Source organism: Pithys albifrons, chromosome 1 (assembly GCF_047495875.1).
Source record: "Pithys albifrons albifrons isolate INPA30051 chromosome 1, PitAlb_v1, whole genome shotgun sequence".
NCBI lineage: Eukaryota > Metazoa > Chordata > Aves > Passeriformes > Thamnophilidae > Pithys > Pithys albifrons.
In genome coordinates this window covers 68,171,415-68,459,772 of record NC_092458.1, presented here as the reverse complement: position 1 = coordinate 68,459,772, position 288,358 = coordinate 68,171,415, and the positions used below count along the sequence as shown (strand labels likewise).

Genomic DNA, 288,358 nt, shown 5'->3' with positions numbered 1-288,358 from the left:
GGTATGTATGAAGACTTAAGGAGACAAATGAAAAAGTTGTGGCATCTGTAATTATTCTGCCATAATAAAACCCCCAAAATATATTTGGGTTAGAATTTTAGTCCTTTTAAGTCATGTTGTTTTTCAAGCCTTCTCAGACAGTGATTTGTTACCTAAGGAGACATCCTTCAGATAACAATGTTTTCTTTTACTTTAGAAGTTGCATCTTCCCAGACCATTTCTTCCAACTTCGGCCTTCATTTCTCTAATTCAGGGATAGAGTGTCTCCTTGAAAATCATTATTCTTTATTCATTTATCATCATGCAAATACTTTACAGAATAAAACAAAATGGATAATTTAAATGCAGGCTGCTTAAATAGGACAATGTGTCTCTTTCCAAATGCATATTACACTGGAATAATATGAGCAATAAAACTGTAATTTCTAACTAATTCCTAAATGTCAACTATCCTTTGGAAAACTAATGAGAAATTTAATTGTTCAAGGCCAAGTTAGACAAAACTTAAGGAAGAAAACGTCTCTCTGAGGTCTAAGATCTGAATTTCATTAAAGTCAATTATTTAATATACTAAAATACATTAAAATTATTAGGCAGATGGCAAAACATCTGAGTTTTACTCAGAGTTTTGAATGAAACCATTTTTCTTACTTTTTAAACTACACAAGAGATCCAAACTCAAGAAAGGAACTTAACCTTTTACAATATTCATTTTAAGTATCTTGCTCATTTACCTTTTGACTCAGCTTTCTGCTTTCCTTCCACCCCTAGATTTTCTCCCCAGCACTCTAATACTCAAGAGCAGAGGTCTCCATGGTTTTACAATGCCAGCTTGAATGAGTTAATTCATGACATCATGTGGTAATATATGCCTGGAGTTGGAACACAATGGCATCACTGGGACTTTTGTGATATATATTTTTTCTTAAAGGCAAGTCAGTTCATTGACTAAAAGACTAACAAACACTATAAAGTGGGATATGTAAAGCTCAACTAAACCTCAAACATACTTGGCATGTGAGTTTTGTCCTTTATATCAGTTCAACTATAACAAATTTTTATTAGAATAAGAGTGTGCAAGTTTTGTTCTAATATCTCATATCTGTGCTAAAGTCCTCCAGCTTTTAATGAATATGCTCAGCTACTTGAAATTCTGTGGTAGTAATAGAGAGAGCACCTTTTCCACTCAAGTACCCTTTTCCATGTAACAAGATGTGAAAAAATCCTCTTGACCTATGCAAAGAAAATTGGGCCACTAAATGTTAAATGGAAGTATATGAAAGTTCATGAGGAAATAGGCATTCTTCAGTTGTTAGAAATTATTACTTTGAAACTTCTATGAAGTTTATAATGTATGAGATGGTTAAAACTAAGATAAATGACTGACATATGAATTTACTACTTTTTTCTGTATTCTTCCTAAGCCCATGCAAATTTAGTATGGCACTATTTTCTTGTACAAGGCATAAAAGAACACAGATGTTATATAAATAGTTTCAGTGGAGAAATGAAGTGGAGAAAGTTATTTTACTATAGAAAGCATAATTGGTATTACCATTCCATGGGTCTTAAAACTACTGAGCTTTAGAAATGTCTGATAACTTCCCTAAGATTTTAGGTACAATAAGAAGCAAAATTTTACCCAGTCCTTCCTGGACACAACATTCCACCTCTAAAAAGGAGAAAGCAGAAAGGGAAAGTTGGCTCCAACTTCTGATCTCTGTAACATATGTGAAGACAAAGGAAATAACACTTTTCAGTAGAACTTTTCTAGATTTTAACCTAGAATAGAATAGAATAGAATAGAATAGAATAGAATAGAATAGAATTAGAATTAGAATAGAATAGAACCAAACCTACAGTGATCATCTGATCCAATTTCCTGACCATTCCAGGGCTGATTAAAAGTTAAAGGATGTTGTTAAGTGCATCCTCCAAATGCCTCTTAAACACTGACAGGCTTGGGGCATCTGCCACCTCTGTAGGAAGCCTGTTCCACAGTTGACCACCCTCTTGGTAAAGAAATGCTTCCTAATATCCAGTTTGAACCTCCCTTGGTACAGGTTTGAATAATTCTCACACATCCTGTCTTTGGGTACCAGGAAGATGAGCTCAGGACCTCTCTCTCCACTTACCCTCTTCAGGAAGCTGTAATTGAGAATAAAGACCTGACTCCAGTATTATTTTAAGGTTTTTGAGCTAAATAGTGAATTTTCCATAGCCTTTTTAAACAAATTTGTACTTATTTGAAAAAAGAACTCTTTTTCAATTTAGGAATTTAAGACCTCTTTTCTTTTTTTTCCTTCAGAATGTCAACATAAATAGGAGTTATCAATAAATGATGAAGAATTTGAAAACATTTAGATTGATTCAAGGTCTGGTAGGGCCTTTGTAAGTAATAAGGGTTGATTTTCCTTGACAATAATGGATTTTGTACTAAGTTTAAGTGGAAATACTAGTGGAATTTATTAGTGACAGTGCAATTATTAAAAAACATGGGTGTGAATGAGCAGCTGGTACCACATAATAGAACTGTTCTACTGCCTTCAAAACTACAGGAAAGTAGAAGAACCTTAGCTATGATGCAAAGCTGACTTAAGGGGCTGGCAGAGGCACCAGTACTAGTTATAACGTTAGTGCCTCATGGCCACTTCTGACTTTAGTTCATAGGTCTCTGTTCCGTGATTCTGAAACCTTAAAAATCGACACCTGCTTCAATGACAATGCAAGTCATATGAAAGGAAACTTTGACTAAGTTTCCATTTTTAAAAGGAGACATAGCAAACTGGCCTTGATCCAATTATAACTAACTCCAGCCTCACCAGCTCAACCACAATAAAAATAATACCAACAATTGTTTAGGGGAGCTTAATCTCATGGGAAGTTATCTGAGAGCACTCCAAGGTCCAATTGAATGTGTTTATGCATAGGAAAAGTTGGCACAGCTTAAAAAAACCCAAAAACCAAAAAAACGAGAAAAGAAAAAAGTGGAAGGATCAGAAATAAGAAAAGATCCTGGCAAAAAGAATACTGAAGGCAGCACATCAGAGAGTGCAGAACAGCTTAATTTTAAGGAACCTCTTCTTTCTGAGTTTCACTACTCTTGCCATTGTTCAAGGCCAACTTAGAAAAAACTTAAGGAAAAAAAAGTCTCTCTGAGCTCTAAGATCTGAATTTCATTAAAGTCAATTATTTAATATACTAAAATATTATGAAATATTATGAAATATATGAAATAGTTTCAGTAAATATCATGAAATATTTTAACAAAAACTATAGAAATGGTTAAAAAATGCTGCAGTTATTCAGTGCCCTGTGGGATGAAGTTAGTGACAACAAACATGAGAACAATAACATGGCCAATTGTTCCTTTTATACAACTTTGTTGCAGTAACCCTTACAATTGGATTTCTAAGCAATATTGGAAGGGAAATATGTTATTAAAATCTAATCTGAAACATGTCTTCATGCAGAAGGCAGTTCCATCAATTTGAACATAATTTAGAATTGCAGTTACTATGATTCAATAATTTTGTCTCTACTAATTTTAACATTTTACTGATTTTTCTTAACATTTCTCAATTAGTATTGAAGACACTTCACAGGAAAGTTCATAGGTTACAATATTTTCATACAGCTGAGTGATTATTTTTCTTATGTTTCTACCTCTAAGGTTCAATTATTTTGCACATTATTTTCAAGCACAAATGTACATATACAATGCATTTATAATTATTCCATAAATCAGTGTTACAGTTACACCACTCAAAAAAATCAGACATAACCAAAGCTAAGGAAAACTCGAGGGAGGAAGTAAGGGAGCATGAGAAGTAAAAAAGGATGGAAGGATATAAAACTGAAGCACAAGCCATTTCTGCCATTTTCACTTGCAGTGAAGAATTGCTAACATAATTAAAAGCCCTGTCTGAAATCACTTCTGCCTTGAATTAGACAAAAAGTCCTCAATCCTTCAACTGAGAATCAGGGAAAATAAAGAAAAAATTATCATCTGAAGAGATTTTTGAAGAACACATTACAGTACAGATAATTTCATATGATACAGATTTTCACTGATAGCTTCTCAAAAAGCACTTAAATTTTCTAATTTATTTTCAATCTCTATTCATTCTCACATAATTTGTTGCCATGTTGACTTTTTCTAGTGACAGAACTAAGGACCAACATAGCCAGTTGGTTGCCACATAACAATTTGTTGCCACAGGGTTGATTTTTTTAGTGACAAAACTAAGGACCAACATAGCCAGTTGCTATTAGAAAGAAAAAAAAATCTACTTTGAATTTAAAATTAAAAAATTAAATGTACTTGCAAAAAACAGTTAGCATATAATAAAAATGAATGTCAGAAAGATCTGCTCCACTAACCTTGCAGAGTCTCTCTAATTACACAGAACATCTTAATATGCTGCATTCAGAGGACAGGAAGGAAATTTGGGTATTAGTTCTCCTGACCTATATTTGCACTTGGTTTACTTAGCAGAAAGGAGTCAAGGAGGTGGGACACATAATAAGGAAGCATTGCCAGGATATAAATCACTGAATAAAACACAAGATGCTCAGCTTCTCAAAAGGGATTGAAAACTTTTCTTAATTGTCAAAGAAATTAGTAAATAATCGTAGAAATCATACCAGCACTTATTACACACCCTAGAGATTCCAGGCAGTCTGGTGGATGAAGATAAGATTTAGCAACATAAAAAACATGAAGGGGGAAGTTGATGTTTTAACTGTATTACCTTGTTCATATGTCCCAATGACTTCAGCAGTGTTATTCCCTTATGTACCTACAATAAATGTCAGGAAGAGCAGAACGTAGAATACATTTTTTAAAAATATTATTTCTTTTTACTCTAATCTTTAAAACCACACCTAGTAGTCTTCAAGACTGCTCCTTAAGAACCTTTTCTTCCCACTATTAATGGACTGTGCCTGTGGGCAGTCTGGCTCACGTTAGCTTTGCATAACTAGTCCAGCCAGAGAAATGGCTTACCATTACCAGAAGGAACCACATAATCTAGCCCATAGTAAATCCTGATATTTCTGAAACTTACTGCTATATGCAAAATAAATATAGTTCACTTTTTCTTTAGATTGCTCTAGCATGGTGAAGGTCCAAAATCTCCTATTGCTCAAATAAGTAGGACAAAGCAAAAACTCATACTCCTTTATATATCACTCAAAGATTCTTTGTCTCTTAGGAGGAATAAAAACAGAGCTGATGAAACACAACATAACTGGGAAGGGTTTAATGATGGTTTAACTGTGCTGTACCTCCATGTCAAAGCCCCTAAGTAATGACAGTAATAAGTGAAATGTCTCCTATGCAAATGTTAGACCTTTAATTGGGAAGCTGCAATCTGCATCCCATTCTCTGAGGAGTTAAGCCCCTCCTTGAAGCAGCAGGAATTGAACATACATAACTTTTTACAGGACCAAACTTTGAGTGGAAACCAGAAGATTTATGTGAATTCTGCAGACAATCCAATAATGCATGAGTCAGTAATGCCCAGAGATAATCAGGTATGCAAAAATTAAAATACTCAGAGCTATCTTAAAATTCTATTCCCTGGGGATGGTTCCTAATATATGTTAAATCCAATCAGTGTCTTTTAGCTTTCTTCCCTGTCACAGAGTTTCAGTTTACTAATTATAAATGTTCAGCTGCAATTCCTTTACATCACTTTCTCACAGAGTAGAACTCAGCACCCTCTGAGAATTGAAAAAGGTTACACCACCATTTGTCAAGGTCACAGCAAGAAAGGTTTTCATTAATTTTAGATTGGCTAAGAATAAGAAATACAGTAATTGCTGCATTTAAGCCATTCACTGCACCAGTTCTCTTTCTACTTCACAGCCAGCCAATTAGGGACTTCACTTAAAATGTATGAATTTCACAACTGCCATTAAAGCTGTGATTCTGAAGAGTTTATTTGCCTTCTTTATTGGAGGTATTACAGAAGTTGCAATGATTATTCAGGACAATGACTCAATCATTCAACATTTGAATAGATTTGATCACAGGTGGAGTCACCATTAAAATGAGTGCTTTGAAAGTCCATTTCTGCAAGGCACTGACTGGCCACCGTGCCAATACTGACCATCTGTCTCCTCAGTTTGACCTGGAAAATGCCCCAGAATGTGATACTTTTGTGGCAGGAAAAGAACCAAAAGCACAATCAAATGCTCTCAACTTGTGAAAACTTCACAGGGGCATCTCCAAGGCATGTTCCTGGTTAGTGCAGCAAAACTATGACTCAGTTTCAACCAAGCCAGAACCAGAGCAGTGAGTAGACCACCAGGCTTTACCAAAGATGGTTTGAACAGTCTCTAGCATCATGTATGCTTTCTTGAATCAATGTCCTTCTCATAAAAAGCATGGGAGTCATTGTTTTAGATTGACTTGTTTGATTAATTTCCTTTTCATGAGACTTGTCTCAAAAGAATCAAGAGACTCATCAAGAGACTTATCTCCTCTATTTCAAAGCAACATATTTACTGCAAAGTGCTAGGATCTGAGTGGCCTGAGACTATTTTACAGCAACTTTTTCATGGTTTTGTTTCATCAGCAATTACATCTCTCAGATGGGACTGCTCCTGTAGACTGTAAGAGTACAAGAAGTTATCTTTCTGATAATTGTGTGACTTTGACTGAAGATATTATATCCAGTCCTGATTTTGCTGAGGGAGATTTGATTTTTCATGCATTAATATGCTGATCCAAACCCTTTCCTTGGGTCACACAAGACCATTCATCATTTTATTTCCTCATTGAAAATATTTTGGTTTATGGCTTTGTTTTCTTTTTGAGAATAATAAAAAAAATCCTTGTCCTACTTGCAGTGTTACCCATACATTAATCACACCACATGCACACCTTTTGCTCTCATTATACAGTAAATGTGTTTTTCCTGATTCCAAAAACAGGTGTGTAAATGAAAAGCTTTCTTACTACCTCATCTCTCTCCTCTTTTCTCATCATTAAAACCACAAGAAGATAAAAAAGACAAATTAGCTATTTCTTTCTCCCTCTAACTATTTTCAGATGTTTAAGATTTTTTTTTCCAATGGAAGTATGTAGACAATACAGTTACTCAAAAATATTGTGTGAGCAGAAGAAATTGTCACAAATCTGTCAGTTGAAATTTTTTAATTGCAATGTACTATAGTGTTTCTTAAATATTCATAACAGGAAAAGGCTCATTTCCAGGACATTTTGGCCTTTTTGGATTATCATCTGAAACAGCATGCATTCTCTTTCTTCAAAGGAGCCATATTTAATCATATTCCTGATTTTTCAGGTCTGTGTTCATCAGTCTATATCAATATTCCACACTGAGTTAAAGCTCAGATACCTCAGCATGTACCATTGGCTGCATCACTTCTGATGTCACTTCTCAGGGAATTAAACTGGATGGTCAGAGGGTAAATAGACCTGTGCAATCTTCAGATTGGTCCCTGATCAGAATAAGCAGATGACAGCGACTGCAGCATCTTGGTGGTATCTCTCGCCAGTCAGCTTCAGCCCAGCTGAGACAATCCGACAATCCAGTAGCAGCCAGCGGCAGACTGGCATGAACAGAGGGGAAGTCATGCCCAAACCACCTGATAACCTTCTGTCATGAAATGACTGGCTTGGTATATGCAGGGAGATATGTGGACATTGTCTGTTAGGACCTCAGACTACTGAAAACAAGCCAGTAAAGACTGAAGTCCAGATAATGGATGTTATCTACTCTAAGATCCTCATAGGGAAGCTGATAAAGTATAGTCTGGTTGAGAAGAGAGGTGGATTGAAAACTGGCTGAATGGACAGGCCCAGAGATTGGTCACCTGTGGCATTAAGTCTTGTTGGAGGTCAGTAGCTAGCGGTGCATCTTAGAAGTCAATACTGGGTCCAGTCCTGTTTAACAGCTTCAAGATGAAAGACAAGGTGACCTTAAAAGGTCCTTTCTAATTTTAACCATTCCATGAACAGCGTGGGATCCCAGTGGGATGTGGGGTCCAGCAGGAAAGAGATTCCTAGAGTGGTTTAAAGCACAGCAGATGTTTTCAGACAGAAGACAAAATTACCAGTATCTTAACCTATATAGAAACCCATGAAACTCTTCATTCACTGTCATGCGGTCTGTCAAGAAAAATATTTACTCCTCAGAAGAAACCTCAAAGAAAAATTTGAAATCTCTTAGTCTAAAATGGAAAATTCAGAATCATGTAATGAAAAAACCTAACTTTTTTTTTGCGTCTCATAATTTTTGGTGATGATGGATGGACGTACTGAAGGTTTTGAACATTTGAGTTAACAAGACTGATATAGGATATCTTTTTCTGAAAAGGTTCAACACACCCAAAAAAAATCTTCCTTCGTTGTCCTTGTCTGCACCATAATATAATTAAACTGATAATCATTATTATAATTGTCACATATTCTGAAATAAATGATACCTAAAGCATTTCATGGAATGCGTAGCATGAAATTTAAAGCAATTTTAATAATTTCTGCATATCAGACCACTGACGACAAAAATTTTGCTAAAAGAAGGTTAAAGTACAGGGTAGTTTCCCTAGGTGTGATCTTGGTGAAGATTGTCACATTCACCACCACTCTAGAACTTTTCCAGTGTTTGACCACTGTCACAATAAAGAAATGCTTCCTTATGTCCAGACTGAACCTACCCTGATACAGGTTTAAACCATTCCCACACAGTCTGTCACTGGGTCCCAGGAGAAAAGCCCAGTATTTCCCTCTGCTTCCCCAACTCAGGAATCTGTAGAGACTGAGGTCAGTCCTCACCTTTCTTTCCTCCAAACTAAGAAAAGCTCAAAGTTCTGAGCTGCTCCACTCAGGACATCCATTCCAACCATTTCACCAGCTTTGTTGCCCTCCTCTGCCTGCATTCAAGGGCTTTCTTAAACTACAGGGCCCAGAACTGCTCACAGTGCTCAAGGTGAGATCACACCAATGCTGAATACAGCAGGACAGTGCGCTCTGTTACCTGGCTGGTGATGCTGCTTGATGTAGCCTTGGGGTGGGGTTTGTCCTCCTGGCTGCCAGAGCTCACTCCTGACTCACAGTGAGCTCCTGCCCACCAGCACCCCCAGATCCCTCTCTGCAGGGCTGCTCTCCAGACACATCTCTCTCAGTTTATACTCGTGCCTGGTGTTACTCTGTCCTAGGTGCAGAATCCAGCATTTGGACTGCTGGAATTTCATCCCATTAATCATTGCCCAAGGCAGAGCTGTAAGAATTGCACAGTCATGCCTTATGCTCACAGACAAAGTTGTGTCAGTCCTGCAATGCCATAGACCGTCTTGGGACTGCCACTGCCAGCCATGTAGCAAGGTTCATTTCTCCTATGAGCCTTTTTTCCTGCTCTGCTAGCTCCTGGGTTGATGTTGCTGTGATTTCAGTGCTTGGCAAGCATGCTTGTATCACTGAGGACTTGCAAGGCTTGCATGAAGAAGATATTTAAACAGCTTCACCTGCTTTAAAGATGTCAGATGACCCTTTATTTTAGTTGCAGACAATTTTTGGACTGTGATCACCTATGGCCGATTCATTTAAGCAAAGGTAGCTGATGTGAATTCCCTTGTACTATTGCAATAAGAAACTTTTCTACACTTCTTTTATGTTTCCTTTAACAGAAATATCTTTCATGTAATGAAGCTGAATATGTTTTACGTCCAGCAGAACCATTCATTTTTCCTCATTCTCATCCGAATTTTTGCTGGACTGCCCAGCCATCCATGAACAGAGTGGAAATGTTTCACTCTTGCTTTAAGACTAGGGATCAACATTTAATATAAAATCTGAAAATCAGTAACAAAAATGAGCAACCCTATAAGGAATCAATACTTAAACCATTTCTAGTAAGAACATTTTTTCAAGACACAAATTTCACAGAATATTTCTGCAGCTATTCACTTTTCACAGAATATTCTGAGTTGGAAGAGACCCAGAAGGATCATTGAGTCCAGCTCTTAAGTGAATGGCCTATATGTGGACTGAACCCACAACCTTGATGTTATTAGCACAATTCTCCAACCAGTTGAGCTAACCTCTGTGTTAAGATACCAGTTCCCTCTGCTTTGCAGCTAACCGAGACACTATGAGTCAATACTGTGATCCAAATAATAGTGTGTTAGCACCTGCAATAGAAACAAACAGAAAGAAGCAACTGGTGTTCCCTTTGGTCAAACCAAAGTACCTGATGGAAGTTTTTACTTTCTATCTACTATATTTTAGAAATTAAGTTGACAAGGAAAGGTGACTAAAATGAGGAATCTCTGCAACGTGTATTTCTGCTCTAATCTACTTTGTTGTGAAGGATGAATAACACTACTTGAGTAAATGTCATCGTTTAGTTAAAAAAAAAAGAGTCCAGTGTAAATAAAGGCAAGTCCTAATGATACTGATTTACATCAGGATCAGGTCTCAGTTATTTTAACATATTATTAGTAATATGTCTTTGAATTTCAAACAGGTCCAGTGAACTGAATAATATTCTGTTCTCATCTATGAGAATGTAGATACTGTTTCTGCTTGCTATCAAACCTGAAGGAAACCAATATTTGACTTTAATTTTTGTTATGAAAAATTGTATAATTAATTTCTCTGTCTTCCAGGTGGAACCCCTTATCTCCTCTACCATTTATTTTAAAGTTTTTGCCTAATGCAGATTGCCTTGGGTATAGCTAATCATTTCTCATGCTATCAAAAAGTATTAAAGTTTATTCCCTTGCATGTTAAAACATTTCTATGGAAGTTTCTCGAATACCTTTATCTATGAGGCAGTATTAAGTAAGAACTAAAATGTCTAATTTAGCTGAGAGGAGTTTAGTTTTGAGAGGCGTTTCTGCTGATTTACTCTTTAACATTGGTTACATTTGTTAGACTTAAAAATATTTGTTTAAACATTGTATCCATTATCTGTTATATATGTGCAACAAAAAAGGCTTTAATTTTGCAAGTTATATTCACTTCTCATGCACAACGTACCAAAAACATAACTCTCAATTTACTTGCACACCCTTGCCTTAGACTGTTTGTTGCTCAGGTAGCTTAAGGAAGAGACAGTATGGGCAGTATTCCTTAAATCCATATACGTTACTTTTATCTGTTGCTAGTTTATTAGTAGTACTGTGAATTTTGAAATAGGCTTATGAACTTGTTCTGGCATTTCCTTCATTCTACTAAAGCACTGTTTCTCCACGGACACCCCCTTGTCACGGGGGAGAATCTTGCATTCCCTCATGGGGTTGGGTGCCATGGTAGTGGTGGCATGTGCCTCTGCTAGGGTCTTCCATGCCAGACAGGCCTCAGCTGAAGGGTCAGACAAAGTGTCCATGGGCAGGATGGGCTTGCTAGCCCCCTGGCAGCCATCCTAGGAGAAGGACAACTCTAACTCCCAAACCCGGGCAGATGGAGCTCGCTTAGCCCTGTAAGGCCATCCATCTAAGAGAAGGATACTCTAACCAAACCTACGTCCTAAGGTATTCGCTGCTTTTTGCTGATGATGCCGCCCTCGTTGCTCACACAGAAGCAGCTCTGCAGCACTTAACATCCTGCTTTGCAGAGGCTGCTGAGATTTTCGGGCTGGAAGTCAGCTTGAAGAAGACAGAAGTTCTCTACCAATCTGCACCTCAGGAAGTCTTCTGTCCAGCAGTTCACCTGTCTGGGAAGCATCATTTCCTCAGACAGTAAGACTGACAAAGAGATAGACAACAAGTTAGCAAAGGCATACAGATCCTTCAGAAAACTGCATAAAAGAGTCTGGTCCAATAAACACCTGAAGAAAAGTACAAAGATCAGTGTCTACAGAGCATTGCACTGTCCACTCTTTTATATGCGTCTGAATCCTGGGCCATCTACTGCCACCACCTGCAGCTTCTCAAATGCTTCCATCAACACTGCCTCTGTTCAATCCTAAGCATCCACTGGACTGATTACGTGACTAATGTGTCTGTTCTTGAACAGGCAGGGGTCACCAGTATCGAGGCCATGCAGATGAGAACACAGCTGCGCTGGGCAGGGCATGTCTCCAGGATCGAGGATCATCCTCTCCCGAAGATTGTCCTCTAGGGTGAACTTGCCACCTGCTGCCACAAGAGAGGAACCCCAAAGAAGGGATACAAGGACTCCCTGAAACAACACCTCAGCCTTGGTCATATTGACTGTCATCAGTGGTCCACTCTGGCCTCCAGTCTAGATTCATGGAGACACACCATTCACAACGCTGCTACTTCCTTTGAGAATATGCACAAGGTCAGTCTGAAGGAGAAAAGACAACACAGAAAGAACCATTCCTCAACAATATCGCCAAAGGAGATGTTCCGCTGTACCTTTTGTGGCCGGAATTGCCTATCCCGTATTGGCCTTTTTAGCCACCAGCACGCTTGCAGCAAGTGTGGGTAAAGCCCTTCCCAAATCTTCATTCGCGAAGCCTAGCCATGATGATGATTAAAGCACTGAGATACTCAGCTGAGTATTCTGAAATATTCCTAAGGCTGGCTCTTTTATATGACATTTCAAGTTTTTAGGACCTAAACATTTGACTACCACTTCCCATAGGCTCATTTTGAAAGAATTTTCATATGACAAGCTTAGAAGATGTTTTGTGTTTCCTGGGATTCTGTGGAATTTAAAAACAACATTTATAAATATATGTTATATGGAAAGATGTTTATGATGCCAATACACTGAAAATTACACTCATAAAAATTCCTTTTGCTTTTATTTTTTCTGTGAGGAAATAAAAGAAGAAAACTGTACTTGGAGTACCTTGTCTTTTCTTTATAAGAGAACAAGCAAAGAACTCAAATTCTTCAGTGTGACTAGAAAGAGCATATACTCATAGAAATGTAGATCATACTTTTCTCACCAATGACAGTGTCATTTTTTCTGACCTGTATGTGATTTACGATCATTGAGGCTTGTACCTGGAAGCAATATGCTATTTAAAAAAGCAGTGTGTGATTCCACGACAACTGGAAGGTGCCTTATAAAGCCTTTCTTTGTTGAAAATTTGAAGGTGAGTTATTATACTTTAAAATAGGAGAAATAGAGCTCTGGTGGATTCTCCTCAGTGCATGAGCAATCTGCAAATTAAAGTCAAATATTTTTATACCTGTCTATAGGATTCACAGTGACCAATTGCAACAGCTGCTATTGAAAGTCAAATAAAATACACTGCCCCACATGCTGCTATATAAATATAACAAGCTCAATTTTTTAGCCAAACTGCTTTCTTCTTTTAGATGTTGCTGACTACAGCAGAATCATGTTCTGTGTACTGTCCTTTTCCCTTTGCTAACAAGTCAGGGAAATTTTTTTGAAAAATAAAATAAAACTAACTTGCAGGCACTTTTTCCTCCTTTTCCACTTAGCTAGTTCATTTGTTTTAAACTGTGTCATGTGATAAACAGTGAATGATCACTTGGTATTGTTAGAAATTTGAATATATGTGTTATCTAATTTTCCAATTAGCTCAAAGAACTCAGGCAGTGTCTTGTATTTGTCTGACTCTTGGTGGCATCACTGGTACAAATTATTGTCCCTGTTGCCTTTATGCTCTCTGGAACAAAAAAAAAAAAAAAAACAAAAAAACAAAAGAAAAAAAACAAACAAAAAACCCCCCACCAAACAAACAAACAAACAAACAAAACAACAAAAATCCCCACAAACCAAGCAAAAAAATCCCCAAAACCAAAAACAACAAAACCAGAAAAGCAGTGGCAAAATCTTAAATCAATAACTATTTCAGCTTCTGAAGCACAGGATCTCTTTCCACTTGAACAGATAAAGAAGTAGCCTGCACCAAGACTGGATTCTATATATGCAGAAAGCCTAATTTCTAATGAGCTTAAATAGAATTTATGATCTTTTGCAACCAGGTGTATCAGATCTGAATATAGCATCCTATCCCTTGTCTGTGAGAATTTAAAGCTTGATCTAGTGCTCCCTGAAATCATTAGAAATATGCTAATTGTCTTCAAGTTACTTTGGATTACACCAGGAGCTCATGGTGCAATTCTACAAGCCAAAATGAAGTAAAGCACTATAGCAGCTCCTTTTGCTCCATGTGAAGGTTGGTCAAGCTTGAAAAGTAGAAGAGAAATGACAAATTGGCAAGATCATGAAAAGGAGATGAAAATAAAAAACCCTTCTTTTTAATCTCTCAGTTAAATTTTGCAGCACAAAAGAAGGTTTATTTTTATCACTGAAATGTTGATATATTTTTATAAAGAAATCACCTGTCTGAAGTTGAAAAAATCCGTAACTTTAAGTGAGCAGTTCAAAAGTTTCTCAGTAAAAAAGCAGAAGGACGGAAGAGCTTGAACTGTTCAGTATGTCGATAAGGGCTGTCATAAATGGAGACGTTTTCTTAGCTCCTGCTCATGCCTGATAAGGATTGTCTCATCACCTGCTAGCAATAACCTGAGTTTTCATAAGCTGTATTAGCACTGACTCTGTGTTTATTCACTTTGTGACTCTGCAAGGATGCTGCTGCCATTGGAAATAGGGGTTGACATTGGAAACGTTTCTGCAATTGTGTTTCCAAATCTTTCTACTAGTGACTTACCTCCATCCTGCTGAGAAAAATTCCATCGTCTGCTACAAAATAGCTAAAGTCATTATGGGATACCACCTCTCTCTGTGCAGTATACCACATAGGTTAATCATGGGCAGAGACCTCTCCTCTTTGAAAGAGAAATCTGTAACACCTCCTCTTACATGAGTAGAGAAAGCCATCAGAGGTCAGCACTTCACCTTGTGTATTGTGAGGCATGCAGGGACATTTTGCCTACTTGTAACAGCAAGAAGCCTTTGCTTTAATTCAGATTGAGAGGGGAAGACCTCAGCTTCAGTACCACTTTCTAAAAACTGTGGGTTTTACTTTGTTTTCCAAGGAAAATTATATTGGTCCTATTCTAGCTCTACTTATCTGCCTTGCCACACAAATAACTTACCTCTCCAAAAACACTGGCCAGTGGCATCTAAACTGGTCCAAGTTTTCTGGTCCCTAATGCAATCTCCTTCTTACAAGTGCCAAGTGAAATAAAAGCAGCTGAGGCAGCCTGTTAAAGGCCTCCCCTGATGAAAGTGGAGGTTTAACCTTGATTAGACATCAGAGGATCCATGTGGAGCGAGCCATTCTTAATATTGTCAAGAATTGAAAAGCTTCATTCATAGGTCTTGCCTGCTTAGACATCAAAGTCAACCAAGCTCAAAAGAAATCTGTGGGGAACCAGGCATCCTTAGTTCTCATATTGATCTTACTACTTGTTCTGAAAGTTTCATCCAAGCTCTGGGAGTGCCTGACCTTGCAGAGGGAACATGATGTACAAACAAGGCAAAAGCCTGTGCTTGCTTCCTTTTTCTTGGAGTTAACCCCAGGTGAATAATTGATAGCAAATCATATTTTTGGTAAAACATTTTCTGCAAATAACTTCCCCCCAAAAAATTACATTTGAGAAAACTGTAGTAAGTTTAGTAATAGAAGTCACAAAATCTCAGATTAATCATTTCTGTGTCTCATTTGCAAAACATTCAGTGTCTGTTGTTTGTAAATCAGAATAAATGCTTTTCCGTTGGGCACAACGTATAAATTTGTTCTTTACAGAAAACAAATACAATATGTTCATGGACCCAAACAAAACAAATTTTGGAATTTAAATGAATCTTCTAGGCAATTTCTAGGCAACATATGTCCAGATAATTGCAGCCTAAACAAAGAGAGCCCCTAGATGATACCACCTTTCTCTTCAAGACAAAGTCTGCCTCAGAAGACATCTGTCATATAAGGCATTTATTTTGTCTGTGGATTTCCTATGGCTATGACTGTGATTTCTTGCTAAGGGAGGGAGAATGGAGCATACAATGAAATTATCCATTGTGATTCTTAAACTACATCATATAATTAAAAATTATATTATACTTTTATAAAGTTTGAGATATGGTTTTCTAACAGTGGGTTGTAGGAAGAGAAAGTATTTTCAGAGAACAACCTGTAGCTGCACAAAGGGCAAAAGGCAGGCCAGAAAATTACCATGTGAAATGTCCACTTCTTTTTTATCAAATTATACCAAAAGTTTTGATCCTAAATGCCAAGTTGAGAACCATCAATAGCATAGGAAAAATTAATATAAAATATATTGGAAATATTTTTTATGTTCAGAAGACTTTTATACATGTTAAATTTTATGAATGATTCGGAGGTAATTTTACATTGTTTTAAACTACTGCCTTCAATAAAAGATTTAATGAAATTATCAGCAGTAAAAATAATTTTCTTTTAAACTAGTGAAAAGAAAGTAAGTAGGGGAAATGACAAAGAAGTCAGTAGATGAGGAGAAAGGCTATGTAAAGAAGTAATCCAATCTTTTCTGCATTCTTTTTCAAATATTTTCCATGATAAATTGAAGAAGTAAATTATTTTTCATCTTTTTACTGTGATCCACCATATTTTCACAGGCAATATTTAATTTTGCAACTTTGATGGTGAACTATATGCTTCATTTTTTAATTCAACTTTTCAACCAAGTAATTTAAGAAGCATTAATTCTACATTAGCATTGTTACTACAGAGATACAACATTTAATTTCATTTTTCTTATTATTTGTAGACTGATACCAGTTTCTCCACATCACTTTCTGAGGTGCAGTCAATTATTACTCCTTATTTAGCAATTCATATTCTTCTACCAACCCTTATCCTGAAAAGATGCAGTTTTGTTCATTATCTTTCTTACAATGTTAAAGATCCTTTTTTTCCCTTTTTGATTAAAACTTTCCCTATTACTTGAAGTCCAATTTGCTTTCATCTTCTGTCACTTTTTCAGAATCTTCTGATTTCCTCAGCATCCTCCTCCTTTCTTTACCTGTCTTCCTTACCAGGGTGGGAAGGGTCTTACTCAAAGCTTGATATTCTGTGTAAGAGAAAGACATCGGAGACATCAGGTAAACATACCTAGTTTCAATACCCGTCTAGGGACCCCTCTGCTCTCACACAGACTGAGATTTCCTGGGAACCAACTGCTGCCCTGCAGGCTATGTCATCATGTAGACCACACAGATCCTCGAAGTACTTTCATTCTCTCTTGCAAGTCCTGTGTTGGGGAGCACCCTGCTCCCTTTGCCCAGGGACAGCTTCCCATCACACTGCCTCCAGCCAGCTACAGGCTGGGATGATACTCTCAGCTCTGACTCCCTGGAAAGGTTCTCAGCTTCATGGAGATGATTGGGAAGCCAAAAGCCTTTTCAAATCACATTACATGGGCACAATATCTTTGTCACAAAGTTTGTTTGACACTGTGAAATCAGGGAATGAGTCTCTGCTAGCTGCAATTTGATCTGCTATAATAGAGTAACAAGGAGCAAAACAACTTCTGATTCATTATTGTGTGGGTTATTTTATCATTATTTGTGCTGATTTTGCCTTGGGTAAAATTAATTTTCTTCACAGTAATTAGTACAGGGTTGGAGTTTTGATATGTGCTGAAAAAAGAGTTGATAACATAGAGATGTTTTCATTACTGCTGAGCAGGGCCAAAACCACAACACCATTTATTTCAGTCTAAACTGGAATGCTTGAAGAAGAGATCTGGAGTTGCATGATAAAAGACACTCTAGTCATGGGGCTTTATTCAGAAAATGCACAGAATTTACATAAACTGTTACAAAAGCGGGAAGTGGAGGGCCAAAGTGAGCCCTCCCAGCTCCCTCAGGCAGTGTGTGAAGGGTCACTGCAGTGTTCTCCAACCCCCTGGGGCACCTGCACTCACAGGGAGCTATGCCAGCACCACGGGGCTGGAGTTGCAGTACAGTGTGGTGGGACACTGAACTACTGAAGGCTTCTCTGCTTGGTGAGAAAGCTACTCCAGCCAGGAATCTTTTGACCAGCAGATCTGTGTTTAGATGCTGGCCAGGCAGTGACACTCTGTTTTTAGTGGACACTGACCTTTCTCACATAGAGCACGGGGATCCTGCATTTGGTTTTAGGTCACTAAAAAAGGAGAAAAATTATAGAAGCCCAGGGCTATGACCTTTTTTCATCAATATTTTTATGAGGCATCTAACTTGGTATTTACAAGATACTAATTGTATTATTTTAGAGTCAATGCCAAATGCTTACAAGAATGTAGCTATTTGATTAAATCTAAACTGTGGGATTAAATAGCCTGTTTACTGTAACCTAGCTAAATGCCTAATTAAGTAGCAAGAGAATCTTTGTTGTATATTATGGTTTAAAAATATGTGAGCATTATACATTAATACTTCCAATTACACTATTGACATTGTACCTCATTGGTTGAACAGTCCCTCTGTTAAAAGCACATTAAAAATACTTACACTGTCAACAGTTCCTAATTTATATTACCTCAGTGGTGGTTTATTTTACCCTGTTTACAGATCCCTAGGCATACCCAAAACTCAACAAAATATAACATTCAACTCCCAGTTGTCTAACTTTGTGGAAATAAAATGCACAATCATTCACTTTATGGTGTTTTGAAGCTACAGTCCAAGGTACAAAAGCTCACCTTGAAGTTATATGAAAATTTCCTATGAGAATAACTATGAAATTCCAGAATAGAACTGAAGTCTAATAAAAACACTTTTTTACTATAAACACTTTTCTAAAACAAGATCTGCCTTACTAGTAGAGGTGGTGTACCAAATGACAATTCTTTGTTAAAAGCCTTTTTAAAGGATTTTTTTCTTAGTTCCATAATATTATAGAAAGAAAAGAGGAAAATTCTTGTTCCTTTGATTTTTAAGTAGCATCCCTTGACATCACTTAAGCAGTTACTACAACTACATATTCAATAGGTCATGCTAATATCTTTGGAATAAATGAGGGTCATGGATATGTCATGTCCCTTCCTCCATATATCATTACACTTTTAAATGTTATTTAAGGTCTCAAAATTTTTTTCTCTTTCTTAATACCATGTCTAATATATGTTAGTAAACCTTTAGAGGTTTTTTGTTAAAGATGCAGCGAAAAAAGAAGGTAGTAGTTACAAATGTAAAATATAAGGCATTTAGGAGTTTTGATATGATCTTTCTCCTGTCCTTTAAATATAAGCTGGTTTTAGGAATTATGATTTCCTCTTCTCCCCTGTGACAGCTCTCCAAGATGATGATTCTTGTACAGACTATTTTCATATGACAACACCATTTTGCAGAATTTCCTTTTCTATAGAGGTGGAAAAGCAGACAAGCTGTTTCTTGGACAGTGGTGGTTTCCTACAAAGCTGTTTGTATGAGGCTTCTCGACCTTCTGTGATTGATGGTTTTCTGAGGAATTGTGATATTAGACCTTTACATCTTCTCATGTCCACTGTATTTTTACTCCTGACATTCAGTTTACAGCCAGGACATTTACTCCTGAGAATCAGCTACTGACAATATAACCATGATAAGTATTTATATCTGGCAAAGTGTTCAGCCCATGTGCTGTATATGGTACCATAGTTAAAACCACAAAGGTGGCATTGAAAACATCATCAAAATTTCCTTCTGTTTTGTTTTGTCTACCTCAACAGTCAAGCTGTCCAAATATTGTTGACATTCCTGCTCATTTCAGTGCTGTTAAATTAGCAGTTCAGCACTGTCTACCAGGCAGAGGTTGCAGAGCTTTCCACCTGCCACTGAGGCTGTGCTTAACAAACACTCTATTTCAGATAACTCAGTTTTGTTACGTCAGCATCAGAAAATTGGCCTGATATTTCTCTTTTATCTCCATTCTGTGTGGGAATTTCAGTCTTGTCATGAATTTTCACTCTTCTTTCCCTGAAGGATCTACCTGTTGTACAGAGCAATGCTGCATTCTGTCTTATCTTCCACCAGACCAGAAAAAAACCCAAACAAACACATAAAACCAAACCAAACCAAAAAACAGACAAAAAACAAAACCCCCCAAAAATCTTGAAAATTTAATCTATTCTTGAGCAAATATATCCTGTTGTAGTTTTTGCATTGTTAAAAGCATCCCAGTGTCTTAGACCACAACTTGTGACATGAACAACTCATCAACCCCTTCTAGGAAAGTAATGAGAAAAGTGTAGGGTCAATTGAGCCTGAGATTTTTCTTCATGGTCATAAAGACTATGAGCCAGAAGTCCTTGGGTGGGGAGGGAGATTCCGACATTAATTTTGTAACCTGATTTTCTTGACAGATTACAGGACCTGGGCAACTATCAAGATCCCACACTTACCATGTAGTAGAAGAAAATACATGATGGCCCTGTGCCTACCCCACTTTAGAGGCAAGGTTTTCTCTTTCTGTAACCTACTGAACCCTCCTATATAGTCTTGAATTTCTACTTGAAATTTGGCCTAAATATTCGTGTTCACCCAATGCTATACCTAGAATAAAGCTTAAATGGGATAATTTATTTATTCAGTACCTACTATTTTTTTTTGTCTAAGAAAGAAACCAGCCACTTACTAAATCCAAGACTACACAGCTGCTTAAAATTACTTCTTATCAAAGGAGGGCCTACACATTAGCCATATGTTCAACAAGCATTAGTCCTTATTTTCCTGGTCAAATCAAACAGAGTAAGCTCCAGAGAAGACTGTTGCCCTAGGCAAACTGCCCAGCCCAACTAGTGTGTTGCTGAATGCCCAGTCAACCTTGCCAACTGCTGGAAACAGCACCTGTGCACTTCTGTTGCCCCTGGAAGTTGGCTGCCCCAAGCAGCCACCTGTTCTTGCTCTTAGGAGAGAGTTTGCTCAAAGTAATTTGGAAATATTTGGAAAATCTCTGTTTGGGGCAAAAAAAAGGCATCTTCTCAGGGCTCATTAGGGCTCATTAACTGTTTTGTAAATGGGAAATATAACAAAAAAAAAAAAAAGACCAGCAAGCAATCACTGTATAACTTGTTTGTCCCAATAAATATTTCCAGAAAAAATTATATACCACCAGTTTCTCAAAATGTCAATGCAGATGTGCATCAACACTAATTATGTGACAGACTGTGGAAGGGATTAATCCTACAAAACACATAATGCTGGGAAACCAAAGGACCACAAAGAACAGTAATTTTTATATAACCACAGAAATTTACATGGGTTAATGAGTCTTGTTTCAAAAAAAACTCCCAAACTTATCAACAGCCACAACTGTGACAATTAACTTTTATGTTAAGTTATAGAGAGACTTTGTTCACAGTCCACAGTATTTTTAATTAGTTCCTGTTTTCCTTCATTTATATAAACTGATTTTGTCATCCTGATGTTGCCATGTAAATTACATTTCTTTTTCATTTAGAGTTCTTTCAGTGCTACAATTGACAGTAGTTAGTGCTACTTGCCAGACTTCTGCATCCAACATAATTAGACACTGTTGTCCTACAAATTATTTTTAGATATGTTTCAATCCCTCTAATTATGCTCAATGCACTGCATTGCAAGGAAAACTATTGTTGCTTTAGTGTCTGGAGTACTGTCCATGGATAAAATCCTCTATACTGAGGGTGTTGAATTCCAAATACAAAAAAGTGACTGTACAATAAATTCTCTGAAGTTTAAATAGAGCAACTGAACCTTTATTTAAAAAAAAATGAAACAAATGTGTGACAACAATCTAAATGGCTGGCTAAGTCTGGTCATTTTGTCATGTGAACGTTGTTCTAAGTATTTTCAAGAGAAATGCCCCATCAGACCACAGCTCCATAAAAGCTTATAAGGTGATGTCACCTCTCTCTGCCTCTCCTCTATCTGCTTTGGAAAGGAACAATGTCATTTTAAAATAAAAACTTCTGAAAAAGAGGTTATGGAGGTCCCATCATTGGAAGGGTTCAAGGTCAGGTTGACATTTGAGCAATCTGTTCTAGTTGAAGATGTCCTTGCCCACAGCATGGGAGCTGGACTAGATGATCATACAATCACAGAATGGCTTGGGTTGAAAGGGACCTTAAAGATTATCTCGTTCCAAGTCCCCTGCTGTGGTCAGGGATACCTTCACTAGACCAGGTTGCTCAAAGCTCCATCCAACCTGTCTTTGAACACTTCTAGAGGTGGGGCATCTACAGCTTCTCTGGGCAACCTGTGCCAGTGCCTCACTACCCTCACAGTAAAGAATTTAATTCTAACATGTAATCTAAACCTACTCTCAGCTTGAAGCTGTTCCCCCTTGTACTGTCACTGCATGCCCTTCTAAGTGCCCTTCTCCACCTTTCTTGTAGGCTCCCTTCAGGTACTGGAAGGCTGCAATTAGGTCACCCTGAAGCCTTCTCTAAACCATTCTATGACTGTATCAAATTCAAGCCTTGTGGGGGTGAGTGTAAGTGCATCCCTTAAGGAAAGCTGTTTTGGAGTTCTACCTTAAAGAGAACAGAGCTACCTGGAGTATGTGTGGTGACTTGTAACCAGTGAGAGGCTGTGGTGTATGCAAGGTGAATTGATTAACCAATTATGTGTTGGCATGTTGGATATGACAGTGCTTAAAAGGTGTGGACATTACTGCATGAGAAAGAGATTTACTAGGATGTGAGAGTGAGTCAGATCTAGATCTACTGATGTAATAGGAACTGACTTCTTCTACTATGAGCTATGAGAACTGTCTGTTAACATATCTTGAATAAACTCTCTAAGATGTGTGCCTTCTGATCAAGCCTTCTGATGTCTGTTGTGCTGGAGCTCTTGTGACCGTGAGTCCACATCCAGCTCGGTGTAGGGGGCTCCCCCTATATCTGGTGACCCCGAACGTGCGGACTGAAGGTTTCCCTGGACGTGCGGACGTGCCGAAGGGTCGTTGAGCCGTGGGTGATTGATGATGGAGGTGACCTCCTGAAGGTAGCGGACGACGGTATCTCTTAGTGTAGCAGAGTTTTCGCCGTGTTCGAGGTCACGGAAAAGCCGTTCGGAGAACGGAATCTAAAAGATATTCGTTGGGATAGTTGTTGCAGAGGCTGGGATGACATCTCAGAAAAGACCGCTGGTGTGGGGATAATGGTAAAGCGTCAACGTAAGAACACCTGGAATTCTTCACGTGAGCTGCTAAGAGCAATGTCTAGAGATAACCTCGAGATAGTAGATCTCTGGAGAACAGCGTGATAGTGCTTAAAGTGAATGGGGTAATGATCACTTTAAGGTCATGAAGGCACAGCACACTGGAGTGTGCGATGCAGGATGATTGTGGATTGTAAATGAACTTAAGAAACAAGAAAAAGAAAAGGCAGAGATAAGGTAGATTAAATGAAAGGACTTTTAACGCATGCTGTAAGGGTAGAAAAACTAGGAAACTGTCGACTTAAGAAATCTCATGCTGTACAAAAGAGTTAAGTTGGAAGAAGGTTTTCTGTTCTGCATAGTAAATCAAAATGCTGGTAAGAGGACTGGTGCCAATTAACAAGGAATCTGACAAGCTGAACTGATAAGGTCTTAGCCATCTAGCTAAGAAAAACAGAGGCAGGAGAAGAAGAGGCAAATTTATTGCCACTATAAAAACGTGTTGCCTGCTAAGACTGTGGAGAAGCTTTCTTCTTAAGTGCTGCCTTAAGTTTGAGTTTGGTTTAACTGTTGCTCTGAGAGACTGTGTAATAGCTTATTTGCTGCATATCCGTAACTTTGCTCAAGATAAAGAATTTCCACTGCGTATTTCAAGATGGCGCCGAACTGCACAGAGAAGGGAGGGACAAACCCTTGGGGGGGGGGGGGGCAAGAGTAACACCCCCAGGGAGGTCTGTCCATGTCATGAGTGTCAACTCTTGCAAAGAGTGCTGGGAGGTGGACTCAAAACAGTATCTCGTGACTCCAAGGTCATCATCATGACAACGAAGGCAAGCAGCTGAAATGAGTTTGACGGTGATGCACAGCAGCTGTAGCTTGCTTGCAGCGCAGCTAAAAGGCAGACACCTCGAGTCTTGGGACAGAAGCCATGGAGTCAGTCATATAGAGCAGGACTGTAGTAAGGCACCTCTCAGAAAAGGCGAAGAAGACCAGCAAAAGCACCTCTCAGAGAAGAAGAAAACAGAAAAGAAGAGGAAAGCAGCAAAATACCTCTTAAGAGAAGACAAATCATCAAAGAAGGAGAAGAGAGCAGCAAAGAAACCTGGAGTAGTGAACTGGACTTTTGCTAAAAGGGTGAAAAGCAGTATGGACAGTTAATATTATGTGTGAACAGTTAATAACTTGAAAAAGGTTTCTGGGGTTTTTGTCTCCACAGGTCAAGATCAACAATGGACAAGTCCTGTTGCAGTGTTGGGAATATGAAAGCATATGAAGATAAGTCATAGTTCAGCTTATGTGGTTTGGGTTTGTTCTTGCAAGTGAACATCTGGTAATGCAAGTGAGTGGTGTTAACTTGAAACAGAGTCATAGGATGGTTTGGTGTGCTAAGAAAGTCAAGAATGCAGAAAATTAAGGTGTTAACTGAATATAGAGTAATACATCATGTATAGCATGGGGTAACATACTGCTAGATGATTATGTTAAGTTTGCTGTGGTTTAATGCAGCTAAGATACGGTTTAATGCAACTAAGACTTTTGTTACTAGTGCATGTGTTGAAAAAGTGAAAAAAAAACAGAAAGAAAAGAGGAGGAAAAGTGTTTAAAATGTTATAAAAATATGAGAAAAAAGAAAAAACAGAACAAGTGGAAAAAGTGAGTGGAAGAGTGATGAGTGATGAACGAATGATGAATGAAGGTAGCTGAACAAAGAACTTTAAGGATGAATTAGAGCTGGGTTAGAACTGAAGAAGTCTTTTTGGATAATTGTGGTGACATTAACATCAGGTGCAGGTAGTCTTCTACAAGGGCCCTGTACAAGACTACAGCAACCTCTTCTGCAATACAGTTACAGAGAGGGGGAATTGTGAGGGTGAGTGTAAGTGCATCCCTTAAGGAAAGCTGTTTTGGAGTTCTATCTTAAAGAGAACAGAGCTACCTGGAGTATGTGTGGTGACTTGTAACCAGTGAGAGGCTGTGGTGTATGCAAGGTGAATTGATTAACCAATTATGTGTTGGCATGTTGGATATGACAGTGCTTAAAAGGTGTGGACATTACTGCATGAGAAAGAGATTTACTAGGATGTGAGAGTGAGTCAGATCTAGATCTACTGATGTAATAGGAACTAACTTCTTCTACTATGAGCTATGAGAACTGTCTGTTAACCTATCTGAATAAACTCCCTAAGTTATGAGCCTTCTGATCAAGCCTTCTGATGTCTGCTGTGCCTGACCTCTTCTGACTGTGAGTCCACACCCAGCTCGGTGTAGGGGGCTCCCCCTATAAAGCCTCACCATTGTTTCTCCATTTATTAAAATTTTGACCATAAATCAGTCAATATCTGGTTTTATCTCTCCTTCTGTTTCTCAAACTTCTCTGACCATTCTACTAGTGAACAGTTGCATTTTTATCCCATCTCCCACACTGCTTGTCATGAATGGACAATAACAAAATTTCAGGCACTTCAGATATCCTCACTTGGTTCCAAAGCAGATTATATTGGCTATTTTAATTATTTTTAGTCTCTGTGAGTGGGATTCATCTCATCTCTGTGTAAAGAAGTAGCTGTCTGGAGTCAAATTAGTCACCTTTTTTATAGCCTGACAAAAGAAACAGGCACTTTCAGGGTAGCCTTTATCTGACCTATTTTGAGTGTCTATTTAAGGATGAAGTGTCCTGTGCCTTAGAAGTGTCTATTTCTTAGATAAATCCTACCTTCTGCATCTAATCAAGTTCTTACTGTCACCAGTGACCTTGTTTTTCTAAGGTTTCTAACATTTATTTCCAAAGTAATAAGACTAGGAGGCCCCGGGAACAGATTGTTCAAGTTTGTTCAAAGTATATCTATGCAAAAGCTCCTCAAAACTAGACCTGGGTCTAACAGGTTGATCTTTCCATTCTGTGAGAGCATCTGAGGTTTTGAAAATTTTATCTCTAACTAAAAAGAATAAAAAGGTGAAATATTGACATTTTACATGACTCAAATATATTGAAAGAACAATAAAGCTCAGCTACAGATAAGTCTGCCTTAATATATATGAAAAATTCTATTTCATTTTCCCTTTACTAAAAAAGCCCTTCAAATCTTCAGGAAAGTATTAGATAAAATTTGGAAAGGTACTGAAATTTTTATTTTGAAGTTGAAAAGGCATCTTTCAACTATATCAGTATGGCATCAGAAGGCTTCAAAGCCCACTCCTCTCTCCTACTGAGTTTTGCTTTTGACAGAAAATTATTTCCTGACCTCAGAGTCTCACCTAAAAATTCCTGAGGGTTTGCGGATAAAGCAAATTTAAATTACAAAAAAAATCTTAACATAGATTAAGGTAGGTCAGTCCCACATTTCATATTAATGATAGCATGTCTTTATTTACTTCATACTCATTTTCAATTATGGTAGTAAAACTGAGCAACTCAGCTTGGTTAGTAGTTATCACAGATGTTTCCAGATTGGGGTGTTATGAGCCTGGTTCAAAGCCAAAGATCACTTCCAAGGCATGCTGGAGGAAAACCATCTGTCTTTCCAAGGCCAACACCTGTTCCACGCAGCTTTCTAACCTTAACATGATTGCCTAAATAAACATGCTACTCAGAGGTGCCTAAGAATACAGGAACACTGCCTTGTGGTGTCATGGTGGCTGGACACCTACAGGCATCACACGTGGATGTGTCATGATGTGTCTAGGAAAAACCTCCTGTGGGATGATAACTCAGATAACCTCTTGAAGGTTTAAGGGAAACACCTCAGCTCCTGGAGGAGTGCTCCCAGGAACCAATGTCAGGGGACAAAGAGACTCCAGTGGCTTTCTTTAAAGTGTTCAAGTCATACTGATAGGATTATCAAAGAATGGAGTGTTATGGAAATGGCATGGCCTTTCTTTGCCACACCCTAGGCTTATGCTGTCTGTCTATCACCCCCAGAATAAAAAATATTATTGACTATAATCTCTCAACCTACCTAAGGAAAAGGGATAAAAAGAGATTGGACATGAGCAAAAATCGGGGAGAAAACTTCCAGCATCTCTGGGAGTGTCACCATCAAGTTATCCTGTTCCCCCCACCCCATCAGACACTGTAGGGGTGAGCAACTCATTCTTACTTTGTTTTCCAATACTTTACTAATTATACTTTGCTATAACTCACCAGGTACATATCTTGTTTCTACTTGCAGTTTTGTTTTGTTGCTCCTTGTAAGTAGTTTGTTTCCTTTCAAATACGTGTTAGTGGGAAGGAGCTGTAGTATTCCTGCTGCTTTGGCTTTGTGTTAGTGTGTTTAAATTTGGTGTTAAGCTGTTGTGTTTCTGCTAGTTAGATTGTGTTACTAGTTAAGTCTGTTGTAGGGGGGGAATGTTGCTTAAGTTCTGTAATGTGGTACTGCTGTTTGCATTTGGTATTGAGATTTAGGTTGTTGCACTGCTTTATGTAGAGTATTTCTGGTGGTGGGTTTTTTCTAGTAGCAAAGGGTAATCGTGCAGTAAAATGTTATAATCAACTAAGCAACCCATATAGGCATTGTCACATATTTGTATTAATAAAAGTTATTGTGGGAGCTGCTATAGAGAAAGTTCATTCTTCCTATTATGTGTGGTCTTATAGCAGAATGCTGGAGACCCATCCAGTCTGTGTTCTGTGCAGTGTCAGGCAGGCAGTGCTGGGTTCGTACAACTTCTATAGTTCTGGGGACGCTTATAGCTAATATCTTCATAGAGAAAGTTCTCCCTGGCTAAAGTGTGGTCCTCACAGAAAGGTCGAAGACCCTTCCAGTCTGTGTTTCTGTCCAGTGTCAGGCAGGCAGTTCTGGGTTCATAAGACTTCGATTGTTCTGGGCATGCTTATACCTAATAACTTTATATTAATGGAGGTGGGACAAGAAATCTTTGCATTTCTGCCCTTCTTTTCACGTGACACCTACATAACAGATAACATGATCATCTTGCTGCAGTATTCAGCACTACTGAGACTCAGCCTGATTTTATTCTGCACTATCTAATATGATGTTTTACATATATACAACTAATTACTTCCCTTTTCAGTTTGGCAAGATTTAACTTTTTAATAATTTTAACAGAACTGATGTAGCCATCTGTACCTTTTTCATCTTTTATTCTGGAGAAATAGCTGGCACTGGGCACAAACGCTGCTAAATCTGATTCATACTAGATTACAAAAGATTGAATCAAGGGGCTAGAGGGCCAACCTCTTCCATTATTCTAGAACTTACAGATCTTAATTACTATGTATGGATTCACTACTAGGAAATTAGGTCATCTGTTTCCCACCATATCAGTGTTCTGTTCACTGTGGTTAAATGCGAGAGTATATCTTCAGTGGTTCAAAAAAACCCCAAGTGACCAATTTTGCTAAATGCCTTTTTCATGGTTGAATTCATTTCCTGATCTCATCCACAACAGAGTGGCCTTGAGCTTCTGGAAATGTCTTTCTTGCAGTACCACAATTTCAAACAAAAAAGTCCTTCCTGAATCAAAGTATATTTAGGATGAAGTTTCTCATATTTTTTCTTGGCCCAGTAGGGGGTTTGGAAATATTAGTCAGTGCCATTTGACTAATTGAGAAAGAGAAGTAAAAAAAAAAATCAAAAGTCAAAAATCTCTTTCATGTTTTAAGAACTTTCTTTCAGATGCTATATTTATACTTCGGTAATTAAAAGCATCTGCATATGAACCTACACAATTCTCTTTAACCATGGACTCAATCTTGTCACATTTGCTTAGAATTCTCTGTTAAAAGAAAGAATAAAAGTATAAGTGCCAAAATTTTAAAAGCTTTGGTCTACCTTCACAAAAACAGCCTGAAAAACAGCATTTGCTAAAGAGAACCAGGTATTCTGTGTTCTTTACACTGCAGTAGAAGCAGCTATTGCCTTCTTGCATTAATATTGCCTACCACGATGTTTCACTCCAGGAGGTGCTGGTCCCTTTTGATACCATTAAGAAAGGCACTCAGGCTTTGTAAGGCATCATTCACAATGCTATTATCTATTAGAACTAGCACTATAAGAAGTGAACATTATAGATAATCTATATCACTTTATCTGGCGGGACCCCTGAGCATCCTAACCCATGTGAGACACACCACACAGACTCTGCCCACACCCATAGGGGAGATTTTCTCTCTCTGTAATTCAAACTATTGCAGGATTTTCTTAAAAGTAAACAACTCTATCATTTCTACGGTCAAAACACGTTCACCTGAGAACTTCTTGCTCACTTTTAGATCAAGGCAGGGCCAAGCAAGTGTCATGATGGATGGTAGGTGATGGGAGCTGTCTGCATAATGCTGTGTCATGCTAAGGTGGTTGAGCTTATCCTGCAGCCCAGGGTTTTGGCAGCCCCACACAGGACTGAAAGCTGCACTGTGTATGGGGGTGCTCAGGTTAACAGCTGGCTGCACAACCAACTGCTCCATATGCAGTGGTCTTCTGGTCAGGGTCATTACAATGGGGCAATATACAGCCTTGTTTTGTCACTTATTGTAGTTTTCTTGGGTGTTTCTCTATTTCAAAGGACAGAGAGATGACAGAAGAAATTCATGTTCTTTTAAGATAATACTTAACACAGTCGGGATGAATCATGCTAAGGAGATATCTCCTATGAACAGGACCAAGACAGCCTGCTTACATTAAACAGCCAGTGTCTAGACAGAGAGAGATAGGCATGATGAATATCATGTCACGTGTCAAGCACTTGAATCAAAATTAGAGTAAAGCTCTAGAGAAACCTGTAAGAATTTTGATTTAATAGTGGCATGATAGTGCTGCAGTAACTGTGTCTGCTATTCCCAAAATCTTACAGGTTTTGAGTGACTGTTAAACTCTACCAGTTGCTGCTAACTGTGACTTCATACATCCTTACAGCTTGTTTAAACAAGTCTGTGTGTGTTAAAACACAGAAAATATAGGCTAGAAAGAGTGGCCTGTGGTATGATCAGAGACAAGAGAGAGGACAAAGTGCCCAGCAGAGCTTGGAGTTGATTTTACTCTAGCACAAGTAACACTGTAGATGAAAAATCTACAGTGAACTCCTTTACATACTGCAAAAGAAGTAGTTCACACATCCAGACATATTCACTATTTCAGCCATTTAGAGATGATTTAGAATATTTTTTCCCCCCCAACTTGAAGTGGCTGCAGGAGAAGAAGGGATTGGGATAAAGTGAGGAATCAGTATTCTAAATTTACAGCCAAACTATATTCAGGAATGTTCTATATGTACATACACACACACTAAACAAACAAACAAACAAAAAAAAACCCAAAAAAAACCCCAAACCCAAAAGCTCCAAACCAAAATCAAACCAACGAAATAAACCAAAAATAACCCCAAAACCCCCACAACAAATCTTTTGCCAAGAAGGCCTAATCTTATAAAATAACCAAAGGTTTTCCAGTTTTCTTGATAAATTATTGAATGTATCTCTTTCTTTTAAAGAAACAGCTTCTAAGTAGCACTATTAATGGGAAGAAAATCCTGAAAACACTAAAATATCCTTAGTAAAATTATTTTACCATTTTTCAGGTGGTGTGAAAGACAGCCTTTTTCTGAAGACATTTATTGCTTTAGAAAAAATAATAAGAAACACTGTCAAATGTATATTTTTGAAACCAAATATATGTTTAAGAAAAATAAGTTATAATTGGTCTTATTAGAGGCACAGTTTTTAGTTATTAGTAACAATAAAGTACACTCCAAATTAAAATGAAACTCTCATATTTAGTGTTTCCTTGAGTTATTGCAATATCCTGGAAATGAAAATTATGTCCATAGAAGGACTTCAGTGTTGTATTATGTGATTATAAAAATATGGGAAAAAATAGATAATTAAGTATTTAGTATTTTTATTTTCATAGTTTATCAATTGTTTCTCCTAGAGGTATTAGACTGTGTAATTTATTCACACTATACATTTATACCAGTCTAACTGAATTTGTTTAGCATGTTTTAGCATGGTTGGATCACATTACAGTGGAAGTGAGATCACATGTTTATGATATTTAATCTTCTCCAGGATTGTGATTCACTTCCAAAAAACTAGAGGACATTGCTTTCAAATAAATCATAAGAAGAGAAAGAAGAGAAAGATCTTCTAAAGGATATAAAACAGCCTTTGACAGTCAGTTGATAAACAGAGCTGAAGAAAAGTTAAAACTAAGACAAAAGATAAAATGCCTAAGTGGTTCACAGGGATACTGATGCAAAACAGTAAATTGAGAAGTCACTGATACTAGAGGGAAACAGCGTATGATGAAAGAAACCATTAGAAAAACCCTTAGGCATACAAAAGATTTTCTGATAAAGGAAATTAAATTTGCAAGTTATTGACACTAAAGCTTAAAATTACTTGAGAAGTAACTCTTATTTTATATACGAAATCAACTCAGAAGGGTTATTTACCTTTTCTAACACAGTATACGCTACTTATGTAGCTTTTTATGAAGAAAATTCTGTACACCATTCCTTTAAGAAATGAGAAGTAATTTCTAGAAATAGCAACATTGCCAAATCAATGTGAAACTTGTAGAAGAGTAACACAAAAAGAAGCCCTACTGTAAGACTAAATATTCCTCTACCCCAGTTTCTTGTCCCTGGCAATGACTAATTGTGAATGCCTAGGAAAGAGCGAAAAAGAGGAAAATAAAATAGTGATCCCTCTTGTATATATTTTTCTCATATCCAAAACTAATGGATGGGAGATTTCCCGAGCCTAAGGTTTGAAGTATTTTATTGTTGATTTTATTTATTAGTCCTGTGTAACAACTTCTGCTGAGCATTTATCGTACCTTTTTTTTTTAACTCGGTGTAAAACTCTACAAGTTGTGGTCCACTCTGTCTTGCACAGAGGGTTTTCAGAGCTTAACCACTGCTATGTGAACAAAAGTTCTATCTATCTTGAAATACTCACCTTCTGATTCCATTTTGCTTTTCTTCAAAAACACAACAAACATTTTTTTCTCTATTTATCTCATTTTTGCCACTTATAATTTCACAGAACTGTATTGTATCTTTCCTTTACTGACCTTTTTCCAAGCTGCAGAGTCTTTGTCTGTATTGCTTCCTCTGTAGAAAATTTTTCATAACTTTAATCATCTTTATTTCTGTCTCTATGCTTTCACTATTAGTAATTATCAACTTAACCACTTGGTATTTTCACTGTTTCTGAGCAACAAGCTAACCAAGGTAACCTCAAGGGAGGATTCAATGCAAACCCTGGCAAAACTCCAGAAACTTGTTTGTTTTCTAAGAGCATTTTGAGGCATTCTAGGTAAAAATGAGTCTGTAAATAGTTGTAATGGTATTATACTGTGGAAAAAATAATAATAATTTATTGTGAGAACCTACTGGTTTGGACTCTTCAAGCTACTGGGAAAAGCCTGAAAGATTACTTGAAAAGGCCTTTTAATTAGTCTCTCTGTCCAAAGACAAGGCGACCTACTTTGGGTCAGGATCTTTTAGTGTGATCAACCTTCTATGCAGCCGTCTCATCTGGTCTTGCTATAGTTGGATTGCAAAAAAAGAGTTCATGCAAACAAATTGGTTAGTCTGGAATTTCTCTAACTTGATTTAAATCACTTTCCAAGAGTGCAGAAACCATGACTGAACCAGAATCACTGAGGATCAGCAAAGGTGAGATCACATTGAATGATTATTAGAAACTTGCAGACTGACAGACCAAACCGAAATAATTTTCTGTTCAATGAACAAAGAGGCAATAATAAAAAAATTGTGTTTTATCAAGGACATTTTTTGTCTTTACAGTTTCTCCATAATTATTCCAGATAAAGCAGAGAATGACACTGGGCTGTTAAAATAAGACTGACACTGACTGAATAGTGAAGAAGATTTAAATACTAACTGACATTATCAAATCAACCACTTCAGAGCAATAGTGAATTGAAGGTACTTTAGTGCATCTCTTGAATTGCCTAGAAAAGAAAGGTTAAGTAAAACTTGCAGTATGAATTTTAATTTTTAAAAATGAATTCTTCAAATCTATTAACACATTATTAGACAAATATTATCTTTTCAGTGTCAGTAAGAAGTAGAGATAGCAGGTATTATTCCAAGTGGTTTTCCACAAGCTATAATTCCAGTATTTAAAAATTAAAGCAGGGCATTGAATAGCATGGGTTTTTAACCAGTTTCGGGAGGAATATTGGGAGCAAAACAATTACTTGTACTACAGAGGAGTCATTTTGCTGTTATTAGACATCCATTGCTATTCCCTGTCCTTGTCTGGGTTTCTTAGGTCCTTCTGACTAGGTGAATTTCTCTTGGCATGACCAAAATTAAGGAATGAAAATCCTCTCCTTGTCTTGCTATGTTGAGAGATTGATGCAGGATAGCCAGGTGTCCCCTTTCTGTCTCATCCTGTATGACCAGGCATCTACTCACAAGTTCACAAGCCAATATTTGTGGTTTGTGGTTACAAGTTGTTTTACATGATGGATTCTCAAAATAGCAAACAAGCTGCACAGAAATGAACCTGAATTTCTTCTTAGTTTTACCATTCATGTAGTTGTACCTGGCACCACAGAGTCTGTACCTGTCTACAACTTACTTTTATGACGTAACAGAGGTCCCACAGCATTTGCCAGGGCTGTGAAGAAGCTCTGGTCTTTCAGTTGCATCTACTTTTCAGTGTGCCACTGTCACTCAGCTTGGCACTCAAGGTTTACCTGTGCCAAGTCTGTACCTGGCCACTGTCTGTGGCCTACCCCATACCAAGGTCATCATCTCACCCTACCTTTTTGCTCCTTGAGCAGCCTCTTTCGTGTAGCACCCCAGCAACCAGTTCATCAGGAACACAAACTGTGTGCCACAAATCATAAAATTAAAGTAGGTGCTTCTTAGTTCACTATTCCCATATTTGGGAGCAAAATAATACAGCCTATTCATATAATGGAATTATTATTGTTCTTGAGGTTGGAATAAATGATTTAATGGTGCAGATAAGCACAACATGAATAAAAGAGAAAGAGGATGTACCCATTTGTGTCAGCACAGAATTTTGCTCAAAATCTAGAGAGACAAAACTGGATCCAGCAAATAACTGATGAGAAATGAAAAAAAAACCTTTATGTTAGCAAAACAGCAAAGAAATTAGTATAGAAGAGTTACATTATACTGTACCCTCTATACATCCTGATTCTCTCTTATGCTGAGGGTTCTCAATTACCATTGACTTCAACAGGACTTTTGTAGAACATTCATAGCTCACAAAATCAAGATTGTGGTACTGTGATTGGTATGCAAATTGGAAATATATGAGTACATCAGACATAAATTAAACTGTAAAGGGCTTAAACTTTTGTTTGGAAATGCAATATGTGGGACCAATTATTAATAGAGGTATAACTCTTCAGATACATGCATGCAGTCTTCTCATCATCAGGTTTCCAAAGTGTTTTGGCAGGATTATATGCAGGACAATTGGTAATGTTTCTCTTGTAACAGAACAGTACTGCTGTTCTCCATGTGCATTGTGAGGCTTTAATGTCCAGCCTTTTCAGCTAGTGTTATTGCAACATTTCCAGACAAAAGGGAAACCTGATGAATAATATATTGGAATTAAAGTAGATTTCAGAAAGATTTTGTATGGTTCGCCTGCTACAGAACATAGTGTTCACGTAATTAAAATCTATAGCTCTTGTGAGTATTAGCTGGCTTGACATTTCAAGGTCTATGATGAAGAGAAACTTCTTGCTGGTTTTCAGTTTATTGAGCATAATATGCTTTATTTCCTGGTATAGCCACATTGGTAAAGACTCACAATGGGCTGATAAGAACGAATTCTGAAATGATGGAAATAACATTCATTCAGAATCCGGTGAGATCAGACTGAAAGTGTAACAGCTAATCCAGTCCTGATCCAGCAGAATATCTAAGCATATTCTTATCCTTAAGGTTTAGGAGCTTGGAGAGAGGTGCCTTTTCTGTGTAAGTGCCCTGGACTCAGAACTCTCTGAGAAAATCCTGAAAAACTACTTTGTCTCAAGGCCAGACCATCTTTTTATTCTTTCTTAGCCATGTGGTCTACTGATGTAAGTAGCAGTGCTATACCTAGACAACACCACATCGTCTAGCAGGTCTTCCATATTTAGCTACAGTCGCCCTCAGCTGTACGCCTTTCTGCTGCACAAAAGCTGGCAACTTTGGCTGATCATTTATCTCAGCGTAAATGTGTACTTTACAGTATTACAGCTGTGAATATAGAAATATATACATCACTCAGAGCTTGAAATTTTCTAGACCTTCAGCTGCCAGCTAGCAAGACTATTACTTAGATTTACTGTGAAATTACATAGTAATACCAGCCTATTGTGCCAAGAAAGGGAAATATTGGAAAAGCCATTTCTTTGAGTAATCTTGGCTGTGTTATCAGTTCACAATAAATATATCCAGTATTTGATTTTTACTGTATGTTTCATCAGTGTTTAGACTATAAAGCAATTCTTTAAGGAAGGGTGCTTTTATTACATGTGTATCCATACATACAAGGAGAATAATCTTGACTTAAGGCTCTTCCAGCATTCTGACAGGCAAAAAGCAGTTCCTTTCTTTCTGCAGGATCACAGGACCATCTAATTTAGGATAAAAGGGACAGGTCCGGAAAATGCCCCAAAGGCCTAGACTGCACAACTTCTCTAGGAAACCTGTCAAAGTGTAATTGCCCTTATGGGAAAGACATTTCTCCCTGTGTCCATTCTGAACCTCTTTCATGCCAAAGGAAAAAAATACATATAAGCAAAGAGGAATTACTGGACTGCCTATGAATGCATCCCAACCTGCCCTGTTGCCCCCATTCAAGGAGACCCCCTCACCCCCAAAAAGTAGAAACACTGCTGGTGATGGACTGTAGATAGTATAATTTCTCCTCCATGACTCTTCTGATGCTCAACCTGAGCCAGTACTTGCTCTGCAAACTTGTCCATGGAGAGAGAATACACTCTGACAATATTTCATGGATCTGTCACCACAATGACAATTTTGCAGTGTACATAAGCCTCACTGAAAAGGGATACCAGTGGAAACCCGTTACATTCTGTAACTTGGAATAGTAATGCCGGTTAATTGCTAAAAGCAAAAAATAGCAGAGTTACAAGGTTATTTACAAGTTAATAGCCATTTTCACTGTTTTGTTTTTGGGGGTTTCTTTAAAGTCACAAGCATCCAAATACTCTCTTCAGTACTGAGACAAAATTATTAAAACCTTAGACTGGGGGGAGGGTAGATGGAGTAGCACATGTACTGCTCTGGTCCTTACTCCTCATCTTTGGCTTTCATAGCCAATATATCTGAATTACCTCCACTATTTTTCCAGCATTATTGGCACGACTCCAATCCAAGTCTGCCTAGAGCCCCTGGTATCGGACCCTAGGATGGAATTTGACCTAGTTTTGTACTCAAGCCACTACACTGTGCAATCACGGACTTTCATACTATCTCCCATCAGATGGCACTTCTGAACTTGCACAACTGTGCAGAAATGTTCAGCTGAGGCAGTCAAAAAAAAAAAAAAAACCACCACCAACAAAACCCTCACCCGCTGAAACAAAAGGTAAATGAAAGCCAAAAACAGTTGCTGCCCCAAACATAGCCCCTGTGTCCTCTGAAGTGACACAAAAAACCCCAGAGATGTTCTTAGAGGAACCAGGACCACTCACCTGGGTATGATTTTTCAATGAAAAGAAGAGATGGAGACATAGAAATTAAGAGAGAAAACATGAAAATATGCAGGAGAGCTCTGCTGTAAATCAGTTTTTAAAAAACCAAAAAGCCTTTAGGAATTGGCTTAACTTTATCTCAAATAAATGTGGAGGCTATAAATACACTGACTGGAAAAATACCCTGAATAAATCTACTGTTCCTCCCATGCTGGCTTGCTGAGAGTGAAAAAATCACTTGACATAACCCCTATTCAGTTTAATATACCTTGAAAAATCTAACAGAGTCTTTTAAGCAAGGGAGATGCCTTGAATTTTCTTGTTTTGCTGCAATTAGAGAGGAGGATGCCTCTATTATGCTAAGAGATGAGCTGAACAAGCTTAATTTCAGTTCATGATTAAAAAAAAGACAGGAATGTGTTGCTGCATTCAGAGACCTAAAGTCTACTGTATATCACAATGGCGTATTTATGAGCAACACAATGTGATTCTCTCATTTACTCACAAAGAGAATGACATATACAAGCCAACAACAATCCCAGATCTCAGAGGAATCACACACTACTTCAACTTCCAGTTTAGTGAAAACAAATTATTTTAATCTATACCAAGTGCTGCAAAAATTTAAATAAGTGAACATTAAATACATAATTTTTAACATTAAATAACTTAGGACTAATATTATTTTTCTCTGCCACAATTCTCAGTTATAATAGAACTTAATGAAGCTTTTAAAATAAAACTACAGTAAATACATACTATCATAAATTTCCTCGAAAAACTAAAAAATAGAGTAAAGTTCATAGTTAAAATAAATGGGCCAGATACTGTCTTCTATTCCAAGCCTGTACACAATCCTATCAGTGTATTAGGCTTGCCAACAGGGTAGGTAGAAGTCCCTTCAACATCCGGGCAGCATTGTGTTGATGTACGCAGCATTGTGTTCCGGCATGATTCACTTAATCTGCTTTAGAGGGTTTCTGTACACATCCATTTCTTTAAACAACCTCACCCCCCAAGCTGTGCATCCTGTGCTCTCCCTCTCATGAGAAGCACCAGAGAATTTAATTTAATGTTTCTTTGCTCCCTGATTCTTGGTAACAGGATTGATGATACAATCAGGATTTTTCCCACTTTCCCCTAATACCAACAACTCAACAAGTTACACTCTGAATGAAGGCCAGAATCATCAAAGTTCCCATTCTACAGCTCATCCCAGCAAAGACTTGGTTGCCTGGCATGGTGGAGCTTACTGATGTTCAGCTCTTTAGCAGCTCTGTTACAAGTATGTTCCTGTCCTCTGACAAGTACAGTCTTGTGTTTGGGGCAGTTTTAATATGGTTCTAGCTCATGTATCACAATTTAAATTACCTTATGCAATGTACATCCTCATAGTAATAGAATTCGCAACGTAAATGGCCCTTGTAGACATCAAGAGCTTCCTAACAGAATGCTTTATTTTTGCTATGATTACTTTGAAAAACACCAGTAGATACAGGAAATGGAATGAAATATAACTTTCAAAACAGCTGTGAACTTCTGAAATATTTGACTTTCTCTCTGAAAGTAAATTTCTTTGGAAAACTTGTCAAGGCCACTGCTTTTTAAAACTCATTTTGCACTTCTGTATCCTTGAAACACTTTAAAAATATTTACTTGATTAAAAACTGACCACTCAACCTTGTCAAATGCTTTTCCTGCATGTAAAGACAAAGGAATGCATTGAACTAGTAAATTATAATAATCCCATAATCCTAACAGCATGTTTACAGGGTTTTCATATTGCTAAATGCCAAGGGAGTTGGCATTTAATTAGTTTCTACAATCTTCACAAAATATTTCTCTTTTGTCTTAGCTCTTTAGAACATTCATTTACTCTTTTTCTCAAATTACCTGAAAGACCATAACCAAAAAAAGAATTTTGTTTGTCCAGTGTGATGAAAGATTTCATATATCTGTCATATCTGAAATTTAAATTAAGTTTTAATTTATTTTTATGTTGAGATTCTGGATGGTTGCTCTTGACAATCTCCTTATTTATTTTGTAATTATTTTGTTTTCTTTTGAAGTTATTCAAAATTAATAAATACATCTCTCACAGTATTGGCAGCTTTCCAGATAATTTTATTAATTTTCATTCTTACCCTCCACAATAACAGAAAATCACCATCTCTTTCCTCCTACTTGGACTCTTGCCCACATTCATATTCAAGCCAAACTCATATTAAAGCTAAGAAGCAATTGTGGGAATAAGATTTTAAAGATTAGATTGAAACTCTTCAAGGCATAAATAAGCTGCTTGCACCAATATTGTTTCTCTGTTTACATATGCATTTCATAACTAAACCTATGAAATATCTTTTCACTTAAAATATGAAAAAGTCTTTAAATGGCTAAAGAGGAAAATTAAGCCACACCACTAAGTGGAAAGATGTTCCCTGCACCACTTTGGAATATTGTATTCCTAAAAGATGAATGTAAAAGCAAGAAAAGTAACTTTGCTAATGAAAAAGGATGGGATTTTATTTTCCAAATTGATGTCCTTGATATTTAATGAAAAAAAAACATTAAACAATCATTCAGAGTAGAATCATACAAAGGAAACAAATTTGCTGCTTTGGAACTAATTCTTTACAATCCTCTGCTCTGTGCAAAGACTTTTGTGATATTGTGAAGTGCTCAACAGATATCAGCAAAACATATGTTATGAAGTACACAATTAACAGGTTTGTACAATTGTACAAAGTGTATCCCAAACTGCTCATGCTATAAATAAGATTTTTCTAAATATTTTTCGGGCAAATAAAAAGGTAAAACACATATTTTAAAATTGTTAGCTATATTGTTTTGTATAATGTTTTCAGTTTCAATTCAACCTGACTTAGAAATTTTCTTTAAAACCAAGAATTTTAACTAATGGGTTTTATTTTGATTCCTAAAGTAAATTTTTTTGTTGGTTGGGGTTTTTTTGTTATGTTTTCATTTGTTTGTTTGCTTGAGGATTTTTGTCTGTTGTTGTTGTTTTGTTCGGTCACAGAGCTGCAAATTCTGTTGTCTACACAGCTCACCTGGCTGCCTGTTGCCTGAAGCAGTAGAGAATGCTTGAAGTAAAGCAAGCAGTGTCTCCAGTTCAGAATACCTTTGGTTTGGTCTGTAATGCATAGGGCACAGCAGCAGTTAGTCCCTTTTAGTCCTCAGGGAATAAATATTGTTCTCTCCACAGTGTATTCAAAAATTGTTTAAGTTAAATTGAGAAGAAATACTAAATTTTCATTCCTTAAGGTAACCCTCAATTAATTTCAGTAATCCTTAATACATTCAGGATTTTGGGGTGAATGTTAGCAATTATCTAGCAGTCTAATAATGGGGTGTACATTATATAAACAAAAGTTAACCCAAAATTCTTAAAAGACCTTCTTTTAAGTATTTTTTTTCTAAATGACATAGTACAAAATTGATAATTAAAGTTGCATCCCTTCTTGTTATGTTTTTTTGGAAAAAAAAACCTTTGTGCAATTGCCTCATCACTGAACAGTGCAGGGAACAATTCTCAGACAAAACTGTATTAAAGCTAACTTTTAACTTCTTTTCTTTAGGAACAACCTTCTTACCATGTTGAATTTCATCTGGCCAGTTCTTCACTACCATGAACTTTCTGTGATGTTTACCCTGAAACAAAGCAGAATCTTTGTGTATTGTAGCATAGATGTGAGTCTGTGTTTCCAGACAGCAGGAGTGTGGGCTGTGCTTATGAGCTAATAATTCTTGAATGAGACATACCATTTTCATAAAGAGGGGATGAGTGCTTGAGGTCTACTTCTCTTGTGCATCTCTGCAAGGATAAGATGCTGCTGGGACAGCTCCTGTGTTCACTGTATCTCTCTTCACTGCAAGGCTAGAAGAGAGACATGTGATACCATCATCTTCCAATAATTCCTCAGAAGTCTGATTTATTGATCTGTAATGATTTTCTGCTTCACAGGAACACAGACCTGACAGCAGCAACAGCTGTTTTTGTACCAGATCACCAGAGATTTAGAGAGTTTCTTATTTCCAAGGACTATTGCTGCAGTGTGGAGGTCACGGTCCTGACAGAGAACCACCATGCAATGTTATACGGCTTTCATTGCTGTAAAACTTCTAATCTAAACAAATAAATGTGTCCAATGCAATATACTTCACTTTTATGTCCTGGGCAAGTCTGCAGTTTCCATAGTTACCATGAAGCACCTAGCAGAGAAACCAGACACAATTTCTTTCAACAGATGTTTTTAGAACTATCCTTTTTAAAACTTAGTACAGAATTAATCTGTTATAACATGTATTCATGTCTCTTCAATTTGGTGTTTATTTAGAAACTTATGCAAAAAAATTTAAAAATTTTAAATATATAACACATGGCAGTCAGAATACTTATTCAAAACTGGCATCTTTTATAATATGCATGGTCTTTATTCACATGCTTTATTTTAGGGGGAAATTCCTTCTAGAACTGAAAAAAAATAGTGTTATATATTTTATATTATTTGGATATTATTTAAATAAATCCAAACTATACATTTAGAAATATTTCTGTCCACCAGAAATATTTCTGTCCTCTGGAAGACAATAAATGTCTGCCTCCTCTTCCTCTCCTTTTCTTAGCTTTTATTGCTGCACAAGCATCATATAGTATGTAATATCCCTTTTGTCAGTTTGGGTCAGCTGTCCTGACTAAGTCCCCTCCCAAGGTCTTGCCCACCCCTAGCCTGCTAGTCAGGAGGGAATGTTGGAGAGTCAGCACTGGTGCTGTGCCAGCACTCAATCAGTGGCCAAAACACTTGCGTTATCAACAGCTTTCTAGCTATCAATGCAAAGCACAGCACTGGGAGGGCTGCTACATGGAAAATTAACTCCATCTCAGTCAGACCCAATACACAAGGTCCAGAGTACTGGAGTATAAAACATGACATCAACCGTACTGGTAACTACTCAAGTACTTTAAGAACTATTACTGTACTTCAGGCTCACTATCCCCTGTCTGTTTAGCAATCATATTGAATCAAAATCTTACTATACAAATACCAAGGGCAGTCCAGTAGTGTAAAGGAGAGCACTCTGGACTCTGAAGCCCAAGGACCTGAGTTCGAGTCTCAGTAGGGACCGTCCCCTGGCAGTTCAATGCCTCCCTGCCATCCCAACCCGTCAGAACTCGGATGCTCAGCAGGGTCAGCCCTGGTTAGTACCGGGTGCTGTGACAGTCCCAAGGACTTCACTGTCACTCTCCAAGCTTGCTCAGCCAGGGCAGATGGACTTTAGAACTTAAATGGTGGGGCTAGTTCTGTGCACACTGTGCCTCACCTGAAAAATCCATTGCGCAGGCTGGAAGGGAACACCCACATGGGGAGAGCCCTGCCCAAATCTTCACTCACAAAGTCTGGCCATACATACAAATACCAACAATAATGGTAACAGTGATAATGCAAGATATTCATTTTACAGACAAGAGGTATTGATATTAAATGTTGACACCAATGATTATCAACAGCATTCCATTTGCACCATTTCATCTGATCTCTCCAGATTGTTTGGAAATTTCAAACTCTGGGGTTTAGTGCCATCTACAGTATATTAAATCACAGTTTTGACTCCCCAGCATTTATTTTCCCTTTCATAATAACTTTTCTTTTTTCTCACATGTCCATTTGAAAAAACCTTCTTCTTCCTTAGAGAGCTCAGAGTTCTTCTTAGAACTCAGAGAGAGTTGCTAAGGGTTTACCAGGATAGAAGACCTCAGATTCTTCCTTAGTCTTAGATTCTTCCTTAGTCTTAGTCTCAGATTCTTAGTCTTTGAAAATCAGAGCAGGAGCTGTGGCCTTAATCAGATAAGATCTGGTCTCACCAGGTTAAGCAGTTTGTAGCAAGCCATCCCATACCTCTGGGCAGACCTGTTAAGTCTCACACAGTCTTTAATGCCTTCCTTACACTCTCCTTGGTGAGCAAGGTGCTGGGTCCTGCCCCCTGCAACACCATGTGCCACATTCAACTTTTCAGCTTGTCTATCTGTGTCAGCTCCAGGGAACTGGAAAAGAAACTGTGCAACAACCAAAAGGTGTATTTTCCACACACAGATGTCTGTAGCCCTTATAAGAGCACATGCACAGATACACACACATCTTACAATGACCATGCATGGCTTTACAGCACTGCAGAGCCTGCTCCAGTAACCACCTGGCCAGAAGGAACACACTGAGTTCTTTCAGCAGCTCCTGCTGGAAGAGTCTTCCCTCATAGCTGTTTTCTGAATTACTTTTCATTTTGCTTACTTTATTAATTTAAAGAGAGGCTCTAAAATAAGGGCAATATTTCAGGAACTGATCTGATAGAGCTGTGCAGCATCAGACCATCACCAGCTTACTGCAGCCTTAATGCAGCTGCGCAGGCAGTCTTCATCTATGTTCTTGTTGTATCATGTTACAAATTAACGTGTCATTTGATGCCCACTGTTTCCTCTGGTTTTCATGTTTCTTTCATAGTGATTATCACAGATGATTTTCAAGCAGATCTGTTAGTTTGCCTTTCCCCAATAGGAATTCTGAATTCTCATTTTCTCAATGTATTAATACTTATGTATTCTCATGTCAGTTTTCCTTTCTTCTCTAATATTAAAAAAAGCTCTGAGATTGGTATCATCTTCACATTTAATTAATGTGATTTCCATTCCCTGGATAATCTTCCCTGGCATTTCTGTAGTTGATGCAAACTATATTTACACTGAGTAGACATCATAATTAATGTACTAAGTGACCGTGTACTATTTCTAATAATTATTAAACTGTTAGCTGCCTACACAAGTGTGTAGGTACACAGAAGAATGTATTCAGGGTTCATAAGTCTGTAATTTTTTTCCAAAATAGACAATCTACTTTATTTCTGAGAATTTTTTTCTTTGACTCTTTTATCTTCATTATAATTATCACTTTTAGCTAAAACAAGAACATCTTTACTCAAATGCTCTGATAGCTACTTTAAACTGTGAATCAGATAAGGTAGAGAATATGAAGTTTGATTTTAAAGAAATTAAACTATTATTTACTTTGTTGAAGGCATCTTATTGCCCTTGTTTACTTCAAGAGAACATAGACTTTAAAATTGCAATGAACATCTAATAATGAAGTTAAATATAAAAGCAATGAATATGCTCACAGATTTAAATGCCAAGATTTCTATTATCTCATTTTGAATACTCAGTTATGTGAAACTGCTCTGACTGTTTTTCAGTCACTTTGCAATATCATCATTGCATTCTTCCTGCCAGGAAAGCAGCTGAATAAACTATCAGGTAAATTCTCTAACAAAAGTGTATTTCCAGTATGTCTGGCAATGTAACACATACTGCTTCATATTTTCATCTAGATGTTCACTGCTTTTTTCCTTCCTTCTAATGTCAGGATTTCAGGGTAAAATGTTGCTCTGCTGACAGACATAACACTATAAAGAGACACTATTTGGGATCCTCTCTTCAGCAAAGGAAAGCAACCCATTTGAAGTTAACTATGCTCACAGCTTTTCATTATCAATTTATTACAATTAAAGAGCCAAGAACAGAAAGCCTCTCAAAGATTTCTCAAAATGCCCCACAAAACATGGGATGGAACAAACTCTGGATAAAAAACCTGGAATGGGGGGCACAATTTCCAAGTATTTTAACTAGAATATTTTGTGGGATTTACTCAATATCCTATTAAATTTAAAAAAAAAATTCTTCTCCTGAGCTTAAAAGGAAACACACAGAAGAGAAGGCTGGGATGATCCTATCAATGTGTATTAATACCTCTTGGGAGGGAATTAAGAGAGCTGGAATTTATTCAGTAGTGCCCAGTGACAGCATGAAAGGCAATGGGCACAAATTACAACACATAAAATTCCACCCAAATTCAAGGAAACTGTTTTTTTTTTCTCTAAGGAAGATTGAGCACTGGAACAGGTTGCCCAGAGAGGTTGTGCTGTGTCTGTAGAGATAATCAAAACTCAACTGGACACCACTCTGGGCAACCAAGTCTGGCTGACTCTGCTTGAGCCTAGGGAGTCTCAAGAGGTCACTTCCAACTGTACCACTTTGTGATTTTTTTATAAAATCAATACTTGTAATAAACGTCTTTTTCCAAGCAGCTTCTTATTTTGTTCTAAACACAGGGTTTGAAGCAGACCTCATAACTCTACAACAAGACTGTGCGAGATTTGAGTCTTTTGGGGAATTGCTTTATCAGTTTTTTAAATCTTTATTTTTGGCAGCTTATGATAACATTTTTATATCTAAAATATTCTGTATTATAGTGAACATTTTAATAAGCCCAACACCAATTACAATATCTGCACCAGATTCTCAAATGTATGTTTGCTTTAATGCCTCTTTGATCCATAGCTTTTAATGAAGAGTTTGTTTCATTTGCAAGCTCACATTTCATTACACTTATAATGAAACTGTGAATTACAATTTTTAGTATGATTCCTCTGCTTTACATGAACTTGGCTTCCACAACTCTTACTCACTTTATGACTAAGAGCTCCTTATTCAGTTAGAATTTTTTTGTAACTCTTAGTCCTTAACATACAATATTTACTTTTCCTCTGGAAAGAGGAAGTGGGTTTTTTTCAATCTCTACCTCTATAAAAATGAAAATTTCTTTAACTTTAAGCCTTGAAACAAAGTTGCTCATAAAACGGTCATTCCCAGTTGTCCTATTTACTTGTCTAGCTGAGGCTGCTGGATGTGCTGTCCCAGATCAAGCTGTCGTTTCTGTTGGAATGATCTCTCTTCTCTACTGGCAGTTGTAAAATGCTTCCCTACTATAATTTACTATACTGCTAATACAATTAGTAATGTGTTTTTAATGTTCCAAGATTTTGACTTACATCTCCAAAGTGCATTATCTTTGCCTCTTCTTATGACTGACATTTTTTGATCCTAATATAACAGATGGTGATAGAGAAATATATTTCTTTATTTGATTGTTTTATTAAGCATAATTTTTGCCAGCATATCTGACAGTAAATAGGATAAGCACGTACCAGAACTGGCCTTAACCTGGCTGAAGTGTTATTAATCAGGCCCACATAAATAACTATTTTTTGAAGATCATTGATCTGAAGCTGCTTATAGCCTTGAATCAGTCCTTCAAGGATAAGTTCTTGAGTTGTTGCTCCTTGGGGTCATATATTAGTGATGCTCATTTGATCTTTTTAACTTAGGTCCCAAGTGCCACCTATCTGTATGAGAAACTGTTATTTATGGGTTCAGGAATGCCTTTAAACGACTTTGATATTTTCTCCTTGTTATTGTTTTCAGAGCTTTCCATATTAGCTTAAAATGAATCTAGTAGCTATAATGTCACAAGAATACAGACACTCAGTTTATCTCCTGAAGAGCAATGTTTGGGTGCAGTAGCAGATAGCACTTGTTTTGAAGGGCTTTGCCTGAGGCTGCTCTGTATTCTGAGTGCTACAAAGATGTGTCTAAATGAAATCAATCTTTGACACTTGAACTTGGGTCCTGTGCTCCATTATGGCAGGAATACTCTGTAGCTCTCAGACTTCCTTCTGTTTCTCTTTGACTTTGCATCATATCGCTCTTTGCACAGTCCTGCAACCCAGTGGGAAAATTTTGTTTGCACAAAGGAAGAGACTGGGCAGCACATCCCACTGTAGAGCATGCAGGAGGATGATTTACCTCGTAGTGAGACTACTCCTGCAAAAGGCACTCTGTCCTTACTAGTGCAGAGGCTTTCAAGTCTTTCCAAATGCTTCTGTATTTTGAGAGATAGAGATGTCATGACAGTTGATGATATGTTCCAGATTTGAATGCTACTTGCTGATACATCATAAGAAAAAATTGCTCAGTGCTTCTTTTAATAAATCTAGTAGATCAAATTCTCAAGGTACTCATCTAATGGGACATGTCAAGAGTTTATTTAAAAGCTGATTACCGAGGTAAATAAAAACCCCTTGCTGGTGATCTTGGTACAATTTGGATTAAATTTTGAATGAATTATTCCCCAGGAATGCCTACAAGTAAACCAAAAGTTTGGGTGTAGCAGTTTTATTAATAACAATATCACTAATTATAATAGCCCAATACCAGCTGCATATTGCATTTTTATGTTATTTAGAAACATTTTGTATCTGTTCTTGTTTCATATTTTTAAAAGAGGATCAGGAGTGGAAGAAATTTAGTGTGCTAAAGGAAAGAGTTGAACTCTCAACACCGTAGCATCAAACACACACACAAGCATACACCCTCCGCTTTCAAATGGGCTTTGCCTGTGATGAGAAGTGAAATTTAGATACAGTTCCATGGCACTTGCTCCATGCACGCACAGAGGTGGAAATGACTCACTTTGAAATATGTCCAGCTAGATAGAGACTAAGGCTCAGATGAACTCAACTCAATATTTGAGGCAGTGTGAATACTTGGAGGCCAATGAGTTGTGTGGACTTCAATGGACAGGCACACCACTATAGCACTGTGCAGTACTCTGAAACAGCCAAGTTTCAAATTGCTTTATCTTTCACTGCACTATCATATTATTTTTCATTATATTTCTGTGCATTACTTTCATGAGAATTATTACACTATCGAGCAAAGCAGAAAAATGAGACATAGGAGTTACTGTTTCCTGCAGAAGTGTCAGATATAATAGTTTTCTCTTTATCACATTCTCTTTCTTAGGCAACCTGCCAGCTATTGTCTTTGAATGAACAAAGCTCTGGAAAGCTTTGAGAATGTGAATACATCTTTTTCAAACAACTTGGTTAATTTAAACTATTCTTGAACGTTATCTACTGCATTAAAAATACCACAGTTTCAGGTGTTCTGAGCATCCCATTAGGCTGTACCTGATAACTACATGTTTAGTAAATGATCCAATTTGCCCCAGATTTATGAGACTACTGATCTTTTAAGCATGATGCAAGTTTGTATCACAGCTCTCCAGTGGAAAAAAATAAATCATTAAAAGCAGACTTCTCACTTCTCATTGGCTGTTTTGATCTGATTGGTTTTGGCAGATTGTTGCATCCACACAAATGAGTATTGCTCTACTAAAATAGTTTTAGGGAGTGAGGTTCTCATCACTATCTCTCTGCATGAACTTATTTATTAGCTATAGTAATTAATAAATTATCTGTACTTCCTTAATAGAAGCAGTTTTCAGTTTAGATATGTGATGGGAGGAAACAAAGACTCCAGTAAACACTGTAAACCATCCTGCTGTAGATTTAGACACCTGGTTGCAGCAAAGAACACAATGCACTAGGCAGAATGTGCTTTGGATTTACTGCAGATGACTAGCAAAATATTCAGACAGCATCTAAAATTCTTGGCCTCCTCACTTTTGCTTTTCTCTGATGGATCTGAGTCCACTCTTCATCCACACAAAGCAGTTCTGAATACAGCAACACATTTGCTATGAGTTGAAAGCACTCCAGACCTTCAGTAGCTGAAGTACTGATGTGAATGACATGGTGAATACATGGGTCTTCACACCAGGTACAAAGATTTCCTGGTAAAGCAGCTTTATCTATCCTTGTCTTGACGGTGGAGCTAAAGAGATCTCTGCAGTTCCTGTACTGATAGGCAGCCCAAAAGGGAGAGGCTTTGGGGAAAAAAAAATCTGGTTTCATGTTTTCATCTTCCTAAGTGGAGAGTCTCTTAGATGATTAACTAGCTTTAGCTGAAACTGATAAAGCTGCATACATTCACAGCTGTTTAGGAACAGTTCACAGTGGCGTCTGAAAGATCCCTTAGATCAGGCTAGTCTGAAACTTGTGTAGATTTTCCTGCACAGCTTGCATTATCCTGTTCTCCTAAATTTTGGTTTGTTTGTAGTGGAATTTCTAAAGTGACAGTGTTATTTACAGAGTGTGTCTTGAATTGTGAAAATTGTTCTATGCATAAGAATACTTCTTAGGAGTATAGCATAACAAACTTCAGGAATGATGCAAAAAAGAAAAGTCCTTATTGAATAGTTAACATTAAACCATCTGTTTTAAAGACTTGTTAGAATTGACTCAAAGTAACAAGAAAATACTTAGTTCTTGTTTGGGAACAGGAGAGATATTAGTTGCTTGAAATACTTGTTCTGAGAAGATGTCTCTTGGTGATTTGGATTTAAAACAGAACACTGAGTAAAGAGATGCTCAGTATTAGTAAGGAATTGCTTTAGAGGCAAATGTTCAAAACCAGTCAGGCACAACCTGTTCCTTTGTGGATGCTTTTTTATGTTTGTGTTGAGTTTGCATGGCAAGGTTTGGGTAGTAGGAGGGCTACAGGGGTGGTTTCTGTGAGAAGCAGCCAGAAGCTTCCCCCATGTCCAACAGAGTCAACGCCAGCTGGCACCAAGATGGACACCCTGCTGGCCAAGCCCAAGCACATCTATGACAGTGATGGCACCTCTGGTTTAACAGACAGAAGGAGAGGAAAAGCAGCAGCAGAAGCTGGGGGAATATGTGAGAGCAAAGCTGTGCAGACACCAAGTTCAGTGAAGAAGGAGGGGGAGGAGATGCTCCAAGCACCAGCACTGACATTCCACTGCAGCTTGTGATGCAGACCATGGGAAGGCAGCTGTGCCCCTGCAGCCCACAGAGACCCACCTGCAGCCCCTGGAGGATCCCACACTGGGGAAGTAGATGCCTGAAGGAAGCTGTGACCCTGTGGGAAGCACTGGGGCAGGCTCGTGGTGTGCCTGTGGGCTCATGAACTGAGAAGCCCATGCTGGAGCAGATTTGCTGGAAGGACTTGTGATCTCATGGGGGACTCATGCTGGAAAAGTTTGTTCCTGAAGGACTGCACCCCATGGAAGGGATCCATGCTTGGAGCAGTTAGTGAAGAACTGCAGCCTGTGGAAAGGACTCATGTCAGAGAAGATCATGGAGAACTGTCTCCCATGGGAGGGACCTAGGCTGGAGCATAGAAGGAGTGTGAGGAGTCCTCCCCTGAAGAGAAAGGAGCAGCAGAGACAAGATGTGATGAACTGACTGTGGTCCCCACTCTGTACCCCTGTGCCAATGGTGGGGAGGAGATAGAGAATTTGGGAGTTAAGTCTGCTGAAAAAGGAAAGGTGGAGGAAAGGTATTTTAAGATTTGGTCTTATTTCTCATATCGTACTACTAGTTCATTAATAATAAACCAAATTCATTTTCCCCAGTTTGTCCAATATGGTAATTGGTGAGTAATCACTCCCTGTCCTTGTCTTAACCCATGAGCCTTTTGTTGTATTTTCTCTCCTCCCTTCATCTGAGGAGGACAGTGACAGATTGGCTTTGGTGTGCACCTGTTGCCAGTCAGGGTCAACACCCCTCAGTGTGACTACACAATGCAGTGATTTGAATATTAGGCAATCAGATGCTTTATAGTCAGCATTTCCAAATATCATTGACTGAATTTGGGGCCCCAACACCATATATTGTTAATTTCATTAAGAGATATATTGTTTACAGGCATATCTGCATTTGAAAGCATTATTTTTAATTAGTCAAGAAAAAAATGTATATCATGCAGAAAAAATGATATTACTATTTAAACACTTAAAGTGACCACTTTATGCTTCAACCAAGGTTTGGGGTTTTTTTGAAAAAAGGAAAGATGTTTTTCTGTCAAAATTTTTTTAGTCTAAATTATTTAACAATTACAAGCTGTGTCAAGTTCTTTTTATTTTTGTGTAACGGTTCTCTATTTTTTTCTACATTATCCCTATTTTGGAACCTTAGGTTGATACTTACCTTCCCAGTATGCTTACACTGCCACTGAGTGACATAATCAAGCATTTCATAATTATTTTCTCTTAACATGTTTACAGGCTTCACTACGCTTTTCTCACCCACTTACTGATGATTCTGAGTGCAAGGAAAACTAAAGTGGCATGAAATATTTCCAGTAATTCTGATTGAAAAGAAAAACACTTTGATTATTCTGGTCTGAATGGCAAAGAATATCATTTTCTTCACATACAGATTTCATATGGAGCAAAATGGAATACCTAGGCAATAGGAGATGAGACATCATTAAGAAACAATTTCATGACAAGAACCACTGATAAAAGACAGTTGCTCCTCTACACAATATAATGTACACAGAGCAACTTAAACATTCATCTTTACCCAAGTAGATCAGGACTAAGAAGAGCACAAGGTTATATTTGCAATCTTAAATACCTAATATTATTTTTAGAAGTAGTTCAGAATGCACTCTAAAAACTCATTGCTCAGAATAAATTGGCCAACAACATAATGTGTCTGTGATCAACACAGAAGAAAATACCGTTCAGTAATCCAGCTGACAGAATTAATTTTTGTTTTTGTGTAGCATTCACCTGAAAACTAGATCCATTAATGTGGGGATCATTCAATGTTGTTACATTTTGCTTCAGTGGTTGGTAGTTATACAGTCATTTCTAGTAATTTCTAAAAGTGGAGACTGCCTCTATTAAGTAGGACTGCTAGCCAGCAAGTTACTTAGCTGCAGTCCTAGGAAAAGCAATGACTCAATGTATGACCTTGGCAGGTTACTCGATTGCCACTCGCTCATCATCAATCAGTCCCTTTGGAAAACTGAGTAAATAACAGTCTCACTGAAAATCATACTCTGTAAGCACTGAATTTCCATGGAAAAACTTACAGTCTTTTTATGAACTAGCAAAAGATTTAATTTAAATTTTGCTGATAATCCCCGTGCTTACCCTCAGTATTTTACCTATATATACAAATATATATATATACATATATAGAATCATAGAATCGATTGGGTTGGAAAAGACCTCCGAGATCATCAAGTCCAACCCTTGGTCCAACTCCAGTCCATTTACTAGATCATGGCACTCAGTGCCATGTCCAATCTGCGTTCAAAAATCTCCAGGGATGGTGATTCCACCACCTCTCTGGGCAGGCCATTCCAATGCCTGATTACTCCCTCTGGAAAGAATTTTTTTCTGATATCCAACTTAAATTTCCCCTGGCAGAGCTTAAGCCTATGCCCCCTTGTCCTATTGCTGAGTGCCTGGGAGAAGAGACCAGCCCCCATCTGGTCAGAACTTCCCTTCAGGTAGTTCTAGACAGTGATGAGGTCACCTCTGAGCCTCCTCTTCTCCAGGCTAAACACCCCCAGCTCCCTCAGCCTCTCCCCACAGGGCTTGTACTCCAGTCCCTTCACCAGCCTTGTAGCTCTTCTCTGGACCTGCTCCAGCACCTCAATATCCTTTCTGAACTGAGGGGCCCAGAACTGAACACAGTACTCAAAGTGTGGCCTCACCAATGCAGAGTACAGGGGAAGGATCACTGCCCTGGTCTTGCTGGCCATGTTATTTTTTGATATAGGACAGAATCCCATTGGCCTTCTTGGCCACCTGGGCACACTGTTGGCTCATGTTGAGCTTCCTGTCAATTAGTACTCCAAGATCCCTTTCTGCCTGGCTGCTCTCCAGCCACTCTGTGCCCAGCCTGTAGCGCTGCAGGGGGTTGTTGTGGCCAAAGTGCAGGACCTGGCACTTGGCCTTATTGAACTTCATTCCATTGGAATCAGCCCATCTCTCAAGTCTATCCAGATCCCTCTGCAGAGCCCTCCTGCCTTCCAGCAGGTCGACACTCCCTCTCAACTTGGTGTCATCAGCAAATTTGCTGATGATGGACTCAATCCCCTCATCTAAATCATCAGTAAAGATGTTAAACAGGATTGGACCCAACACAGACCCCTGGGGCACACCACTGGTGACTGGCCACCAGCTGGATGCAGCTTCGTTCACCAGCACTCTCTGGGTCTGACCCTCCAGCCAGCTCTTAACTCAGCAGAGGGTACACTTGTCCAAGCCATGGGCTACCAGCTTTTCCAGGAGTATATTATGGGAGACAGTGTCAAAGGCCTTGCTGAAGTCCAGATAGAACACATCCACAGCCTTCCCCTCATCCACCAGGTGGGTCACTTGATTGTAAAAAGAGATCAAGTTGGTCAGACAGGACGTGCCCCTCCTAAACCCATGCTGGCTGGGTCTAATACCTTTTCCATCCTGAAGGTGCTGTGTGATTGCACTCAGGATGATCTGCTCCATAACCCTGCCAGGCACGGAAGTCAGGCTGACAGGCCTGTAGTTTTCAGGGTCCTGCTTGCAGCCCTTTTTATGGATTGGAGTGACATTCGCCAACCTCCAGTCACCTGGAACCTCCCCAGAAAGCCAGGACTGTTGGAAGATGATGGAGAGCAGTTTGGCAAGCTCTTCTGCCAGCTCCCTCATCACCCTGAGATGGATCCCGTTTGGTCCCATAAACTTGTTAGGATCCAGCTGGCTCAGTAAGTCGGTCACTATATCCTCCTGGAATACAGGAGGGCTATTCAACTCCCTCTCTCTGTCTACCAGCTCCAGAGGCCAGTTGTCTTGAGGGCCACCTGTCTTACTGGTGAAAACTGAGGCAAAGTAGGTGTTAAGTACCTCAGCCTTCTCCTCATCTTCCTTAACTATATTTCCCTCCAAGTCCTACAGAGAATGGAGGTTTTCCTTGCCCCTCCTTTTGTTATTAATGTATTTATAGAAGGACTTTTTGTTATCCCTAACTGAATTAGCCAAATTAACTTCAAATTCCACTTTTCTTTCCCTAATTTTTTTCCTGCATGACCTAGCTCTATCTGTAAATTCTTCATAAGTAGCCAGCCCTTTTTTCCACAGTCTGTGAACTTTTTTTTATCCCTGATTTCTTTCAGAATCTCCCTATTTAACCAAGCTGGCCATCTTCCCCTCCGGCTGGCCTTTCAGCACACTGGTATAGCCTGTTGCTGTGCACTCAAAATTTCCTTCTTGAAACATGTCCAATCCTCCTGGATCCCCTTGCCTTTAAGGCTTGTTTCCCAGGGTATGCTCTGAATTAGTTTCTTGAATAGGCCAAAATCTGCCCTGTGGAAGTCCAGTGTAGAGGTTATATATATATAAACTATGGCTCCTCTAAGAGGGGAATCTAGTTGTAAGACTAAGGGTATTTCTATGTAAGTGCCTAATTTTACACTAAAGATGTAGATTAGATCAAACGAGGCAGTGTTGAGCCCCCTAATCCCACATAACTTGTGGCTCTGGGATATTATCTCATTAGATACAGTCTGGTCTTCTGGGCTGAACATGGTCACAAAACATGCAGCTTGAAGAGGTTTGAAGGGCCAGTCTCTGCTTCCTATGTTTGCTTGCACTTGTGATTGCAGTGCATGGAATGCATTTGGGAGAGGAATTTCCCATTGAGTTTCCTTCAAAAGAAATGCAGTTCCAATCTCCCAAATTGCTTTACAGGTTTTGAGACATGGGAAATGAGGACACTTAGGACTTCCCTTCAAGCTCACACTGTTCTTCTAACCCAAAGCCATAATGGAGATGAAGCCACAGGCTCTGAATGGGACAAAGGCCACTGGAATTATTTGCCTTAGGTTTGAAAAGAACAGAGAGATGTTTCATTTGGTTATTAGTCAGTACCAATACTAGGTTTCACATAACTCTGCAAATCCTAAAAGTCTGAGAGATGCCACAGTCAAGACATATCCTAGCACTAATGATGAGTGAAAGGTGAAAGGGAGAAACTAATCTGCTCCCTGAGAAAATTTCACAGACTACAATATTTTTGATGAAATGTTTCTCAGTTTCTTGCATACAGCCAGCTGGAGATGAGGAATGCTGAGCTTCATGTGCAGGGAAAGGAGACTGGTGTAAAGATATATTTCATCTAACTCCTACAGCCACATTTCTTTCTTTCTATCCCAGGGGAAGCACATACATAGACCCTACTACCTCTCCTCTGGTCCTCCATCCTTCCTCCAAACACTTCAGAGCAAACACACAAAAGAGCCTAGAGCCCTCATTCTTCTGGGACAGCCATTGAGACCTTTAATTACCAACACATCATGACTTAAAACTTGGGAGACAATATAAGCCTGTTAATATGGAACTGAGACTGTAAAATTTGTTAAATGGAATCAATTCTTTTCTGCTCTTTGAGATCTACTTTAAGGGTGATTTATTCATTTTTACCACTGCTTAGATTCTCTACATAAAATGGACAGGATAGCCATTAAAAACCAACAATGCAATATAATCTTAATGAAAATAAATTGATAAAGAAAAACAAGGTTGAAATGCTGGCTTCAGGGGCAGTTTTCTTCATGTATTTGCAGGGCAGGATTGCATACCTTACATTTCACCCCCCCAAGTCCATTACATTTAAGGAAAATTACCGATATTTGCATTATAAATTACTATTCAGTAAGGTCAGACACTGTAACTTTTTCCAGTGGCTCATATTAGTTTTTAAGAGCAAAATACCAAAAGGAATGAAATGCTTATTTTTTTGCTGTTTCTCTTTGTTTTCATGGTTATTTCATACCAAAAAAAAAGAAAAAAAAAGTTGGCTACATTCTTAAATAGTAAAAAATTACTCAAATAGGAAGCGTTTTGCATTCCTAAAAATTTTTGAATTAATAAGATGAGAATACTGGAAGACACTTCCATGGTACTGGACAACCAAGACAATAACACTTACTTCAATATCTAGAATTTATATCATAAAATAAAGCACAAGACCAATAGTTATGCCAGTACCAAACTGTAGGTTTCTGTGCAGGCATAGGAAAGAGAAAGACACTACTTGATTTGAGTGGTGTTCATGGGGCTATTTGCATGTATTAGAACTCAAATTTTCAACCAGGATAAATCATCAGATCTCACTGATTTCACAGACTTTAGAGATAATCTCAAATTTGTCACTGAGTTTTTGAATATCATGTTCTTTATAGATACTTCCCTCACTTTTAAAAATAGAGGTAATAATTACAATTAACTACTGTTTGGTTTGCAAAGAGACCTCTGTTATGTCTGAGGAGATTTTGTCTCCAATCCAGAAGTTCCCCACAGGACTCAGACCATCCTTCTGTCCTGTCAGTAGCCAAATGTGATGCAGTGACCAGATAGCAATACTTGCTCAGGTTCACTGAGCAACCTGGCTACAAAGCCACTGACACAAGACATCACACCCTACATGCATAATACAAAGGATCAAGCCAACAAGAAAAAGTTTCTGTTTAAAGCTGCCTTGCTACCAAGTCTGTGCATCAAGGTATGTTGTGTCATTTGGAACTACAGAGTCAATAATTGTGCCTATGTGTACAGATTGCAAGTTCCCAAACTTACACTCTCAGCTGTTGGTTGCTTTGTATATGTGGGGATTGGGAGGTTGGATGAACCTCCCAGAGCTGACCTCTCTAATACAGAAGATACCTGGATCAGTGGTGTATTTTGCATGCCATCTCTACTTCCTTGTTGCTCCAGACTACTGAGCTCAGCAAAATACTGCAATTAGCTTTTGAAAGACAGAGTTTTGGCTTTGTATTTTGGTTACACTCAAACCAACAAGAATTTTTCTCACCTTAACCTAAGTAAGTGAATCAGTGAGAGTGACTGTGCAATGCAGGACCATGGTGACCTTCTCGACCAAGAAGCAGGGCCTCAGAAGGAGTTGTTCTGGTGCTGCTGGGTAATTAATGGATCTTTGCATAGATCTGGGAATGTGGCCTCTTTGCACTGAGGAGGGTAAGTTTTAATAAAAGCATTTGTCTGGTTGCCCTGTACCTATAGAACACTCCCTCACAGCCTTCTGCCAAAGCTGCATCGCTGTGTGGGTAAAATGGAGTAGGATCATGACCATGGCCTTCACTGACACGTGGGAGGGAGTTTGGGGAGGGTGAAGAGTAGCACACAGGTGGCAACCCCATATCCTATACAGGTGGAGATCCCACTTCCAGCAGTGGGATGAGGTCCCTGACTCCAGGCTTGGTGCAGCATCTCAGTGCCCACCTCTGCCACTTGCTGTGAGATGTGAAGGACAAAACAACCCCAGTTCAAACAAAATCCAGACACCAGCCTTTGGGTGCAGCAGGAGTCAGAAGGACCTCAGTGAGGCATGAGGGACTGGTCATGTCAGACTTGCTCCTCAATGCAGGCCAGTGGCACCACACAGGGCATGATGCAGACCTCTCAGGGTAAGGTTTATTAAAAGAAATAAATGTAGTCACAGTACAAGGACTACAGGACAGTAAAAGCAGGGACAGCCACTCCTGTTATGTGCCAGAGAAGCATGGTGTATCTTCACCAAGCAGACTGAGGTGTCAGGAGTATAGACACACAGAAAACACATCCCATGGCTTGGGAATGACAGGGTACCTCCCAAATGCAACACAGGGCAGCATTCTTGTATGTCATATTCACATAATGTCAAATAAAAACAGAACCGCACATGAAACTTATTATCTCTACTTGTGCAGAAATTACTAGTTTTTAATAAAATAACGATTCCAATTCTGAGTTTGACTTCCAGACAATATGAAAGCCATTGAACTAATGTCCTCTCTTCTGCGTCACTGTTGTTCTATGCCAATCGGTGGAAGATATGTGACCAAATTGTAGTGATTTGTTCCTGCCATAAGGGCAATACTTTAGCATCTGTATCTCCAGCAAATGTGTTGTTACTGGCTGAATAGTCATCTGCTTTTCATCCTAATATATGCAGGTTGTGTCTAGAGCCAGGAAGTCTTTATGTATATAATCTTGATAGTTAATTGCTTTGTCTTTTTATAACCTTGAGAATATGTCAGATTCTCACTTTATAATTTCTATAAAGTTATTGTGTTTTATGAAAAAGAATATTTAGTGTTTATCCAGCTGTCAGAATCTCAAGGTGTATATACTCTGTGATAAATACCAAGAGACTTATTTTTAAAAAGCATTTTAAATCTTCAGTTTACTGCCAGTGTTTATATATGAAACAGAAGTAAAAAATATTGCTTGTATTAAAAGCGACAGTACATTTTTGCAGCTGCTTTCCCAGTAATAATCCAGAATGTAGAATCATGAAACAGTATTTCAGTTTACAAAATGCTTTGAAATAACTTGATAGAACAGTCTTATAATTTTTTTCGCAAACACTGAAAATGAAATAATTATTAAAATATTAAATAATAATTTTTTTACTAATTTGTAATTTAAAAAGTTAATAAATTTTAGATAAACCAGGAATTGAAAATGTAACAAGCTCATATGTTGTAATTTTTGTATTAACACAAAAGTGTGAAATGATAAATAAGGAACATGTGTACTGAACAAATACTGATCATAAGTACAATATGGAAATCTGTTTCTGAAAAATTTTACACTTGAAAATACAGAAGGTATGAATTAGTAGTTCTTCATCATTTACAAAATGAGCCAATTACAAAAGATTTGGATTACATGACTGACATTTTTTACACTCTAGAAAAGAATTTCAGAAATATCTAAATGACTTACATGAAGTCACTGATAATTAACCTTCTTCATTTCTTGCATGCTTTTGAAAATACTTAAGGATTCAGGCCAGAATTTTTATGAGGTTGAAAATCATTCCTAGAGCTAGATTTTCAGAAGATTTTCAGATTTTCAACTCCCACTGAAATGCTAGAATAAACAGCCATATATCAAGATTCAAGGGGACAGCAAGTCAAGCTCTGCTAGAGATTTCAAAGGTTATTTGAAATAGTAGCAAACATTTCTCAAACATTTTAATTAAAATAAAGCAAGGAAAAAGAAATTTGTTGAGAAGGTCAGGATTAAAGATAATCTTGAAAGGTCCTCAAAACTAAATGAACACTTGCTTCACTTGTCAATGCAGTTAATGATGTTGAATTTGAGGGCAAAGCAGGACTGATAATAGTAATGGAAATCATTTCAACTTAAGTGGAAGCAAATCCCCAAGATATTAGTGAATTTTGACCAAAGCTTTGTAAGAGCTGCCATACCAACTTGCAGATTCTGCAGTAAGGTTTTCCTAACATTGTATTGCTTATCTTGTTAAATAAATGTTTACCATGTTTAACAAAAAGGAAAATCCAGGACATTGGTAGTTTGTTTCCTCTGATTTGTTGTTGCACTTAAAAAACATTGACTTTTTATCTTTTACTGCAGGTCTTAACATTATTATAAGAAATCGCTCTGTGGATGGTTGGCACACATGGCATGATTGCATGTGGAGTTGCTGTTCTGCAAGTCCTTCTAAAAAACATCTCACACACTGCTGCTCAAAATTACAAGTACTGGATAGTGTTATCCAGTGTTTCATATCCATTGTCTGAAGAGCAATATCCCACATGTCTAGAGGGTACAAAAAGTACTACCCATACTTAAGAAGACAGAAAAATATGATGTGAGTCACTGCAATATGAACAGTTGGAGGATATGAAGGGGCCAAATTAAGAGGAGGTGGCAGTAGTAACTGTGGAAAGGGAGTATGCAAATAGAGTCCTTGCAGACATTGCAGACATTCCTGTGGATTACATATCAGCCTTATCATTTTTGTTCCTATGACTCAAACCGTACATCTTATGCTAACAAATTTGCTAATGACATAAAAAGAAGGGATGTAGCTGATACCAAGGAGGATCTTCACCACTTACAGCAGGAGCCAGGAGTAAGAAGCTAGTGACTTTGTGAGCCACTGAAAAGATGAGAAGTCTATGGAGCCATATGGGATTCATCCTAAGGTGATGGGAAAGCTGGGAGAAGAGCTTGCTAAGCTATTCACCATCGCTTATCACCAGTCTTGGATAACTGGGGAGGTCCCAGATTCCTGGAAGTTGACCTATGTGATGCCCATCCACAAGAAGTACTGGAAGGAGGGTCCGGGAAACTACAGGCCTGTCAACCTGATCTCAGTGCCTGGCAAGGTTATGGAACAGATCATCTTGAGTGCAATAACACAGCACATATAGGACAACCAAGAGATCAGACCCAGTTGGCATGAGTTTAATAAGGGCAGGTCCTACCTGACAACCTCGATCTGCTTTTATGGAGAGGCGATCCACCTAGTGCATGAGGGGAAGGCTGCGGATGTCGTCTACCTGGACTTCAGCAAAGCTTTTCACACTCTCTCCACAGCATTCTCCTGGAAACGTTGCAGCCCATGGCTTTGACAGGTCAGCCTTCACTGGATTAAGAACTGGCTGAATGACTGGGTCCAGAGAGTGGTGGTAAATTGTGCTGCATCCTGTTGCTGTCCCCCAGGAATCAATTTTGAGTTCGGCCATGCTTCATATCTTTACTGATGACCTGTACATGGAGACTGAGTCTACCAGTAGCAGATTCACAGATGACACCACATTGGGCTGGTATGTTGTTCTGCTGGAAGACAGAACAGTTCTGCAGAGGGATCTGGACCGGCTGGATAGATGGGCTGAGACCAGTGATGTGAGATTCAAGAAGACCAGGTGCCAGGTTCTGTATTTTGGCCACAACAACCCTGTGCAGCTCTGCAGGCTGGGGAAATGTGGCTGGAAAGTAGCCCAGTGGAAAAGAACCTGGGGATGCTGGCCTACAGCAGCTGAACATGAGTCAGAAGTGTGCGCAGGTGGCCAAGAAAGCCAACGGCATCCTAGCCTGTATCAGCAATAGAGTGGCCAGCAGGATTGTCCCCCTTTACTTGGTACTGGTAAAGCCACACCTTGAGTTTTGTGTCCAGTTCTGGGCCACTTAAAACAAGCAGGACATTGAAGTGCTGGAGGATGTCCAGAGAAGGGCAACAAAGCTGGTGAAGGGTCTCAAGAACATATACTATGAGGAGTGCCTGAGGGATCTGGGGTTGTTTAGCCTGGAGAAAGAAGGCTGAGAGGGGATCTTATGACTCTCTACAACTACCTGAAAGAAGGTTGTATCCAGATGGGGGTCCGTCTCTTCTCCCAGGCAACTAGTGATGAGAGGACATAGTCTCAAGTTGTACCAGGGGAGGTTTAGATTGGACGGTAGGAAGAAATTCTTCACAGAAAGAGTGATTAGATACTGTGATACGCTGTCAGGGAGGTGGTGGAGTCACCATCCCTGGAGGTGTTTAAGGAAAGACTGGACATAACATAGTCTTGTTGACATGGTAGTGTTTGGTCATAGGTTGGATTCAACGATTTCAGAGGTCTTTTCCAATGTAATTGATTCTGTGATTCTGTGATGAGGATCATGGGAAATGAACTGAGAGGCGTGTACAGTGACTTGTATGTATCACCTTTAATTGAGGCATCTCACTTCAGCTACTTAAGAAATCTGTTGCCCAGTGTCATGGTTTCCTCCTGCTCCCTCCCCCTCACCTCCGCCCCCCCAGCCCAAGTTGTCCCCCCCCTTTTCCCCCCACTCCTCAAAGCAGGGAAAAGAAACTGAGCCAAGTCAGTATATATATATGTGTGTGTGTGTGTGTGTGTGTGTGTATATATATATATATATATGTATTCTATAAATGTCCACAATTATATGTATACAATTTGTATCCACAATAGGGAAAGGGAAAAGGAAGGGGAAAAAAGGGGAAGGGGAAAACAGGGGCAACAAAAAGATGAAACAAAAGCAATGGGTACCAAAAATACCCCCACCCACCCTCCAAGTAAACCAGTATAACACAATTCCACCAACCGCTCTGAGAAGAAAGCTAGCCCTCTCTCATGTCCCTTCCCTTATGTCTTTTCCCCGATCTCTTGCATGGCTCTCATAAGGGACTGAGAGCAGCAAAAAAACCTCATTGCCCTCAACCCTCACCGGAAACCAAAGAGAAACTAAACTGCCTATCTCCTGTCTCATATCCTCCCTGACCAGATTTTTTGTTTATAAAACAATAAAATACTAGACCAGCAACATTTCCTGTAAAGGCAGTGAAGCATCATTGCTGTTGTAGAAGGTGCTTATGACACTTCATCTTCAGTATGATACATAACACCTGCCACCAATGTTCAAGAAGAGTGACTTCTGACTTGGAAAATGTGCAAAACAGCACCACTGGGAGCAGCCAGAGTATGAAAGGCTTTGCTTGCTTAGTTTGGCAAAATGCAGGCTAAGAAAATGTATGGCTGCTAATAAATACATGTTGGGTTAAATGCTAAGAGCAAATAAAACTGTTTATGCTAAGGAACAGTGCTTGAACAAGAACAACTGGTGGTAATAAACTGAACAAGTACCTTTTAAAACTGAAGCTACTGAAATAAATCTATCCACAAACCTACCTGGAACAACTTTCCAGAAAGAATAACATGAAAAAAACAATTTCACATGTTTAGAATTAAATTAAAGAATTTTATGGAGGGAATTTTTGTATCCAGTTTGCCTGCAAGGGCAGAGAACTGGCTGCAATGACTAAAGAGATCTTATCTTCAGTGCTAAGCATTTCTGACTGTCAGTGAACATGGGTATGAGAACTGCTGGTTGCTGAAATATCTAGCAAATCTGTTCCAGCTGAGTTGCTGAGTGATTTTAAAAAGAAGTCTGCAATTTAAAAATAAAAGCTTGTATGTATTTTGATACTGAATAAAGATCAGACAAAATTGATAGTAAAAAGTATAAAACCTCCTGTATATGAACCTCATGATTTCTGTCTGGATTTGCCATTCTGAGGGCTGCCTCTCATTCAGACTTGGGAACAGAAGCAGTTTATCATGCCACTGCAGTCATGTCACTGTTAGATGTCCAGCCTGTGGTCTGCCTTTGCAGAAGTACATACCAGGAGGCAGCTTCAGATTCTTTGGTCTCTGGGAAATGAATCGAATAACATAAGTACAATGAACAACCTCCATCATTACAGCCCCTCTCGGCTACCCCAAAACAGCGCCATGTGTTCTTCATGGCATATGGCTGTCACGTGAAGAAAAGACATTCATTTAAATTATTAGGTAGAAAAATATCTTCCATGTTCAGAATCAAATTTGATGATGCGGTCTCTCTCTGATGGCATGTTTTGGTTTTGGTTTCCTTTTATTCAAAAACCAGGACAAGGTAGGGAGGTTAGAAAGTTAAGGGATTTGGAAAGCTGGGGATGCATGATGGAGATTAAGTCTGTCTCAGAAGTAGGAAATGAACAGGTAAATGAGAGATGCAGTCAAAAAGATGCAGGATGCATAAAAAGAAATAGGAAAAATTGATAGGTAGGAATGTAAAGAAGATGCCATCATTAAAGACATGAACCATAGTGTTACTCACACAGAAGCCTGCGTGCTTTAATCCTCTTTGTAGTGTTCTGCCTTTTAGACTACAAAGTCTTCAGGGCAGGACTTTGTCTTTCTAGTGCTGCAGTCAGATTTATTCAGTTGCAGACCAGTATAATTGAATGTTTACAAAATGTGGGAAAATAGTAGAAAACTTCATTCTTGGCAAATAAATAGCACAGAAAACAGTCCTTTTATTATGACTTCATGATCCATGAAATCTTTCATTACTGTTAAAGGACACACTCTAATTACATGTTGCTTCTAAAATAATGTTGTGTACTATGAGTCTGACAAGAAATTTTATTCAAACATTAATTTCATCTATTAACCAGATATTATCAGAAAATGGAAAGTCTTTGTTACATGAGTGAACATTTTAAAATGAGCAAACAAAATATTCTCTTGAAATTTATTTGAAATAAAAGAAAACAAATATCTGTAATTTGTGAATTTGATAACTTTATAGTTAAAGTTCCAGCACTGAAGACTTTGTATCTATATTGTGATGCTATTTCATATTAACAGTCAAAACAAAAATTCCCATACCTATCTGTCCTGATAAGAAAACTTTGAGCCCTGCATGTTAATGTTTTTCTGTAAGAAATCTTTCCTATGTCCTGCAGCTGAAGTGCTAAGCTAATCTCCCTTTTTCTGTAGAGATAATAACATGATAATAGAAACTTCTGACAAGGGACTTGCATTATTTAGTAATTAGCAACTGCCACTGTAATAGAATTGAAACATCAACAAGGACAAAATGTGGAAAAACTAGGGTTTTTTCTCCCTGGAACCACTGTTCTGTTGAAGTGTTGTGCTCCTGAGAAGCAAAACCTTTGCAGAGTTGATTTAATGGAGACATTTTGAAACATACAAATATATCCATTTTATCTTTCCTCATCAGTAGCTTCAGATAGTCCAGGAACATGAGTGAATTTCTCCAAATTCTGTGTTATTTAAGAAACACTATAGAGAAGACCATAAATATAACTTCATGGAATAGAAAGCACTGTTTAGTTGCAAAATGCAGCTGAAGAATTACACTCTGCTGAAGACTCTTTGTCTTGCTCAGCATGGAAATTCAGTGGCTTTTCCCCTTCTCCAGGTGTACTATCTTTAATTAACCAGTACAAAAGAAATGAGGCACGAGCACAGCGTAAGACCACAATTCAAATAATGTGTCTCCCTCACAAGTCCATCTGGTTTCCCAGTGCAATTTTTTTGTGCCAAAAGAAACATGACACATCAGCAGTGACATGACAAGAAGAACAGAGACATCACAAAGAAAGCTTCTACTTCAGCCAGTCACCCACTGCTGGAGGAGAAAGGAGCTGCTGCCTCCCAGCAGCTCTGTGTTGCCTTGGGACTGGGGTGCTAAGAACCAGATGCAAATGGCAGGCAGCAGTACCACTGCACCAGCATGGACCAAGCCCAGGTGAGCTCAACATCGTGTCATCAAAGTATTTCATCTCTTCTTTGTAAAAAGTCTTGTTAAATATACATGCCCTTTCTCAAATAACAATACAAAATTAGATGTCTGTTTATGTCAGCAGAGGGATCAGAACAAATGTGATCTTTCTCCTTAACAGCACTTAAATAATGACAGATCAGTTCAACACCTTGCTTCAAAAAGGTCTGGCCTTCTGATCAAGGAGAGAAAAATTACCGTGCAACTCTCAATATGTTTTTATCCTGAATCATCTGTTTCACACATACTTTTGCAAACTCTGCCATATTTCTGTATCTTAGAATATATTTAAAATATTTAATAGGACAGGCAGAATAGCCTTGTGCTGATCAACACGTTCTAAACTGGCTGCAGCCTTTTTGCACGACAAAGAATCTGCTTTCCCATCACTACATTCTCTGAGAGTGTTATCTTCAGAGGCACGTGTTTTCTGATGCTTTCTGCATTACCCTGATTGGCAGAAATCATAGACGTAATTGTTAAAATGAAGCAGGGCTTAAGTCACAGTCTCTCAAAGGATTGAGCTCAGATATATATTTATATATATACACACACACATATGCACACATATATTTATATATACATATATAGTCCTGAGAAGAGGCATTCTACCATATTCACTAACACCAGCTCAAACAAGCCTCTCTAAATAAAGCTTGTAAAAAGGAAGGCTGGTGACAAGACCTATGTGCACTGACATCACTGCTGCTTAGGGGAGTACTTACATAGAAAAATTCCAAACAAATGGACACCAGAGGAAATTAATTAAGACTCTGCTCCTTTTTTTATCTAAGCAGAAGTATTAAAAAAAGGAACCACTGTGTCCTAGGTCATAAGAAAGATTTTCCTAGTTACTAATTATTACTTAGTACTGCCAGAGCTGTTTTCAAAAATGGAGATAATGAGATATAAACTGAAATAATATCAAAAACAGTGGATGATAAGTAGGCAAAAAAAATATAGGACTAAAGAGATTTGATATCAACTGCATGTTATAGTTTGCAAACAAATATAAAAGAGAAGTAAATTTAACAGGTTTACTATATTGGCTTTTTTATCTTAAAAGTAGTAATAATGTTGCAATAATTATAACACATATTGCACCCACTCCCTAATAATTTTAATATCAGTAATTGCTCCCAGAGGTTGAAAATGTATGAGAGAAACTAGTAATGCAGGGACACTAAAAATTTTCTTTATTACTAAAGTATAAAAAGATAATTGGAAAGGTGACAAGAAAGCAAAATACATTATGTACAATGGTATATTAGGAATTTATATTGCTTACAATTAACTATGCCATAAACTACTCACTTAGAAATAGAAAATATATTTGCTAAGAAGTATGAAACTTTTTCTGGCTTGTGGATAATCAAGAGGGAACTCTCAATAGTTTCTTGAACGAAAGTTGTAATACCCATCCATATGCTTTTTATATTAGAAAACTATCTTTTCCACATCAGTGTTAAATATTATGTGTTTCTTTGACAGAAGGAGATGAGCAATCCAGGCTAAATATAATCAGCCCAGCTTTATCATCTGGTTCTTCTTTCTTGGTCAAGTTCCCTGGGTCATTTTAGCCTCTTTTTAGTTATCTTTGACAACTGCGTTGATATTTTCTCCTTTCATTTTCCATTATTAAAAAAAAAATCAGTTATATTTTTGGATCCCATTGTGAGAACCCAGATGTGGGACACTCTGTGACATGGTAATAAAATAAGATGTTGTTCATTCAATTCAACATCAGAGTCTTCGGGAATAGCACTGATATCAAAGCAGTACAGTGTGGAATTTTAACTGGAAACAGTTGATGACAATTCCAAATCTTCTTCCTAGAGAAACAAGATTTATATAGATGCATTGCTATCTTAAAAGGAGTTAATTATAAGAAATTTCATTCATAGAAGAATGATCATGACTGTCGGATAGATAACCTAGCTTTTTTTTTTCCATTTAAAAATATATAGAGTTTTAAATTTCATTTCTGATACTTGTAAGTTTTTCTTTAATTGCAAATTTGTCTACTTGTAATGCAAAATAATTTGCATATCTTTAGCTTTTCGTAATCTCTACATGAAAGGAGGATTTTGGTAACTGAGCTTTAATGGTGGTTCCTATCGCCAGTTGAACTGCATGATAAATTAATTTATAGACTCATCCTACAATTAATAATGTGTGGACAGACTGTTGCATCCTTACAGAGATCCACAGTCTGCAGGACTTCTAGATGCTTAATCATTCTACAAGCAAGACCCTAAAGGTTAAACTAGAGCCCAACCCCTGCTATTTTGATAATGTGGACTACTGCATTGAAACCCTGAAAAATGATGATGTTGGGACAGTTGCTGTATTTCATTTGCCATTTTGAAGGGATAGTGTACCGGTTTTGATTTTTTTTTCTTACTTTAAACTTAAGGGGGGGAAAAAGCAGCATAATATGAATAACACTTCAATGTGAAAAAGGTTAATCTAGGAATATGGAATGCTGAAGGTTTATATATTCACAGGAATCTTCCAATATGGAAAAACTACTACCAGAGCATTGTAAGAACTATGATTAACAGACCTTTAAAAGTTATCAAACTCCCTGGGTTTTGAAGTGGTGGGAGAAGTTGCAGTATATGAAAAAAAGGAACAGATTTTATTGTTTTACTGAAGTTATTATTCTTTACAGCATTTGAAATCAGCAACAAACTATTTTTTTGTTAATGAAATAGATTTATCTTTGATTTGTGTGCATGCTACAGATCTGAAGAACTTCCTTGATTTTTGTAAGGAATTGTCAAGACTTTGGTTTTTCTTGTTTAATTAAGGCAGTAATTTTGGATTCATGTCTCTTGCAAAAGTACTGGCAGAAAATTAGTCTTTCTCTAGCAAAGGAAAAAAAATTAAATTCTATGATTAAAGATACATAGAGAAAAGGGAGAAGAAACTAGCACTTTGTATTAGTATTTATTTTATAATTAATTAGTCCTATTTTGTTTACAAATACTTTGATATTTCTGGCAATAGTTTCCTTGTCAAGCTGGCAGTCTTCTGTTTAACGCTCAGCAATCCACTAGCTTTTTTTAAAAAAAAAGACTTTCTCAATACATGAAACTGTCATCTACTAACTGTAATTATAAACTCACATTATATATGGCTACATGTTATGGTATTATGAGCTGGCAATACCCTTTGGAGAACATTTTCCCATATCTTGAACTTCGGATCACATTTTCTATATCTGGAATCCTACAGAAAGTAGAAATACTTGAAGTGAAGGAAAAATATAATGTTGACTTGCTTTGGGTTTTTTTCTTTATACATGACCAAAGCCTTTAATACTGGCTACAGATTCGGTTCCATATTCATATGTTATCAAATCTGAAGATAGTTAACAAGTTTGGAAAGGTTTTTTACTGGGTGGTACCCTGTTACTTGGATTTTGGAGATCAAGGATCTGTTTCCAATCAGTCTGTAGCAGGACTTGAGGTACACCTGCAGAATTGCATGATCTGGGTCAGGCATACACTCAGATCAGCGAAAAAAATTGTCTTATTTGCAATTGAAGTCTTGGGGGGAAAAAACAAACATCACTCAAAATTACAATACTAGCTCACTAAATCAGACAATTTAAAATACTTGAAAATTCAATACAAATATATTATTTTTTATTATTTATTCATCTCTTAATATTGTAAAAGTTGCTCTGCTTTCAGTATGTGATATTATCAATACCAGAATGTTTCAACTGAATGACAAGCTCAGCCACACTCTGCTTTGGTTTGCAATTGTACTGAATTAGTGTTATTTTCACAGCTGGCTCTGTGGAACTGTGTACTGACTCAGGTTACATATTTCATATGACATCAAGCAATCTAACCCACATCTTCCTGTAAAAAGAGTTATCATTTTCTCCTTGAGAACAAGGACATGCAGTGTTTGATTTATCCTGTCTTTATCCACGCTCTGTTTCTTAAGGAATAGCAAAAGCTATTTATTCTTCTAACCCCTATGTAAGCAGCATGATGACTCAAGCATGGCTTTGACTCAAGAAAGCCAGGGAGAAAGAGAGGTGACAGGCCAGGTTCAGGGAAATATTCTTTTTATTCTACTGATCCTTTAGCAGACAGAAATACATCTCTTTGTGTAGACTTGAGGCAGTAGAGCTGGGAACAACAGAGATTATACTACTAACAGCAAGCAGAACAGGGGACAAATATAGGTGAGAAAATAAGTTTTATCTGCAGAAGCACAGCCAGAGAACCTTGGAGATGTTAAGGTGAATGTTATTTAAATTGTGAAGGATTCTTATACTTCATATAACTGTCTTATGCTAAACCTGCAGTAAGTATATGTTACACTCTAAGCAAGTTTCATGGGATCTCTCAGGAGGAAAGGACAGACACTATATGGCCCAGTCCTTGGGGATTTCCACTGCAGTCTTCCTACTCTACAGAAAGATGACCAACTATTTCAGGGTAGAATTAAACGTTTAAAGAATTGGCATCAGAACTCCATGCTCCCAAACATATCTACATCTCAGAACGTAACTCTCTGGCTATGAGTAATGTAAACCTCACAAATTAAATGACAATCAGCAAAAACTGCAGTAAGAATAATTTAGCTATTTGAAAGCTTTGAAACAGTTTCATTTCATCTTTGAAGTCTAAGGAAACAAGACTGTATGAGGTAACACTTTTTAATTTAATTTTCATCTTGTTAAATGAGTCATCTGTTCATAAGCCTTTATCATCATTCTGTGGCAAAAATAATGTGTCAGACAGCAAAATATAAGCTCAAAGATGGACTTCGATGACATTTGAAATCTGAAAGCAAACAGTTTTTAGTAATTACAGTTTTCATTTGGATTAGCATTTTATTATATAATGCTTCATATTAAAAAAAAGAAAAACAAAAACAAAAACAAAACCCACACTTAATAATAGTTACTTTATTATATTTAGTGACAGCGTATTTCACAGAACTCAGCAAATTTCTTAAGCACATTAGTAACTTTAACCTTTAAATCCCACAGAACATTAATAGCTCTTACACTACTAAATTACAAATACTTAGTTTGAATTCTTCATGTTTATCTCAATTGAAATTGTAAAACTCAACTGGTTGTAGTTGGCCACAGATTTATTCATGTATAGGATATTTTGGTAATCTATCAGTGTGTAAAATACCCTTTGTAAATGCAAAGGCCTTTCCAGCTGAAGGCCAGCTAAGACCTATGCACCATATTAAAATACTCAAGATAGGATTGCTTTGGTAAAAGTGTGACTTTCACCTAGAAATATTTTAACATGATTAGTTAGGATTTAGAAATAATGTGAGCAGTGCAGAAAAATGCTCTTTGTCCAATCAAAAAGGAACAAGAATATCCCAAATCTAATCCACTATTTGTCTACAGTCACATACATTAGATAATCTACAGATACACAACATGGAAGCAAAAAGCCAATTCTATAAGAAGTGTGTTAATAATTTGATGAATTAAATCATAAATGGCAGTAAAAGTAACTGCACTGGGATTATGCTAGAGGTAGCTTTGGTGTGGGCTGAACCTCTTAGCAGGTAAAAATAATCAACACTTAAGCTTCTAAATAGATCTGTTTAATTAAGTTCTGAGTAGACCTAGAAAGGATGATTGTCTCGAATAACAGTGGACTGACCTCAATTCAGTTGGTTCTCCTGGCTCCTAACTCAGCAATGTACTAACAACAGGGACTCTCCGACTAGTTTTATGAGGATACTGTGAAGCACTGCTCCATTGCTGCTTGAGACTACAGCTCAGGCACTCAACTCCCTTGTTTGACATGCTCAGAGGAAAAAACCACAAATTTTAAACAGTCTTGTTACACAATAATATCACAATTACCTTTTTTCCAGTTTTAATTACCTATTGTATCTAAAGCCTCCAAGCAACAGATCTATTACAATGAATGTGTTTCTTTTTGATGTGAAGTTAGCACACGTATCCAGACATACCTTGATGTAAAAGTTACTCTTGAACTCAAAATAGACCCAAACCTCAAAAATTAAGTTAATTTTCACTTCAAAGAGTATTTTCAGACAAAGGACTTTTTTTTTTCATTTTAAATCATACAGACTGCAGTGAAGTCATTATGTACAATTACAGTACATCACACTAAGGACAAAATACTTTTCAAGTAGAAAGAAGAGCCACAACAATGTTCTGATGATCTTGAATACTGTTGGCAAAGCCTTGGAATTAATCGGGCAGTGAGATAATCAGAGAATGACAGAGTAAAATATTAATAAAACATTAAAAATTGTTGGAATATTTTAAGACAATTACTGATCAATAGTTTTACAGAATTTTCTTGTTATTTGGCAATATTTGGGGCCCAAAGAAACTGACAAGCAGGTCTTCCTCAGAAGGACAGGAAGAAAAAAGCAGTACTTTTCCTCATTCAATTCCTTGTATAGATTTGGAAACCGTTGTATTGAGAGAAAGAGAATTGCTGAAGAGATGCAGGTGACAGGCCTATCTGACCTTCTGGCAGCAGAACCATGACTGTGATAGGTATCATCAAAAAAGTCAGAAATCTTCCTCAGATTCCCACTGCAGCTCTGCTCACACAACACTCAGAAACTATAAGAGCATCTCTTTTTCTGTTTTCCATGGTCAAATTAGCACTTTGTACTCAAATATTAGCATAAGATTACACAGAATCATTTCTGAAGGAAAAAAGCATTTGTTTTTAGTCACCAACTTTTCTGTTTTGAACTCTACTCACATAACATCTTCCAAATGGAAAAGCTGTCACTGTTTTCCTTGTGAAATATTGGCCATTCAATGGCAGTGAAACTAAGTTTTAAACAAGAACCTCTATCTTAATATTTTTATTTGTTAGACAAAAGAGTCATGTTTAGAATCATAGTTTCACATTTCATCATTTCTTACAACTGATGATAAATTAGGCTGTTTGTAATTCCCTGTTACATATCCCTAGGACACTTAATAAATTGCTTGTGTTAGGAGTTTTACCAAAGTTCAGAAATACCTTTCTCCAAAATGGACATTCTAGATGTCTTCAAAATGTTCATTTAAGTTTTCACTCTATTTGCCCCTTCCCAGAACTGTATCTGTTGTTCCTTCTACAAAATTGAGATAAACTATAACCAGGATTCCACAGAAAGTCTTGCAGATTTTCCAAGGATACCAAGAAAAAATTCTTAGTAATAATGTTAAATTTGAACTATCCAAGAAACTTCTACATTACAATAAATAGCAGATTTAATTCAACTTAGATGCACATTAATAAATAATTTTCCAAAAATATACAGTAAAGTATTTTATATATACGCATATATATATATATATATATATATATATATAAAATTCAAAAAGGCCATGAGTATTTGAAGTCTTTTTTATGAACTCTCTTGCGTTTTAAACGGAAAACTAGAAAGTTTATAAGTATGTGTTTTGAAGTGTGAGGAACCTTCTTTGCCTCCTGTTAAAAAAACCTGAAATTTGAAGCAGTGATTCTAAATAGTCAATATATGAATGCAAAGTTTAGGAAGATAGTATAATTTTCTAGACTGTTTAGACCTGAAATCTTGCAAGAATAATATTAAACTTCATTTTTTACCAAGAGATGATCTTCCACATCTGAACTAATCAGAAGGTTGAAAACCTGACCATCCCACTGATTGCTAACACTTTGTGTTGAGACTAAAGAGAACTGCCTTCTGGGCCATTAATATCACCCCATTTGGAAACAGAAACTTTCCATGACAGATAAATATGTTCCTAGGTCATGTACCAATAAAGTGTGATTCCAGCTGACAAAATCGTAGGCCAATGCCAAACAGCCACAGGTATCTCATAAACTACACAAAAAACATTGTTATAATAGCAACAGACATATTTTGCTAAGTTCATATATTCTTACTGGTTGTGGTCTTTAATTGCTTTTTTCCTTTAACTAGAGGACAATTTAAAAAAACCAAGGTTTCTTAGACTGGAGACTAAAGCAGAAGAGAATCTAGGCAAAGAAGTTTTCCTATTTGCACTGTTTAATTAGCCACCTTGTTTCAAAAAGCCAGAATAATTGTTTCTCTAAATGCTAACATTAATTAGCTGACAACACCAGATACAATGTAGCACCAATTTCATTGGAGACCTTTATTCTAAATTTCAGCTTTGACAAATTATCTTTCACTTTCTCTTATTATAAGGCAAAAGAAACTTGTTACAGTTTATAGTTTAAAAGGCCGGGAGAAGGAAAGCAAAATAGGAAAACAATTTCCTTTTTTAATTCCTTAGCCTGCATCACTGATCTCATCCAAAACTGTATTTCTTTGTCCTCCTATGAGATACCTGCAGAAAAGTTAAAGAGTATGCACTCCAGCACTAATATGGGCAAAACTGACCATGGAGGCGCTTGAGGAGCATTACATACATTCAGAAAACTGCTGCTTTTAGTATTTGCTTCAGAGTTATGACTCTTCATCAGTAGTCAAGCTCCACTACTGGGTTGTACATTACTTTATTACAATATTAACAAAGGCACTAGCATGTGGTAAATCCAAAGATTTGTTTCCATTGTATACTGTTGTCAAAGAGAACTCCTTCCGTACAATTGAACAAAGCAGCAAAGAAAATTCTAAGACTTTGAACAATTGTGTTTAGGTGAGTTTTATAATGTGGGTAGTCAAAAATTTAAAGCTCTTTGACTATGCTAAAGATTTAGGGATGGTTATTATTTCATTGTCTCCAATTGTGAAGATTTAACATCTTAATCTAGAACAAGATAATGGAAGAAAAATGTCATTGAAAGGTAAAAAACTATTTTTATCAATTACTTGTTCTCCTCTGAGTATGTAATCCTCATTTGAAAGAAACTTGTAAGTGAAAATAAATCCTTCAAAACAATTTTCATAGCTACTCTCACTAGAATAATTTAGTCTAAATACCTCATTATATTAATGAAAATTAGTTTTCATTATACAATGGATACCTTTAAATAAAACATTGTCATTGAAATAAATTCAGGAACTATCAGAACACTTCAGGAATGTATGGGTACCATACATATAGGAAAGGCAAAATGGGCATCATAAGTCATTGGAACTAAGCAAAAAGATATACGTAAGTGTAGCTGACATAGTGAATGTAGGTTGCGTGTAGGTATGTATGTGGAGCACAGGGAAAAGGCTTGGAGAAGATCACTATGGAGCTTTGAAGATTTTCCTCTTTTCATTCTTTAATACAGGTCTTTAATATCAATTACTGCTATATTCTTTTGTTTTTATTTTGCCATTAAAATATTCAAGGTCTTGTATCACCTTAAATATATCTACAGTCCCGTTCTGAAGAGCTTACTATAGAAGATGTCTTGCTTATTATACATGCATTTTACCCCTATATGAAAAGCATTTCAAATGCTGATTTTTATACCAAATGATTGTCATTTGTTGTCTGTTAATGACTGATATCTGTATGAAGTAAAAGAACCTTCTATGCCTCCTGTAAAAGCCTCAGGTATTGTCTGTCTGCACATGGGGAAAATATGAATTATTATAAGCTTAAAATTAATTGCCACCAATAAATTTTAATGCAGTATCTAGTCTCCTAGTTTTTTACTTTTTTTTTAGCATTCCTGCTGTATGATCTCATCACAAGTGTTCCATGAATCAGCTAAACTACAATCTAAGTACTAAGTTTACTGTATTTACTGTCTTCAGGAATAGACACCTTCTAGTACAGTTCTTCCAATACTTTACAAGCATAACTGAACTTCAAGACCCAAATAACACAGTTCTTTAAAAACAAACAAACAAACCATTCCTCCTGAGAAGAGTAAACAAGATAAGTAAAAGGACCACAATCCTGGACTTCAGAAGAACAGACTTTAGTATATTCAGGGATTTGCTTGGAAGTATCCCATGTAAGACTATCCTAGAGAGATAAGGAGTCCTGCAGAGCTGATTGAAGTTCAAGGATCACCTCTTCCATGCTCAAGGGTGGTCCATTCACATGCACAAGAAGTCACACAATGGTGACAGGATGCCTGTATGGGTGAAAAAAGAGATCCTGACTAAATTCAAACATCAGAAAAACATGTAGAAGAGGTGAGACCTGGAACAGGTGGCTGGGGTTCTCTAGAGACATTGTCCAAGAATGCAATGATAGGGTTAGGAAAGTCAAAGCCTATCTGGAGTCGAATCTGGGGAGGAATTTGAATGGCAAGCCTTCTGCAGGTATATTAGCAGCAAAAAGAAGACTAAGGCAAATGTAGTCCTGCTTCTGCCTGGGACAGGTGAACTGGGGACAAAGGCTTGGAAAAGATGGAGGTACTTAGTCCACTCTTCATTTTGGTGTTTACCGGTAAGATTTTTTCTTCAGAAATTCCATGGCACTGAGATCAGAGGGAAAATCTTGAGAGAAAGAAAGACCCTTGAGAGAGCAGGATCAGGTTAGGGAGCTTTTAAGCAAACTGGACATACATATGTTCCATGGAACCTGGCAAGTAGCAACAGGACAAGGGGTTATGGTTTTAAACTAAAAGAGGGTAAATTCAGGCTGGATATAAGACAGAAATTCTTAACTGTGAAGGTGGTGAAACACGGCAGTAAGTTGCCCAGAGAGTCTCACCCCTGGAAGCATTCAAGGTCAGGGTGAATGGGGTTCTGAGTAACATGATCTAGTTGAAGATCTCCCTGCTCATGGCAAAGGCATTGGGCTAAACGAGCCTGAAAGGTCTCTTCCAACCCAAACTATTCCATGACTATATGATTGCAAGGCTACTCGTTATCTTTGAAAGGTCATAGTGTTGGAGGAGGCTCCTAAGGTCTGAAAGAAAGGAAATGTCCTTCCTATCTTTGAGAAAAGCAAGAAGGGCAGGAACTACAGACTGGTCAGCCCTACCTTAAAACCCTAGAAAATGGATGGAATCAAATACTCCTGGTTGCCATCTCCTAACATATGAAGGACAAGACACTGATTGTGAGAAGGCAGCATGGGTTAATGAAGGAAAACCATTCATAACCAATTTGACAGCATTCTATCATAAAATTACAGTCTTGGTGGACAAGGGAAGAGCATTGGATGTTTTTTAACTTGGCTTTAACAAGTGTTTTGTTGCTGTATCCTATAACACTCTCATGGATAATGAAGTACAGGATAGGTAAGTAGACAATGAGGTGGACTGAAAACTGGCAGTCTGAAAGCCTTGTGATCAGTGACAGAAAATCCATCTGGATGCTAGCCACTAAAAGAGTATCCCAGGAGTCAGTACTGAGTCAATATTCTTTAACAACTTCATTAACAATGTAGACTACTGGACATGCTTAGATATTAAAATGGAAGGAAATGTCAATACATCAGATGGTTGTGCTGCTATTCAGAGGAACCGCAACAGGCAGGAGAAATGGGCCATTGATGCATCTTTTCATGAAAGAAAACAAAGAGTATCTTGGCTGATGTTAGGGAGAATGCTGACAACATGTAGAGCACCAGTGAGGCCACCTCTGAAGTGTTGTGTCCACCTCTGAGGTCTCTAGTACAAAAAAGGTATGGCCATATGGAGTGAGTCCAGTGAAGGACCATGAAGACAATTAAAGGAATTTAGGAGACTGAAGCATCAACAGTCAAGTGACCGAGAAAGGATGTTTAGCTTCTAGAAGATAGTATTCATTGAGAATCTTGTGCATGTTTATATGGCCTTGATGGGGGGTGTAGTAAAAAAGACAGAGCCAGATTCTTCTCAGTGGTGCCCAGTGACAGGACAAGGGGTAATGGTAACAAATTAAATTCAAGAAATTCCACTCAAACTTGTGAAGAAGCTGTTTTATTATGAATATGGTCAAGTATTGGCACAAGTTGCCCAAAAGGGTTTTGGAGTCTACATCCTTGGAGATACTCAAAACCTGACTGGAGGTGGCCCTGAACAACCTGCTCTAGCTGACCCCTGTTGGACTAGATGTTCTCTGAAGGTCCTTTGGAACCTCAGCTGTTCTGTGACTTGGTGATATTTACAAACACTGAGCCGCCTTTCAAAGGCAATTACAAGTTGAAAGAAAGAAAAATTAAATGTTCTATCTGAATATTTCATGGACTAAAATAAAAGGGTATGAGTGTTCTCCTTTGTGAAAAGAAGTGAAGTTCATATGAAGTATACTTAAAGACAAAAGTTCACAGACAATTTTCTCTATTCTTCTCAGTCTTATTCCACCATTAGAAGGTAACAAAGCTGCCTGTTCAGATTTAAAATGTGATGTTCTTTCTGAAGGTTATTCTACAGCAGCTGGCAAGGAGTGTTAGGGTTCAGCGAGCTTCCGACATTATATATCACAGCTGTGAACCCTGAAAGACTATTGATCCAGTAGCCTCTTCTAATTGTTAAGGGAGGTACAGACATCCTAACTGACATGACACTAAAACTAATAGCTCCAGGCACCTGTAGAAGTCTCACAGATTTCCACTTTAGCTGTAGACTCAAAAATTTCATCACAAGCTTGGGAGGAAATCAAATCTGTCATAAAAATACTTAAAAAGTGAAAGTGGCACTTGATTAACCTACAGATTATTATTTTTGAGGAGTTTCAGGTGCCTTGGAGAACCTAGGGAGTACTCTTCTTCAATAACACTTTATATTTTACAATAATACTTTACGATTACAGACAATGGGGAATATTTATGGATTAAAGAAAAATCAATTAGAAACTCAGTCCTTGGTTCTCCAGATACTCCCCAAAGTTCTTGATGCTACAATGGTTACTGTGAGGATTAAAGATCAAGATTTCAAATGAAATTGTTATTTATTTTTTTGATGGGTGATTGTTGAAAAACACTAAAATCTTGAGCATTAATATATTGAGTCAACATTGTAAAGTACCTCAGTTAATCAGGATATTAAGCCCCAATTTTCTAAAAAGTGATTAAAGGCCAGATTTGCATAGACATTTAGATAGAGACAGAGGCAGCCATAAGCAGTTTATACATAAAATAATAAAATAATATTAAATTATCATTTACCATTCATATATATTTTAGGTAATTATATAACCATCAAAATACTCTCCTTAGACATTTTGTAACAGAGGTTTGCATAGTATATCCAGATACATCCAAGTGATTCAAGAATCTTAACTCCAATGGCAGTCGCTGGGGCTATGATTCTAAATCACTAAGTCACCTTGTGAAAATGAGACAGGCTTCAAATATACTTTTAAAAAGGTCACCATTTTGAAAATGAGTTAACATTTACCCAGCCTGGTCACAGTAGCCTGAAGAACATCAGATTTCAAAATAACAAGGACAATGATTTTACCTTAAAAACATGTTTAGGTATAAAAATTAGTGTTTATATTACAGAATCACAGAATATGCCAAGTTGGAAGGGACCCACCAAGATTATCAAAGTCCACGTCCTGGCCCTGCACAGGACCATCCCCAAGAGTCGCATCATGTGCCTGAAAGCATTTTCCAAACTCTTCTTGAATTCTTGTAGGCTTTGTGCTGTGACCACTTCCCTCGGGAGTCTCTTCCAGTGCTCAACCACCCTCTGGGTGAAGAATCTTTTTCTAATATCCAATCTAAACTTCCCTTGGCACAACTTCTGGCCATTGAGATCAGGCCATTCAGATCAGTGCCTGCCCCTCCTCTTCCTCTCACGAGGAAGTTGCAGACTGCAATGAGGTCCCCCCGTCTCCTCTCTTCGTATGGCTCAATCTGAACACTAATTACACAACTTCAAAGCAATGTTAAAAAAAACTGAAAACACAAAGTCTACAAAATTAATCATGCAGAGATTAGAAAATGTTAGAATTAAGGTTTGCCTATGTGTACCTGAAATTTGTTTTCAGATGCACCTTATTTAATTCTATAGTCATATATTACTTTTCTCTGAGGATCTACTTCATTCAAAGAATGGCAGTGCACACAAAATTAATTAAAGTTCTGCACTTAATGAGCCTATAATGTGATTACATGCAAATTTATATGCAAAAGGCCAGTTGTGCATCTAAGTGGCTACTTGTGTCATCTGATTTTCATGCATAATCACTGTAATTATACACAGTTATAAATGTGAGACCATAGTGTTAGCTGCTGAAAAATATTACTTAGTTCATGTATTAGTCATGCCTATTAATCAATCATTTTCTTATAATATGTTTACATTATTCAGTTGCTCTTTGCATAACTTATAGTGCCTCCTTTCCTACAAGACTCATGCTGATCTTTCATCTAATCATCGCGTCTGTCATTTGGGAGTCAGAGACTACATACACTTCTGTCAAATAGCAAGCTCTCTGTCTTATGCCTGTGATCTATGATTTTGGTACTCAATTACCTGATATATATTCAGAAAAATCTTAAAAACTAGGGCAGATCTGTGCATCAGAATTAGTTACTATCCCCTTTTCCAAGTAATATGAGGTTCTATTACTCCCACTTATATTTAATGAAAATTGCCAAAAATGCCATGTCAGTTCTGAATTTTTTCCCTTATCTGTTCCTGTCACAGTGTAAACAAAGATTGAAACTATGAGTTTTATAGGCCAGAAGCTGAAGAGTGCAACAAAAGCATGAAGACCTGTTACTCAGCATCAAGAAAATATGTTGTATTCAATTTGTGTGACCCACTAATTTCAGCTTATATTTTCCATTCACTACATACTAAATTTTCAATATAGGCTAATCTATTTTCTCAATTACTTGATATAAAAATGGGAAGACCAAAGGACCTCTATATTTTCCAGGGAACAGGCTATTTCACTTATGTCATCATATGTGAACTGTTCTGCTATATTATGCATTATTACCTGTATAAATTCCAAATGATTAAGAACAAGATACCAGCAAAACACACCATGTACATGATTTTCATTAGGCCTAGGGAAGCAAATTAAGTCTGTTACATGGAGAACTTTGCCATAAGATAATTATTACACATATATTAATCAGAGAAAAACTGAAATGCAATTAAAATGTCAGCAGTGGTCTGCATCATTTTAACATCTCTGAAGGCACCACGATGCATAAAAGTGTTCAGTGTCCCATTAGTAAACTTATGAAAGAAGAGCTGTGCATGAAAAGGGTTCCCTGAGGCCATGAAGCTCAATAGTCAGGTACTACTTTTACTAATAAATTAAAGTTCATCTTAAAATTAATCTAGTCTCATAACAACAGCCAGGTGGCAGTGTGCTTCTGTGGTGATGTTTGGTGAGACACATCAGTGATACCACCCAACTGAAACTAACACCAAGAGAAAGACAATGTGGTCTGGGAAAGCAGGGGGTAACTGCACTACACATCAACACTCCATAATTTTCATAACCAACTCCAAAGAGAGACTATACAGATGAGAGAGTTACTATGTGACCATTTCACTGTGAGTCTGCTTTTACTGCATGATTTAATTAGATTGTTACAATTAATGGTGCATCATCTGTCAGCATAATCCTCATGATACACCTCCTTCAGGATAACTGTATCAAGCTGAAACCAACTACTCTCCCTGTTCTCTTCAACCATTACTCAGAATGCCCAAATTACCTGACAAAGCATAGGTGGAAAAAAATCTGCCCATGAGCTCTCCTGTTCAGTCATAGGAAGATAAAACTAGAGGGGTTGCAACTTGTCCCTAGAGCCAGCAGTGCTGCAGTACTGTTTGTGCCACTAACATAATCCTAGCAATCCAACTCCCCACAGACTTTGTCCTAGTGGGAATGGGCATGACAGAACACCAGAAAATACTGTAATTGGTTTTACATTTTCATGATACTTATGTAAACCTTATATCATCGTTTCACTGGCAGCAGCTTTGCAAGTAAACATAGCAAGGTTATGTCATGGACGTGTTATGGAGCCATATGCTAATATGCATGCAAACTTCATGTAGCGTAAAAAGGTCTTGCTTTTTCAAATACTGTCAGTAAAACCACATTCTAAAAAACCCCAATGCATTACCTGTTTTATCCCCACTTACTCATCTGGCCTTATTAAAGACCTCTGTATAGTCCAGACCCTCCTCTAATCAAGCAAAAGACAGATTAAGTCACAAAGGAGCAACTAATTCTGCCAGTTTTAGAAAAATGTGCTATTTTGTTGAATTCCATTTATGCTGAGTCATAACAAAATTTCAGACTAAAAACACAGTAAAAACCTGTTAAAATACATTTCTGAATGATGGTTGTTTGCTACTTACCTCAAAATGACTGACTACATTACACACGTCTATGGACTTGTTTGTGCTGCTTTCACCCCTTTTATTGCTATTTTACTTCATCTGAGTCATAAAGGAAACATAAATATTATCTGTCTTCTCAACTCAGATTAATTTCAATTCCCATTATTCTATCAGCAACCTGACTAAAACATCCTTTTAACTCATGAAAAGATCTATGCAAAGCAGGAAGAAATAATAAATCTACACTGAAATTTAAAGATAAACTAAATTATGCACAAGGAAACTTCCAAGAAGTGATGGAGGAAAATTCATAGCTCCTAACATCTACTATGTGAAACTAAATCTATCTGCTCTTCTTTACAAGTATACTCACCAATCCTGTAATGCACAGAAGCATCATAAACATATAGGTGCAATGAGAGGCAGACAGATTAATAGTTGTGTGCGTGACACAAGGTTGCTACTAGTGAAAGGAGACTGAGAAAGCAAGGTGTCTTTGATTGTCACAACACTAAGAAGCAGTTGTGTCCCTCTACCCACTTGTTCTATAATCACTTCTACTTGGATAAAATTTTTAACAAGTTTTTGGCAAACTCTTCTTGAAAAGAAGTATTTCTGAGACCTTCCTTCCTTCCTCTCCCAAAGATTAGAAATTTCCCAAGGAATTCTGAAAACAAGCATCCAAAATATTACTATATTCTGTTAACAAGTTGTTTAATATATCTTCAGAAAACAGCCCCCACAAAATTATTATTTTTCAATTTTTATCGATGTTTTTTATCTTGTGAACACCTAAAGTTACCACTTGTACGTTTTACTTCTTCACCAAACCAGGCACTTCGAACAGATTCTTCTTACAAGAAAGTTTACATTTTTCTATTTGATTATGCTCCTAAAATATTGACCATAAAGCAAAATAAAAGGACATTTTTCATTCTTTTAGAATATCTTGAAGTATGGTTCGATTTTTGAATACCCACATGTCACGTGAGAAGGGGATATTTCTTTGACCTTCAACATGAGGAGATTTCCTTGACCTGTAATGTTTGATTGGTCTGTCAGCATCACAGGAAAGCTGTCCCATTATGGGGACCCTTCACTGAGCAGTTTGCCAGACTGAAGGGTGGTTCAACTAACTTATTCAGGGACACACACTGACAGCATAAGGGAGACCCACTCAGCAGGTCTTCCCACTTTATGACCCCTTCCGCTTTATTCTAGTGTGTTACCTGCTGTCAGCAACTGCCAGGGCCTGTGAAAGACTCACACTAACAGGTTACAGAATAACACTATTTAGTAATATAAAATTGTGACAGACTAAGGTTCAAGGATTGACAGTGATAGTACCTGACTGCAAAAGACTTATTCAAAGCAATATACAGACAAGCCCTAATCATCAATACAAGTATTCAGCATGCTTAGTATGGTTCTTACCCAATGTGTCCCTGTGGGGAAGAAGACAGGTTCAGCTCAGCAACTGATCCCAGAAGTTACGAAGGAGTCTTCCCTGACTTCTCCCCGTTCTCAACTTACTTTTATGTTATTCTTTATGTTTAGGTGGAGCTTGAAAGACTTCAGTCATACATACTTTTGTTACTGATTGGTGCAAAATCCTCTCACTTTTCTCTTAAAGACATAGTCAAAGAAATACACAGCATGTGCGTATTGGGTGGTGGTCATACCTTGGAGGTGGGTACCATTGAGATGGATGCGTGCATTATTACAATTGTTTTAATGAACCAAGTTCATCAAAGGAGAGCAATTTTGTCACAGTTGCTGGCTTGACAGTAAGACATCTTCTCCTATCTCCCTTATTTATTATTCCACAGGTGCTATGTGGTTTATCAGCTGCAAATATCATTGAGTTTCCGTCCCTGCAAGGATTTCAACAGAGCCTGGCTTTGGTATTTCCACTCCACTCCACCCTCCCTTTCATCCCCTTTAACAGGTCCTTACAGGTGTAGATTGGGAGTATGGGGAATCATCATGGAGCATGTCAACCACTTCCATCCAGGGAGTAGCAGCTGCATTTTACCCTACAATTTCCATACAGATATAACTTATGTTAGGATGTGATTATAACATCTCAGTTTCCTCTAATTTTATCTTCAGGCATCTTTACACACCATGTGTAATTGAAGACATCATCCACCGAATGGTTTGCACTGGCCATTTTATTGTTGTTTTGGTGTTTACCTGTGCCAATAGAAACTGTATTTGTTAACTACACAGAGTGAGGTGTGGCAACCGCCACCCCTTGCTGAAATAAAGATACAAACCTGAGAGCCTTATCCAGAGGAAATCAAGTTACGGTCAATCAACTAATGATCACTATTCCTGTGAGCCTGTTAAGTGCATACCCGCATGAATGAGTATGAATAATGTCACTTAGTATATCTGAGTCAGATGACAATTGAAGCAGGAGGAAAAAGTGAAGGTAATTTTCCAAAAAATGTATTTTCAGCTTCACACTATGTGCTTTTAAAATAAACCAAGTGTGGTAGACAAACCCTGGCAAATTAAAATGCAAGGCTCTCCACTGTTCCAGAGACTATGCAACAATTATAAGAATTTTACTTGGAGACCTTAAGGCATGTTACATCAGCTGAAAGTTTTCATTTTAAATGAAGTATCAATGAAGTGCTTGACAGGCATACATGAAAGGAGAGCTTTTCTTTTCTGATTTCACTCTCTATTTCTAAAGTCTATGGCCCACATTACTATCAGCACCACTTCCAATAAGAGGAAAGGATCCATGGAGTTCACACCACATGATGATCTGTCTCCTGCTCCTCCTCCCAAAGTGATATTGGGTATTTAGAACCACTCATTCCATTTGGTTCTCCACATAAAAATACTATACAAGAAAATTCTATGCAATCGTAATTGTTTTAAATATCTCAATGTCTATATAAAAAAATTGGTGGAGCCTACACAAGGAATATATAATAGATTACGTCCCTTTACCTAACTAAAATACTATAAAATTATCTATTACTCTAGCACCTAAAGATTCAGTTTACTTTCCTTTAATAGCTAATATAATTAACTATATTCTAGAACTCTATGTTCAGTTTGATAAAATTAATTTGTTCTGTCACCATGCTTTGATAAGACTGTCAGAATGTAATTTTTTACTATATTTTCAGGTGTTTGTATTGCTCTCAGAGATATGCACTCTCACCTCATATACAGAGATGCATAAAAACTCAATGCTAAATTTATAAATTCTCATATTATATTCTCAGATTAGGAAAGAGCCAAGAAGAAAGGTCTGCTTGCACAATAAGCAAGAGACAACTAAGATAGGCATCATAAACTAAAAGTATGGAAGAGAATCCAAGCTCAGACTTTCAAAAAGAATTAGGTGACTCTAACTGAGCTGAAGAGAACTGGAAGGGAAACAGCTTCAGATCAGCTCCTCTCTAATTTAAATGAGGTATTTGATCTTCCCTCTACCACTAAAGAAAACACCTTATCCATAGTTAAAAACAGGTTAGGATCAATTGCCATCAGTTCCTTCATTAAAAATACCAGAATTTTTATGCCGTCTTGGCATCTGAGATACACAACTTTCCAAATAACACCATGTTAATTACAGTAAAAGAAATTAAAATTTTTTTTTAGCTACCCTTGAGGAATGGAAAATGTGAAGGTTGGACCAAAAATGAAATCCCAATAATGACCCTAATATAAGGTTCCCAGCCCAGGGAGTGAGCCCCATGCAGACGGTACTGTTTTATTTGTATTCGTGTAATGCAATTATACTCATGCAAATTATTACATTTTGTGTGAAACCTTATGTGTTCATTAGTGTACAAGCTGATATATAATAGCACCAAACGCTAGGCAATTCCATGCTGCTGGAAGCAGGCTGTGTGCAGACTTCAGCTAGAGTTTTGAATGGAAACTCAGAAGAAAAAGGGTTCTGTTAACAGCCGTTTTCTCTGAGTGTTTAAAGAGAGCACAAAGGGCCTTCTTATATATCTAGATTTTGGGTTTTTGATTTTTAAAATGGAAATTATGAAAATTCACTATCCAGTAGTGGCTGCATTCTCTTGTTCAGCACCGTCACTGTTTTTCTCACATCAGTGAAGGTTGGGCATGGAGTGCTTGAAGTGACAAAGCTTAATGTCACTTTTGCCAACATTTTTGAACATCCTCTATATCATGATTATAATACATTCCATATAAATATGTATTGCTGCAAGCAAGTGGTTAGTTTTAGTTGTCTGTTACTATATTTTTGGCTTTTTTAATTGCAAAATGATGGCTTTATTGCTTTACAATTCTCTTGCTAATTCAAGATCCTGTCTAATTGTTATTGTATAACTGAAGTAATTATATAAAACGTTCAAAAGTGCATGAAATTTCAGTGTTATAAAAATCTTATATAAAAAGCAAACCCCAGATGTTAATAGAAAACTGAATGTAAATTTCAGATATTTGGCACCTGCATTGTTTTCACTCCCTGAGCATATGGATGAAACTTATTTTAATACACTGTTTCTCCTACAAATTTTAGAAGTTGGATAGCAACTATGATTAATAAAAACAATTTTGAGTGAAATTACAATGCCTGCTGAATGCCTTCTTGGGCATGTAGGCAATGGCAAATCAATTTCTAGTATGCTTCATGACAGCTGAAAGTAGCTGTGCAACCCTTAAGCTGAAGCAGTTTAATTAAACCTTGGCATTTTAACAGAATAAAAGAAAATTAACTATCCTATTTCATTTCCCTATAGTGTAAACAGAATGCATGACAGGCATCTGTGTGACATATAATTAATCCCACTAGTCAAAAAATACTTTCAAGGATAGTTATGAAGACTTCAAGTCATATATACAATAAAGTTTATATCCCAAAGTTGCTCATTATGTACCCCTCAAGTTACTTAATGAGATGATTTATTGTTGTATACACTATGAAAGAGAAGTGCATGGCTATATATAAAAGCAGATGCATTATACATACATGTTTGTAACTTCAAAGAAATATGACTGAAAGCAACTGCACCTAACAGAACTAGGGAAAAAGTCTGCAAAGTGCATTTTCTATACTACAAAACCTGAGTGGAAGGAAGAGTTGTACTTTTAATTACACTTTTATAAAGTATTTAATAAAGTATTTGTTCAGTGGTTTGAAACAAGCATCAATGAAGTATGGGAAAAAAGCATACTATCTTTGCTAATAACATTCAATGACATCAAAGTATATTATTGAACTGCAATTTATGTTTAAATTGATTTTAATAAGCATGCAATTCATAATCAAGCCAATTTTCAATTAAGTGGTAATTGAACAGTGACAGCAGGGTGACATACTACTGCATAGTGAAAGTTTCCACATATATCCTGAAGTGAAGAAAGAAACAAGCATGTAACAAGTTTTCAGCTAGCCAGGATATGTTTACTGCAATTTCAGAATCTGTAGGTGTTTTAACTGGCTTCCAGTTGCTGTCCCAGAAGGACAGTGTTCTCCTAAAAATCCCATCTCACATCTATTTGATCCCATGGTAGTCTTCAATAGGCTAGAGCATGCTATTTTCACTTAGTTGTGTAAGCAGATGAATCAAGTCCCACATCCCAACTGATGATAATGGAAGTGTAAACCTTTAGTTTACAGTTAGATATATACGTGAAGTTGCATGAGGATTTCTTAATCTCAAACTGAAACCCATTCTTAGAACAGGAACAAGAAAGCAAACAATGGGAATAAGCATATATGCACATATAAGTGTCTAATGTCATTTGAGTTGTCTTACATCATCCAAGAAATCTATATGGGACTGCCAAAACTACAAAGGACAAGAGGGAAGTTGCACACTGCTGGGTGCCAGGTAAGATACCCTTAGGGAAGATCAAAGAGCACTGGGCCCTACAGATGGCAAATTGACATGACTCAGAACAACATTTGCATGGGTATAAGACCAAACTGTGGCTAAAAAAATTTCTCTGGTGAACAAATATTACAGGGTTCCTGATTTGATACAAAGTTCTCTAGTCACCAACCATTCTAAACATACATGTACTCAGAGCAAGTTGGCATTTACAGCTCAGTGCCAAGATCCCACCTGACCCCACATGTGAACTCTGCCCAGAGAACAAGTGCTTCTATTAAAGACACGGAGGAAACATGATGGCCTGGTTTCTCCCAGTATCATATAGAAATAGACTTCTGGATTCCTCATCACATAGGAATACATCCAGTAATTTGTTTATGCAAATAAAGAATTGATCAGTAGACACAGTAAAGATGGAGACAGACTCTTCTTGGGGGTGAACTGGGGTGGGAAGAAAGGAAACAGACACAGACAGGAACACAGAAAATTCTGAGCAGACATTAGGAGGGAAAAATTACCTTGAGGTTTACCCAATTTTTTAACAGGTTGCCCAGAGAGGTTGTCTAGAGATTCAGAGGTGTTAAAGGCTCAGCTTGACATGGACAAAAGCAACCTGACCTAAGCAGAACTGCTTTGAGCAGCGAATGGGCGAAGATGACTTCCAGAGCTCTTTTTAGTTCAGAACTACTCTATGAAGTAATAATTAATTAATTACTTCATTAAAAATAATCAATGAAGTAATTACTATATGAAGGTAATTTAAAGTATCTGGTTAGATGCACTCATATTTCGCTCACGCTAGAATGCACTGGATTTTAGTTAATCCTTATATGTAAAGGAGACTACTTCTTGGTATGAACTATATATATATAACATACATTCAAAGATAGGATTCCCATAATAAAATCCAAAATAACAGAGGTTTAGAAGAGAACTAAGAAACTGCCCCTGGATGAATAACTAACCTTTTCTTCATCCACTGTTCATCAGTTCTAAAGATGAAACCAATGTGCTCACAAACTTAGCAGTGGAAATACAGATGCTAGAAATTACAAGTTAATTGGGAACTACATTTATGCTTCCAATAACACTTAAGGTTGAAAAGTTGAATCAGGATAGTGAAGATAGGAAATTTTAAAATATTTTTTCCTACCATATGTCTATATAATCAACTCTCATATTTATTACATTATCCTAAATGAATTTATATTTTGCAAAGAAATTTTGTATCCTGCACTAGTAACACAGAAACAAATTCTATTTGATTGTACTTTTCAGTGCCATAAGTGTAGTTTTTAAGAAAAAATATATGTCTAACACTAAAATAAAGGCTAGTATACTTTTGTTATTGACAGAGAAAATACACTAAAAAATTCTATTATTTAAGAGTGCTTTTCCTCATGACTATTTCATCTCAATTACTATTACTGAAAATTCCTGTATTTTCCTGAAACTGGGCTTCATTTTTGCAGAGGTAACTGCAACTCTAAAGTAGCTATTTCATTCTGGCTGCCATTTCCTATAATTCCCTTCTTTTCAATGGGAAAGTAGGTTTGTCTCTTCACCGTGTTTCAGAACAACAGAAATGCAAGACTGATGGCTCTCACAAACTCCTATATTTTTTACAAGTCTTAAGTGATATGCCACACTGGAATCTAACTTCAGGCTCTTTCTGAACTTCTTTAAGAACACACAGTAGAAACTCTTCTAAGAGCAGATAGGGGACAATTTGGGCTGTACTGCATCACTAACCTCTCATAGAAGAATACAACTTCACATATCAAAGTAGCTGTGACATTGAAAGATGAAATTAGCTTTAATTAGGAACAAGCAATTCTGAAGGACTCCAGATTGTTCAGGGATTTCATAACAGTCCAAATTTTCCTTGTTTGAGTCAGCACAGAAGCAATGGCACAGGGAAGATGGCACATCTCTATGTCACATGTGAGATAGTGGGATAAGACCTGACCAGTCCTACATTGATTCTCACGAACTGTTCTAAATGGTTGTTTCTCCAGGTATGCATTACTGCACATAAAGTACAAATATTTAACCACGTATATAACTGAGTATACTCAGTACAACAGCTGAAGTGAATTTTATCTATTCCTAACAACCTACAAATAGGATAGAATTTATGGCCTGTCTGTGCATTAATACATAATACTACTACATAATAATTTGTCTCTACATTGATTGTTGTAATGAGCAATATTTTGTTTCTTTATTGTTATTTACTTTCCTTGTGCTCCATATTGGGACATGTGTTATCCATATTCTTAAAAGTAAAAAGTGAAACAAAGATGCACATAATAATATAAACTAAACTTAGTTAAAATTTTATGCCTGATATAACACATGATAATTGAGGTAATTCCAGAACAACTACTGCACAGAAAAAAAAATAAGTAAAATAATGTTTCAATGTAGTAACTTGGCTGAAGCACTAGATTTGCTATTATCATCATTTGGTACGTTTGAAAGACATACAGTGGGCATGCATTCATCTAGATGACACAAGCATTAGTGAGTCAACAAAATGATTCCTCTTGAGGGCTATATGATGTTCTTGCTAAAGTCTGAATAATGGCACAAAAGAAATTTCAAAAGTACTGATTACTATTATAAAGCCTCCAAGGAATTCACATTTTCCTATATAGCATCATGGAAGGACATTATTAGGCTGACAGTAAAGCCTTGAAAGTAAAATTGTTATGCCACATCCATATTGATAGTGATTTAGCAAGAGACATAGCATAATTTAGATAGAAGAAACAAAACCAAATCCAAAGGAAAACAAAAAAACCTTGTTAACAATGTTCTAACCCCCCCTTTTAGATGGATATTAAAGGGCTTGTGTACAACTACTGCTAGAATACCTATAACAGACATCCATATTGTTTGTATGACCACAGAAATAAAGAATCTAGTAAGTTCAGGAAATAATGCCATTAAAAAAAAAAAGAAAAGAAAAAAGACAAGTCTTAGTCATACATCATTGTGAGACAATTACTTTTTCAAGCAATTGCCACCCTGCAATTGCTTTACAATAGCACTTTCATGTTTATGAACCACCCTCATCACGACACTACCAAAACACTTATCCAACTACATTGTATCACTGGCTGATTTTGCTTAAGCAGGTAGAATTTAAAAAATAATTAAAAATTTGAAAATGTTAAAAATTTAACTTACAGACAAGGTCTGACCTACAAGACACATCTTGTGACAAAATGTGTCATAATAAAAGGTTATTTCTAATGAATAATTCCTTATTTAGAACTGCAATACGGCATTTAATATCTAATTAGATAATCCATTTCTCCAAAGATAGAGGAAAAGGAAAAAGATAAAATAGCAACTGAGAAGAAAACAATATAAAGTGGTAGAACTGGTAGAAATGAGAACAGTATTCGCTCTGCTAACAGTGCATTCATATTAGTCAGATCTAAAGGGTACAAAAAGACAAGCAAAATGTGTAGCCTAAATTAATTACAGTAAAATTGCATTGAAGGAAGAAGTCTTTGAAAGTGTACATTCAAATATAAGAGGAAAAAAGTTTAAGAGGGATGAATAGGAAAACAGAGACAAGGAAGGCATTCAAAGAACTGTCTGCCAGGAGCAAACACCAAGGAAAATATCCTGCCTGGGTTTCCTCTTGGTTGGACCTAGTAGTTTTGCATTGCAAGAAGTCTTGGAATGACCAGTACCTACACATTGGGAACCCTCATTGGACAAGGTGCCAGAAAATGCTGCAAATCTCAGTTTGCAAATGAATCCTCAAATTATTGCCTAAGTTCCTCTAGAATGAACAGGACTAGAGAGGAATCTTCCGTAGCATTCCCCAGAATGCTCAGGATGCGCTGTTTTATTGTAGTCTGTACAAAGTGTGTAAACAAATTTGATAGACCATCAGGACTTCCAGATGCTGTATAAGAAACAAAACGGGCAACAGAAACACTGAAGAGGAGGATGTATGAATTTCTACATTCCTCAGGATCTCTGGTACATAATAAGCACAGTGTACTTCTAAAGCTTGCCCATGGGTTACAGTCCTCTGAGCTTAAATTGAGGCTGGGCCCTTTGCATGGACTCTGGGTCTGAATTTGAAGAAACACTTCATCATCCTAACCTTAGACTCCAAGACGGGAGCTATTACTGATACCTAACCATGAAGCTCTGATAAAGCTCTTTCTTGAAGGGGATAGCATGCAATCAAGGGCTTGCTTTATGTTTTATATAGGTCCTCACAATAAAAACAGGTGATCGTACATAGCCACAGGACAGTTGTTGCATCCTTTAATCTTCTGGTAGACCACTTTGCATTTTTTGGACCTTGAGCTTACACAGTTTTGATGGTGTCCAGTGAGATAGCCTCATAGAACCACCTAAGATTTTTTTCACAGAAGAAAGCTGATTACTCAGACATAAATCTTGAAATCATTAGAAACTCTAGGGGTTTTGTTGGTTTTGTTGTTAGCATTTTATTTTGTTGGGTTTGCAGAGGGGTTCCCCCATTTGGTTTTGGAGTGTTTAGGGTTTGTTTTTTTTTTGAGTGCTCAAACAACTCTATTCAATATGTAGCATGAGCCACAGAGATTTCCCAGAAACAAGACAGCTATTTCACAGTCCAGTATGCAATTTCTGAAAGGTAGGGCTATGTTGGCAGATTAACAGCTACATAGTACATGACAGAACAGTGAGAAGTCGTACCAAAACACAAAGGCTGCATCGTTGGAGAATGATGAGTAAGCTGCTATGAGCCAGCTGAATACATGCTGTGAGTATAAGCTGCTCCCAACTTTGACCTTGAATTTCTTCATTGGAAAAGTTGTTTGGCTTCTATTATAGCTGAGTAGGAATCCAAAAAAAGACATAAGCAACACAGACAATGAGGGCTGGATGGGGGATAGGGACAGGCGAGGTAGGAGAAGATGAACTGTCTCCACATTGGTATAGATGCCACAAAATTGAACCGATCCACATTAGCCAGTTCCTTACAAAATCAAATATCTTTGCGTTAATATCTCACTCATTGCTTATTCCATGATACAAGCAATTTGTCTTCAAAAAGAAGTGAATACACAGCCACTCAAAATAAATGTGTTTTCTCTAGAGATTTTATAGCTGTTATCAATAATGCAGCATTACATTTTAAATGGAATAGATTCTTACTCACAAGTTATTATCATCTTTGAATCTAGGTGATCAACATATCAAATTCTAATGCTACCACGGTGATTAAAACATACTGTGATCATTTTACTTGTACCAATAATTTTTGAAATAATATTTTTTATTGGAAATCCATATACATTATGGTATGTCAGCAGATACATACTTTTAAGAAAGTGACTGAATTTTCCACTGATTTTGATTTAACTTGCTAGTATACCCAGGAAAATAATTTGCAGTTCAGTATCTCAAATTCAGACACATAACAGTTCAAGGGAGTAAAGGAGATTTGTTACACAGAATACAAACTGGTAGAAAACAGCACCTCTGAGAGAAGCCTTTCACAAAAGATTTCCTGATTAGCTACGTATCTTTATAATAACCACCAAAAAAACCCCAGAGACAATATAGCTCAGAAGTAACTTTAAAATGCTGAACTCACCTTCTTTCATATATACAGAATTTTAACCAGTCCTGAGCAACAGCTCCAAAGATAACTCACATTCCTACTCTTATGAGAAACAGCTAAGTATTTATTAATAACTATCATTATTTTCACCAATACTACCACAGCACCTGAAAGTCCAGACTGGCACACCGTTTTTATGCAAAGAGATGGCTATTGAAGGACCATCCTCTAGATCTCTAGTAATAACTTCTATAAAAATTTCTATACATACAAAATATGTAAAATTATTTTTAGACATTAGTACAGTGGTAGGATTGATGAGCCCTAAGAAGAAAGAAAGATTCTGCACAATAAAGGGCAGGAAGAAAAATGAAGACAGAAAACCAAAGGGAAAGATATGGATTACATAGTCCTACACTAAAGCAGTCTAGCTTTGTCCTTTTTTTTTAATTTTATTTTTAAATCTAAATCCAACCTATACCCTGGCTAGCCTGTGCCTACAATACTTTGCCTTTTTTTTTTTTTGTAAAGAAACACAAGGCTTGTGCTAGACACAGGTTTACTACAGTTCACTACAGTTGTACCATAATAGCTGAGATAAAAAGGGTTAGAATAGGGCAGAATGAGACTGTGACTTTAAAAACCAAACACTTTACATTGCTGTAGGTCATGCCAAAAAGTTGCAGGAAGTCAACAGAGGAAGGGTTATTTGACACATAAATCGTCACCTGGATGAAGAGATGAATTTAATATTCCTCTCTCATTTATGCAGCAAGTATTTCAATGACACACTTCAGTGCAAACACAGTAGTTTCTGCTTCAGTTCCACGTATCCCAGTGTGTATCCTGTCTTGTATCTCTATCACTTTCCACTTGGGGGACAGTAGACATTCATGGGCAGTTCAGTTCAGCAGCATGGACTTCTTTCCTTCCCACCACTAAACACTAAAAGGCACTGAATCTACATGACCATACATGCTTCAAATTGGGTTGGCTAAAAGCAAAAGCTCAATTCAGTTGTCCAAGGAGTAGGATGATATCAAGTCAGTAGGAAATACTGCTTTTATAGCTAATCCTGGATGGTCAGGTCCACTTTGCTACACTAGTTGTAACGGTGAGTTGAGTCTGGAAAGCTTGAATCCAACCCTCCACTACCCATGTGGGATGGCATGATTTGCCGGAAAACAACAAGATACACTGCACAATTCTTACAGAAAAAGTTTCTGGACAGTGTAATTTCTATTCCATATAGAACCAATACTCCCACTCCTTTCAGATGAATACTTTGTGTGTGGTGCTCAGATGCACTAGCTCTTTCAAGCTGTGACTGATTATCTCAGAGTTCCCTCTTGTCCAGCAATTCCTGCAGTGCTTATTTCCTACATGTCAAACGTGCTCATGTATGTGTATTTTCCCTAATTAAAATCCCTTTTAAGTTAAAATCGCTTCCTCAACAGCTCATTTTTCTAACCTCCAGGAAAAGGCTGTCAAACTTCTTCTCCATACCAATCATCTCAGTTTCACATGTATTTCCAGACAAGCCCAGTAAAATTTTGAGTTCACCAAACCACTTACTTCCTCAGTCTCTTCACCTTCCAAAACCCTGCCCTTGCCCACTTACAGAATACATTTTGCCCCTTGTTGCCCGACAACCCTTTTCTACTCCTTTCTCCTCTTCAGATACAGCATTGGTATTCACTCCTCTCTGCCTTTATGATCACCTAAAATTTGTCAGAAAAATGCATGTATCATTCAAATTCCCAATCTGCACATCACCTTTCTTCTCTGCCACGGTCAGTTTCCCTGTTTACCTCCCACTGTGAACCCCGCCACGGTCCCAAACTCCAGCCCCGCATCGTGTGCAGGGGCGCTCTGTCGAAGCGACAGGCGGGATGGAGGCGCCCTCCAGAGGCACTGCCTGCGCCGCGCCGCGCCGCGCCCTGCCCTGCCCTTGCCTCTGCCCCTGCCCCTACCCCGTCCTGCCCTGCCCTGCCCGACCTGCAAAGCCGGGCAGACACCGTCAAGCCTCGGCGCGGCGGCGCTCGGAGGGAGCCCTCGCACCTCCCATTGCGGGGCGACAGTGCCGCCATCGCAGCTGCTCCTGGCCGCTCCCCGGCCGCTGTGTGTCCGCTCGGCGGCTGGGGCGGAGACAGGGAGGGCGCAGCTTGCCTCCCGCCCCCTCCTCGGCATCTCCTCCTCCTCTTCATCCCTGTCGCCCTCCGTTCCTCCTTCCCTCCCTGCCGCGCCGGCGAGACCGCGAAAGCGGCTCTCCCTCCGCACCTGCCGCCCCGCCAGGGCGAGGGAAGGAGGCGCAGCCCCGCGGGGAGGCAGCTGGATGAAGACGTGTGCCTCAGGGCGGGCTCGGCAGCCCCTTGGGCATGAAGGGGACCGCGGGGACTCTGCCCTGCCCTGCAGCCGAGCGGGGACATCAGGTAACTGCCCCGCACGCCTGCCCGGTCCGACCCGACACGCCTCACGTGCCGGGAGAGGGCGAGCGTCACCTGGAAAGTTGTGCCCCCGCTGCCAGCCGAGGGGTAGAGGAGGAAGGCGGGACACAGGTCTCCGTGTAGGTTGCACATCGGGTTGTTTCGGCGAGATCCGCTTCGTGCTCTGGCACCTCAGCCGGGTCCCTGAGAATATGCTTCTCCCGCCGCGGGTGCGGCTGGGAAGTGGCTCTGGCATCCCGCTGTCCCAGCGGCTCGACGGCGGTGTCAGCGGCCGTACGCGGCCGGCAGAAAGTTTCCGGCGAGGTGAGGTAGAGAGGATGGGGAGAGGATGCCGCGGGAGGTGAGCGCGGAGAAGGGGGCGCAGCCTCTCGCTGTTGCCTCGGGCAGTGGGTGCCGCACCTTTTCCTCGCACGGCTGGAGCGGTGCTGCCAGCTCTTGGCTGAACTTGTGTCATTCTTGGGTGTTTAGTTGCTGTTTGTTACAAAGAAGTAGGATTAAGTATCAGTAGAGGTGTAATGTTGGCATCTTTAATGGCTGCATGTTATTCCGTGAAATTTGCTTACCTCGTTGTGTCAGTTTGGTTATCTCTAGGAAAAACAAACAGCAAAGTCTTACCAGACTTAAATGCACAGCAGCACACCTGAGATTTCAGTATGTTAGTTGTGTTGTATGACATAACTGTAAATACTACTGCTGTTCTTTTTGAATCTCACTTTGTTGGGGCTTTATAATTGAACATTTGTGGATTAAGCATAAACTTTTAATAAAGTATATGGATCATCATTAACACTGTTGGAGATTAAATCCCACTTTAAATGTGTCACAATTATATTCTTTTCCATTTGCTCATAGAACAGTAAGTCAGATTCATATAGTTTGCTTAGTTCTTCTGAAATCGTTTAAGGAATAAAAAGTGAATAGAGTGCCACACAGAGGTTCTGGGTACCTTTACTACAGAGTGTAAAAAACTACACTGAACCCCTTCAAAGAAAAACAACTAATCAAAAAATCTGTCCCTTCAGAAGCCTCCCACCTTACCAGCCTGAACAAAGAAGTGTACATTGTAAACTGCCTGAGAGTGAAAAGATTCAAGCCATTTCAAATGAGACAATTTCCCCTTACAGAGAATATTCTGTACTAACTCCCTTGATTAATCAGGGATAGTCTGCCTTAATTATCAGCTGCAGTTCTGTTTTACTTCCAAATTTCCAAATACTGAGGTAATCCCACAGTATTTGTTGCCAAAGCCAAAGGAAAGCCTTAAATGTGCTGAGCTCAACTGCAGTAGGTCAGAAGAGTATGGATAGCTTTTTGGTTTGGGGGTTTGTTGTTCTGATTTTGGGGGAGTTGGTTGTTTAATAATACAGCAAATTTGGAACCAAAATTAGGGGAACATTCAGAAGTGGTCTAGATTTAGCAATGGGTCTGTTACTGCTGGTAATGCCTAAGATAGTTGGACATTGATAAGGCATTGTACTTCTGATTTTCATGCTGGGACTTTTCTTAATAGGCACATAGTTATGTTCCTTTAGAAGTTCTATCACGGTTAATGACCCAATGCAGCTCTAAGTCTGCTTTATGTATGCTCAGGTTTTTATTCGTGGACTTTTATATTGCATTAAGCTGAGAGTGGGCTGAGGAAATAGAAGCACAGGCATGTATAAACTTGAAATGCTTCCCACTTTTCTTTTGTGTGTTTTGTTCACTGATTTGTTGGATTTTTGTGGGTTTTTTTCTTTTTCATGGTCAGCTTCAAACATAATATCTCTCTGGGCTTTCATGCCACAGGCAGATTTTATTAAACATATGAAACAATTTTCTATTGTAAACTGTTCTGTAGTTCTTACTTCCTTAAAAAGATAAGATGTGACAGGGGATTATCATTTTTCTTGACATCATGACAGTTAAAACTTGGTTTGCATAGAAGCAAAATGTGTAGTGCTTTAAAAGTTGATGGCATTCTGAATTTTCATTGATTAACTTTTCAACTTTTTGTGATGAAAATCAATGTATTGCTTCTAAAATCACTAACTAAGATGTAAGCATGGATTAATGTAGTGATGTTGAGTCTAATTTAAGATTTTGTATGCCTATGGATTTAGTGCTCAGTTCCATAAACAGGTATTTGAGATAATTTTATTCATATTGGTATCTCATTTAAACTCACAGAAGTTGTGTTGATGCAGCGGTGCTTAAGCTACACAGAGGAGGAATATGGATTTTTTTCCTTTTCAGAATATACTGAAGCAAAATGCTTTGTTTGCTAATAAGTTTTCCATTCTGGTAACATGTTCAAATTGTATGTAGTGATTGCTATCTAAAGCTGGGCTTGTGTTAGAAATCAGGAGCTTAAATGTAACTGTGCGTTGAACAAACGTTCTTTTACAGTGTGTGAAATCTCAGGTGATGAAAATGGTCAGGTGAAGCAAGGGAGGTATATGAAATGGCATTAAGATATGGAAGAGTGGGAAGTTAGTCACCAGCTTTTGCAGGTAATGTACACCTTGAGGATTTTGGGTAAAGGTATACCTGGAGAAATAGTTGAGGTCTCCTTTTACCTGAAAACTGTGGTTGCTACACAGCTTTTTTCTTGTAGTTCTGCTTGCAGACCTTGTACTGCTGTATTTACAGGCTTCTCTTAAACTATGATAGCATATGTGTTCTGTCATTGTTATACCCATCTGGTGTGGTTGGAGTAGATAAAATCGCGGTGAAACTAGTTAACTGTGTGTAGTGTTTCTACAGAAGCAAAAAACTGATACAAAATGGAACTCCTATACCAATATTTTAAGCTCCAGCTTCTAGATCTTCTTGGCCTAATGTCATACTCAGATGTAACAACTATACTCTGTCTGGGTGTAACAAGTATACTGCCTTTTCAATTATTAATAAAGTAATAAATAGTATCTATCAGAAAAGACTAGGGGAGCCCTTCTTAAGAAAGCTTTGAAATTTGTCAATTAATTGGTAATAATGACTCTCTTAATATGGTATTGTAACCTGTTTTCAGGTTACAGATTTCAGTCCATGGGTACTATGTGATAGTATAAATGTGAGTATTGTCTTCTATAAACTATTATGATGTTCAAAACAGTAGTATGTATTTCATCACAGCTTTAAAGGAAAGAAAGTGCTCTTGAGTCTTCTGATTTAGGAATTCTTTTTAATACAAAAGTTTTCACTGAGCAACCAAATACTTTTTTCTCAATGTCAGGTCAAAATACTCCTGGGCAGGGTGTCTTGCAATCTTATCATGCATACTATTTGTAATTAAAATGCTGTACAAAAATTTCATGAAAATTACTAAGGTAAGTGCTAGTTTTACTTTTTGGTTTCTGACAATTATTTAAAGTAAATTACTTTAATCAGCAAATAATGAGGAATGGTATATCAAGTTATTGAGCTGTTTGATTAACTACTATGCTTTAGATAGTTTCTAAGGTCATGCAAGTTTAACATTTTTACACATTTATGAAAACATTAGAGAAAAACTGCAAATAGTGTTAAGAAAACTGGTTCTCTGTTAGGGGTATATGGGACTGAAAATCTTAGCAATCTATGGTCTTTTAACAAATTTCCATTATGTTAAATTTGATGTTAAATTTACTTGCTTTCTGCTAATATGTGGAGGCTCAGATTTAACAGAGTGATTCTGAACATCTCATTATTTTTTCCACTTCAGTGAAGAGACTCACTGTGACGTTCCATATTAATATATTTGTCAATATTGCTGTTAAGTCACGTAACATGTATCAGCCTCTGAAAATGAAGAATTGCTCTTGGAAACTGCAACGTATGTTAGTCATACAAAAGTATCTAAAAAATTTCCTTATTTGTGGTTGTGCATTAAGCATTCACTACTTCTGAGGATGTATCTGTTATAAACATTTCTGAAAACTTCAAGTCTATATAAACCTGGAGAGAGAGCTTCTATTTGTTTTCTAAGAATGGAACTGTGAAATTTGGATTTTTATATGGAATACCATTGCTGTCTATTACTGTAAAAACATATTTCTCTATGCAGTAGAACAGTATATAACTTTTAGAATAGGTGTTATGAGGAAAAAAGATTCAAGAAATTGTACAATGTGTACTGAAAATTCCATTCATTAATCTGAAAATGACAAAAGAGAATATATATGTTTATTCTAAACCCAGCAATTTACTTGATTTCAGAAACAAGGATTTTTTTTTACTCTGTCAGTTTTCCCCAAATATTTATTTTTTAATGAGAAATTGTATACTGATATACAACATTATTTGAGAAAAATGTTGTATGGGAAAATCACAACATAGTGTTGTTTCCTTGGCTTGATTTCTTTACACAGCACTTCAATGCCCCACCCAACCTGGCCTTGGACATCAGTACATCCCAAAAGGGTTAGGGATCATATAGTAGCATTATATTATTAAAGATAATCATATTAGTAGTTAGAGATAACTATCTGCATAGAATTATGTGCAAATATATGCAGGTGTTTGCATGGCAGCAACTAATGTGGAAATTGTGATTGTGCTGCCAGTATAATTCTGTTTGGCACAGCAAACACAGTGCTATGGGAAAATGTGTGTGCTATCTTTATTTATTGTTACTGATGTAGTTTCAGTGAGCTGACCCTCACATGCACCAGGATAGGTAGCCTTCAGATAGCCTTCTACAGTAGTCTCATTAAATTATCTCATCAATTATTGTGTTTTAATTCAAGAACATTCAATGCTTTTTTCTTGCCCAATCTATGTAGAGCAAGTTACAGCATTAGATTTAGATGGTCTGAATCTATTACTACACCTTTGAACTTAATAGTCACTATGTTAAGCTGTGATACTACTTGGTTTAAATACCACTAAGAAAGGCCAAAAACCCCCCTGTGCTTTGGGGGATAAGTACACTCGCTCATCATTGCTTTTTCAAGGGTGGAATTGCTGTGATATTTCAGTCAAGTTTTGCAACAATTTACTGAAGATATCACTGAGGACTTTCCTGGTTCCGAAAGATTATTTCAGGTTAAGCATTGTAGGCATACTTCAATTCTTTATGCCACTGATCATAGCTTTGAAAGCTATAGCAATATTACAGTATTACACAGGTCTGTATTGACTCTAATGCATTAAAAAATTTAAAATGCAATTAAAGATACTGCATTTGAAGGAGTTGGTTTCATGTTGCTATTGCACATTGCATGTTTAGGATAACAGCAAACTTGAAGCTACTGAAAGTTTGCATTCTAACTCCTCAAAAGAAAAGCAAGGTCAGCTTTACTCAGGTCAGCAGTCCTCCAACCAAAATAAGAGAGCTTCAAGGAAACCATATACATTTATGGAGAAAGGTATTTTTATTGTATTTAATAATTCCCCTTTGTTACCATATGCCATCTTCTTAACAGCACATTTGACTGAGCACTGTAGCAGTCTCATTAGGCCTGCCTTTTTAGGACAAGTCATTATACTGCTTCTGAAGTGACTGCAGTAACCCATCAGCATGGGTTGTTGGATTCTTAATACTCTATAATTAGGATATATGTATGATTCTGCTCTTTGTCCAGCTTGCACCTTGTCTTCCTAATTCCTGCTTAGAGACTTTTTTTCATAAGAATAGGGATAGATTTTATTGTTTTGAATACTAGCATTTCAGCAATACAGGAAGCATGTAGAGATCATTGCTTTCTTATTCCCTTAGGTGAAGGTTGATCTTAATTCCGAGACAAATATCTATGCTAAAAGAAAAGATCCCTCCCTCTCTTTAAGTATGGTGCTGTACTCTTCTGTATTATCTTCTAGTTAAACCTAATGATTGCTAAACTGTTCTCAGTTTTGGGATTATCTTGTGGTAATCTATCTAAAACACAGAGGAGTATCCTAATACATTTATTTGGGATTTTTACTGTCATTATGCAATGTCTCTTACACAACACTTACTGAATTCTTCGGAATATTTTGAAATTATATATAAATTATGGCAATATTTATCTGTATTCAGATCTTTTTGGTATGTCTGAATTGCAGGTTACTCACAGCCAGTTCAATCAGTAACCCAAACCTAGCATCTATTGTTACTGTTTGCTCAGCTGAGTCCAAAAATATGCTAATAACAAAGCCATTCAGTACTCCATTCAAGCAAAAAATGCAAGTGTACCTAAGCTTGCAAGTAAATTCTCATCTCAGTTTTCTTATATGCTTGGCACCCATGTCTGCACGTATGTCTTTAAGCATGCCAGACCTTTATCTGTGATGAATGCAAAACTGATTAAAGATATTGCATTGCCAGGTATTAATTTTTGGACATGCATGCTGATTCATGTGTTTTCTTTGGTTCTATCATCAAGCTGATGAACAAGTGCTGAAAATTTTTCTCATTTTTCCAGCCCATGTTTCCAGCAGATATTTGCTGCATCCGCTCTTGGCTGGCATGCTTACTTCAAGGTCCACACCTGTCCAGAAATCAGCTCCTCATGCACATATCTGAGAATTGAGGCCATCTGTGAAATCTGCTTCTCATCTATCCATCATTAGAGTTTATTGATTGTACTGTCATTTTCAGGTATAATCTCTGATCAGGGTCAGTCTCTTTCCCATGAATACTGCAGCTTCCAGCTCACTGTGTAAATGATGAGTACGGACTCAAAGAGTCGTTTTGCACAGTGTGCAGAAATTCCTAATTAACAGCACAAGTGACTACACTAAAATAATTTTTATAGCTGCATGTAAATCCTGTTCTTGTTTAAATTGCAGCTCCGAAAGCTTTTGGAAAATTTAGTCAAGCTATAGGAGTATAGTTTTGGATGACTTCACTACAAGCTTATCTTGCAGCTATATCTGCTATTCACTTATTTTCCCTGGCAATTATATTTTTATTCATGTGACAAAACATTTTAAAAGATAATATAGATTTAGTAGCTAGCAGAAGATTACTCCTTGGCACTTGAATTTGTCTTGGCAGGTTGAGCTACTTTGTGGTTTTTCCATCTCTTACTGGAGTTGTGTCAATTGAACCGAAATTATTTGCAGGGGCTTAGGAAGCTACAAATGTTTTTTATTTGTCTCCCATAGGCAGATTTTTATAGGGATAAAGATCCTACTGAAACTTCTTGTCAAATATCAAGGTATTTCTCAGCTAGTGCAATTGTCTGCACAAACAGGATCCTTCCTGTAAATTGTTAACTTACTCTGAAGGAAGTTTGAATCCAATTATGAAGTATTGAGACCTTTGGTAAGATTCAAGGATTATCACACAAACACAGAGTCTTTGGGCTTGATCTCCAATAGTGTTCTTCCTGAGAAAATAACCTTCCTGTCAGCTTCTTCTTATTTACCAGAGGAACAATATAATTGTCAATATGCATGTTTGTTAAATACTCTGCTTGTGTTTGCAGCTGATAGAAATTTCAAGACGAGTTCCAAGGCTTCTTTAAAACTAGACAATCAAGGCACAGTTCAGTTGACTAAAGTTTGGTATCTGGGCCCTACAGTGTCTTATCTGGCCAGTAGCGGTTACTGTAAAAGGACAGACATCTTCCACATTTGGTAGCTTCGTGTAGGTGCCTCAAATACTCTAAGGCACCTAAAAATACCATCTTTTTTTAGTCCGCTGAAAAAGTCTTGCACTGACAGAGTACAGCTTTGCTGAGAGATAGACACACATTCATGTTGATTTTTTCCCCAATCCTGATGTGAAATACACTCTGATTTTCTGATGCCAAAATGATACTTCTTGGGCATTTTCAACAGCAAAATATGCACATTAATTTGATGTACATTAATTTGATGCATAATAAAATTTTACTGTAAATAAGAGCCATGATTTCGGGGACAACATTGTGAAATAGTATTTATGTGTATAAACACAAATATATTCTATATATTGGTATTCTTCCCCTTTTTTAACTGTAATCTTGTAAATTTTGGAATCTGAAGTCGTCAGGAATTTATTGGTAAAGGAAGCAGTTCAAAGTGGTTTTTCTTTATAAAGCCCTTCAGTTTCTGGAAATGCAATAAAAACATATGCATAGGCAATAGGTAACCATTTATTTTTTTAATTCTCTTTCATTCTGTGGTAGTCTCCAAATACAATGAGTGTATGAAAGCAGTAAGTTAACTAAAACCATCAGTAAGAATATTTTTACTCCTTTATCTGCAACTGTGAAGAAAGAAGAAAATGCATAACTGGCAATAAGTGGTTTGACTGAAGTTGGTTGTAGTAACAAGCTCTCTCTGCAATCAGCTGCAACAGACATCACATAGAAGTTGCTCAACCCAGATATAAATCTTGTGATTTGGAAATACTTGACTTTGAGTAACCCTTTTAGTACTTTTGAATAGCTTATTATTGCAGACATTATTCTAAAGGAGATACTGGTATGTCTTTTATTCCTGTTAGTTTTAGATGTAAACTTGTTTAGTAGTAAGTACATAGATTACACTTTTTCACAATCTAGGCCTTTAAAGGGAAAAAACCTATAAGATAAAATTGGGGTTCTCCAGGGTTTTGTCACAATAAAGCAATTGGTACTGCATGAGAAATAGGGACAACTGGTGACATCATCAATAGTCACAGCAGATTAAGGAAACAGGGATTAGAATGGAAAGAAAATGTTACCTCTTTTTTTTTTCCCCTGTGAAACAGCCTTACACTAGATCATTATTCTCCAGAATCAGTTGACAGGAACAAATGAGAATCTTAAACTGTGTGTTGATAATAGCATGAACACAACTCGGGTATGTAAAAATGTCTGACAGATACTCAAAGCAGTTTCATTTATCTGCTTATAATGGGTATTAAAACCATAATAATTTTCTGATAACAGTTCTGGGAAATGGCGTACTCTAACAGTGTGTGAAATAAGTCTCCTGTAACATGGAAGGAGTACCTTTATGTCATAGAATAGAATCATAAAATTGGGTTTGGGGTGGAAGGAACCTTAAAGATTATCTAGTTTCAACCCACTGCCACAGGCAGGGACATGTGCAGCTAGACCACACTGCCCAAAGTCCCATCCAGCTGGCCTTGGACACCAGTGCATCCTGAAAGAGTTAGGGGTCATACAGCAGCCTATGTATTATTGAAGATAATCGTATTAATAGTTAGGGATAGCTATCGGCATAGAGGTGTGTGCAGATATACATAGGCATTTGAGTTTCAGCAACTAATGTGGAAATTGTTGTGACTGTCCTGCCAATATAATTCTGTTGGAGGCAGCAAGCACAGTGCTGTGGGAAAATGCGTGTGCTACCTTTTCTTATTGTTACTGACCTAGTTTTAGTGTGCTACAGCAGGACACTAATAAACATGACATTATTTGAAGAGGAGTCAAAACAGTTATAAAATCACAAGACTAATTAAACAACTAATACAAAATTCTGTATTTCTGAACATATGTCTTTGTCAATATATTTTAAAGTTTCATGTTATGTATTCTCTATGCTGATAAGTATATTCAAGAACTGCCTTGTACTGGCAAGTGCTTGCATTATTATGAAAAGATTAGGAGTAGATTCTAAAACTAGAGTTTGAGTACTCAGAGCGGCTAAAAATGGAAAAGTTGGCATTTTTTTTCCTGCATTATGTTTAGTATTTCATTATAAGTAATGAATCAAAATCATCTATGAGGGTCAAATGTTTAATTGAATGATGATGACTCTCTATAAAAATTACATTTATGATACTTGTAAATATTGCAAGGTGCTGAGATGCTAATCCAACAGAAAATGGAAATAGTCGAAATGCTTCTGTGCCCAGGGAATAGCGGAGTTCCATTTTCTGTAGGAAGATGCAGGAGAGCTCATCTCTACAAACTGGGCAAAATAATGACCTCTGTTTCACAGTAGTTGAGTCTTACAATATTCACTGTTCAGTTGAGAACTGAAGTAATTTTGGTGATACTGCAGGTTAATACTGAGGTGATAGTTCTGACTTGTTATTTAAGCAAGACAATTTTTAGTACTTTCCAATTTTTAAGTAGTATTATTAAGTTTTGATAAGTGTGGAAATTTCAGCAATTTTCTCTACTCATTACAAAATCATGTAAATAAACAAGCTTCTGTTCCAAGCGCCTTCAGTTCTTAAGGAAAGTGGAAACTTCTGTAAGCTTACAATAAGTGGTAGTAGCGAGTACTTTCCACCTATTCCTATGAAATACTGAACGTCACACTCCCTTCTGATGAGATTCTCCTGTTGCTCTCTGTTCAGAGATAAAAGACTTTAGTAGCTCCTGCTTATGTATTGCTAAAATGGCTGTTATTTCCTTTGACTTCCCTATTATTTTAGTGTCATCTTTTCTTGGTAGTTTTATAGGTTGATATTTAAAAACTGTCAGTGTTACTATGTTGTCTTTTCTGAAGTAATCATCAGTCATCAACCTTACCTATGCAATACAGCCAGATATAACTTGAGTAGCTGGAGATGCTGACGGCATTAGTAGGTTGTCCTCTCAACTATGTATGCTACTACTAGGCCGTTGAAGTATAACTTTCAATGGATTTGTTGGTAACTAGCTATTGCACAAAAGACTTAAATATTTTAGAATTTTGAGTTGAATTTCAGATTGTGTCTAGGAATTCACCTTTCCACCTAACTGTTAAATCTTCCTTTTGTATTTCTGTGTGTTTATCCATGTATTACCTTCTTTCATTATCTGCAGTTGTTCTTTGCAAATGTACTTTACTGCTGTGCTCCTTTTGTTTGCTTTTCTAACCCTATTTCTTGGGGGCTTTTTGCACATTGTTCCCATGTCTTCATGTCTCTTGCTCTTAGAAAACAATCTTATCATTTCTCTTTAGTATAGATGACTTTTCCTTTCTATTCATTACATAAGCATAAGCAACTTAATTTTGAAAGTCCAGTGAAAAGCTGTCTGGTCTCATTTCATAGCAAAATTCCATAGTGATCTCAAATTACTGGAAGGACAAAGTGCAGAGGAAGTTTTGATTAACCTAGAGGAACATTTTTCATTAAACAGTTCCAGGGCATCATCACAGATTAGTTTTAAGTAAAATACAAGTAAAGCATTGTTATATAAGTTTACTTGAACTTTGACTTACTGGGGAGTCTGTAGTGTTGTCAGTGTACCTAATAGTACATAGTCTTTCTCATCACAGCTGTCAGAAGTGAATGATTGTCCGTCTCACTGAGAGATCTTTGGGCTTTTACCATTACAGAAGTTTCTGCTCAGCAAGAGAACATTTTACTTACTAATGCTTCTTCACTGAATTAAACAAATGTAATTGAAGCTGTGGTACCAGTGACTTCCTTTACTTGAATAGTTCAGTTTTATCTATAGAAGTAATAGCACCCTTTTGTGCCACTAAGAGTGCCTCAAAATAATTGACCTACATTTCATTAGCAAATTTAATACAGATCCTGTGTAAATATAGTAATGTGTTACTGAGAAGTTGTATTCAAGCTATTTGTCTAATTTTATAATAAAAAATCATAATGTTCTAACTTTTGTAAATAATGGACTAAATAGGGCCCAATTTTCCAAGTGGATAAATCTCATAGCTTACTTCATGATAGGAGATGTAACCTTTTGTTCACTGGCAGGAAGTATTATTTAAAAGAGTCAGACTGTATTGCAATCATGTAAGATTTCAATTATCTTTTTTAACTTTTCCAACTGGCTTACTTTAGCAGATAGATGGCAGAATTAAAATTTTTATAACTGGAATAAAAACTGCTGTGTTTTATAACAAGGCCGTTTGTCCTAGTTCAGCAGGAGGGACCAGCTAACCCTGTGTGGGGGTGATCAAAGCTGTATATTCTACCCCCTCTATTCATTCCCCAAGGACAATGGGCCATTAGCAGCAGCTGCCCAGGGAGCCATTATCACCTTCACACCCAGCCTGAGGGGGGCGGAGCTGCTAATGGGCCATCAACAGTTCAACACCCCCTGGCTCCCAGAGTTAATCACCCATTGTGTGAGTCCCTGCCCAGGGGGAGGGAGTGGGTGCTCTCTGAGGGTACATAGGTGGTGGGTAAGAAGACCTCAGGAACTTCTCGTCGGATCCAGAGGAGCAGCAGGACCTCGACAGGAGGAGATCACCGCTCTCGCCCAGACCACAGCCCTCGCCTGCACCAACAGGTTTTTCTTTTCCTTTTGCTCTGGACTTGGGGGAACCACAGGGGTCTCAGCACAAGGGCAAACAAACCCCCTTGGGTTTGTGCCCCAGGACACTGGGTTATACTGCTGGGGTTTTGTGAGTTGAAAGCAATTTCCCTTGTGTGTCAGTGTTGTTATTGTAATGTTATTATTAAATTTTAGCTCTGACTTATAATCTCTCTCGTGGTGAGTTCATTTCCCCTGCTGGTTCACCTTTAAACCAGCACACCGTTCTATTATCTTGTTTCACTTTTGTAAAGTAGATAAACATAACCTAAGATGAAACTTCAAGCTATGACCACCTTCTTGTTATGTGTATCTATAAAATATGTAGATATGTAAATCCATACACATACACTTCTTTGTATTATGTTTACATATTTACTTCTCAGCTAGACTTGCCGATACATTCTAATTATGTAATATTTCCTGGCTGCACAAATCACTTTCTCACATTTAGGTCAGACTTGAGCTGATAGTAACATTAAGGTCACCGTGCTGTTGCAGCTTAACTATGAAAGCACCTTCTCAAAATTGCTTGGTACCAAAGCAGCTTGACCTTGAATGTAATTACGAATCAAAAGCAGTAATAGCAGACAGTTCAGACAAAAATACCTTATCTTTGTTATATCTTTGTTTTCCTTTATAAGTAGCAAAAAAATGACAGTATCTGGACAAGGAGAAAGCATTTACCAAAATGCTCAGACCTAAACTTTCATGTTACATTCCTGCAAAGCTGAAAATAAAATCTTAAAAGTAATTTTTAAAAAATCATTTTTTCTCCACTCTAGAAATATCAAGCTTAGTCTACATTCACTGCTGGCTTCCTGTGTGCTATTGCAAGTAGTTTGGAGTGAGCTGCTGCTGCCAAAAACAATTGATTAACCCCACTTCTGAACTCTTCGTAAAGATCTTTGTGGGACAATACAGGAAAAAGGCTGTGGATTATTCTGTGATGGCTTTCTAGTTCCAGAAACTATTTTTTTTCTGAGGATTTATGGTGTCTCCTTTGGAATGAGATTGCATTTGCCCCTGTGACAGAAAGTAGTCTCTTTGGTCTTTCAAAAATTAGCTCACTGTAAATGTGCCACCACCAGAAGTGCTTGTCCGGTATAGTCCTTATTCTTAGCTTCCGTTCCAAAGATCCTGAAAAATAAAGTACCAGAAGTGGATTGGCCTGCTATTGCTGTTAAAGTTAGCTAATCCTGTACAGGTAAGACTGATGCTGAAAATTCACTGGAAAAGAGGGTTACTGAGGGAAGGCTAAATCTGAATTGAATTTTTGTCATGCTCTGCTAATGCACTCTTCACAAGAAATTGTGTTAGCAGGTATCTCACATATGTTGCATAGGTAAAAAGACAAATTCTGTTGTGAAGTTCATTGAAAGTCACAGTCATAACAAATCCCCTGTATTCATAAATTTTGGATTTTTGGAATATTGCTATTAAAATATATCACTCCTGTTTAAAGTGCTATGAGTACAGGATACTTGCATAGGTAATTATGGACATCATAAACATTAGCAGATGTCAAGGACAGGTTCAATATTATGGAAGTTGTCCTACTGAGAGGGGACTATGTGATCTTTGCAAATAAATCACATGCCCAAGCTGTCATCCTGAGAAATTACAGGTCACAATCAAATGAATGTAAATTTCTTCATATTGTTGTGTTTTGACGGACTATTTTCAGGATTTTGTTAAGAATTTACATTGTATATATAGGCTATGTTTCTTAAAGTTCTTAAAAGATTTTAAAAGAATTGCAATTTTCCTGCTGCAACTTGAGTAAAACCAAGGTAAATATAATCTAATTCTTATTAGATTATAAGAAAGCAAATATTTTTCATAATATTTAACTTTTTGTATACAAACTTATAAAATGTACCAAGCCACATACAGTCTCGTAATGAGGGCTTACGTTTTCTCAATGGCTGGCAAGATATCCCTTTTCTCAAGTGTACTTCATATTGGAAATATTTTGAGAGACATTTACCTGTAGCAAATGTTACCTACTATGCAACAAGTCTTTAAAATACTTTATGACTTCATGTGTAATGCACATACAGTTATTGTAAAATAGATATGCATAGTGCAGTGGCTGTAAATTTTACAAGTCCAGAATTCTTATTGCAGAACAGAAAGAAAGAAGTTGTTTTACACAAAAGAATACTGAATTTTATGTAACATAACCTAGTCACCTTTTTTATCATCATGGCTCGGCTTCGTGAACGAAGATTTGGGAAGGGCTCTACCCATGAGGGTGTGCCCTTTCAGCCTGTGCAGTAGATTTTTAGGTGAGGCAAAGTGTGCGCAGAACTGGCCCCACTCTTTACTCCTAAAATTCATCTGCCATGGCTGAGTGAGCTTGGACTGTGACAGTGAAGTCCTCAGGACTAGAACCTACAGCAAGTGTGCCAAACCTCAGCTAATACCAGAGGAATGACCTCAAGCCTAACTTTATCAATTCTGAGTCTTTTCATAGCCACTTGTAGAAACTGTAGCTAAAGTCATCCACATTGAAAACAACTAAGTGTATAGGGGGTATGTTCAAGGGGAGTTCCAATTTGTCTTGGAATAGTAGGTGAGGTCTGTTTGTATGGCCTTCTCTACTGGCAGTTGCAGTGCATAGCGCCCTGCAAAGATTTGTGGACTGTCAAGGAAGATTTGTGTATTCCTTGCCTGGTTCTATCAGCTGAATATACGTTGTATATTACAATCTGCCTGTACTCAGGGATATGCATCCTCCAAAAGCCCACGGCGCCTAGGAAAGCCTGAGTTTCCTTCTTGCTGGTCGGTGGGGACATAGCTGCTATTTTATTGATCACCTCTGTTGGAATCTGGCGACGCCCGTCTTGCCACTTCACTCCTAGGACCTGAATTTCCTGAGCAGGTCCCTTGACCTTACTTCATTTAATAGCAAAACCAGCTCTTAGGAGAATCTGGATTATCTTCTTTCCTTTCTCAAAAACCTCCCCTGCTGTGTTCCCCCATACAATGATGTCATCGATGTACTGTAGATGTTCTGGAGCCTCACCCTTTTCCAATGCAGTCTGGATCAGTCCATGGCAAATGGTGGGACTGTGTTTCCACCCCTGGGGCAGTCGATTCCAGGTGTACTGCACCCCCTTCCAGGTGAAAGCGAACTGCAGCCTGCACTCTGCTGGCAACGGAATGGAGAAAAAGGCATTGGCAATGTCGATGGTGGCGTACCACTTGGCTGCCTTGGACTCCAGCTCATACTGAAGCTCCAGCATGTCTGGCACAGCGGCACTCAGGGGGGTGTGACCTCATTGAGACCACGGTAATCCACCGTCAGCCTCCACTCTCCACTGGACTTTCGTACTGGCCATATGGGACTATTAAAGGGTGAGTGAGTCTTGCTGACCACCCCCTGGCTCTCCAGCTCACGAATCATCTTGTGTATGGGGGTCACAGAGTCTCGGTCAGTGCGGTATTGCTGACGGTGCACTGTGGCTGTGGCCAGCAGTACCAGTTGTTCTTCAACTTTCAGCAGTCCCACAGCAGAAGGGTCCTCTGAGAGGCCAGGCAAGGTGCTCAGCTGTCTGATTTCCTCTGTCTCCACAGCAGCTATGCCAAAGGTCCAACGCAGTCCCTTTGGGTCTTTGAAATATCCATTCCTCAGGTAGTCTATGTCAAGGATACATGGGGCTTCTGGACCAGTCACAATGGGGTGTCTATGCCATTCCTTCCCTGTCAAGCTGACTTCAGCTTCCAGTACAGTCAGCTGTTGGGATCCCCCTGTCACCCCAGAAATAGAGATGGATTCTGCCCTGATGTATCCTGATGGCATCAACGTGCATTGTGCACCAGTGTCCACTAAAGCTTTGTATTTCTGTGGGTCTGATGTGCCAGGCCACCAAATCCACACAGTCCAATAAACCCGATTGTCCCTCTCCTCTACCTGGCTAGAGGCAGGGCCCCCCTAGTTCTGGTCATGGTATTCACTGCACTCTCCTTGTGAATATGACCGGGAGGTTCCTTCAAGAGGATCGGGCATAACATCATCATTCCTATACTGTCTGGAGCCTTGCCCACGAGAGACCGGGGCAGCCTTCAACCTTGAAGAATTCCCTGTGTTAGTTGTGCCTCTTTGCAATTCACGTACCCGAGCTGCTAAGGAAGAGGTGGGTTTCCCATCCCACTTCCTCATATCTTCTCCATGTTCATGGAGGTAAAACCACAGATTGCCGCGTGGAGTGTACCCTTTCTCCTTAGCTGGAAGACGCCTGCTTCTGATGGCAGAGACTCTCGTTTGTTCTGGAGAGATATGGAAGAGTCCTTCCTTAATCTTCTCTTCCAGCTCAGCCAGTTTTGTTTCCACAGCTGAGACATGGGCTCGTAATGGAGCAGTGACAGTGTCTTCATAAATCCTGAGTTTGCTGACCAGTGCACACACCTTGTCTTCTCCCTCTCTCCACTGCAATGTTGCAAGGTAGCGAGAATACATTTCTGGCCCAAGTCGTGCAAATTTTAACCACATCTGGGATGTGCACTGGACACCATCTGGACTTTTAGGGAATCTCTCATCCTCTGAAAAGATTATCTCCAGTACGGCTAATTCCCTTAAGCACCGGATACCTTGTTCCATTGTGTTCCACTGTCCTTGCTGTACGTGGAGGTCCTCCTTACAAAAATATCTCTCCCTCACGCTTGACAACAGTCGCCGCCAGAGGCTGAGAGTTTCCTGTCTCTTTCCAATGCCCTGATCAATGACAACATCTCGAGACAGGGATCCCAGCTGCCTTGCTTCACTCCCATCTAGAATTGTATCATTGGCTGCAGCATTCCAGATTCGAAGTAGCCAGGTCAAGATGGACTCATTTACCTGTCGTGTGAACTCTCTCCGGAGCTCACGCAACTCTCCCAGGGACAGGGACCGGGTGATTATTTCTGGCTCCATTTCTTCTGCTTGAGGTGAAGGTCCTGACTCTTCCTCGTCATTCACTATACGAACTGATTTGGTCTTTGATTTTCTTTTCTGGACAGGGGCAACTACTATCGGTTTCTGTTGTCCTTCTGGCTCCTCCATGGTTTGTGTGGACATGGTCCTGTGGATTTGCTCCTTTTCTCCTCCTCCTGATGATGCTGTACCACACCAAGCAGTGTGCGGTAGGCAGTGGCCAGGGCCCAGCAGGTTGCTGTGAGCTACACCTCTCTGGGACTACCAGAGCATCTTCCTTTCACATAGCTTAGCATTTTGGCAGGGTCATGCAGTTGTTCTGAGGTGAATTTCCAGATCATCCGAGGAGCGAAGGTCTCCAAATACTGGCCCATATCTTCCCACTTCCCGTGCCACTCAACATCATCCGCTCCCAGGGCAGACTTCCAGCAAGCCTCCTTAGAAAGCCCAGTTCTGATCCTAAACATGGTGTATACAGTACAGAGAAGACAAAGCAACACTAACAGCACTAACAGCAAGATTATGCTGTCCCTAACATCAAAAGGAAGCTCAATATTTTCAATGATTGTTGTAGCAGAGGTGAAAAGGTGGAAGTAATCATCTCTGCCTGTTTTCCCCACAGGCTGGGTGCTATTTTTAATGAGACCCCAGAGGTAACAACCCAAACCAGGACAGGTAAACCAGACTGAATATACATTCACAATGAAATTCACTGCTTCTGATGTTATGACAACATAAACATAGTATATTAATAAAGCAATTTTGATCCTTCTCCCTGGTATTAAAGAGAGCATCAAAATAGGCACATGGTTCCCCATGTGTCGAAATATGAACAGGCACAGATACACCATCCACATGAATACATCAAGCAACATGGTAGTCAAGGAGTTTCTATATCCAAATACACAAAATGAAATTGTAATTCTGACTTCTCTCTCGTGGCCCCATGTTGGGTGCCAAAAGATGTGCTGGTTTAAAGGCGAACCAGCAGGAGAAATGAACTCACCACGAGAGAGAGATTATAAATCAGAGCTAAAATTTAATAATAATATTACACTAAAAACACTGACATGAAAGGGGAATTGCTTTCAACTCACAAAACCCCAGCAGTATAACCCAGTGTCCTGGGGCACAAACCCAAGGGGGTTTGCCCTTGTGCTGAGACCCCTGTGGCACCCCCAGTCCAGAACAAAAGGAAATGAAAAAACCTGTTGGTGTAGGTGAGGGCCGTGGTCTGGGCGAGAGCAGTGATCTCCTCCTGTCGAGGTCCTGCTGCTCCTCTGGATCTGATGAGAAGTTCCTGAGGTCTTCTTACTCACCACTTATGTACCCTCAGGGTGCACCCAGTCCCTCCCCCTGGGCAGGGACTCACACAATGGGTGATTGACTCTGGGAGCCAGGGGGTATTGAACTGTTGATGGCCCATTAGCACCTCCGCCCCCCTCAGGCTGGGTGTGAAGGTGATAATGGCTCCCTGGGCAGCTGCTGCTAATGGCCCATTGTCCTTGGGGAATGAATAGAGGGGGTAGAATACACAGCTTTGATCACCCCCACACAGTGTTAGCTGGTCCCTCCTGCTGAACTAGGATAATTGGTTATATGGGTTTATATGGATTTTCAGAGTTTTGATGTTATGATGTAAACTCCCCCCATAATTTCTAAAATGGCTTCCCTGTTGTCCTTTTGCTTAGTAATTCCTTCCGTGTTGTCTTCTTCTCCTCACACCTTTTCCCGCCTTTGCCCAGAACCCAGTTCACCTATTGACTCTTGGGCTAGCCATTCCCCATTAGTCTGCTGCTTTCTCTGGTTGCATACTCCAACTACGTCCCCATTCTATCAGGTCATTGTCCGTTCCCAGTTCTGGAACCTTCCCCACTGAACCCTATAAAAATTGGTGTTCCACTTAATAAAGTGTCTTCTACACCCCCATACTTTTGTCGTATGGAGTGTGTTCAAGGCTGAGGCATCTCAATCAGTGGCCATTAACAGGGAACAACTCACTTTTAGTGATATTCCCCAGCATATTCTCCTGGACTCTTTGCATTTTTCAAGAAGAGCCAGATGCCATGCCCTTGTATGTGAGTTTTAGATTTCTCTTCCAGGCATTTATTCACTTCCCTTTTTCAATCTGCCTGTATTCTTAGCATATGGGCTGGTTAGAGGCATCATTCCATTTGATCTGCTTACTCTTTGCCCTGAAATAATGCTGTACTGTGGCATATTTTTAATAGTTTTAGGAAGTTGCTGTGTAAACAGTGAAGTCAGACCCAGTCCTCTTCTCCCTCCTTGCCCTGGGCTTGGAGTTTGACTAAAGAATCCTCAGTAAATTTTCTACCATCCTCAGAAAGTTAAACAGTAATTCAACTGGAGTAATTTGCTAAGTATCTTCCTTGCCAGATCTGAAATGTGATCAGAGTTTGTGTAGGCAATGATATCAAACATTTCAGTCCCAAGTGGCTGGACTCTTGTTTCCCAGGTTTGACATCTTGAAGCACACACAGTGATAAAAAGAATACAGCAGGTTTTGCTATGGATATCTAGTCTGGAGTCATTCCATCACAGATCACATATATAAATAACTTGGATGTTGCTTTTACTAGGGCTGCGTGCCAGGTGGTGGTAAATGACTTTCTGTGTTCCTGAGAGTGAGGGCAGAAGCCAGTTTTAGGTGATTAGGGGTGTGTTTGGGATTGGGGTTTTATTGTTGTTTTGTTTTGCTTCTGAAATTCTGCAGTGAAGGAAGAAAAGAGAAGGTAAGAACTGGTTTCTGTGTGCTGCCTGAGAGGTCCTGGTCTAACAGCCATTTGCGTTTTTGTAGTCTACTGTGAGTAAATCAAAAAGTTCTGCTGTTCTAGATGTCTTCTGGAAAACAAATTAGGTACTTGAGATGAGCAGTAGCGTGTTATTCCTGTTTGCTAAACAGAAAAGTCCTTCAGCCTGTCCTAGAATAACAGTTGTGTCAGCAGTGTGAATTTAGCAGTCCCTGGACCAGATCTTGCCTGGGGAGGAAACTTACTCTGGGAAAGTTCCCAGAGCACAGACTTGTTACTGGATGTCTCTTGAGGTTTTGTGGCTGAATTTCAGCCAGCTTACATGCATTTCCCTCTTGTCCTTCATTCTTCCTTGCATATTCTTGTATTGTTAAGTTCTGTGCACTGCTACTTTTTTATATAGTTACACGTCTGTGAATGTAAAATAGTGTCTTGTTTGCTTGATGATGCATAATTAACAGCTGTAGTATAGTAGACAATTAGTGATGTAAGATAAGTAATGTATTCTTACATCCAAAGTTTTAGAAAAATAATTACAATATCTAGAAAGAGGTATGAATATTACTTTATATGTTTTCATAGTTTAAACATCTGGAAGAAACCATGCGATCACATAACCTGTTACATATGAGGGACTTAACTACCCCAGTATCTACTGGAAGAGCAGTTCTGCTAGCCACAAGGCAGAATGTGTACAGGACAGGGAGGTATTGAAGTGATTACCTAAACAAAAACAGCGTCTCCCTAAATAGTCTAGAGTGGCCATCACATCCATGAGCTGCTGTTTTTCCCACCATTGTGGGTTAGCCCCAGCCCCAGAAAGCAGCTAATCATCACACAGCTGCTTGCTCCTGCTTCCCAGTGGGATGGGGAAGAGAGTCAGAAGGGTGAAACTGTGCTAACTTTTAAGCTCAGTTGAAGATGCCTTAATAGGTAAAGCAAAGGTTGTGTGCACAAGCAAAGCAAAATAAGGGATTAATTCATTACCTTTCTTTGGCAGATGGATGTTTAGTCATTTCCAGGAAAGCTGGGGCTTCATCATGTGTTACAGTTGCTTGGGAAGACAAATGTCTTAACTCCAAATGTTCCCCCCTCTTTCCCCAAACCATTATTCCTGAATGAAACATCAGGAAGTATGGGATATCCCTTTGGTCAATTGGTGATTGGCTACCCTGGTGGTTTCTTCTCTGAATTTTTATGCACCCCCAGCCCATGCACTGGCAAGGCAGTGCAAAAAACAGAGTCGGCCATGACACTATTCAGCAAGAGCTGGAATGCTTACCAAAACACTGTTTTGGTCTCGGATCCAAAGCATAGCACCATATGAACTGCTGTGAAGAAAATTACTTCCATCCCAGGCAAAACCAGTACACTCACTTATCACTAATCCACCTTGGCCAACTATTTGTGTATGAATATTTCATCAGTGTCGGTCTTTGGCTATTTCCTGCTGTTAACTTAATCTCTTTCTACCTGTGAAGTTCTTCTATAAAGACATAGACTATCACAGGCTGCAACAAAGATACACTGTTGACATCTTTTCTGTGTTACGTCAATTTCTCTCTGATCTTTCTCCATCATTTTTTGAAGCAGAATATATCATTTTTGCAAAACCTGAGATTTCTTTGCTAAGAGTTACATGGTGTCTGGATAGCAGGTCCAGTTTGATATTTTTCTGTAATCCCTATGTCTACAACCTCATGCATTCAGGACCTCTTTCATGAGCTATGGTAGTCTTTTAAAGCAGAAAAGGAGTGAACAGTGACACTATATGTACAATTGTGTGAGTGATTGCTTAAAGTTTTCTACCTATTGGAAGTCTCCTGTCCAACTGAAGCTTGGTTAAAAACATGTCAGGTTCACACTAATTCCATCACACTGAGAATATCAGCAGAACTGATAAAAAAATACTAAACTTGTAGAATGGCTATTGCTAATTCCATTCACAATTTGTAGTAACCAATTTGTTATTGCAGAGGCATGCAGGACTGATGCTGCATTTGTTTGACAGAGCAGATTTTCTCATTGGGTTTTAAAACCACCTTCCACTTACCGAGTGTAGCAGAGCTTTGTGAGCTAGATCACAGTGTGAATGTACATCTAGAGTATACCTAAAAGAAACAAATGGAGAGCTCCTCTATGTTCATGTATTGCTTAAATTGATATTGACTAGTCATTCTTTACCTCTCCTAAAGAATTCTTTCTTGTAGGAGACATGGATTTAGAAGGAATTGAGAATACAATGACAATCACTGCCATTTTTTTTTCCTTTTTTGCTTTTGTTTTGTTTGGTTTGGGGATTTTTGTTTGTTTTTGTTGTTGTGTGCTTAAATCACCATGCATAAGTTGCCAAATAGATTTCATAATTCCTTGCACTGGTTCATTAAATAGGTAAAATAACCATACCTGAATAAACTAGCATATTCCTTTATGTTAATGTCTAATAACAGTAGAAGTTATTTCAATTCCATGGAATTTTGTTTTGTATAGCACCCTTGTCTGCCTTTTGTAAGATATTTCTTTTTAATGACTTCTCTCTTTGTATTTTAGTGTGCACCTATCCTGTGTAAACCTGAACATTTAAGATGTTACCTTGCTCTCATTTGACTTAGAAACATCTGACTAGTTTCTAACACTTTAAAAGTAATCTTCCTATCAAAGTTGACAGTTTTCAACCTTCATTTTAACACTGCCACCACTTTGATAGTTATGTTTTAATTCTCAGGAAATTGGATGCTTAAACTGAAAGCTTTTTTGCACTCTGTCAGTCTTTAGCATTGTTGCTTGTAATTTTGGTTCTTTGGTGCATCTAAAAGCTTTAGATGCAGCTTTTTGACATTTATTTTGTTGTAATTGTACTCCAAGAAATAAAAAATGAGGTTAATTCTTAAGTTCCTGAAGTATGTCTCATGAAGACAAAGCAGCTATGAAAAGAACCAGTAAAGCAAATTATTGTATACTTTTGGCTTGGGATATGGTTAGATATTTTTGCTTTCAAATTTCAGATCAGACTTTTGAGAAATTCCAGTTTATATTTCTCTATGTATGCCATGTAGCTGTGTGACATCATGTGTCCCTGCACATGGAAAATTAAATCAATAAAAATTACCTTGTTATTTATAGGTTCCTCAGATTTCCAGAGAGCTTTCAAAAGATTCCCCAGGCAGAAATTTAAGAAACCAAGTAGCCATGACACAAGTAGTAGGGTACTGAAAGAATAAACAGATGGCTAAAACTTAACAAAGAGGGATTAGAAAAAAAATTGCAGTGGATAGACATTGTCTTCAGAGATCTGCAACAGTTTGTGCTGAGACCTGCTAACAGTACACAGATCTTACACAATGCAGAGGACATGTCTTATCATAGGAAAGACCCTGTAAAAAGGACTGTGCAGGGACTTGGAGATCTTATATTGAAAAGAAGTACGAAAGGGGATCAATTGGATACCTTCAGAAGGACCTTCTGATTCTGAGTGATGAGATAGTAGAATGGCAAATGAAATCTAGGTTACAGAAATGTAAGGTATGTTAGAATAGAATAGAACAGAATAGTTCAGTCAGAAGGGACCTTCATTGATCGTCTAGTCCAACTACCACATTGTGCTTTTGAAAGAGGGAAAGTCCCTAAGTAAGTTTCCTTGATACTTGCTACATTTCATCAGAATACCACTAAAATTAATCTGAGGAGATTCATCTCTTAGTGTTCTTTGTTGGCCTTATGCTTCTCAAGCTAGCTCTGTATTGTTACATTCTCAGCATCAAAGATCTTAATTTTTTACCTTTGCATGTGTAAGCCTTACAAAAAGTGTCCCAAAGTCTTCATTTCCACTGTGGGAAGTGGGTTGTGTTGTTTCAGGGTAGCAATTTGTTCTAGCATATGTTGGCATGTGATACCAGCCCATGGCAGGGGATTTGAAACTACATGATCTCTAAGGTCCTTTCCAATCAAACCCAACCTATTCTATGATTTTACTATTACTTGAAAGTAACCTCAGTAGCTGTGTTCTTTAACATCTCACCTCAGACATCTCACTGTAAAGTCACTGTACCACTTTCGAAGTCTGCCTTCACTTTTTTACTGAAACTTTTCAATGCACAACTGTTTAGTTGGTGGTTGGGTAGTGCATGCTATCAGCTGTTAGAATACTTACATGAGCCCATCAAAGAATATGAATTCTAGTTTATATATACATTAAATAGAAAAGGCAAGTGTTTTCTATATATGTCTCTGAGGAACTGATCAAAGATGGCAGTGGTACGGAAATCGCAGTGAGTGTGTTCTGTCTCATGCAATGTCAGGGGAGCAATTCTCCTATGTACACTGCAAGGGAAAACTTCACTCTTTTGTCATTGGAATAAATATAACCTTTGTTAAAAAGCGCTTGTTAAAAATTCACAAAAGTGAATTATCCGAGGCAGGAGGAACATTACTGGTCAGGAGAAGCGCTCCTCTTGGTTTTGAAAGCTGCAACCATGAGAAGAAGTTTCAAAAATGCAACTAAGCAAGAATATCCGGGATAAATAGGGGATTGGAGGTATAAAAACCCTTTCGCTGAGAAGCTGTAGAAGAATTTGGATGACAGTAAAAAAAGCATTAGAGATAAGATTAGTTTCTCTGCCTAGCTCCAATGTGCTGTGTTTATGAATGCTGATAGGAGAATTCCCAAATGTAATGCTGAATTAGTTTCACAGACAGGAGCTTGATGAAAAGAGAGTTTATTTTTGAGGCTTGAATTAAGTCCTATGGTAAAAGACTGTAAAGTCATCTACTTCAGTGGCAGATGCAGGGTAGATAGTATTTTGGTTTTGTGCTACAATTGTTGCATATTTTTGTAAATTAGTTGAAGCAGTTGAAAAGTGAATATGATATGAAGAAGTTTTATCTCAAATGGAGTTCAGTAGCTACTCGTCAAATTTAATTTTAACATGGATAGAAAAATACAGTTATTAGACAGTCGAAGATAATATACTATTTACAATTTGGGAAACTTCAACAAACTCACTTTTTAAAAAAAAAAACCACATTTTTCTAGGAAATTTAATACCTTTCTGAGGTGACTGCTTGTTTTCTGGTTATTAAAAAAACAATTGATGTCATATTGTAGCTTTGTAGGGGCCTGGTGTTTCTCTAGTTGTTCCTATATTGGGACTTAGATTCTAGCCACATGCTGAATAGCTATTAAGACACTAAGACAACTTTGGCAGGAAGATTGATGTGGTACAAAAGGACTTCTTTTTTTCTTTTTAGATTTTCCCCCTCCCCCCCTAAACTTTTCTGGAACTGCTATAGCACCTTCTACTTTATAGCTTAATTGCAGATTGTCTTTCCAGGCAGAACCCCTGACACATTCACAGTTTTCTCTGTTTGGGCCCTTTCTGGTTTTTTAGGGCTGTTGGTACGAGAGTCTACGATTGTCTCAGAGTCATAAAATCCTCTTCTGCTTTCACCTGGATGTCATAGTACTATAAAGAAAATGGAAATTGTGGTAAATGCCCTATAGCAGCCAACTTCTCTGTGTTGCTGTAGTTTGAGTAATTTACAAAAATTTTTAGTTTTAACTGTTTGAAATCTGTAAAATGTTTCAAATCATGCTAATTTGTAAAACTTTCTTTTTTGGAGATTATTTTAGTGCAAATTTTCAGTGGCTTTATAAGCTTCCCTTCTTAAAAATCAATATCCTCCTTTTAAATATTAGTTAATTTATTAAGTGAAACATTGAAATTTTTATATGGTTTATACAAAAAAGACTGTTGTTCCTGAGTGTTAGCCCTGATTAACACAAATGCACTAGACAGGCTTTTGGTAAGTTCACTCAGGAAGTTATACTTTACATTTTCATTGTTAGAGTTGTGATAAGAATTATCTTAATAGCTCTTTAGAAGTCATGATTTTCTAATGGCTGCAAGCATTCTGCCTTAAATTCAGTCTCTGTCTTTCCTCTAAAGATTGAATAGTAGTTTCACAGTGGCTAAAAAGAACCTATATGACTAAGGCATCCATCTGTAATAAAAGTTACAGATCTCTCCAAAGGCAGGCCACCAAGTGTGTGATAGCTGAGATGGCCTCAACTCTGAGAAAAAGTTACACTATTCACATTCAGAAATGCATTAATTTGGGGAATTTTATGTTTTCTCACAACGGTGTTACTTATGGACCTTTACTAAAGCAAGTGAAACCAAGATCTGTAATTATTGCATGGGATTGGCTTGGGAATGAAGTGTGAGAATTTTTAGTACTTGACACTATTACAGGTGCTTCATTGCAATCTACTGAATACAGGGAAGCATCCTTCAGAAGTAGCCAGTAGTGCTGCTTCTGCACCAAACATGTTAAATATATATCTCAAAGTTTGAAATTGTTAGTGTTTCTGAGAGAGTGACACAGAACCTTCACTGCACTGATAATCGATAACTACTGTTTCAATAAGGAAAAAAAACCCCAACACAGCTCACTTATGCTTAGTTATCTTTTGGGAATGCAACGTGTAAGGTTGGGCGTTACTTTTGACTTTAGTTTGTAAGAAATGGACACGCTATTAGCTATCATATGTGTCTGTCCGTCTTGATATTTTATAGCTCATCTTGCTAATATGATCTTTTGTCCTCCTCTGGATCTATTCCCTAGGCCTACATAGAAAAAGTTGTTGATTTTATGTGACATTTCCACTAAGACGTTCTGAAAAAATATTATTATTAGGGTGGTTACACTTTCATAGAGGTTTATAAGTAAGCATGTTAATTTTACTATTTACTATGCACAGAATTGGGACAATGAATCTCTGCTTGTCATATTCTCTTAATGTGCCATTTAAAATGTACATAGCCCAAAATATTTTCTGTTCATTATGTTGGGATTTTTTAAATTCTGAATGGTTGTATAACACTAATACTGCAAGTAAATATGAATAAGGTTGATATATTTTCTCCATATTTTTTGTAAACCAACAAATAATTAACAAACACAAATTACCTGCTTATCTGTACTGGTACAAGAAGGTTTGAAGTCGAACTATTTGACAAGGTATAGACAATATACAAATCATATCTCCAAATGTTGATGATTGCTTGAAAAGAAAGCAAGCTACCTAAGTGTAGTCTTACTATAAGAATGTGCTACAAGTAGAAGTAATAGTACAAAACAAAGTCTACTGATAGAATAATTGAAATGATGGTACTTCTTTTTGAAGATTGTCTTGCCAGATGTGGAACAAACTGCACTCATGTGAAAATTTAAATTTATGCTTACACTTATGTTTGCCAGTGATCCCACTGCAGTCTAGGAAGTAGAAGAAATATATAGTCTAATTCACAAGTGTATCTCTTTGAGACTGTTTAAAAGTAGTTTAAAATTATTTAATGAATCTGTGAACGTTAAAAGTGATTAAAATTTAAGGGGTGTGATCTATGGGGTTTTGTCTGGCCTAGACTGTGAAGTACCAATGTGCAGCCTGGATAGACAGACTTTTTTGTGTTATTTAGAAAAATCTAACAGAAAACTTCAAATTTTAGGTGGCATTCACATTAATTAGATGTTTTCTTTGTTTAATTTTTTTTAAGGAAAGGGAATATAGCCTAACTAATCAGAATTTGGTTGCATATTTCTTGAAATATTTATCTTTCTGAATCACAATGTCTACATATAAAGCTTAATGCAGATCCTGTCATATTTATCTCTGTACCCTGATCCATGTCTGTCTGACTGAAATATATAGATATACTACATAGATTTTTATATGATTTGTCCATTCTAAGATGTGGTTTGAGGATTAGCCAAATATGTACCCAAGACTGTCCACATAGTTACCTCAGATTATTTGAACATGATTGAAGAAACACCATTTTCATTAAGAAAATGCACCTGTATTTGCTAGAGAACTACTGCCTGACAATGAGAGGTGTATAAATCTATTAAAGACAATGGATGGATACAACATTCTTGCAATATATGAGGATATAGAATGATACTTGAGCAAAGAGATACAATTTAATGTGAAGAATCTCTTTTTATCTTATTGACCTCTTCTGTAGAGGCTTCATTATGGGATTAACTAGGTTTTACTAATTTCCTGTATTGTCTTGGGGAACATGTTACTGCAAAGCATTCATTGTGTACAGATTTGTTGCTCACGGAGGCAGTCTTCCAAATCTTGAAGGCCATTCTTCTTAACCTGTAACTTCCATGGGAAGCGTCATGAGTAGAAGTGGTATTTGCCTATAGCTACTAAACCAGCAGCCTCAAAATGCTCCTTCTTTGTTCAGGGTCTGTCTCTCGTGGCAGTGAGATTTCCTTATTAGCTGATCTCAGAATAAAGTCAGATTTTCCTACAGCACTTTACTGGCTTCTCTTGTCGGCGTCTCTCAGTGTATGGCCTTTACATGAAGGATGATTACAATCTGCCCCAAGGACTGAACAACTTCCCCAGCAACAGTCCATGCACATACTTACTCAACTCTTTCCAATTTCTGAATGAGTAACCTGAAGGTGAGTCATTGTCTTCACTTTTTCACAATAACTTGGCTATCCATATCACTGTGGGAAGGGTATTCCTATGTGCTGTTGGATGCTGAATAATACAAATGCAACACTGGGTTTCTGTCTTTCCTGACTTCCCAGTCTTCAGCTAACAACATACTCAGGGACTGTGTCATGAATATTAGTGTGGCTAGAGGCAACATCTCTTTTAACCTCAGGTGTCAAAGTGCCAATTCCTCCTTGATTCAGTCTTAAAAATTAAAGGAGAATGCAAGTATCCAACAAACAAAACCTAATCTTTTCTGTTTGCCTAGTCCTGTGCAAAGGAGTAGAGTTCTGTGAGGGAATTTTAGGACATATCTATACGTATTTTCACATGCACCCAGGTATGTGTTGGACTATATGTCTGTTTTTAAAATACAGCTTCATTATTTTTTTTTCTTCTTTTGAGGCCATTATGTAGAAGACAGCCAAGAAATATTAAATTGTATAAGAAATAAGAACTACTTGCTATTGATAGGAAGTGAGTATGTCCTTGACTTACGAGAAAGCTTAAAATTCAAGCACAGATAATCAGGAAAGAGATGTACATTAAGTGTCTGCTAGAGCTTGTTTGAGAATATAAAAATTAAGCGGTCTGGTACTGATGGTTTTGCCAAGACCAAAGGTTCTTGTGAGGCAGATAAAAATCAGTTAAAGTCTATAACAATAACAATTAAAGAGAAAGACCCCCAAAGATATGTGCACGTTCTGCAGATCTGAGGGCTTGGCACTGTTACTTGTCATCCTTTGAAGCCTCTTCCAATCAATGTTCCAGGAAATAGCAAGGATACTTCCTCAGAACATGCTACAAACAGTACAAGTAGTTGTAGGTCATGGTTAAACTGGGTATGCAGGTAATTATATGAGCGTTAAAGGGTCCCTTAGGTTTTATACAGTAGCTGACTGGAACAAGACACTTTTAGAGTAATTTTGGTACTTAACTGTTGGATCAGTGAACAATAACAGAATGGGTCAGAGGCTGTCAGACACTTTTATCTTAGGGAATGGTCAATGAAATTATGAATTTCTTTTCCTGTTGGAGGGACTGATCTGTGCCTTGGCTTTGTGTTTAGCCCTGCAACCATTTTCTAACAGTGGTTGGCCTGGGTGTTTTGACTGCACAGCTAGAAATGAGGCAGCCTGCTTAGGCTGTGTAGCAATCCAGACAGTAAATGAGATGATCATACCAAGTAGGATGCAGCTGTTACCACTTCAGCTGATGCAAAGCCAATTAAGTGTGAGGAGTAAAGATGTTAAGTAAAATGTTTTGACTAAATAGGAAGGAAAAAGACTTTTAACCATAACTTCTGGTTATGACTAAAAGGAACATATTGACTACTAGTCAATTACTTTGAGTAGTAATTATGAAACTATTATGAATCACAAGTTCACTAAAGGAGAAAGTTGTATTTGTTGTTAATGTTTCTTACTAAAATCAAACTAATTGCCTCCTGTTTTGCACAATGAGAGCAGCTGCATACAGCCTGCTGCATTTTGTCGTGCATTTCCATACTTGGCTTTTCTTTATTTTTTTTCAAAATAGACTGTCAGAATAGGATGCCAAAGTACAATAAACATTTCTTCAGATAGCTCTCCAGAAAGAATGCTAGGTGTACTTTTTCTTGTATTGACTAACTCAACTATTTATTTTGCAAGTGTATTCTAACTTTTCTTAGTAAAGTTGAATGTCGCATTCTTACAGGCTGCCAAAATTTGTCAGTTTATATATTTTAATTTTAAGTCAACACTTTTACTATGGTTACTCTGCTTGCTGAGGTTGCTTATAGCTCAGCCTCGAGGATAACCCTTCAAAATAATAGATAATTACACTATTCCCATAGTTAATTTACACATTTCAATCAAACAAGAAATAGCTTATGGTCTGTTCCCTGGTTGATTATGGTTTCTTCTATATTAAAAGAACTACACTTAAAATTGCTTCCTTATGCCAGATGGCAAGTTCCTATTTTAATTCACTTCTCATGTTTCCAATTTTTCTGCTCGCATTTTGGCAAAGCTAAAATCTCAGTAGGGCCAACAGGTTGTTGGGGTATATTAACAACATTAATAATTGTTATTTTTGCCATCTTTGCTGTGAAAAGAAATGTTATGGATCAAGAACTGTGACTTAACCTTTGGTACTAAGGCTCTGCTTCAATACAAGTTTGGGACTTTAAACCAGATTTTTAGAATTATTTTCTGTACACTTCTACCATTGATCTTTAAAGGCTGTTTTTTACCACAGAAAGTAGGAGCACAAATTGCTATTTCATTATGGTGGTCAGTGAGAAAAATTGCTTGTCCTTTTTCTGCTTCCTTTCCATTTGCCTTCTTTTTAGTCTTCCCGGAATGTAAGAGATAAAAGCTCCTGGGATCTCAGCTAAATGCTGAGCTTTCATTGTCTGCCTGCTGAGGACAATCTTGGTCCAGAAAAATTACTCTGGATTAAGTACTTCAGTTTTGCAAGAATGGTTCAGCACAGATTCTTCATGGAGTGAATGGTCTTGGGAAATGACCAATTAAATTATATGTTTTAATGTAATTGTGTTTTCTTAACCAAAGGGTGCCCAGGCCTTCAAGGTGAGGAATTATTTTTGTTGCACTGTTTTGCTGGGCTGACTCTGTACTGTATGGTACAGGTCTGAACTGATGATTAGCAATTTAAAAGTGAGGGACTTGGAGTCAGTTCCAGAGTCAAAAATGGAAACACTACAAAATGCTATATACGTCTAGTTTCCAGAGTAATAGCTAATGTAGTTGTGGTTTAGGCTGCTCTATTCTATAGTGCTAAAAATGCATACTATCGTGGCTTTTCTCACCCTCCACCCCATTTCTGGCATTTTAAAATGCTGAGGCTTTTTTTCCCTGGCCTTCTTTTAGTGAGTCATACGTTGTAGTTTGATATGATGTTGATGTCCTGCAAAATCAGGAGTAATATATTTCATAACAGTTTTGCAATGACAACTTATAAAAGGAAAAATCATTAATCATTCAGTGTTTTATAGCATTGTTTTAAAGGATAAGTAAAACACTCTGGGAAGACGGCTTTTTCTTGGCTACAAAAAAACCCCCAAAACAACACAGGAGATAATCAGTATTGGATAAAAGCTTTTACTACACTGTCTGCAAGACATTAATTCATTCAGTAACAGTGAAAATGTTGAAGTGAAACACGTAATTTGGTAATAATGTGGTGTATACTGTGCAAATTGTTGAAGAGAAGCATATCCTTTTGTCCATTGGCTAATTCATCCTACTGCATATGATGCTCATGTACACACAGGTGGGTATGGCCTAACCTAGGGAGCTTTTTGTTCTTAGTTGATGTGTTCTATTTATAAGAGTGACTGCATCAGGTAAGACCTTAGAAAGAGGCAGACAAGATTGTCATTCCTTAGGGACACTTAAAATTACTCTAAAAAAAGACATTTTCAGAAACCCCAAATTCACCAAGCAGTAAAAAAGCAGAAAGAAACACAATGAGGGTCTAGGAGCCTGCAGCTCCAGAGGAACTGTCAAGAGAAGAAAGGGCAAATGCCACAGAGCTGCAATTCACATTTCACAGGTGATAAAATGGAAACCTCTTGGATTCTGGAGGGAACTTCAGAGCTTTCTGCAACTCATAAAATTATTGAGGGGACAGTCATCAGGTCTGGAAGAAAGGGTTCTTTGAGCTAAGAAAAATGGACAGGAAATCACATGTTCATAAGCTTTCTTCTATTTATATTCTATCTTAACTGTCTGCTCCCAAGCTCTCTATTTGAAAAAAAACTGAAAACAATTATAGTGTAATCTGATTTACTCTGAGGAGCTCACTCTAAAGGAAAATTTTAAGCAGATCCATTTTAAAGTTCTGTTTTATATGTGTAAATATAAGAGGATTGTTCAGACATAGATCGTGTAAACTCATGTAACTTCCTTACATAGCTGAAGCCTTCATATTGCCTGATCCCCTTTTACACTGAATATTCATCAGAGTATATGAACAGAAGAAATCACATAAAATGAAAAAAATTACATCTTTTTGACTAGATAAAATTTAGGACATAGCTTTGTTATATTCTTGTTTTGCTCTCTCACTGATTTATGCTAACATACTCATTTCACTTCGATCAAGATTTAATTAGGTAAATGACCATGCTTTGCATTTAAGCTAAAAGGTATAGTTGGGTTAAGTCCTTTTTATTTTTATTTACTTTCTTCTAGTTTTTTAGCTTTTCAATTTGCTTTTTTTTTTTTAAGTACTTCTGATCTTTTGTTGTACAAGGTCAGCTTTCAAAATAAAAAAGGTCTCTTTAGGTCTCATAGTAAATTATTAAGTATGTATTCATTTATTTATAGTAGATAAACAGCCAGTCTTACTTATTCTCCCTCTTTGAGCATACAAGCTGGTCTGTAGCATGACCATCTCACAATAACTTTTTCCACTTGTTTAACAGGGAAGAACCACTATTAATACTGTATCTTTTTTCTTAAATATTTAACTAGTGTTTCATCTTTTTATCACTATTATTGATTACTAAAGTTTTAAGAAAATTAAACTAATGCAGGTTCCTTTTATGGAAATAATTTAATTATCAGTTGCTCCAAATATAAAATTATAGTCCACTAAATTCCGGGCATTGAGTGTTTCAGGGCATGAGCTCTGGTACCATGGTTCCTGTTATAGTGTCCTGGCCAGAGCACAGTAATTTTCATATTTACACTTTGATTCTTTGAAATCTTTTGAAACAGGAAACATTTTTCTTTTGTACCTTAACTCTTTCTTTTTTTTTTCTTCCTAGAAAGGTGCATGGTGTTATTGAATGAAAAAACTCTTCTAATGGAGTAGACACTGAATAACTGGATTTACACAAAGGTTTAGATGCTTTTATGTGCTTTTGTTTCAAATGCAGATTAGATACACCTGCTTTATTATCTTAGAATTAAATATATACTATGTTCCTGAAAAATAACATTTAATGATAAAATAGCAGGCTTTTATATCTCTTGATCACCGGTATTTCTGCTCTGTCAGTGAATAGGGAAGGAAGCATAAAAATGAAAGAAGATAAATAGGAAGAAAGCAAAAGAGAGTGGTAAACTGTCGTATTCTTTAGGGCTTGTATCTGTACTAACCTGCATGGAATATTAGAATATGAGTACAGTGCTTCCAAGACCTATTAAATCTGTTCTACCATGGAGGCAGTCATTCAGTTTTCTGTTTTGTACAGCCACCTATGCTGGGTGACAGCTCTGTGTTCCAGTTGAAGGCCTCAAAGTTCAGATATCCCAAGGCAGATTAGACTATCCCACTGTGGATGTTTAACGCATTTGAGGGGTTACTTTTTTTTTGTAAAGGTCAGATGATGTAAGAGCAAATGTTATGACCAAAGAACATGAAACGGTTCTCTGTTCATTGTCAATGCTATTGACATCTTCTATAGAAGTGATGTGACATACTGTACAGAATAGAATTGTAAATACACTATTCTGCCTGTCACAGACTGCTTCCAAATGGAGTTGGGAGTTGGTGCACAGTGAATCATATCCTAAAATAAAAATCCCAATTCACAAAATTGTGAAAGTGCTTTGCTCCACTTTCCTGTCCAGAATATGAGAATGTTTCATATAAACCAAAGCATACATTTCTGGTTTTCTTCCTGAAGAAAAGCTATCAATTAACTTCCTCAAGCCAACAGTGTTTGAAATCCATGCTTAGGAGAATGCTTGAATTATACACAAGACAAAATCATTCCAAATTTGGTTGGGCATTTAATGTTTGGTGGAGTCCTTTTCTTCCTGATACTTACTTAGGCAACATTTTCTGCTTTTGATGTAGTAGTGTAGCAAGGCCCCTCCATTGTGTCTTCCAGTTTGTACAAACTGTAGACTCCAAATTAGTTTCTGCCTCAACTGGACCCGTCAAAAGGGTCGACAAACTGACCTTGCTTGTTTTCTCTTAGAAAAGTAGTTTATCCCATCTTACCTCTATTCCAGGGCACCTGTCAGGCTCGTCTTTGCAGACTACAGTGGTGAGCACAGAGTACACATGCAGCCTTTCACTTGTTGCTTCTCTACTTAATCTCATCTAAGGTTCATGCAGAATTAAATCTGCAGAAAATAAATAATTTTTAACCAGATTGTGTGATGATGCAATTCAAGCAGAAGATACCATTTAACACATTCCCCCCAGTAAAACCTTAACTAGCCCTCTGTGCCAGTTTAAATCTGTTTTATATAAATTAATTCTGTGTCTATGTTAATTTGAGAAGAGATTGAGTTGAGCTGGTGAACAGTAAGTGAAAAAGATTCCTGTCCTGGAGCCACTGAGTGTACTGGGGAGAAAAGTCCAGCTGACAGAATGTGGCAAAGGGATAAAGAGGGGTGTGGCAGCAACGAACAGAGTGCTAACAACTGAAGCAGAAATTTAAATACTGATGGGATGATCAGGCAATAGACCCACAACCAGCTGTTCATGCTCACAGAGAGAACAAGTTCCCAGAAACCAGACAGAAGGACCTGCTGTGCACTGGCATGCAGAGCAGTTGGATAATTATGAATAAGTTCTTTCATTTTCATGTTGCATAGTAATTTTCAGATTTTTCTCTTTTAGTTTATTCTTGTTCATTCTTATGCAAAACATAAATATTCTGAGTTTCAAAGCTGTTTTGAACCTCCTTTTATGGATACCACGTAATGAAACAGTCTAAACGGATGGCCCTTAAGGCCTTATATTTGTGCATCACGTGTTTACATTTCAGAAGGTTCCTACTGGAGTATTTTCCACTTAGTAACTGTTTAAAACAATTGTATTTTTATAGCTTTAATAGGTGCAAGAATAACTTTCAAATGTTTCTTTCTATTTATATGGAAAAAATAAAATCCTCTTCTGTCTCACTGTTTTGTTCACATTTAGAAGGTTGTTTCCCCTTCAAAATATTCACTGTAGCCCTATTCTTAGGAAGAGGCAAGGTCTCAGTCTATCAATAAACGGCCAGTTGTCCTATCCCTTACATATAAAAAAGCACATCAAACATGGCCAACTCAAATTCTTTGGAGGGAAACACAAAAAAATTGTTTCCAAAAGGTCTTGATTTGGAAATCATATCATATTGGATCCTCTAACAGCAGTGGGAAATGAGGAGAACCGGAAAAATAGTTTTTGAAAAGGTGATTTTTCTGTTGCATCATTTCAAGTCGAAAGTAACTAAAATGCACAAGAACAAGAATCAAGGAGACTTGGACATTTTCCCTCTGTTCTTGGAAGTCCAAAGATGTCCAGTAAATAATAAACTTCTTATATTTTCTGACCACTAATAAAATCATCCTTCACTTTAGTTGGTTGAGAATTTTATTAGTGTTTGGGTTTGCATTCATACTTTTTTCCCAAAGTATGTGCCATTTTATCTTTTATGTAAATTTGCTTTTGCTACACTACCTGCCTTCTGAGCCTTTAGCAAGGTATCTTGTAATATTTCATATAGCAAAACTTCTGTTTCATGGAATCATTTACATCGAAAAAGGCCTCGATATCACCTGGAGTTACAGATCTGTACTACCTAATTTTAGCTATTTTTGCTGTTTACCACATAATCACAGTATTTCAGAAAAATTCTGTTTCCCATTCAGGCTACAACATTCCTGTTTCATAAGTACCCTTTGACTACCTAATCCTATCACACTCTTTAAACATGTCATAGACTTAAAAGTATCTGACTGGACATTTCCTTTTTAAGTTACATGAACTAATTAAACTGATACCTGATAGTGTCTTTTTCACCATTGTGTTGTCTTGTACTTTGAGGAATAAGCAGATGTTCTTGAAATCTTGTGGGTATACACAGAACTTTTGTCAATAAAATTAGAGGAAAAAAATTGAATGGATTAAAATGGCAGAATATTCAAACCATAATTTACATATCTTTTCACATTGTTTGGTTTTTGTTTTTTTTTTTTTTTGATGGTGTAAGTTTGCAAGTACTTCTAGTTAGTCAAGTGCTGGTATGAGTGGACTGACAATGTGGAAGATAGATATATTTGTTTAGTTACCTTTACAGGACTAAGTTGTCAGTCATTGTCTTTCAAAATCCCATTGGAAGGGAAGTTTTTGCTTAGGAGTGGGACATCAGCATTCTTGAACTGTGAAGCGTGAGACAAAGATTTGGTTGTTGTACAAATGCAATGTAACCCCATAACTGAAGTTCCTGCTCATTATACAAATGCATTCTAATTTTATGGTTGCAACAGAAATATTTGTTACTATTTTGCACATAGATTTTTGACTAGTGTTCATTTTTCATTCACTGTAAATTTTGCTGTCATGAACATTTGCAGTCCAAATGGTTGTTGGGGAGTCTAGTGTTTCATTTGTGTTCCACAATTTTAAGCTTGGTGAATTTTGGTCTATCACTTGTAAGATGTCAGTTAAAGTAGTCAAGAGGGCAATTCGGGAGTATCTCTTGCTCTTTCTCCATACTCATGAAACATTTTTCCTTCTCTTTCCATTCTTTGCATTTAAACAGGAAGACAGCTGCCTTCAGATGATACAGAACTCACTGACCATTGCTCTCAGTTCAGTACTATTTCATGAGAACTTCAGAAGACCCTGAGGTATTTATTTGTTCTTTTCATTTTTAGAATTTTTATTTTACAGAAATTAGGTAGAAGAGCAAGACAAAGGATATCATGAATCTAGACCAAGAAGAGTCATCATATGTGGAAAATAAAACAAAGTTCTGTCCATAAAGAATGTTACTGGGTGATACAATCTAATCTTTCTGTAGCTGGACCCTGTTAGTCAATCTTTTTTTAAAAGTTCAGAAATCAAATAATTACAAATATACCAAAAGGGATCATGTTAAAGTGCAGTTAAAGATGTTGCTTTTTTTGAGGGTCATGTATCCAGTTTTATCTGATTCTCTGATTTTCTCCAAGAATGAGCAAAAGATTTTGCAGGAAATCCCTAGATATGAATACCCAATCACTTAAATAATGACTCAATAATGAACCTTTCAAGACTATCTGTCATTTATAGATTTCTTCCTCTAATACTTACAAGGAATTTCAATTAAATAAAAGCTTTCGTGTTAACACAACATGCAAATGCTTTCCTCACACTTTGTCTTTCATAAATCCCCAAGATTAAATATAAAAGCGGTTTTAATGCTATTATTAAATATTCTGTTATGAAAAATATTTGTCTTTTTTGTCAGATACCAGTGAATTAATTCCTTTGTATAGAAACATTTTTTTTCCATTTGTATATGTAAACAGAATCTGATAAAGGATTAATGGCTACCGAATTCATAAAGGGAGAAAACTATCTTGTAAGCCTGTGATCAGCTGAATTTGTGTGAGTCCTAAATTTATGATCTGCAGCTGTTAAGTGTGTGATAGGAGCTTCGTCTTCTAAAGTATGATAACAGTGGGAGTGCGTGGCTGGAATAAAGGGAAACTGTGCATTTAGAAATGAAATAGTCTAAACACATGGATGATGATTGCAATGCTTTAAATGGCACAAAGCTTTTATTCTGTAAATCTTAGAAATGTATGTTTTAATGCTTTTAAATTGTGGACAGCTACCAGCACAGATTCTAAAATATTGTCGATTGAACAGAAAGTCTGTTGGTTAGTGTTACGTAGTCAGTCTAATGTAAACATTGCTGGGCTGGAATTCTTGTTTCTGCATATGAGAACTCAAAGATTAAATAGTACTGAAAAAAGATGTCTCATAATTTCTATAAATTTGTCCTGAAATATGTAATATATGAACTGTTTTCTGTATATATAGCTCTTAGTGTTTATATGTATCTGTCTTAGATACCAAGACAGACTTAACTTTTTTAAAGATTGGTAATTTTTAGTGTAGTTCTTGTATAAAATTTATATGTGCTATTATAGGTACAATATAATATATGTATTTCCTTTTTTAAAAGGGACTTTTATATACCAGCCAGTTTAAATTATAGCTAGAATAATGTTAGCAATAAAATGAAAAAATTTCAAAAACTTGACTGTTAAAATTGTGAAAGTTACATATGGATTCAGAGAAGAAAGCAGAAGTCTTTTTTGTTTCTAATTTTGGATTGTGTTCTCTTAGAAGCAAACTTTGATAATAGTTTTTACCTGCAGATTCTATGAAGTACTGCCTATTCTCAGATTTAACAAAGCAGTTGGCATTATGAGACAGGTTGAGCCGTTTCAGTGCATGTTACGGATTGGTTATGTCTTACAGTGGGGCAGCTCATTTCTGGAGTCAGTACACAACCATTTTAGCAGTAGAAATAGCTGCTTATGTCACAGATTATAATTAGCTACATCTTTGTGCCAGAGCAACAGGATGGAATGCAAAACACAGCCAAACATGTGAACGAATTTTCTTCCAGTGATATTTGGCCAGGCCTAAAATATCTTCCACTCCAGAATTGAAAGTAGTGAAAAAGTTAGACAATTCTCTCTTGGAAAGAGACTGATTGTAGTTTATTCAGAAGACCACATTTTTTCAAATCCCCAGGGTAAGTAACAATTTTTTAAGTTTATTTTATATCTGTATGAAAATATTAGCATGTTAATAATTGAGTTGGTTTTTGTTTGTTCTTTACTTGTTACATGCTTGTATTGAGCTTCTCTCCCGACTGATTCTCTGCGCAACATCTCAGACTGATTTTCTCCTTATTTAAGGATTTATTTTACAGCCTAAATTATGTGTTCATTTTTAATTACAATTATTTTAGGATCTGATAATTTAGTTATACTTGTTTTTACAGTTAAATCCAGTATTAAGTTGCATAGTTTAAACCTCCACTCATATAATATTAAGAAGCTAACTCTCAGTACTTTATAAAACTTCTACAGCATCATGTTACTGTACTTATATCATTTGCAGTAGTTAACCCATGATGTTTATAGCTATGAATTTTTCTGTTTATTATCACATACTGAAAGTTAAATTTAGTCAAGAATGGATTCGTGGTTCTACTGAATACTTCTTTTTGGCTTGCTAGTGTGATAATAACATTCCACCTGAGGAATTGTTAACCAAAATCAGTTCCAACTTCTGTGAAGCATACTTGAATTAATATAAGGCATATAATTACATGTAAACAGAAGTCCTTTTACAAGTTTGTAATCTCCTTGAATTCAAATACATTTTCTCTTGAATAATTTCACTGCCTGAAAGAAAATTACAAACTGGGTATCAGTGGATTACTGACTCATTATCAAATGATTTATTGGATGATACTTGGTGCCTTGCCACCAATAGGTGCTTGCACTGCATACTTAATCATTAGAATAAGCACATAAGTTCCTAAAAGAGGATATTGCCAAAGAGTATGAATGTGATTTTACTGCATCAACACCAGTCAACTAGTTTCCTTTTATAGACATATGGGTGTTTTTACCATATCTGTCTTAAATCTCCTCCTGCTTGAGAAAGAGGTGAATTATGTCCGAGAACTGTCTATCTCCATTTCCTGTGGAGGGGGCCTGGGTACGTATGGCTGATGTTATCTGTGTTTGGAGAGATGAATTCTCGCCTGCATAGCCACTTCCAAATGAATAATCTGTTTGAGTGAACTGTTTAACTTTGTGCCATAGAGTTCTGAAACTTTGCTGTCAATAAAGATTTTGGAAGTTTTTGTTGTAATGCAGTCACAAAATGATGCGACTTTGGCTGAGATGAATGTCTATTTGTTTTCTAAACAAATGTGCTATTATATAGAGACCTCCTTTCCTTTATATAATGAAAAAAATGGTCCTAGGATAACACCAAAGGGTGAGAACCACAGCAGTGAGTTAAATTAAAAATAAAATTATCTAAATTAAGCCCAGCATTAGAGGGAGCCATTTAAAATCTCTTCTTCAAACCTGTATACTTTTGCTAATAGCATGCAGTTGAAAACTCAGTGGTTTAAAGCACATTATATTTTGAGTTTTATTCATAGTCATAAGGCTTTAGTAACAATAGAAAGATACAAAACTTATACTTACTGTAATAGGTTTGTAATTATACGGATGTGTGCAGTTGTACTTAGTGTTGAGAATACTCACACAAAATGTATGTTTTAAGGTAAGGAAAATAGTTTTGAAGGAACAGTTGAAAGAAAAAATGACTATGGTGTACCAAGCCTCTATCAAAAGGCACAGAAAGTTGGATGTACAAAGATCTTCTTGCTTGAATAGCTTTTTGAGATTTATTCCTTCCTGTGAAAAGTAATGCCTTTTACATGAGATACAAATCCCAGGTCCTGACTTCTTAAAGTTTTTCACTATTTTCATGTCTTGGAATTAGGTAAGCTGGATTTCCTGTGGACTTTGTTGTCAGAGTCGATTGTCTTACATGTTTAATGAGCACTAACTGAGGGAGTTTTGTGACAGAGACATTTACAAAGTCTCTTGTACAGTCTTTCTGATATCTAATAAGATTTTCTAGCCCATTGTAGTTCCTCAATGGAGACATAAATGGTTTCCAATTTCTCTGTTGTCTTATTTACAGAATGTTTATCGAAAAATCATACTTGAGACCTCTACTTCTCTGTTGAGTTTGATTTAAATTGGCCAAGGGACTCAAAAGCTGTTGAAGGAGGAAAGAAAGTGAATGGGAGACAGATGATTTAGATGTTGACATAGGGTTTGGTCACTTTATAATTTATTAAACCAGGATAAAAGCATCACGGCAGTTTGGTTGACAGGCTAATTCAATATCCTGGTCAAATTTTCAGCTCGGGTAATAATATTCTCACTATTTAATTCATCCTAATTTGGCTACCTGTGCTAGTCTTCTCATTGAACCTTTCTGTATATCTGCCAAAAACTGTTAAACAGCTGCTGCGTTTCATGCCATGGTTGGTTATGTTTCTGTGATGGATGAAGCACTGAGTTTGTATAAGATTGTGAAAAGAAATATAAACTAAAGTGCCTATTGTTTTTTTAAATGGAGTGTGGTATGTGCTGGAGTGTTGGATAATTCTGGTATTAGCCCTAAAAGGTACAGTTTTCAATAAGGCATATGTTTGTGTACATATGTACAGTCACTGTAAGAGTCACATTTATGTATCATCAATAATGGGATGTAGAGGTGGAATTATCTTGTAGCAATGACTTAAAACTCTTCAGTTGCTCCTTGTTTATTTGCTGTGTTGTCAGCGCTCTGAGGAACAGAAGTCTAAGTACCTCTGCTTCACCTTACCTTTTCTCATAGTGCCAAGTGGCAGATAATGAATTTTGTACAGACATTTTGCATCATTGCCTTATTAGTTCTGGATACCAGTGGCTTTCCAGGAAGGCTGACTGTGTATAGAGTACAACAGCCTCTGTTTCATGTTAAAGTTTCATGTAGGTCCTACTTTGAATTTTCAAGCTGTTAGACCCGTCTGTGAGAAATATGAAGCCTCTGTCGGAGATGACTGCTAATGGAAGGAGACTTGTGTTCAAAGTTCCACTGCACCCCATTCCCTCAGTTTTGAGGAAAAGGAGTTTGAAGTGCAGGACAGTAATAATTAAATAAAAGACATGTTCTGGTGACTCCAGACTGCTGCAAGTAGAATAAAATGGAAGAGTCTTTTAAAAAATAAATGCTCTGGGATGAAACTGAGTCAGCAGACCACAACTGTGGTAATGGACCCTAACCACAGACTAGGCTGCATTAGCAAAGCTGGAGATAGAAAGCTCCATCCAAAGGCCTGTTCCAGTTCAGATTGGAACTGGAACCGATGATCATCAGAGGCCCGTTGCAGCCTAATTTTTTTCCTAGGATTCTCAGAATTTTGTTCATATTTTCCAGACTATTCCCTTTATTGTTATTATTATTATTATTTACCTTCTGGTCTTGATTAATCCTCTGATTAATCTGATCCAATCTGCAATGTTTCAGATTTCATGGAGGAGGAGGAGGGCATCACAGTTTAATAAATATGGGAGATTGGTAGCTAGCAGTATTCTCTAACCACATAAAATTCCTGTAAATCAATGAGAATTATTAATATTTTACTTGAGTTTTACTTGGAAATACAAGGAAGGAAATAGCCAGATTCAGAGCTTAAAGCCAAAAAAGTGGCAGTGAGTGTTATTTTAATATTAGCGCTCCCTATGAGCTGAAAAGTCATAGAAGGATAGTTGGGAGTCTGGCTGTAGTTACTGATTGCTGAGTGAAAGTTTTCACAGTAGGGATAATAAAATTATAAGACAGATTTCAATATGTGAAGGAAGAAGAGTTTAATTTGGGTTTGGCCTGAGTGCCAAGCAGGAGAGTGAGCATGGTAAACAATCCCAAAAGTCAGCATGGATGAGGCAGAGAAGCCACTATCAAGTTTAGTTCCTTCAACAGTCATGTAACAGTATCCTAGTACACATGGTGCCTTTGTATTTATTATACCCCAAGACTTCAAGCATATATTCTGGTTCTACAGAAAGACAGTCGTATTTGAGGGCAGAAGCATTGAAAGTTTACCCAGACTGTACCCAGAACCAAGTTTTATGTGGTATCAATGGATGTGGCATAGAATTCTATGGAGGCAGAGCCAAAATATTTGTAGGATGGGCATCAAAACCAAGACAGGAAATGGGAGTCCTATGCTGCCCATGCTGTTTTCAGGCTATTTTTCTAGTCTCAAATCCTCAAATAGACTCTTCAAGGGCCTATACACCAAAGAACTTGTCTAATTTTCAGCCCTACTGTTTGGTATAGTAAGGGATTTTTCTTTTAACCCAAACACTTTTCTTCCCTATAGCATTCTACTTTCAGTTATGGAAGGTATTTTCCAATTAATGGAAATACTGAGAAACTGTTATCTTGCTTAAACACAGAGGTGCATTACAACATAGTGTATTTCATTCTGTATTGTTTCATGAGTCATTTAATGTCATTTAATAATCTTGTTCAATGCATGTGTGAAGATAATGCTTCCAAAAACAGAAATGAAGTTCCTATATTCACAAAGTTGTATAAGACTATTAATGTATTGTCATAACAGAGAAGAAACTGTGTGTAAGCTACATTCAATGAGACCACTGCATTTATCTGAGTATCCCTCCGTCTTTCTGAATCGTTTATTTCATTGAAATTCTCTTAGTAACAACTTTCATGATCTGAAGAGTACTTGCTTTTTTAAAAAAAATATTCTTAGATTTTATTAATTTTGCTTTTAGTTTTAAACATCTCTTGAAATAATAGTGTTGTGATTCATGCTTGGTGATTTGTTTTACTTGATTTTAGTCATGGTTATGGAAGAAAAAGCCATATCACCTTATTAAAAATATCTAAAATGCTATTTAAATTAAGAATATTAATATGACTGTCTTCCTGTATCAGGAATCCTCAGGTACCTGATAACATATAGCTTTAACACAGGAAAAAATTCAAACATAGCATTCAAAAAATTTTTACTTTCTTCAGCATCCCCTGGGTACATTCTCCCTATATTTTACAGTCTTCACTAATGCACCTCACATTTTGTTTCCTGAATGTACTCTCTACTCAATCTTTTTCTCTTATCCCCGTATGTCTAGTCACAGTATTTATTTCACTGTATTTAAATTATACTGTGGACACTTTTTTGCATATCTGATTTTGTGTTTTGTTTATTTACAGCTAAAAAGAAATTAGAACACTTACAAGACAATTTTCCCTTATCTAAATAGATTTCAGCATTGTGGTAGCTTATTTGAAATTTCAGCTGAATTTATCCAGCACTTGCTTTAAACTGAAATAATAGATTCTAAAATCTTGAGGACATTCTTTGCTTTTGTACACTAGAAGCTAACAAAAAAACTCAGTTGTCCTTATATCAAGCTAAAGCTTTCCTGATGTGATTACCTCCCAGAAAAGTGTCTGAGATTGTTCTTTGACTGCCAAGTAAGGAATCAAAACCTATCCGAAGTAGAGTTTAGTTGCCTGGATGGTAGAGTACAGTCCAAATCACCTGCAAACCTGGGCTAGGTGAACCTCTAGAAACTAGGATCTAGCACCATTTGTCTTTATTTTGTGACTAGAAACTTGGATACTTCTCCCACATTTGAGTTTAGGAAAGCCTAATTTGCAGCTCTTTCTCTTCCTGGAGAAATCTTTGCTTGAGAAGTCACCACCAGTGTTCTGGGATTAGTCATATATTAATTTATTGTAAAGGCAATTATCAGAGGGCTTTAATGAAAATATTAATGCCTTGCTACCTGCGTGTGGAGCTCATCTGTCAAACATATGAGGTCAGGATGTTTTGAAACATATGTGGAACCTCTTATTCATGCTGTTGTGACGCTTGCTTGTCCAAGTAAAGGCTTTGTTAGACACTAGAGCGGGTTTCAGGATTAGTGATCCCTATACAGTGGAGAAAGTTGTCTCTTGAAATAGGGCCCTAATCCATCGTACAGTGCATGTAGTAAGTGATCTGAGCATGCACAAAAGACACAAAGAATTTTTCATAACTGCATATCAGAAGCAGTGCTTCAACATGAGCTGCAGTTTTCTTTGGGCCCATAAGAAACAATTCAGAGAATTCTTCCTAACACCTTTAATTTATTTTCACAAGCTTTGGTTAAAAATTTAAAAGCTCTGGAGCTACTCTGTTGCTCATTATTTATGGTCAAAATTGAAAATAATACTGCAGTGGATTCATAGATAGCAAATAACATACTGATATTGTTGTTAACCTGTCCTATTACGGTATTCCTTTTTTTTTTTTAAATGTTCTGGGTTGATTCTCTGATAACATCTCAGGCTACAAAAACTGATTGATGTCAGGCACCACTGTCTAAATTTGAGGATCTGTGTGAGGAATTTAAAAAAGCAAGTTATACTTGTGCTCTGTGAATGTGTTTTCCTGTGTATGCCTAAAGAATAACTTTAGAAACTACAGGCATAATTTCTGGAGAAGGTAATGTGCTAGGAATTGTTTTCCAGTTGCTCAAATTAGAATCTTAGAAATGAAGAAATATGCCAAAAATAAATCCTGCATTTCAGATTACGCTATTTGATTTACATCAATAAATCAACTTTAATTGAAAAGAGGATTTTAGTAATATCTACTGATTTCCTTTTTCAATTAAATACTTGTATGAAAATTTCTACTTTGAGATACAAGATGTAAATATGTTATGTCAAATAAGAGATTTTGCTATTAGTTTATCGTGGAATGCATACATACTTAACAGGTACTTCAGGTTTTGTTTGTGCTTCATTTGTTTTTACAGCTAACTGAAAGATTAGCTGTCTTTTGTATAGGTTTTAGTCCAAGAAGTGTTACACTGATCAAAAGCAGTATTCATCCATTTTTCCTGTTCTTCATCTTCTGTGTTTTTCACATTGCATTATTTCTTTGGGACAGTTGCTGAAAAAACTGTAGGTTGCCTAAACAGTTGAAGTCAACATCACCAAAAAAGGCTTCTGTAGTGCATGTCTTCTAGTGGTTTTCTTATGTGTCTAATACACTTTTAAATTAACTGAGTTTTCTCCTGTAGCAGAAAAAATGAGTAATAAAGTTATGACCAGAACCATAATGCAACAGAACCACATCAATTTGTAGTCATTGACATTTAAAATTCATCCAAAAAGGCCAGAAGTTTAAAGTATGTAATGAGACACAGCATACATAGAAAAGCATTTTGCTTCCTTGCTACTGAAAAGGAAAGTGAATTTTGAATTTATAGTATAGTTACAAGTGACTTGTCAAAAAATGTACAGTTGTTACTTTCTAGATGCAAGGTCAAATTATTCCATACTTTTTAAAGTGTATGTGTGATTGATCACTTGAATTAGGGAGGGAGGACATGAGGATTAGTCTTCATCTCTAGCTTCTGCATCTAGTTCTATTCCTTATTTCTTCTATGAGTTTTTATTTTGCAGTTCAAAAAAAGAAGCTTTACAGAATAGCAATGTAATTCCATTTATTATGTGTGCTGGTTTAAAGGTGAACCAGCAGGGGAAATGAACTCACCACGAGAGAGATTATAAGTCAGACCTAAAATTTAATAATAATATTACAATAGCAACACTGACACACAAGGGAAATTGCTTTCAACTCACAAAACCCCAGCAGTATAACCCAGTGTCCTGGGGCACAAACCCAAGGGGGTTTGTTTGCCCTTGGGCTGAGACCCCTGTGGTTCCCCCAAGTCCAGAGCAAAAGGAAAAGAAAAACCTGTTGGTGCAGGCGAGGGCTGTGGTCTGGGCGAGAGCGGGGATCTCCTCCTGTCAAGGTCCTGCTGCTCCTCTGGATCTGATGAGAAGTTCCTGAGGTCTTCTTACCCACCCCTTATGTACCCTCAGGGAGCTCTCAGTCCCTCCCCCTGGGCGGGGACTCACACAATGGGTGATTGACTCTGGGAGCCAGGGGGTGTTGAGCTGTTGATGGCCCATTGGCAGCTCCGCCCCCCTCAGGCTGGGTGTGAAGTGATAATGGCTCCCTGGGCAGCTGCTGCTAATGGCCCATTGACCTTGGGGAATGAATAGAGGGGGTAGAATACACAGCTTTGATCACCCCCACACAGGGTTAGCTGGTCCCTCCTGCTGAACTAGGACATTATGTGAAATCATTTATCAAGGGTAAATAAGCTGTGTTTCAAGGTCCACAACCAACATGAGAAAACTCCAAGAAAAGGAGTTATCTGTTTTGTACTTGTGCTGAAGTCTACTGTATGAACTGGAAGTGTGCCTCTAAAGAGATAAGAGCATTCTACCTGTAAGTAACGCTCTCATAAAAGCAGCAGCAAGACAAAGAGAAAAGGTTATGCCAGTGAATATGACTTTATGTACTTAATTAGAGCTGTTTCTTTTTGCTCTCACAGAAAGTACCTCTACCCAGTACTGATGACATGAAATACTTTTGCTGTGAACAAAATTGAGGATAATGTTAAAGGACCTTTGCAAAAAGCTCTTTCAAAGCAAGGCTTGCATTAGGAACAGTATTTCTACAAGATAAATTTTGATCTTGCTGCTGGTAATCATTGCTGTATGATAGGAAAGCTCTTCTATCACACACATAGAAAATAAAAATATATATTTTTTATTTTAAAAAAGTATTTTAAACAGAAAAATATGTAATTGCTTTTATATAAAGCATCTAAAGTTACTCTTTTTCTGGTAAGCATCCACACAGGATTATGACAAGCAGAGATTCTTTCATGATTTATCTTCATCAAAGGGGTTGCTTTGATTTTCTTCACATTTATAAAGAATTTCAAGTCTTTTGATGTGTTCAGCAACTTCACTGAAGATTATTTTCCCATTCCTCCCCCTGAGTTAGCTTTGGAGTTCTGGCATATGTGTCACAATTCTAAGTGTATAAATAACCAGAAAAAGCATAACAGATTAAAAAAAAATTAAATTTTTTTTGCCTACCAGTATTTTGAGATTTCTGAGGTTGTCTCCAGTGACGGAAAATTGAAGGCCAGAAAAACAACCCTTCTTTGCATTCAATGACCCTTAAGAAATGAAATTTTGTGGACAAAAACCTAATTTTCACTGCAACTCTAACCTATCTGCAAAGTTTAACTTCAGTATGTGTTAAAATAAAACTCTGTGGTGCTTTCTTTTCTTAAGATAGTGTACATTGACTATAAAGCCTTTCATTCCACAGTGCACATGTCCATCCATTGCATGTTCCCAGTCATACAGGCTATCCAATACATTTTTGTGATTCTAGTGGGATCATTAGTCTGCAGCTGTGCATGAACTTCTGATTGCTCTTGCTTTCCTTGCAGTGTTCATTCATGAACAGACACTGCAGATGGACCCCAAGCCTACTGTTTTTATAAGAAAAGGGAAAAAGCTGCCTCCATCATGCTGTCCTCTGGATGCTTATTTGCTGCTCCCCATGGATTCACTTCCCTTAAGGCTATAGCAGCCCTCTCCTGGTGCACCTAATTTAATGCTTTTCTCTTTAAGTTAGTAACTATGCTCTTGCCCAGTTTGGTCACATGGATCCTATCGCTTTTCAATAGTTCTTTTCCTTAAAGAGGCTCCTGTGATCATAAAAGCTAAAACTCTGCCTATTAGTAGAATGCCTACCTAGTATTAGGTGTTAACCTGTAGGATATGTCTGCTCCTTTAAGAACTCCTTTTCTCTTTCTCTGGAAGGATTGAGGGGAAAACCATCTGGTCCTTAAATCCTTTACCACTGCCTCAGAGCTCTATAATCACTCTTCTGCTGATATGTAGGATTATCATTGCTGCCCCTGTGATGAGCAGCAAGGGCTGAGTAAGTCACCCGTCAAGCAGCAGAACTCCCAACACATCAGAGTGAAGTCAGCAGATGGGTGCTGTTGTCTTGCAATAAAGACTCCAGTGATCATCACCTACAAGTTGCCTATGCAGGTTGCATCTCTTTCACTTTGCTGAAGGATATTTCTAGACTGAGTGATCAGAAGTGAAAATGACAGATCAGATTCAGTTTAGGTAGATGTAGAGTTTTGCACACAGAGGAAAAAAGCCTTCAAATGCAAAGTGATAGTATCTGAACTATTTACAACTTCATAGTGAGATCCTATAGTTATTATGGATTATTTACGGACAGCACCAGATCAGTGGCCACTAGTTGTCAGAAAACGAAACATTCAGAATTCATAGGGAAGCAATAGAGTTCAACTCCATAACTTATCTGCTTTTTGAGTCCTGTGCTGGTTTTGTTCCTCTCCTATTGACTAGGTTAAGAAGGTAGTAAGTACAACAAAATGAATAGAGCTGCTTTCATGCAACAACACAACCTAGAAAAGAAATTACCAGGGTCAGAGAGAACAGTATGACTGAGATCTGTAAGAAGGCATCCATTATTTCATCAGTATCATTGTGGTGCAATTTTATTTTTTTGAAAAATTAAACTGACTGAATTCAACTTAGTGTTGTTCACCTCAAAGTTTCTTCTACCCCTGTCCCCCCCTCCCCCCCCTTTTTTGACTTTGTAGTCAAATTTCAGTATGATAAAATAAAGGCACAGAAAATTTCAGGGTAATTATGTTTTTTCAAGTTTAGTGGAAGTTCCTTATAAGATAATGCCCTCAATAAAGGAAAACGCCATCCTGGTACATTCTGTTGGCATGTGAATAGTATCTATTGAGTCAGAACATCCAATTCTAGCTAGGTAGTACTGATGTGTGTTATATTTAGCTCAAGAAATTTTTATAAAGGACTTGTTGAGAACAAAAGTAACAAGATTACTGCATTGATGTGGATACTTGAAGAATAAAATGTACAAATCTGTATAGAACTAGGCCTCATCACTTCTGTTTATAGTTCAAATTATTGATTAAGCTTTCACTGTTTCTATGCTCTTTTTGAAGGAATTTTAGACACAACTGAAAGCAACTGCAGGCATATGCAAGCCTTCTACCCTAGTCTCTTTTTATTCTCTTTGTACCCTGTTGATTATTTCAGTTTCATCTTTGCTGCTAATTTAAGTGATGAGCATAAATTGGGCTTTGAGTTTGTTCTTTCTCAGCACTGGCTGAAACACTTACCTCCCAACACAAATTCCAAATTTGTTTCAGAATATTATTGATGTGTTTATAAAAGATGTCCTGTCTGTTCAAACATTATGTATGACCTGCTTCATGATCAGAGGTAGTAAAGACCAACCCCAAATGTCTTATGGCTGTTTCCAATATCTAAGAATTCCTGTGTTGGATCACTGCGGGGTATCACAAGTCAGCTTTGGTAGTTGTTAAATTAGTATTTAGACTATAAAGACAGAAACTTTGATTTGTGGTACTTCCTGAATCCCTTTGTACATATCTAGACATACCTGAATCACTGTCTTGATAGTGATTTTATTTTATTTTTTCTCCATGCATTTTAGCAAAATGGTGAGAGAAGGTAGACCTGAATATTTTCCTCAGCAGAAGATACGCAGAGTTGGATAACTTCTAACAATCATTTATCATTGGGGTTAAAAATTATCATATTCTGTGAATAATATTTTTGGTAATTGCTGCTGCAAGTATCTAATCTGATACTTTACCAGGAACATTTTAAGGTGTGTTCTTGTAGTTAGCAATATTCAGTCAGTTCCTTTGTATTTGCGTTTTCTTCTATCAACTTGTATTTGTTTGTGAATGTAAATAATATACATTTGAGTACTTAATGCACAATGAAGACTTACATTATGTGTGCCTGAACAGAGATATCAAAAAGAAAATCCTAAAGGAGTTAACATCAATGTCTCCTATGAAGAGCTCTGGGAAATTTCTATATGTGCCCCTTCTTTCTGGAGGATATCTCTGAAGAAATGTCCCAAATGAAAAAATGAGAAGATATTTGGGGTCAGATCAATTAAATTGATAATAATAATAGTTTTTCTTTCATTGAGACAGAATGGCATTCACTCATGTTCAGAAGATGAAAAGTTCTTTGTGTGCCTTTCTGGTACAAGAAGCAAGATATCACTAAACATATCTTCATCTTCATTTTCTGCTCCAAGAGCTTCTGATATATTTAGGTATTGCTAACAACATGATTCTAGCTTTCCTTCAACAATATATCCCCACTGTCCATTCTTCCAACAGTTGGAATGCAGAGTAGAATAGTGATGAGAAACACACATAAATCTTAAAATATTATGCAATTCCTATTCATTTTTCTATGCAAATAGAGAATTTTGTCATTGTCAGAGAATACCCCCAGGCAGATTATCCCTATCTTCACATTTTGGATAAATAGAAGATTAAGCAGAAATGTGACTTTCATTGTACTTACAAATGGTTATAAAGGGATTGTAAAGGAAGAGTCTCTTATGAATAAATAAAATGTAAAGTAAGGAAATAGAGACTATCAGATGTTTGCAAGCAATTGGAGAAGAATGTTTTAAGTTACAGTCATTGAATAGAATCATTTCCCATAAGCTTAGATGTCCAAAGGTATTGTGGACATCTTCCTAGTGTATTGTAATCCAGTATGAAACAGGTTTTTTTAAAGAACAAAGGCAATGTCTTAAAAATAGTTGTTTTCTGTAGTTGTCTCCTGAGTGCTGTAATTTTCTGTACTTGACAATGATATTGTAAATCCAAGTGAAAGAGGTTTTCTCTGGGGGACAGTACAGAATTTAATGTATAACTGAGAATACAGGAATAGTTCTGTACAGCAGTCCTGAAAATGAACAGCTGACTCACGTCCTTTTTTTTTTTTCTGTCTGGCACTTTCTACCGCATCGTACTGTATTGCTTTTGAAAGTACAACAGCTTATGGTGTAAAAATATGGTATCAAGAGTAAAAATTTGGATTTCATTAAATGTCTGCAATGTCAAATTGTTTGCTAGTCTTCCAATCCTAAACAGGAATATGTCTTTTACGAGCACAAGTATGTTTTTTCTTCAGTAGAAATTTCAAATAATTTACCTTTTGGAGTAGTTCACTAGGAATTAAGAAAAATGAGCATACTGCAGATTTTTTTTTTCAGTTAGAATTACATCTTTTGTGCCTTACATGCAAATCTAAGTGAAAACATAAGTTGTTATATAGCCCTATGGAGCTACCACATAATGCAAAATAGTTAACTACCTCTGTGCAAGTCGATCAAACGTTTTATATTTCAAATGAGGAATTATTCCCTTTTTGAAAGGAATAATATTTTTCTAAGGAGGAGGTTTGAAATTTTGTAACACATGGCATTCTTGTTCACTATATGAGGATTTTATAATCTTTGTAATTTCTTCAGGTATTATTGACTGACTTGGGTAGATAGATATAGAGCAAGATGTTGCTAAATCTTAGTCTGACTAAATATGTGGGTTTAATTGTCATGTTTAACTTCTGATTTCAACTGATTTTTGTTTTGCCTGATATAATTTTTTTAATAATTTAAAACTGTATGTCTGAGATAGATCACATACTATAAGAACACAACTTACGTATTGCAGTCTGCAGCTATCCCATCTTTGTTTGGCATCTAAAACAGTTGTTTGATTTTTCATATCTGAAATTTCACAAAATTTTGAATTCAATGCCAGACTTTTTCAGCAAATTACTACAATAAGGACTGAATGGAAAGGCCTTATCTGCATACAATGTAATGTGAATGTCTTTTCTGAATAAGGAAATCATTTAGCTGTCACTGAATAAAAGAACTAAAATGCTCTTGAACAAAAACTCTCTCTAACAGATTACAGCAAAAGGTCTGTAAATTTGACAGGCACTTTCTTTTTGTTTCTCGTCTTGGAATGTCAGATATTATGTGGATTGCATTGTAAAGTTTTATTACTTGCAAGGAATGACAACCCGAAGGGAACTCTTCCACTTTCACCTCAAGAAAAGCCCTTTGATACCTGGGAGGATCAAATGACCAGATTAAGAGGGTGCAGTATTTAGCTCTCGGTGTAATTTTATAATTCTGTTAAGACTATCATTTTGTAAATTAGAATTGGAAAACTTATTAAATCATCACTGTGTATTTAATTTTTTTGTCCTTTTTAGTGAGAAAGCCTTTTATACAGTAGATTAAATGCACACTGTTCTTATTTTCTCTAGAGACAGAATTTTTATTAAACTACGAGGAGAGGGAGAATGGTGATTCTGCTAGCCTTTCCATAAGAACAAGATGGCTCTCAGCATTCCTTGCCTCAAATTTTCCTTTCTTCCACCTATCTCAAGACTGGTGCTGCAGAACAGAAGATAATAATTTAAAGACTTCTCCGTACAAACAGAGGCAGTTAACATTAGAGTTGAATTTAACTATAGTGTTACTTATTTATTCTTCCAGTTCAGTTAGTTTTCTTTCTTTGTTTTTATTTTGTAAGTTCCTTGTCAAAATACCATGTTTATTGCTTAAGAAGGGTATTTATTATTGTGGTATTTTTAAGAGTGTATGATGCATTTATCTTTCAGGGGTATATTTGAGGTTTTAATTACAAAAAACAGGCTTATTAGCACTACTAAAAAAGATTTTTTTGACAGTAGAATTTTCTGCATTCATATTTCATTCTTATTTCTCCTCATTCTTATTTCTGCTCATACATGAGAAAGATAATGTAAAAGCAATGGATAATCATCCCTCTATCATTCATTCTAGTATTTGAAAGATACTGCTAAGGTGCAAAACTGTACAATTTTATAAACAAAAATATAAATGTATGTGAATTGTTATGTTTAACTTTCAGGCTTCAGGTTGTGGATCAAGTGTTGCTGAGGTTCTGACTAAGGGAATCATTCACTTTCAGGAATCTCTTCCAGCATGAGCAATGGGAATTCCCTTTCCCTCTTACCCTGTTTACTGTGTCACACCATTCTGTCACTATCTTTCCTTCTTCTACAGCAGAAATCTTATTACTTTGCTTCTGGATTTAGTAATCATTATGAGTAAGGGAGGGGAAAACATGCAGGTCAGGGAGTGAAGGCTGAAAATTACAGCAATGTAATTGTCAGTCCTTAAGTGCACTCCAATATCAGCATTTGTGAGACTTCTGAACCCCTTGTGTGTGACTACCATGGACTGGAGAACCTGAAAGCAGTTTGATGTTTGTGAGTTCACTGCAGTTCACATTTTCAGTTGAGGTTTTGCTGGATCCTGAGCTATGGAGCTTTTTAGGATCTGGCCTTGAGTATATCTTGAATTTTACTCCTATTGTCTCAGTGGACTACACTATTGTCCCTTGGGTTTCTCCTAACCTGAGAAAATATTTTAAGTCGACTTCTAAATTTCAGTTTTCAAATATTTGCTTGACTGAGGACATCTAGCTTGACTTTCTTTCGTGTGGAAGAACTGTATTTCCCTATAATATTATTAAAAGGAATCATGGAGTGACAGATAACTTGCAAAAGAGTATAAATTAGCCAAAGCTGCACAGATAGAGAATTCCTGACTGGGAGAAAGTACCAATGTATAGCATGTTCTCCAGCTGAGAAGTGAACATATCCCTGGTTTCCTCCTTCTACATTTAAGAGGAAATGGAAGTTATACTAAGGAATCCTGTAAGGAAGATAACAAGCATAACAGTGGGTAACACCAAGTTAAGAACATATGGAAAAGACAGAATAGGACATGCAAGTGATGCCATGTGTTAACATAAATTTACAGTAAAGGCAGACTGATAAAGCAGTTGTATCAACAACTCCACAATTATAACAACATGCTGATGGACTAAAATGTGCAGTCTAAACAGAAGAATAATAATCTTATTAACAGAATAAATTTAATTTATTGAAGACTATATTGCCAATGTCCTGACCAGGGTGATTGCAATGGCTTTGACTTTCAATAGTGGATTGGAAACATTATCAGAGGAAACTGTAATTTTTCATTTACTTCTGTAGCATAAATATCATCATTAGATCCAGCATTAAGATCATATTTTTAGATCCCATAAATGGCTGGGTTTAGGAACAGCTTTTCAGGAGGTGGAGTCATTTCCTAACTTAATTCTGAGCAGTGCGCAAGGTCTATCTTATGTTGTCATAAAGTGTATTGTTTCATCGGCCATGTTGATATTAGAGTAAATATCGTTGATGGAGTAACAAGAGCCAAAGAATCTTACTCATTCTTAAGTTAACAGAGAGTACTGTGTAAAAAGGAAACAGCCTGTAAAAAGGGAACAAATTTTTGCATTGGACTATTTGAAAATATAATATTAGATTCTCAGGTTAAATACATATTTAAAAGACATATCTAAACCAGTACAGCTAAATGGCGGGACAAGAGAAGTTAGAAACAGGAAGCTATTTATAAAAACATGTTAATTGCATCAAATGAGGTAAAAAGAATCAAAACTCTAGTAAGCTAAATGTAACAACACAATGGAGGAGTCCAAGCTGTGTTTAAGAACTTGAATTTTTTTTTTTTTCAAATTGCATATAAGCCTGCCACAGAGACTTCAGAAATTGAAAGTTTAGCAGCACTATTCAAAAACTCTAATAAGACTACTGAAGAAAACTTATCCCTAATAAAGTATGGTTGCATCCTTATTTCCAACAAGTAACCAATTCTGATGTCAAAGTTAACCCCACTTTGAACAGGGAATAGGACTAAATCTCCAAAGGTCTCTTCCAACTTTCACGTTTTGTTATTCTATCATTCTGTTCTAGGAAAATTGTTATATATTGTTATGTGATGAATCAAAGACTATCTCGCATAATCTCATGAACCAATGAAAGCAGTCACATAGGCACACCACTGTTCCATAACAAACTCCTGACTTCTGTCACTGTAGAGGCCAAAAAACAGGCAGATTAAGCAGTCTCTCTACTTTGTTTATATTAGTTGAAAGCCTTAACTAAGAATTTAAATGACTCATGATTTGTGTAATTTAGTTTATACCCGGCTTAATTATAAACACTTTGTAAATGCACAGTGAAAGAAAAAGAGAGGTCTAGTGGAATGAATCTATTCTGGTTTCTGCTTCAGAAAGAGAAACCTTAGAGCCAGCAGGCTCTGCAATGATTTCTGTTCTGATATTGACTGCAGTATGTTATGTATCTGGTGCACTGGCAGTTCTTCAGGGAAAAAAATAAATCATCTTGAGCAGGAATTACTAGGGGAAATAAATGTATTGGACTTCGGAGGGGAAAATTTATTTCACAATTAGGTTCATTAAAGCAAATTGCTAACTATTGCAGTTTTATCATCTACTCAAGGCCCAGGAGATACCTTTTTCTCAAAAGGATTGAAGAATAAAAACATCATAACTAAGAAGATATTAAATACCTGTTGTAGGTTTAACATTTTAAAATGTCTCTGTAGTAATATACCAAATAAATGACATTCAACAGGACGAGACACTGTTTTGCACACTGAAACTACAGAATTTCATTACACAAAGAACAGTAAATAAGGAAACACTTAAATGATCTTGACACCATTAACGGATCTTAGTGTTTCACTATTAAGAGGAAACAGTGGTTGTAGAGCCTGCTCTTTTCTTTCTTCTTAAAGGATTATTTCTAAAATCTGTAATAGTAATGGAAGTTCTATGAGATCTAACCAGTATCCTCACTCACCTCATCGCCCAGTCAGTTCTACATCAGTTATTCTAAATTCTTTGTGTTCATGAAAAGATTTCTTTTTCTGTTAGACAAGACAGTGTAACATATATGTTGAAAATCTCAGAAAAGTAAATAATTGTGAGATTTTAATTTTCTTTTCATATTACAGTACTCAAGGTCACTCAAGAAAAGTTACCTCTAATGGTGACTGAATTCCAGAAATGGAAGGTTCACCTTTTTTTTAAGTTAAACTTTCAGGCATTTTGCATGAAAGACCTGAGATTTCTCATACCAGAAATTAGCTGCTTCTTAAAATGTTAGTAAAGTACAGAAAAATTAAAAGTCATTTACAATAAAATCTGTGTAGTATTTTTACTTGGTCTTTTGATTCTGGTGGGAGTAACATGAAAGTTATTTTTTTTCTGATCTGATTCATAATTTGGGAATATGTTAAAGAAGGAAAATAGGTTAAAAGATAAAAAATAAAGTTTAAAAACTAATTTTTGCTGCAATTGAGATTCAAATATAGACAGATATTAGAATAATTATATTTTTATATAGAATATTAAATTTATATTATCAACATTATAATAATATAATTGTAATAAATATATTTATTTATACATTTATTAAATACCATAATCTTATGCTGTTGTTGACTGACTTTCAGCTATTGCAGTGGTACTTAAAATGTGCAAAGTTTTTAATTGTGACTGTGTCATAGTTACTGTGTACATGTGCACTGCAGTGTATGCAAACGATTAACTAGGCCATATGAATTTCTTTGCTGGTTTCCACAAGTTATACCACAGGGATCCAGCTCTTTTTAGCTAATGACATGAGTTTACAATTCAAACTGTAATTTTCTATATAGTACAAAAATTTCAGCAAAGCAAGGTTGAGCAAGATGAACTACAATGTGATGGAATGATGGAGGGTTGAAAGGAATTAGAAAATTTTCATCTAGTCATGAAAGTTTGAGTTTTCCCTGCCTTTCTGGTTTGCTCTTGAAAGCTTTTCCGTATAGATTCCAAAACTTTCCTATCTTTTTCTTTGAGCAACAGGATTGCCTCAACTCTTTTCCATCTGTCAGGCAAATACTCTAAGAGCACCTCTTTCCTGTTGGTTAATCAGTGGACTGCTTCTGTTTCCATAAAGACAAAAGTGTGTGCGCCTGAATGCCACCGAAGTGTGAAGTCTTAGTGTACTTCTGATGTTCATACTATATAAAAATACTCATCTAGCTAATGCATTTTATTAAAAAAAAAAAGAACATAATGTTCCATGAAGATACCATATGCAGATTGTAAAAGTAGCTCTGACTTGCCTGAGTTAACAGATTAATTTCAGTTTACAGTTTGTTTATAATGGCACAAGAATTTAGTTTACTGGTCAAAATGCTCCTTCTACTGATCTGTTTTAGTTTAGTGCTCTCATCTCTTTCATCGTCTCCATACTGTAGATTTTCTTGCATAGGAATGAATATATATCATATAAAGAGGGAAGAGTAGAAGCATTGGTGACTGTTCAGAAGAACATATGTAGTGTGAGCAGCAGTGGTGCAAATTTCTTCATGAAACCTTACCAGTTCTTCTTAAGTCTGATTTGAAAAGTTTCTATTGAGTGCTGAGCTTTGTGTCTCTTTGCTGAAAATCCCAACACAGTTGGAAACAGTCCAAAAATAATGCTAATTATTTTCATATTTAAATTATGTTTTCTAGTCTGGTATTATTATTAGTTGCTTAATGACAACATGATGGAGCACTTGAGCAGTACAGTTCTGAACTGTGTTTTAGTAACACAATGTGAAGAACATAGAACTCTTTCATCAGTGGCTCATATGTAGCCATGAATTTCATGCCTTAGAGGTAACACATAAAAGTAATGCCTGAACACGTGAGAAAACTCACATGCTCAGAACATTTGCAGTGTACTAATAATTCACAAGTTTTATCTATCATTTAAAATCTATACCAAATCTTTTGGCAGCTAATTAGCATTCAGTAGCTGGTTGAAATCAGCAAAGGGTCAAGGAGTAATTGGATTTAAATGGATCCCAGTAAAATAGATAATAACAATTAGAGAATACTTCAAAATAGCAAACTATCATGATAGAGCTTGATCCCATGAATTTTGGCCAAATCGACAAAACTCCATAAGGAATATGTCAGTAATTGTCTTTAATCTTGACTTCTGATTGTAGGGACCCTCGAATAGGAACACCACAAAATTCCACTTCCAATTAAGTAGAAGGCTTTTGTTTATTGTGGTACTGCTGACCTGACGCAAATAAGACATGTTTTCATGGGCCATTTGAAAGATATAAGAACTTTGATTCTGAAACTAAATTGCCATTTTATCTTCACCTTAGATTGGCAGTACTGTTCTTACTCACTGTATGCTGCTTTAGCATAAAATAATCTAAAGATCATCATCATCATCATCATCATGACTAGGCTTCGCGAACGAAGATTTGAGAAGGGCACTACCCACGCTTGCTGCAAGCGTGCTGGTGGCTAAAAAGGCTGATACGGGATAGGCAGGTCCGGTCACAAAAGGCACAGCAGAATGTCTCCCTGGGTGACATTGGCAAGGAACGGTTCTTTCTGCATTGTCTTTTCTCCTCCAGACTGACTCTCCATGCATTCTCAAAGGAAGCAGCAGCGTCGTGAATGGTGTATCTCCATGAATCCCAATTGGAGGCCAGAGTCGACCATTGGTGGCAGTCAATATGGCCAAGGCTGAGGTGTTGTTTCAGGGAGTCCTTGTATCTCTTCTTCAGGGCTCCTCTCTTGCGGCAGCCGGTGGCGAGTTCACCATAGAGCACAATCTTCGAAAGGCGGTGATCCTCCATCCTGGAGACGTGCCCTGCCCAGCGCAGCTGCGTTCTCATCAGCATGGCCTCGATACTGCTGACCCCTGCCTGTTCAAGAACAGACACATTGGTCACGTAATCAGACCAGTGGATGTTTAAGACTGAACGGAGGCAGCGCTGATGGAAGCATTTGAGGAGCTGCAGGTGGTGGCGGTAGATGACCCAGGATTCAGACCCATATAAAAGAGTAGACAGTACAATGGCTCTGTAGACACTGATCTTTGTACTTTTCTTCAGGTGTTTATTGGACCAGACTCTTTTATGGAGTTTTCCGAAGGCTTTGTATGCCTTTGCTACCCTGTCTATCTCTTTGTCAATCATACCGTCTGAGGAAATGATGCTTCCCAGATAGGTGAACTGCTGGACTGACTTAAGCTCTGAATTGCCTATGGTGATGTGAGGATGATGGAAGACTTCTTGAGGTGCAGGTTGGTAGAGAACTTCTGTCTTCTTCAGGCTGACTTCCAGCCCAAAAAGCTCAGCAGCCTCTGCAAAGCAGGATGTTAAGCGCTGCAGAGCTGCTTCTGTGTGAGCAACGAGGGTGGCATCATCAGCAAAAAGCAGCTCACGGACAAGGTGATTCAGGGTCTGGTGTGGGCCTTCAGTCGCCTTAGGTTGAATAGGCTTCCATTGGTACGATATCGGATGTAGATGCCGTTTTCTTCATCGAGGTCTGCTGTGGCTCTTTGGAGCATCATGCTGAAGAAGTTTGTGAATAGAGTTGGTGCAAGAACGCAAACTTGTTTCACACCACTGGTTATTGGAAAGGGCTCAGAGAGTGCATCGCCATATCTGACTTGTCCATGCTGATCCTCATGTAGCAGGATGATCATTTTGAGGAACTTGGGGAGACATCCTAAACGTTCCAAGATCTGCCACAGGCCTTTTCTGCTCACAGTGTCGAAAGCTTTGGTGAGGTCAACAAAGGTTACATAGAGACCTTTGTTCTGTTCCCTACACTTCTCTTGCAGTTGTCTGAGAACAAACACCATGTCTGTGGTCTCCTATTGGCTCTGAAACCACACTGGCTTTCAGGTAGAAGATCTTCTGCAATAGTGGGTACTAATCTGTTCAGAAGTATTCGTGCAAGGATTTTACCAGCAATGGAGAGCAAAGTAATACCTTGGTAATTTGAGCAGTCTTGTTTTCCTCCTTTCTTCTTGTACAGGGTGATGATGACTGCATCACGGAGATCTGGTGGTAGTTCCCCTTGTTCCCAGCAACGCACAACAAGCTCGTGGAATTTGGCATGGAGTGCTTGACCTCCATGCTTCCAGATTTCAGGTGGAATTCCATCAACCCCAGCTGCCTTGTCAGTTTTCACCTGTTGTATGGCCTTGAGTATCTCTCCCATAGTAGGGGCTACATCCAATTCATGTTTCACTGGTTGTTGTGTAATGTGCTGAATTGCTGAGCCTTGGACTACACGGTTGGCACCGAAGAGAGTCTGAAAGTGCTCAGACCATCGGTTCAGGATGGAGGTTTTATCTGTTAGAAGCAGTTGACCATCTGCCCTGAGTAGGGGGCTTTGAACCTGGTGTGTGGGTCTGTACACTGCTTTCAGGGCCTCATAGAATCCTCTTTGGTCACCCAAATCTGCGCATAGTTGTGTCTTTTCTGCTAGGTCGAGCCACCATTTGTTCTGGATGTCTCGAAGTTTCTGTTGGAGCTTACTGCATGCAAGACGAAAGGCGGCTTTTGTTATATGGCAAGATGGCTGAGCAAGGTGTGCTTGGTGAGCAGTTCTCTTCTTCTTCAGCAATTCCTGGATCTCTTGATTGTTCTCATCAAACCAGTCTTTGTTTTTCTTGGAGGAGAACCCTAGGGACTCTTCAGAGGACTGCAGGATGCAACTTTTAATATGTTGCCAAAGCGCTTCAGGAGAGGGATCTATGAGATTATCTTTAAGTCTAGTTTGAAGGTTTCCCTGGAAGCTGTCTCTCACTGTGGGTGTTTGAAGATTGCTGACTTGGAGCCTCCTCCTTGGAATGCCGCCTCTCTTAGGTTTGGGCTTGAAGTGGAGGTTAAGTTTGCAGCGCACAAAGCGATGGTCTGTTTGACATTCTGCACTTGGCATCACTCGAGTATGACGGACATGACTGACATTTCTCTGTTGTACTAAGATATAGTCAATGAGGTGCCAGTGCTTGGATCGAGGATGCATCCAGGTTGTCTTCAGGCTGTCTTTCTGTTGAAAGATAGTGTTGGTGATGGTGAGCTGCCGTTCTGCGCAAAACTCTAGCAGGAGGCGTCCGTTGTCGTTGCAGTTTCCAACGCCATGCTTGCCCAGGACTCCTTTCCAGGCTTCAGAATTCTTGCCTACTCTGGCATTGAAGTCACCAAGGATTATGATCTTACCTTTTGCAGGAACATTTTGGGTGAGGCGGCGCAGGTCTGTGTAGAATTTGTCTTTTTCCGCTGGGTCAGCTTGGAGAGTTGGGGCATATACGCTAAAAAGAACAACATGTTGCTTGTTGTATAGAGGGAGGCGTAAGGACATAATGCGATCGGAATGACCTGTCGGCAGATTTTCAAGGTTGGAGGCAATGGAGTTTTTAATCATGAAGCCAACTCCTGAAAGGTGTCTTTCGGTTTTGGGTTTGCCTGACCAGTAGAGTGTGTAGCCAGCACCATGTTCTTTAAGGCTACCTTCCTCATGAAGACAAACTTCACTGAGAGCAGCAATGTCAATGTTGAGCTGTGACAGTTTGTGGGCAGTTAGAGCAGAACGACGCTCAGGACATCCACTATCCCCAGTATCAAGCATGGTTCTGATGTTCCAACATGCGAGTGTTAGTTTGAGCACACCTTTGCAGGCAGGTGTATGCCTTTGAAATCTCTTTATTTTTGTTTGACCGCATGGAAGATGCCGGTTGGCCGTGGTTATCCAACCGGGTGTGGAGATGAGCTTTGTTTAGGCCACCTTTGCTAGGCCCCTCTCCATGTGGAGCAAGCAGTGCTGTCCCTAGAAAAGGCTGCTTGGTCATTCAGGATGCTGCTGCAAGAGACTGTCATCTCCGGGGTCAAGTCTCTAATGACCCATATCCTGAACCGCCTGCATGCAGGGTTGGGTCTGCAGCTTCCAGCTGCTTCCATCACCTGCCATTTTCGACCCTCACCTGTCGCTACAGGGCTTTGCAATGTGGGTGAACCCTTCAAGCCCGTGCAATGGATTTTTTAGGTGAGGCACAGCTTGCGCAGAACTGGCCCCACCCTTTACTCCTAAGGTTCATCTGCCCCGGCCTAGCGAGCTTGGACGGTGACAGCGAATACCTCAGGACGTAGGTTTGGTTAGAGTATCCTTCTCTTAGATGGATGGCCTTACAGGGCTAAACGAGCTCCATCTGCCCGGGTTTGGGGTTGGAGTTGTCCTTCTCCTAGGATGGTTGCCAGACGGCTAGCGAGCCCATCCTGCCCGTGGACACACTTTGTCTGACCCTTCAGCTGAGACCTGTCTGGCATGGGAGACCCTACTGGTGGCACAAACCACCTCCAGCATAGCTCTCAACCTCATGAGGGCACGCAAGCTTCTCCCCCGCGACAAGGGGGTGTGCCCGGAGAAGAATCTAAAGATAACAGTTAACAAAGTCATTGTTCATTCTTCAGATTTCTTGCTTCTCCCACTAACTTGTGTACATCCAGGTGTCTAACACCTTCTATCTTGGTGTCTGTTTAGTATTCTCCTCCACAACCAACTTTCTGTGTCATGATTATTCCATTTACAAATCACATTTTTCATCATAGTACTAAATATCTGTTGTTTTTCTTCTAAGAGTCTATCTTGAATCCTGGGAGACTTCACAAGCCAACTATGAGATCTGCCTATCTAAGGCTTTCCTCTCAGCCCTGCTTTCTAAAACATCCCAAACGTGTAAAATTATTTCTTTCTGATCTATCCAGACATGTCTGAGATTATTTTTCTATGTGATTTCAGCTCATAAACATGTAAGTCAGTAATATGGGAAGTTGATTCTCCCAAAAGAAACAGTCCAAAAGTATCAGTTCTTGAAGACCTTCTGCTGTAATTCTCTTAATTCATGAATTTAACCACTAATTCTCTTAAAATTATGAAATATTATAATAGGGCTAAAAAACTTAATCCATTTCAAAGCATTCTGTTGTCTAAGCCACCTTTGCCCATTTACTAGGACCAAAGCAGTTTTTGACAGTATTAATAATGCTGAGGAACAACATAACTGTTTTCTGTTAGGAAAAAATAATTCATGCAGGGAACAATGCTGCGCTGGGAGATGTCCCCTGTGGAATTTCTGAAGGGCTGAAAACAATTGCAAAACTCATGGGCTTTTTGTTGAAATATGTAATGGATTGTGACCTCACCTCATTAAACAGCACTACATAATATATTATGTATAAAACCCTCAAAGTTTTTCAACAGAATGAAAATGGAACACAGGAGAACAAGAATCCTATCTTATTGTTAAATTACATGCTTCTAGAAATCATTCTGGTTGGAATGTCTAAAACACGCAGTGATATACAGAGGAGAAAGTCATCCCGAGCTCTCTTTCTTTCTCTTTTGACAGAGAGAAGTTAAACACATCTAAGGTTCAGTTCACTGGATGTCTAAAATTCACATCTAAATTAAGTCAGATAAGTAATTTCCACCAGGGATACTTACCTCCATGGACCATGAAGGGAGTCCAGGTTGACTGGCTCAGATATTCAGTGCTAAATTGTTCATATCTAATATTGTGAGATGAATTCCATTCTCAGAGACCACTGTGTTGAGGCTGCATAAAAACTTGATGATGTGAGAATTAATTAACTCTTTGGCAAATGGTGCTTCTACTGCAAAATTTACCTCCAAAATTTACCAAAATTTGCTACCTTGTGCAGCAAACAGCAGCACAAGGAACAGGTAAAGCAGTCTGTCTTGTGAAGGGGGTTTTGTTCTTATGGAAATTTCTGTAGCTGTCATCTATCTTGTTTCTTGTTAAACTAACACTTAGCAAGTATGTGTATTGAAGGAAATGGTAAGAAACTGGGTACCCCATGTTAGAGTATATATAATTTGTTATGGTTTAGGAATGGTATTCCCCAATTTAGTCTTCCCACTGATACACTCCTAAAGGTATGAAAGATAAAGATCATGGATTGAGATAGAACAATTTACTAGAAACAACTATGAAAGAAGAAATGAAGAGTAACAGCAATAATATTAATAACAGTGTACAAGAGAGGGGAATGAATCACATGCAACTGCTCACCACAGGGAAACCAGCAATGCTCCACGCTCAGCATGACTGGAAGGGACCCCTTGTCCCACCTTCCACCCCTGGCAAGGATGTGAGGTGGTATAGGATAACCTCAGGTTCTAGCCATGCCCCTCCTGGATACTGCAAAAATTGGCCAGAACCAGGATATTGTTGTACTATACATGTGCAAGAACAGCACATGTTATTTCTCAAAGTATATCTCTTGGTGTTACCAGGTAACAGTTACTGCATCCTACCCTGTAAGTTATGCATTGAGAAGAAATCTGTGTCTAAGCATTTTATAAAACACGTTGTATATATAAATGTCCCAGTATCTCATGGCAGAGCATGGTAACAGAGGTTTAAGATGAGGGGCAACTTCCGTGTGAGTAGTATGGTTTATTATACAAAAATTATGTTGAAAACAGGAAAAAAAACAGTATCAAGTTTATGATGTAATCAGTATTATGTGTTTGGTAATACACAGAACTGAAATATATAATCTGTTTTAAACAAACGTAGTTCATGTGGTCAATATTAAGTAGCATCTTGTAAATCTACAATGTTTTGCAGTAGTATTAAGCCAAGTTATTTCAGAATCTATGATTCTTCACTAGTAAATCATTCCACTATTTTCAGCAATGAAGATTTATTTAGATGGTCCATGAGCAACTGAGACTGGTAGCAGAGAAAATATAATTACAATATTGTGCCGTAGTGGTTGTAGCAAAGTTACATTATGAACTGCCAATTATTTGGTCTAATTTTTAATATATATATATATAAACAAATTAATTTTTTTGTTAAGTGGAAGTACAGAAATAAGATGACTACTGCATATATACAAAGATAATGTATGGACTTTTGTTCAGCTGTAAACTTAACATTGCATTATCTGTCTTGCTAGAAAGCTGCAAGAACAAAAGATGACACCTTTCTGAAGATGAGGATTAGAACTGAGAGGGACAAGCTTGTCGTAGACACAGGATGACTCTGCAGAAAACTTGAAAAGAACTTCTATAACTTTATTTAGAGTAATTCAGCAGCTGGGCAAGGAAGTAATTTGATCACGTTTTAAAAGCTGAGTGAGCAGAACATGGTGTTCTCATTGATAGGAGGAAATTCAGAATTCAGAGGAGACCTTGTATGAAACCTTTATCAAGGCACTTTTATTTGGGAGCATTATATTCTAGGAAAGTGTACTAGTTTTTGGATGTAGGCTGCCTCTCAACATACCTGGGTCATGGAAAGGCCTTGCTATTACAATACCTATTTTCTTTTTGACATCCATGGTTGGGTTGTGGTGTTTTTTTCATTTTCTATAAGTGTGAATTAGACAGGTACTTCCCAGTGTTGTTCTTGATAAGCAACTTCAGCTGCTGAGGTTTTTATCCTTTTAGCTGAAATGGTAAGTTTTATTGACTGGTTTGAATTTTTGGTGATCTCTGTTCTGTAAAGGTGAAAGGTAATGAATATTCTTATGTTTTAAGAAAGTGCAATCTCTTAAGATTCCTTTAAGTACAAAGAATGCTTCTTTAAAAACTATAATATAAAGTGAAGTTGTTTAAACCCAGTAGGTAATGTTTTTATAGTTGATATACCTTTAAATATGACTATCTGATGAGTTGAGAAATCATTATTTCCTCTACGTTATTAAGAACCATTTCATTTCTTTACATGCATATTCTGATGCTTTCTATATATTGGTATTCCAACTGATACACAGTTAAGTTTGACAACACAAAGAGTGCATTTTATTACTGAATCAAACATAGAATATGTAAAAGTCTTTTTAAAGCTGTGCTTCCCAGGTACTTTTACCACTTGTAACTATTTTTACAGTACAATAATATTGTTCTGTGAGCTATAGATTAGGATAACATCCCCTGAAGTATTTTGTAGTGGGAGAATTAGAATATTATGACAAATGGGAGGAAAGTTTTTCCATTCTTTGTAAATTTAAACCTCCTGAAAACTTGAGTTGATATATTTCATAAATTAAAACATCAAGCTGTGTGCACCAAAAACTAAGATGTAAGTTGAATGGGACATGATGAAAATGATTTCCAGGTAAAACTTCTTAAGTGTTTCTAGTAACTTGCTATTATAATTATATCTTCATATTTTACTTGGGGTTTTATGCAAATACTTTCATTTAAATCAAGAAACTAAGCAGACACCTTTTTTTTCCTTTACATAGCAGATGGTACGTGAACAATACACTACAACGACACCAGGCACGAGCCTAGAGAGGCCGAAGAATGAGTATGTCTACAAAATTGGAATTTATGGGTGGAGAAAGCGTTGCCTCTACCTGTTTGTTCTCCTCCTGCTAATCATCCTAGTTGTGAATTTTGCTTTGACAATTTGGATTCTTAAAGTGATGTGGTTTTCCCCAGTAAGTGTCCTTTTTTATTTTTCATTTTTTTCATGTTCTTTTCCCTGCCTCACCACTTCCCTTTTTTTGTATGTACATCAGCTTCTCTGTATGTAATAGATGTTTCTTTTTCCTTTCTTCTCATCTGGGATTTGTACTTTGGTTGAAAGTATATAAGAAATATCTATCTATGAACATAATTCCTCATATGTAATTTCTGTACTGAGAATAATTTTTGAAATTCTGAGGTTGTTGATAAAATATATCATGGTGAATCCTACCCACTCTATGAAAATGTATTTTACGGTTGTCTCATAGTCTCTGTTTAGTTGATATTTTCTAAATGGGTTTCTGTTTAGTTGATATTTTATAAAGGTGTTTGCTATAATTTTATCTCATACAGAATTCCTTAGAGTTAAAATATTGCTGGCAGTTGCTGGGTTTTTTAGCTTCCTTCTCCTATTTATCAGCACCTAAAATTTAACAATATATTAATGCAATTAATTACAGCTCAGAGGTAGATATCACTACATCATGCTTGATGATATAAGCAGCTATATAATTCAGAGTTAAATTTAATAGCTTTGCACTGTCATATATATTTCAATATTTAGAATGTAATTTTGCACATAGTAGGTGAAAGGGTGAGTTTCAGAAATATGCAAGATATGACTTTAGTCATGGAATAAAATGCATCTGTGAATATTGAAGCTAAGCTCATTTGTTCCTAACATGCAGTTGTGATACACAGGTGATTTGAATAGGCTTGTTACAAAAAAACACTAAGAGAAAATTTCTTCAGTTCTGCCCCTCCTACTGAAGGAAGTGTTAAAGTTTCCATTATCTAATGTTATTACACCTCTGACACTTAATGGAGACCATTTTATGTTCATATAAATATTTCTATACTCACTATAAAGCAAGTATGTTAATTTTAAGTTCTCCTTAGAGTTATTAGTGCTTGAATTCCCACTGTCTTCCCCCACATAAATTCTTTCCAGCTCTGTTAATGTCATACAGATTACAATGCAGAACATCTTAGATCACATACAATTTTTGTCTTACTCAGTTCACATGCATGGAGGATGTGCTCTTAATGCCTCCATGTCATATATCACAGAGAACATAAAAAACTTGAAATTGTTTTTGTGTGGCTTAGGGTTCTATTTTTAAGGAGTTTTAAAAGTTATTTTGTTGGTTTATTTCTTTATATGAGACTGGGTATTTTTTCTCTGATACCAGTTAAGACTAGAAAAAAGAAAGTCTGCTTCTAAGAACTGCTATCGCCTAGTGGTTGTCTGTGTGGAAGGCACCAAATGTCTTGATCTTCTGAGGCACAGTGTCCTGCTTTTGTAACAAGAGCAGTGGAGTAACAGCTCTTCTTTCCTAATTCTCTGGTAAAGAATCTGTATGCCTGACGTACCCAGTTAGATAGTGACAACTGTAATGCCTTTGTTCATTTGGGATAATTTTAGGGAAATACCTACATTTCAGCTAAATATCTACTATAAATACATTTGTGCAAAGTACACGAGTATGTCACAATCCTCAGAAAAGGTACATGTGACATCATTAAGAACAAAACTTTTTTTGGTGGCGATTGTTTTAATAACTACATCTGTCAAGACAAGAAGTACCTCTTAAGATACTTATATCACCCAGACAATCATAGAGAAGCACTGCTATCTGAAGTCTAAGAAAGAATGTAGATGTTAACTGCTTGTTCAAAATGTGAAAGTATAATTGAAGCCTCAAAAACCTTTCCTATGTCTAATACCATTTATAGAGAATTAGTGTAACAATCATAGAAATTACCAACACTACCATAAAACCATTTTTCTGAAGGAATTAAACATTTATGCCTTCAGGTTTTTGGTTACTGTTTAAAAATGAAAGGTATCCATATATTGTCAGAATTAGATTTTTATGATTTGTGAGTTCCAAGCTTGACAAATATTTGTGATTCAGAAAATCAGTTGATTCATGTATATCCCACTTATCCAATTAAGCATTGCCATTAATGGGAAGAGTTTAAAAGTAATTATGAATTATTATCCTATGTAATCATCAGTTATTTAGCACATATTAGTCCATCGACTGTGATAATGCTTCTTATTTTTATTACTTATATGTTCTAGGTATATTGTGCAGAGATTGCAGGACCTACTATGTTTCATATTCATAATAGATACTGTATTTTTAGTTAACACTTTCAAAATATTTGGTCCTAGTTGTTAAAAAATACATTAAAATGTTACCCCCCTTACCAATATTCAAATATTAATAGCTAATAAGATAGTAACAACTTTTTCTCTGTAAGATAATATAAGGAACGAATTGTATCTTCACTAAGGTAGATAAACGTATTTAGAAAAAAACATGGCAAACATTTTTAAATGTATTTTTGTAGTACAGTTCTGGAGAAAGTTTATGCTTAAAGTAAACTTTGAACATAACATGACTGTAGGAAAACAGTTTTTCATTATAATGCAAAATGCTTGGTCAACATGGTTCTGTAGCACAGTCCTTTCATGAACCCACTCAAAGTTGACAAACTTGTTATTTTGATATTGAAGTTTCTTTTATAGTATAAAAATGCTTCTCTTTTTCTGTAAAACATCCCTAAATCTTTCATTAAATAATAACTTGCACTGTACAAAGATCACATGCTATGCCTATTCAGAGATCCAAATTAAAATAATAATGAAATTACAAACAGAGCTTCAAGAAGCTCTGGCATAGAATTTGTCTATGCCCACATGTCCTGTCTTAACTCCCAAAAACCGAGACAGTGTGATAAATACTAGCAAAGAAGTTAAGCTAATAAAAGAGAACATGAACCAGACATAGATATACTGCAAGATGAATAGATTTTGATCTTCTTGTAGGAATTTGGAAGAATAATGACAGAAAGAAGTTTTTCAACCCCATTGTTTGAGAGGCCTCCAGCATTAAATGAAGATAACTAAGATGAAGAGAATTTCATTTCATTTCATTTCATAAAATCTAGACTAAAAGAGAACAACCTGAACAGAGAATATATTCCTTTTCTCATAGTGCCCCAATTACAAAACATATGAGCATCTTTGAATTTTGTGCATTGATTCACAGGTATCAGATATGTCTCGTTTTTTTCCTTCCTGTTCTCTCTTGGAGTTCAGAGTCTCAAGGTTTTTTGTGCAGGTGAGAGAAGAAACCTGTGAATTCATTATATTCACCTGTTTTAGAGAAAATGGATTCAAATAATTATGCCTTGAACTTGTTGAATAAGGTGAAATAGAGTAATTTAAAAACTAGCATTATTTTTGCATGAAAATCAGTTTGAAATATGATTGGGTTTTTTTACCCTGGATAATATATCAAATTTTGCATGTAATGGAAATTTTTGATTCTGTACTTAATGTAATGAGGCTTTCTGAGAACTAAAGAGGACTGCTAGTTGTAAAAGTTTAGAAACTAAGAATCTTGAGGGATTTAGGGCTGCAATAGGGTGAGGATGTTAGAAGTCCTGTGGAAAATTCTGAAGGATCTAGTAGGTCTGAAAGAGCAGAAATTTAATGTCTCTCATATCTGCTGAAAGGACAAGCATGGCAGGATGGAAGATTTCTAGAGGATGGCAGCATAGCTTCTGCATAGGGCAATTAAAGGTGGCACACAGCTGGTCTGCTACTTGTGGGATCTCATGTGAGCCAGATATGAAGAGTAAAGTTACTCAGAAAAGCTTGATAAAGTTTAAGGACAGTATCCTACAAATGCAGGAATGATCTGTCCCAATATTTGGGAACATAAGTAGCCTGGCCTAGCTAGGTAGGTTACTTGTGACAGAGCTTCAATGCAAAAAGTAGTATCACAGAATATTCTGAGATGGAAGAGAACCACAAACATCATCAAGTTCACCTCCTGAGTGAATGGCCTTTAGAGGGAATGAACCCACAATCTTGATGTTATTAACATCAGCTTTAACCAAATGAGTTGATCTCAGGGTATACCAGAGTTCGAAGGAAAGACAAGCTACAAGAAAGAAATTTAGAAATGTTGTCTGGACCAGGAAAAGTAACAGGCTTCCTGTGTCAGGAAAGCCAAAGCTCAGCTTCAGTTAAGAATTACAAACAACAAATGGCAACAAGGTGGTCTGCATCCATTGATGTGGAGAGAACTGTCTGATTCTGTTGTAAAGTCACCCTCTGCAATGTTTGACAGCTTTTGGAGACTGGGGAGATCCTCATTGACTGGAGGAATGCAAGTATTGAACTTGCCTTCAAAAATGGGGCCCTGGATTTACCACGGGTTAATGATGCCTGACCAATGTCATTACCTTCTATGATAAAATATCTGAAATTAGGGTCAGTGGGAGGCCACAATTTATATCACTTCACCAAGGCTTTTGATTCTGTCCCATAACATTCTTGAACCCTAATTAGGTCATTACAGCCATGAAGAGTAGATAAACAGCTAAGTATAAAAAATAAACTGCCTGGATAGTCAGGCTTGAAAGGTAGATACTCTAAAGTGTTGTAGTCTACATGGAGGCCACTAATAAGCATTGCTGTTATTTTATCCTGGATCTGGTTCTTTTCAACAACTTTATCAATGATTTTGAAGATGTAGCAGAATGCTTGCTCACTGAGTTTGCAGATTATATAATTTTGGGGGTATCATTCAATACTTTCAAGGCTCAGGCTGCCATTCAGAGGAGGTTAGACAGGCTGGAGGTCATGCTATTCCTAGTCCGGAACTGTCTAGTGCTTTAAAACTCAGGTGTGAAAAATGCACCTGATCAGATGATTAGCATTTCTGATGGTCTAGCAAATCTTGTTCAGAAACTTCTCATTGATTCAATTATTACATTATTTAGGTTCTGCTGCATTATCATAGCACCAGGAACATTTTTATGTCAAAGATTATTCCTAACTTTGTTTAGCCTCTTATGGAGAAACCCATGTTTTCCATGGATTTTAGTCGATGCTGTCATGGTTGCCTGGAATAAGAAAGGCAATTGAGCTGTATTTCATATTTATAAGGACAGATAGTAATGCAACGCTTGCCTTTCTTCAGTGTGGAGTTTGGCACATAGCACAGGTTTTTCTCTGACAAAAACTAAGCACAGCATGAGGGAAGTACACAGGTCTTTATAGTTTCAGATGCACTTTCAGTCAAACATTATTCGACTCTGCACTCAATCCCAAGTTGTCCTACCATCCATGTTAAACCTCATTTGGGTTTGTGTCACTGAAAAGAAAGTCAAGTCCTAACACTAAGCCTTAGAACACAAGTCATCTTATCAAGACAAGAATTACCTTCGTATGTGGAGGGCCAAGCACACGATATCCAGTCCATCAATGCATATTCTAAGCATGGTTCTTTCTAAGAACAGGACAAATGTTTAACCTGTTCTTGTGCCTGCACCTCAGGAGGACGTAGAGACATAGGCAAGAAGAATCGAAAGGGTCTCTGCACATTTAAACTAGAGCATGGACTTTATGCACATAAATTTCTGGCGCTGGAGTAAATGGGAAAATTGCTACAGTTTGACAAAAAAATTACAGGGTTTTCTAAGTTTTTTTTACAGGTGTTCTCTTGTTTTGGCTTACTTGCATACAGTGAGTGCTCTACTCGTGTAGCTGTTCCCAGAGATTTTATCACAGATATAGCACCCTTCTAATATTTTTGAGTTCTCATGGGCAATTAATAATGAATATAAATAAAGTATTAAAAATTATTTTTAATTACATTTCAAAGTTTTCTATAAGGCAATAACAATTTGCTGATATTTCATTTAAAAGAAATATTGAAAAGGAAACTATAATCTTACTACATATACATATTAGCTGGCTCATAATGATACTGGTCTGAATCTATAAATACTTTATGTATTTTGAAATAAAATAACTGATTTTATAGTCAAATATTTATGTAAACAACTATTTAAGCACTTGACAATTTCAGGCAACAAATGGACAGAATTACCTAAGGAAATACAACAATACAAAACTAGGAATATAGTGAATTAAGAAAGCAAAATTTTAATTGAAAATCAAGTAACACCTTCTGACAGTGAGACTTACTAGACTGTGTAATAGCACGGCTTATTAAATTGGAGGTGTTCAATAATTTGGAACATTTAAAACCAGACCAGACAGCGATGAAAATGTACAGTAAAGAACAATTATTCATACCAAGAGTTCTCCTTCACTGCAAAGACATACAATAGTGAACTTGTACAGCCTTTCTATGCATCTTGTGATTAACAGTGGATGCTTCATGGAATTAGTTGCCATTTTGAGAATGTTACATAATTTTAATACTCAAATGAAATAAATTATTTAGTTGTTCACAAATTCTCATCCTAATTCACCATGTCAGAACATGAATATTCCATAGTTTCTACTCTGAATAATCCTGATCAGCTGTATTTTGCAATTTTGCTATTAAATTAAATACAATTTGCCTCCCATGAGATTACAGTCTTTCTCATTGTCTCTATCAGATAATGAATACTTAAATATTTTATGCAAAGACTAATAGTTGAATAGAAAGGTATTGAGACACTGAAGAAAAGCTGTTAGCAAAGAAAGACTTCTCAGTAGAGATACATATTTACATATATATAAAATATATGTTCCTAAAGCACTTGATTTATCTGAATTATATTATCAATCAAATTCTGTGCATGTAAAAGAATGTGGAATAACACTGGTTTAAAAGGTACTGTTAGAATAATTTGTAGTATTGATAAAGGGTTATAAAAAATCCGAGTACAGTGAGATTATAGTGTACATGAAAATTTAAGAACTTGGTTTAAGAATATCCTTTTGACAACCTTTACAAAGCAAAGTAAAATATTAATTCTATTTCTTTAGCTAAGTTGCATAATTACAAATACTAATATAATAAAATTAATTAGACAACTTGCAAAAACTTAATTTCTGATTAAATATATGTAGAAGAAGGAGTAGCAGTCTATTTTTTAATGCTTTATTTTACAGGAGATGTAATGCCAGATGTAATGGTATTGTTAGTATCTGAGTATTACCCAGCTTTTGAATATCTGTGCAGTACAGAACCAAAGGCAGAGTTTGGTCCTTGATGAACAAGAAAATGAAGCTGACACTAAATCTGGTTTGGGAAGATATTTTTTCTGCTTGAATAACATCTGATTTAATTAATAATATTTTTCTGTTAGGAAGTTTGTTATTCTGTATATCAGGACAAAGAGTACCTGAAAATATCTCGAAAGTGTGCATCTTAAATATTGGTCCTCTTTTATGACAGAAATCTTACAAAAAATAACCAAATATCAATGGTATGATGAATTTGCATCATTTATAGCTGTTTTCTTACAAAACTGTTGAGTTCAAAGTGGTCATGTACTTTTCTAAGTCATGAAATATTATCAACCCACTTTTTAGTCTCATCTGTAAAGGGTGCTTTAGTCTGTATCCAGCCCTAAACCTTGTGAGGCTTAACTTCTATGCCAGGAGTGCTTGCTGTTGCTCTGATTTGACCAATGTCTTCGATGGAAAAGACTCCACTGTCATCTAAGCAGATGAGTTGGATAACCTTCTCTGTCTGAGCCCAGCAAATAGAGTCCTTGCAACAGAAAATGAGATGAGACATCAGTAATATTATTATACCAAGCACGTACTTAGCTCCAAAATTGATATTGTAAGTCAAACAGAGAGTTTCATCAGATTCATTACCAGTCCTGTTTTGCTGATTGCTCTTTAACAATCTCTACCCACAGTCCTATTATCTCAATGAAACAGTACACTCTTGTTTGCAAAGCAAGTTTGCTAAACAGCAATTGCTGCAAGAAGTACTGCAGTGAAAGCTGGATCTATAAAACCATTAATTGAGCTAGCTTTGGGGCACAACAAATGATGTCTTGGTCTGAACTTACCAAGGTCTTTCCCTGGTCTGGCCTAGAAGTAGGATGTAAATATCCTGTAAGTAAGAAAAGGTATTAACTGAGTGGAAATGCTGTATCCTCTGTACTCTGAAGTTAATATCATTACCAGTTCCATTGAGCCACTACAGCATATGAGGACTTTTAATATTTGGAAAAGTCGAATATTCAGGGAGCAGACACTATTAACTCCTGAGAAAGAAGCCACTTGATTTGGATTGAATGTGTGTTAAAGCTAATGTTTAAATCAACTTCAAGAATTTTTTGTTGTGATCATGCTAACATGTGTCAGCCTGTCTTTCCAGTATTTAATGTCTCTTGAAAAGAAGAAGATATGATACAATATGATATAACATATGATATGAAGAGGGATATAGTGAGCCCATGTATGTATCCATTTCTATGTTGGTTTGAAAATTCAAGTTAGAGTTATTTATTGAATGTAAACTGAATCAATACTCCCCATGCCTCAGTCTCATTTCTAAGGGCCACATCCCTACAGCAGCAGACCTACATTGTTGTATTATTGGGAGATAAATCCCAAATAAGTCATCTGATGCTCCTCTGATTCCATATGTCATAGAAAGCATGAGGCTCAGCTACCAGAGAGCAAGTCACTGTGAGTGCAGGAGCCCTAAAGCTACATCTGCTTGTTTTGTATTTCTAGTAATCTAGAGTCTGTGCTTAGAGTCTAAGAGAGTGAAAACAAATCCAAGACGGTCCTTCCATCTAGATGTTCCATAAAACAATGTGTCTTACCTAGGATTCTGTTATGGTGGCTGTTCATTTCAGGTAGTTTGGAGTATCCTTATGTAGGTAATTCACTGAATAGCTGTAAAATGTCATCTAGAGTAGGATTTTTCAATCAAGGAGGCATTTGGTAAGCTTTTATGAGGCTGGAATCCATTCAGGTCTTCTCTCAATTTCTACAAGCACTTACCTGCTTGGGAGCATTTTCAAATTATGAAAAAATGCTTCCACTGTGGTTGAAGACATCCTGTTTCTCCAATTAGAATATGCCTAGCAGTTCTGACAGGAAAACTGGTCACACCTTTGTGAACACTAGTGTTAAATTGCATCCTTTGTGTGTAAGAATTTGGCAGCTGCCAGCAATTTTCATGGTGGGCAACTCCTTGCAGCAGTAATAAAATCTACTTACTATCTTGCAGAGATGCCATTTCATCCTTGTCTTCTGCACAGCTGAGTCCCTGCCTCACTGAGGTCTTTGAGTAATTAGAAAATGTGAGTTGCAGCTTTATGTACAACACTGTGTTACAGCTCAGGGCCAGCACACAGCAGTGACAGTCACCAGCATCAGGATAAGCAGAATCCAAATTTGCCATACATTTGCTATGTTTCATGAAGCACTTTTTTTCCCCTCACCTATAGCTTGCTTTACAAGTGCATTGAAGTCCACATCTAGCTGTTATTTGGACCCTTTCCTCAAGTCAATAGAAATATTTTAATTCAATTATTTGAAGGGGAACAGAATCAAATGCTTGAAACTGAAAGCATCAAGGTTTGTCACTGAGGAAGTCACAGTATTCAGAAAATAATAATTGGCTTCTCCTAAACAGCTCTGCTTTTCATGGAACATAGCATTGGATCTTAGTGCATTAAGATGGTTGTTTATCCTAAATCTCTCTCTCTCATATTCCGTGTGACTTCAATTTGCCAAATCTAAATGGGGAATAATGAAATTTCCCCATCTCACAGTACTGCATAACTCAGTACATCTTAAGATGCTCAAATATCATGGTACTAAGGACATAATAACTGTTTCCAATCACAAAAGTAATTTCATTATATGAAATACAAATTTTTTGTTGTTTGCATGCATCTTTAAATGTTTATGTAAGTCATCATAGATAGACATCTATGCACATAACTCAAGTATAAACTTTCCTGGTTTCACACTTCTCAAGTGGTCAGTGAGAATGGATAATGAGGCTCTTATGCAAATATGTGAGAATGTGAGCATTGTGTCAATGCTTAAATGAAATATCTGATTAAGAAAATAGAACATATTTGAGGACATACTTATATAAAGTAATCCTGAGTGTTATGACTGAATTTACTTAAAAATATGAACTTACAGATAAGTTAAAAGTGCTAAGTTCTGTCATACAGCATATTATTCTTTATGTCAGAGACATTTCTTTGTCTATATAGCATTTTTAGAATAATCATTGCTGAGAAATCTGAATCCATTAGAAAGCATGTTCTGAGTAAATTACATAATCTTTTTCCACATCTTTTTTTTTTTAACTCTAACAAAAATTTCTTCCTGCCAAAGGCAGAATAGAATTGGCACCTAGGAGTTTGTTAATTTTCCCCAGTCTGCTTCAGAGCAAGAATTAATTGCTACTTCCTCCTTTGCCTTCTTAAATTTCAGAGCTGTCAATGTAATTTTTTTTGTACTTACTTTATAATATACTATTTATTTAGTTCTTTATATTCCAGAAAAATATGCAATCTGTCTTTAATCCCAATATCTAATATAATCTACTTTCACCTGCTGGGAGAAGGCATGAGGTCAGAGCAAATTATGAGACTCTAAATTTAGTTACTTAACAGAAATGTGTTTGTTGGTCTTTAAAATATCCTGATATTTCATGTCATATTTTTTGAAAGTGTTTGCCTTAAAACCTCTGTGTTTTTGTGACATTGAAGTGGTATCTGTTTTATGCTACAGGTTAGAAAAAACTGTCCATAGTCTTCAATAGAAAAATATATTTCTAAATCAGGCAGTGCTGGCTAGGAATTTTGATTATGAAAATTATAAGGTGCTCGTTATATTATTATTATAGTTTTACCTAATGAGATATATCAGTTTGTACTAGGTACTTTTTAAAAGCTTCGCAATGGGCTAGAATTTAAAATTTTCATCTCCTTCCACTGAGAAAAGACAGTACATTATATATTTCAGAGCAGTAAAATATTTGACCCTGAAAAAACAGATTTCATAGATAGCTATTTTAAAAGTCTCCTTCCTGAAACAAATCCTTGCTGAGGAAGGCAAGCAGTTGTACTTCCCAGTGGAGTGAATGAGTATTTCTTACGTTATGGAATTTAAGGAAAGCTTGTTTCTTTCTTTGACTCCTTTCAAACCTTCTAAAAAATAACTGTGGTTTTTCATTGCAGGCTGGTTTGACATGGTATTTAACATTGCATATATCTAATATATAATCTGATTAGACAGAACGTATATTTAAAAACAATTACAGTCTCTTCAAGTTATAGCTTTTATCAGTGGTAAGCATTATTCATTCAATGAACAGGTTATTGATGTATCCTCAGTGGCATGTTATGTATCTCTTCTGCTTATGTGGTGAACAGACTGAAAACTGGTTTGAGTGGAAATACTTTTTGGATTTACTGGTTTTTATTTTAGCCCTCCCACTTCCTCTTTGTAATTTACGGCAATTGTCTTGAAATATTTTCCCATGTGGCCAAGCTCTAAGGCTGTATTTTTTTGTCACATTTTCTGTCACTTTTTATGCCAGGGAAAGGAGTGAAGCCTTTACAAATTTGCTAAATATCTGTGAAATACCTTGCAGCTGGAACCTGCAAGTCCTCAGATGTACTTAATGAAGTAATTCCTCCCTCATTTTTCACATTATCAATTCTATGATAATGGAGAAAGAAAGTAAAAGGAATGAAATAAAGTATCAACTGGAAAGCACAATTAGGCTGAAATCAGGAGGGAGTGCCTAGGAGAGAATGAGGAAAGTACAAAAACTGAGAAGCAGGTGATAGAAAAAAAGGTACATGATAATGTGAGAGATAGAGCCTTGACCTACAGTTAGAGGAGAATAAAACTAAACAAGTTAATTAGAAGTTAATTAAAAAGAAGGAGGTAATTACTGAAAACGGAAGCAAATAAAGATCCCTCTTTGCCACTTCAGTAGACTTAGAAGTATTACATTCTTTGTAAAATACATTATTCATAGATTAAACCTTGAGATGTTAATATAAGGTCTGTTTTATGTGAGCACTCATATGCAAAAGTTTATTGTTCATGACATTTGTAAAAGGCAAGTGCAAAAGCTATTTCAGCAAAGCCAATACAAATGCACTTCTTTGTAAGTTAATGACTATAATACTGTATTCCTACCCTGCCTCCCCCCCTCCAAAAAAAGAAGAAAAAAATCCCCAAATTTAATAACTTCTTGAAACATGCAGTTTCTCAAAGAAAATTACTACTGAAAGAAATAAGGAATTCTTAAAATTTTAAATGCATTCCTCTTTATATCTTTATCAATAGACTGGAGGCAGGCAGCTCTAGAAATGTTTAGTTTGTTAAAAGAACACAAAATAATTAGAGCAACAATAATAAAATGTGTGTAATTCTTGCATCTTCTCCTCAGACTGGAATGGGACACCTGCGTGTTACAAAAGAAGGCCTTCGACTGGAAGGGGAATCTGAATTCTTATTCCCTCTTTATGCCAAAGAAATCCATTCTAGAGTGGTAAGTGGAGAATCTTTCAGTAATGGTATGTAAAATTAATGCACTTCTGAACAATTGAATTTAGGCAGAAGTCCGGGCATGTGTCATGGAAATATATGTATATGTGTATACAAACATATTTCTGCATATTTTACAAGGTCAGTGTTCTGATGCTATGGCAAAATTAACATTTATCTCATAGGCATGTCATAAGTATCTTAAAAAGGCTTTATAAAGGTTGTATATAAAAGTGATGTTAAAGCTGCAGTGTCTTTAAAATTAGTGGATCCCATTAGAAAAGTTGTGATTTTGTCACTTTAGAAAAGTTCAGGTTTTGTCACTTTGAGGACAATTCTATCAAATGTATGATATGTTTATATATTTGAGTATATAAGGTCTGTAAGTCTTAATGGAAAGATTTAGGATTTAATCTTGTTTGCTCAGACAGAAAAGTTTGTTGTTGTTATTATTATTGAGGTAAAAAAAGGAATAACATTCTCAAAGAAAATATATATGGAACAGATTAACTTTAAAATGTCACTGAGAATGGGAATGATATGAAAGATTTGTGTGGAAGTAGTGAATTTAGAAGAAAAAAAAAGAGAGAGAATCTGAATTGTTTTTTTAATTATCCAGGGGAACTCTGAAACTCCAGTGATTTTTTTTTTTGAGGGATACCTGCTTCTGACCAGTAAAATAAGGGTTTTTTAGATATATGGACCATAATCTAAACTCTTACAAAATAAATGCATGTTTCATGAACATTATCATCAACCAATGAGTCATTTAATTGTGTAAAGTACTAGTCAATGACAGTAAAAATAAAATATCGCTCTTTCATATCTTCAAACTAGTAGTCATGCAAGAAGAAATAGCCATCTATGAGAGTTCACTTAACCTATGGAAAAATGTTTGTATTTCTACAGCAAGAGAAAAGGTAAATAAATTTATTAGAATGAGGTTGTTAAAAAACTTGATTACTACAATTTAAGAAATGCTAACATATTTCGCTTGTATAAGCCTTTTTTTCTTTAGTCTCTTTCTGCAACAAGTATTTCCAGTAACAGGAACAGCTCTTAATTAGGACAGTGAAATTCCATTACTAAATCTGTATTTCCATTTTTTTTTTCTTATACTGTATTCTTTTCTGCTTGACAGGCAGTGGTAAAACTATTTATGTGCTTAAATGAATTTCCCTTGAGGTTGTTTATCCAGTAAGACACATAACCTTGTAAGACCAGCATTGCTTATACTTAAGAACTCTCTCTACCCCCAGACATCGTTATGCAATATTAAGCTACCATTTGTGCTCTCTTAATATTCCTTTCATCTCTTAATACATTTAGCACGATATAGGAAGAAAGAGGTGTGGCAGCATCTAATATAAGCTTAGCTGGCTAATGACCCATCCTGATCATTAGTAGCATGCATTAATTAGATCCTTCAGGCTACTGTTTGTCTCGACCCACTGATAGTTCATCAGAGGTTGTTTGTTTGTTTCCTTGCTTTCCAAAATATTTAAACTCTCTAGAGGCTAAATTGCCTGTAGCTTGATTTCCTGGGTGCCATCTATATATTTATTCTCATAAAGTAACTTATTTGTTATGCTTTCTTTTTCTAAGTTTGTCTTAGAGAATTGGGCCCCTCACAGCTATCACAGCAGCTTTCTCCCTTGCCTTAATAGTTTTTTCCTTGCAGTCTCCTAACAGCTTTTCTCACATAATGAGGTCTCCAAAGTGCTAAGAAAATATGTAGCTGAAAATCCACTTGCTGTGCGTCATCTCTGGAGCCTTTTACAAGTTTATGCCTTCATTATCAGTCCAATACAGAGTTGCAGACAACACCGTTGCATCTTTGCTAATACATTTTCAAGGAAAGATAAAAGATGAGCATTTTTAAATATGTTACTAGATTTTAATTAGTCATAACCCCATATGTGGATGTGGCAGGTCTAGAATACAGTGTATTTGCACTTACTTTGATAATACGAATTGGTAACTTATTTTTTAAATCAGTCATTGGCAACTAAATAAATGTGATAAAGATACCCAGATTTGTCAATCAGTTAGCACATCTACTTATAAATGTAATATATTTACCCAATCTCCAATCTTTGTTGACCTGCCTTTTCCACTTAATACTAACTTTTTACTTTTAATGTTCATTCTAACACATGGCTTATTTTTTTTTGCTAAGACTTCACATCATTTGTGTTAACTTTGTTAGCTTTGATTTTTTCTTGATATAATTTACAAAGTGAGATTCATTTATTTTGCTCACTTAGTGGCTTCTTTTGAGAGACCTTATCTTCTTACTTGTAAGATACCTTTCTTTAAAAAAAAATTGACTCCAAATTATGTATTACTTCTAGCATTGTTACTAGCTATGTGTTTGTAGCAAAATTCATCACGTACAATGCATGCAAAATTCTCAGGTTGTCTCATACTCCAAGCAATAATTTACAGTAAGAACATGACTTGGGGCTGATTTTCAGGGGTTAGCCCTTCAAAGTGCCTCATAGTCTCTCTGGAGTCCAGAAAAAGTAGCAGAAGCCATAGCTCTGAAAGAGGTTGATCTTTAACAGTATTCCAGGAGTTACAAACTCATTTATCTAGAAATGAGTATCTCCTCTGAGGTCACAATCAGGCAGGTTGCTAATACCCTCTTCATATCATGTATTCCCTGATACTTTGGTAGCTGAGATCTGCTTATGCACTTATTAGTTACTAAGTTCTTGTCCAGGCACAAACTATGCTTTAGTATGAAAGCACCTGAACTGCAAAAAACTTCCTCACCTCTTTTTAAGTCTTTTTAAGATACTCTGTAGATACCAGAGTATCTACAATTTGCTGATCCACATGAGCATGATCAGACTTTCTGTCCCCAGATGATTTTCTGATAGTTAATGTCAAATAAAGATAGTGGCTACAGATATCCCTGAAAATCACCTGCATTTAAAGATAATTCAGGTTGTAAAATAAGTAAAAACATGGGAAGAACCCACTCTGTGTTTTCCTCTCAAATGTTTAGGACACTTCCAAATGCCCCCTTCCAGGTGTCTTGCCATGAACTCATTTCATTACTGTCTGTATATCTAGTTTGGTGGCGCACAGTGAGCAGCCAGGTCTTTCAAAACTGTTATTTATCAGCTCTTCAAGACAAGAAGTGGCTTATTGAGGCTCCAATGGGCCTGAAGTACAGAGAGTGGAGTGCAAGGTCTGGGAATAATTACTGGAAATGGTACATCACCTGAGAGGAGTTCAGTAAGCACAATGAGAAGCCATGAATTAACACAGTGGGGCGTTCTGGTGTTGAACTAATTCCATGAAGGCTACAGTCTAAGAATGACATGAAAGTTTGAATTGTCTATGACTGCTAGTCTGGATTGTGGTGAGGTGTCACTGACATGAATGCAGATACAAATTATACCTCCTGGGCATGCCCTGGCTTCCCTAAGTAGCACAGAAGGATGGGTAGGCATGAGGCTCTGATGGTAAATGCCCCAGATAAAGTCATGATTCAGGGATGTGGACAAGAAAGTGATGTTGTTCATTCCACTGATATACTTGTGTCATCCTTCAGAGTGGCAGACTGGGAGACAATTTAATTTAGACTAACAATCTTATTTGTACCAAAGTCAGTATTGATCTAGTCAACCTGCCACTTTCTCCATCAGTCACTGTTGGAACTTCCTTGCCAGGAGAGTCAGTGCCAGATGACAGATTTAAACTACAGCCTAGAGAGTGTATGGACCATTGAGGAAGCAGAATGCACATTCATGTTTCTTGCCAAGTTAATGCAACAGTATGAATTTGCAAAGTGAAGTACTCACTCTTAATTAAACAGCTATCTTCGACAAGTCTCGATTATGTATTGAAAGGTAGTAAATCAAGCATTTAGGCATTTTTTCCAAAAGATAAAGTGTTAGCAGCCATGTTCATTGGTCTAGTAACATGGATTTTGTTCACCTGAAGTATTCCCTGTAATATTTTTGGTTATTTTAAATTTGATATAGCTGCAGTAATCAGAAATATCTTCCCACATTATTTGATGATGTCTGTGAATGGTTTTGTAGCTGTAAAGATCTTTTGGTGACTTGAGTTGATACAAACACTAGACTAAATTTTGAAAATTGTTAACAATTCTAATTGTTCTGCCTAACATACTGTGTGCTTTCTCCATACTTCAGGACTCATCACTGCTTCTCCAGTCTACTCACAATGTGACTGTGAATGCTCGCAATTCAAATGGGGAAGTCACAGGCAGATTAAATGTGGGTAAGTCTAAGTGACTATTCCTTGTTCACTGTTTTGAAAACATTGTACTGAATATTTTTAAAGAGCTTTGAGAATATAAATCAATAATCATGTGATTATTTATTACTGTTATGGCCATATTTAAATAGTCCAGCTGCCACTCAGTAAGTAGCAGCAGTATATTTTAAATTTCTCAGTTAAATATTTTAAATATTTGAAGCACTTATTTGTTGCAGAGTTATGCAAGAAAGGTCTCTCCAAAAATCACTCTTTTTTCTTATGTCAATAGCTATTGGTAATTGCAAATCATTTCCTAAGGAAATGCAAGAGGAGAACATAGCTAAAATCTCTTTTCATTTCCTAGTATCCCAGAGACTAAAACATTTAAGCAGAGGTCCTAAAAAAATGAAGTTCAAAACCTGGAAATATACATCATTTACTCAATGCTGTAGCAGCAAAATATATTTGTTTCCTGACTGAAATCAATAGATCTAGACAGATGTAACTGAGAGATCTTGGCAGCAAGAATAAGCAGACTTAACCCCTTAAATCATATTTTTAAGACAAGAATGGCAACAATATATGTCAGATACAACAGAATAGATGAGCATTGATAACTTTTCCATGCTGTTGAGACTCTGTAACTTCTATGAAAATTCCTATTTGAAGAACTATCATTTCAATTCATTGAATGTTTTGCAAGCTTCACTGTTTTCAAACAAAAGAAAAAATAATTTTAACTGTATAATAGAGCTTGCTATTCCCCTTAAAATTACATAATTATACCATTAATTGCAATTTGGCCTTTAAATGTTTTCAAATTCCTTTTTTTTGGTTCAGTCAATCGTAAGGATCTGCGTGATTTCTCTTAAGAAAATGCCCATAAATATTTATCAAAACCTGATAGTAGCATTCATATCTCATTTTGATCATAGTCAAAAGTGTGAAATGTACAGTTTCTTATTATTATTAAAGTTATTAAATCATTTTGCAGCAATGAAGAATTCATAATTATCAACAACAAACATATCCATGGTCAAAATTTCTGTGACACATATGCTATTGATTTCCGTCTTCTGCATACCATTTATGGTTGCCCATCTTAGGACTACATGTGTATCAGCACTGTAGTCATGTGCCCATCCTGCCTAATGACAGGAAGTTATCAGGAGGTCCTTTGGGAAGGGCAAGCTGCAAAGCAGATCATTGACCACCACACTAATTTGTCCAACCTGATCCCTACCAAATTCTGGGAAAGTTACAGGTGAGATCATGGCAGACAGTAGCTCAAAAGATGAATTGTTTGACAGCATCCAACCTGCATCACCTAGAACTGCTGTGAAGGAAAGTCTGCTATAAAGACATTCATAAACATTTGGTCCTGTGTTTAGTTAAGGCAATTGTCATATGAGTGACCCCATCTTTAATAGGTGCACTTGCATGAAAGTGAAAAAAGCTGCCCTAATCTCTGCTAAACTTGTTCAGTCGTCATAATTTAATATGCTCATGATGCACTTAGGGGACTTTTGCCCCGTTACAAATAAGGCCGCCTGCATGTTTCAAGCTGGAAACATGAGATACCTTTGGCAAGTGGAAGGTGCATTGCTTATTAGACAATATTTCTGCATGAATAGTTAAACTCAGTTGGGGGAAAAAAATGTCAGCTCTTCAGAATGTCATAAATGAATTGTTCATTCAGACTTCAGTACCTGTAATGTAACTGAGGTCCATAAATGAGCAGTCTGAGATACTCACCCATAGTAAATCTCTCCTGTTAACAAAGAGAACTTCAGTGCTGCAAACAGTGTAAAGGGTGCGTTTTCCTGAAAGAAAAGGTGTTTTAGTTGTTATGCCAACCCATGGGTGTAGATCTTACCTGAGAAAAATGAAACCTGGCTAAAGTAACAATAAATCTCAGACCATTGTTTCTTTTTTTTGGTATCCCTTCCCATTCACCATTTAATATTCTTCTGACAATGATAACAAAGAGAAGTACAGAAAGTGAAATGGAATGTGGTGCTTACATAAATGGAAAGTTTAAAATATCTGCTCTCTATTGCACTAGAGACATGTAGATTGAAGAAAAAGTGTAAACTGAAGACATGGTAGAGAGAGAAGAGTCAGTAAACATCCATGTTGTAGAATATGGACTGTGGTGTTTAGGGAGAAGAGTTCTGCTGGATGGGAACTGTCTCAGCAGTAGTGACTCACTTATGGCAAATACCACCCATATTTAATATTGTCCCTTCTTAATGATTAATTCTGTTTCTCTGCTTTCCATCACCTGGCTTTTATGGCTGTGTCCTGGTAACATGCAATTCAGTGTATTTTGAACCTTATGATGTTTTGTAGTTCTTTGACCTTTTCCTAAGGAAAAGCCAAATATTGTAGTCCAGATGAAAAGTTGTCTAGCTGTGCAGAGAAGCTGTAGCTGGCTTAGGCAATATATGAGTAAACAAGTACGAAGGAGCAAAGTGTAGAGTGGAAGACCTGCATCTCAAATATTTTAAAAATCTTCAGTGTACAAAGGCAATTCAAATTCAACACTGAAGCAGGGAAGTCCTCACAACATTCAGGCTTACTCTACCAGAAATGCTTAGGTAAGAGGGTGAAGTAGTGATTTGAGCCTGGGAAATCAAAATTACATCAAAAGGAAGTGCTAAAAATGCATTTGCATATTATTGTAAATACAGGATGTTTAACTAATCTCTCTTGACTGGCAACTCTATTGAATGCTTTAATCATTAAGAACTGGTCTTAACGTGCTCTCTGGTGTCCTTGGTACCATTGTAAATACAAACATGAAATATTACAAATATTAAATCATAGTAATTTTTGAATGATAGAAAAGTGTTGAAAGAGCGGTAAAAACTTAAAAATGTAAAGAACCCTATCAATACCTAAATAACAACAAACAACTTTGACTGGGTGTCAGTTTGTTAATGTAAATACATACCTTTATAATTTTAACTGTTGTCCTTAGTCATTCATAAAATGCATTCGTGTAAAATGATGTTCTCTTATAAGGAGTGTGAAAAATAGGTGTGTGGCTCATTTGCTTCATATGCACAAGTCTTTGCTAAAGAATTCATGCCTTCCACAATTGCCAGCAAGCTGAGATTATATGTTTAAAACTCTCATCATCTTATAAATACAAGGAGTTGCAATTGTGAAGGAGCTGTGTAGATAAGTTTGGGATTGTTCTGAAGATGACAATATAATACAGCATCACTCAAAAGATTATAACAAAAATACCTTTTAGCTCATGGAAATTGTGATTCAAATGATCTGTTAAAATAATAAGTTACTAAGAATGATCTAAATACCCAGTCTTCAATAGAAGAAATTCACAAGAGAGATGTGAAGCAAATCTTTACTTGAGGAGTTTCTGTTAAATTCCTCACATGAGGATAACAAGGCATAATATTATGCATTGCCTCATGAATCACAGATGTACTAAAACGACATCAAAAGTGAGCAACTTCCAGCATGAGCAGTCCTGTTCTAAAGTTTCTACATGCCCCTCAGTTCATCTGTATGACAGACCTCTTGCAGGAGTTACCTGGACATTGTAGTGCTTTAAAAAAATTGCTGTAGATACTGAGTTTTGGACTGTGTTCCAAAGTACACTGCTTTCAGAAGCCTCACTGCATGCAAATGTTTTTAAATGCTTGCCAAGAAAAGAGTACTTTCAAAATAATAGGGATCAGAAATTAAAAAAATAAAACCCAAACCAATTCTGTGTTTTACTCATTTTTAACTTCAGTATCTCTCCAGATGACAAAAATACCCTTTTTGTTTCAATTACTCTTTAAAATGACTTAAAACTCATATATGACCAAAGAAACTCATATTAAATTGAAGTAAACAACAAACATAAAAGAAAATAGGACCTTTAGTTAAGGGATTAGGGGAAAGTGGTTGATTTAGCAGTATTTGTGGGAGAAATGGAACTTCAAAGGATGTTGGCCAACAGCAAGGAAAGAATCTGAGTGAGGCATAGCTGTAGGAAGGTAGAGGATTGATATTCACAGAGAATTTAGAAACCTGTGAAGAGAGTTGCTTAAAGGCGAGGCAAGGATATCTACAGAACAGATGATAATTATTTTCATTAGAATAGCTTCTGTCTTTAAAATTGGGAATAATATTCAAGTGTCATTACCACAGCTTGCTTATCAACTTTCAAAACTGTAAATTCTAGAAATGTCTGTGGTAATCCAAGAAAGTTGCTAATTATCATCTCCAAGATACCTGTTCTTACCACTTCGAAGCCTTATTCAATTCTAGAATGAAAAAGCAATGTAACATCTTTGATTTATACCCTGAATCATAATAAAGCATCTTAGTGCAAAAGCTTGTCAATTATTTTCAATAATGACTGATAAAAATATATATAAAAGAAACTTATAGACTTTTTATCAAATCAGTTATAAAATACTTAAAAGCAACATTGGTATCAAACAGTAAATGATGTTTCACCTAAGTTTCTATATACCAGCAGATGAATGTAATACAGGCAGCTCTTTTGCAGTGGTGTTTCAATGCTGGATAACAAGAACATGAATGAAGAGCAGCATGTTTCCAATTGTCATTATGGAAAAGTAGGACCAGTTTTTTAAGAGATCTATTTTTCAAGAGTCATGTAAAGATGCTTCAACCTACAGAAGACCCTAAATTCTGCTTATATCTTTTTCAGGAAAAAATAATAATTAAACAAACAAAACAAACAAAACAAACAAACAAACAAAAACCCCAAGAAAAACCACAAAAGCACAAAAAAACACCAAAGGAAAGGAGTTTCCAAAATCATGCAAGATCTGTGAGAACAGATTCCAGTAGAGTGGATTGCTGTTACTCCTCCTAGTTCAATCACACCAAGGAATAGTAACATTGGTAGCTACAGGGTAGGGGGTCAGTTTGAAGTACTTAAAGCTTGATGGAATTTATTTAGATAACTGGATTAAGAAGCCGTTCTGCATTGTTAAACATGAAATCAGCTCTACTCAGAAAGCATGGGAATATGGTGAAAGTCAAAATAGTTTATGCAGTATGAAAACAGAATTGCAGTCAAAGTTCTGCCTAGAGACTATTTTCATGTCTGTAACATTAATCTGAACAGCTGTTGCAAAGAGAGTAGTTGTGCTATCCCACTCTGCTTTTTTCAAACAGGAACAACATTCTAAGGAAACAGATCAGCATCAGTAACTAATGTACTGCTTTATTAGGAGTAATTGCCGTCTAGAAACTACTACTCTCCAATGTCAAATCATTTATAGTTTTCTTATCAACATTTTTTAATATTTCAAGTGTTGTTATTTTTTCACCAAAGACATAAGTGGATAAAACCAGTGTTAAGTAAGCATGATGATTGTGAGAAGAGTTTGATGGTGTTTTTACAGGGAAAACCCTGAAGCCAGTTTCATAAACTTGACTTAATGGCACTGAAAAATCATTTAGCTTTTCCTCCTTTATTTTTTCCTGAAGTCTTTCATGAAAAACTCCATTTTTGTCCAAATAAGTTCTTTCTTATCTTAAGATAAAAGCCAGAATATAGTTCTTGAAGATCTTTGTCTGCAGGAAGATGATTATTTTCACAACTTTAATTGCTGTCCAGCTGAGTTATAAGAAGAAAACATACAAGGTGGGAGCAATTAATAGAAAGATAAATTTGTAACTTCATTGAAGTATTTTTGAGGTGATTAAGTCTTTCCATGATGAAGAATTTACATGATTTGTTCCAAGGGGATTAAATTAGGGATGCTTGCTTCCTAGAGTACAAAAATTTTAACTCTCAACGAATCTGATCATACCAAGACACACAAGCTAGTTTTATTTATAAGTAAAATCTAGTTGTCAAGCAAATTTTAGAGAATGACAGGTGGTTGTTAAAACATCTTACAGACTTTTTAACCTGTCCTCTTTTCTAGCTTCTTGTTTCAATCCGTGGCAAATGTGTTTCTGTTCTATGTTAAATCCACATGCTTTTAGTCTTTTGTGAGACCGTTGTGTATTTAAATGTCTATCACATTGAGAAGAATTAAAACGAATAGCAGAAAAAAGTAAGTCATATTCAATTACAGCTAGCTAAGCATTTCACCTTGAAAACTTATTTGTGAAAATAGTAATTTGGCCATTACAACTACAGTTTAGAATTTATACTCAAATGAGAAGTATCCTCTTCTGAAAAAAGCAGCATTGATGTCTAAGCACCATGTATAGTAGGGTGCTTACCATAGCAAGATGTGCACACCTTGTCCCCAAATATGATAGCCTTTCTGAAGAAATATATGATAATGTTCAGGGCCAGAAACACTGACTTAAGCTAGAGTTAAAACATCCTTTAAGATTTAAAGAGAGAGTTACTGTGAGGGGGGTAAGACATTGGAACAGGTTTCACAGAGAAGAAGGTATGGGTGCCCCATCCCTGGAAGTGTTCAAGGCCAGGTTGGATGGGACTCTGAGCAACCTGGTCTAGTGGAAGATGTCCCTACCCATGGCAGGGGGAATGGAAGAAGATGTTCTTTAATGTCCCTTCCAACATAAACCATTCTGTGATTCTATGATAATATGTTTTGCCAACTTGCTTAAATATGACAGCATCACAGTTAAGTGGGAATTTAACCTGGCACAGGGGATTTGAATCCTATGCTGTCTCTTCTCTTCTAACTGAATCTAGAAGAAAAGAACATGAGTCTAGAGAGTTTGGCTCTGAAAAAAAGAAGGAAATCACTTTTTATTTGGAAAATAGCCAGTTAGTAGTATCTGTCTCTCAGCAGAGAGCAATTACTTCTCTGACTAGCTTCATTTTCTCTTTATTCCAATGGGAGAAAATAATTCAAAATAAGGGGGAAAAGGGGAGCTATTAAATATTTTATAACATCCTCAGCTTTCACAGTCTCAGTAAATTTGCAATCCCAAACATATCTTTGTTCCTGTGGTACAGTAATCATTAACATAAGTAATTGGATGATAATTTGAAGATCATAGCTATTGCTAAAGGTTAGGACAGTTCCTGCAACTTCCTTCTTTTAAAGTAATAAGAATATTGAATTATTGGCATTGATTAATGCTAGATGAATTTGTAAAGGCTATCTTAAAATAGCTGACATTTATTGTTACTGTAATCTGTGATAGAATTTGGATAATTAAGTGCATCTAGAGTCCTAGTCTTTTCAAGTGTAACAGTAACTTTCCAATCCCGATGGCAGTTAATGGCCAAAAAATGAGCTAGATCCCTATCTTTTTGCAGCAGGTCTGCAGAAGACATCCCGATGGACTGTTTGAACATGTATCAGCAGTGTGCCCTTGTGGCAGCGAGGACTAATAGCACACTGGGCTGCATCATTCCACACCTGGGAGGCCAGGTCTGGAGTACTGTTAAGCCCTCTCCAGTATGACAGAGCTGTGAGCCCGCTGAGGAGACATACACTAAGAACTGTTAATATGGTTAAGGAGTTGAAGCACATGAAGTATCAGAATATGAAGAAGTTGTGTCTGTTTAACATGCAAGAAAAGAAAGCTTAAAAGGGGCTTTCAACTTCTACCTGATAGTAGGAGGGCTGGAGACAAAATGAATCATAGAATCACCAAGGCTGGAAAAGACCTCCAAGATCAAATCCAACCTTTGACCGTGCCACCTAAAGCATATCATGAAGTGCCACATCCACTCATTTTTTGAATACTTTTTTGAACCCACTTCCTGGTTAGCCTGTTCCAATGCTCAACCACTCTTTTAGTGAAGAAATTTTTCCTAATATGAAACCTGACCCTCCCTTAGTGTGACTTGAGGCCATTACCCCTTGTCCTATAACTACTCCATCAAAAGGGCAAAAGGCAATAATGGTCATGCCTTGCAGAGAGGCAAGTGTTCTATAAATGTATTACAGTTGTTTTCAAGGCAATGAGAGATGTATGATATGGACATAAAATGTATACATGCAGCATGCTGCATATTTTTTGTAATAATGCATTTGTTCTAAGGAAATACCAATACTAATGAAGTACTTTTATAGCATTCCACACAAAAATATGACTAGTTTTATGTTTCTCAAAGTAATGACTTAACATTTCTTAGTATTGTATTGTATTACCCATGGAATGAAAACTGAATCTGTAGGAGTATTACATATCTAATACATTTTAATAAGATCTTATTTTAAGTAAGATGTTCTAATTTAATAAAAATTAACTAAAAAATTAAATTGCATAGGAATACACCAAAGAACTCTAGATTTTGGTTTATATTCAACAGTTCAATGATTCAAGGTGCCAGGAGAGGAGCAAAGCATAACAAGTAGCTGGCAGCCATATGTTATCAGAAAAGAGCTGAAATTACATAAATAAATCCAGTGTCGGAAAGCTTTTTCTTCTGAAAGATCTAAAGACACATTAAAAGTATACTTGCATACATTAAAGTAGTATTTGACAGAACTGACTGTATTTGAAGAGTCTGCCTACTGGTAGCATGTAGACAGAGTCTTTAAATTTCACTCTCCAAATTTCTTTGCCATTAAGCATTTGTGGATATGTATTTTATGACAGACCCTATTTTTGATAGAAGATCCTTTGCTGTGTTGTGCATTTATATTTGTATTGGCCTCGAATTCAAAGGTTGGGTAGCAGTAGAAGGCAGTTTACTTAAATGCTTTTCAACTAAAATGGGCTCATGAAACAAAAGACCTTCCTTCCCTAGAAAACCCCTAGGGGAGTCAAGAGTGAGGAGGAGAAATGAAGATTGTTTTGCAGTATGTCAATTGTTTTTGGAAAAAATCATTGAAAGCAACATTCTCAGGGTCAAGAGGTGAGATAATGTGATGTGGTGATCATATACAAGGTCTGCTTCAAGGCTGCACATTAAAGGAGGAAGTATAAAGAAACAATGGGCAATAATCACTCTGATTAGCTAGAATAACCCACTGACCTGGAAATTCCTGTGGTACATCTGTCACCAAGCAGAAAACAAATAATTTCTATAGCCTGGATTCAGTCAGGTTGCGTTTCAACTGTAGGATTTTATCAACAAATATGATTATATAGTATTAGTTGACTTACATGTAGTTAATAAACTAGAGTGGTAAATAAAACATATTTTGGCATTAGGAGATTAAAGTTTCAGATATTGAATTTGGCTGCTGTTTGAGTTGAAAATCATAATACAATTAGTGTTATTGTAATATAGCTAGTGTATGTGTATTTTGGAATACAACTAAGAGAAATTAGTGGCTACTTTTCATTACATAAATTTCTTCCCATTCATATAAAAGCCTATGATTCCTTTTAGAAATTTGTTCCACGTATACTGAAATGTCTCATCTCCAGCATGCATAAAACATATGCTTCAATTTTGTTTACCCTAGTATTCCCTCTAAAGATTTAAAATACATCAATTATTATCCTTACCATTCTCTGATAATGAATTTTTGTTAAAGATTTATTTAAGTATGCAAGATCTGGGATCAAACAGGAGAAATCTGGATGAAAACCCAGCACAGGCAAGGCCATGAGTTGTAGTTTCAAAGAGAGACAAGTTAAGGCTCGTTTGGAAAATATATGATGTTCAGTGAGTGCTCTCAGTGCTTCCAGAGGTTTTACTTAATTAAGCCTAGCTTTAAAAATCATGGGATTAGGTAATTGGGAAGGATGCAGCACCTGTAAAGTTGGTAATACCCAGTTTATTCAAGCCTTTGATCTGTTTGAATGCAGAAGAATCTGGCTATACCACATAAATGGCTGGTTTCATTACTTCTACTGGGCACAAACAGGAACAATCATAAAATCATAGAATGGCCTGTGTTGGAAGGGACCTTAAATAAACCACCTTAACCAACATGTTGTAGGAAATCATTGACAGGGATCCATCCTTGCCTCACACAGAACTGCTTCTTTTGATGTGAAAAAAAAACAAACAACCACCAAAACTTTCTGATCTCACTTTTTGCAACATCCTTCTTGGCAATTAAGTTACATGCTTCAGAGTAGCTTTAGAGAAGAGCTAAACTGAGATCTCCAAGGCTGTGCCTGGGTGCACATGTGCAACAGAGCATAACATAATGCAGAGTTCAGCCCTCTATCCTGACCGTTTTCAAGTAGAAGCAGTACTGGGGTTTGTGCCTTGAAATTATTATCCTGGTTTAGGACATTATGGCTTCTATAACCCCTTCTGTGCTTGGTGGGGTATTAAAAGCAATACTTTATATCTGCTACAAAAATAAGAAATTTATATGGAATCTTATGGTATACATCTCTTGTACCAGTTACCATGCAGATTTTGTGAAATACTTGCGTATATTTCTTAGCGCTGTCAATCATCTGTCTCCTAATGCCATTTTCACAAAGTTTTCTGAGTTGGAAGGAACTCACAAGGATCATGTCCAACTCTCAAGTGAATGGCCCATATGAGGCTCAAACTCATGAACTTGGCAGTATTAGCACCATGCTTTAACCAACTGAGCCACTTTAACATAAGGTCTAACAAAAAGAAAAATTTCTATTCTTTTTGAGAATTACTGCCTGGAATATATTTAACACAGGATTAGGCATGATAAGACAGATTCTTAGTGGGAAGGAAGCAGTTCAGTGTCTCTTGGTTCCATGGATAGTCTGTGAAATACCTTTATTAAAAATGGCTGGAAAGGAGTCTTAACTGCTTTGACCATTCTCTGTAATTTTAATTCTGAACATAGGTTTAGATGAAAAGTCCATGACATAGATATTCAAACTTACATGGTGTGAATTTTTAATTGATCAGGTTGTTAGAAAAAGAAATATTAATGGTTTGATTTTTATCCACTTACCAAACCAATACTATAGAACATGATGTTTTAGTGAATTTAGGACCTGAAAACATGCAGACTCTCTTGGGCACAATTATTTGAATTTCTGGAGTATCACAATCAGTTCCACATTCTCTCATAGCTTCTTGACACTCTTTTAAGAACATGATCAGTAACATTTGTTAGATATGTGTAGCTAAACTGGCACTTGTTTTGAACAGCCAAGGATCCTGCTCTTACATGGAATGTTTATAATTTTAAAGCATTTAAGCCTCCCTAATCAAAAGGGATGATGCTACAAAGACTTGGATAATTAGTTTCTATGTTTCAAAAGAAAAAAAAATATGATAGATTTATACTGATCAAAGCAGTTTCAACACCAAGAACATGAATGTTTGTCTTGATCAATTCATGAGGGATCTCCTAAATTCCCTGAAAACCCAACTATAAAGCATGACTCCAGGCACAGTTTTGAACAACAATTAAATCATGTAAATAGATTTATCCAATTTCGATACTTACAGGGCCTCTATTCTTAGAATGTCTGCGTTCTTTGTGATCTTTAATGTACTTAAATGAGTCACTAAATTATTAAGACACCAAGTAAAATTATTAGCAATTTATATAGAAAATTGGAAAAAGATGATGTAATGATTTCATTATTCCATGTGCTTTGCAGGTCCTAAAATGGTAGAATTCCATGGTCAGCAATTTCAGATCAACTCAAAGGACGGAAAACCACTTTTTACAGTGGATGAAAATGAGGTTGTAATTGGCACAGATAAGCTTCGAGTCACAGGTTTGTAATGGTTTAAGAAATGATCAAATAATACTCATAAGAAAAGCACAATAAAATGGCATTTTAAAATACATCATTATGTGTGAACACAAGTTCCAATTTTACCCCATTGAGAAACAGAAGATATTCTGACCTTTTCCAATAAATAATCGGTAAGAGCTTCCAACAGCAAAATAATATATATTTCTGTGTGTGTGTGTGTATATGTATATGTAAAAATATATAAATATGTCCATATTTGTGTATTTTATTTTAAAGCCATTAGTGACTGGATCTGTACTGGTGCATCTTTTTCTGAATTATTTAATGTTTCCATTGCACATTGTTTGATGCTGTAAAACATCTAGATATTCCAGTCTGAGTTGTAATGAGTTTGATTTATGAAAACTGTAGGCTCTCTATGATATTTTTACATGGTTTTATCTTTCAAAGTGAAAGCCACTGTATTTCTGCTCTGCATAGCACGTGTGTCACAGGATGATATTTGTAGTATATTTGAAATGTCATTTGTCAAAAGACAAGTTTGTCTTAGGCTATTTCTGAAAATCACTGAAGTACTCATTTACAAAGTAATCTGTCAAAGTTATCACATGAAAAGCTATTTCCCTTCATATTACCTGATAAAGTCAACCTTCATTTTCCAGGTATAAGGTTGCATTAAAATGATGCATCAAGGTGTGATTTCTCTTTAAGTAGAAGAGTCCATCAAAGGAAATAATGAAATTATTCTGTAACTTGCTTTCAAATACATTTTTAATAATTTTACCTGATTGCAGCTATCATGTTTGACTTCTGCTAGTTATTGGTTCTCTGAAATCTTAAGATCTTAATTTTAATTAATAGATTCACATTACTTCACTGCAAAACTATAAATATGATAGTAACTGTATGATTAGTGTTTCAAAGCCAAAGTTAAGTTATAATAATTATGTTAATAAATTTTGTTTATGCCTGAGGGTCTTATCATAATTTTTTTTTACTTTTTAACCTAATTGAAAGTACAACTTTGTTTAACCAGGAAACCATATCAAATAATTGTTGTTTGCCCAAGGGATGCTAAACTTTAATAGAAAGGCACGTTTAACAAAGATATGAAAAACTGCGTAATTGTTAACTGATTTGGAAAAGGTCTATCTCGTCTCAAAGTAAAAATCATTCATACATGAGTTGAAATTGTTGTGCTAGAGCATGTATTCTGACTCATCCAATATTAAACTTTACACTGCATTGATAATTATTTAATTCAGCAGATAGTGTAGAAAGACACATTGCCTGTTTCTTTTTTTACACTGTGATACAATTCAAAAGCAAATACATAAAGTCAATGAGGTTATTTCAGTGTAAAATTAATATAAGTGAGAGGAGATTTATGCCTACTTTGCTTCAAATTAATTTATTAAAATTGTATTTTAAATTATACTATTAGCATGAAGGATAAATTATTGTGATTTAAATTATACTATTAGCATGAAGGATACATTAATAGTACATTGCATACTGAGATAATTTTTAAACATTTTAGAGAGAGAAAAAGATCAGTATGAAATAAATTTTGAAATGTTCATACCATAAGAAATAGATGATCCTGGTCTTAAAATGCACAAAGATAATTTTTCAGTTTTTTATGTACAATGTAATTAACTATTTGATTTTACTTCTCCTTATTTATGCGAATTATGAAAAGCTAACCATTTGTAAGAAAACCTAACAGTTTTCAACTAAAATATAGCAGAGAGCAAATGTCTATTACTTATATTTCAGGACAAAGGAGAAAGTCTAAGAATAAGCTAATCCAATTCAACACCTCAAGAATTGTCATTTTCCTACAATTTCACACTATTTCAGCCAGAAAATTTCTGGCCCATGTGGTAGCATAAAATAGCAGCAGACTCACCCTGTTGTCCAAAGGAGAGCAAAAGCCATGACCAGCCTCAGGTACCCCACAGGGTAACGGACAGGACTTAGATGTCCATGTTCAGATGACTGAATTGAACCTCCAGTCAACACAGCCAGTGCAGCCTGGAGTGTGAAGGAGACACCTAGACCTGCTGCATGGAGAGCTCTTGTGCCAACCAAATGCCATTGTCTGCTTTAGGGTGAGCTCAACAGCCCACTCATCTCCATGGAATACAGTGGATAGTGGCTGAGTCCACATGCTAAAGCATTAACATCCAGCTGCGTGTGAAACACCTTAGGATATGTAAGACACCACATGATATCACTTTATCTACAAGAGATGCTTCTCTTGATCATGGCAGCTTGAGGCCAGGCAGGATGCACAAGGGCTTTTTAGATGACAGTAAGGAAATATGATTAGGTAACTAAATTCTGCCTCTATCTCGTCTGTGACATCTACATCACAGACACGTAAATTTAAGTATATGAAACCAAAGCTCAGCTTAAACCCTTCATGGCAATTACTGCTATCTGAAAGAGCACGCACTCCAATTACATCCTCTCTAATATTATTTCCGTAATGACCTGCATGTTTTGCAGACATTTATTATGTTGCTACAGAGGTAGCGAACATCAGCATTTTGTACTGGTAGTGTTTTGTACATTCAGTTGGCGTTGGTGACAGTGAAACCCAACTTGTAACAGTTTATTGGCTTGCAAAGAGCCACTTGCTTTATAACTAGCTATGTTGTCATGGCAGACTCATAGAAATATGGAATTGTTAAAGTTAGAAAAGATCGAGTCCAATCTAACACTGCTATGTTGGCTGCTAAACCACATCCCCACATCTACACTTTCTTTTATCTTGAAATAAAGCTGGCAGGGCAGAAGGGATCAGTACTTTTATGGAGAAGCATATTTTATCACTTTTTCTCCAGTTTACTACTTGTCCTGCTTTTTTGTCTTTTATACATATTTCCTGAAGTATTTTCTAAATATTGTCTGTGATTTTCTAGTGCTCTGTTCTATGTAAAGGTTTTCAGATTGCCTAGCTAATGCTGAAGTGCAATGTGAGGATGTATGTTTACTTTAAACACTTCTGCTCAGAAGGTAAGCTAAGTAGGAGGCAATTTGAGGATATGAATAAACATTCTGCTAGACTTGGAGAAGGAAAATAGTCCTTGCTTGATAGCACATGTGGGAAGTTAATGAATCTTGCTGGCTTCAATCCTCTCATTGAGGAAATTAATGTGTTGCTCTTGTGTATTTTAGGATTAAATTATAATAATAAGCAGTAGCCTAGAAAATAGTAAATATAAAATAGTAATATTCATACAGTAATTAATGTTCTTTCTTTGCAATTTCAAAGATAAAGTAGGAAATGAAGACAAGGAATCTATTTAGGTCATTGGAAAAATAAATTGCCCTGAGGTTTGGGTTTTTTTCATTAGTGTCACACTGTTCTGATTTAACATTGTTTGATGAAGTTTTTTTCATACAAAAATTTTATGCTCTGGAATATGGAAATAAGCTTTTTCATTCCCTCTTACACCACCCGCCTGACCCTACTCCCCATAGAGCATTAACACTGATGTTTCCTGCTGACTTTCTTCCATTAGCCCCTCTGTCCATGAAAGTGATACTAGCTCTGTTACCACTTACCTGTCTTTATAGAACCTAGAATCACAGAATCATGTGGGTTGAAAAAGACCCTTAAGATCAAAAAGTCCAACCATTAACCAGCACTGCCAAGTCCACCACTGAACTGTGTCCCCAAGTGCCACATTTACACTTCTGACAGATCAGCATATCCCTGCAAAATATCTTAGTTCTACCAAATCAGCATTTTCTGATAAACATTTTTAATTCCTTAAGGTCCAGGGTGGGGGTTTTTCATCATCTTCAACATGTAAGGTTCCCACCTTGTAACACCCACCAGCAAAAAAACAAGAACAGAAGAATAATTAACTATGTCCATCCAGACATTAGGTTTTATCTTGCAGAATAATCTTAATGTTAATGAAGAAGGGGTGAAGCTCTGTCTGAATTAATGAATTTTAAGTTTTCCAGTATTATATTCATGCCAGTTAGTAGTTTACAGAAACATTAATCTATTTAAATTGATGGTGATGATATCAACAGCTAAATAAAATTTTAATACAAGTTTAGTAAATCAATGCTTCCTCAAGGTGGTGAAGTGATTTAATATAATAATTCTTATATCTTGTGCACTTCTCTTCCATCCAAGCTAAGGAGATTTCATTTTTTTTATGCTTCCTTAAGATATCCTGAGAATTTTCCCCCAGACCTGTTGAAGTGAGAGTCTTCCTCTCAATTGTCTCAGCAATGTATTCATTTTTAATGGTTTCTCTTGATTTCACTTCTTTTCCTTTTACTGCATCCTCTGTAGTTGTCCCAACTGATTTTTATTCTCTTTTTCCCTCATAATACATTTCATACAATCAAATACCACATCTATACTATCTACACCATACTTTCTCATCATCCATTGTCATTCTCTATCTAGACAGAGTCCAAATCCCTAACTTAGGGATTCCAGAGACCAGAATTCTTTCTGTAGGGTAATGGCATCCTATTCTAACTGAAAGAGCAGATAGAAAAGCCACCTTGAGTAATACCCTATTAAGATATATCACCTTGCTACATGTTCACCTGGAAAGGCTCAGATATGTGAATCCTCAAAGCCAGAGATCAGTCAGCCAAAGAAAAGCCACTCTGGTTTTTAGTGAGTACCTTCACAATGCTTTTTTTGTGCCATCTCTGTTGCTGAGGGGTTTTTGTACTACTTCAGCTACTTCCCTGATCCTCATGAAGCTCAGGTGGGAGATGGTCACCAAGGTGGTGATGCTGCACTAATGCTAATAAGCAAGAGAGCAGAAATGGATGTTTTGGAAGACTTTCAGGTCTAATGGAAGAAGGTACTGGTGAGGTTGGGTGCCCACTCTTGTTCCTCTTTGGGATGAAACCAGTCTTATTCCAAGAGGTAAACTGTGGGAACGCAAAGTCATTACCATTTTGCATGCATAAATACCATTTATGTTCAGCAAGTCTGCATGTAAATAGGGAGAAATCTTTGGTGAAGCTATATGCCAGAATTTGTGATATGCACAGAATAGTCTAAAATAAATATGATAGTTTAGGACTGTAATATTTGCAAAGATTTTGTGGGATTTAAATTATCTCTATTAACTCTAATGGAAATTACATTGTACAAATCTTATATACTTACTTTGTTGTCCCAAGTAGTTTAAAATTTCTTTGCCTTCAGACTTTTTGGATTCAATTTTAAGAATTTACTGTAAATTTACATCACCTTTGTATTATGGTGTTACAATCAATACAATGGTAATAATGTATTCTTAATATATTAAGAATTGTAATACAGTTGAAATATAGCTACATTATATTTTATATATACATTATATTATATATTTTATATATTTTTATCTTAATGTGCGATGTCAAAGTGGCCATATCAAAACTGTTGCTTTTTTAAACATTCAAACTGTTACATTATAGGTTTTGGGGGGTCTTTTGCAGGGCCTGAAGGAGCACTTTTTGAACACTCTGTAGAAACACCACTTGTGAAAGCAGAAGCTTTCAAGCAGCTTAGGTAAGAATTTATACATAAAAACATACATCTAATAAGAAAATGTTATTTGCTATAGATATTCCCATTTTTTGAACACATGATTTTCAACACAGAATTACTAATAACTTTTTTCTGATTTATGTGACAAGTTACTGTTTTAAAGGAAAATTATATATTGCTCTGCAATTTGGAAATATATTATGAATTATTTATTGCTGATTCTGAATATTTAAATCCACTGTGAAAAGATTTTCTGTAAACTTCTATTCTTCAGTTTTGAAACAATGAAATGCTACTTTTTCTACTGTTACAATATGAGTTGCTTGTCTGCTGCAGGTAATTGATCTGTAATTAGTCAAGATTTTTAGAAACCAGTATCAATGTTAGGAAGTAGAATTAGAAGAAAAATTTGGAAATGTGCAAAGCTCTGTATGACTAAAGAGCAGTTTGGGATGAGAAAAAATATGATTAAGTAGTTCATGTTTCAGGGCTCCTTTATTCTGGGTTAGCATTTCTTTGTGTATTATTCTATGTAATTTTGAGTATCCCAAATTAGTTTATTATTTGGTGGTTAAGATGAGGCAATGAACTCAAATTATATTCACTTCCTGAACATGTTATCTTTCATTTTATAAGCCAGTTCAAAGGAAGATTTGAAAGAAGATCTCTTTAACAATTATATTTCTTTCCCTTCATACTGTGGCAGTTTGCTGTTTTCTGTCGTAATTTTTCTTCTTAGTTTTATTCTCCAGTAGGGATAACTATTAGAGAGTAGTGGAAGATAATTAAAGCTTTCAAAAACACTGTCTGTATCTTGCTGATTGAATTTTCATATTGAGAATGGCAAGTGAGAGAGACTAAGATACTTATTTTGATTTTCTGCTTTAAGATTTACTTGCAGTAAGATATATTGTACTTGCATTTGAAAACAGTATGAGCTCAAGACATTATTTTATAGATGTTGATGTCCACTTGAAAAATGTGTTTCTTCTGTTATAGTAGAATTTGGATGTGACAGACTTTGACCAGTATGTATGATTCTGCATTGTAACAGTACACAGTCTGGTTTTGCAGGGAGTGGATTCATTGTGTTGTAAATTTGTCATTTTCTGTGATTATCTCAGTATTAGTTAAGTAGGAAATCGACTTTATAATTGCAAAGTCAAGAAGCTCTCCCCAAATTTAATTGGCTACATATCCATTATTCTCTGTCATTGTTACTTTGCTTCAAATGCATAATCAATTAATATTTTATTAGGTTTAAAGCTAATGCTTTTATTCTATGTCAGTTATGCTATGTTACATTTTAAGTTCTTGTCTGAACTTCATTTGACAACAGTTACACTGTTTCAGACTACATACAACTGTTGTTATTATAATTTTTTCACCTGTTTTTTAAATAGGATAACATTTGAATTAAAACATTGAGCTGAATTTAAGGTGTTCATAAGTTCTCCTATATGGAGAAGTTTGCCTCATAGTTTGTCTCTTTTTACCATGTCAGCTATAAATACATTTTGATCTAGAATGGTGCTCATGTGTAATACTTGAAATCCCTTTCAGTTCTGTGTTCAATTAACTTAAAATAATTGGAAGTAGAGATTCTTCCAGAATTAAAAGAAGTTTTTGTAATTACTTGTAATTACTATAATGTCAAGGAAGTACCTACATGGTGTGCTGGTTTAAAAGTAAACCGGCAGGAGAAGTGAACCGAGCTCAGGAGAGATTATAAATCAGAGTTACAATTAAAAAAAATTACAATAAATACAATGACACAAAGAGAAATTGCTTTTAACACACAAAACCCAGTAATATAACCCAGTGCCCTGGGTCACAAACACAAAGGGGTTTTTTAGCCCCTGTGCTGAGCCCCACGTGGTTCTCCCAAGTCCAAAGCAAAAGGAGGTAAAAAACCTGTTAAGGCAGATGATGGTTGCAGTCTGGTGAAGAATGATGGTTGCAGTCTGGTCGAGAGTGGTGGTCTCCTCCTGTCTAGGTTCTGGTCCTCCTCTGAATCTGATGGGTGCTTCCCTAGGTCCCAACCCCCAAGATTATATCCCCTCAGGTTCAGCTGGCACTGCCCAGTACCTCCCCCAGCGCAGGGAGTTCCACAATGAGTAATCTCACTCTGTGAGTCATGGGGTATTTGGAATCATTGATGGCCCAGTAGCGGACGTAACACCTCAGGCTGGGTGTGAAGATGCTAATGACTTGCTGAAAGGGAGTTATCACAGCTCTTATCTCACAGGTGTCTTTTAACACCCAACTCACATCCTGAGGGGTCAGGTGTGCCCTGGGCAGCTACTGCAAATGGTCCATTGTTAACAGTTAATGGGAAATGAATAGAGTGTGTAGAATACACAGCTTTGGCCACATCCACACAGTGATAAACTGGTCCCACCTGCTGAACTAGGACACATGGCCACCGACACTTGCACCTCTTGTTAGTTTTTGACATGAATCCAGAGCTGCTAAATAACTGTGCTGAAAAGTGAGTTAGCTTAATCCTAAGAAAACTGAATATCAGGTCATGAAGCTGTGCAATGTATACACCACTCACTTATGTCATCAGAGAATAATAGAATCATAGAATAGTTTGGGTAGGAGGGGACCTTAAAGATCATCTAGTTCCACCTCCCTGCCATGGGCATCTCCCGCTAGACCAGGTTGCTCAAAGCCCCATCCAGCCTGGCCTTGAACACTTCCAGGAATGGGGCATCCACTTCTTTAGGCAACCTGTTCCACCCTCACAGTAAAGGATTTCTTCATAATATCTAATCTAAACCTTTCCTCCTTGTTCTATCACTAAACATCCTTGTAAAAAGTCCCTCTCCTCACTCTCATCCTCACAAGCCTGCACCCAGAGCAGTTCAAAGTGCCTGAGTCTTTTTTTTTCTGTCATAATCAATGTCAAGTTTGAAAGCAGAGATGGCAATGATTGTGTCTTTTCATGGAGGTCTTCTGGAAAGGATTAAAAAGTGTAAGCACTGGTCTGTAGTGCAGATGCTAAGGTAAGTTGTAGGCATAGTAGACCAATTTGTAAAGCTCAAGCTGGAAAAAGGTTACTTTCATGGGTAACCTTAAATGTCAGTGTAAACAAAATTTTCATGAGATCTTTTGTGAAGGAGCTCAAACTAGTTTACCAATGAATGGCTATTTTGTAATGCTTCATAAATATTCTATTTCATCCCAGACTGTTAATTACAAGGACCTATTTTCTCACCTCAAGTCTTTTCTCCACACTTGCATTTCTGCTATTCTTCCTCTGTTTTTTCTTCAGTGGTTGGGATGTGCCATATGAATGTGATACACTGGATGAATGTGTTATAAAGTGCCATGGTATGCAGCATTAATGTAGAGAGTATTTTTTCAGGAAAACCCACTAAAATGTAGTTGCATGTTTCCAGGAGCTGACTGGAAAGCTGTTAATGCTCATAACTTTCAGCTCATGTCATATGAACAGAGGCCACATTCATTCTCTGTCATTCAGATTTAGAGCAGGATTTCAAACAGAGCTGACACAAATGGCCTTTGAATTACACATTCTGCTGGTTTTTTTGTCCAAATGCCCAATTTCAAGACAGACTGCTTTTCTGGAAACAAAGAGATAAGTGTGTTAGAACATATGCTTTTAAAGCTAAGTAATGGAGACAGAGCAATGCAATTATACTGTGGTCAGTAACTGTCTTTTCATTTGTAATTTGAAGGAAACATATAGAGTCCTTTCAGTCTAATAGATTGAATTTATGACTCACTTGTAAAGAAAAGAAGACGTGCTTGCACTTACTTCCAGTTGGTAGGAAGAATTACAACAACAATCTACATTTCAAGTTTGAAGCTTTCCTAAGTTTAAAATAACATTACCTATTTTCGAATTCCTTTAATAGAGTCACTATATCTAAAGAAGATAAATAGTTTTCATTTACAAAATTTGTTAAGACTTTGGGACCTAATGGAGACCTAAAAACAGGATCTTGCATCTAATGAGTGTCCGACAAACCTTTCAACAGAGAGGCTTGCATATATCCAGGAAATATCCTTCCCAGACAAACGCCACTGAGGAGGCACCTGGTTGAAACTATCCAGTTGTAATTAATGAGAACAGAAATATATCTGAATTCCTATCTGCAGTTTGGGTGCCTGGTATACACAGCTTCAGATGCAGGAGTGCTTCTCTGACCACAGGCACCCATCTGTTGGGTCATATCTTCTTCCTTTGACAGAACCTGTCCTTCTGTATGGTCATGGAACTGCAGGACAGCAAACAAGAGGAAGCACTCGTTATTCCTGCATTTAGGGCAGTCAGTGAGGAATAGAAGGAGACCAAGGAGTTTCAGTTATGAAAAAAGTAGTCCTGACTGAAGAACCAGATGAATGTCCTGACCACAAGGTATCTCCTGTGTAGGTGCTCTGATTCTTGACAGATTACTTGGCTGTGCAAAGACTGACATTCAGCACAGGGACTGCCAAAATCCAGCCCTTTATTCCTGCCAAGCTATTTTGTAGTCTGTCAAATATAGGTAACAGATACAGGTTTCATTCCCCTCAAGATGAGGAGGGAATTGAACTGTGTTTCAGAATTCCTTGCTGAATAGCAAAATCAATAGGATTTTAAAATATGTAATACAGCATTATACATATTATATCTATTATAATTTATGTCTTGTATAGTATTTAGAATACTATAAAAAAAATGTTACCTCTTCCATGGCTCTCCATGAAAGTGGCCATAACCCTTGTACTTCGGTGCGTATTTGTCATCCTGAGAACTTGCATGTGTCAGGTCTCCTGAAGCTTCCCTAGAATTTATTTAGCTGCCACCTATAATTGGATCACAGCAAATTTTTAATGGAAAACAACTATCTTGTTTTCCAAAAGACTGAATTTAAATAGAATTAGAGAAGCTCATGTTCAGACATGTATCCTATGGCCCAAAATGTAGATGGGAAATCTATAACAGCAACTAATGGAACTAGATGATGGATACACAGATATTTATAACAATTCCCTAAAAGCTGTCTTCTCCCCAAGTTCAATGTCATGTACTGGAAGTAGCATCTTCTGGTATTATCCAGTTTCATACCAGCACACAAACCCTTTATATCTCCTGTTACCAAATAACAATCTCTATGAAAACTGCTGTCTAAGTTTAGACACTTTTCCAGTCATGCTAATGTATTTTTCTGATAATATATAGCAACCGAGAATATTATTTAGCCTGTTATTCAATTCTCTTAAATTTTGTATCCTTGAATAACATGGAACTCATACATAGTTTTGTCATTTTAATACCATTTGCTTCTTATGATCTACACAGCTTATGTTTTTCTGAGGGAAAACAGTGGATGAGCAAAACCCCTTTAAATCTTAAAACAATGTTTCTGAAGCGATTTTTATAATTTCCCAAACCTATCGAGATGTGCTTACAAATAAGAAAAATATGACATTTTTCCATTTATTAACTGTATACTATGCATAATGAATATAATGTTTATGAATGAGTACTCTCTTTGTTCTCATATTTGCCGTTTATGGCTGTCTGACAGCCAGCAACTGTGCCTTCTGAGCACAAATCCTTCGGGAAATCACTTTTAGTACAGTCAGTCAGTGGTATTCTGCCAGCCCTTCAACTGAGGGTTTACATCCAAGTTCAAAATGATCCACATCATTCTACTATTCTTCATTTTGAAAAGCACTATGGCAGGAATGATGTGGCTGTTGCAGAGAGAAAACTTTTGTCAGAGTATGATGGTATGTGCATATGTATGTATAGATAGATATAGATATATACACCAGAATATAGGTATAGTTTATGGCTTATCAGTATATACTGAAAATATTTCAGTGTACTCCTGGGAAATACATATTCTAAACAAATGTATAGTACTGGAATTACCTAAGGAAGCATTGCTTCATATTTAAGTGAAATACCTATGTTCTTAATAGCAAAAAAATTATATTTATGGGCTTGGGACTAACACATTATAAAATATTGATAATTTGAGGGCCAATTATACATCTTCTAGGTATTTGTTTGGGGTAAATGACTGTACTGATGGAAGATATCTACCTATCTATATATTCATAATTACTATATACCCTTTAATGTTTACTTATGTTATATGGCGTCCCATAACACCACTTACGGAATTCTGGCTTCTACTTCCCCCTGATTCTTTCTGAAGGCTTTCCTTTATCCCTTCCATTCCCCATTGATAATATGTTTCCTTTTGCACTTGAAGTATTTGCTATGGTTAAACTGTGTAATAAGACAGAGAGAAAGCTGGAAACTGAAGTTGTAGATTCTTATGGTTGTATGACTAAAACTTATGAAAGAAACGTAGAAAGATATATAGAAGCCAGTCAGGGTAAAAGGATTTGCTAAATAATTGCTTAATTATATTTGTAATACTAATGCTTACATGCTAATTGCCTAAAAATATCATTTAACTAACTGCAATACAGTCATTTTTATTTGCACTCATTTTGCAAATCAAAAGCCCAGCCATTCAGGAGAGAATAAATTACATAACAACATAAGAGTGCAGTTATGATTCAATGTTTGCAAGGCATCTCTGTGCCCTGACTAGTGAGATGTTTCTACTGCAATGTAATTTCAGGAGTCCTGGCATTAATTTGCTAGATACAAATTTGCATTCATATATTTTACTGCACTCAGGTTAAATAAGAACACCATCAAGTACTTCTTTTGGAAGCTTTAAAGAACTTCTTTTCACCGATGGACTCAAATGTGTAAAAAAGCGTAGTTTAGCAGGATTGGATGACACAGGACATCACATTTAATCACCTTTTCAGAAGCATTTCTAACTTTAATATGTGAAAAAACTCTTAGCACAGGCTTGTGTACTACATCACACTTGGTCATCTTTTAAGCAGTGATTTTACCTGTAAATATAAATTCTAAAGTGAAAGGAATTTTCCAAGCATGGTCTATTTTCTCTGTCTTGTGCTACAAGCATTTTGTGTACATCCATATTCTTGCAAAATCTTGTTAATTGCAAAAGTTATTTTACAAACCTGCAGGGCATAGGTTTCATTTTATGCATGGATAGTATGACCTTAGGAGATAGATTTACTCTGCTGATTAGATCATCCTTCTTTCCGTAATTCTGAGTCTGAAAAGGGGCTCTGTCCTGCTCTTGTTGAAGATGTTTATCTCCTGAGGTGGGAGGGACGTTTAGTGACCAGTGAAAATAGGGGCTCATGTCTCTGAGTGAGCCTCAGTCCACGTGGATGTGTTGACAGTCAGAGCTGCCCTCCTAAGCACCTAAAGCATGTTTCCTGTTTCAAAGGACTGCTGGCCTCTGAAACCAGAGATAGATAGATAGATAGATAGATAGATAGATAGATAGATAGATAGATAGATAGATAGATAGATAGATCAGTAAAGGCAGGAGATTAAATCCATGTGCTAGTATGAGTGGCCTTTTTGCCAGGTAAGCTCCCCGTGAGAGCACATGCCAGGCATCTGCCCACTGTCATAAATGACTTTCACTTACACTGATCATGTGGCGGATGTTCTTCTTAAAGCCTCAGTTTTTCAGAGATGTCACTTAATACATTAAAATCAATAGGAGTTGTTTCTGCAGTTGTATGTGGAATGGTCATTTAAGTATCTTCCATGTCTGCTTATGTCAGTAGTGCGAAGAGCAAAGTTGTAATGATTTCTGCACCTACACTGTTAAACTGGGTCCCTGACAATGTCAGATTGCTCAGTGAGTTTGCTAAAGTGACCTTGTCATCAGTGATTACAGCATATTCCACCAGAGCGCAAGCCACCGTGAAAACTTCATTAATGATTGTTGCAGTTATAGACACCTTGCAGATGACCACCTGAAGCCCCGTTTGTAAGGCTATGATTGTGCTGTCACTGATCTCAAATGTAATATTGAGTTGAGCAGATCATCCCTTACATTATCTTTCACTACATAACTATCTGCATTTATATTAAGGGAGCTGGGGAGGAGGCAGGAAAGAGGAGACATCCACCATAAGGATGTGCGTGTGGCAAACACTGGAAAAAGAAATGAAAGCATTTCCTGGTAACAGTAATTATTCCAAGATACCTGGCACATGTGCACTTTCCCCTCTCAGTCTGTGTGTGCATTTGTGATACTTCAGTTGTGCGGTCTCTGATGACAGTATGGCACAGCCACTGCACTAATGAATCACAAGAGAGGAAGGGGATGATCTGCTTATCAGCAAAGCCTCTTCACTTGAGTTCTTCCTTTCATGAAGAACACATGGACACTATAAACAGCAGGTACTGAAGAACTACAGTTACTTGAAATCTTTCTATTCTTCTGCATATTACATAAATAATTGCTTAAGATATATGAAAGAAAGGTATGGAAAATTTCAACCTGGAAGAAAATTTTGTGAAACTACTCATAATGAAAATACTAACCACATTTTTTTACAACAGTGATGCAAATGGTGTTATTATATGATATTAAAGTTTTATAATACATTATTTTATAATGTTATTAATTTTAAAAAGATAGCCATGTGGGAAACATCTGTGATCTGCCAGATTCAATCACATTCAGTGGGGCCTTGGCCATTTTTAATTACCTGGAGAGTCAGCACATCATAAAATTAAGGTCATCACAGAGACCTCTTTTGAATTAGCTCTGCTTACCACTCTTCATCACAACTGTCAGTCTTGAAAGAAGCTTCTGTTTTAATCATATCTCAGTCTGATCTTTAGTCTTCAACAACTCTGCATTGAATGACAGTGGGCAAACAGGCAAAAATATCTCAATATTTAAGATGGGTGGAGAACGAGTAAACAAATATGTTTTAATAATCATATCTTCTGTTTTTGAATATGTTATAAATGTTGTCTGAAATTGCTTTTCAAAGTAGCATTAAAACTGGGAACTCTTGTTTTTTTAAGAGAACATGTAACTGCATTTGTCCTAGAACTTTAAACACTTCTTTTATGTTGCTTACATTAAAGAAAAAAATATTAACCAAAACCTTGGGAACTGGAAACATCTGTTATTCAAATCTGGCTTTGTAGTTGTGCTTGTGCACAGGGTTCCCCCCTAAGCCATAAGCAGTGTTAGTGCCTGCTGTGCTTATGCTAAACAATTCCCTTGAATGTGGAACCTCATAACTGAGCTCTACTGGAATCATCTGTTGCCATGCATTTCAGATTTACAGCATAAATATGGAACAAACTTGAAGCACAGGCTATAGGAAAGGAAAATATGTGAAGAGCACACCAGCTGACATCTTCAAGAGCAGCAGATACTCCCAACATTTAAGATTGACACAAAAAGGAACAGAGTGCCTCAGGGTTCTGCCCTTGATCGTTATCCTTGATAATTTTTGGCATAAGACAAAATAAGCTAAAAAACCCAATAGATTTATTTATTTAAAACCAATCATCCTTCTGATACATATGGAGTGTGGCTAAACACTGAAAACATAAAAAACCCCTCATCTGCATGTGGCTAACATTTTTGCTTATCCTAAATGATTTCTTCATTGTTCATGCATGTGATTTAGTTGATACTTCAGTACACACTTCTGGTTACTATTCAGCTATTACATATTTAGGCTTCTTTCATACAGCTGTGTCCAAACCTAGAGGACCCCTGTGTGCCCAGAATAAGCAGATTCATCTCAGATACCCATCTAGATTTAGAATACTCCTCTCTCAGCAAGCAAAAACATTTGTTCATTCATTCACTGAAGTGGGAAGGGATCCTCCCACATGCCATCCCCTCAGATATATTTGCAGAGAGACTAATATACCAGAAGCATAGCCCAAGGGATTTAAAACTGCTTGGGCAAGTTGTTCAGGTGGAATTGATTCAACTCATTTTGACATCTAGATGTAGATGCCTATACTGCATCTCATCAACTCTTGGTGGAAGGCAACAGATACTGTTACAGCATTTTACAGAGACATCTAAAAAAGATCGGATTAATCAAGCTCTAGCAGTGCCTGTTTCTCTATATTAATTTTGAATGGTGCACAGGGGACCTCCTTACTATAAGCAACTGCATTTTTTTTTTGGAGGAATTGTGCATTTACCAACTTCTTGGTGTTTGGTTAAGGTCTGAAGAAATGAAAGTTCATAATAAGAAAAAAGTCCATGTACTGTGCTGGGAAATGTTCAAATTGCAGACTAAAGCTTTTCCACTTTTAACTTAGTATTTCATAAATTAATCTAAATTGCTAATCATAGTTTGTATAACCTTGTAACTAGGATTAGAAAATGCTGCCAATTACCTTGCTCATTTGTTATCAAGCACAAGGTAATGAGTCCTTTGAGGCTAAGAATTAGCTTGAAGGCCCTGGCCATGCTAGAACATTATCATTTCAGAAGAGTCATCACCATCATATTTACCTGAAAGAAGTGTCTTTTCTTTCTTAGTTGGTAAAAATCCATAGTTGTCTTATATTCACTAAAAACTTTGAAATTTTCAAAATACAGTCTTAATATTTTCATTGCTATCAAGTTTCTGAATCTCTGCTTTTTTCCAAACCTTTTGCACCTTCTGCATCAAATTCAGACTTCTTTTTTATACTAATCTCGATAATTGTTCATCAGTCTACTGTGCTTGTATTCACATTTATATTTATTATCTTTTGCAGTTGTTCCATTGACTCCAGCAATTTTTGTTCTGAGTATTTTTCTGATTTTCTATTCTACTCTGCACAACTGACTTCCAAAGTCTGCCTGTAACTGACTTATTTCTTAAAGCTTACAAATGTTCAAATATGTATGAGGAAAATAGCATAATGTCTCTTTTCTTCCAGTCTTGGGTCATCAGATTGCCCCCTTTCCTGGGTCCTTCATCTCTAATGTTGGGATATGTAGAATTTAGCCACCACAATTGAGCAGTAGAGCAAGTAACAGACTTAATTCCATATCCAAGCTCCATATAAACTTGTAATAAGTCCATGGACAAAATTATTTAAATATACAAATAAATAAGGATAAATTTATTAATTTATCTATGGTAAAATGAATTTACCGTAGAATATGATGAATTATTTTATTTTCATACAATGATTGTCTAATGTAAAATGCACAGTCTAAGAACCCATTACTGCAGGGGCTCAATATTCTCTAAGATCATTATAGATTGTTTTAGCTTTCAGAAATGCATTCCTTGTAGATTGCTTAGTTGAGCCTAGTCAGTATTTCTGATCTGACTTCTTGGTTTCTCCATTCCATGGTTTTATCATTTCACTGTGACTCCCCTGCATTCCAGCCAAGCACAGTAAGCCCAGCTGTGTCAAGTATCATGAAAACTCCTCCCCAAGAGTTGGCAGAAAGGGAAATACAGAAGTGGTTCATTGGTCTTTTTTTTCCTCTCCACAGATGAGAACTCAACCCCGAAGTGGTTGAGGAAGGAAGTGTCCTAGCCCTTACCAACACAGACATAAACTTAAAAGAAAGGACCCTACAGCAATGTTATACATGCCATACAAAAATCTTGTACTGCTATTAGCAGTAACTTGCTAGTGCTTCACACTGTAGGCCTGTCTGTATATATAGGTATGTAAATATCAAGAACCTTTTCGTCCAAAGAAAGACTACCAGAAAAAGTAGAGCCTACTACATTACTGTGTATTTATTTCAGAGTAAGTCTGCTGTTACTGAAGTATTTGGCATGTTTCAGTGCATTACAATGTGCATTTCTGTCTATTTTCAGTGGTCAGAGATATTACAAGCTGTCAGCAAAGCCCAGTACCTTTTGAGACTTTCCCAACTGATCAGAAATAAAATTATGAACCCTCCAAAATTACATCTTCATTAACGCATTTAAGCAATAAGCAGAAGAATCAAGAAAAAAAGGTGACTTTTAAAATCAAATTACAACAAATTCCTCCATTATTTTAAGTTCTTTAAATTGTAACATAGGACCACTGAAGATTTTTTAAAAAGCTTCAGAATTCCTGGAAAAATGGGGTGCTTTATGAACAGCCACTTATTCCAGCCAAATAATTTTTCTCTAATGGAGTTCCTGTGTATGTACACTTGCCTCTAAACAGACATCCTTGCAGTATGTTTCTCTGAATTCAGTTTTACCCTAGTTGCTTTTTTATGAAGTTAGACAACTTTTCTGTATTTCCACAAGAGACTGGGGATGTTTTTAATTGCTGGCAAAAAACTTAGGTTTGGAGAGTTACTAATTTTCCTGTAAATTATTCTGCAATAAAAGAGGCAGAGTCACTTGGGAGAAAAACAATAAAGGTTGTCGTTTTTTTTAATTTAGTACAATTGTTAATATGTTTTGATTCATTAAAAATATACTGGTTTGCATACTACATTTTATTGTGGCATAAGTAATAGATTGACTTAGGATTCATTGTAAGGGAGCTGTAGATATTGACATTAGTCTTACTGAAACGGAGTATGTGTCCTAGTGCAATCAAATCCCAGAGGCAATAACCCTTGGAAAATGATTTCTTTGAACTAAACTAAAAAAACTGGGATGATGTAATATAACCATTGACCAACTAATGGGCTTGACAAGGAAAAATGGATGCAGTTTTTCAGTCAATTTTTTTCATTAAGTTTCATTTATTTTAACTCAGTGAAGCTCAGAATATTAAAGTGAATGAAAGAAATATGGAAGAGTGTCATCTAGGTAGGAAGAAATTATTCCACCTTTAAATTAAGGAATTCAGAATGTGTGATGCAAAATGGGACATTTTTGAAAGAAAAATCAGTCAGCATTTGAAAGATTTGAAGATACATCAAATCAGAATTTTATGCCAAGGCTTGACTAAGTAACTGCTATATTTTCATTAATGTACAGAAACTGATCGGGGAAGAAGAATTAATGAGTCAGGAGTATTTTCTATTTTTTGACATTCAGAAAGAGCTATCACAGTTTACTGTTGAATACTGATACTTCCATGTCCTTATGATATACACACTCACCGGAACATGCTGTGAAACTCATTTTTCCTCTTTGCAAGAAGATGTAATTTTAGGAGCCATTCCTGTGAAAATGCTCTTACAAAACAAAACAGAAATGAAGCATATATCGAGACTGAGATCTCAGTCCTGTTGTTTTGTCCTTCTTTGCCTTTGAACCTTCTGGCAGGCAACCAAAAAGCCACAAGGCAGAACACCAAGATCCTCAGCTTTGGGTAATCATATTCTTCTTGCTATATCGCTCCTCACCCTCACTGGCCTGACCTCAAAACAACAAGCTGCTGGGAGATAAGTGCATATGGGTGGGAATTGGAAGTTGGCATCAGTCTCTGCCTGCTGCTCACTATCCAGCTCCAGAGCTCCAGCTTAGTTTTGCTCAGCTTTATGTCAACAGGAATCCAGCTTCCTCATAAAGAGAGGATATGGTTTGAAATTGGGTATACTGGACCATAAATAAATGCTGACAATCACTTTTTCTTGTGTAACTAGTGCATGCTCTGTCTAGAGTTTACTCTCTTACAATGTCTAGCTTCATTGCTGGGGAACTAGATTGCTTTCAGACTAATCAAAAAGTCAATATACTCCTTTTGCCTTTTAAAGGTTAACATGCATTCAAAAAGCAGGGCTGAAAGCAGACACCTACAGAGAACCAAAACCAATTAAGCCCACAAAATCCTCTAGTTTGCTCTTTTGACTTTCAAAACATTAGTTCCTTGACAGGTTAAAGATTTTCTTTTTTCTCCTTTTTTCCTCATGTGTTGGAGTTTTTTTCCCCTTAATTTCTTACATTTTCTATTCTTCCTCTACTCCATGACCTTCAGTCACTGGCTAATTTAATTTCTGTTCCCCTTTCAGCTTTCCAAAGTCAGACTTGAACTCTGGAGTAGGTGATCATAGCAAGACTTCTTTTTCCATGCAGAGGCATATGAGGGTTTCTTCTTAACAATGTGAAAAAGATGTTTTGGCTATAGAATCACAAAATAGTTTAGGCTGGAAGGGACCTTAAAGATCATCTGGTTCCAACACCTGTGCCATGGGCAGGGACACCTTCCAGTAAATCAGGTTGTTCAGGGCCCCATCCAACCTGGTCTTAAATGTCTCCAGGGCTGGAGCATCCACAACTTCTCTGGGCAACTTGTCCCAGTGTCTCACCATCCTCATAGCAAAAAACTTCTTAATAATATCTATTATAAACCTACTCTCTTTCAGTTTAAAACCATTGCCCCTTATTCTATCATTACATGCCCTTGTAAAAAGATAAGCTTAGTACTGTAAGTGCACATGCACAGGCAGAGTTGCCCAGTGCTTACTTTCAGAGGAACACAGGCTTGCAGGATCAGATCTTCAGTGCCATAACTGGCAGCCTTATTGAACTCACTGTCATGGCTTTATTTGGCCTTGGAGCAGTTTAGTCAAAGTACCTTGTTTCTTAAAAATGTTTTTTAAGTCTGAGAAGTCATGGAGGTTGTTTACTGAGACATGGGTCAAACAGATGTCTACTCAAAGAAGGAGAGTGGGAGACAGCCTTATGAGGTCATCAGGTTTGAGTTTAGCACCTTCATAGAAGTTCGAGGAAAACAATATGGAAACACATACCAGTGAAGCAAGTACCATTATTCCAGCTCCAGCTCTCCTATGTTACAATTCCTGTATCTCCTCTTTTTTTCTTAGTATTCTTCTATCTGTCCTCTAATACTGTGTTTCCCATGCATGCTTCCATATCAATGCCTAGGAACCACTGTGAAGCAGCATCTTCAGTCCTTCAAAGACTAAATGGCAGAAAAAACGGGAGTAGTATCTTTCACCAACTTCTGCCTCCTCATATTACGTTTTTCAAAAATCAAACTTTTTATATATGTATTTGTCCCTTTTCCATGAATCCTTTTATTTTAATTATACTAAAGCATTATGAGAGGAAGACTGAGTATATTAGAGAAGTGGGAGTGATAGATTAATATAGTTGATGAAATATAATAATTATCAAATTTTTCATTTACTGATACAAGAACAAATTCAACTCAAATACTTAATACACCAGACACTGCAATTCTTTACCTTACTTTTAGCAATTTCATGCCAGGTTTACATTTCATGAAATCTTGTCTGTATGGTAAAATTGATCAGGCCCTTTTAACTGAAAAGCAAGGAGTCAAAAAAAAATAAAGCAGTTAGCTGTATGAATGTATGGGCACACAAGTTGTTGGATGCACCACTGTTTTAGTAGAGGCAGTCTACCTGTTCATTCCAGTTACAGTAACCCCTGGTCTGCCTCAGATGGGTGCTGGGAAGAATGCATACAGGTGGGGAACTTCTAAGGTCTGACCAAGGAATTCTCTCCCCATTGAATTCAACTCATGAGCTGGAAAGGTTGAAAAGTGGCCTGAAGCAAGGAATAAACAATTCCCCAAATTCACAAGAGCAAGCTGGATCCTCTCTCATGCTCTAAGAATCAAGCAACTGCAAATTGCAGTAGGAAACTTGGGCGCAGTGCTAGAACCAGCTTTCTAGTGCCTTATGGTACTTACAAGATCGGGTATCCTTCCATCTCCTGCAAGAACAGGATGAAAAAAAGAGATCAGAATTCTTGAAACATGCACAGGCAGTATCAGCTGCTTCTGTACACAACTGCAGCAGGCTGTCACTGTCCTCACATCCTCCCTAAGAGCCAACTGAGCAATTTCTGGTGATCTCGTCTCCCCATGAGTTAACAACATGCTTATAGGAAAAGGAGTATCTCTCCAAGCCTTTAGATTATTGGGGTAGTTTCAGATCCAGAGCCTGGATGCTGCTGAGGTTCTCTCAGAAGGCTTTTTACCCAATCCTTCATTAATTATTCTGCACACTTCACCAGATTTCCCTTGCAGCCAGCCAAGAAAATATAGTCAACTACTGGAACTATCTTAGCAACAAGTAAGAAGATAGCAGTAATCTGATGCTTTAGTTGCAATGGACTATAGCGGAGCAATATCCAGCAGATGACAGAGCTATAAAACATTAGCAGAGACCACCTATTCCCTCACCCTCCCTGCCTTTCATTAGCTGACACTGCAGTTTTTCTGGCTGCAGGGATCAGGGTCAAGGAAAGCAAGGCAAAATACCTACTCTGCAAGTAGGCCTAGGTATGGCTTGCATTGCTTTACAGTCCATGGATATGTCTACTTGAGTGTCTTAATTCAAATCAGAAATGTGTTTTTGAGGGAAATCTCCCAATTGCCTGAACTCTCCACATTTTGTTTCTCAGCAGTGGAATTTGGGGTACATGAACAGTGACATTTGGATTAAATTAACTTGAAAGCTATGATCTCTTGAAGAATACCTAATGTGCTCCAACCTTTCTGGGAATCTAGTTGGCAAGATCAGGCAAAGGTAGTCCACAGTACTCCTCAGGACACATATAATGGGGTGTCAGGTTCTTGGCGTCATATGTTGTGCTGCCTCAATCAATTTCTCTAACACCACACCACTTGCTAATTGACCCCTGGCAGCTACCACAGTACCTAGAAGCTACTCCTAAGTACCAAATGCATCTTCCTGAATGACATATAGGCTGTGACAGATGTCTCATTTAGGACAGCACATTACATAGATTAATTCCTCTAGATTATAAAGATCATTCACTTCTTCCTGTTAAATGTAATTTATGAGTCTGTAATTCAAAAAATATAAAGTGACTGGTAACAATATATTCCTTCATCATTCTAATGCACAAATTCAAACAAACATTGTAAAATGACCAAAAACTCTAAGACAATGAATTTCTGCCCTCTTAGTCTCCAAGAACCCTGCACCATTTGCAAACAAACCAAATCCTCATTTTGTCAAGACTTTTGAGGAATGCATATCAATGTGGGGACCGAGAAGGGACACTCAAAGTCAAGGTTCAACTCAGTCACACTATGTTTACACTAGATGCCTGTTTCCCTTTTAGTACATCTGGAACTTCAGACACTGAACCTTTGAAAGCTCTATGAAGAAATACATCATTAGTGTTATCGACTGTTGCCTTTGCTAAAATCTCACACATAATAGTTCCACTTCACTGTTTCACTAGAGTTTCTATTGCCAGGAAGCTCCAATGACTTGCTTAGTTAGGAAACTCCACCCTTAGTTAATCCAGAAATAGGACCTGTATAAACAGCAGAAATTTAGGATCATAATCAACATAGCAAATGTAATTCTGCCATGTAATTTAAATTGTATGTAAGTCATACCATAAGTCTGTAAATGCTTCTGAAGTCTGTAGGCTTCTCGCCAGCATTAGTTTTGGTAGAAAGTAAGAAGTATTTCTCTGGTGTTTGATTGCTTTTCAACCTCCAGATCTGATATACTCCCAAAGATCTGTCCCAGTCTGCTGTCATGTGATATTCAATAGAGTTTAAAAACTTTATACCTACATTTAGATTGCTTATGTAGATTAAATACTTTAAAAAAGAACATGAGCTAATTCAGTATTTACAGCTTTTTGATAACTTCAACTATGGCAAAGTTATATTCAACTACCTTGACAGTGACTTAGGAAAAAAACAACAAATTTTAAAGATTGAAAATATAAACTTTGTTTAATTTTTCATTATATAATGCATACAAATGTGCATTGAAAAATATTCCCATGAATAAGACCACCCATGTAAATTACTCAGGGAGAAACTGATTTTCCATTTGGTAGAAATATAAATCCAGAAATCTAAATCAAAAAGTCATACAAAAGTTGTTAAATCCCAAACACTGCTTAGTAAAGATTACTGATATATTAGTTGTCTGCTGCAGAACAGATGCATACTTGTGCCCTTGTACTCAGCATGATCATGACAGAAGTTTGTTCCATCGCATGGGATAAGGCATCAAACTATTTCATAGATATGGTCCCAATGATGAAGTTATCCATTGTTAGGATTTTAAATCTGGAGTTTAAACTAATTGAAGGTGACTAACCTAGATGTCAGGGAGAGGCAGATCATAGAAACATAAAGCCATGAAATGGTTTGGGTTGGAAGGGACCTTTGAAGATCACAGGAGATAGAATCTTCTGCTACCTCTGACCAGCACTGATAAGCCAATATTGCTTGAGTTATTTGCAGATTTGGGGATACAAAAATGATGTTTAGTGACTGTGCTCAGACATAATGGTTTTAGGTTTTAAGATATCAGCTGGATTTAGCTTCTTCAGAATTCAGACATACAACTGAACTTTCTCACAAGCACAAACTGACTTCTTTTAAATTGTAGTTTTAATAAAGTAACAGGAAAAAAAGGAAGAAATAGTCTCAGTAATTTAAACCCATCAGACAGCTACATGGAGGTTGTGTGTAGAATTATTTCATTCCTTTAGCAGTCGAACTCTGGACTCACTATGTGCTGCATACCTAGTAAAGACCTGCTCCTTCCCCTTGCTCAGACTGGCAGCTGTGGAGCCAAGACAGCACTATTGGAAGCGCGTGTGCATACGTGTGTGAGCACATACATACACACACACACACCCTCCTCTACCATTTCTAGAAAACACAGTGGGTGAGAACACTGCAGACCTGGTAACAGGGATGTGCATCTGCATTCTGCAGTATGGGTGAAACCTACAATATTTGATACGTGTCCATGGAATGTTCTGAATAGGAAAGGTAACACTGATGTAAAGTCAACAGAGACCATCAGTTGACTGACTTTCCCTACTCTTCATATTCACCTGTTGGAATTTTATATGGTATTTCACCTAAAAAGCAAGCCATATGCTGAACTGCCTATGTAAATTAGTGCTGTAGCCTTAAGAACTAATTAATGAAATCAGAAATGGCTGCTGCCGACTTTCTCAGCAGATGTGCATGGTCAGCCAATTATAAGAAGCTTAGTAATATAAACAACATTGTTAGCCAATAATCAGTGCCAAAGTGTCAGCACCTGCGGAAGGTTACAGTCTTAAAGATGTATATTAGTGTGTGAGCGTATGAATAAAGTGGCCTGTTGCTGCTAACTTCTGTGAAGTCGTCTCAGCAGGTCGCAAACCCGTCTCCCACGGTTACATTCACCTGTTTGATATTGGCTGATAGTGTAAACTCCATCAGGAAGGGTTTGAACCAATATTCAGGTTCAAATCTTAGTAGGTATCAGTTCTGATCCTGTAGTGCTCCCAGTGCTTCCTGTGAAGCAGTTCTAGGGAACAGTCACAAGAAACAATATAATCGCTAGGTTGTCGCTGAGGTTGAGCTTTTTCTTTCCTTCTCATAATTTTTATGTGCGCTTCTATCCCTGATACTTACTATGGAAATTTTACCAAATTCTGAGGAAACAAAGCCTTATCTCTTGGGAAAATAAAAAGCATTAATCCTGCAGATGACCTGATGAATTACTCAGCTAATGCAGTACCTTCCTGCCATCTTGTGGCACTGCAGGTTTTGCAACTCTCTGTTCATCACATTGTATAATTTTTATTTCAAATTAAATTGATGGTTTTAAAGTTTCAGATGTCATTTAGTTAATCAACACACAAACATGCAGACTGAAATCTTGGTCCAACTAGTAGCAGTGTTAAAACTCCTGTTGATTAAAAAACTTCTAGATTTCACTAATTTTATTAATTCAATGTGTTACTATGTCAAAAATGAAAATAAATTCAAACTAAATTATGAAGAAATGGATTTCAGTTTTAAAGACTAAATTACTGTTATGCTGAAATAATCTATGTATTTCTGAAATAATACCTTGCATTTGTATTATTAATTAATCTATATTTTTTATTTGGGAAGCTTTGGTGGGTTTTGAAATAGCTACCTCCTTTTTCAAGTCTGCCTTAAAAAAAAAGAAGCTGCATCTTTTATATGACTTCAGGCAAGAACCTCCAAGGACTTGTTCAAAGTTTACTTATTTTTCAAAAATAGAGGAACATGTGAGATTGTGCTTCTGTCTGATTTCCTGCTCCTGATTTCAGGCTGGAATCACCAACTCGATCTTTGAGCATGGATGCACCAAGAGGAATTAATATTAAAGCACAAGCTGGGAATATTGAAGCTCTTTCCCAGATGGATATCAAACTACACAGCAGTGATGGTGTGGTGAGTACAAGCCCTTTTGTTTCCATACCTATTGTTGTTCTTCCTGTCTGGATACAACTAATAACTTCGAGTCTTTTTTTTCTGTTAATTTAATTCCTCAGGATTCAGGCAACAGGATATTAAAATTAATAGTGTGAATAATAAGACTTTTATTTATGTGAATAATACTAACAATTGACATTATCTTGTATTAGCTTAGAGAAATGCTTTCTAATAAAATTTGGATAGCACTTAGCTCCCCATTATCATAGTGATCCCCAGGCACCCCAGTGGGGATTTCTGGCCCAGAAATAAACACTCAGCCCCAGAGTGGCTAAATTAAGGAGCAAAGCTCTTCAGACATTACTGGGAGCTGCCCTGTCAGCAACAGCATGCAACATTCAATAGCCTATTTATCCCCTGTGTGAGGCTGTACCATGCCATTTCTTTCACAGAAGAACTACAGACCAGCCCATGTCCATCCTTCACCAGCTGGCTTGGCAATGAGGCTTCAGCACTCAGGCCAGGACAGACCTGGAGCCAGCAGCAATGCTTATATTCTGCTATTCAGTATACGGACAGGGACCCCCTCTCCTATTTTAGAATCATTGAATGGGTTGTATTGGAAGAGACCTTAAACATCATCTAGTTCCAACCTCCCCACCATGTGGGCAGGGACACCTTCCTCTAGACCAGGTTGCTCAGAGACCCATCCAGTCTGCCCTTGAACACTTTCAGTGATCCACAACTTCTCTGTGCAAACTCTTCCAGTGCCTTGCTGCTGTAAGAAATTCTTTTCTACATCTAATCTAAAGCTACCTTCTTTCACTTTAAAACCAGTATCCCTGACCAAAAGACCCCCTCCCTGACTTTAGTGTAGGCCCCCTTTAAGTGCTGGAAGGCTGCTATGAGGTCTCCCTGGAGCCTTCTCCAGACTAAATAACTCCAACTCTCTCAGCCTTTCCTCACAGGAGAGATGCTCCATCCCACTGAGCATCTCTGGAGTCACGTCAACAGGTCCATCTTTTTCTTATGTTGAGGACCGCAGAACTGGACAAAACACCCATTGGGGTCTCACAAGGGCAGAATAGAGGGGGAGAATCACCTCCCTAGACTGGCTGGCCACACTGCTTTTGATGCAGCCCAGAATGGGACTGACTTTCTGGGCCTCAAGTGCACATTACTGGCCCATACACAGTTTTTCATCCATCAATACCGCTATGTCTTTCTCCTCAGGGCTTCTGTCAATCCGTTCATCTCCCAGCTTGTATCCATGTTTGGGATTGCCCCAGTCCCAGTGCAGGACCTTGCACGTGACCTTGTTGAACTTCATGAGGTCTCTGCTAACGAAGAGAGTGGGTACCAGCTTATCCCTCTCTTGTTCCAGTGTCCTCCAAGAGCCTAGGTCTCAGAGCAGCTTTGTATATAACAAGTCTGGTTAGAGGCGAGTCTTAAACCTCTGCCTAGATAAATCCAACTTGTTTCATGACACGTCATTTCTTTATTATCTCTAACAAGCCCATTTGTCCTGCTTTTTCCCACGCAGCTTTTGCTCGATGCTGAAACTGTGCGACTGCCCAAACTACCTGAGGGTGCAAGGGGTGGAGCCGGTATTTCTCAGGGGCTCTATGAAATCTGCGTGTGTCCAGATGGAAAGCTCTACTTGTCAGTGGCTGGCGTGGGCTCCACCTGCCAAGAATACAGCCGTGTCTGCCAATGAGGCACCAGAAAAGGCTGCACAGCCCCTTGTGCATCTGAGTTTTATATTACTGCTAAAAAGCATTACTAAAACACATTTTTCAGATTTAAAAAAAAAAGTACTTTAATTTAGGAAACTAATTTGTATCTACAATTTTGGACTACAGGGTGTAAGGGGAAGAAGAGCACAAATGACATTTCAGCTTCAGAAGAATGACTTGAATCAAATTCTATGTTCTGTCAGTAACACTTTGAAAACAGCCTTATGGAGAGCATAAAGAAATAAATTAATATGTTTCCTTGCTGAACTATTAATCAGTTCAGATGATTATGTCATTGTTCATATTTCTGAGATCCGTGGGGTTTTTCTCTCACTACATGTAAACACTTACTGTATTAGTGGGGGAAATTAGTCTGAGGGAACTACTTGAACTATTTGCTAAGACAGAGCATTATTTGGAGAATTCAGAAAGTGCCAGCAAATGGTCTATGCAATTTTGTTCTTGCAATAACACAAGATACAAAAATGTAGTATTTCTAAAAGTTCTGTGTAAAAGGTGTTAATTTGCTAATAGCTTTCTATTTTAATTTGGAAACATATTTGCTGATTTGCTTATTACTGATATTCATATAAAAATAACTAATAGGAAAAGCTCCAGAAGTCATTAATACCTCCCTGTGTCTCAAATCTGTTCACTATACAACAGAGAAATAGGTTAGTAAGTTTTATAATAGCAATAGTTTGTTCTACTGCCTGTACTGTCATATTCATTTAAATCATTTTTTATTTTAGGACACGCTAATTCAACAAGGCAATTTGTTCTGCTAGCTGGACTACTAAAAATTTAAAAAATGTGGTTTCAGAATGTTTTGGGCAGTGGGAAAAAACCCTTTTATGTAGCCCACAGGTTTCAATTAAGAGGAGTATTTTATTTCCATCTACAGCTGTTGACTCATATTTCTGATCCTGTCACGGTGGGACTCCATGAAAAATGAAGAGTTAAACTGTTCTTTATTAATTTTTACATGAGGACTTTGGATACAAAATAAGTGCTCACCAGAGTTGACAAACCATTTATTAACCTTGTAAAGAAACACAACTGCAGACCTGTTCCCCTGTACAGTGTTGCACTGAACACAAATAAATTGTTTGCACACCTCTGGGTAGCAAGATTTGTATTTAATAGTCTGTTGTTTAAACCTCATGGGCTTTTAATTCCTTTGATGCTGTTTTCTATATACTTGATAGTATTATTACCCAGGAAGGAGCTGCTATCACATAGTGCCTTGGTGTCTATTTTCAGAAGAATTTTAACCCATAGTTGTTAGTAAACGACAGAATGTTCACCCTTTGGAAAAATAATCACCATCTTTAAAAGAGAAGAATAGGAACAAAAGAATAACTAACTTTTTTTAAACTTGGTACCTCAACTCTCATGAACAAGGGAAGAAAACTAACACTCAGATAAGATCCCTGGTACACACAAAAGCCTGAATTAAGAAACAGTCCCCTATAAACAGTATCCACCATTATTGTGGTAAAGCCCTGGACAGTTCTTGCTTCAAGAGCTGCCTTTGCAGTTTATCTAATGAGTCTGATGTACAAAACTGAAACTGCCCTTCAGCACCAGGGCTGAGCCCGCAGCAATCAATGCAAGCTGGAAGAGCTTCAGTAGAGCAAGTAGGAAATGCTTAAGCTGAGCTTAAGCAAGTGAAGCAAGGTCTCGTGTTATTTGGAAAGTGCTCCAATTGAAAATATATTCCCTAGGGGAGAAGTAGGAAGCCACACATCTTCCACATCTGAAAATCCCTTGGCATAGACTCACTCCTACCTTCAGGAACAAGTCCAAGGCTGTTCTCCACAAAGAGAGGAATGTGTATATCTCTACAACAGTATCCCTTGACTATATCTGTCTCTAAAACACTCAGCTGGGGCAGAGTTTAACAGAAACCTGTCTTTAACATTTCTTCAGTTTAGATGGTTCCAGCTCCATGCATAAGCTTTTAGAAACCAAATTATGAGCAGACTTAGCTTATTCTTTGGATAGAATGTATGACTATTAAAATAAAGGTCAGCAAATATTTGGATGTGCCCGTGATACCTAAAAACTGCTGCTACAAAAAGTAGCTTTGAGGGCTGTAATGTAGCGGTCTCTTACAGATTTAGTATTAACAGCAAAACTGGGAAGTGCTTAGAGATTTCAGCCACTGTCTAATTTCAAAGGCTTTTGAATTGTCACCCTTCCCAAGTTTCTGACACCAAGGAACATATGCCCACTTCCATGTGGTATCAAACTAATAATTCACCTAATCTAATCTCTAAGTATTAGATAGACACTGTAAATTAGTTCACAACTGCCTATTCTGCCGGCAATGGAAGCACATAATTTTAAGTTATACTTAAGTTATATTTTAAGCTTTTCTTTTGGAGACACATTTTCAAATGGGATTTGTTAGTTAATACAGAGCAAGGGATTGAACCCAGGCTTTCCCTGTATCAGAAGAATAGAAAGCCTTATCTCTAAACTTCTGGCTGTTTGGAAGCCATTTATGTTGCAACTTCTTATGCTGAAGTTGTGCTGTTTTAGTCAACATTTTTACAGAACTGAGGTTTACAGCTAGGAAAATCAGGGTGTTGCCCTGACTGGTATTATGGCTCCTCATTTAGGCATTGCCATCACTACTGCCTTCCTTGTAGAGATAAACCTTCTGGAATTGCCTCAGTTCGCAGGTGGATTCTGAGTAGTAACAAAAAATAAACAGGTCTACTGTACCCTCAGTGCTGCCATCACCCAAATCATCAACTTGCCCCTTTTCATTGCTTCAAGTTCATTTCTCTTTTCATTATTCTACAACATCAAGATCAGAAGTATTGTTGCAGTATAGAAGCTATGCACATTTTTTAAAGCATAGATGACAACATCTTGTCACTGAAGAACTTTTCTTGGATTTTTTTTTGTTTCAGATGTGGTGAAATCAGGTGATGCTACAATCTGAATTGTTATTAATCTCAATATAGTTCATACATCACTAAATTATCATTTCTGCTATCTCCACATGGATGTCTTTCCTGCTCTCTTTAATACTTCAAAATTAATGTTTTTACATGAATCAAACTACAGTAAGTAGTTACAGATTAACAGAAAATCATGGCACAGGGCAATAAGAGTATGCAGTTCTCTAGTTTATTTGCAAAAGTATTGTCCAAATCAAGAAAAGAAAAAAATCACTACCAGCATAGTGAGCTGTACTTTTTGCATATTTACTGCCTCAAAATAATTATTTACAGCATTTCCTGTAACTGGTTGCAATTGTTACACTGTGGAAAAATGATAGTAAAATTTAACTGGAGATTGCCCAAACATGACTCTTTTTGTTTCCTTTTCACAGTGCTTTAGTGTTTACATTTGTTTATCTTTATATAGCTTTATGCAAAAGGAAATCTCAAGAATTGAAAACTGAGCTCTTGAATAAACTTTATACGTTTTGAAAAGTCTGCTTCTTCTTTTGTGTTTGAATGAAACACAGCTTAAAGGAATGTTTTCATTTTTGAACAGAATTATTTTCCCAAGACTCTAAGAATATCATAAACACCATATTTAAAAATATGAACAAAAATCTTGGTCCCAACTAAAAATGTGGTTTGCTGGATTTAGAAAATGCTTTACAATAAGATTTCCCTGGACACCTAGAATTCCATTGTCTTAATCAGTAGTAGGTGAAAGCAAACAAAAAAATTACTCCAGTGCTACTGATCATCCAGAAAACAAACCAAAGAACAGTTTTGATTAAAAACTCATTGACAAATCTCTTCATGTGACAAAAATGTATGTGTTCTTCAAATGAAAACATTTATTTTGGCTGTCAAGTTTAATTACTTTTGAACTGTTACTTCTGCCTTTGTTCCACAAGACCAGTCCAACCTTTCTCATTGTGTTCAGATCCAGCAGAAAATCTCAAAGGTGGTACTACCCTCCTCTACTTTAATTGGAGGAACTACAGTAGACTTAATTATAGTCTTTAAAGCAACCCATGTACCAGCTGAATGCAATCCTAATGCTAAGTTTTTAAATCCTGTTTTCCAAATCACCACAGTAACTTTACTGATAATGATTTGGGTACTAATATTGCAAAACTGTATTTTTTACACAATAAACCATGTATTTTTCTTTTGGTAGTCAGCTACAGAAAAATCTATTTCCTTAACAAGAAAAAAAAAGGTATTTTTCTTGTCACTAATTGTTGAGGCAAGTGTCCAGTGCTTTCTAGAATAGCTGTGTTTGCCATTGTTTGAAAGAAAAACTTTTAAAGCTTCCACAAGAAGATAGTAACACGTCTGTCAAGACTTGTTACAACTGCAGCTCCTTAGATTTATGCTAACAAATGTATAGTTTAAATCAGTTTTCTGTGCCACTGATTTTTTGCTAAACTTTCCAACTATAATCCTGAGACACAAGACTACTGAAGCTGCTTTCCATGGATACATTGCTGGTACCTGTGGAAGACAGGACATATATACATGAACAAAGGGACATTTTCTTCAATGTGAATTTGTGTAATGTGCAGAATTACTTGTCAAATATATTTTTGTGAAGCCTACATGCTGACATCTACTTATACAGACCCTTGCTAAGAAATAATCTCATCCTAACTGTTCTAAGCTTCCACACCCAATTTAGGCACATTGCCAAGTCTCCCAGCTGAGCCAAAAGGAAGCATCGCTTAAGCATTTTATTTATGTAATTTTAATTTTAATCAGGAATTAAATGGCAATTATGAAATCAGTTGCTATCACAATATGGTTTCCTGGTCTTACAAGGCCTCTTTATTTAGGCTAGCTGTTACAGTGGGTTAAGCAAGTAAGAATAGAAACTAAAAGACTTCCAGTTGAGACACCACTCTTGCCTGTCTCTCTGCATCCATATGTAAATTTTAGTGTTAGTTTCAGTCCAGTTTCAATAATAGAATTAATTAATTTTTATGTGTCATTCAGGTTTTCTTGCTTATTTTGGTTCAATATTTAAAATTGTTTCAGACTATTAGCTTGCTAAGAACAGGGATCATTTTCTTCCTGATAGTGTCAGCACTTAACAATATATAAAAAATAAACAAAATAAAAATTATAACAAAATACCTTTGTAGTTCTTCACAGCCAGTTTAAAAGTCCATAAAAATAATACTGGTAAGGCAACATAAATTGCTTATAAAAGACAGTTACACACAAAAAAATTTTCTTTCTTAAGAGCTCACCTAAAAACAGGGAAGTGTTCATCCTGCTCATCTTAAGTCTTTTGCATGCTGAAACACTACCTTATGTTTTAGTTCCACTTAAAATGAAAAACATGAGAACTGTTTCCTTTTCAAGTGTTTTGGTTATCCTGAATACTAGTCATCTGATCTAATGCACAAAGCAAGAACCACAAAGGAATCTATTTTAAAAATATAGGGAAATGACTAAGCTGATTTATTTCATGGCACACCAGAATTTGTGTTTTGCTTACATGCTATTTATTGAAAAAAATCAGCAAAATGCACAATTTCTTTCAGAAAACTGCAAACATTTGTCATTGCAAGAAAAAAGCACATTTCCTTTTCAATGGTATTTTAATATTTGTATAATGATTTAGAATTAATTGAAAAGAGATTGTGTATTTACCTATATAAAAGAAATCTTGAAATAGGTAAATTTAGCCTACTTTATAAAACCAAAACACCTCGGACTGAAATATATGTTTGCATTTTGCTTTATTAAAGTTATGGCACTTTAATAGCAGAAATAATAATAGGGCTCCATAATCAGAGGCAGTACCATTTTCCAAACATCACATTTCTTCGAGAACAAGCCCTTTGTAATTTACTCAGAACTGAAGCAGTCTTCATCATGATTTTTTATTTTTGGATTACAACACTATCACAGCTGTATCAGCCCTGCAAGATGGCTGTTGTTTATTTTCCTTTGTATTCTGTAAGTTAAATTGCAGTTTCACTGTGCTGTCAAGTAGACAATTGTAACAGCATGTCACTGGAAAACATGTAACGTTTATGTTTAATGTGGCTGATCCAGCAAAGACAAATCCCTTCATTCAGCATTATCCTTCCATTTTTTATTTTTTAATTTTTTTTACAAAAAGCTAATGTTGAACATACTGCATGACATTACCAAAAGTATTACAAACTATTAAAAAAAAAGTGTGAACTAAAAATCAGATTTCTCTAGGACTGTAGTGAATAACAAAATAAAAAGAGCATTACATTGCAGCACCTTCAAACATGTAACCAAAAACAGTGCTCTGTGTACACCAAAAATGGGTTACTGAGTTGCACTATTATCAGTGTTTGTGGAAAAATATATATATGTGTGTGTACACACAAAGGCCCAAACACAGGAAAAAAGAACAAACTCAAGCATTTAGACGTCTGAAAACTGAGTTGTCATGTTCAAGAAAAAATAAACCATAATACACCATATAATAATGTCCACAGATTTTACATCATCCACGTGCATTTTTCATTAAACAAAAGATGACAAGCTCTAGAAAAAAAAACTAAATTAAATACTCCATTATTTTATAATAAAGTAAATGCAATCAATGCATGACATGTTGTTTCATGTTAAATCAAGTATCCTTATTCAGCATTAAAATAACTGTACCAGTTTACAAGTACTGAACTATCCTTTAAATGTTTGCAATGTGATGCTGCAGCAAATTTATAATCAGATCCAGCTGATAAGAGTATAACTATGAGTGACATGAATGTCCACAGAACACAAAAGAATACATAAATGCTTTGGAGCAGTATCTCCAAAGTTATTTTAACTTCCACCCCATCTCCCATTTCATTGTATGTCCAGTCTTAAGATTAGTACATTGAAAACTGACATTAGTCTTTCAGAAACATTAAAATAAATGAAATAAATCTAATAAGGAGTTAAAGGCTTCATCTAACAGAAAGCTAAGCTTTGGTTATATAAAGTGCAGTTCAATAATAGACCAATTAATCACAATGTTGTACATACAGCTCATTTTTGCAGCTCAATTTCCTTGCAAATTCTAAAAAATATTCATGTTTTACAGTTTGCTTAACAGCAGGCTCAGTTAAGAAAAAAATCTCGTTTAAATAAATTTAAAGTCTAGGTACTTCAGTACCACCCACCTTTGTGCACAATGCTTCCAAACTGCTTGGCAACATGTAACTTCTTGGACGATCCATTAATCTGCATAACTGCATTTGTAACCCATCACATGCAACACCTAAGCTCTTGACAAAACAGTTCCCTAACCTCTTCTAATCATTTATACTTTTTGTTGTATAAAGTTTTCAAGTTTTATTATGATACAAGCAGTACATTCCATCACTCTCATAGCAACTTCTGAAGTGAACCTATCGTTGGGAATCTGTGGAAAGGGAAGCAAGTCAGGATACCTAGTTTTTAAGCTATCTACTCCATAAGCCTCCAATGTCTGAACATCATTTGTAAGCCCTTCAAGTTGCTGACTGTACTCCTCTATTTTTTGTGCAAGGGCTGCTGGTTTCACGTCTTTGTCTGACTTGCCCTTCACAGCATAGTCAGCTGCAATCAAGGCTAGTTTAGTAGAAAGGTAGCATTTAAAGCATACCCATTCATTGGCATTTTTATGAAGGTCATTTCGTGCTGCTGAAAAGTTAGCTCGGGCCTGCCTAAGCCATCGACGTGCCTCCACGGGATTGCCCACAGACCTGAACGTAGGTGGGACGAAGAAGCGTTGCGAGTAAGATGGCCCTGTGGAAGAGGGACATTTTTCTTTATATTGTTGCCTTTCAGATTTGTGGCTTGTTGCTTCCTGATTCCATGAAGTGTAAAATCTCTGAAAAGAAAATTTATCTGACTGAAATCGAGAAGCAGAGGTTGAAAATGGTCTTCTTGAGGCTCTATCCATATTTTGATCCATAAAGGCCTGTTTTTCCATCCTGTTAATCTCATTCTGTAAATGTTTGAAAACTTCATTAGCTATATCAAGATTCTCTGCATTTTTATCTGGATGCCATTTAAGATACAGCCTCCTAATAATCTTTTTTCTTTCAGATTCTGGGAGCTTCCAAGCCTGTTCAATCACAGATGTCACTTCTCTTAATATTTCTGGCAATGAGTTTGACTTCATCTTTTTTGGAGAGTGATGTTTTGAGGACATTGTTTTGTGGCTCTCTCTGCCAGTGAAGAGAGATGGAATTGCCCTTGGTCCATGTGCTGGAAATTCTGTGGGACTGGTTGGGGTAGAAGGGCTGCTATCCCTGCCTTGAGAACTTTCTTCCGGTCTGGAAAATTTGTATAAGTCAAGAGAGCTCACAATTTTATATTCACTATATCCAATATCAATCTGGTAAATCTTCCCTAGAAAACTGGGACTTTCATCATCTTCTCTTTCCACTTCTTGTACAATGATTGCATAGGTATAAGTTGGCTGATATGACCCATATATATCACCACCTTCAGAATCAACAAGGTAACCAACATATTCACCAGGATAAAATACATTCATTGGATCCATAAGAAGTGTATAGTGAATTTCAGCTGGTATAGGAGTGCCAGGTGTTGGTAGTTCAAGTTTTGATGGCTCAGAAGAGTCATACTTCACTCCTAAACTGTCAAGTTTCTCACTGATCCGATAAATATCATTACAACCCAGCATGGCAATTAAATACGAGGTATCAGAAATCAGGTTGTCAGTTGCAGACTTTAAGGTCATGGCTAATGCTAAGAGAAAATTTATGTCTTTGCTGTCAGAATGCTGTATGTAAAGCAATATTACTGCGTTTCCATATCTCTTCAAGAAAGCAAATGTTTCACTTTTGCTGTGGGGAATAGGAGCAAACCCTTTAACTCTCAATGTTGTTTGCAATTTCTCAAAACAGGAAACTTTCAAACCTTCTCGCAAAGCTTTGCAAAGTCTTACTGCTTTTTCTTCATTAGCTAGAAAAGCGTTGTCATTTTCATGCTTCATAATCCTGATGAGTCCTGTGATAAATTGTTCTGAAGACAACAGTAACTGTAACCTTCCCTGCAAAGAACATAATGCTCCAAACTGACAAATTTTGGGAGACTCCTCATCCAACTGTTCTTCAAGAATACTGCTAAGTAAGCGGGGCCTCAGTTTCTGAGGGAATAACATTATCAGTTTAGTGTGAAAACCATGGTCTTTGCCTAAGTAACACTGGCTAAGATCAACAAGCATCTGCACACCAATGTTACCTTGGATTCTGCTTTTGTAGTGGGGTGCATCATCAAAAACTAAGATACTAGACTTTACCAACCTACCATCTTGACTGGGAAGGTAAAGGGCAAAGTCCCTCATATTCTCAAGGTCATTCCTAATCTTAACAGAATCATTCTGAAGACTTTTGAACAGGCCTGAAACTACTCTTTTAACTGTGCGCATTTCATTAGGATCCAATTGCTTGCCCTCTGAGCTCTTGTATATGCGACCTAGAACTTCAACATACTGCTTTGTTGAAATAATATCTTCAGTACCCAAATGTTTAAATAACTGATGAAAAGTACCAAGTTCTAAAGGAAGTTTGTAGAGATAAGGTTTAAAATCAGATTCATACTCAAGGTTTATTACCACCTCTTCAGGCTTAAGGAGCTTCCAACCTTCTTCCACCATTACAAAAGAAACTCCTCGAAGCTGAAAGCGGAATTCCCTCTTCTCTGTACTAAGAAATTCGTAAATGCTTCTTAGGACCTTGGCCCTAGTTTTCACCATGTCCTCATCCAAAGTTGTTATATTGCATACGTTCCTGCAGTTATTGATAACTTTGTCCAGGGGAGGGTCCAAATTAACATTCAGCATGGTCAAAACTTGCTCGAGTTGTTCTTGTGCACCAAGACTACTTCCCTCTTGCTCTTTGATGCTTAAAGGTGTTGCTTTCTCAGGAAGAATGGGACACGACGTCCACAGCAACTGCAACACATCAGTCTGTTTGAATTTAGGATTCACCTGTGCCCCATTGAATCGTATAAGAGGAAGCGTCCCATTAACTTCTTGATACTGAGGATGAAACCTAACAAATTCTGCTGGAGCTCGTTCAGGGCACAGAAAAGGAATTAATGACAATTCCTTCAGAAAATTTCCTGAAAAAAGATCAGTTCTTTCTTGAAATATGTGGTGAAGGAGGACATCAACAGTATTCTGTAGTGTTTCTTTAGACCAGTTTTCTGTATTTGCTCGCATGCTGATTTCCTTAGCAAACTGTAGTAACTGCTGCTGTGAAATGATGAATTTCAATCCGATATGTCGTAGGAAAGTTACCCATGATGGAAGGAATCCAGCTTGAGTTTTCGGTTTTGTAAGTTGCTCTAGCTTCTTAAAAAAATCTTGAGGTATGAAGAACTTTTCAGGAAGCATAACTTCAAAGACTTTTACAGTCCTGTCATAAAAATATTTTGCAGGTTTTAACCTACTGCTTGCATCATGAATGATCAAAATGCTTTCAAGCTTTTCAAACAGCTGTTCTTTCATTTCTGAAGCTTCTTCAATGCTAGTTAGCCTATTCTTTAAGTAGATCAAATGTTCTAATTTTGCATCATAAGACAGACTTTCAATTTTTGGCAGAAGATGTTTCAAGTACACTTCAAGATCATCCACAGAGACACAGCCAAGCATAGTATACAAATCCTTCAAATGAACCTTCTCTTCAAGAAAAGCTGATGAAGTTGACTGTGTCCATCTGTCTACTTCTACTGATGGGATGCTTTTTGTGAGGACATAACATGTCCCATATTTTGAAATGCTGATGTATCGGCCACTAATTGACTTGTAACATGGAAGAGACTTTAAAATTTTAATGTCATCCTGAGATGTCAAATGACATAAGTTGCAATTGAAGTACATTAAGAGAGCCTCAAAGTCACTTTCTGCTAACTTTTCAGTCTTAAAAGTTGACGTCTGTACCATATATTGTATGGCTTTCAGAATGCTTGAAGGGTTATCTATATTTGCTGTACATCCTGACAACAAAGGCACTAAAGCACTGTCTTTAGAGCAAATTTTGTTCAATGCCAGCTGAATACAGCCTGTTTTCATCAAAGCATGAAAGACTTTATCACTCTGAGCATTTGGAAAAACAGCTATGTGCATAATGCTGAGAGGCAGCAAAACATCACACTCTGGCACAACAAGATGATTGGCTGAGACAGTGAACTTCACACCTGGGAGCAAAGTCCAGTCCTTCAAAGTGTCAACAACACCATCAAATTTTGCTTGCGCATCTTCTTGCTCTTCCTTAATATTTATAGACTCACTGATAAAATGCCAGGCACTTTTAAGCCAAGATTCACTTGCAAAGTTTTCCTTCCATTTCATACAATTTCTAGTTTTATATTCTCTAGGCAACACAGATGACAACAATTCAGCAAAACTTCTGATATCAAAGACTTTTGCTACTTCACTGCTAAGCAGAATATTGTTGTATCTCAAATACAGTGTGTTCATAAAGAGATCCTTGCGAGATGGAATCAGTTCATGGTATGTTGTCAAGAACTTGGGTCTCTTTGAATCAAAAACTTGCAAAACATTGTCAAGAGTAAGAAGGAGTGGCAAACCCTCAATTTGGATTTCATTTTCCTCTGTATCTTTGAAACAGTAGTCAACCAAGAGTTTGAGACTATGGAAGAGTTTCAAATTTGTCTGCTGAAGGCGACAGGGTAATTTTCCGATGTGGCAATTAGAGTCTGGAAAAGAAAATGTCATCAAAAACAATCGGACATCAGCAGGTGTCACATAGGTGACAGGAATATCTGCATCTACCAAACAGTGGTAAAGATTTGCAGTCTCATCACAGTTATATACCAAATTAAATCCAATTTCTAAGAGTAGGTGCTTGAGTCTGTAAACATTTTCAGCCACTGTCTTCCGCGTTGTGATGTTATATTCTGTGTTTTTGAGGTTCTGCAATTCATCTTGTAGCAAATTGTCAAAGAATGGCCTGCCTTTGTTCACAGTAGACATGTTAACCCACGTGATGATAACAGCAGAATGCAAATCAGAACCATCAACATTTGGAGCTCGCATAACAGGTAAAAGACGCTTCAAATCTTCATAAATGCAACAGTAAACTGCTTTCACTAAGCAATACCAATCTGGTTGAATGTCAAGTCTATTAACTGGAAAAAAGGATAAAAACTTTTTTAAAGTGTCTTTCACAGCATGAATAGGTGTGTTTTGCAGCACTGATACTGTAGGATCCGTGCCTGGAAAGTACCGTTTCTTCAGCTGAATCAGCAGTTCAACATAGGCCGGTGCTATCAGCGCTGTCATTAGACTACTGTTCCAGTCACTTCTTACTCCAACACCATTATCATCACGCCAGAGGTTTCTTCTTGCAGAATCCAGAGCAAAGTGTCCATTCACATGAAAAGGTAATCCAGTTTCTAATGATAAGGGTAAGAAACAGAACGCTCTATGGGGTTTTTTGTAATTATGAGTAATGCAAGCTGCTACTCCACCACGAGGAAAAAGAGTAATGTCCTCATTCTTGTGTGCTGAAACCACACTTTTAGATACCTTTTCCATGGCAGAAAAGCCTGACCTGTTACAAATTAACCAAGTTGTAAGATTGCCTTCAGAGTCTTCAGTGTCCATTGTGTAAGTGATCTGTTGCACAGGTATTTCACTTAGCTGCTTTTTCTTAGTTACACTGTCAATCACAGAGGCATGAAATTGCTTTCGTTTCAGTCTGTCTCCATCAGTGATTTTGCCTTGTACAGAGTACAGCACATTCAGTGCTCCTGTTGTTTTTTCTATCTCACAAATAGAAATTTTTTCCATGTGGTTCAAAAACATTAAGAGTTCTGCACCATCTGTACGCAGCTTATCTAAAAGATTTTGGACCATTCTGTCTGAGCATGGGACTGAAGAAATTTCTGATACTTTCGCCATTTCTCCATTTCGAAGAGGAAACCTAAACATTGTACAATTATCCAGTTTAAAATGATCTCCTAAGTAGAGGTCCAGTACATCCGAGAACTGTGTTCTGAAATCTGAATCTAAATCTCGAAACATGCGACCAGGACTTGTTGATGTTGAACCTGGTGCATACCTTGCATGAGGATCAAAAATACAAAGTATATCATTGCCAGACAGGAAAGAAGGGCAATCAGTAATATGGTAAACAGAATTGAAACCTATACCATATTGTCCAGTTTTACAGGGATTTCCTACTTTTGTACCTTTTCCAAGGTTCTGAATTCCCCGAATATCATCTTCTGTAAAAGGCTGATTGTTGTAAACACACAGTGCTGGTCCCTGGAGTGGTGCCCATTTCTCATCAAATATTCTATCTGCTGGATGCTGTCTAGGATCAAACACAAAACAGATCTCAGTAGCTTTTGCATCATCTGCATTCTGAAGGAGCTCTTTCAGCATTTCTTTTTCTGAAGGGTAGGCATTCAGAATGCTTTTAATTCTACTTGTCAGTTTTTCTTTCTGGCCAAATTCTGTTCCAAGGGTAGTAAAACAGATATTTGACGCATATCTTTCCAAAGCTTTATGGCGTTTTGGTATTGCTCCAAGCTTCACTGCAACTTCTCTTGGAATATCGCCATGGCAATATTTAACAGTTGTGTCTTTAACTTTAATCCATGGACAGTCATTGTAACACAAAGATTTTGCAGGCAGAAGTGCAAGATGAGTATCTGGCAACAAAATATCACCATACTTTTTCTCACAAAATTCCTGCTTCTTCTCTCTAATAAGTCCCCATATTCCTTCACTAATTATTCTCCTACAGAGCTGAAAGTTGTCTTCTGTTAGTTGTTTGGTCCCTCTTTCCTGATTTATTAATTCCAGAACTACAGCAAAATCTTCAACTGTAAAAGCCTGTCTTACACCCACACTTTCAAACAGCTCACGGAAGCTATTTTTATATTTGTTAGGCAACTGATAGAGATAGGGTGCTGCCTCAAAATTTAAATGGAAAGACACTTTTACTGGATCAGCATACACATTCTCAACCAAAATAAAACTACAGTTTTTCAGCTGTTCAATTATCATGACTTTTGTTGATTCACTCTCTAACATTGCTTCATGTAGGTACTTGTAACAAGCATTAGTGATATTTTCTTGATATAACGTGATACCATCAAATGACTTTGCAACTTCTTCTAACTGATTTATGACTAAATTAACAGGGGGTTTCTTCAGTAAACCTAAAAATTCTTTGACAGCTAATGACAAAGCACCACAACCTTTAAAAGAGTGGGAATTTTCATTAAGAATTGGTTGTGTGAGGCAAACTGTATCTTGATGATCAGCAGTGAAAAGATCAGTGGCTGAAAACATTGCTTCAGGCTGAAAATCACTGCCTTTCCAGTGCAGTGAGAAGCCTGCTGGTTTGCTAAGGAAAGGAAGGAAAGGGATAGTTTGACATTTTGCAGCAAATTCCTTAGCCCTCGGATCTCTAGATTTTAGTTTTTCATCAATAAGACTCAATATAATACTGCTTCTAAGACAAGCTGCAGAATGATCAGTCTTATTAATTTCAGCTACTGACTCTGCACGTTCTATCAGATCTTCCCATAAAATATCATCTTTAGCCATTCCCAACTGGACAAGTTTAATCAAAATAACAGGGTTAAGATAATCTTGAGTGGTACCATAAGGAAATCTTCCATCTTCAGCATCATACAACTTTGCAACTCTTCCTTCAGGATGGATCAGTCTTGATGGTGTAACTAATGAATGTCCATCCAATGAACAGGGAATACATGGAGTAGCACGAAGAATTCCTGAGAACTCCTCAACTTTTTCATTGAGAACATAATGCATCAAAGGATCGCGCAGCTCTGCATCAATCTCCTGAACATTAGGGAAAAATACCTCCGAAAAGAACTGTTTCTCAGAGAAAGTGTTCTCCAATAATATGTATTTGCATCCCGCTTCTTCAAATCCTGTCTTTACCCAGGATGGGAGATCTACAGCGCACAAATTTTTGGAACCAGTTTTTTTAAGGTACTTCAGAAAGATCTTAAAGGCTGATGGCCCAACATCTGGCCGTTTCAATATAGAGTCATCTAAAAACCTTACATTCTTCATGGAAACCCAAGACAAACCATCAGAAAACACTTTGATCCCTTCTTTGCTTTTCATATGAGCTATGTCTTCATAAAACCCTTGACAAATAACAGAAAAATCATCGTGAACTGAATCGGGATCTGGCCACACTGCACAGTAACTATAGTCAACTAGCTCACCATTGATTGCCATGTCACGTAAAACACAAAGGGCTTCTATGTAGGCTTTTACAATAACATGCCTCATGAACACTGTATTCCATCTTCCTTTTGTGTCTGTTTTCCAGATCTCTTTCCGATTTGAAGTAACTGCAAAGCAGCCATTTATATGAAGAGGTAAGCCTGTTTTAATTCGCAGAGGTAAATAGCAGAATACTTCCCCTATGGTGTTGCAATTAGGTTTCACAATCCACTTTTGATCCTGGGTTTCAGACAGCAACACTGCTACACCACCACAGGGAACTAGACCTAGTCTTCGTCCACTCTCATGTAAAGAAAATTTCAAAGCATCTCCAATGTCCATGCAAGAACATATAAGCCACGTTGTTGAATCTACTGTTTTCTGTGGCAATTCATCAGCTGACCTTTTGACCTGTCCTGATTTAGCCATCTCAAAGAAAGCAGCTGGATCATCTTCAGTACCTCTGAAAAGCGGAGACTGTAAATCAGCAATCCGCCTAAACACATGATGAAATTCTTCTACTACAATCTGTAAGATACATGATGACTTTGGTGTTTCGGTGGGAAGCTTTTTATTACTGCTGCTGCAGACCTTCATCAGTTTAGCTGCTTCCTTTAAAACACTTACATTTGGTGCAGTCAAGGCTTTGGAAGAACACAGATTCTTTCTGATAGTGACAACATCTTGTGCCACACCTGGATCATCTGCTTCAATTTTCAAGTATTTCAAAACCATTGAATTTACACTCTGAGCAAATATTATCAATCTATGACCACAAATGCTAAATTCATCCACAAGAGAGTAAATGTCTGCTGTATTGTAAGATGCACTGCTGACTTCACTTACTTTAGCTTCCTGCTGAGTCCTAAAGGACAGCCTGAAAAGTGTTCCTTTGTAGCTGTAGGGCGATTCTACTGTCAGTGGTAGCTGGCAACCAAAAACTCCTATAAATGGCTTAAACTGATTTGGAAATTTTCGCAGTCTCTTCTGTTGTTTACTCCAGTTGATTTTGATCCCAGGGTTAGATTTATCTCTGATATGCTTACTTATATGGTTGACATTTGGATCAAACATAATCATGAACTCACGGCTCAAAATAATAGGAACATCAGTGATATGATAAACAGAATTGAATCCCAGTCCAAATTTTCCTACTTTGTCAACTTCACTTCTTTTCAAAGACTCTCCTAATCGAGTTATATTTAGGAAATCAGAGTCAGAAAACTCAGAATTATTGAATGACCACAAAGCTGGACCATGACATGCTGCCATTCCTGGATCCAGAAGGTTCTCTCTTATATCCATATTTCTTCTCATGTCAATCAGGAAATTACATTCTGTTGCATTAGCATCATCAGCATTTTGAAGAAGCTCTTTAAAGATATCTGAAATGGAAGGGTATTCTTCCAAAATGTTTTTAATTCTTACAGTCAGAGGCTCTCTTTGACCAGATTGCTCAAATCCCATATTTTCTGGATTAATCAGTCTTGTGCTAAGGCATGGGACATTTAACCACTCAGCAGTTTTCATTGGTATGTCTTCATGCACCAAAATGATGGGTTCAACAGAATCTTCCAGCAAATCATTTAAATCATCAACTTTGATGTCACAGTAACAGCATTCATGAATTGGCCTCATTGCAAGTTTATAAGGAAGTTTGCCACTGTATAGTGGCATGGGCGTGTGCAGACTCGCAGGAATCTGGTTGCTGTACAGCCACCTTATGATGCTCAACATAATATGAAGACTTTGCTTACTCTCTTGTTCTGACAGAGGCTTCTCGCTCTTTAAATATATTTTCTGAATGACCATAGAAACATGGTCTGGTGTTAACTCCTCAATTGAACCACAACATTTAAACAACTGGTGAAACTTTGCCATAGTTTTTGGCACATAATGTAGATAAGGTTGGAGATCAAGATCAGGAACTGACTTTATTACTGCTTGTGTGAGGGAACAAAATGTTTTCCCTGTCCAAACCCAGGGAAATTTCAGGGCTTTAAAAGCTTCTTTGCCTTCCTCTAGATGATCATGCATAAATCCATATATCTCAAGCAAGATATGCTGAAATTGATAATAGTCCTCATCACTGAAGGTTTTAGAACTATGCCAATCAACCACCACCTTGAAATGTTTCAAGACTGCTTTTATGCTGGGTTTGGTGGGGATGCCAAGTGCTTTTTCTATATCCAACAGTACATTTTCCACAAGAGGAACTGAGGAACCAACTAAAATTGCATGAGATATATCACACATTTCTGGAGGTGAACACAGATTACATTGATCTCCTTTCCAAACTAAGGATCCTGGATAATTTGGAGGTCTTTCTTTACATGCAGGAATCCATTTTATCTTTTTCATTGCAACTTTCATTTCAGGTGAGTGAAGCAGCATATTGTTTTTGTTCAAAATCATCAGGAGAGTTTTAGCTTTTCTTAATAGTAAATCATGATTGGTGTCAGAGTTAGCATGCAAACTTTCAATTTTTTTTGCCACTCTCAGTATATCACTTTCCTCAAGATTGGCTTCATTTTTTAAGCCTATTTGTCTCAGTGAATGAAGAATATCTGAGGATGTAAAAGCAAGAGAGGGGAAGCAAATTTCCTCCTCAGCATAAAACAAATGTTGCAGAAGTTCTACTTCAGGATCAAAAAGCTCATTTGCTGACATTATCTTTTCCGGTGAGATCTTAATAAACTTTAGTGGTGTCAGCCAATCTATCACATCTGTATTCTCATTTTTCAGAAAAGTCAGATTTTCAAGAACCCATTGCATTATCTGTGTTGTTTCATCATATGAATAAAAATCACTTCTTAAGTCTTCTATAATAAACTTCAAGCAATCTGTGCTCTTTAGCTGTTCTATTTTCAGCATATTAGCTAAGCGAATAGTTGCTTCATCACTGCTGTCAATTACTGGAACGGAAAATCTTAGACCAGGAGGAATTTTGGCAGTGTGGTGTAATACCTTACTACCTTTCAGTCCTGTGAAAACAGGGACACTTTCATCAGATGATTTCTCGATTTTTTTAAATATTTGCAATTCCTGAATAGTTCTTTTCTCTTTTTCACTTACATCTGTTAAACTAGCTAAGAATGCCCTAAGTGCATCTTTATGTGTTGAGGGGAATGATGCGACCTGATTGCATAGTTTCTGTAAGGACAGTTTTTCCATTATTTGTAAAACAGCACTTGGCAATGGTGGATGCACATATTTTTTTATCAGTGGATGTTGGATAGAAATATCCAGTTTCTTAAGTACAACTCCACCAACTTTCTGAATAATATCAGCCAAATATTCTGGGAGCTGAGTCTCAGATTCATCTTCCAGAATGATAGGTGATGGATTCCTAAACCTAACCAGTTCCACTGATGTTTGATTTTCCTCCAGCAACGTCTTGGGGATAAGCGGCATTTCATCAAACACACTCAAGTCATCAGAAAAATGTATATATAGATTCTTCCAGACCATCTTAAGCCAGGAGACTGATGGATGCTTTTTTTCTTCCAAACCTGGATACCACTGTACCACCACGTCTCTCCCAGGCCACACACTATTCATAACTTCTTTAACGAGCCGGGCAAATCTTTCTGGGTTCAGAAGCTGCAGCTGAGTACATGGCCGCCCTGAAATTATAGCAAAAGGGCAAAGCTGTGAAAATCACAGAGAGAGTTACATAACAAAGTGCTTCAGGGAGGAGAAGAAAAAGGAAAATGAGTAAAAGAAAAAAAATCTAACTTGTGCCCTGCCTTTTTGTGGAAAAAACTTCTTTGTTAAATAGGACTGCAGATACCAGCTTCCTTTGCTTTCAGGAGTTAATTAAAAGCAAATACATTCCATATTAGTATAAAAATACAAAAAAATTGAAAATTATCAGTATGTTATTACATTTGTTAGTTTAACACAAAAGTTCTCAGGCATACATAGCAACTAGAGATGTATAATTGAAGTAGAAGCTTCAAACTTTTTTTTGTTTGGCTGATTCTTCACACTACTTTATTTGCCTAGTGACAAATAAAAATCATTGTTTGTCTATGATTCCAAATGTTTGAATAGATTTGAAAGATTATTCATTAGATATAGCAAAGGAGTGGCTCAGGTGCAGCTGATTTAACACTAAAACTTACAGGAAACTAGATTCAGTTGTGCAGGAAGTGCTGAAAATAATTCTAGATGTATATGCTTTTAATCTTATTATCAAAGTTCTCACTAAAAGAAATACATCTTTACATTCCTGTCTTAATGATCATTAGAACAGCTTATACTTAAAAACTACAGGACTTCAGGGGGTAAGAAAATAGCACAGAATGTAAAAATACCTCTACCTCCCAACATCAGAAACGGTGACAGAAATGGAATTAAGACATGTATTTGAATTTCAGATTTTGTCTGTCTAGATAACACTGCCTTTACCTTAAAAGCAACAATCCAGCTAAAGAGAAAGACCCATTAATAGACATCCTTTGGAAAAATTTTTTTTTCCTTTTACTTCATGCCTACAGAGCTATAGGTTCTGTTAGTCCTGTTGAACAGAAAGCACAGGCAAACACATCAGCCTTGTGAAAGTGAGGAAAAGTTGTAGAAGTGGCCCAAAAAGATAAGAATCTACTTAAAAGCTAAACCTAAATCCCATATTTGAGAACAGAAGTTTAAAATACTGTTTTAAGAAAATACACATGTGATCTTAAAATACTAGAAATCTTCCTGCATGTGAATTTATTAAAAAAAATTATAAACATAAACCAATGAAAACATTTGTAATTTCCATGTAATGTAACTATAAGTCTCCTATATCAATATGCATTTTCCCCTCAAGTGTATTTAGAACACTTTTTATAATTATTTTGGTAGCTATCTTTTGGCAGCTCTATTTGACAAGCTTTATTTAGAAGAAAATGGGGCAATGAGAATATGTAATCACGAAATTCACACAAATGTCAAGTTTCAATCCAAACCAGTACAACTTCACTTAACAACCATACCTGAAAATCCCCAGAGAAGCTGCTGGGCTAGAATATAATCAAATCCATTTTTAGAAAACATCCTGTGAGCTACACATTAACACACTAAATATAGAAACAGTTATTAGCTAGAAAAACACAAGTACACATTTTAGGAGATTAAAAATAAGATCTGGTTGTATTTGTACAACACAATAAAAAGTACTGCATCCCATCTTCTCAAATAAGTAATATAAGAAAGTTTCTATTTCTGCAACTGTGTCAAGAATCTCTCTGATATCATTTCTACAGCTCTATAAGTAAAACTCAACAGGTTAAAATTTATAAACCTGCCAAAACCATCTCTAATGCTTATTATTTACAACATACAACTTTTATGGCAGTGCAGTTGTACATTATGCAAAATAATAGAATGAAGAATAATTTAGGAGGAGGTAGAATGAAGAAAAAAGTAGGCCACTGCAATCCTGCTAAGGATTATCTAAAAGTATTTCAGAATTTCTATAGATGCAGCGAATTTCTTTACCCAGTCTTTTGATCATAAAGGGAACTATTTCAGTAGCTGCACATTGACACAACCATAAACCATGAATTAAGTCAGCAAATACTTAGCTATGTAAAGGCAAATACTACAAACACAAAATAGAATTAAGACTGCCTTAAGTGGAAGATTACTATTTGAATAAAACTATTGATCCTTGAACTTTACTAAATGAGTATCTTTACTAAATGAGTATCTATTATTTTATTGCAAACTTTCATTCTTCTTCCTTTGTCCTTTTGTTCATTTATAATTTTCAATTGTGTAATTTCTAATTCAAACAATACAGTCTATCATATTCTAAAGTGTTTTTTTAGATGACCAACTTATTTATGGGAATTCAATTTCAAAATAGACGTTACTTCAAACTTTGGTTTAAAGCTAGTCTGTTCAACCATTAGAAATCTGTTTCACTAGAAGAGAATATAAAAGACACCTTACCTCGGCTTTTGGCGGCTTCTTTCAAAGCAGCTAGAACCTCGGGCTTCAGGTCATCAGAGAGTAACCTTCCCTCTAGGCCAGGAAAGAGTGATCTACCGCACCATGGAAAAGAAAAAAAAAGAAAGGGAAAAAAAAGGCCCCCACACTTTAGCACTTTAGCAAAGCATAATTTATTCATGTCACTCAACAGACATTACCGGCATGGGAATCATCATGGTAGGCCAGGATTGTGCAAAGCAATCACTTACATATGCAGCATAGGGCTTTCAGTGGGCATTTTCTGACAAATGAAAAAATCACACATTTAGAAGTAGAGAGTAGTAAGAAACTAATCTTTCCACCTACTCTTCTTTTCAAAGCAGGTCTAAGCAAGTTTTCTTCTGTTAGAAAAACTGGGATTAGAAAACTATTTTCACCCACATATTCTAACAAACAAACAAACAAAAAAGTCAAAATAACACCTACAATTCTATGTCTCTTAGAAATTCTGTTTGAAAGTATACACAAAATTCAACACATAATCCTAGGATTTCACACAGATCTGTGGATTTCAAAAGATCTGCAGTCAATAGTTAAAATTATTGTGCCAAAAGTCAGTCTCATTCTGCCCTTCCCTTACTTTAGCACTTATTAGGGTTTTTTGGGCTTTGGTATTCCTGAAATAAAAATGAATACACAGTTTAATTCTGACACCAGATATGTTCATTAAACATGGACCAACACAGAGTTTTGTTCTTTCATAGTGTTAAAGAAAGAATTTCTAAGTGCTTATTTCACCTTCTTAGCAGGCTACAAATTTGAATAAGCAACAAGTCAATCTCCTAAATTGGTGTTTTAAAACATCTGACATAAGTAATTTATCATACTTAAAACATTAGAACTATAGATACTTAATGTAGACAAGAATACAGGCAAATAAAGCATTACTATTTCAAGTATCTGTTTTATCACAGCTAGCAAGGAGATTTATGCCTGATATAACATGCTTTTGTATCAGTTTTATATGGCTAATCAAACCAAGTCCATTACCAACAGAACATGAACTGAATAAGAAATACTGGTGCCATTAAGTTTCAAAAAAAGTATCTTATGACTAGTCTGAAGAAGGGTACCAATTACTTAGTCTCATCATGGGTATGTTTTCTCTATAACTTTTGGAAGAAGTAACAAAGTGAAAGAACAGCAAAAGATAAGTCATCTCACAACAGATGCTAAAGAATTTTTTTTTAAAAGGCATTAGATTCACAAGCTCTGAGAAGATTTAATCCCCTGACAAATAACCTGAATTGTTCTGAGCAAGAAAGATTGTGGTGTTATAATTCTGGGTTTAAGATTATGGAGCCCCTGGAGCAAATCCAGCAGAAAGCAACAAAGATGATTAAGGACCTGAAGCATGTCTTTTAAGAGGAAAGGCTCCAGGACCTGGGCCTGTTCAGCCTTGAGAAGAGATGACTGAGAGGGGACCTTATCAATGTATACAAGTATCTGAAGGGAAATTTGCAAGAGGATAGACCCCGGCTCTCTTCAGTGGTGCCAAGGATACAGGCAATAGGACAAGAGGCAATAGGCAGAAACCAATGCCGAGGAAGTACCACCTGAATATGAGGAAGAACTTCTTTACTGTGCAGGTGACCGAGCACTGGAACAGATTGCCTAGAGGGGTTGTGGAGTCTCCCTCACTGGAGATATCCATGAACCATCTGGATGCAATTCTGTGCCATGTACTCTGAGATGCCCTTCTTGAGAATGGAGGTTGGACCAGATGACCCACTGTGGCCCCTTCCAACCTTCTTCATTCTGTGATTCTGTTTGGAATATGGCAGAAAAAGAGCAGCAGCAGACTTGAAAATAAGCAAACTGCTCTCAAGCAACACGGAAAGACACGTCACCTGCATCCAACTGTTTCTCTTGAAGATTTGCTGCCTATATGTATATTCAAACCACAATTTACATAACAACTCTACTTGAAGCACTTTTTTTTACCTATATGGGCACACTCCAATCCACCTCTATTTCCTAATAAACAGTCCACAGAGCAGTAAAAGCAGCAAAAAACACACCAAGTGTCACATTCTCTCAAGCTGAGGATCTAGAAAGTAGTAGAACTCTGAGGTAAAGGAGAAGGAGGGGTCATTGTGAACATACCTATACATAACACTGTGTAAGGAGGAATAGTGAGATATCTGGTGTGTCTGAGAGATCTCAAGCCATACGTCTCTAGAAATTACTTGGTGAATGGTCCAGACTTAACAAGTATTCAATATGTGCATAATCCACTACAGACATAAAAAGCAGTAGTCATGCTTTCTCCCCAGTGACCCCAAGCCCATTTATTCCACCTAGCCTGCTCTTTGCTATCCCCTCCCCAGTGTCAGTGCAAGCTTTTTCGGCTAATGAAATGAGAACTAAATTGGAACACTGATGCAGCTGGGAAATAAGCAAGGAAAAAACTAGTTGGAGGGGGACTCAAAAGAACAAAAGGAAAGCAAATGTAAAAGACAAACCCTCTTCATCATAGTATCTGCTTAATTCCTAAAATCACCCTTTCACTGAAATTAAGAGTGTAATTCTTGAAAATCCTGAAGTAATGTCAAGCTTTAGATTTAATAAAAGCTCTTATTTAATATACTCCCTAGTATCCAAGTTTCTAACATCCTCTAATTTATAATTTCCAGAAGAAAGTGAACTGGAAATAAAACCTGACAAACTTCCTTAAAGCCTAGATCACACAATTCTTTTATAAATTTATAATGGCAAATAGCTGTCAAACTTTTCAAATGAGACATATGCAAACAAATATACACATATATACAGAAAATTGAGTTCTATCTATGTATTATCTCATTACAATATAAGCTGCTTCATGCCTTGCTTGCTGATAAGCAAGTAACAGTCTGAAGCTGTTTTAACATAAAAATTAAAAAAAACCCCACAGTATTACAAATATTAAGCATACCTGGGATATTCTTCTGAGGTTATGTAAACTACATCCTGTTCTGACACAGATGATGAAAAAGGAATAAAATTCCCATTCTGTAAAGGCAAAAGCTCCAATCCAATCAGTTCACTGTAGACTCCATCAGAAAGCACAAATTCTAAAAGATGAAGCTTTTCTTCAGCAGGTCCACTGTATCCAGATTTTCTTAGCACTTGCCGCACTACAGCAGGAGTCACTTTTTTCACAGCTTTAGCAGTAGAAATAGTAAGATGCACTGCACTAGCAATATTTGCTGGTACCTTGGCAATCTGCTTCCCTGAATTCTGGAGGTAGTTGAGAACAGACTGTGTGTACTCCAAACTCTCATCCATTTCAGAAAAGTGCACCTGTTCCACCTTTATCCACTGATTACTCACTGAGTAAATAACTGTATGCTGGAGCAGCTCTTTAAAGAGAGGTACTACAATTGGTTTCCAGGGTACCCTGATTTTGTTCTCATCAGGCCATAACCTGTAAATTCTTTCAGCTGACAATGGAAAATCTGAATTTTTCTCAGTCTCCATTCGCTTGATAGCTTCCAAAATAAGAGTTGTATATGCCTTTGGCACTATATTTACCACAAGAAGATCATTCCACAAAGCTGCTGGATCTCTCCACTGATCCAGCTCTCGCCATTTGATACTCCTCCTATTGTCTGTAAGACCAAAGAAACCACTAACATGAACCGGGAGTCCAGTTTTGCTTTCTTCACCTGGAGGCAAAGGCAGAAAACAAAATGCTCTTCCTGAAAATTCTGCTACAGCTCCGTTTTCTTCCTCGTTAGTTGATAAAGACATGGCTATTCCAATAGTAGGAACAAATTTCAAGTCATCAGCTAAACAATCCAGTTCCGTACACATTCCGCGACCACCCACACAATTACATACTAACCAAGAGGTTTTCTGTGCGTCCTTAACACTCTCATCTTCTACAACTATATTTACATGGTATGTCACACAAGTTATGCTATTGCTTGGAACTCTCTTACAATACTGATTTATTGCAGTTCCCAGGATCTTGATAGAATTGGGTCTTTCGTGTTTCAAGGCCTTGTTCTCACTGGCAGTTACTCTAAAAACCAGCCTCTCCGTTCCATCAGCTTCCCTAACATGCAATGAAACATCTTGAACACTCTTCAAGAAAAGCAATACCGTGTCTGCATCTGCTCTGAAAGATTCAAACAGCTCCAAAACCTTCTGTTTGTCATAAACATTGCTGCTCAGTTGGGAGGGCTGCAGACGAAGTGGGAAACGAAAAAAGGTACCAGGAAAGTTTCCATTCTTAAAGGTTTCCTTAGTGCTGCCAAATACACCGATGAATGGTGCAAACTGGTCCATAAGTTCATTTATTTCCTTGCTATCTTCCTTTAGATTCCAACACTGGCCCGACTCGTGAGGTCCGAAAAGGGTTTGATGGGGATCAAGCATTCCAATCTGGTCACCACTGAAAATGCTAGGGACATCTGTATACATAAAAAACAATTATTAATAATCCTAAAACAACAGACTTTAAAAATACAGTCTTAAGGAACAAATTTTAAGAGGGCAAGACAAAAGTGTTCTAAAACTGCGATGAACTGATTATAATGCCCAGGGAAGTGGCTGAGTCACCTCACCATCCCTAGAGCTATTTAAAAGTCGTGTAGCCATGGCATTGAATCTCTTAGGCTTACAGTTGGACCCAGTGGTCCTAAAGGTCTTTTCCAATCTAGTTGATTCTAGGATTCTGATAACTTCATTCAGTGCTTCTTGACAGGATAAAAAAAAGCAAACAGTGAGCAACAGAAAGTAAAATTTCTTTCAATTACATACTTTTATGTTTTCGGTATTTTCAAAGGAAAAACCCTGAATTAATTTACAAAAGATGTATTCCTGTGGACTTATACTTTGCACATCTTGTAGACTGGTAAACCGTAATCCTGTACATTTAAAAGCACAAATACCCAGAATTATCAAACCACTGAATTTTATTCATGCACAGCTAGGTAAAATATTGTTAAAAAATGTCCTGTGTCTTACAAACTCACTTCACAAGTTAAAAATGTTATTTCAGCACAAATTTGCCTCTTATCCTGTACCATTATAACTATGTAGACTGTAAGCCTCTTCTGTGCACCAGTAAAATATTTTGGGAGAATAATAGGTTTCAAAACTGAATATTACCATCTTGTGAAACACTACATTATACAAAGAGCTTGCGAACAATTTTCAGTCTAGCAAGTAGAACTTTCACATTTCTTACAAAGCTACCCCATATTATGGGCCCCTACAAAATGAGGACTAGTGCATTACTGAAATAACAGTGTAAAGTAATGTTCATTTCAATATAAGGGACTAAAGACATAATGATGTTACTAGAAGAAATAATCTCCTCCAAAAACCTTCAAAATCAAAATGATACCTTACTGGATTTTAGAAAATTAGGAATGCTTAAGAAAATTTTAGCCAGTGTTCTAATTTTAAAATGCACCTGTAGAGAAAATTAAACAGTTTAAAACTTCAACATTTTCATTTTAAAATAACTACTGAAAGTACCTGTTATATGATAAACTGAATTAAAGCCAATTCCAAATCTTCCAACTTTGAGGGGATCATCTTTCTTCCTGCTTCTTGCTATTTCCTGTATACCATGCCAGTCCTCAGGGGTGAAAATTGCATCATTGTATGCATAAAAGGCTGGCCCTATAATAAATATGGATGTTAAAGAGATGAAAGAATAAAACTATTTACTGTGTTTAAAAATTCTAGGAAATAAACTCACAGAACTGAAAAAGCATTTCTTTGAAGTATGTGTGTGCAAATTGGGGAAGCTGTGACTTAAGCTGATACTGAATTATGCCTGTTAATGAAAGGGAGATACAGAACAGCAGCAAAAGCAAAGAGATGGATTTACCTCTGTGTATGGTACTTAGATTTATATTCTGATGTGGTATTTAATTCTGGTGTCCACATTTTAAAAGAATGATTCTGAAAAACCGAACAGAAAACAGAAAACAACAAAACTTCTGGAAGAAATGTCATGTGGCACAAAGCTTAAACTCAATCTGTTCAGTCTATCAAAAAGATGTCTCAAAAATGTATTAACTGCAGTCTAGTAATACTTCCACTGGGAGGGAATACATGGCAAGATATAACAATAACCTGTGTCTGGAAAATAAGACAGACCAATTTGAATTAGAAGACATAATAGGGCTGATTAACAATTGCAAAAGCCAGAAGAAAGTAGTAGTGGATCAGCCATCACCGAAATCTTCAAATCACAACTGAGTGCCTTTTAGGATGATTAGGCAAACAAATTTGATAAATACATAACTGACCTTTATAACAAGAAGCCACATTACAAAAACATAAAAGTTACAAGAAACTGATTTTGCAATACACAGGCAGCATGGAAGAGAGTTTGGTAGTAGGGTGAGAGAATAAGAGATGGGGAAGAAAACAGAATTGCCTGGAGAATGCTGAAATGTCAGGAGCTAGGGTCATCTTTCCATTAAGAACTGGTGTGCTGGTTTGGGCTGGGGGAGAGTTAATCTTCTTCACAGTAGCTGGAGGCTGTGTTTTGGATTTGTGCTGGAAACAGCGTTGATAACACAAGGCGGTTTTAGTTATCAATGAGCAGGGCTTATAGAGAGCCAAGGCCTTTTCTGCTTCTCATGTGACCCAAACAGCACGTGGGCTGGGGGTGCATAAGGAGTTGTGAGGGAACATAGTCAGGACAGCTGGCTAAGCATATTGAAAAATAACAGCCAAATTTAATAAAAATTTTATTTACCCTGATATTGTGCCATGTCCTTCGACCATAAAGTTTCTGTTCCATGCTGAGTTTCATCATATAAAAACCTAACCTCTGTGGCACCAGCATCTTCTGCATTCTGTATAAGTTCCTGAGATAGAAAAAAACAAGAACAAAACAAAGTATGATGCAATAATGTTGTACATGTTCTAGCGATGGCTTTCTAACTTAAACAATAGAAAATAATACGCAATTGTCTCCAGTATAATTGTTTTCATACTTTTCAACCAAAATAATTTTATCCAATTTATGTGAATGAGAATAGGCTTCATTACAAAATGAATATTCAGACAAATATTATAAATGTCATTTGAATTTGGAGCTCAAATAGCACACACATGCAGTTACAAAGCTGAGAGGCTACTAAGCTGTTACTATTATATTATCCTGAATCAGAGTTGTACAAGACTCAAAACAATGCGATATGTGAGAAGAAAAAAATATTTTTTTTAACTTACTGAAGTTTACTGTTAAGCCCACACAAACAGCTGTAAAACAGCACTGAGGCAACAAGCCATAAAAAGGCAATATACAGCACTCTTCTTTATATCAACTGAATTTTGTTCAAGCTAACATTTCACCATATTGAAAAAACCATTGAAAAGCCACGGTGCTCATTTCTAAAACCCCTCCAAATCAGTTCTGACCAGTAACTCTGTAAGTCATGAACCAACAGAGTAGCTCACCTGTCGAATGAAGCCCATAGACTGGAAAGAGGCTTACATTAAAACTGAGTGTTAGTCAAATATTATTAGTAGTGGTGACAGCCATGGAAAACTAACATGCCAGTAAACTAGTTCTGTAAACACGACTAATAATAAAATATGCCTATCCAGTTCTATTTTCATCAATAGCAGACACATAAGCATAATTATAAATACCTACAGGATTACAGTTTCACACAATGTTCTATTTACACTGAATCATTACAGTCTATCAGAGCTCCATACATATAAACACACATACACACTTATGTGCATGTTTATGTGGCTGTATGCAAACTTGACATAAGGAAGTAGTTCAGCTGAAATGAAAAGCTATGTAGTTATATCACATACAATGCATTTGTACACCACCAATTTCATTCAGTTATGCATAAAAATAAAAGACTCAATAGCAAGATGAACCTTTACTTAAAAAATGCATCAACTAGCAGCGCGTATTTCAGATGAGGTTGCATTCATAAAGACTGTTGAGAGTAAAAGAAGATCACTGTTATCCGGTTTCAAAACAGTACATTCAGTCTATAATGCATATCACATAAGTAACTAAAATATATTGTTCACTGTTTATATTGTCACTTCTACATAATTTTGAATCATTATGAGATGGCAAGAAATATACCCACAGTTCAATATAAATAATAAATATTTAGGGAATCTCTACATGGTATTTAATTACAAAACCCATGCAATTCTTCTTATTATTAAAGAACAATCATGCCAGTCATCCATGAAGATGCAGAAAGATAGCTCAAAGTATCCAGAAATATTAAATACTAAGTATGAAAACCACCATGTAGTCAGACTTCCATTCATGCTGTGGCACACAGGCTATCTGCTACATTCACTGTAAAAGCACTATATCTGAAGAATCAAAAAAATGAAATAAATTTTAAGGTATCAGCAAAATTCCCAGTAGTAATCTCTCCCTAAAATCTTTTACCTTTTAATTGTAAACCATGAAAATAAAATAATTTCTACTTTTATATTTATCTATCTGATTTCTAAAGACATTATCCTATTTCTTCATGTTGGAATGAAAATATGGATTTAAATTGTTTAGAAGGTCTTAACCCTTCATAATTCAAATGCATCTTAGAGATGCAACTAGTATTGGGAAGAAAAAAAAATGTAAGCACCCCTCCTATGTACAGACACTGCTCAGAACAAATTTAGGAAGCAGTCTGCCAAAATTTATTTGAAGATATGCTTATCTTAGGCATTCCCACTACACATAATCAGCTTCCAGTTCCATGGTTGCAAAGAAGATAAGAGACATCAGAAACTGTCATCATCTGTCAACATTTGTATTTGTGTGTTTTGTATGAATAGATAGACAGATATATCTGTACCAAATCCCATTAGTTAGAACCTAGTATTCCCAGACACTAAGGAAATTAAGGTCCTACCACCCACATGACGAAGCACGCTGGATGAGAAGTTTATCATCCAACTATAAACTAAACACTCCAGATGCTTATAAAAAAAGCAAAAAAATCAAACTTCCATTTGCAGACATTACTATAGGAAGCTATGAGAAATCACACAAACTACTTCTACCAGTCCTAGACTTTCCCACAGAGGGACTTAACAAATTTATAATTATCTGTATTTTTACAGATCATACAATCATAAAATGGTTTGGGTTGGAAGGGACCTTTGAAGATCATAGAATCATAGAATGCATTTTAAATGGCTTGTTTTTGGAACAAACCTTAGAAATCATCCAGTTTCAATTCCTTCACCATGGGCAGGGATCCCCAGCACTAGATCTGGCCTTGAACATTTCCAAGAATGGTAAATTCCCAACTTCTCTGGGCAACATGTTCCAGTGCCTCACCACCCTCATCCTAAAACCTGTCTTCCTTATTAATCTAAACCATCCCTCTCTCTTTCAGCTTTAAAACTTTGTCCCTTGTCCTGTCACTAAAGGGCCTTCGTATAAAGTCTCTCTCCATCTCTCTTATAATGCCCCTTTGTATGTTGAAAGGTCACACAACAAGGTCTCACCAGAGCCTTCTCTTCTTCAAGTTGAACAACCCTGACTCCTCCAGCCTTTCTTAACAGGAAAGGTGATGCCTAAAGTAAAGAGAGGCAAATTCCCTTCCACCAGTTCACCATTCTATTTACTGACCCAGTTCTTACTGCTTAAATCAGTGTTGTCATTTCCAATGTAAGAAAGCTTGCTCAGGTGAAGTATATCAGGTGTCCAATTCAATTGCATCTGCATTTTATCTCAATTTTTTTTGCTAAATTACAATGGCATCTGTGACAAGAAAACTCAAAAACATTAAAAAAAAACCAAAACACAAATCAACACACAAAACACAGAACTTCCTTCGCCTTGCCCACAGAAATGGAAACTATACTAGAAACCTGTATCTCCTATACTGTAAAGTTACGATGACTGTAAGATTTTTTGGAAAATAATAAACTGTATTATGTCATGCATATTAAATGACTGCCAAAAATACCATTTGTTGTATACCTTAAGAATCTGTCCTCCCTCTGGGTATCTTCTCAATATATCCTTAAGAAAATCAACAAGTGGTGGAGTTGTTTGTCCAAAACGACCTAAAATCAAACAAATAAAATAATAAAAAAAAACCAACTGTGTATTATGCTAATATGCACTCAATTTCAGATTAAAAAAACCACTAAACAATTACTGGGAACTTAAATAATTTCTTTAAATTAACGCAAGACCAGTTACTGTAAAATCTTGTCTTTCCAAAACCAGATGTGAAAAAACTATATTATAAATCTTTTTAATTAAAAAAAAATAAAAATAGCAGTCGATGCTGATGATCAACCTGCTGTTTCATATATAGATGAAATAAATTTGGGGGCTAAGTCTTTGCAACAGTTATACCACAACTCCAACTACTTGATGTTCAAAGGTAGCAATTTCTAAAGGACTACTACTTTTAGGTAGTGGGACAGTATTCCAGGGCAGCAGTGGCTCCAACTTTTTTATATCCAGTGATGATCCCTACTGACAGCTACACACAGGCACAGAATGTTTTGGGTCTAGTGTACACTTGCCATTCTGACACAACGTGGGGGTGGGCCTGGTGCAAGCTTTGGTGTTGCCTGGGCTTAACACTGGAGGGAAAAGAACCCAGGCATTGTGAATGTCTAATCCAAGAGAAAGAGTCTATCACAAAATGAAAGGTTCACCACTCTTCAGTTCAAACTCCAGTCTGAGACTAAAGAGCAGCTCCTTAAAACATGTGCTTCAAACAAATAGCAATGATGCAATCCTCACAAGGAAAGCATTAACAAGTAATTATTCTCTCTCCCTCTCCCTGCTGCATATATGTGTGTTTATGAAGAACACAAATCTAAACACACACACATTATGTATATTTTGAATAAAACACAAGGAAAAAAAAGCAATGTGGGAAAAAGGAGACAGATAAAAGAGTTCTATTTGCTGAGAAAGCATCAAGTAAAAATATCAAACATTCTGTCTTTAAAATTTTCTTGTGTTACTCTTTATTTAAGGTAACTTAATAGCATCAATTGAAAAAAAATGCAAGAAGTTGCAACTCACAGCTGAAAGTGTGTAAAGTATTTTATAACTTGTTATTTTTACAGTACACAGAAGTATATGAAAGTCATCATGCAATATGCAAACTTCCAAAATAAGGTGAACTGATAAACAGTAGGAAAGTTTGAGTGTTTCTTAGGAGAAATTATCTAAAATCAAGAAACTGATCTCTGAGTCTAAGTTGGGCAGGCAGGAAATGTTTAAACAACACATTTCACCATGGGAACCACAAAAGCAGACAAGTAACTTTCCAGTGATAGGACTGAACACAGACTTTGTTCTCTTTCCATCGAAGTGCAGATTATGTATTTGATAGTCACCAACAATGAGTGAACACAAAGGAGATGTGGGTGATCTTCAGAGTACTTCAGCAACCAATGTGCTTGGCCCTACTGACTTCCAAGTTAGGAATTCGCGGCCTTTCTTGTTTCATCTGCTGTAGTGAAAAATCTCTGAACTGCAAGACTCCAGAATAAACACAAAAGGCTGATACTACAGACTTCAGATCTTTTAAATTGACTTACATCTCAACTGTGGGCCAGAAAAGTTAGGCACTTTATCTAGACATAGGCTGCTTACAATGATATCTCCAAGAAAATCTCACAGCCAAATACACCATTCCTAGGGACAAAAAACAGCAATAGTTTTTCTTTCCCATGAAAGATTTCTTAGGGCTACTATACTATATTCTCCATATACCTGCATGCCAAAAAACAGCTCTGAGCAGAAAATAAAACACTTTGTTTAGTTTATCACAGCAAAACATTATCAGAGCAAACAGTCAAGAATGACAGAAAGAAAAATGTTTGATGTCATAGAACCATAAGGTCCATTTTCGTAAGTGTTTTCTAATCACTTCAGGTTCCAGAGAATGTGAACACAAACTTCTGGCTATTATACAAACTTCCCTCTGCCACTAGAAAACCATAGACTAGGACATTCATGGCTTGCACAGGCTAAGAAATACAACATTTTGTGACACCAAATGAAATAATTGCGTGAAAAGAAGAGTTTCCTTCATCCTACCATCCCATTAGTATTTTTTTATTGCCTTACAATAAAGTTATTGTTACAGGAATATTAATGCTAGCAGTCAAGCAAAATAATCATTACTGATTTTATTTAGAGCATTTCTGAAGATTTTCCAGTATCAAGATACCATACAAACAGATACACCTGCAGGGTTTTTTTAATAAAAATGTAGCTAAACATACAGAATCGGAAGAACAAACAATCAAAAAGAAAAACCTAAAACTACAGAAGAAATCAAGAGCATTTCATCAATGTTATAATTTTTTACATGGTGCTGAAAAGATATACTTTCAGTATTCAATTTGCTTTCAAGTATTCAGCTTATGCTATGTGAGACAAGGCAGCTGAAAGGCAAATCTTATTAATTCCAAAGAACAACAATAATCTAAATTCTACACTTTACAAAAAAAAAATACAAAGGTACTCATAAAGAGAAGTTTAATTTTCCTGATGCAGAATGAAAAGAACAAGTGACACACCTAGGATTTATAAGAAAATAATTGCTTCCCATTTAAAGAAGACAAAAATTTCAATTAACTCCATATTACATTAGAAAATGCTTTGAGCTTTCAGTTTATAAACACAAATACTTTCCATACCTCCTCCTTTCAACCCTTTTGACTGAAGCTTTAGAAAAACTTGATTTTGAGACTGTTGAAGATGCACAATCTTGATACCATCAGACAACTGAAATAAAAAATAAGACATATCTTGACAAGAAGTTTCAGTTTGTCAGTAACAGGACTAAAACAAATCCAAGTGGAAAAAAATGCCTACAGAAGCATGCTAAGAGCAAGCCATGGCCTCCTGTTTTCACATTTGAAAAAGTTTTGTGTTCTGGGAAGTTCTGGAAGAATACAAATAAAGCAGTTATTGTTCTAAGGTGCTTGCCCATAAAGAAAATAAATATATACAGGAAGTACCTAGTCTGTACTCCAGAAGTACATATGGGTATGCAATTTCATATGGGTTTTAAACTAAGCAGTATCAGCTCAAGGCAGTTAGCAATACACAATGTGCAGAGACAAAGTATGACACAAAAACACTGCTGAAGAATTCAACAGCCACATCTTCCCATTACTTCTGCATGAATGGTTATGGCTGAAGGAACCACTGAAAGTCACATAATCTGACCTCCAATGGACTCACCAGGAACATCACAGAGAAACTGAGGCAAACAAAGCAACGCATTCCTTAGCAGCCATTGGGAAAACTAATTAGTAATCACAGCACATAATGGTTTTGTTGCAATTCTAATTTTGTACCATGTATGTTCCAGTCATATATGAAGTGTTGCTAAAATGGTCATATATGATGTACATTATCCTGCATGCCACAATGACAAGTGCAGAATTAGAAGCTGCACTGTGCTAATTAGGAACTTGGCCAATTCATATTAGTTTCCATTTATAGCAAACTATATTAAAAACTTATTATGTGAAATTACATTATTATATTAGTCTCAGTTTATAGCAAAGTTCCAGACTACTGCTTCACATGGAAAACAAATCACTAGAAAGCAGCTGGTGTTTACATAGATAGAGATGCTTACAATCTAAGTACATTTAATAAGTAAAGACAGTCCTAGTCCACAGTATGTAGTCATTATTTAACAACATTAGCAAGAAAGGAATTCCACACCTTTTTTTATTTACACCTGTTTAAAATAGTGCTTACAATAACAGTGTGTTTATTGTAAGTTTCTAAAGAAATGTTGTACTTCAGCTGATCTTGTCTCACGACATAAAATATCTGACACTGCGTATACCAACTACTCAGGACTCACTAAAATAAAAAACCCACAAAATTCTGTAATCCATCACAAGGCATTAAAGGGATAGAGTAACCAAATTTTCTCAGGTACAATTTTTGTACCAAAACACCACCAGACACTAGGACATTGGATAGATTAAAATTAACAGTTTAACACTGTAAGGAATTATGAGAAAAAGAGATATTGGAATTTACTTAACATCTGCAAATTGCACATAGCAGTTTTAATGAAAAAAAGGATTTACTGATGAATATTCTACTCCTCAGAAATTTAAAAAATAATTTGATCCCAATAAACAGGAGTCCAAAAGTTTATAAAGGATTTTCAAATTTGCTGCAGTACAGAATACATATTACCATATACATTCTCATCTATTATTAAAAAAAACCCAACAGAGTAGCTACTACAGCCTGCCTACTAACTGTTCCCTGCCAAAGGTAAGTTTTCTGTGCCAGTCAGATCTTCAATTCCTGACAAATTTTAGAAAGCAATAGAGAATTCTTCTTCCAAAAATTGGAAGGCCTGGAGAGAACAAAACCAAGGACACACAAAACCAGGCAAGAAAACTAATGATAAAATACTCAGTTTGTTTCAAACCTGAGCCCTCAAAGACTACTTGTGTTCTCCATGTAGGTTCTTAAAAGCTGCCTGAGCAATAAAACTAACATATCTTTTCTCATATCATAGAATGGTTTGGGTCGGAATGTGACCATTGAAGATCATGTAGTCCAATATCCCATCCCACCTACCATCAACAGGAACTAGACCAGATCTCTCAAAGCTCCATCCAACCTGATCTTGAACACTTCCAATAATAGGGCATCCACAGCTTCTCTGGGCAACCTACTTGTTTCTCATCACCCTAATCGTAAAAAATTTCTTCCTCATGCCAAATCTAACACTGCCCTCTTCCAGTTTAAAGCCATTTGTCCCTCGTCCTGTCACTACAGGCCTTGGTAGAAAGTCCCCATCTTCATTATAAGCCTCCTTTATATTTTGAAAGGCCACAATAAGGTCTCCCTGGAACCCTCTCCTCTAAGCATCTGCAAGTCCCCTTGCCCTATTTAGCACTCATTTCCAACCTCCTCTCTCTCCCTTTCTTGCCTCTACTCATCCCATACCACCAGCATCTCCAGGTCCTCATTTCCCAAGAGCATGGCTAGAAACCAAGCAGTACTGAAACGCTGACACCAGGCTGATGCCTTCAACAGAACAAGGTCATTCATTCATTACTCGATCCTCTCTGCCGTATCCAGACCTCAATTTTCAGTTTGTCAGTTTCCTCTCAGGGTGATGTCAAGTCTGCTCTTGAAACCGACCAGACAGACAGGAAGGCAAAACAAGCACATCAGCACTCTCAGGTGAAATTTCTGCTCTCCTCAACACCCCTTTCTCCCCAAATAAGGATAAAACCCTTGGATAATGTCGAGGTGGGAGGAAAAAAAAAAGTCGATACAAGAACTCGGAGAAAAAAAAGCTGGCAACATCAAGAGCGGTGTGAGGGTCAGCTGCTTCTCCAACGGACATCCTTGCCTCCCGCGGGAGACCCACAGCCCATGCACCGGCGGCCCCGGCACGGCACAGGCAGCGGCCGGGCGGGGACTTTCCGCAGCCCCGCGGGGCGAGAGACGCCGCAGCCGCGGAGATGCCGCCGCCCTCCCTCGCTCCCGCCCCCGCCTTGCTCACCTCTCTGCCGCGGTACCAGAGCCGCTGCTCGGCTGCGGGGAGCCCGGCCTGCACCTCGATCCGCCCCTTCACGTCCCGCACGGCCGCGCTCGGCGGCAGCTCGAAGGTCCGGCAGCCTAGGCAGTCATGGAGGACAGTCACCCGGGCCAGCCTGCGGCAACACGACAGACACCAGCTGAGAAAAGACTCGCAGAGCCGCCGCCCGCTCGCTTCCCCGTCGGGCACCCCGGAGGCCCGACATGGGCGCCGGAGCCCGCGAGCGCCTTCCCCACTCCCCGGGGGGATGCAGCGGAGCCACTCCCGCAGCCTCCCAGCCCAGCCCGGTCCAGCCGCACTTACATCCCGCCGCCGCCGCCGCACACAAAGGACAAGGACCGCTACCCGGCGCCGCGCCCGGCCCGGGGAAGGGGTGGGGCCGGCCCGTGGTCCGCGCCGCGGAGGAGGCGGGCGGAGGGAGGCGGGAGCGGGTGGAGGAGCCGCCCCGACGGTCGCGGCGGTGCCTGCCGAGGTGCGGGGGAAGTGCGGGAGGCCCCGCAGGAGGGTTTTCCCGGCTCCCGCCGCCCGGTGCATCCCAGGTCGCCTTGGGCGAAGGAAAAGCTGCGGCTTCGCGTGTACGGCGTCAGCCGTGACTGGGGCTGAGATCCAGAGACGCTGCTGCTGTCGCGTCTCTCCTCCGTCAGGGAAGCACGCTGATATTTCACATGGTTCCCAGCACAACACCGAAGAAAACACTTCTGCTCTCTGTCGGAGAGCCTGGCACAGGACATACACCCTGCCCTAACCTCACACGGTGTGTGGTAAATCCTCAAACCATTCTAGACTTAAGGAAAGTGCTCTTGGTCCTGAAAACTGACCTTAGTCTTGCCAGTAATCCCAATGAGTTGAGGGCACTTTGAGAAACTTGTGGAGGAGGGCAAAAGAAACACCTTGGTTCGTTGTGCACAAATTTCCACCCCTGAGAGCAGGGGCTGTGAATCAGTGACAGGCTGTACAGCAGCCCTGCTTCAAAGGAGCTGGGGGATACCAGGCTGAATGTGAGGCAACAGTGTATTGTCTCTAGAAGAATGACCTCTAGATCAAGGAGTGAGCCTCTGCTCAGTGCTGATGAGGCTGGATCTAGGACATTGTGACCCGAATGTGGTGATTTGGGCTGCCTCAGTTCCCAGTCCCAGGCAGAGGTCTACTAACATGGCCAGAGGCCTGGCATGGGACCTACAAGGGGAAGTTGGGCTTGTTTAGTCTGATGAGGAGATTAAGATGCTATATTTTAACATTCTTCATATACCTGAAGGGCACTTAAAAGGGCAATGGAACTGAGCTCCTCTTAGTAGTGCAACACTAACAAAGGGCAGTGGCAACAAACTGTAGCTTGGGAGGTTCCCATGAGAAAGCAGTAAAAGTCCTGCCTCCAGGAAAAGAGCTCAGTACTGGCATGGGTTGCCTAGAAGCATCCTTCATTGGGATATTTCAAGGCTTAGCCATGACTGACCTGAACCAATATTGATGATCCCCCTGCTTTGAGCAAAAAGATGAACTACAGACCTTCAACCAACAGTTCCATTTTGTTCCAACAGGTTCTAATTCCCGTCCCTGACTAACTAAAATATTTATGACTTCACTCAGTGACATGCAGTTAAAATTGCTACTTGGCAGCCAAAGGTAACAGAGTTTCTGTGGAAGGGGGAAATACAGAATTAACATGTTTTCATAAAGTGTATCAAGCTAAGAAAAACATGAGCCCACTAAAATTGAAGGAAGCTTTAAAAACTCAAAAAAGTGAGGTGGATCAGGATCTAACACAGTGTTTAGGTAGACCGTTTTGCCAGTGCTGCAACATCTGATGTCATTTATCAACAATATTTGTATATTGAATTCTACACGATTATAAGAAAATGTTAGAAGTTTTGTAGGTCTGATCCTGCTCTAACAGAAATAAAAAACTATTTTAACATAAGATGGTTCTCTTTCCTTTTGTTTAGGACTTTGTTCTATCATTTCATCTTTTCAACTTTCCATTTTGTTACATCCCCTTCAGAATCTGCCATCACAGAATTTTTATACCAAAGGAATGAGATGACAGCCTTCCAATCTCTTAGTGTTTATCTTCTTATGTCTTGATACCTGCAGAAGGGTGTAGCAAAAAAAGGGAATGACAGGGCAGATGGAAGGAGTTGAAACCTAATGCAGTTTCATCCATATCAGCTACTAAAATAGTCTCCAGATCACTTGTCAACCACCTAGCTACACTGGCAAAATTTAATTCCTCTTCTCTGCCTGGGTTCACAGAAAGGATTTATTACTTTATGAAGCATGTACAATGGTTTGAGTGGGACACAGGAAGGAAACAGAACTATCTCAACTAACAGCCACCTCTCTATGAGAAACTTTTCAAATGGTGGGACACATTCAAGGGCACAGACAACCCTGCTATCAGTGGTAGGCTGAAGGTCTCCAATCTATGTCATATCACATGACAAGACAATACTCTCAAATTATGCCCTGTGATGATTTAACAGTCATATTGGAGGGGGGGAAAGCTTTGTGTATCAGAGATTCTGTCTAGTATGTGACCTCTGTACCAGAGAGGGAAGAGCTGGAAAGAACTGGTGATACAGAACTGGAGATTCAAGGTTCTGTTGAAAGAAGTTGGACTACTGAGCTATTGGAAATTAGCCGTATCTGTTCTCGTAAGTCTGATTCCCTTTTACCAGGGGAACTATTTGTTTCATGCTGTCAGGATTGAATGTCCCATTTCCATTTACTATGGGGTATCTTTCATTTTCTTCTCCTTGATTTTGTGTTTTTCACTCTGCTTTTACTTTCTAATAACTTCTGACTTTGTTCTGTATTTCTTTTTCTGCCCATCCAGGTGTTTCTTCTCTTAGTACTGCTGTATTAAAAAAGTAAGAATGACTAGAGCATGTGTTCTTAAGTTGCCCTTTGACCATTGTCAATGTTTAATTGTTGTCCTTATTAGCACAGTTTTGACCTGTAATTACTACCAGTCTTAGGGGAAATGGTCATGCATGATTCATAAACCAGGGAAAACTCTCTATAGACAGACATTTTGGTAGGTCCAAACACTATTAAAATTTTGACATGCTATGTCCTTTTAGAATTTTGACCCATTCCCTGGAGTCCCATCCCAATAGCTAGATGTTGCTGTTGATGGTAACAAGACTCCTACTGATTTCAGTGATGCCAAAATTTCAAATTACCAGTTGCATGCCACTGTCTTGTAACAGAATAATGATTTTATGTAACAATGCTAAAAAAAAAAAAAATCATTTGACCTTACCAGTTAGGAATTTTGGAGCTGTGATAGTTAGACAAAAACACCAACTTTTAAATACAAAAGCATTTGGACTGATTTGATAATTTTGAATATGATATATAGATATTCCTACAGGGACATTTTTATAACCACTTTACCAAGCAGAACAGCATTCAGATTTAAAAATAAATACGGAAAATTCTCCTGCGGCTATAAACAAATGTTCTGTTTGTTTCAGAATGAAATTGTATAACCCATACAAGTAGGGACACACCATAAAAAAAAATAAAAACTGCAAGTGTCTCTGCAACATTGAAGTATTTTTATAAAATTAAATTAAAGCCATTTTCATAGTGACATTTCCTCAAAAACAGAAAATTCCATGTTTCAGAGTCACCTCATATTTCCAAGTGTTTAAAGTAAGGCTGCAATGGCAGAAAAAAAATGGATGCAAGTCCCTTCCTTCCTCGTCAGTGTGCTTAGAAATATGGACTGGAGCCTGCAAAAGGGGTGTGCAGTGTGATAAGAAACAAACGTGTAGGTCAGTAATGCCAGAGGAAACCCACTGCAGCAGAGTGGCTCCAGCACAGCAAGTGGCATTCTGCAGTGCTGGCAGCAAGGAGCCGTGACTCAACAAACACGTCTAGCTTTGAGACAGTGCACACCAAACATAAAAGCGAAACTTTCCATGACACTGCAAGCACTTACCTTCATTCTTAAATGAATTCCCTAAGTGTTAACAACAGATGTTCTGAACATTACATTGTATGTATTTCTCAGCAGTCAAAAGTTAAAGATTGCATTGGTGTACAGTCACTGCCAGGAGCTTGCTTTATCCATGCTTACTAATGCCTTTTCAAGGAGTTTGAGAGTGAAACTACCATCTCTTGATGACACATGTGCTAGTTATTAGCAAGCAACTCCTTACTGGATGGTTTTTCTGATTTATTCAAATAGCTCCATTAACAGAAAACTAGTAAATTTTTTATTAAAAGAATTCACTGGAATAGGCAGAGTCCTATCCAGTACAAATTATCAGAAAAATCCCTCTCACCTGTGAAGTGTTTGATTCAAGCAAAATATCTATTTTTTCCCTAAAATCCATTGCACAAATTAAGTAATTTGATGAAACTATTTTATTTTAGATTGTTGTAGTGAGTTTACATCAATTCTTCTACTCTGCACTCCTGATGTGAAACCATTATAGGCAGCTTCTAAGCAAAATATCTGTATGATCACGGCTCAGTCAAACATTAAAGAACTGGAGGAAAGTATCTTACTCCTTTTTCAAACCAATGTGTTTCTACATGTCAAATATCAACACAGCATGTTGCTTTTTAATACTACTAAAACAAGCAAAAGTTTTAAGGACACAGAGGCCAGGAAGAGACGTTATTTTCATCTAATGATTTTGATCTCTCGGTTATTTGCTTTAATGTTCAAGCAAATTCACTAATGGCTCTAAGCAAATGGAAAGTACTCAAAAGACCTATAAAACTTGTTTCAGTTTATTCCTTATAAATAAAGATCAGAGGAAGAAGGCATAAATAAATGACAGAATTTCAAAATCTCAAATGCTGAAGGAAAATCTCCTCTTAGATCCACCTCTAGGAAATACTACATTAAGCTAATCAGAGTGCCTAACCTTACTCCTAACTATAATGCAGTAAATACTCTCCAAATCTCCCCAAATCTGAATTGCTAAGCACCACAAGTTTTCTATTCCAGATAGTACAAATAACAAAATAACAGCACAAAATGCTTGGCATTTCAAATTATGCAAAAGATTAAACCAAATGATAAAAATAAACTCCTCAATTGCTCTTTAGAGAATTGCATTAGGAGGGACTACAGTGTTGCAAGATTTGCTTCTGGCAAACATTTTTAAATAAGCAATATGTTAAATTACTGGTGATATTTTTTTGTCCTTTGGTGCCAACAAAAGGGCTAGGTTTGGAACACCTACTTTAACCTTGAAACATCAAAAATGCAAAGCCTAAATTTGCAAATTGATTTCAGTGTCTAATGTATGTTTTTAAACACCTTCATGAATCCAGGTCTAAGTTTTTTGCTTCCATTTAGGACATACAGTCATCAGTTTATGAAAGAGGTTTCTCCACACACTACCTTAAGATATTTTTCTTACTTTAATTCCAGAATACCTAATGAAGCTATTATAAGTGAGGAAAATCTACTCAATAACTGAAAAGGCCTGAGATTACACATGCATTAAACATTTTAAGAAGTATTTATTGATCCCTACTGCTTCTGAATACTGCATCTAATCATGCTCCAAAGTTTCATATTTTCTAGGCATCAGCAAACAAAGTCCTATGTATATAGAGAACATTAAAATATCAAACAGAAGGAAATACAAGTAGTTTTCTTAAATTGGGAAAAGACAAATTCAAGCCCCTCTGCAACTATCTCTACATCAGATAACCCTAGCTCTTTTCAACCTCTATATCAGTTCTCCGCCCTCACAACAGGGTTCCATACAGAAATACAAGAAATAATTTACCATTCAGAAAACAGGACAGGTGGCACAGAGAAGGAAATATAAGCCCATATGTATGGCCTAGTGAGAGGAATGGAGGAAAAGGGGAAGAACAAAACACGGGACATCCTCTTTTGAGAAAACACAGAGAAGTGAAAGGGATTCCTGTGTTGTGTGACAAGTCCAGTTACACAGCTGTAATAGCTGAAAGTAAATACTTCTCCAAACACTAGCTAGTATACAAGAGTTGCAGCATCCTTCATTGGAAATCAGTGGCTGTGTTTCCTTGTCCTGTCATGCATTAAGTAGCACAGGATAAGACATCAAGTACTTCCTGACTTCCTACAGCTCCACTGCATCTCACTCTTCTTTCCAATTTACTGGTGGAACTTCTTCCATAATCACCCCTAAATCCCAGTTCTGATGCTATCACCAAATTTAATAAATTCTTACTGTTTGAAGTGTGGGAGTTAACTTGGCTCAGTTTGATAGATCTGAAACACAAAGCACAAAACAGCTGTGATATCTTCAACATGGAGCATGTGTTACCCTGCAGCTTCAGCAAGGATAAGACATAAAGACATCCTAATTGCTTTTAGCAAAGCACATGGAAAAAACTTCATTAACTGGGGCAGGGTGCTTTTGTTAATGCCATAATTATTGTTTACATCTCTGTCAGTGTGACAGAACAGATACAATATGTCCCTGGCATAGCTCAGCACGTTTGGACACAAGAGAAGCAGGAAATGGAGAAGTTAACAGAGTTTTCTGCAAAGTTAAAGGACAGTGAGACAGTGAACAGAACACCTGCAGGGGCACACCAGTTTGAAAACTGACACTTGACTACTGCTAAAAAGAGCTAGCTACAATAATGATATTAAAGCTTAGGTAAAATACAGTTCAAAAATTTGAGATCTCTTATTTTTTGGAATAGACTGATACTGAAATAAAAGAAGTCCAATGGAAGGGTTCTGAATTGTCAATACATAGTCTAATGGAAATTCAGTTTAACTAAGACTTGCAAAAAAATCATAAACTGGATGAGCAGAAATCTCTACGTAACTGACATGACAGAATATTAGTCACTGGTGACCTTGGTGGAAAAAAGCCCATCATTTAATAGTATACAAGAATGTCAATATTGAAATATAGAATTTTAAATTGTTGGTAACATGAATAATGTTCAGTGCAAGAAATCTGCTTTTAGCAGAATAGATTGTGCCATTCACATGTAGGAGTCAAGCATGTGTCAAGCCTCCTTGCCTCTTGGTGGCAACAACTCTGAAGCCTGATTTATTAAGTCCGTCCTCTATCCAATGCAGTCTCCAGCTTTAATATTGGCCCTGTAGCTCAATCTACAACATTCCATACTTTCCAGATCTTGTCTGTGGCCATTCTATATTTTCAATTCTGGTCCCAATTCAGTCCTTGGTAGCAGCAATGCTGACCATCAGATTAACTCTTTACAAAAGGCCTTCATGCATCACTGGAATACAGAAGACCTTGATGCACAGATAATTTGTGTGATGCCTAAACCTCAGAGATACTCAGATGTTTAAAATTTGAAATAGAAGAACCTGGTTAACTAACATAGAAGAAAAAGAGAGAGATTCGAATCCCTAAATTCTCTATCCCAGTCACCTGGCAAAGAAAATACATAACTTCCATGAATTTTTACAGAATTACTCAGGAAGCCAGTGGAACAGACATGGAAAGAGTAGTCAGCTATTCCTAACAACTGTCTAACGCAATGCAAAGCTCACCTTCTTAACACACAGGAAAAATCAGAAACTGTATGTTACAGAGCTGTAGATCAGTGGGGATTCTGCAGATTGCAAGGCTGATGGTAGAAGCTGTCCTGCTCTTCCTGCAGGCCCACTGACAGCCAATAAAAACACTTCTAATTATAACTTAACATGTTGTAACTTACAACAAATAAACATTTATCTCATAAGATTTGTTTAGACATTGTTCACGTAAAGAATTTGCTTTGCTTTTTAGCTGTTGGCAAGACCATAAATTCATCCCAGTAAGACACTATGTTGAATTCAGAGTTAGGCAAGTACAGGAAGGAAACTTTCTCTTTTACTTGTTTTGTGAAAAACACTTCAGCAAATGGAGACCAATACATAAATTGAAAGTTAGACTGAATCCATTACTCACAAGAGTGACTAATTTTTTCAAGCAGTGCTCGTTAATTTTGTACAGACAATTCATAAGGAAATGCCACAGAACCTGGCACCTATGCATTATTTTGTAACTTAAGAAATCAATTTTACCTGTAAAAGTAACAATTTTGTACAAACACTAGGCAAGTTTCAGACTCATTCTTTAAATTACTAACCATGGGGATTTGAGCAAGAACATGCCATCTTAACAGTAAACTCTTTCAGGACTTTACATTTTTTTACCTGTTCTTATCCTCGATCTCCATTGTCTCTTTTAATTTGATATCTTCCTGATAGGAACATGAAGCAGATCTTGGTTTTATAAATTAGAAAGTTATTTTTAATCTTTTTTGCTTCTCATCTCTTCAGTGGACACCAGAAAGCCCAAGCATGTGAAAGTCAACACAATGTTTGTTTTATCCTTGATCTACCCAAGATGTCTCTGTGCTTCACTATCTGCTACATCCTCAGTTTTCTTTTAAAGCTGCTTGCTTAATTGTTCACAGAAGTTCATCCTCTTATAATCAGGAACAGATGTAACAGGACAGATCTCAGAAAGCAAGATCTTTTTTAGCTTCTTTAACTGAATTCAGGCTATGTTCTTGTGCAATTGAATTGTATTTATCTTCTAGAAAAGGAGTGGAATTCTGGAAGCTGCTGTTTCTCCTTTGTCTTTCTTTTTCTTTCTGGAAGCCAGCACTGCTGAAAGAGTATTGATGAGGCCCAAAGTCTGACTTGTCTTCTCCCTTACACCTGCTAGGCAACACTTCATAACATCAGCTCAGGAGTTCTGGAAGAAGAGACACAAGGAGAAAGGGGAGGGCCATTAATATGAAACAGAATTGAACTGAAGGGTATGAAAAAGTCATTTCCTTTGAGGGCATAGTTGCAGTTACTAGTATTGACTGAGTCATGATACTAATTATAAACTGCCTTGTGCATTTCTTGTAAGCACATGGAGAACTGAAAAAGAGCACTGAGGTTTCCTGCTTTTCCTCTAGTTTAATGTCATACAATCAGTACAATGACAAACATAGCTGTAGGTACGCTGACTAAACAGGTGTCATGGTTTAATGCCAGCTGGCAACTGAGCATCATGCAGTCAGTCATTCATTCCCTCCCAGTAGGACCGGGAAGAGAACCAGGTAAAAAAGTGAAACCAGTGGATTGAGATAAGAAGAGCTTAATAATTGAAATTATTATTATTACTATTAATTTTAATGCAAAAGAATATAACAAAAAGAGAGACAGAAATAAACCCCAAGAAAAAAAGTGATACACAAAACAATTGTTTACTTCCCACTGACCAATGCCCAGCCCATCCCTAAGCAGTGATCCGCCCCTCATGGCCAATATATGCCAGTTTATATAATGATCCCGTGGTGTAATGGTGAGCACTCCGGACTCTGATCACGGGTCGTGAGTTCGAGTCTCAGTGGAGACCGTACCGGGCAGTTAAATGCCTCCCTGCCATCCGATCCCGTCAGATCTCGGATGCTCAGCAGGGTCAGGCCCGGTTAGTACCGGGTGCTGTAGACAGCCCTGAGGACTTCACTGTCACTGTCCAAGCTCGCTCGGCCATGGCAGATGGACCTTGGGACTTAAACGGTGGGGCCAGTTCTGCGCACGCTGTGCCTCACCTAAAAAAATCCACTGCACAGGCTCGAAGGGCACACCCCCACGTGGGGAAAGCCCTTCTCAAATCTTCGTTTGCAAAGTTTGGCCATACATACATATAATGATCCTGACATTCTATGATATGGAATATCCGTTTGTTCACTTCAGCTCAGATGTCCCAGCTCTGTTTCCTCCCAGATTCTTGTGCACCTCCTTGCTGGCTGAGCATGAAACACTGAAAAGTCCAGGATTTAGAATTAACACTACTTAGCAACAACTACAACATCAGTGTGTTATCAACATTATTTGCATACTAAATTCAAAAACACAGCACTGTATCAGCTACTAGGGAGAAAATTATCTCAGCCAAAACCAGTACAATGGGCAATTATTCTAGGATATATATTGCCCTATGGTGTATACTACAGACTTGATATAAAATTATGCCATCAAAGAAAATAACAGGCTGAACAGAACATTTGTGGGGAAAGATTTTACCCTTTCTATTCAAGTGGTTTGCAATGAGGGGATGAGATTAACTAGCTTGCAATGACTTTCCACTGGGAGGATTCAAACTCTTCACAGCTAATCGCCACTCCCAAGCTACATAATTCCACATACCTTTAAGAACTATTTCCTTCAAGCTGACACACTGGATTTTTGTAGCACTAGAACAGTGTATAAGGAATGCAAAGCATGAGCTGTCAAGCTGCAGAAAATAATATACACTGATATATTTTTTTTAAGTTTTTACCCAAGGAAGACATGTTTGAGAGAGTTGGTAGGATGGCAGTGGTGTTCCATTATTGTTCTGCATCTGTGCAAATGTAAGTCCTTCTCTGAGCCTCTGACAGTGTTGGCAAGTCTTTTCCTAATGTTATGTTGTGTATGTGCCTTTTCAAAGAGCACTGCACAGACATTCTGTTCTGTCTCAGAAAGGAAAACAACTGTGGCTAAATTGCAAAAGATGAATTAATTTACTTTGTAAGTATGATATTGGTATGAAAGAAAGGGAAATAGAATTTGTGACTTGAATTTTTTTTTTTAATACTTAAAGGTTTTACCTTCTCAGTTAGTAAATGAAATGTCAAAGTATACAAATTCTGAATGTATGTTTACTGTGACGAGCATCATGAAGAATTTAACTTAGCATAATGTGTTACTAAATCATTTCAATATAATTTTTTCTTTCTACAGATGCTGAGATGTGTATCTAGCTTTTAATCCAAAGTCCATATCCAAGTCCTACTTAAGTAATAAAGACTTAAATAAAGGACCGTGTAAATCCAGCCTTATTTTCTTGGGTGTGAATGATTTCATAGAAAGTAAAATTGTTGCAGCCCTGCTGCATAATGGGTTGCAGTTGAGAGGGGAACACTAAGGAAAGGCATTTTGGTGCAGTGGAAAGCCACGGTTAAGGGCACTACATGTGCAGCCATAGTTGGAAGACCAGGTCAGCTTATAGTGATTCCCCTAAACATCCTTAGAAAATCACATATGACAAACATATAGTTATTTGAACAGCTTCAATTGCCTTGAGGAAGGATAAAGGAGAAATATGCTTTAATAGAAAGCTAATTATGACTTTAAGAGACAACCTGTCCGTAATTAGTGAATGACACACTTTCTCAGATTCCATCCTATTTCTAGGTTTGACTCCTCAAAGATTGTCCTTTATTATGTTTCCTCTTGATATGGCACTTGTTCTAGGTACTGATACACCCAGTAAAGAAAAATATCTTCTAGGATTTTTGATAATGAGACCTCGTTAAGAAAATGGATAGGTCTAAATTACTTAAAAACAACCTAAAAATCATTAATGCAATAAATAGTTTGCTTAGCAGAAAAGCAAGTTATACCACAGTGGGAAGTGACATCTCTACAGCAGCAAATAATTCCGATAGTCCTCGAAGGTACTTGGTCTTGCCAGCATAGGTGTGACCAAGTGGTGTGTCAGTTTGCTACCAGATCACATTACAAACCTAGAAAGATTTCAACACGATCATGTCTATGTTGTCTCCCATGGTAAGAAAGAGAGCCAACTTGTCTGTCAAATACCAGATACAGATTTATCCTGGCACATTGAACTTGCTGACCTTACACTTCTTCAGTGACTGAGGTAGTCACACAGATTATCTTATGGTTTTATATGATATTGAGCTGCAGCATCTGAGAACATTTTGTCATTGCAAGTATAAACAACTATAAATCTCTCCTGTGAAATAAAGTTACAGCCATTGCCTATGCCAATTTTATACTGTGGGATTTATTAGTTTTTAGAAGAAAACCCTTCTGCTGCAGGATTTTATGTCTGACTGCAGTGGGTTAACCCTAACTGGATGCCAGGTGCCCACTACAGGTGCTCTGCAACTGAACAGAGGAGAGAAAATACAACAAAGGATCCATGAGTTGAGATAAGGGCTGGGAGAGGTCACCTTGATTACTATAATGGGCAAAACAGACTCAGAGTGCGGAGTAGAAGAGTGAGAAGTAAAATAACCTTAAAAACACTTTCCCCCCACCCCTCCTTCCTTCCAAGTTCTACCTCCTCCCCCCACAGTGGTGCAGGGAGACAGGGAGTGGGAGTTTTGGTCAGCTGTTTCTGTCACTCCTCAGGGAGAGAATTCCTTCCCCTGCTCCCTGTGGGGTCCCTGTCACCAAAGACAGTCCACAAACCTCTGTGGCATGAGTCCATTTCATGGGCAACAGTTGTTCACAAAAATGCTGTCCTGTGTGTCACTTCTCTGTGGGGTGCAGTCCTTCAGGGACAAGCCACTCCATCCTGGGTCCCCCAAAGGGCCTACCATGGCATCCTGCTCTAGTATGAGCTCTTTTCTCCACGGGCTGCAGGTCCCTGCCAGAATCCTGCTCCATCATGGGCCTTCCACAGGGTCACAGCCTCCTTTGGGCATCCACCTGCTCCAGCGTGGGGTCCTCCATGGGCTGCAGGTGAATTGCTGCATCCCAATGGTCCATGGGCTGCAGGGGCACAGCTGCCTCACCATGGTCTCCACCAGGGGCTGCAGAGAAACCTCAGCTCTGGTGATGCCTGGAGTACATCCTTCCCCTCCTCCAATGACCTCAGTGTCTACATTGGTTTTCGCATGTTCTCACTCCACACTTCTCTGGCTACAATTTTCATCCCACAATAACTTTCTTTCCCTTCTTAAATCTGTTATCACAGAGGTGTTACTATCATTCCTAATTGACTCAGCCTTGGCCAGCAGTGGGTCTGCCCAGGAGCCAGCTGGCATTGGCTTTGCAGGAGGGGAAGCTTCTGGAAGCTTCTCACTGAAGCCGCTCCTGGAGCCCCTCTGCTACCAAGAGTTTGCCACAGAAACCCAATGCACTGACTTTAATTGAATTTGGATGGAGGAGGTTTAGTAGTTAAACTGTAAAAGCAATCTTCAGCTTTGTGAATATCTGTGATTAGTTGTAGGTAGGAGTCACAGGTATAGCTACACAAATACCTAATTTTGCCTGCAAATCAGGTAGATGCATATACATATTAATAATGCTCCAGAAATTCCTGTTGTAAAAGCCATAGTGGCGTTGTCTGATCATCTATCTGTTCTCTCCACATTCATACTTTTAATTTCAGGATCAGCCTAAATGACACATACACTTAGTTTCTTTTCTCAACAATAACTAAATCAAAGCTGTTACTTGTCTATCCAGCAGTGTGGGAAGCATATTAGAGCCAATAGAATTACTGAACACAATCCAAAGCTTAGAGGAGAAAATTTGTATACAAAGCACAGCAGTAGCTAATGCTTACTTGATGATTTATACAGTCTAAGAGCACAAGTTGATCACAATGCCATTCTTTTTCGTGGTGACTTCTGTTGGAAAAAACAAGATCACAACAGCAGGAAGTATGTATATCCTCAAGCAGGAAAGCAATCATGAACAGCATAGCACAAGAGCAAGCTGAGCTGATCAGAGCTGCAGTATGGCTGGGTCACTAGCGGGATATGCACAGCCAACGATACCCCATCCATCTGCTGCATTCATGGGTAACCTTGGCTGAATGTAGCATTTGTCTTCAAGGTTCAAGGATACACTGTGGTACAACAACCTCACCCTAATCATGGCTCCTTTCAATATCATAGATACAAACAGTCCATGTGTAAATGGGGTGGGAGGAAAGTATTTTGTTATAAGTCAGTTCACCCTCCCACAAAACTGCTTTCTTAGCAAGCTGTAAATCGAATGGAAATGTACAACTCGTACCTCATACATACAACATCATTTTGGTTTTACCAATAATGGTTTTACCAGTAAGTACAGGAAGATGTACCTTGTGACACAAATTAAAAACTTGCATTCTTCCAAACTTTTCAGGATGAAGGAAGCATCACTGTAAAGGCAAAAAAGCAAGGATATCTGACAAAAGTGAAGGTTGGCAAATGAGTCACAAGAGAGGCAGAACAATCTGGAAATAAACCGTGCCTGAGGTCTAATACTCTGACCTCAGGTAGTATGAGGTCATCTCAGTGGTAACTCCCATATATTGTTACAAATACATAATGGCTGCATTGTTTCACTAAATTCTGCTTTCTCCTGCTTTTATTAGGCAGAAGTTTATGACAGGTTTAGGTCTCATAGTTAAGATCCCACTCCGTGCAATAGCAGAACTAGGTCTGAATGGCCTAGGCCAGACCCACTAGAAATATAACAAGGACTGGCGCACAGTGTACAAGGATAAAAATATTCAACAGATTCAAATCAGGGCAAATGTTGCAGTCAGTTTTTGAACCAAACACTGGTTTTGCCTACCCTTTTCAAGGTCACACCAGCAACAGAAAGAGCAGCAGTTACCCCTCTTAAATCCTAGAGTAGTATAATCATTGACCAGCAACTCCATAATTACTACAGTTTCCTAGAATAGCAGTAAATTTGATAAACAAAGAAAACTCCCAACTAAACTTGAGCTGATAACTTCATACCACATGGGGAGTGAGGTGGAAAAAAAAACACAGGAGACTCTGCCAAGCTAATGACAAATCTGGCATTGTATTTGACCTTGAGTGCATGAACCAGGCACCCTGAGCAGATATTTGAGAAAAGTGATTTATGAAGGAAATAGGAACTAATTCTAGGAATTAGTTGCAACTGGTTTACATTTAGGCAGTTTTAACACCTAATCAAACCACAAGACTTTGAAGAAAAAAAGCTGCACCAGCATGAGTGTGAATGAGAGCACGGACACATTGCCGTTTAGAACATACACGAGAGTCCAGGGCAAGTTCAGCACAGTGTTATGGTCTGTTATATGGGGAGACGATATAGCAACCTTGCATTACCTAAAGGAGACCTACAAGAAAGCTGGAGAGGGACTTTCTGCAAGGGCATGTATTGATAGAACAGGGGGGAAAGGCTTTAAAGTGAAGGAGGATGGGTTTAGGTTAAATATTAGGAAGAAATTCTTTACTGAGTGTGGTGAGGCAGTAGAAGAGATTGTCCGAAGAAACTGTGAATGTCCCAGCCCTGAAAGTGTTCAAGGCCAGGTTGGATGGGGCTCTGAGCAACCTGGTCTAATGGAAGGTGTCCCTGGCCCACAGCAGGAAGGTTGAAACTATGGTATGCCATACAATGGGATCTGAACAAACTGACCACCTGGGTCAGGACAACCCTCAGTACCAGTACGGGCTGGGGAATGATCAGATCAAGAGTAGTCCTGCCAAGGACGTGGGGGTGCTGGTGGATGAGAGACTGTACACAAGCTGGCAGTGTGCACCACAGCTCAGAAAGCCAATTGTATCTTGGACTGCATCAAAAGCGGTGTGTCCAGCAGGTTGAGGAAAGTGATTTTGTCCCTCTACTTCACTCTCAAGAGACCCCACCTGGAGTGCTGCATCCAGCTCTGGGGTCCCCTGCACAGTAAGGGCAATCAACCTGTTGGAGTGAGTTCAGAGAAGGGTACCAAGATGCTTAGAGGGATAGAGCACCTCTCCTACAAGAAAAGGCTGGGAGAATTGGGATTTTTCAGCTTGGATAAGAGAGGGCTTTGTGGTGACCTTATTGCAGCCTTCCAGTACATAAAGGAAGCCTACAAGAAACATGGTGAGGCACTTTTACCAGAGCATGTACGGACAGGACAAGGGGGCATAGTTTCAGGCTGAAAGAGAGTAGGTTTAGCTTAGATGTTAGGATAAAATTCTTTACTGTGAGGATGGTGAAGCACTAGAACAGATTGCCCAGAAATTTGTGGATGCGCCATCCCTGGAAGTGTTCACAGCCAGGTTGGATAGGACTCTGAGCAACCTGGTCTAGTGAAAGTGTCCCTGTCTAAGGTAGGGGGGTTAGAATGGATGATCTTCCAACCTAAACCATTTAATGATTCTATGACCCGCAGCAAAGTTCTGTAGTTCCCTCATGCTGAGCGAACCTGCTCTCCTGCTCTTTGCCTCACAGCATAATGGTCATCTGACAGTCACTGAAATGTATTAATTGTGAAAACTTCTTTATTATTAAAAGATAGAAGACAGCCTCCAGCAGCAAATAGTGAAGTCAGGCCATCTGTAGCATATACTGGAAAAGAGGTCAGAGTTACCTGAGCAAACCAAGCAGCCACAGTTTCAAAACCAGAAGCAGCAGAGCAGTAACAACTGAGTACCACAGCAAGCAGAGCTGACAGCCCTACTGTTTTCCAGATGAAATCACAGCTCAGTGCTGCCTGGATACATCAGCTGACTGCTATCTTAAGAAGTTGAGGAAATCTGTCTCAGGTGCCTAAAAAAGTACAATACTTATTCTTAAGAATTAGACTAAGTTAATTGAAACCAAGAAAGATGTCCTGTACCAACTTCATCTGTTTCTTTCTCAGAGGAACAAAGAAAACACAATTCTCAACAAGTAAATGTGCTCAACACAAGACCTGCAATAATTCACTAATGGAAATGGTGACTCAGGAAGTATGACTACATGCAACAATATGAAAGCTTTAAAAGTTATTTGTAATAGTATGACTAAGTTTGGTTCTGTGGTATTCAAATGATCTTACAGTAACCATCTGGGACTATGTGGTTGAGTTATGCATAACAAATCCTTTCATCAAATTCTGATGCAGTAAACGCAGATACCAAATGAAAATGTCTCAAAGTGATTTCTCAGCATTATGTGGCTGCTGGAGCAAAAGGCTTACAAAACCCTCATAAAAGTAAGGGAAAGATCCATGTAGTTAAAACTTCACTGCTGTTCTCCAGAAATATGGGGATTTTAAGCTCTCTCCTCTGAAACTGAAAGCAGTGGGTGCCATATAAAAGGACAAGCAGAAGGAGAAACATTTGTGCTTAGTGTTAGTTCTGAACTATTTAATGGGATCCCAATGAAATAGAAAATTGATATTGTCTATCAACCATAATACAGAATCCTAAAGGGCTCTGCAGTCACAAAGACATAAACAATGGTGTTATTAAGCTGAGAAAAAAATAGCAGGAATAGGAGTTATGACTTGACTGTAAAATATGAACCATTTAGATATATACAGCTTAATGGATAAGCTCTTCTTCCTCTAAAGCAGAGTACACTAAGTCCAAGTCAAACACTAATTTCTAGTATCTGAAACAGGCTGAACCATCCACTGTAGCAACACAGTGTTCTGTGCAGACTTGCCAATACCAGAGTTTATGAATTTTCTAGTAGTGGGGTGTCAGTCCTGTGAGTCCCTGATGAGAAAGCAGATGAAGGACAATATAGGAACTGAGTCCTTATACAGAAAACACTGAAGTTTCTGAATAATTATGCCAGTAGTAGTTTTTGTTGAAGTCAGTCTTTCTAAGTGATACAGGGCTGGAAGGAAAAGTAGCTGGTCAAATGCTCTGAAAATATGATTCCACAAGCAGAAAAGTGAGTAGTTTGACTGATTTCCTACTTTTTCCTTTTTTGTTGTTTAATAATTTCTTTTAGATTGCTAAAAATTATTCTTTTAGCTACAAAAATATCTCACTCAAGCACTTTTCTTCAAGAGTAACCTGGAAAACTCATGTTTTGGTCATTATTTTACAACATTACTAGTGGCTGAAACACCAGGAAAGCTAAATACCCTTCTTAGTTACATGGGAGCACTGTACTGTGCTGTATGCAGAAAACCATTTTGGCAGATACATGAAGTCTTGGAGTGCACCTGAAATGCACTTTGCAAACACGCACTCAAAATGAAACAGTAAATGAACTTACTCCAAAGATGAACTTAGGAAGAATATTTATTTACTGTAAGATCAGTTATGGCCTAAATTCTGAATGCCTGATCTTGGAATCCAAATTCTTTTTGTATTGCTTCCTACGCTGTAAACTAACAGCCAGTTCAGGTGTAGGTATACTAAAGTATATCGAATCAGAATACTTCTGTTACTTGTTTAAGATGATCACGAATAATTAAGTTTTTGTTTATATTCAAATGTTTAAAGCACAAAAAGTATTCTTAGGAAATTTTCTTACTTATAAGGTAAATCAAACTTCTAATAATTATCATAACTAGAACAAATACATGGAAGTTATCCTTTCACACATGGTACTTAAAGTAATTGTTTTTATCTTCAAATGAAGGTTCAGCTGAGTTCAAATCTTGGTGCTGATCTTCAACATTTCAATTAAGAGCAGATGGGTTCAGAGCTTTAAAAAAAATGTCTTCAATCAGCAAAATGAATTAATGTCTGTTGTAGGCTTTATTATTCTCTGACACAATCAATATGATATATGACCTCACTAACTTCTCTGGCCTAGCATCTTCCCTTTTGCTCCCCTTACAGCACAGATGGCCAGGAAGGAAGGATGTTAGCCTGCTGCTAGGAGTAGTTGTGTTCTTAGATGAACTTTCTGTCTTCTGAGGACAGTCAGGTTCTTTTTCATCATTATTCTCATGATTGCTAGAAGGATTGGAAAGAATTGCTTATCACAATAATTTCAAAGTCTTGAGAAGTAAAGCTTTTTCAAGTGTTGAAACTATTTGCTTTCTTTCATTGAATTAGTGTTTATTTTTATATGGAGGTTCCTCCTTTTGTTTACACATACTTGAATTTGGGAAATCTTGATAGCCACAAAATACTAACCTGTGTCAGATATACATAAATGTGATCAATTGATTAATTTTATGATTGTATGAATGTGTTTTGCAGTACCTTATTCTTTAAGGTTTGAGGTAGATTGAAATTCTTAGACTACAAGTCAGAAATCTGCAGTTGACTGACAAAATCCTAATGAGAAAATTTCATGTCTGCAGTTACAGAATATTCCCAATACTTTCATGGAGGGGAAGATATTAGCAACTCTCAAAGAAGCATTTGCGAAGTCAAACCTTCCCCTAATACTTATCCTGTCCTCAATTACTCTTGTAGAGAACCTTTCTCCACATTGAATTACTGGAAAGCTTATGATGAGATAATCTTGGTGACATTGTGAGCCTCCAAATAATTCTGTCTTTCGGTAGTTATGAGATATACAGACAGCCCTAGTTTTAGGGATCTCCAAGTGGGACAAGTGTGTATTGCTGACATAACTGCATCTGATGAAACTGAGCTCTGATTCATCATGTCAGAGAGACCTTCACAGCAGTTTTGTACTGCAGACTGTATGCAGTGCACTGCTTCACTGAATGATGTATCTCTGACTCTGCAAAAGCTTCCAAATGATTTCTGAACACACTTCAGATATGGCTTTTTTATTTAGAAAGCCTCATTCACATCCTATTACAGAGGGTAAGTAACAGCAGCAAGTAGCACTCTCTTTTATTTTTAGCATTCAACATGGGAACCAAGATGACATGCCTAGTAGAACAAAAAGTGCAGAAACTAAAATTCCCTAAATGATCTAGGAGTTAAAGTTATCTTGCTCTAATTGGAATAAATTAGGTTATTTCTGTCCAAGAACGCTGGATCATGAAACTGCAGTTTCAGTAGGAAACATTTTTAATAAATCAAACAGAGATTAGTACTATAGACTGGGAAATATGATCTGGGCAACTACAGATCCCTTGTCCATCATCAGTAGTACGCTAATGCATCTCAGATTTCCTCAATGTAGGGTATACACCAAAAATTAATGGATACAATAAGTCAAAAATTGTTTTAGTCTGGTCTCCTAAAAAAAAAACCTAACTATTGTTCAGCCAGCTGGCAAGGAATTTCAGTGTGGATGTTGGTGATTTTGTTCTGTTTGCTTGCACCCAAAGATATCACAAGACCACCCAACTTAAGGTAAAAAAGTAAACACATCAATTTTGCCTTGCACCCAGACATACCACTGAACTGCCTGATTTAGGCCAGGGAACAAAATATTTTGTAATAGCTGTTTGTTTGATACAGTAGTTTGATACAGTAGCACTGTAGTATCAAATGTAGAATAAAGGCACTCAATCTCCAATTATTAGGAGTCATATAATTCAGAATCTACAGACATGTCACAGTAACCTGAATGCAGAGACCAGACCTGTGAGGAGAGGAGAGAAATGAAAGTATGACTGAACAAATTGATCCTGATCTGTGGAAAAGCGTATATAAACTCCAGAAATACGCAGTAGCACTTGGGGAAGAAAGAAGAAGCTCTCTTCAGTTCCAGCTTCCATCCTTGAAGAGCTCTTGAGTCCAGCCTTCTCAACTGCAGAGAATAAACCTGCAGGGAGTATCTTATATCTAGGGCTTGTCTGGTATGTGTGATTAAAATTTGATGTTTAGTTATTATAGTACTTGAGTTAAAAATTGATAGCTTGTGGTGTGGAGACTTACCTGGCATCTTGGAAAACTCTCCTCGTGCCAATTCCCACTTCACTAATAATGGCAGTCACAAAACCCCCAGTACCAACCCCAGAAACAATTGTAGAAACAGAACTTCCAGGACCTGATAGTAGGGCACAGTGTTACCATAACACTTAAGAACCTGGAATTGTCTGGTTTTACTATTTAATTCTGAAAGCAGACTTCATTAAGGTTTTTTTTGAAGGGGACATTAATGAAAGGCAGGGAGGAGACAAAGGCAACTACGGTTTCCTTTCCGTTAGCACCAGCTGGTAGGGACATATGGCTATGTTACGTGATGTGATTTCAGACACAAGCTGCACAGTGCCTCATCATCATCCTTGCTTGATTCAAATCAGAACATACAAACCTATGAACTTTTGTGGGAGAAAATTCTGAGAGGTTAACCTGAAAAAACAACACGGGACCATTAGAGACTGGCATTAGCCAACCAAAAAGAGGGGTCAGTCTTACAGTACTGGAGAACATGTATGAGGGATATATTTAAGTACCTTGAACTGCAGGGCCCCAAACTCTACACAGTACTTGAGATGAGGCTGCACCAACGCTGAATACATCAGGGCAAACCACTCTTTTGTCTGGAGGATGATGCTGTTTGATGCACCCTGGGATGGAGTTTGCCATCCTGGCTGCCAGGGCTCCCTGCTAACTTGCATTGAGCTGCTGCCCATCAGCACCCCCAGATGGTTCTCTGCAGGGCTGCTCTCCATCCACTCCTCAGAGTTTATACTTGTGCCTGGCATCACAGAACCCACGCAGAATCCAGCATATCAGATACACACGGACTTGTGTGTGCTCAAGATTGCAACCAGGCTAGATCTGGGCCACATATCCAGTGGTCAGCCCTTTTTCTGAGGTCTCCATGCCCCCTGTGACATCCCAGTGGTCTTGAGAGACTTGTGGGAGCTCTGAGGAAAAAGGGTTTATTTTTGTTCAAAATAACTGAACTGATGGTTAGATTGTATAAAGATTTTATATAGCATAAAGTTACTGACACAGACTTAATCCTGTATGCCTCCATGACTCATGTCAAGGAGAGAGGGAGGTCCATAAGTAAGAAGTAAAGAATATTTAGCAGGCTATCTTCTTTCACCAGAAAATTCCACGTAGCAGCGAGGCAAATTTTTCTTCAAAGGATAGGGAACCGTGTCAGACTCAACAATGAGATGAGCTCTGATGAATGCTTTTCATCTACCTGGCAATGGGTATTCAGACGAAGAGACAAATACTTCTGATGTATTAGTTGCATGGGTTTTTTTATTTACTGATATTAATAAAAAATTGATACATTTTTTCTCTCTTCATTCCCTCCAAGCCTAGTTTTTTATAAAAAGAAGCAGGGAGAAACTTTTATGATCAGTATGTACTTACACAACTATGGATAGTTTGACAGACATGACCAGAAGTAGGTTTATCTCTATGCTATTTGTAAGCCAAAATTGATGGCAAATGGTATGGCATTTTCTGTCTATGACTAGTATGCTCTTAAGCAGGGAATTCATCTGTTTTAATTTCTTCTTCATAAGTGGGAGGCCTTGTCTCTAAACTGGGACATATTATGCTGAAAATTTTCATCTAGGAATGCCAAATGTTGCAGAAGCAAGATTAGCGCAGAGATTTGGCTCCATACAGCATATCAAGACAGTGGGGATGAAATATTTTAAAAGCTGAGAATACCTAAGTCATTTGCAGATGTTGCACACCAGTGTGAAAGCACTGAAATGTTGCCTGTTTATTTAGCAGGTGCCATTCCCAACAGCAACTGTTGTTGAAAAATATTCTTAGAACTCTGCCGAGATTTGGTGTACCAATGATTTGACATCTCTTTCTTTTCTTCTATTGCTACACAATATACTCAATTCTAGGTATTATTTTCTAAAGAGCAACTTTAGTGCGCTTTTCCCCCCCCCAGTTAAAAATGCTAGAAATGTGGACTAACACTGAAAAAAAATGACCAGGGGACTAAATATAAACATTTCAACATATGAAACAGTAATACCATTATTCACAAAGAGCTATATTGAGCAACAGGGGTTGCACAAATAAAGCTGCATTCATGAGTGTCTGCAGAGTGTTTTGAACTACTTGATTAAGCAGCACCTTATTGGTGGTAATTATGATTAATGAAAAGCTTATGACAACAATGCTCACTCTGCAAGCTCTGCAATAGAAAGAAAGAAATGAGAGGCACATTTCAGATTGGAGTTGCCACACTAATCATTATTAAATTAAGCCACGCTGAAAAGCTATTTGGAAGATTTTTATATTACAGACTTTATGTTAACTGAAAATAACAAGCACTTTTTTGTATTATTTTTTAGCCTTTTTTAATAAATCTGTAAGACTTCACTGTTATTCCACTTAATCAAAGTAGAATTTTACAACATATTAAGAGAGGTGCTGAGATCAAGATAAAGGGACAAGCAGGAGCCCCTGGGATAAATACAGTCAACAAAGTCTAAGCAATTTTGTTTCTCCATTACGTTCCATAAAGGAAGCTGGTGCTTTTTCCATCCAGTTATAACACTAATCCATTAGAGAAAGAGGAGACGGGGTCCTTCTCATTTATTATTTATAAGACAGGGTATGAACAACTTGTCTGACATCATCCTTGTCACAGTTAATGAGAAACTGCAATAAATCCATTTTTGTGGATCTCTCATAGAAGACATTAAAAAGCTCTTTCAGATCTAAAGATCCATTTTCCTGCAGGAGAGGAGGGCTTGCCAACATATGCAACCAAATAATTCATTGTATATGACTGTATGTCTCAAAGTGATGAGCTTTCCATACCACTTCTGGTGTTGGGGGGATGTCCCTGTGTACATATACAAACATTGTATAAACATCAAACAACCAGCATGATTAAAAGTTATGCTTTTAGCATTGACAGAAGTCATTAAAGCAAAGCAGAAAGTACTTTAAGTTCTTCAGCTCTTAAAACTAATTTGTTGTGGTGAATCAACTCTGTTAGGCTGAGATCCTGCCTGGTACAGGGTGGGGTTACACAAGCCAATTGCAAGACCCAGGCAAGCATTTCCAGTGCCAGTCCAATATGAACATGAATGTAATGAGCTGCAAATTACTTGTTAGGACTTGGAATAAGACTCCATGCCACTCTCCATTGCAAAAATTGCCATCCAGGGCACAACTTGCTCCATCTCTCATCCATGGACTGCTCTAGACAGAGAACCTGGCTCAGCACTTGCAGGCATGTGCTTGGCTGCACCTCTGAGCACAGAGAGCTAAGGACGAGGGCATGTTTTTTCTTCCCTAGCTCTTCTATTTAGCAGTGCATCTGTGGCCTGGGGAGTAGGAGGAACACAAGATGCTGCTGGAGGATTGGGGCAGGCTGGGAAGATGAAAAACCTCAGAAGAGTTGATCAGAAGTGGTGTTTCATGAAGGAATTGTCCTGGGATGGAGACAGAGAACAATATGAGGGAGAAATCTGAGGAGAAAGGGGAAGGTTTACAGGTGGTATTTTATGGGGAAAGTGCAGGTAGAATAAGAAAAGATTGAGGGCACAATCCTGCAATTCCCCTTCTCTTCCAACGGGCCTCCAGAGATCTGACACTAGCAATTTCTTTCATAGTGTGAATGATTTTATGGAACAGGACTCAGAGACAGCTGGTGCCTGCTTGTAAAGTGCATTAGGACACTCTAGCTACTATCCACATTCCCCAGGATCTTGGCTTGCATTAGTTAAACCTTGAAAATAATTTTGCTGTTAATGCTGCAGAGCTTCACAGTGTACCAGATATAACTAACAGAAAGATAGACAATTAAATTAGTCTGTCCTAAAAAATAAAGGTACAAGCTGCTCCTTTTGTTACACTGAAGCTTCAACCAAAATTCTGTTGTAGTTTAACCCCAGCCGGCAATTAAGTCCCACGCAGGTGCTTGTTCATCCATCCTCCCCCAGTGGAGTGGGGAGGAAGATCAGGAAAAGAGGTGAAATCCATGGGTTGAGATAAGAATAGGTTAAAATTATTGTTGTTGTTCAATAATAATCGTAATAGTAATAGTAATAGTGATAGTGATAGTGATAGTAATAGTAATAATATTTTATAATTATTTAATGTAAAGGACTACAACAAAAAGAGATACAGAAATAAAACCCAAGCACAAGTGATGCACAACACAACCACTCACCACTCGCTGATCAATGTCCAGCACTGAGCAATGATCAGACCCTCCTCCCAGTCTATATACTGGACATAACATTCTGTGGTGTGGGATATCCTTTGGTTAGTTTGGCACAGCTGTCTTTGCTGTGGTGCCTCCCAGCTTCCTGTGCACCTCCTTATTGGCAGAGCATGGGAAACTGAAAAGTCCTTGACTTAGAGTAAGCACTACTTAGCAACTACATCATCAGTGTGTTATCAACATTATTCTCATACTAAATCCAAAACACAGAACTGTGCCAGCTACTAGGAAGAAAATTAACACAATCCCAGACAAAACTGGGACAAATTGGTGATTCGAACACTAACATTGTTATTTCCTTCCTCATGGAAGACCAGAGTATTAAAGCTCTGACTTTTACTATTTTCCACCAGCTGTCTTATCTCAAATAGGTGATGATTGGTATATGCAACCAGCTGTATCATTCTCCTGCAAGGATAAAGAAACCAAGCCTTACCACTGAGAGGACCCTGAGTCACTTTCATGCCTTCCTGAGAGGTCAGCAGAAGAGCTCAAAACACCTGCCCCATCGAGTCATGAATGTAATCATCACCTATTAGAAATTATGCCTTATTTAAGTTTGACCTGGGTGGAGAAAGTTTCTATAGGTAATTTTAGGGAAGACAACCAAGCCTCATTTATTTCTAGTCTAACCTTCATGACTGCACATTTCTTTGTGCATAAACACATGTAGGTCTTCACAGACAAAGTGAAACCTTCTTTTCTCACACACCTCTGGTGTACCTCCGTCACAACCAACAAACATACTTGCTAAAAATTCCAAACAATGACCATCTTCTGTTAAGCTAATGAAAAAGAAGAAAAATGCTAATGAACTAGACCACCTCATTTAAGGATTTAGCTCAAGACTTCTAAAATGCAAATATATCCATTAAATACATACTTAGAAGAAAAATGTGACCCTACAGTACCAAAGTGATATTTGTTATATTTCTTAGCTGAGGCAGAAATAATTGCTGAATAATTGCATGTATAACAAAAAATATTGCTGAATGAATAACACTTATTTAAAAAAAGACTAAGTCTTCCAAAATATCAAATACTTCGAAATATGACATGCAGTTTTTCAACTCTGTGTGTTATTCCTAGGGCTCATACAAACTGGGCAGCTAGATACTGTTTAAACTCTTCAAGAAAATGCTCTGTTAGATTATAAAACCCTACAATTTTGTATATTTTAACATAAAAACTTATCCAGTATTTTTGAAATTGCTTTTGAGAGTAGGGTTCATGCAGCCCCAAACATTGTGAAGTACAATGACCACAGGCTGGTTTTAGATATGTGGTGTATCAGTTTTTCTGGAGGCACTGCTGTTTCCATTTACTTTACAGGGAGCCTCAGGAGAGCCCAGTCCTAACTAGGGCATCTTGGATCCTCTGTATCACATTTTATAAATATGGGCCTGTTGCCTTGGAGGTCATAACAAAATTACTGAGAAACAGGAAAACAATCAAAAGAGAGGGACAGAAAAAGAAAAGGTCTTTGAATTGGCCCCTGAAAATGCCAAATTCATCCCAGTGTAATTTTGCTGAAAACAATGGAAGTACACAGGAGCTGAACTTTTCCCCCTGTCTTTACATAACAGCTAGCAGCTTTTAAAACAATTTTATCTAATTAAGTTATGTTATAGTCTTGCATATTTTCAGTATGATAACAGAAATTTGCTATGTAGTTTTTGTATTATTTTCGTATTATTATAATGCTCATGTGACAATGTAAATGATTGCTTCCTTTATCTTTGGAAATCCTGTCTCCAACCAGACACTCTGCTTGGTGTTGGGAGGGTGACAATCCTGACACAGGAGAGGAAGGGACAAGAATTAACACTGACAATATCACAGCCTCACCATTCACATTCACTACCAGAGCACTCCCTAGGTAACAGTAATTTGCTATAATCTCATTAAGGGATAAATCTGGCCTCTTATAACTCAGTTTCTGGTAGAAAGTCATAAGAAGTTGTTTTGCAAAATAGACAGCTGATGAAGGTCTAATACATCCAGGAATGCAAGGTGAGGGCATCTTCAAAAGCAATGATGGGAAAACTTCCCTGAGGGTTCCTCAGTGAGAGGGAGGTTCTGCCTTACATCTGCAATGAGGTGATCAGCGTGATGGGGGCAGAAGTATGTATTTACTTGCAGCCTTTACCATTAGGAGCTGCAGTTCTGCCTGGTTCCAAAAAAGATGCACAAAAGAAGACTCCTCCTTGCAACAACTATTCATCCTCTTTGACACGCCAGCACCAGGCTACTCATCCCAACTACACTGCTGTTACCTTTCCTGACACTGGAGTGTGGTCTCTCAACCGTTTCCACAGAAGCTGCATTAAGTACCAGCTGCATTAGGTACAACTGCAGAGGACATCAAATAGATGATATTGTCTGGTTCATAGCAAATCACCATGGACTTCCAAGGTACTTAGACAGGTGAAAGCAAAATTAATATTTTCATAAAATAACAAGAAAAATACTCACTACTTCATTAGGACATATGCAGAATAAAAAACATCCAATCATCTGCCAAAGAGCAAGACATTGGATTTCCTTAGGAAAAAATATATACATTTAAAAACACATACATTTACTTTAGCTAGCAACAGACCACAGATAGGAAAGTGTTCATTCCTTTGAGTAATACATCATACTAGGCACTCTCTTTGGGAGAGCTATGTTAAGAACAAGTCTCCCGATGGTAGTGCACAAAGCTATCAGAATTTCATAAGCTTTCTACAGCTGTATATGAAAAATATAAAATGAAGCAGCTGGCATGATATAAGTTTGTATAACAAGTAATTCTGGGACTTTTTAAAAATACTAAGTCAGTCACTGGAGTTTGGAAAAAATATATTGTGTATCCCAGTGCTTGAAGGCAGAGCTGAAATTCTGTGAGAAGCCTTTTCATAAAGAGGGTGGTAGTGCAGCACTCTGCTAGCACATCTACAGAGCAGAGCCCAGAGAAGCAATCAGGAAAGGAGGATAAGCTCATGTGTAAAGTCCTATTCTTCACCCACCCTGTCAGCACACTGCACCTTGTGTCACTCAAAAATCCTGTAGAGACGTAGGCAATATAATTATTTGCCTAAATACACTGTGAAACACATCACAATCAATGCTTTCTCCACCTGTGAGTGCTAAAAGCATCAGTGTGCCCATAAAACATCTCCCACAAACAACTGCAGTGACCACGGGGTCTGCTGTTGAGCTCGTACTTACAGCATCAGCCAGGACAAAGCTCGGTGTTTGACTATTTCTTCATAAACTGCTTCCACATGCTTGTCTGTTCATTGTGCCATTTCTTCCATTGATTGCTCGTGTTTGACAGCATCTGGACTGCAAAATGACCCTTTCTGCCCTCTTTTGCGAGATCAGCAGACTGCAGAGGGATGCGTGACCACTGCTGCAGCCGATGTATCCAAATAGCCCAATGCAGCAGAGGCTTTAGCTCCCCCTTCCCAGCCTGGTTTTTTTCTTTCTTTGTCTGTGTGTTGGTTTTTTTTTTTTTTTTAAAGTGATATGGTCCTGCTTAATCTCAGCTTTTCAGGACCACAATCCAAACTGCAGGCATCAGGTAGTCAGATAGGGAAGGATATCAAGACGGAGGACCAAATAACACAATTTTAAGAGATGCTACTCAAGACATAGTGTGTATTAGAACTATTTCCTATAAAAGGTCCAACTTTGTGGTTGGTTCTGTTTAATTCAAATTTACTTCCTGATGTTTTGCTGCATTATTTCTTCACTTTTTACATTTTTTCCAGTTTATGCAATAGAAATAACAGGTTTTTTACCTATTTATCTCAAAGTTCCACTATCCTTCTCTGTCAAAGAATGTTTACATTTTAAACATTCACAATTTGAAAAAGAGCTCTGTGAAAACTGCCTGTGTAGCACCTCCAGTAAATAGCATTACTGTTCTGCTTTTAGGATGCCCTTAAATTAATTTTGTTGGTGCTGATTGCATCAAGACTCAGAAGACTGTATGCTACCAGTTGCATCCTGAGTTTAGTTTCTTTTTCCAAGTTGGCACAGGTAGCTGTTAGCACTTACACACTTATCTTTAGTACTTACACACTTTAAATCTTGTCTGCTTCATATTCCTTTCCAGAGGATCTACTGCATAAAGCAGACCTCAGCATTTAGGGCATTTCTAAGACTTTGTATTCTCTCACCTTAGTCACCTGTATTCTGTCAGGTTGGCCTCCAGGAAAACCAAGAAACCTTTCCTTCGAGATCCCTCCTAATCTTGCCAGTCATGTTTCCTTGAATTCCACATCAGTGCACAGTACTGTCTCTTCCATGATCCAGCAGCCCACAGACAGAAATACATCCTTCCAACTTGTCAGTTTTCATTTAAAATGCTATACCAACATAGCACTTCACAAGAACTTCAGGACTGCTGAAAGGGCAAGTTTAGGGATTTCTAGGGACTCTGGAGCTCTCTTTTCCCTCTGTAGTCCTTGGCTGCACAGGCAATGCACTAGAAACAGCTTCTCTATGGGTCACCTTGAGATTTGCTCAGTTGGTTAGAGCCTGGTGCTAATAACACCAAACTAACGATTCTCATTCGAACCCCATATGGATCATTCACTTCAGAGTCAGACTCAATGATCCTTGTGGGTCCCTTCCCACTCAGAAAATTCTGTGAAATCTTCAATTTCTGCAGAGGAAATAAACATACAGTGCTAATACAGCTTTGCACAGACAGAGAACTCCTTAGAGAGTTCCTGGACTTTACTACAACTCTGCTGTTTTCAGTTAAAAAAAACTTGGTTTTCTGCCAAGGAGCTGAGGCTACTTTTCCCATGTTGAAGGTTAAAATAACACTGGAAACAATAAGAGGCTTCTGCAGCATTGTGTAAAAAGAAATATTAATCTTCCAAGGAAAAGAATCCTGTTTCATGCTAAAATACACCTACTAGTAAGTGAAATTATTTGTGTTATTACAACCAGTTTACCAGAGGAGGCCAACATACTTATGTTTAGTGTCCCGATCATGAAAGGTCAAGAGCAACTGAGCATAAGTAAGCAACAACACTGACCCTACAATATTGCTTTTAGTCACATGGAGATCAAGGAAACTACATTTTTCTGGTCATCACATCTCAGCTTTAGCCACAGGCACAGTAAGAAATCCTCTCTGAGTTGAAATAAACAAAAGGACATTGTAACCAGGCAGAGCAGATTGTTTAGCCAGGAAAACATGCAGTGCCAGTCTCCAAAACATTGCCCCGCTGGATAAGCTCCTGCAGCACAATGATCTCACACAGCTGTCGTGTTGCTCCTAAGTTTAGATGCTGAAAGCGTTGGCTCTAATATGGTGGCACTCTGAGAATGACCTTCCCAGGCAGGGCATGTGTGTCAGCTGCAACTGCCCATGGCCATGGTGGCCACGCAGGTCAGTAGGCTGGCATCAGCCCTGCTTATCTGAAAGCATTAAAAATCCATATAGGCAATGAAGCCACCAATGACACAGGACATGTCGCAAGGATAGGAGGAATGAGGGACAGGACATTGAAATGAGAATGCTTTAAAAGCATCCTCTCACAAAGTGCTCAAATCCTTTCTCAGCAGCAGGCATAAAGAGCTCTACTTTGAAATTCCATTCCTGGAGTGAAAATAGATTGTGAACTACTAGCATTATTAACAATCTTCTTACAGAAGAATGTCAGCTGAAGGCAGCTCTGTGTCTGGAAACTGAGCCTGAAAAAGCAGCTGAGCTTCCCTTGTGGGAAGCAGGTGAAGGGAGAATTTCCAATTCAGGGACATTTTAAAACAAAGGCATTTGATGCATTCAGCATCCCAGCTGAAAATCAAGTAAAATTAGAAGGCTCGTTGCAACTGGGTTGGATATGGCTTTCATTGGTGCTGACATGGGTGAAGTGCAGCCAGCCTACTGAAACAGGTGACCCCCAATACTGAGGGTTTATAAATTTCACCCAACTCCTCCTTCAACCAAAACCATTCTTCTTACTTCTCCTGTTCTTTAATTTCACTCCGGTCCTCCTCAAATGAGACACCTCATCTCACACCTCACCCTTAGTGTTGGCAGCCTCTGCATGATGCCTGTAGAAGGAGCAGCACAAACCTATATGCCCTGCCACCCCTTGAGCCCTCCCTGATGTGCTGAGTGTGGCCATGGCATGGTGAGAGAAGATCTCGGCTCCCAGTGGGCAGCACTGGGTTGGAGGCAGCCAAAACCCTGTGCCATGATGCAGCCTGCAATGCAGACGGCCAATATCAGGCTCCAGGATGAACAAATGGTTTCATCATCCAGGTGCAGCCCACAGTCACTACCATGATGAGGAGACCTGAAATCTTCCCCAAGTGGCAGTGTACTGCATCTAAGTAATGGACCTGATTCAGAAATTACAATGGAGCTCTGACGGCTTTAACATTGTGGAAAATCTCAGAAGAGGTGACTCAACCTTTATGAGAAATATGAAACAAAATTCAAAATCTTAACCACAATTAATTTTTATAGAGAGACCACTATTTCCTCCACAATTTTACTACATTTTTCCAGGTGTTGCAAGATCACACTACTTGGCTGTAGGAGAAAAACCGGTAATTTCCTGCTTAATTCTCCCCAGCCCCCAGAATACCCAACGTCCAATTAAAGGGGATAAAAATGAAGCTTAGCCATAAACCCTTTCTACAACATCCATCTGTTAGCGACCTGCACTATGTAACAGCAAAGATTAGGTGGGCTCTTTGAAGTCAATGAGTGTACAATAGATAACTAATTAGTCATATTTGAAGAGAAGCTGAGCTGTTTACAATTTGAATTAATTTCTTAAAATATCAACAGTAGTGAGAGGGTTTTAATCCTATGAGGTTAAATACATGGAACTGCATTAGCTGGATATTGTAGTAAGATCATTGTAATATTTAGAACAACAAACTCTCCATCCAGCACAGCCTGCTCCAGCTATCTCAAGTGACTCGCATGTGGTTTAAAGATGCTGCAGGTTAAAGAAGTTTTTTTTGAAAGAAAAAAGTAAAAAAGAGGTGATGTAACTGAAAAGTCTCCAGTACTGTGAGGTCCAAGACTGCTGATTTGCTTCTTTTAAGTTAAAATAGGGATTTCTGCATTTTGTAATGGATCATATCTGCAGTAGACTTCTTGTTAACCTTGATAAAAAGACAAAAATGTTATAAATTAGCATTTCTAGGCTGCAATCCAGGATGATTAAAATACCATCTTGCCCAGGCTATTAGTGCCACAAGAATTATAATGCCAGGAAGGCCAGGCAATTAGCATTTGTGTGATTAAAATACCAGCCTGGTCTTCTAGAACCACAGTGATTAGTATGTTGTCAGCCCTGGTTATTAGCATTAGCACCACCAGTGGTGTGGAATTTTATTGTCTTTCGATAATTAATTTAGGCTCATATTATGTTGACATGATGCTTTTTCATTAACTATACTTTTCATCATTGGTATATGTATATTTCAAATATTGATGTAATCTCAAGAAAAATATATTTTGGTGCATTTTGCCACCATGATAATGGAAAATTTAGCATGCTGTCTGGGTAGGAGCAGTTGTGAAAAGGCTTGATTATCAAGTAAGAATTCCAAGCAGGAAAATTAAAACAATGATGAAATGTGTTCACTCTCTGACTAAAACTTAAATGCCGGCTCAGTCAGTCCATGGCATGCAGCCAGAGCCATGCAGCCTGACTGACCCCATTTGCCCAGGGCAGTGGATGCATTAACTACTGCAGTGCAGTGCAGCCCTCTCTGCGTTCCGAGGCAGGTGGGGAACAGCTAATGGGAAGGGTTGGCTTTGGCACCGAGTGTTCAAATTCAGGAGATGGACTCAGCAACACTGATGGAGAGGCAAAATTCAACATTAAGGGCAAAATGACCATGGGACATTCACTGGTGGAGACCTCAGCTCAGGCTCCCAGGAGAGGTGGGCCCATGAAGAACCAGCTTTGTAGAAGCAGATAATTAGAGGAGGCTGAAGCCATGTCACAGCAGATAGTTGGCCTGTAGCTCTCAGACCATCAGTGTTCAACTCATAATTGCACCTACACTGCTTCTTAGGCACTGTGTAGCATTCATGTATATACATACATACATATATATATATGCACACACACACTATGTACTCTCTGTATATTCATTTACTGCAGCTTTGAATTTTCTATTTTTTAACCAGTTCTCCAGATATCCATGCAGTATTATCCTGTGACCACTTAAAATTCCTTGAAAACCCTTGGCAGTGAACTCCAATGCCTTTGGCACTGTAGGTAGATGTCTTAGTTTGAGGGAAAAAATCCAAAATGTTTACCAAAAACCAGAAGAGAGGATTACTCCTCAATAATCACATCATTCCTTATTAAATTTGAGAAAAATGAACTTTAATTAGAAAAATGGATATAAGAAGTATAACTGTTCTTAACCACTATATATATATATGTATATATATAGAGAGAGAGGGAGAGAGAGAGAGATAACTGTAAACAGACCAGAGCAAACTACTCCCCCAGCACCAAATGTAAAAACAAAAGAGAACAACCTCCAAACGGTAGGTTCCTCCTGGAGCAGTTATATTTATGGACAGTGTCAGTGTCACACCTCGGCTGGCTGTGAGGTAAATTCTCGGTCTTTTCCCAGCGAGGCAGAGACAAGGCTCGCGTGGTACAGGATGGAGCCTTTTTTTGTGGAGGAAAAGCAGACTCACGCTCTCTTTGTCCTTTGTTCAAAAGAAGAAGGAAAAGCTGCGAGTGGAGAAATGGTGATAGTTCCCAGGAATCTCCTTGCCGTCTAAGTCAGTCCCAAGGAAGAAAAGGTCTGCAGTGTGCCCTGAAAGCAGCCGTGACTCTCATATCTCTCTCTCTCTCTCTCTCTCTCTGAAGCTCAGACTGCCCAGAGATGGAGGGGGAAAAGCAAAGAGCAGAGCCAGAAAAAGGAGCTCTCACCAGCAACAGTGGCTCTTTTTCTGCAGCTGCCCAAAAGAAGCCCCCCCCCAAAAAACTCAAGCCAGCACACAGGGAAAAAAGAAAGAAACACCTCTCCCCACACCCAGGTGCTGGAGTTCTGTTTTCTCACCTCCACGCCACTATTCAGCTGAAATCTGAAGTCATCAGCCATGTTTTGCCCTCAGTCCTGACAATTTCCAGTGTCCCCTATATGCTGTTCTTCTTTATTCAAGTAGGTATGTTGGGTGCGATTTGCACTTACAAAATTCGTATTGACTTTTTCAGTTATTCATGTGTCCTCTAATTTTTTTTTTATTATAAATCTTGTCGAAGAGTCCTGCACAGATACTGAATATACCAGCATGTAGTTCTTCACCTCACTCTTGGAACCCTTTTTGAAAAATGGACTCATCAGTCGCTTTCCAGCCCTGTGGAAAACACAGGGGTTTGAAGTAAAAGTTACAAGCATGGGCAGTAATTCAGGCATTAAATGCAAAATTGTCAAATTAACTGATTTTTAAAAATGTCTAGACCTTGATAATTTGTTTCTCTTATACAAATACTTCACTTCAAGGCAGCAACTCTGTGTAGTTTCCATCTGGAAGGATGCCAGCATGGAGATTTTTGTGCACTCTTTTGTGGTGAGCACAGATGCCAATAACTGATTCAGCTTTTCCTGATATGGGCTTATTTTCTTTGTTTACCATTTAAGAGCTTTATGGGAAATGTTTGAAAAACTATGTAGATTAAGTTTTGTGCTTTTGCACGTTGTTCCTCAGTAATCAGCTCAGAGCTATATTACTTCCAGTCTTGGTTTATTTAGGAAAGGGTATTTTCCTGCATGAAAAATGTTTCACCTAAGCAATAATAGCTAAAGTCTTCTTAAACATGGTATCACAAAGAGTGTAAGGTAGGCATGAACTAGCATTAATCACTGTGTTCAACATTCAGGGCAGAGTCACACTTAACATGTTATTTTTCACAATTTAAATAGCAAAGAAACTTGCCCGGGAGAGAAAGATGAAAATACTCATATGTAAAAACTTCCAGAAGTCCCAACAGATATAAGTAAAGCCTTGAAAAACATTCTAGGGATCTCTCATCTGTATCACTTGTACCTGTTCGCCAAGGATCATGACAGAACAGAAGAGCAGGCTGTGTGAAATGAGAGATGTCAAACTTGGCTTTGAACACAGACTGGGAGCATGAGTCATCCAGCAATCAGAGAAAATATAATTAATTAGTGTAACAAATAATATTATAAATATTATATAAAATTCACATAAGGACAGAAGTCTATTCTACAAAAGAATAAATATAATGTAATTTCATGTATTTATTTAAAATATGTTGCTTTCAAAAAATAGCTCAACTTGAAAATCATAACTATTATAAAGATTGCTGATAACCATTATCAGCTGGTGTAGTACAGCCATAAAAAAGGAAAGTTTGATCAATGGGAGACAGAAAACAGAAAGTTATTAGTGAGTGAGAACTGTTTACAAGATTCTATGTGATTCTGATTTAGTCCCAGTCAAGCAGGCTGCAAAGAAGATGCAGGGAACAGATTTCAAGAAGCCCTAACAATACAGTTAGAAAAACAATGTTCACCTTGACAGAAAGAGATTAAACCTGCTTAATTTCTTTCTCAAAGGAAAGTGAAAAAAAAAGACTGATTATCGGTAATAGCCATGGATAGCCAGGAAGCAGGTAATTTTAACCTACTGGGCAGTATTAGGCTTCTCATTTTTTCATACATTTATTTCCTGTTCTGTGGCTATTCCACATTTCACATTTTTTTAGCAAAACTGATCCTTGTGCAAAAAGTTAAGAAGCATTTCCCTTTCAAACAACCTTCTTAAATCAGTTTTCATAAACTTCTTGGTAACCAGCTTTGCCTTTTAGCTCCCATTTCATCATGCACCAGTGTATTGGCCTCACTATCAGACAATATCAGACAATTCACCCATGAGGAACTATTCATAGAATCTTCCCTTATGTGTTTTTTGTCTGTCTCAAGAGCTAC

The 288,358-nt window shown here is 37.4% G+C and overlaps 2 protein-coding genes across 5 annotated transcripts; one reads left to right on the top strand and one right to left on the bottom strand.

Moving 5' to 3' along the window:
• The first annotated feature begins 94,065 nt into the window (after positions 1–94,065).
• On the top strand, positions 94,066–219,633 carry SGCG (sarcoglycan gamma). 3 transcript variants are annotated; one of them, XM_071553955.1, is made up of 9 exons: positions 94,066–94,173; positions 130,994–131,081; positions 160,655–160,852; positions 173,108–173,209; positions 177,378–177,465; positions 188,896–189,015; positions 194,473–194,545; positions 214,376–214,499; positions 216,025–219,633. In XM_071553955.1, exons 2-9 carry the CDS (start codon positions 131,058–131,060, stop codon positions 216,196–216,198), a joined length of 903 nt encoding a protein of 300 aa, XP_071410056.1. In that variant the 5' UTR covers positions 94,066–94,173; positions 130,994–131,057; the 3' UTR covers positions 216,199–219,633. The 3 variants fall into 3 exon arrangements, with proteins under 3 accessions (XP_071410056.1, XP_071410067.1, XP_071410076.1); XM_071553966.1 differs by lacking the exons at positions 94,066–94,173; positions 130,994–131,081 and adding an exon at positions 132,895–132,985; XM_071553975.1 differs by lacking the exons at positions 94,066–94,173; positions 130,994–131,081 and adding an exon at positions 132,898–132,985 and having other exon boundaries at positions 160,658–160,852.
• A 351-nt stretch (positions 219,634–219,984) lies between these two features.
• On the bottom strand, positions 219,985–280,809 carry SACS (sacsin molecular chaperone). 2 transcript variants are annotated; one of them, XM_071553936.1, is made up of 10 exons: positions 280,616–280,809; positions 261,068–261,614; positions 252,886–253,036; positions 250,025–250,112; positions 247,329–247,414; positions 244,098–244,209; positions 242,861–243,007; positions 240,306–241,788; positions 237,350–237,441; positions 219,985–235,032 (listed from the first exon to the last, which is right to left on the bottom strand). In XM_071553936.1, exons 2-10 carry the CDS (start codon positions 261,088–261,090, stop codon positions 223,472–223,474), a joined length of 13,743 nt encoding a protein of 4,580 aa, XP_071410037.1. In that variant the 5' UTR covers positions 261,091–261,614; positions 280,616–280,809; the 3' UTR covers positions 219,985–223,471. The 2 variants fall into 2 exon arrangements, with proteins under 2 accessions (XP_071410037.1, XP_071410045.1); XM_071553944.1 differs by lacking the exons at positions 261,068–261,614; positions 280,616–280,809 and adding an exon at positions 253,225–253,287.
• Between the last annotated feature and the right edge of the window lie 7,549 nt (positions 280,810–288,358).

Coding starts and splice junctions, on each gene's coding strand:
- SGCG (XM_071553955.1), top strand. CDS start 131,058: ATGAGAACTTCAGAAGACCCTGAG. Junction 173,210..177,377: donor AAGAAATCCATTCTAGAGTG/GTAAGTGGAGAA, acceptor TCCATACTTCAG/GACTCATCACTGCTTCTCCA. Junction 214,500..216,024: donor TACACAGCAGTGATGGTGTG/GTGAGTACAAGC, acceptor TTTCCCACGCAG/CTTTTGCTCGATGCTGAAAC.
- SACS (XM_071553936.1), bottom strand. CDS start 261,090: ATGGAGATCGAGGATAAGAACAG. Junction 243,008..244,097: donor GGACATGGCACAATATCAGG/GTAAATAAAATT, acceptor TATTTATTATAG/GGCCAGCCTTTTATGCATAC. Junction 235,033..237,349: donor AGAAGCCGCCAAAAGCCGAG/GTAAGGTGTCTT, acceptor CTATAATTTCAG/GGCGGCCATGTACTCAGCTG.